Source organism: Pyxicephalus adspersus, chromosome 5 (assembly GCF_032062135.1).
Source record: "Pyxicephalus adspersus chromosome 5, UCB_Pads_2.0, whole genome shotgun sequence".
In the NCBI taxonomy this organism is placed as follows: domain Eukaryota; kingdom Metazoa; phylum Chordata; class Amphibia; order Anura; family Pyxicephalidae; genus Pyxicephalus; species Pyxicephalus adspersus.
The window spans coordinates 102,829,921-103,054,550 of record NC_092862.1 but is presented as its reverse complement, the minus strand read 5'-3'; the positions used below and the strand labels follow the sequence as shown (position 1 = coordinate 103,054,550).

The 224,630-nt window shown below is 35.9% G+C and overlaps 1 protein-coding gene across 1 annotated transcript; it reads right to left on the bottom strand.

Annotated features, from left to right (window-relative positions):
* Nucleotides 1–3,663: 3,663 nt before the first annotated feature.
* CPNE4 (copine 4) lies at nt 3,664–218,242 on the bottom strand. The gene is made up of 16 exons (XM_072412320.1): nt 217,930–218,242; nt 147,648–147,839; nt 89,954–90,133; nt 89,359–89,430; nt 77,913–77,987; nt 76,352–76,435; nt 74,060–74,149; nt 48,897–48,995; nt 44,068–44,154; nt 39,775–39,834; nt 31,273–31,406; nt 29,098–29,152; nt 27,323–27,374; nt 20,407–20,540; nt 18,034–18,270; nt 3,664–11,590 (listed from the first exon to the last, which is right to left on the bottom strand). The coding sequence occupies exons 2-16, from the start codon at nt 147,816–147,818 to the stop codon at nt 11,459–11,461; spliced, it is 1,662 nt and encodes a 553-aa protein (XP_072268421.1). The 5' UTR covers nt 147,819–147,839; nt 217,930–218,242; the 3' UTR covers nt 3,664–11,458.
* Nucleotides 218,243–224,630: the final 6,388 nt, after the last annotated feature.

Below are 224,630 nucleotides of genomic sequence, written 5' to 3'. Positions count from 1 at the left end.
AACATTTTTTTTTAGGGCTATGGGTAATGTGTGTGCCATTAGAAAGAATGATTTTTTAGGGGAACAGTGACTTTTAATGCAAGATCGCCAGTAAAAAGCTGTCGGATAAGCGCGGCTCCGTGCGCAAGCTTTTTCCGTTGCTGAATAGCGTGACCGCGTACGATTCCGGATCGCTAATACGAATGCGCGACCGATAATCCGATTCTGCTTGATGAATCAGGGGCAGTGGGTTGAGTAATTCTGGGCATTATTGAAAATATCCAGCAGCAGAAAAAAACTACTGTGGGCTGGATGGTGAGAATATTTTAGGATTAAAGGTGAATATTGCAGCAAAAGCTGTTTTAATGGGCTATGCATTTTTAACTTCCTATTTTTTCTAAAGGTCTGCTTCACTAGACTTGATCCCTGTCACAATATAAAATGCCTAAAGCGAAGCTCCACCCATCGTTTAGTAAATAATGGAGTACAGTCTATTTCATGTGTTTATACAGTTCATGTTTCTTTTAAAATTTCCCCACATTTTCTATCTCAATGGCAGTTGTCACCAAAATGGTTCCATTCACCAAAATAAAAGGGAAGGAGATATCTACCAATGGTAATATTTGCACTAAAGATAACTCCTAAAGGAAGATTTTCCTTAGTTTTGCAGATATGTTGCAGGAGGTGAGAGGAGGAGAGGGAAAAAATGTGTAAAACCTGAAGAAACCTTCTCTATCCTATTCACAACACAAAAAAACTTTGGGATGTTATTAGTGTGATATTTACATAAATTTGCCCTTAGCAACATGCATGTTTTAAGGTCCAGATCAATAATGTATCCAAACAAATATTTCCATAGGCCAAAGCAGATGCTTTATAAGGTCATTTTTACTTCTGCAATAACCCAGTACATCAGTGACATAGCTACAGATCTATAGGTTCCTCCATAGATCTGTTTCCCCATTAAAGACGGTTTTCCCTACCATCCTGATTCAGACCGTTTAAAGCAGGGGTGGGCAAACTTGTTGGCTCAGGGGTGGGCAAACTTGTTGGCTCAGGGGCCACAATCATTTTTTAAAATTTGAGAGTTGGGCTGGGCCAGTTTCAGATGAATGGAGAGTGTTTGTATGAAAATGTATAAACTACGTGTAAAAGCTGTTAACTAAAAGAAAAAAAAAACATACATTCAAATTACATTCCATTTCAATGGGAACAGTGTTGTTGGTCACCCTTTGTACCAATATTTCAAGGGCTGGATTGAAGAGCCGAACGGGCTGTATTTGGCCTGTGGGTCGTAGTTTGCCCATGCCTGGTCTAAAGCAAGGGGTGCAGTCACAATTGTGACCTGAGAGACCCCTGTTCCTCTTCAGCGTTTTCTAAATAGATGAGCAGTGGTGGACACAGCCAACAGTGGGCCCCTGTGCAGAACTGCTGTATTGCCTCTTTTTTATGTGAGCAACTCTAACTGCATTCCTCACTGCATTCATCTTCCTTCTTGTGTGTGTGTCCACTCACAGGCTGTGCTATAATCCAAAACCTGTTGAGCTTTTCTTTGGAAAAACCAAGTTGGCATAAATCGGGAGGACAGAGGAAAGCTAAGTAAGTCCATGGCTTTCCCACATTCTATGTTCCCACACTAGTGCACTGGATCTTCACTGACATGATTCAGACCATCCAATAAGAAAATGTATTTCTGGTCATATGTATACCAACACTATAATGAATATGATTTTGACAATTTTTTTAAATTCTTTTATTTGGCTGCAGGCTAAAATAGAAAGTAAATTTTTAAAAAACATTAAATGTAGACAAAAGGTTGTGCAACATAGTGTAGCTTGGAGTCGAATTGATTGATGGACATGGTTAAAGGTGGGTGTTCTAAAAGGACACGGTCTATTGTGGCACACCTATTAAAATCTCCCAGCATCAACTTACTTTCAGCTTCCAGCTGACATCCCATTTCAGATGCACAAAGTAAGTTAATTCTGGAAAACTTGTATGTAACTTTAATTGTATGCTGTGATCACAGCAGGTTGAATAGTGAGCAGATAGCTAATTAATTTCCAATATGTCTCACTGACTAGTAAAATATCTTAGTCGAGACAATCATTCATGGTTGAAAACCAGGGTCTGCTGGTTCTCTCTAATTACTATGTGGCAGCTCAGATTGTGCCCCATGTTCTTTAACATACTATGGTAGATGCCCTCTTGACTATTGTTGGCTCTTGTAGATTGCCATCCCATTTCTTTTATTCTTTGATTTGGCTGCCTTCCTATTAACATCCACGGAGTCTTGACCCTCTATTGCTTTTTTTCTAAAGGTAGGGAGCCCTTATCTCTCCTAATTTACCCTTACCCAATACTGGTAACTGCTTCCTCTTTCCTTCCCAAGAATTGATGCTCCATTGACTTTTCCCTGGTGCACATTAGGTGCTTTACATATGTTTTCTTTTTTGACCTTTAGGGTTAAGTAATTGCAAATGTTAGGATGACTCACCCATGCTCTCTATGCTAAAATGGTTTTAACTTTTTGTTTCTTCCCTGGCCAAATGTTATCCTTCTCCTTTGTTTCTTACAGGATGTAAGCAAATGAGTTGTAAAGACCCACAGGCCCCTGGCTTAATATATCTCTATTACAATACCCACCACTTCTGCTAAATCCTCCTCTAAAACGAAACACATGAAGTGTTGGTAGGGTTGAGACTTGGGCTATTGCACTGAAGATTCTGATTAGAAAGCTATTTTGACTGTGACTGTAAAGTGCTGTTAAGGTGGTATCTTGTGTCTGTATAGCTAAATTTGCCCCTAATTATTCCCCACTTTGTTTTCAGAATTTCTCTAGGGATGATACTAGGAATCATATTTAGTGGCTGTGTTCAAAGATAGTGAAACTATGGGTTAGGGTTTATACCCTGATTCAAACTATCCTATACATTGACCTGCAGTGGAACCCTTTGTAGGCCCTGTTAAACAAACTGATTGTCTTGGTTTATACACGCCCTCAGAAATTATTTAACTTTGTATTCTATGCCACTAAGCTAACCATTGCTCAGTCCTCAATGGACTGAATGGGATTATGGTTAATGAGAATTTGACTTCTATTGCTTTGAACAAACATGATGATATTTGGGTATCTGGGCTCCTTGGATTGATCAAGATGGAATCCCTAACTTTCTCGTCTAGAATTGCTGGACCTCACCTGGGGGATCTCCTCTTTCCTTTCCCTTCATCTAATCTCCTGTACCTGGTTATTTTCCTTATTTCTTTTCCTTCCCTTTCAATTTTCTCATTCATTCATTTCAATTTCTCTCAAAAAGTTCCCTCGGCATGATGAGCTGCAAATATGTTAATTAATTCCCAGGTGAACCTTTCATTCCAACGATGCCATTTAGTGATCCATCATGCTCAACTGCTGCCAAGGACTACTATACCCTCTACATAGAACAATTCAGGTTACTCAGCAGTAGGTAAGCAGCCTATCTGTGCATCAGCTGTTCATAAATAGTAACCAAAACTATCACTAATTATTTTGGGGGGCAATTACTGGGCATCTGTACAAAGCATTAGTCCTGGCCCAGACAGCAAATTCACCCCAAATATCTCCAGCAGATATGAAGTAATACATACATCTTTTAAGATCAATAACATACCACAATGTAGTAAAAAGACACCACACCAAAAAGGTAACAGGCGTTTAATTTATTCATAAAATCCAACAATGGAAAATTATTGTAAATTTTTGTCACAGTATTATATCATCCCAAAAATGTTACATTACCCTTAAATGTGCTTTAACAGCCATCCCACTGATATGAAGGTCCCAAACATATTTATTCAGAAAAAATATAGAAAAGAAAAAAAAAAATAAATTAAACAGTCAACATCTGCTTGAGACAAATACTCAAGCCAAAAATCACACTGTATTATAGAATTTGTAAATATATTCATACAACTCTTTTCTTTCATTATATAAGTTTTATTTACATGAAAAAAGCATAGGCAGTTCAATAACCTCACAAAAATATTCCATGCCAAAATTCATCAAGGTATTGTTTCATGCAAAACTGTAATTGGATCAAAGCCACAAAAAAGGATACAAATTTTTTGTTCACTGAACTTGACAACAGACTGCAATACATTCAAAGGAATCCTACATAACTTATTAAGGACCCATAAACCTTTTAGGACCAGCTTAAACCCAGAAGAAATTGTAAACTTGCTGGTCCTATATCTGGTCCAAACTAGTATCAAGGTGCAATTAAAAAGTCAATGTATACAGAAGTACTTTTATCTTTTACCTTTGTTCTGTTTGGCAAACCAATGTGTTTGGCTAAAGAACTAGTTTAATCGATAAATAACATGCTAAACCATTGAAACCGTTTTATTTTTTGCATGCAGGGCTTTTTTCAAAATACATTTTGCTGGTTTTCTAATTGGCTTACAGCTGTGTGTAAATGGATAGGGAACTGGTGGACCAAACATCTATATAAATAATAAATATTGTGTAAACTCCGCCTATTATAAGCAGTGTTTACCTTGTTAGTTGTGAGAAACAATGGTGGGTATATAGTATGCTATAAATACTATATGTAGTATTATTCACTATTTGGGGGTAACAAATAAAGAATTCAATTTAGAAATATTAACATTGAATAGGGATGAGAGTAATTAGAGCAAATGTGAAATCACATGTACACAGTGGTAAAGATATGTCACCAAGAACCGTTTGGTTGATTTTTACTCTTGGTGTGTACTCTTTCCATGTCTGTGTGAGTAGTGTTTTAGGGGCGTGGGAAAGCTCAGCAAGGAAAGCAGTGAGGAGAGGAATTTTGCAGAACATTGATGAAGCTTAAATATAATTACCTACAATGTTACACACCAGTTGATTTAATATCTGTGTAGTCAAAGCTAAATTCATTGTTTTTACCAGTGTTCTTCCTAAAGGCAGAGAAAAAGGTTGGTGAACTACAGATTTGTTTGGGGTCTAAAACAAATCTGTAGTTCACCTATGTCTTAATCCTGGATGCTGGTCATTAATGTGTCCATCTGCAAAGCATGGCTAGACCTTGTGGAGGACTACTATGCAAATATCATTAAACATAAATAAACTAGGGAGCTTATTTTAGAAAGGCTAAGTTTAGTAAACTTTAAATCAGTTGTAGTGCTTTGGATGGTAAATTTTTGTATGTGCTTCTAGTCTTTGTGCAGCAGTTATAAACATAGTTTACTAAAAGTCACCATTTCATTTTTTAAATAAAAGCAAATCTGTCCAGTTCTTTGACAAATTTTGGCACTATAGGAATACAGGAAAATGCTTACACATAAGGGGCACACATTTAGGACCAGAATAACCTGACAAAACATTTTGTGGTCCAGGAGTTCACACTTGGAAACATACCATGTAATGCCGTCATTAAGACCAAGCTTAATTAGTTCTCAGCAAAGCTTAGATAAGTCAAAGTGATTTTAGGCAACATGTAAAAAAATTAATCTCTGAAGCCTAACACTTTCCAACAATGTATGTTTCAACCAGTGCATGTTATTCATAATCAACATAGTCCTTCAAATCTGGATATTATATCCTGATAAAACTGACCTCTGGAAATCACACCTCCACTTCACCCTCTTTTACCATAAAGCTGGAATTTAAAAAAATTAAAGACACTATTACATGATACTTAAGCCCGGTTTTCTGTCTGCTTTTGTTTACTTACTTCAACAGATCCTTCTTCCAGTGTTCTCATCACTGCCTGCCTGAGGTTCTTTTCTGAATGGGCCAGAAGATGTCATCAACGGGAAATTGGCAGGGACTAGCCAGCATGGGCGCAATTACAGTCACCTAACATGGAAGCTCAGGAAAGCAATGCTGTCCAAGGATTTGGACAGCAAAGTTAGGTGAATATATCTTCCTTTACAAGGTAAGACTTTTGTTTGGGTTCAAACCTGTGAAATGGGTGGAAGGTCAGCATGGGCAAATTCTTTTTTAACTGTACTTTTTTTTTTTAATTGCACTTAGATGACATAAATGTAAAAATAAACTGAGCATCAACCAAACCTCCATGTACACATTTTCACAAATGTGTGTATTTGTCAGTACACTAAAAATTTCCAATCTGCACCTTAAATATATGCAACCACTGCTATTTTGATTTTCTTGCCACATTTTGTTTCTATTTACCAGAACATTTAGAAATCATGTGTGTTAAGTTGAAAAGTCATCATAGATTGTCCCCTAATTTTGTTCTGTAAAGCAGGTCATTACACTTACTAAAACTTGAACTTGGAGTGCAAAATGAGAAGGTTGCCTGCTAAAATCACAGAATCTACTTTTGTATTTCAAGAAAACAAATGAGATAATCACAAGAGTAGGAAATAGGATTTATGGTATTATACAAACAACTAACGCATTGAATATCCCATTGTTGCCATGGCAGTCACGGCTGCAAGGAAACATTTGGGTTTTTTGGCAGTTATGGAACATTGTAGCTGGCTGCAAATTTAAATGGAAATGACAACATTTTTGTAACGTGAAACAACAAAGTTATGTAGCAGTTATATATGTAAAATGCATGTTTTAATGAATGTGCACATTTCCTTTAAGTGTCAGGAGTATACTCAAGTATCTAATTGTTTAGTATTAAAGAGATCAGCCTGCAATTAATCTGATTCAGCTCTGATGTCAAAAATCAAGCACCACAAAGTTTCTCCACTGGCCTTCTCCCCTTTTTGCACTACCTACTAGCAAAATATGGTGTCTCCATAAAAAAAAGAAATACAGACAGGCAATTTAGGACATTTCTAGGTCAAATACAACAATGATAGTTACTTCATAGTTACTGCATTGAAATGCCACACAAACCAAAACTGATATTTCAGATAAAGCTAGATAACTGGTCTTATTTTGTAAGCCTAAAACCCTTGTGGAACCCTGCATAAGTTGATTGTAAAATGTATATAGTTCCATTAAGTCCTTTCTTAGAATACCAAGAATATGGCCAAGTATTTATATTAGATTTACCTCTATATAACTGAGAGCTCTCCCATACCATCTACAATTATTTACTTTCACCAGCAGGTCTTCTGCATAGTTCACCACATAAACTAATACTATAGGAATCATATTTAAAAATCTGGAGCAGTAGAGTAGAAAAGCCTAAAATAGTGCAATATCAATATCAAACATAAAAATCCAGCATGCTAAAGAAAATAAGGGAAGTACAAAAGACACATGGCTGCATATGGATTTACATCACATGTAATTGCTAATCCCATGGTAAAAAAGTAACATGGGGTACCATGTACATTTTAGATATTTGGGAAAGCATGGGGTACAAGCATTTTAAATAACATAATCAGACTCAGATGATAATGTATAACTCCATGTAGTGAACAGGGATCTAAAATAACTAATTTGGTTACCATTTTCTGTCTAAAAAACAGCCATTGTATTATTGCAGTACAGATGTCATAAATCTAAAAAGAAACATAAAAAGCATCTTAGGTAGTGTTGACTCCTGTAGTACATAGTTATATGATCAGAATAAAACTGCTTTGAAGCTAAATATGTATTTATGAAATTATCAAAGCAAAACTGCCATATGTGGATGTGTGCATGATCTTAGCAATATAGCTGTTGCTTTTGTACTATTTCCTAAAGATTAGCAATGTATGGTTATTACATTTTTGGCCATATACAAGGAGAAACATAGTTCATTTATAAAAGGATGGGAATGTTAATTTAGCCCTAAAAAGCTCAGTTTAATGTGGTAATTAAATTATATTTTATTATAAAAATTAATCAAAAATCAACACTAGTCAGCCAAAGGTTACCACTCTAAAACTGGTTACTTTGGATTTTACTTGTTTACAGTTCATCATGCTGATGAATAAACTCAGTACAGTTTCAGTTTTTAAGTAACAAAAATGATTGTAAACTGTACACTGAAACAAGGATCTTTCATTCCTCCTTCGTCCTAAAACCAGTCTAGTCTATTTGTACCACCGTCACCTACACATAGCAGCACTGGAGCTCAGCCTTGGGTATGGCAGAAAAAGTCATGTGGCTGCTGTAAGCCTGCTGAAAAAAGGCTGAAGACTACAAATCAGAAGCTCTGCTTCAATGCAAATCTAACTCTTTTTACATTGGGCATGTGACACTCTCCTGCTCTTAAAGCAGCCAAAAAATTTTAAGCAGCTATCAGGTAATTACAGTACAAGGTATCTGTTTTTTTTGCTTATTTCTATTTTTTTTGCTTATTTCAGCCTGCAGAGGGTCTGTAATAAGCTTTAGTTTTAGTGTACAATTTACAGTAATTTTAGGAATCATTAAGAACTATAGCAATCTTTTAAGTGGTGTGTAATATTTCTGGTTTTTAACATAATAATAAATACATATATAACATATATAAAACTGAGGAGATAACACATCTGATGGCTGCGATTACCATAGCTTAATTTTTATAAGAAATGTAACTAAATTGAGCTGTTTTGGGAACCATTCTAGCCAACCAACAATCTAATTTAAAAGATATTTGTCAACGAATTTGCCTTTCTGTCGTTTTAAATGTAATCACCTATAAATTGACGAAAAAGGTCAGGGGTCAAAAAGTTTATGACTTTGATTATATGTCAACAGATTGCAGCTGTGTCCATTGAAAGTGAGAATGACAAGATAAATTACATATAATTTAAAGGTAATGAAAGGTAACTGGATTTACTGGTGCATTTTCCTTTGAAGATTATATTGAGCATGGCAGGAAACTAAATGCATATACAATATAAACTTGTCTTTTGAAGGTCATTATAAAACAGCAGCAAACTTGAATTGATCTTTTCATTCTGTGCTTTTTCTCTTTTGTTTTGTGCTGAAATTACTTTTAATAAATACAGTATAATACAGATTAAATGTGCTACAATGTGCTTGGGTATTCAGAAAACTATTTTTCATATAATCATATTTATGATTATAATTATCTAAAACATCTATCACACATCTACTGGGGATAAGTGTAATCTTCTAGTGAAGGTTAGGGAATCTGATTGTTTGCAATAAACAACTCCAGTTTTCTCTGATATTTACAGTTTAGGTTTTCTGTTTTCTAGTTAGTAGAATAATTTGCTTAGGGCTGTCACATTATTATGAAAACTGACAATAAACATCACTATTTCTTTTTTCCTGCTCTGAATAGTTACATATTACCTTTTATTATAATTAGTACAAATACTTTCATAGGTAGTACTAATAACAGTATACCTGCTAAGAAGTGATAGAACTTTGCATTCATTCAGGTGCTACTGGATTGCACATTTGCAGAATTATATTTGGAATCTGTAGTATCTCTAAAGTTGAAAAAAAGCAAGTCCAGAAACATCCACCTAATGTAAACTAATTATGAAACAATCATACCAATTATAGAATATCAGTTAAACACTACCCAATAGCAATTAGCTGTCACTGAAGCATAGATGCTCAGACCAATATAAACGGTGTCAGTATGTATTATTTAACCTGGTAAAATGCTAAATAATCTAATTGTCCACCTAAATAATTCATGTTTTTTGAGAGAATATATAGCTTTCATTAAATGGATAAATTAATTTACTGCACTTTTTTAGTCAAACTTTGTCACTACCAAAAAAAAGCTTCTTATACTCAGCATCTAACAGCTCAACTGAGCTTGGAAACAAACCTATATGATCACTATGATTAGCTGTCAGTGATCACATGAATGTGATCCAATCATAGAGATTCCTAAATGTAGGAGTGACTGTACAGTTCCAGAAATGGGAGCCCACACTGCTGAGAACTGTAATAGATAGATTAAGTATAGACAAATATTTCCTTAGCATAAACCATTGTAAAACAAAAAAAATTTGTTCTGAGAACTGAATACAGTTAACAAAGGTAGAGAAGAAACAAGTTTGTGGTACAAAATTTCTTTACTGTAACATACAGTGTGATGACCCAAGAAACAGCTAAAGATGAATCAGCCGCTAATCAGTAATAATTATTAACTATAGTTCAGTTTAAACTAAATATTATTTATATTACAATTAAAGACAATAACTTAAAGCATAACTAATTGAAATAAACAAGAAAATTGCAGAAGGGACAGGTGATGACAGGTGATGTAAAAAAAAAGCAATCACACATGCCTGTTCCCAATCTTTTCTTCATTGTACATTGAGCTGTGCAGCTCAATGTACAGTCCTGTCATAGGTGGTTGCCATACATGAATGAACTCCCATGTGTATGTTCAGGGTTATGTCATTATGGCCTGGTAATTAGGATGGCTGAAGATCTGGAACATGGAAGAGGGCTGGGTAAAGATGGCAGCATTTGAGCTAGAAAAGGTGAGTTTAGTTTTAAAAACTGTGAAGATGAAGGTACATTACCAGATACATTGCCTGTCTCTTCTGCAATAAAGAACCTGCCTGCTCACAATTTCTTAACTTTAGTTCTGTATAAGGATCTAAAGAAGTATAGTTTCACTATATGTTGGACAATCCAAACCATTCTCATGCTGTCAATAAAGAGTTGGTTTGGCTAAAGTTTCAGTTGCAGCTGTGATGCAGTGGAATTGCAGCTCTAGTCTAAAATTTACTTTTACAAATGTGAGACCTTATGAAATTCTCCCCTCCTTCACCATGGCTAATTAAGTCATTTCATTTTATTGTCAATTGGATTTGTAACAAACTATAATTAAGGGTTAGAGATCAAAAAGGTAAACAAAGAGTATATTTAACTGGACATCCATATTTAGCACAGTGCAGCATATCTATTACAATATGAGGTAATATATTTTTGTGGAATATATATATATATAATGTTAACCTATTTTTTTAATAATACAAAGTACCACCAATTTCTGTGTTTTTATTTTACTTATTAACACAGATAAGAAATACCTAGTGTACTAATACAAATATTAACTGGTATTAATGTGGAAGTCTGGACTTGCTGTTAGAAACTTTAATTGAAAAACCATCCTTTTCTTTCATTTGAAGTTAGATACAAAATGTAAAGTAGGTCATTAGTAGAGGTAATTTACTACATACAAAAAAAAAAATCAGTATATTTTCTGACATGCCACATACCTAGTGCATGCACCTGTCATCGAAAGAGAAAAAAATAATAATTTTATATTTTGTTTACCAGCAGATAAAACTACATTGACCTTTACCTCTCAATACATATTTTAAAAGGTTTTAAAGTGTAAATGTGATAAGAAATTTAGCAAAATTTGAACAAATATGTATAAAAAACATAAACAGATAACCGTTTTCTTCAAGATGACATGCTGTAAATTTTTGTTCCCATAAAAAGTCTTTAACAATACAACTTATATGCTTATTCAAGCTTCCAGCTATACATGCAAGAAGAAAATATGTTAGGTTAAAAATCACTAAAACGTGCTATATAGAATTATTATAATTATTATTGTTGCTTTGAGACTTTTTTAAAAGTATGTAAAGAAGTTCAAGGTCCTAGTGTCCTGGAAGACTCATATTCCGACACACATTTTGGTTTGATCCCTTTGCCATTGTAATAGTCCACAACCTGATTTGGAACTTCAGCCAGAACACTTTTTGCAAGGGCAGCTGGCGAGGCCTATGAGAAAAAAAAATGAATGAATAAATATATATACACATAAACACAACTTTGGTTATATGATCTTCCTATTCATTGATTGTTCTGTTTAGTCAGTTATGTGTAAAATGTTTCACATACATATCAACAATATCTTATTAACCAGCCAGCAGGTTAAGCGTTTCTTTTAGTCTCTTTTTGACATGTTTTTCTTGTTCCCTTCCAGTGGTACTAGATTAATTCCAAAATGGGTTCAGACTTGGATCTGAGCTATTTTGACCTCAGATTAGAACTCAATATTTAAATACTTTGAGTTCAGATTTGACAATGACAGCTGTCATAGTCTAGTGCCTGGATTTGTTTGAGCCCTATTATATCTGCCATAGTCCAGCAGTTGGGTCGGCTGAACCTACTATACCTGTCGGTGACAGGTGTCTTTCTCCTGTGGCTAGTTTCGCTGAGTGATACCATACCTGACAGGTATAGAACAGCTCATTAAAAATACAAATTCTGAATCAGAATTTCCAAATCAGATTCAATCAGATTTCTTGGTCATTTTCTTAAATCAGAATTTTATTGTTCGGGCACCTGTAGTCTCTTACCTTTCTTTGTTCTACAAAAAGTTTACATAGTTCAAGCTGCAATAAGCACACATAAGTGAATTAAGTAAGATGAGATTTATTGAAAGGCTTTGTCCAAGGTTTCAGTCACACTGAGTAGGCCTGAAGGCAGGGACCATCTGCTGTACTTTTTTTTATCTAAAATATCGTTGTGATTGTGGTTTTAAAACATTGGAAAAGTGGAACAATATACATGGCTTATTTTAACATAAGGAAAAAGAAAAACAGTCAACAAAAGATTACAATGCAGGAGGTATGTCAATAATCAAATACAATTAACAGGGATGGTCAATAGCGTGGGTAATTACAATATAACTGGGAGAACAACAGTGACCAGAGATCAGCAAGTAGGTAGGTCTAGAAAAAATCTTTAAATGAAAAGGGTGATCTGTGGGGTATTTTTTATGCCAAATAAATCACATGATTTTCCTCTGGAGAGAAGGAAAAAGTGAAGAGATAAGGACAATTTATGCTCAAAAAGAAGCAAAAACTGGTATTGTTAGATGAGGGTGTCTCATCCAAGACCTAAGTGAGACTAAAAGGTGGCAGTTCATTCTGCTAGTCTCATTAAATACCAAGAGGTGTGCTGAAAACATTGATGTAATTTTTGATTGGTATTCGCTCTTTCTTTTAATGGTCATTTCAAAAAAATTAATGTATATATAAAAAATCAAGTGACATGTTAAATATACATTTAGAGATAAAAAATACTAAATACATAAAACTGATCCCAAAGACCCCAATAGAGTTACTCTTTGACATGGATATACAGTATAGGTCTTCCTTATTTATTCTATTATACACACACTTATTGTTTTTGTTATATATACAAAACAAGACAAGAGCTATCAGTAATGTTATAAATGTATACCATGCATGTTTTGTATACATGTAAATGTTATATAATATACCATTTATATTGCTTTATGAATGTATATTACCTGATTTTTTAGTAATCAATCTTGGAAGGCAATAATTTATTTATTAATTAATGGGTCTTTTGACTTCATGTAAACTTTTTGAAATTGTGACCACCAAATCTTGCTCTTTGATACCCATTTATTATGCCTGATGAAGAACTTGTTTAGTTTTAGATTTTGTTTTAGTTGGCCATTACCTTTATTTTTCTAAGTAAAGGTATATTGGTCTGACAAAACAAAGATTAGAACTCTTTAGCAATCTCACAATAAAATAATGACAGACTATTGCTGTTTATTCTGAAATCTGTAGATCAACATTTGCCTTACAGGCCAAAGCCAGACAGTTTGTTACACACAACTTTTAAAATTCTCAAGACTATAAAATGCAGTTATCCATAGCTAATTGTGAAATTTTCTTGGACGTGTCAAGATAAATTGAAAATTAATAGGAAGGGTATAAGACCATTTTAATTAAGGCACTTATTGACTATTTAATTTCAAATATTCAGTGAAGAGATTTGAAAGCAAAATGTACATTATGTGCTATTAAATGAGAAAATATCAAATTAGGCTTTTTTTTTTTAATTTTCAATAGAAGAATGTCTAATCGAATTACTCTTGTAATACGCTGTATTTAATTATGCTTGATAATGTGGCCTTCAAAACTCAAATATATGCAAAACAAATATACACAGGAGTACATATACTGTTGAAGCAGCAATAAATTATTCCTAAGCATTGCTTCAGTGCTTGCCCATACTTCTTAACTTTTTATACAGGTGCAGCAATGTATTGGTTACCATACGGTACTAACCGTCCAGTGCCTAAGTAAGAAGAGCAAAGGAAGCTAGTAATAAAATAAATTAATTTTTTTTTACATCTGACCAGTTTTGAAATATTATAAGTAAATATTACAACATGACTGTGAGGGGGAGGGTAAAGGGACTGCTAATAGCAAATACAAAGGATATACATTTTAAAGCTCTATTTATAAAACAGAAAATCTGACATTCCCTCAAACATTCCCTGGTGGGAATCAATTACTGCTAATAAAACACATGGACCTGAAAGATTCCCACCAGGGAATGTTTGAGGAAATGACAGATTGTGTGTTTTATAAATAGAGCCCTGAGGTACTAACAAACAGCTTTTTTCTGATGTCTTTTGAATGCATTTCAAGCACTTCTGCTGTCCCTAGCTTTGCACTTGGAATTTTTTTTTCTTTTTTTTACATTTTACGATAAATATAACATAAAGGATCTTTTAAATAAATGTATGTATGTATATATATATATATATATATATATATATATATATATATATATATATATATATGTTTCTTTTGCAATACTTGCTTATTATAGGCTTTGCTTTCTGCTTTGCAGTGATTGAGCTTGAAAAGTCTACGTGACCTAACCGACCCAAATGCATCGACCTAACTTTATTTATAAAGCAAACTCACCCATAATGTCCCAGTGCACCAATTAACTGTCAAGTGAGGAACGGGGGACTCTTGCAACCATCCCCTCTTCCAGATACTATAAAATGTAGACATGTGCTCCAGCAGCCATTTTGTGTTTAGCTTTGTTACTAGTAGTCAGTTCACTGCTGCTACTGGTGGCCAAAATAGGCATATTAGTCACCAGTACTACCTTCTTCTCATCCTCCTCATGTGATGTTGAGTATGTTGTGTTCCTTTGGGAAAAGGTGCCCCGCTAAAAATTATTACAGCCTATACAGTCCCTGCACCTTTGCACCACTCATTTTTATGCTTCTATTTAGCACAGATGCAGCTCAATTACCATCTGCGCTGTTGCTGGTTATACTGCGCTCCAATTGGGAGTGCATCTTTCTAAACGGGCGGCACAAGACATGCGGATGTATGGCACCAGAAGTGACCTCAAGTTTGCCTGTCCCCTCATGACTTACGTTTTTTGGGTATTTAGACTTCTGAACTCCTCTCAGGCAGCCATTGCTTGACCTTGCTCCCTGGATGGTACCTTGTTTTGGTGATTTAGCGCTCCGGTATGGAATACACATGATGTATTGGATGTATGTGTCCAGTATCAATATATTGAAGGTGGTTATACCCCTTTTTTGTGTTTAGTAAATATTAATCCTTTGCTTTCTTTATTTCATGGCAATAGGATATTGAAACACTATTTGAGAGACATATACCTGTTAATTTTATGGAAGTATTACTTACTAACCCAACATACTATATACTCTTTTGATACTCATTAGATTACTATTTGGATATATTCTCTTTATGGTAGGTTTATTGGGCCTGATTTAAAAAAGCGCTTCAAGGCTGGGGAGGATACACTTTCATCAGTGAAGCTGGGTGATCCAGCAAACCTGGAATGGATTTCTTCAAAGTCATTTGCTATTTGCTAGCAAATGTTTTGAATCCTGGACCAGATCCATTCTATATTTGCTGGATAACCCAGCTTCACTGATAAAAGTGTATCCTTTCCAGCCTTGGAGAGCTTTATTAAATCAGGCATGTTGAATATAATTTAATATAATTATGAACTTGTGACCTAATATTAGCATCAGAGCTAAGCTGTTTGGGTGGATGACAGTGGTTCTTATATACCTGTATAGTATCAGTGGGGCTCAACTCCCTATGTTTCTATTAGCCTTGCAAGTAGCAATTAAACCTAATACCAGTATTGAGTATACTGAGATATGTGTATTGCCCAGGAAAATAAATGTCGGTTTTGGTATTACACACAGTTGTGCAGACAAAATCACATAAATCTGGGTACTTAAAATATGCAGTTTGAGCCACATAAGTGGCTTATTGAGGATTAACAGAACAACCCTTGTAAAGGCAGCAAGGACCTTTAGCTCTCTTGATGTCTTTGGTGGATCTCAGCCTCTTTATTTTTTATTAAAAAAAGGTGTGTGTGCCTAATTAAAAATCCACGGCAGGAAATCCTTTATCCAGGGATTTGTTATTTTCATCAAAATCTATCCAGCAAGTTTATCTTCTAACATTTAACATGCTCGGGTTGCTCAAATGAGAGTAAAACAGAATAGCTGATGGTCTAAAATATTCAGAGTATATAAAAGCATAAAATTAATACACTTACAACTTTTTTGTGCACAACAGCACTTTATATACTGACATTTAAAAAAGTAAAGTTCTTCCTTGTGACTAATTCTAACACATTTTGTCAAGCAAAAAGAAGGTACGCTATAACCACCAGAAATAAATGCATACACTAGAGTCTGGTATAGGAACATAAGAATGAGCACATTGTTATCTGCTGTACCTCATAAAACGCTGGGTGCCACGCACACAAGTACCTAAAAAAAAGTATTCTTTCCCTCTGTAAGCTAAATTAGAAAAAAGATAGCTTCTTTCTATTTTATTTTAAGTGTTTTCCAGGTATTGAAATGGCCACAGATAATTGCTGGAGATTTAAAAAAATTGCTATTTGCTACTTAGTATATCAACCCCACAGGTGTGGTGAGTGGTAAAGTGGTAAAGTTTGTGCTCATTCAGTGACAGCCATTTTCCCTGCTAGCAATCCCTTCATCATGCAGCCTGAATATGCCTCAGGGAGATATTATTTGCACATAAAGAGGCAGACATTGGATTATGGATAACAGAGAACATCGATTTTCCACTGCTTGTCTCTGAAACACAGGAGATTTAGAGAGGACTTCACATTGATGTTTAGGATAAAGGATTATGAAGGAAAATGTTGCAATTCTCATTAGTTAGCCATAAAATATATGTCATTTATGAAAAGCTCCTGGCACATTTACAGCGCAGTTAGAGTCAATCAATAGGAATTTACTGGATGACATGAACTCTGTCCATGGTGCTGATTTTAAAATACTGTTTACTTAGGCAAATAAATGTAATCATGTACACACAGCTGTGATTGTATGCTGAGAAAGAAAGGAAATAGGCATATCAAATAAATTCAGTGGAGGGAAAATAACTGTTCATTTGCATTCTAGTAGCAATTAAAATGGATTTTTACCAGCCTCATTAAATATAAACTAACGGCAGTATTTTGCTTGCCTATTTAATTTCAAGGTTATGATACTTTTTTTTTTATTATTACACTTTACGTTGACACTATTAGTTTCTATAACACCCCCCCCCCCCCACTTGCCATTTATGTCACACCATCTTGTAGTACACACTGAAAGATGATAAAAGAGTGTTTACTCCCTTTAAGCAAGTTTTGCATTTACATACAAGTCTATGGGAATGAAACACCCACTTGAAGTGGGTTAAATGTAGGTCAGAATGTGGTCAAATGCAAGCTAAATGCACCTGTCATTTAAATTTTACATGGCATGGCCAATGTTTTCAAGATTTTAAGAAAAAATGAGCAAATAATAACAGAATAGAACAGGTTGTTACAACACTATTACCAGTATTTTTATTGCTCAGACTAATAACTTTCTAATAAATACAATTAAAGTTAGATCTTGACTCCGTAAACTTTGGTAAAACCTCTCCCTTTGTAAATCAGTTCCATGATTCAAAACTATTGAATCGGTACTACAAAATTATAGTGGCCTATAGTAATAGCAATTAGTAATCTACAGCATCAATCTACACATATACTGTGCAGTGTCTTCTACATTTTACCAAACGTATTAGTCTACTTACCAATAGCTACATCATTTTATGTACAGAGATGCTGTAAATCTGATGCAATCAATGCATGCCGACATTTATATATGAAACTATGAATTATAACTGAGTAATATAAAATATGCCAGGGTTTACGTTTGGCATTTTATAATAAAGCAGCATATAGTTTAAATACATATTGTATATTACACATGGCCAAAACATCCATTTCTATTTCTGGAACTGACACTAGATGACAAATAGCTCCCTATATCTGTCAGATTTTGAAAACTGAATATATGAAAAGAAAATACATACGTGTTTGAAATTCCTGAATGGCACAAACTGCACAATGTCCCTAAGCACTGGCTCTCCCTTAGGTGACCGCAGTATTCCATCATCTCCATCCAGCATCTGCATGTCACTGAAATCGGCATTGCCAACTCCGACAATGATGACTGACATGGGAAGATGCGAGGCGTGTACTATAGCTTCTCTGGTGTCAGCCATGTCTGTGATTACACCATCCGTTAAGATGAGAAGGATGAAGTATTGCTACAAAAAAAAAAGAAATTACACTAGCATATAGTTATCACATACAAAATAGTTTCGTTTTCAGCACAGCATAGTAATAGTGTAAGATTACCTAGCACATGTAAAACCATACCAAAATACAGATTGTTTAGTAAAGCACATATCATAAACATTTGTCATTTTTTTTCTTTTAGAAAACATGTGCTTTTACCCTTTTTTTCTTCATTTAATCCCAGTGCAGCTGACTTATGATGATTTATATAATGTTTTATATGTTTATTATATGCCATTGTATGAAACTTTTGAAACATACATTTGTATGCAAGGTCAAATGACACATGAAAGCAAAACTAAACTTGGTGGGTGGTGAGATTCTGCCATAATCAGCAAGTATGTACAGTATGCCATGAAGATGGCAATCCTCTTCTGTCATTGGATGATGTAACCCATGCACAGGAGTTACGTTATCCTCAGTGGCTGGCTTTAAGCTACACAGCGTATGCACTGTTAAGTTTACAGCCTAAACAAAAAGCCACCAGCAGCCAGAGAATTAGTTTAACAAAAGAGACATTGCAACTCCCATAGGAAATTTTGAATGCAAAAGTTTTACCCACAAGGCCCTATGGCACCTATACAATATGAACACTGGTATGGCAGCCAAGCCACAATGAAATATAACATGAAAAACGTTCTGAATTTGCTACCGTGATATTTTCCCTGTCAAAATCTATGCTGTATAATATATGAATAATTAAGGACAGATAATGAATGCTCCTAATGGGAATTAGCCACTAGAATGATTGATAATAGCACTAGAATGAGCACAGAGACAAAGAAACTAGAAATTACAAACTCAGCTGGTAGCTCAATGTGCATTTGATAGATACATGGCAAAATACAGGTACATTTCTCGTGTTACAGTTTATAAAAGCCCAATTAAACTTTCAGTTTATTCAATTGTCAGTTGTCAGTTAGCTAAATATATTCTAGGTGCATCAAAACAAAAAATGTTCAAAGTCTAAGGAACATAATATTAATGGAGAATGGATATGACTAGCTGAGCTCCAACAAAATGTGCTGAGCAGGCTGCTTTCACCCTGTTTATAAGGATCTGGACGGTGCTGTGTAGCCAAGGTAAATAAATTAGTTTGTGGTACTGTAGTTATGGTACACAAGTTCCACATCCATGTAAATATAGTACACATATATATACTTTTTCCCATGTCTGTACTTTTAAGGCACCTTCTATCCACACAAAATCCACTTCAATAAAATCATAACTTGTTCCAGCATTCCAAAACATGAGATGCATTTTTGACATTTTTCACCAATATACAATTACACAATTATTGTACTTGTCGTCTCAATTTCAATGCGTTTCGCTAACTGTTGATTTCACCTTTCCCAATAAACATCAAACTAGTCTTCAGAGAGCCCTCGGAGATACATTTTATGTTTTTAATGTTTGAATCAATTATGATTTTATTGAATTGAAGATGATTTTGTGTAGATAATAGGTGTCTTAAAAGTCCAGAAATGTAAAAAAGTATATTTGGCACCAACCGTGTAGTGTAAGGGTTAGACATTTGCACTACATCATTTTTAACCATAAATGGTAAAACTAAAGCTGACAATATGGTACAATCTATCTGTGGTTTTGGCAGGACACACATTTTATTAAAACTAGGCAAAGTGCAATGCTGATGTGTCAAGGGCTGTTAACCTTTTAATGTAACAAATAAAAAATTACATACGATGGTCAAAATGATGATTTGTGATATATAAATATATATCTATCTATCTATAAATAAATATATATATAAAATATATTGTTCCTTTTTTATTGTAAATGCTAAAGTGTCATCTTTACCTAGCTATACTGAGCTACTAAACCCTAACAAAAAGTCTTTGTTAGGATTTACAGATGTATAACGATAAACTTTATTTTGGAAATTTTCTAAAGTAAAGACACTTACTGCAAACAGCTGCAAATTAAAGGTCATATGAGCCTGGAGGGGTGACAAATATTTACTCAGCAGGAATTCATTGTCAGAATGCATTGCGGCATACTATACTATAGATTGCACAAACCTTGAATTCTCATTCCAGTTCCTAAACTCACTATTCTGAAAAAAAGAAACCTTTCCCATGCCTTACCGTGGATTCCATAGTGTGGGTCTCTTCTGAGGCAGACTTTGCCACTTTCTGGATAATGGGAGCAATGTTGGTTGGTCCATAGAGTTGTAATTTAGGAAGGCAGTTCTGATAGGCTTCAACTACACCTTGTATACCTAAGGAAAGATGACATAGAAGCAAGGACATGTTAGTTACAAATAATATACTTTATATACTAGAACATAAACCAAGATACTTTGCAATGCTCATGATACTCAGGTCACCTCAGCACTGTGTCTTTATGTAGTGTGTAACAAACTGTTCCTGTTACACACTTTACATGAAGATACAGCAACATCCAAACGTGGCCAAAAATAATGCACAAAAGATAATTTAAAGCAAAACTATTACCATATTTTTTACTTTGTATAAAAGGGTGGATAACTCTTTTATATATAATAAAAATGTGTTTGTTTATAAAGTAAACAATGTGTTTTTAAAGGAGAGACCTCCTAAGACTGAATGGAAAGCCTGCAGCCCTCTGGGATCTCCTCTACTGCATGTGCAGTGAAATTGGCATATTATTTTTACATTTTCTGGAAGGGCGTCACCCGATCTCGTGTCTGTGTAGTGTGAGATAGGGTGACATAGGAAGAGGAACTGGGAAGAAGATGGTATGTCCAGTCCGTGCTGGGAAGAAGAAGGAAGACGGGATTGGCCAACTGGACCAGGATCACAGAGGAATTGATGGCTCTCCACCTATAAAGGTAACATTTTTTATTTTTTTTAATAATAGTTCCACATTAAGAGCAAGTTACCCACCATAATCAATTTAAAAGTATAAAATGCTTTAAGACGTAAAAACCGAAAAATGATATACAGACTGAAACCCATCTGATTTAACTTTTTAAAAACTAAATAAAACACCATGGGTGTATTTATTGACAATGATTTTATGGGCATTTCTATTGATAACTGTTTTGAAAGTTAACAGTGAAAGCTGTATTTGTGCCCTAGGTTTATACTCGAGTCAGGTTTTGTGCTATTTCATAAAAAAATAGGTACTTCTGTTTATATTTTTATCTCTTTACATTCAATAATAATAATGTATTATTATGTCATTTCAAACATTAAGTTGGAGCTAAAACTTGCTGCCTTTTTTTTTTTTTTAATTATTTTTATTAAGGTTTAACAGTGGTAAACAATAATACACATGGAATCAAGTACAACATATCATATACAATTTCCAAGATACAAAGCACAATGTAATTATCACAACCCACAAACAGGCACATTTCCATAAACAATAATACAGACAAAATAATGTATTAAGTGTCATACAGAAAATACAATGTACAAATGATGCATGATGGTGCAATGTACAAATGATGCATGATGGTGCAATTTACCAAAATATATTTTAAACATGTAACTCAAACCTTAACATCAGAAAATGTAAGTGCTTGTATAGATAATTAGTCAATATCTATAGGAGGGTCATGTTCCAGCTCCCTTCCTAAGTAGCATGTGGTGTGTCGGAAACAATTGTATAGTTTAAGCTGGCAAGCACACCAAATATTTAGCAAAAAAATTCTTGTACATATTAAGGGAGCTCTTGAAATACTAATAATAGTACTCATAGGAAAAGTACACCAAAAACATTGCACTGTAAACCATTTTTTAAAACTTTAAAATTGTTGAAACACCTCTATCTTTCCCTGAGTAGGGAAGGTACCAATCTTACAAAACCTAGAGTAGATACAAAGCCAGATACATCCCTTAATAATGTAAACATGAGAACTGAGTATCACATAGGGGCAAGTGGAACCAAGATACTACAATTTGCAAAACAGATTTATTGATAGATCTATTCCCACTGTCCTGCAAACTGAACCACACAACATATATGCATAACATTTCTAAAAAAGTAAAAAAAAACTATTTGACACCGTCAAGTAACATATGTAACTAACTCATAAACATCCTAATATCCACAACTTCTCTGCACAGATTTGAAGGAGTTTTCAATTACCACATTGTAAACTAAACCTTAGAGCAATTTTTTTTTAACAATATATTTTATAAATATGACAGAATGACAGAATAATTAGTGCAATATTTATGTAACTGTAAGGACTGGATGCTGCAGTCAGATTTCCCCTGCAAAGGCATCTCTAGAGTAAATGTGACTCAAACTTGAAAGCTGGCAAAGAGCTCCAGGCAAACAGCTACGTACACAGATGAAATACATAACACAAAAATACTTTATAAATGTTTTCATCCAAGATTCACCTAGCTTATCCAAAATTAACACAATTTCACCCTGGTAATTTATGAATCTTAGGTGAAAAAATGCATAAAGAAACTCCATAGAAGAAAAACAATTTGTAATTCTATTCATCGTCAGCCAGATCTAAGTTTTATTCAGCCAGTCATTCCACTCTCTCCTCCTTTCATCGAGTTGCTTGTCAACAATTGCCATGCAGTACAATTTTCAAGTTTAACTTGAAGTTACAATGGCATTTTATGAGTTACTTTATTACTATAATATTATTGGGAGTCTATATGGCATCACTATGTTAAAAAAAAGGTAAGTTACATGCGCATATTGTTACATGGGAGTGACTTGTTCATTTAGGAGTGCATATGTTGATATTGTATATGATTAAATATAGGTGCAGCAGTAACAAAGGTGACTTTGGATGCGCACAGCAACCCTTTTGGAAATAAGGTACTTATTTTCCATCTAATTTTTCCAATAGCGTTTTTCTTTTTTGGTCAGGCGTATGTATTGACGCAAGGATGGGTACTTTGCTGAATAAGTGGTTGTGTGTTTATGTTTTGTACAAATATAAAAAGTAAATGTTGATATAATGCTTTATAAATATATAGGGGCAGCAATAATAGTGTGACTGTGGAAGCGCACAGCAATTCTATTGAAATTAGGGTATTTATATTTAGGAGTTTTTTTTTAACTATTTCACTAATTGTTTTATTCATTTAGGTGTAATTTCTGTACAGTGTGGATATCATTAGTTGTTGAATAAGGTGATATATGTAACTTTCCATTTACATTGAAATATAATGTGGCACACTCCACTATAGCCTATATAGAATATTGGGAATAAATTCACATGCTTTTAATAGTAGTTGTTAAAAATCAAAAGAAGGATGACTTGATAAATTTAGGATGGTTGATAATATAGTCCTAATATATTTTATTTGGGTTAATGGATATGGTTTTTGAAAAATATGTTTGATATGTAATATATATGAATACCTTACGGATAAAATCATGTTTTTTTCTGTTATATATATATATATATATATATATATATATATATATATATATATATATATATATATATATAAATAAATATATAAATATATATATATATATATATATATATATATATATACACATTTCATGGCAGATACATTGCAGGTAGATTTTGTGGTCCTATGATGGTTTCATCCCGTGTATTGCTCTCTGCCACCCTCTCTGCCTCCCAGCTGTCCAACTGAAGGAACTATGGTTTCATGGTTCAATGTAAGTTAATAAATTGTTTGAATTGTAATGTGAATTTGAATTTATATGTTTATATTAGGCAATGACATCACTATATTTAATATTTGTAAATATAGTTTTTTCTCCCCTCCTGAAGAAGTGGACGCGATCCACGAAACACATCGAAGATAGCATGTCTCTGTTACTTGCATGCTAAAGACAGCATGTATGTCTGTATACATGCTAGTACTAAATGGTATAAAATGTTTTTATAAGATTATTTGGTCATATTTAATAAATAAAATGTATTAGAATCATATGGTTAAAAATATTTTTGGAAAGATATTAGTTTATTATATGGTGCCTTAAAAGTCCCAAATGTATTTTTTGAAGTATTAAAGTGATAATTTGTATCAGGATCAGCACATCATGATAAATGTAGAGAACCTCTACAAATAGGTTATAAATGTATTACTTTATTACTTTCTATACAACAAATTGTGAACAGCTTCACGTCAGTTATTTAATTAGGAGAAAAACAGTTTGTTTACTTCTTTTTCTGCACATAATTGGATAATTGACTTGAATATTCACACAATTCATTGAAAAAGACTTTCACCTTTTTTGTAAATCAGCCTAAGTGTATCTATGTAATTCAGAAAGCATCCATTTATTTTTTCTTATTTTTATGTCTGGATGTTAGGATTTGTATAATTAACTATATTACTTGCTGTTCTATTCAACAGATGGGGCCTGCTTATGTTGCATAAGTCACATGGAACCTCCTATAACACAACAACATAAATGCTGACATCAAAGCGGAACTAATCCCTTACTTTGAAACATTGTGATCAGGCAGGTCTTTTATTGCAGAAAGGAAAGACAACGTGCCTTTTGCAAAAAAAACAAAAAACTTTACCTGCCTGATTGCAATTTTTAAGATACAGTCACCATCTTTTTTTTTTTTCCTCCTCTTATAAGTTCCAATCCTAATTGGCTTGCTGGAATCACGTAACACCTGCAGTTACCTAGCAGATCCCGGTCCCGAGCCTGATCAGGCAGGTAAATGTGTTTTATTGAAGAAGAGACAATTCCTGTCCCTTTTACAATAATAAACCTGCCTAATTACTTTAAGTATGCATGTAGCTGTAAATAACCTGCAGCAAGGATAATAGGCCTGATTTATTAAAGCTTTCCTAGACTGGAAAGGATACACTTTTCTCAATGAAGCTGGGTGACACAGCAAACCTGGAATGGATCTGCTCCAGAACTGAAAACATTTGCTAACCAATAGCAAATGATTTTAGGAAATCCATTCAAGGTTTGTTGGATGACCCAGCTTCACCAATGAAAGTATATGCATTTAAAAACCAGGCCAATTGTCAGATCACAGTGGACAAAATATATATATATTTTAGGATTTAGGAGAGAAAGTTCTGTAATATATATCTTTATGCAACAAGGTTAGGCAGCCTATTCAAGAGTAAGGGACTGGTATTGTATCTCAATGCAGAGAAAATTGCTGCAAGTGCAATTCACAGTACAGGTGCACTGTAAATTTAGGTTGCATTGCACTATAGATATGCATAGGGATGCAATGATCTTTGCATTGCAATGCATAGCAAAACACATCCACAGATGTGATAGCTGTTACCATCCATTGGCCACTGTAGATCATAACACATGGTTTAGTATGAACAAGCCAGTTATCCACATATGTAAAAAACTGACACTCATAGGACACCTGTTCCCTGTATAAATCCCAATTACTTTTTTTGGCTAGAGAGCAACTGAATTCATATGGAGATGCCAGCGGGTGGTAGCTCTAGAACAGTTCCTTTTAATCAATGGGTAAATGCTTGCCCTAAGGAGTGGATAAGCAGTTGCCACCAGGGACAAGTATTATAAATGAAAGAGGGTGGCAGCCTGCTAGCAGCTTCGTGTGAATTAAGGCTATCTTTAATAAACTGAATTAGTTTCTCAGCAATTAAGGGTAACTTTTCAATTCCCTCTTCATTACTAAGGGATTATTGATACCAGAAAAAGTGGGGGGAAGACAGTGATGTGTGTCAGTACTTCAGTTTTCATTTATTTTTTATCAGTGTCTTATAAAACTTGTTTAGGCACAGTGCTTGAGATAATGGAACAATCCTAAACAACCTACACAAGGACTGTCTGTCCTACTGTCTGAAAAATTTCAAGATTGATTCTGCAATATTTTATTTTAACTTGTATTCCTTGGAGGCTGATTGTATTCAGTGAGCTCAGTGGAATCATTTTTAGTGCTGCCATGTGGCATTACAGGAAGCATAAACTAATCAATATCTAATTAAAATTGAGAGGGCAATAAACTTTCCAATTTACTACCTGTAAGAAAAAAAAATGCAATAATCATTTCCCTTATGACTACTTAACAGACAACAGTGATACAAAAGTTGTTTTCAAATTTCTTAGGAGTATTCGCCATATCTGTTTACCATATGATTGGGCTAGTAAAGCTGAACAAAAAGCTGATAAAAAAGTCACAAAGAATATACATACAGCTGGTAAATATAGCAGTGACATCTTCACTGTGAAGCCAGTGCAGACTGCCTGCAGAAAACTGCAGGGAGAGGGTGAATACAAAACAAGTCACCCTGCTCAAAGAGATTGAGCAGCACTGACTGGTCTTTATTACAGAAACATCTCACACACAGTAACCATGCTGGAGTTTCATGCTGAATTAATCCAAAGCATTACTAAAGGTGAAACCTTTTTAGATTTGAAGTGGTGAGAGGTCAAATCCAATGCTAGATTGTATTGCTATACAGTATGTGTCCCAGTAGGAGAGATCCATTGGGTCTGATATTATTAAAGCTCTCCAAGACTGGTGAAGATAGACTGTAATGGGAAAACCTGGGCCATCCAGCAAATCCGGACTGGATTGAACTAATATAAAATCATTTTTTTTTAAATACATTCCAAGTGTGTTGTGTCACCCAGATTCTCCCATGATAGTCCATCTTTACCAGACTTTAATCAATCAGGCCCATTGAGTTTAAATGTCCTAAATGACCAATGTCAGTGGGAAATATAGTGAGGGTTAACCTATCATTTAAAATTTCCACTAAACAAGAATTGAATAAAAGTATGATATAAATCTTCCAATTGGGACACCTGGAAAAGAGAGGATTTCCATCACAATTGAGAAAAATTGTGGCATTTCAAAGATAAATCCCCCAAAATACTTCCTTGCTCTATGCAAAATAACAAAAGGTTTGGCTTTGTGGTAAGAAAATATTTAAATATGAACTTACAGGGTGTTTAAATTTCTGGATTCCAGTGATTGTTTGGGTATGCGGTTTTAAATGAGTGAAACTTTTACTTATGCATGCCTTTGGTTTGTGACAGGTTGTTTTAGGCTTCAAAAACATTTCCAGATTTTCATATTAAAAAAAGTGTTAATATTACCTGCACATTCTGGGTTGTCTTCATTAAAATTTATTGCAAAGTCATGTGAAACCTTAATAGAAGAAAGAACAAAGGAAGAATACAACAGCCATTACACTGCATATACATGCTTTGTATACTATTTTGTAAACAATACCAAACATGTAATTATTTAAATACATTCAGTTTCTACAAAGAAAAGTAACAGTATGATAAAAGCAATAAAATCATTATGATATACCCAGTAATATAAAATCAACAATGGAAGCTTATTACCAGCATGTCTCTCCTAACCAATTACCGACGTTCTATATTTATGAGTATCTGAATAAACAAGTAAACCTGGGAAAATGATAAAATGGATGTCCACATATATAAAGTAAAAGGGTATTTGTTGAAATCCACTAAAAAGCTGGTGTCAAGCTTCTAAACACAACAGGGCAAGTGAATCAATCATTGTGCCCTAGTTCACATCTTTGTGTCAGCAACACTATGGCTTCAAAGATGTGCCTTGTACTGTGTGTTGCCATGCTGTGGGGTAGGCTGATTATTCATTTAAAGGAGCTGCTTAATGCCCAGAAACGCACGTGAATGTGGTTTTTTTTAGTTTCCACACTACAACACATGGTATATGAATGGGCTGTCTAATGCACAGCAGTGCACAACCAGTAATTACAATTCAGAATGAATGGCACCAGAGCCTATTAGCATATATAAAATGTGTTACTGTACCCAACATTCACAATTACTGTATAGCAAAAGCATCCAATATTCCTTTAAACGTGACACTTTCATTCATTCACAGATAAAACTTTGAAAATTACATTGTTACAAGGGGACAATGGCCAGCACTGCAACTACATATGATCAATATGTATACAATATGATCTTTTAGAGGCAGTACGATGCAAGGTGTAAGGAATATAATTTTGCTGAGCTTTGAATTTAGGTTGTTTTTGTGTTTTTTGCTATATTTTGCAGATAATTGAGTTGTGTCGAAACTAGTTATATCCTCCTTATCAGTAGGTCAATATTTGCTCCATCCTTACCTTGAAGCTTCTTACCTTGAAATATCTTGCTCAGCGAAGTTGTTAATTAAGTTTCTTGTTACTGACTAACTACTAAGTGTCTTCCACCTTGTTGTCTGACTATATAAACTGTGATGTGATAATAAAGTTTTGAGACGTGATATAACTATATGCTTAAGTTGCGTGTTGTGTTATTCACTGCTCCCAATGCGTTGAAAACAGAGGTCATGATAGAGAGGGAAATATTGGTCTCGGATCAATAGGAAATCGCCTTAACACAAGGTAACTTCGGTAATAGACAATCATCATGATTGACAAAGATTTAAATACTTTTTGTGACAATTGTCTGTTCAGGGTTATGCAATAATTCAAAAAGTCGGTGGGCAGCTTTAAAAATTGCACTCACAAAAATAATATTTTTTGCTGTAAAAACAACCTTACAAAAATCGTCTGATCATCCCCAGAGAGATGTGTTAAGCTACAGATACAGTTCCTGTCCCACTAGTAGGGAAACCTGTAACATTATCCACTTAAAAACCACCAGTTTTTAGCAATTTACTTGGTATTCTGAGTCATCTGATTGTATATGCTAATTTATGCCATCAAAATTTTTAATGTAATGTATAATTCATATACAATCTATACCTGCAGTTATCATATATTGTAGGTATTGTAGATATTGTAGGCTACTGATTAGTTTTCAAAATGTTTTTGTGAACATAATATATAATGAATACAGTTTATGTATGAAAATCTTAATGTTTTTACCTTGTAATCTGGAGGTATTCTGGCACCAAAACCAAAGGCAGGAAACATTTTGTCACTATACAACAGGGAAAACATAAAATTAATAATTAGGTCTGTTGGAAGAATGTCCTCCTTACAATGGAGTTCTGAATGGCACCCTTAAAGAAAGCTATATTGATCCCTGCTAACTCTGCAGTAGGCCTGGATCAAGAACTATGCAGGCACCACACAATGGGAGATCAATCATCTACAGCTCAAGGAACTTCTGGAGGAACCCTAATGTTTCATAGAACCCAGATTGAGAATGGCTGGTGTAGATGATAGTTTTAATGAATATTCTGCACACACAAATTCCTGTTCAGAGCAAAGCCCTTCATATAATGTCACATCTGATTTTCAGAACTAAGCAGCTAAACAGGTGTAATGTCTTTTTGGTGTTTCATACCTCAACTAATCGAAATAATTTTCCCTACGGTCATAACGCTGTCAACTGGCTTTGTAATGTTGTGCTGTGAAGCCATTATAATATCTACTATTGCTGTTTCAGCTAATTTAATGGATGCTTCCCACAGCTTTTGCTCTGTATATGAATGTCCTGTGGGGATCCAGTTTCTTTTACTTCGGTCACTGAAAGACTCTTGGAACTCAGGATGAAGGATTTTTATTTGTGACAGTGTTTGAACAAAATATGACTGAAACTGAGAATTTCTGGGATGACCTTGCTGCTTCCAGGAGCCAGAGGAAACATTTCTGCTTAATCAATACATGTGCTAGCACCTTAATATAATCCTCTGGCAGATGGCCAAGGTTTATAGGAGAGACTTGTGAATTGTGATATAAAATGAAAGATGTTCTCTGTTTATAATTATAATCTATAGTCCATAACACTGACCATTTATCTTCCTTCCTGGAAATAGGTTACATACATGAAGCACACCAATAGCTCATACAGCCCATATCTAACACAAAAAACAGACAGTGAAAAACATTCATTTTTATTCACAGGAGAATTATCCAGGTTTGGGACTACCAAGGGCTGCACATTAATGCTGCATTTTTGAGGTTCAGATGTTATCCGAAATTTATTGCAAAAGTAGAAGGATCCAATTTTAAAGGACTCTTATGCCCTGCCAAACCTTTCAACTGTGGTTAGCAGGATTACAATGGGCCATTAATGGGGGTTTGGTATGTTCAGCCCCTTCACTATAAAAGGGTGGGCACTGAATTATGTTGCTGTATGATATAATTGGTGAGGAATTGTTTCTCTGCTTTGCAGCCCCCTTTTCAAGGTTCCCCCTTCTCCCATGTTGAATGAATCATGGCTTGGTATGGTAAAAAAGGGAGGGAAATGCATGATTGGTGCCTTTCCATTCCTGGCTACACAGTCTGCATTCCTGGATAAGGGTCTGGTTGGTGTAAATAGAACCCTACAACCTGTTTTTTTTAAATAAAAGCCTACTGTCACCCTAAATTGGGGAACAACCACCACAGAGGTCCCTTTAATATTTCAATCAGAGCCTTATCCATGCCACAACAGACAAAAAAAAATGAAACATACTTTTTTTTTTGCTAGCCTAACACATCATGCATGAATCCTTCGTTGTCTGCAGGGACAGAGTATACCTTATCTAAACCTATCATGAACTAGCACAGTTGGATTGGGGTACAAAAGATTTTTCAGGTAAAATCTTTTTTAGAAACCTTTACCTATATATATTGAAAGGTATAAATTGAAAAAGGAATGTGAAAAACATTGGTGGGATATAGGCTTATTTAAAAGTTGTATGGGGTCTTATTCATACTGTGTTATATATTTTAACATTAAAATATATATATATATATATATATATATATATATATATATATATATATATTAAAAATAAAATAAAAATAAAACTATCTTACAAGAGAGTTCTTCACCCCTGCATAGAGATGTCAATATTAGCACGTTCTACGTCAATAGAAAGCAATTGTACTGGACATAAAGGCTGTGTTACATTCTCTGTACATAGCTCACTTAAGTCTAGGGGGAATAACTGTGCAAGCATCAATGTGGATAAACATCTTGTTGCTGCAAGACTCTTAAAAATAATTACATGGCAATCGACAAGCTAGTCATCAGGACACAGTAAACAATTACAGTAAGACATAAAATAGCATCCCCTGAGAAGCGAGATGCCACCAACAGTATGTTACCTGTCATAGTCTTGGCAAATTTCCCCAACAGCCACAAGTGCTTTAAGATACTCATTGGGCTGGTAAGGATGGATGTAGTGCAGAGAGCAGCTGTTACGTGGGTCTCCATTAGATGCTGTGAAGTCAATTGCTACCTAGAATTGAGAGGAAAGGTATTATTATCCTTTAATTGTAGAGTATGCACATGTTCTACAGTTCTGAACAATATCAGTACCTGTCACATTATATTTTTGTTTTTGTAAACATACAAACATATTCTGGGTCCAGAAACTAAGTTAACCACTTGAGGATTTAAGACATATAGTGTATGCCGTCAAAAACCAAATACCTTGGCAGTCTACTGCTACTCCTACTGGCAGATTCTGGCTGTCAAAACAGCGTGGACGTTCTCTGAGCCGAGAAGGGGCTTTAGCCTATGCTGTGTAAAATGAAGCTTTTAAACAATGTTTGGAACAGCTTTGTTAGGTTTCATTGCTGTCTGGGTACATTCTGCTGGTTTGCACCCAATAGTGGCAATACAGATACTTTTTTTATGAAGAAGAACTGAAAAATTGCTTGGGATCCAGCTGGGGATTTCAACAGGAAGACTTGTGATACAAAAAAATGACACAAAAAACAAAACAAAATAAACCTGACAGAATAACTAATTATCCCCACAATATCCAAATTTAAACAGGAAAATGTTTTAGCTGTTTTGGCTTGCACATATTTTCATTGGTTTTCCATCTTACAGTAAAAAAATACCCATTTCACACTTAATGAAAACGTCAAACCTTACTGATAATGTTTTGTTCCGTGATGAGGTTATCTAGTGTGTTTGCTGAGACATCCTAACATTGGGGAATTGCACTAGATAACTAGATTTCAATGTCTATATTGGTACCTAAGTGGGGCAAACTTTTTTATCACATTGTACAGAAATGACAAAGTAAAAAATTGTAACATCGTTAAAGCAGACCTATCATCACATGTTTTACTTTATATAAAAGGATACATAACCCTCTTATATAGGGTAGGAAGTGTCTGTTGAATTGGATCGCAGAAGGATTGACAGCTTTCAATCTGTAAAGGTGTTATTTTTGTTTTTTAGTAATAGATCTGCTTTAGGAGACTAATTACCATTGTAGCCACATTAAGCAACAAAGAAAATGGCATTATTAATTTAATGTATGACAGGTGGAAGCATAACTATATTCTATAAGTTAGAATATGTTAACCAACATTAATTAGCACAGGAAAGGAAAATTCAGAATAGCTATTTTGTAATAATGGCATCATTCTTTTTTTCATTTGTGCAAATAGTAGGTAGCCTTTATGTCTTTAAAAAAAAACATTTTATTACAGTTCTTAGTTACTAATTGCTGTATTATTTCTCTACACTGTATATGATAGAATTAGATTAGACCATGTTTTGAGATCTGTATTTTAAAGACTAGACACCAGCAACCAATAAATCACCTTCCTCCTATTTCAAGTATATTGCAAAGGGGTTATACAATCAGTTCCAGGTGAGGGAGAAATAATTCTGTGCTTTTGTTTCCTCATATCTACAATATTGCAATGTCCAGTGCCGTGAATTTTCTTGGAAATAATTTATACCAATTGCAGATGACAGAGGATGCAGTGTCGGGCTGCTATGCAATCCATCATGCTATTACTATTTCATATTGTATGGTGTACGCATGTGAAAAATAGCTTTTTTTATCTGCGCTAAAGACCCTAAAACTTATTTGAAAAATCTTTTGAAATCTTACATCCAATAGATAGAATAATAGAATACAGAGGAGAAGTAGGAGCATTTTTTAGCTCTTCAAAAGCAAAGTGTCTCTGAAAAGTTGTAGAAAGTAATATGTGCCCTGCCACTAAGCTAAGAACATATTTGAGAAAAAATAGCTGCATGCTGCAGAAATCATTTAGCCAAACAAGGTTTTTAAGGAAGGGGATAGATAATAAAAGGGACTGTTCACAAGTGTTAGGGCTAACAATCTTATGTCTCTACCTTAGTCATGTCATTAACAAAGTCTAAGGGCAATATTTAAAGCCTATCCGCATGTTTTTTGGGATGTCCCAAGCAAACCTACTCAAACACAGGGGAACTTACAAATTCCTTGCCGATAGTGTCCTGGCCCAAATTCAAACCTGTGACCTAGGACTACAAAGGCCAATGACATAGCCATAGTGCTGTTCAACTAATGGTTCCCTAACAATTAACAGTAGCATTTTTTCCACAACCCAACCTCTAATGTATGAAAACTGCATCATGAGCATAATGTAACTATCATGCATAAATTATAGAGGATGGAGGGGATGAGGACAGCCAGAAAACCACTACTAGGTGTACTGTCTGGTGGGAAGCAAGTGGCAAGGTGGTTAGTTGACTAAATGTAACATCATATCTACCATACCCATTGCATATGCATTGGTTGAGGAACACAAACTATCTGGTATAGCTCCCTGAAAATAGCTATAGACTGCACCAAAGAAGTTAAAATAATGTCTAGGAAACTGTGTCCAAGCATTGTATACAGTTTTTGAAAACTATCACTGTAAACTAAGCCTTATATCCAGCTTTGCCTGCAAATTGAGGAACACAATCAAAAAGATGATATTATGTGAAATGGAAAACTAAAGAGAAAGTAAATTTATTTCAAGCCTAAAGCAGAAATAACATTTCACTTTTAAGAATCCATGATTAGGCAGGTCATTATTGCAGAAAGGAAAAGGCAATGTCCCCTTCTGAAAGAACCCCTCCTGCCTGCTTGATCACTCCAGGTTTTTGGCAAAAATCTGCAAGGAACAAGGACAGGTGAGCAATGTAGGTTAAGTTTTTACATTTTGCAACAGTTTCCATGTATGGGTCAGAATGTATCCATGAGAGAAAAAAATGGGGAGACCTGTGCAAAAGGTGCAGTCCTACTGTCATATGAAGCTTCTTTTAATTGTTCAGTAATATGCAATGGGGTTTCATGAATATTTATTTTCTCATATTTTGTCAGATGTATCATTTTGTATTATTTTGTTTCTTTTTTATTTTTAATAATTCTTTCATCTGAATTACATTGGTGCTTTTGATTATAATAATAACAAACTCTTATCTTTAAGTTTAGTAATATGTATGTGTGTGTGGCAATTGTGCCAAAGTGATTATGAAAATGTATCTTCCAACTTATCGCGTTATTATATTTCTGGTATTCTTTTATAGATAAACTGAAATTGAAATGTATCCTCATTTTAGTTTGTGATACAATTCTACCTACAAAACTGAATAGAAATGGATAATATCATTTTACCTTTTTGTCATGATGATGGGATCCCCATTAAAACACCCAAAACACGTTTTTTTTTTTTAAAGACTGTAAATAAAAAGACACCAACTTTCCCCTTCCATATCTCTCATTAGACAGGAGCAGATCTTTGGCCCTTTGTTTTTGAGTTATCCTGTTGTTAACACATATTTCTTGTAACGTCAAGATGCCCAACATCTGTCATTTGCAGGTGTCTAAAATGGCCTGCTTTTTCCCATGGTATAAAACTGCTATGTTAAATGTTTGTGTTGAATTTGCTCATAATACTATTATCCAGCACTCCACACACTTTGCATATTTTGCAGTGATTACCTCTTACTTCTTCATATTAAAAACAGGAAGGAAAGGAAACTCCTCCAATAAAACATAAGGGCTTAACCATTCTCTGCTCCATCCAAACTCATAACAAACATGGAAAATAATGTCTCCTGATAAAAAGCTTCCCAAGGAAAAAGGGGCTCAGGTTGTAAGGAAAGACAAAGAAAGAGTGTGAGCGGTTCAAAGAAACAAATTTAGCACCTCTAATAAAGGCCCTGTAATGGGTGTAATGGGTACAGGCGTTATAAAATATCTCATAATCCCTGTGATTTGCACAAGAAAACCTGGGCTAAACGCACTAATGGGGCACTCTGGATCAAAGTATGCCAATGGACAGCCGCCTTACCCTCTTTAATTGTAGAGTTATGGGAGTCACTGGGTTTATTTCCTAAAGAAGTATCACTAAAGAACAATTCACTTAGCAAAGTAAATGATTACCCTATAAGAACACTATTACCATTTATTCTCCGTTGCAAGCTAAATATGACAAGAATGTCAAGATAGTATGAATGTGACTTGAATCCTGCTAATTTAAAATTGCAGAACTGACTCCTAATTACAGTAAAAGCCCCTTTGAGATTAGTTTCAGAATTCAGTTTGTTATGCATGTATTTACCAACCTATGGTTTGTAATATTACCTGGCTGACTGAAATAGTGAATAAGATCACCGCAATTGTAAAGAAGATCCTGTAACATAGCAAATATGTTGAGTCTCTAGGACAATCAAGGTTGTCAAACTATATATTGCATTGCACAAGAGTTAAAAAAAAAAGGAATGCCTTCACTTTTGCATCTTATAAACAGATGGCAGTACCAATATGTGACAAGCACTAACATGTTGTGTATATTCTTCTTTTATATTAAGTCTGTTGGCGACAGGTTATTACAAAGAATAGCTGTTTAGGTATTGTTTTAGAAAACCAACCCTGTCCTAGATCTTCATCAATGGGGATTAAGGCAATGTACTATGACTAATGGTTCCCAATGGTAAAGATGTCAGCACAATTAAAATTCACTGACTTAGGCAAGCTGTTCATGATGATAACAATGTTGATGTGAACACTGGTAGCTGTTAGGGTAAAGGATGCAAAACGGCTAGGAAGAAACATCTCTACTGTGTGAGGCTAAACAGATCTATGACAGCTTCACAGGAGATGTGTCAATGGACTAATTATACACAATCAGTGGATTGCTCAGCATGGGGTTTTCAAAGAGTGTGTGGGTCACATTATTGTTATTCTTGGATTGTAGAAGGTTTGCATGCACTCATGTAAAAGGATGAATCTCACTACCCTACCACATCTACCATGCAGCTCACACACGAAGACCTTTGCGGATATCCGCGGTATCATTAAAAAAAAGGTGAATGCTTCTGAGGACATGTTTGCGTGGAGTGTGACTTCTGCAATGACAGCTGTACCACACTTTCTTATTGTTAGCAAAAATGTATAGTAATTTGGTGAGCACAAGGTATTTTGTTTTAGATTTGGACAAAGGAGTTGAGGTTTAGAACTACAGTGAAGTAAATTGTCTGGCAAAATAAGTAAAACAACAAAACTTTTTTCAAATTTAAATATATTTTCTTCTAAGAATTATTTTTAGCTCATGTATATTAAAATATTCCTATCCATTTATAAGTAACAGATATGGAGGCATTACTTTTGTTTCAGCCCTTCTATTGTACAATATTGCCTGTCTCCTCTTACAAAAAGCATTGAATCCCTCTTCGTATAAAGAAAAGTTAAATCTACACTTCAGATTCACCCTATGCTCCATATTTCAATACCCATATCAGACAAATTGTGTGTCTCATTTGCATACATTTGTCATAATTTTTTCAGGTTTTACATATGCTGAAAATATGCCTTTAATCAAGGCATCTCATCTTTTGCAAGCAACAAGAAAAAAAAGTAGCAGGTTTCTGTGTTCCTCTATAGCACACTGCACACAGCTGGAGACCCTTCACTAGGATGAAAACATCCATTAATGGTTAAGATCTGGAATGTCTCTAGAATCACTACTATTGATCAAATTTTTTTATACGTTAAAGCTGTAGGAAGACTCTGGAAACACAATGGGCACATTAGTGGTGTGTTTAATAGTTAGTTATTATAACCACAAACTGTATGAGTACAATAGAGCAACTGGAGAACAAAGCATGACAGTGAGGAAGTTCTCATTAATGCTTTAAATTATTGGGAATGTCTTTACAGGCACTTCAGAAACCTTTGTTTATCACCCCAGTTATTTTTCTCATCAAACGCCCTGTTCCGAACAGCTGTTTCTTCTTCATTTACCATAAAACTGCACTGTTCCTTGACATAAAAATATAAAATAAATTGTCAATGCAAGCAACGTGCCACAAAGTAGTCGTCAACACTCTCATAGCGCAATTTTGTCTGCCAGAATATCTACTGTTCAGAGATCGCCATTCATTAGTGTAACTGGCTTGCAATTTACAGTCATTTACAGTATTATCCGTACAACTATTTTAAATTACAGTAATTTAGGCTAAAAGGCACAGCAGACCATTTTGTAAAGACTATTTAATGCAGACATAGTATTAAATATAGTTTAATGTTAAGAACAAGCATGTTAAGTAATGCATTAATTATCTCTTAAGGAGCTCATACTATTCTTATTGACAATGTCTTTATCTTCCAAAACGTCGTCTTTGCTCATCATCCAGGAAAAGCATGTACATCTGGGATTAGGATGCCTTCCACGCTAAGGTTAATATTTGAATACTATTGTCTTCAAGTTATGCTGCAGAACCCTCTGCTGCTGCCTTTCAATCTGTCACTAGCTAGTGAAAAAAAAATCAATCACAGTCTAACAGAACCTCTCATTCTGCAACTTGCCTGAAAAATTAACAGTGTGAATGAGTTATTTCTGGAGGAGGACTGAGGAGCACATTCACACATTTCTCTTCCTGTGTGCTGTGTTAACTTACACCCATTAACATGCATTGCGTTAAGGCAGCCCATTCATTTTGAATGGGCTGCCAACACAAAGGAATGGTCAACAAATGTAACATTTTTATGATGTGGCACATGGTAGGTGTATGGGCCCTTCTTTCTGCCTGTGGCAGACACTTTCTTCCAGGATGCTTCTTCAGGTGGGCAAACTTTGAAAGACTATGTCTAGGCTAGTTACTTAGTATATAGAGACTTAGGGCATGATTTATTAAAGCTCTCCAAGACTGGAGAAAATAGACTTTCATCGGTGAACCTAGGTGATCCAGCACACTTGGAATGGATCTGGTCAAGGATTGAAAACATTTGCTAACAAATAGAAAATTGTTTTTAAGAAATCCATTTCAGGTTTGCTGGGTAACCCAGGTTCACTGATAAAATTGTATCTTCTCCAGTCTAGGAGAGCTTTAATAAATCAGGCAGATGACACATGGGTCAAGATTGAAACTTGTAGAACACATATACTCAGTAGACAAAACTTTAACATTTTCATGGGAAGAGCCAAATGACAAAATACAATTTTTGGACTGCTTGTTACATATGAAGAAGGACCCACACCAATGAGTATCTGCTCTGAGGGTTAACATAACATTAGGCTGAGATTGTGATCTTGTGACTACCCATACCAGGCTTTTGTAAACACTTTCACAAAGTTAAGCAGGAATTCAGGACCATCAAACAAATAGACAAATAGAAAATATGAAATAAATACTGTACTCTCTTATGTAGTTGGTGTGTCAGAAAAACAGCAGAAGTTTTAACAATCATCACGTCACTGTTTCTTTAGAGCCCAGCAATACTCGGAGACAGAAACTTGTACATCCAAAAGACCCAACACCCAAACACGAGCAAAACAATCTCCCTACAAATGAATGCCCAACAAAGTAGGCAGACTCTACAGGACAGGATTCAACATTTTTCTCATATCTTAAGGAAAATGGAAATCTTTTCAAGGACATTGAAGTGCATATTTTGGACATAAAGGACACGTGGTTTGCATGAGGTGTGAAAGAAGCCATCTACATCAAATAAAAACCATCTGTCCTCAATCTATAATGCTGTATTACCATCTTTATGCTGGTGGTTTCACAATAATTACTACCTTTAGCCATGTAGTTCGAAGGTTTAACATCTTTGCAACTTAACTAATAAAAGGAATGGAAGAGCTCAACTATGAGGTGAGATTAGCTGAACTGAATCTATTCTCCCTTGATAAGAGATGTTTAAGGGGGTATATGATCACCCTGTATAAATATATAAATTGTCCATATAGAGAACTCTCTTCCCCATTATTCATTTTGAGATCATTACAAAGAACAAGAGAGCACTCTTTGCGTCTGGAGGAAAAAAGTTTAAGCTCTGGATCAGGAAGGGATTCTTCACTGTAAGATCTGTGAAAATGTGGAATCGGCTTCCTCAGGAAGAAGTTTCAGAAGTTTCAACTACTATAGATTGCTTTAAGAAAAAACTGGATGCTTTTATAGAAGCACAGAATATAACTGGGTATTAAGGATTTAATCTTTAATTTAATCCTTAATGTCCATAGGGTTTTATATCTGAGATATGTTTACTTCCCTAGGGGTTGTACATGATGGACTAGTACAGGGTGCAACATATTTCACACCTGGTTTTGGAAAATTATGATCTGCCATGTCACATTTCATGGTGATTGGATTAGGGTGTTTGTGCTGTGTAGATATAAATACAGGGGTATATTCTTTGGGGATTGTCTTCAACGTTAAAAGAGAAAGTTCTGTTGAATGTGACTAACTACTACTATAACTTACATCTACTATGTACTGCTATATGTCAAAATGACTTCATAATATTTCTTAGGGGCAAAGTTTTTATGTCCTAGTTATTCATTTATAAAAAAACACTAGAAATTAGGAATGCAACTTACTGTAAACTGGATTTGACATCCGCCCATGATATAGTCTAAGAATGAATGCATTTTGTGAATCTGGAAAAAAATAATGAAATAAATGCTTATCAAATATAAATATCACATTTTCATTTACACAATTAATTATGTAAAACAAAATAAAGAAGAAAGTGACAGTAGAATGACATAAGAACAGACAACAACAGAGATATTATCAGTTCCTATCTATGATTGCTATTCAGCAGGTAAACTAAAATGAGATATTTTCTACAGAACATGCTAAAAGGAACTCATTTCTATCAGCAATGTGTTAGATTAGTTTCCTGTATTTAAACATGTAAAGATACTGAAGTACTGCATTAGCAAGAAACACTTTTCATCACATTATTTCAAGGTCCATATAGTTCTATTTTATTGAAAGGCATGTAAGCATAGATGATGAGAGTGAAATATAGATGTTAGATGAAATATAGATGGTTCTCTGACAGGACAAAAATTGACACTGAAATTAAGAGACTGTTATAAATTATATGCCTAATTTGGTGCAGCTATTTAATGAATAAGGTTAGAAATTATTTAACCAGATAGATAGACATTAATTAAAGAATATAATATGTAAAATAAAAAGATCTTGCTTTTAGGCAACTCTGCCAAGTTTAAAAAAAAAATCCTAAATCCTAAAGAAGTTCCCTGCAATAAAAGAAGTATTATACATACCTCTCTAGCTGGAACAAACCTCTTGTTCAGTTTTAGGAGAGCAAGATGTCAGTGTCCCTGCTACATGTTGAGGATTTTTCCTTCAACTTCTACATCAATGTTGTAGTCCTATAGTGGTGGGGATTTGGAGGACAAAACTACAGCATATGGTGGAAGACAGGACATCTAACACTCATGGCCTGCAGGGGAGGGGAGTATAAACTCACTTCTATTACACAGAACTAGCTTTAGGTTTCTTCAGAACATTTTTTTTTTAATTACATTATTTTAGGATCCAATAAGTTGCTCATTTTTATTAGTCTACTATTACTACTTCCTAGGTAAACTAGTATGTTAAGAAACATAAAGTGGAATTACATTATTATTACTTTAGATCGTACTAGATAGATAGTACTTTTAATTTCCTTTTTTTCCTGTAAATCAAGATTGATGCTACACACTAGGCCTGGATGATCCAACAAACCTGGAATTGATTTCTTAAAACCATTTCCTATCACATGGCAAATGTTTTCAGCCCTTGACCAAATTCACTCCTGGTTTGCTGTCTCCCCCAGGTTCTTCCATGAAAGTCTATCTTAGAGAGCTTTAAATAATCAGGTCTACTGTATTCAGCATTTTAATATTATATATATACAAAATAAAGCAGTACAATATCATTTGATTTACCCAAATTTACTGAAAACTGTGTTTTTTTTAGACTGCTTTGTCCTTTTTCCCAGAGAAATAAAGAATATATAAAACTTTGGAGGCATTTTCTGCAGGTCAGGGATTAAACATGCTCTGTAGCTTATAGATATTTGGTAGTAAACACTTGTTTTTGCTATAGCAGTTAATCTTAACATACTGATTAGAATGTGACCTCTTTCAAATACAAGTCTTTTTGTCCTTTTTATTCTCCTCAGTTAAGTCTTTTTTTGGTAGATATGTACATCTCTAAAAATGTGGTATACAATTTAAAAAGTGCTATTTTGCACTAAATCTGGACCAGCCTGTATATTATAATATTTGTTATTTAAAAAGCTACAAACAAGATGAAGTGTAAATAAGTCTATCCACATAGTGAGTAAAACTTTTTTTTTTTTTCAAAAAAATGTTCAAAGAGCATTGTTCAAAGGTTCAAAGGTTCAAAGAGCATGATTAAAAAAATGTCAGTATAAAAGTTTTATTCTATCATGCATAAACTGATGAACAACTGTTACAACATAATACTTTATATACAGATTAAAAAAAAATAGAAATAGGTTTGTAATTGAGTGTTCGCTGGTACAATGATTAGAATAGTGTTCTAGAGGCCCAGACACATTTAGCAATATCTGCTTCCTCAGGGCACATAGGAGGATCATCCTAGGGCCAAAGAATCCAAGGGCTAATAATATTAAATAGTAGTAAATTGTGTCATTGGGTCTGACGTAATAAAGCTTTCCAAGGCTGGGATACATTTTCATCAGTGAAACTGGGTGATCCAGCAAATCTGGAATGGATTTCTAAAGTCCTTTGCTATTTGTTAGCAAATATTTTCAGATCTGGACCAGATCTTCTCCAGGTGTACTGGATTACCCAGGTTCACTGATGAAAGTGTATATTAAGTGTGAGCTTTATTAAATCAGGCTCAGTGTGTGAAGGAATTATAGGGTAAATAAAGTATTTACAGCTTTAAAAGGCTAATGTAAAGAAAAAAGTTATTAAAGAGCACATGCCAGTTTAATCAATGTTTTTTTTTTCCATATTACTATTTCCATATGTATGTGGTCCATACAATGGGGTTGGTTGCTTTGCCTACATAGTTTGGGTTAAGCAGTATCTCCAAACCTTGTGAGGTATGTCCTAATTCTGCATTAGCTTTTAAATATCAAAGTAGCAATAGATAAATTTGAAAGTACACTGTAAACCCTTTAAATACATTGTTTTTAACACATGCTAGTTGGTACAGTTTCCTTTAAGTATATATTATAAAATGTTATATACAATAGATGGAATTACTACCAACAGCATCTCATATCTTCTTTTCACTTTCTTAATTTAGAACGGACTCCTATTAAAATCAACCTTTAGCTTTTCTAAACTTAACAAAGATCTGCTTATGCTTCAAGTAGTAAGAAACAGTTCAGTGAATCTACAGCCATAGATTGTACAGCATAGTTTACTGTAATATGTAATACACTGTACAGCTATAAAGGTAGTGAACTGTTTTATTATATTTAACCCTAAGAGGCTGCCACATTAAGTCCTACCACATCACTGGGAATTGAAGAAAATTCTTTCTAGGTCAGGCCAGAGAAGGGTTACATATTTATTTATAGGCTATGTGAAAGATTAATGAGAACATTAATTGTGGCCTATAAATCCACTACTGTCATATCTCTTGGTTTAAAAAATGGCATAGAAAAAAAGATTAGAAATAAGAGTTCAAAATGATCAGAGGTTATTTTTTTTTATATAGGAGGCCCAGCTTTATATAGGAGGTACCACAGTGAAAGAGTATTATTGTCAAGAAAGTAACATGGCTTATATAAATGACACTGGCTTGCCCCTGTGCAGAACTGGCTTGGAGCCTCTCAGCCGAAATAACTTGGGGCCTCTGTTGGCTGGGGAGGGTCCAGGACCCACATGCATAAGCACTGTTTGCCCTGTGTCTGTCCCTGATCCAGGCACATTTCATAGCGATCAACAAGCATACTGTAACACACTCAGATATCATCTGTATACCCAATGGCCAGTCATTTAGATTCTATGGTGTCAGGAAGATCAGATACATGGGATAAAATTGGTCACCTGACGGATCATCAACTGTATTTACGAACCCCCTTTTACTTATGTATTAAATAACAGCATGCCAACACTAATAGGTAAGTCATCAACCTAATGAGAGATGTGACAGTCTTGATGCATAGAGCTAATGGAGAACCACCAATGTAAGCCCAAAGCTAGATATCCACTTTTCCCAATCAAAAGGCCGGCCTTCTTTAAACACAACTTCTTTAAACACAACTTCCCTAATCACAACTCTACAGAAATTCAGAATTGAAGACTCCCTTTACATATGTGAATTCAGAATTTTAGAATGTCATGGAGACAGATGCAGTGTGAATGCTACAAATCTCAACAACTCTAAAATTAACCCTGGAAGCAGCATGAAACGCATATATGTCAACTAAAACTTTGATGACTTTTTCAAAGTTCCCAATATTTAAATTTTTTTCTGACATTCCTACCTGTTTATGCATATGTGCTAAGCTAAGCAGCCTACCTACAACACATTCTGCTGTCATTCAGGATGTACTTGTAGAACTGACTCTGTCAGTCAGAGTATAGAGAAACTAAAAACTCATAGTCCTACTTGTTAGGGTTGGTGTTTGAGTTGTTGAATACCGGTGTTCACAAAACAAATGAATGTTTTGAAGAAATAGAAATGCTGTTTAGATTCTCCAATTACCCTCTCAAATGCAGAATAGGAGAGTGAAAAAAGGAATTGGCTACTAAAAGCAAGAAGAATAGCACTTTCAGTCATGAGGAGCAATGTAAATATTACCAATGCACTTATAAGACAAGGAACACTGCAATGTTGTTATTATTCTTTGTTAGCTCCCGTCTTACCTTACAATGACTGAGGATTACAATGCCAGAATTTTTGTAGTTTTTCTTTTTCATTCTGTACTTTGGATTTATGCATTCCCATTGTACCTATAATGAAAACAGGCAATAATAAATTGATTATAAATGTAAATCAAAATACTGTTTGTAGGAATTTATCAGAACCAAAGCATTGCATAAATTAAAACACAAGATATTATTCAATGAATTGAATCCTTAGATTTCTCCTCTTTGTTTTCACAGGTGCCCCGAGACTGGGTTTATTGCTCACATTTAGTGACTGTGTTCTGTGGTGTCATGTTTTTGGGATGATGTTTTTAATTGAATCCCCCCACATCTCATGAATGTAAGTAAAGTGGATGTATGAATCCCTAAATACTCTTTAAGCCTAATAAATATATCTTGCTGGCAGTTTGTTTGAATATAGCTCAGTCTTGGAGATCACCTACAATATCCCTGAATGCTTTTACTCCTAAATTGGACTTGATAATACCTAATGATAAGCTAACTTGTATTCTTAACAATACGAGGGGGTGCTGAGAAGTTCCTGGCTTTGCCCCCTTCCAAATGAAATAGAAAAATGACTGTGGGGGCATATGACAGCCTAATATCCTAGTATGTAACTGTGCAAATATCAGGTCTTTGCGATTCCTAAAACTGTTTTTTCTTATAGTGAGAAGCTGTGATGGCAGAGGCACAAGCAAGTTTCATGTCGTTGGAGTTATGGGCCGTCATGAAGTTTTTGTTTCTCCAGGGAAAGTCAGCAAAGAACATTCACACTGAGATGTTACAAACACTAGGGGAGAAGTGTCCTTCCTACAGCACTGTCAAAACCTGGATATCTTGTTTCAAGACTGGGCATTTCACTGTTGAAGATGAGCCCCGCAGTGGGCGCCCCCCAACCCCAACTGTCCCGGCAACCTGCAATGCTGTCCATGAGCTGATTATTCAGGACCGGCGAATATCTGCAAAAAAGATATCCCAGATACTTGACATCACATGGAACCGTGTTGGGTTTGTTATCACCACTATCCTAGACATTCGCAAGCTTTCAGCAAAGTGGGTGCCGAAATGTTTGAACAGTGATCAGAAGAAGGAACGAGTTGAAGCATTTAAAGCCGTTTTGGTCTATTTTGAAGCTGCACAAGACTTTTTGGCTAGGTTAGTGACCGAGGATGAAACCTGGCTCCACATCTATGATCCTGAAACCAAGGAACAGTCAAAGGAATGGCGCCACAGCACGTCCCCACAGCCAGAAGTTCCAAACCTAGAAATCAGCCAAAAAAGTAATGGCATCCGTTTTCTGAGACAAAGACAGTATTCTGTTGATGGACTACCTACTTTTAGGGCTCTAGTATCACTGGACAGTATTATGCTAACCTCCTGGACCAGCTGAAGGAGGCGTGGAAAGTTGACCAAAAGGATCCTTTTTTGCAGGACAAAGCACCTGCGCACATGTCCAACGTTGTGGCTGCCAAATTGAACACCCTGGGTTTCCAATTGGTCCACCATTCTCCCTACTCACCTGACCTGGCACCTTCAGACTATTACCTGTTCCCGAATTTGAGGAAACACCTGAATGGGCAACATTTTGAGGACATTTCCGAGGTCAAAGATGCTGCTGAGAGCTGGTTTGTGGCCCAACCAAAGGACTTTTATTTAAACGGTCTGGAAAAGCTGCAACTACGCTGTACCAAGTGCATCAGTCTCAGGGGGGAATATGTTGAATAAATGTGTTATTTCATAACTCTGGCTCTCTTCTTTTTGGGCAAAGCCAGGAACTTCTCAGCACCCCCTTTTACTATGTCAAAGTTTAATGATACTTGGGGTTTTTGAATTGGATATTTAGCTCCTCCTATAAATTTTTAATCTCTTTGTTTTTCACCTTGTAAATATGAAACAGTCAAATTCATCAGGACTACTAATTTGACAGTATTGCTCCTGATCTGGCATATTTGTAATAACTGGACCATTAAGATGGTTCTTCTCAACTCTTCCAACTCAAAACTGCCTATCGATGCTTAAGTGTTTATACCATGTTATTTCCCTTTGGTACTTATTTGACTTTTATTTATTTTTTGTATTCCCCTCATGCCTATTTAATTTTCCCCTTTTACTAAAGCAGACTTTCACCAAACATCTACAACATTAAAACCATTAAAACATTAGCCCCTGTCATAAGGTGGGATATATTAGGTAGTAGGTGACCAGTCCGGAAAATATTGCGTAGGAAACAAGAAAAATGGGCAAAAAAAAATCTGTGCAAGTTTGACAAAAGACAAATTGTGATAGTTTGATGACTGGATTAGAGCATTCAAACAGCAGGTCTTATGGACTATTGCTGATATGGCAATGGCTTCTAACAAACCTGGACCAAGGCAGGACAACTGGTGAACCAGCAAAAGAATAATTGGTCCCCAACGCTCAATGATGCAAGTGGGAGTAAGGGGAAGGTTAGCAGTCTGGTCTGATCCTACAAAGGCTGCAGTAGCACAAATTGCTGAAATACCCAACATTGTATCAGAATACAAAATGGGACTGATTTATTAAAGCTCTCTAAGACAGGAAACATTTTCGTCAGTGAAGCTGGGTGATACGGCAAACCTGGAATAGATTTTCTAGTTGCTAGCAAATGTTTTGAATCCTGAACCAGATTTATTCCAGGTTTGCTCGACCACCCAGCTTCACTGATGAAAGTGTATCCTCTCCAGCCTTGGAGAGCTTTAAAATCAGACCCAGTGCTTTTTAAATCAGACCCAGTGCATCAAAGCTCACTAGACATGGGGCTGTATAGCTACAGACCAGTTAGTATGTCTATGCCATTCCTTGTCCACTGCTGAAAGTGCTGATAAAGGGCACATGAGCGCTCAAACCATCCTCCAAATACAGTCATACTGGTTACAGGATTATACCTGCATTATATTTGTGCATGTGTGGGTTGAGCGTAGGTAAACAAGATTCCCATGAATCATTGCACTGTGATTTCTGCCTTTGATGGGTCAATGAAAAAGATCTTAAGTTAACATGCTGCAATAATATGTTGATTACTGTTACATATTTGAGAACAGGTAATTGCTGGATCATTTGCTCCACTGGGGAAATAATTGCATTGGGGTTGATTTACAATTCTGTTTAGGCTGTAAATGTAGCAAACTGGATTACCACCTGCAAAGAATAAATTACCTAGTATATTGAATTAGGTTTTGCTGACATCAGCTATCCTATTTTTTATACATAAACCCATTGCTTTTATAGTTAAAAAAAAATTAAATATGCAAATCTTAAGATTTATGTTATGCTATTCACAGTCTCAGAAGTCTTTAATAAATTACATATTTATTATTAATAATAATAATAATAATAATAATAAAAATAATATTATTAATAATAATGATAATAATAATAATAATAAATAACATATTTTAGGCCAATATCATATGATTAACATCATATAATAATGAATAATGACTTTCTTCATAATAAAAAGGTTAGTGATTCAGATTAGTGATTCAGTATGTGCTTTACTGTCTGGGATTCCCTTGCTACACCTGGCATGCTGAAAGTCAATTAGTTTTCAAAAAGGACATTTTGTCCTACATTACTTCTTCACAAATCACAGCTGCCAATTTCCCCTTTTGCCCCAAAGCTCAATTATCGGTCTTGTGTAATGGATTTTCTGACTGAGGTAGCAGACAGACATGACAAACATGTATCAGGGAAATTCTAAGCCAGCTGTTCCTTTAACCTCAAGAGAGACTCTCTCTACCTTCAGTACACCATGTACGTACTGCTTACGCTAAACCACATTGCCAGATTGTCATTGTTATCTGTAACATCACACATTGATTTTGATTTACTTAGGGAGCACAAAATCTTCACTTAGATTACTGAATAAAGTGAAGTTGTGCTCAGATGATTACTCTACTGTGGGGATCACTGTGGGAAATGGGGGGCTACACACACAGAAAAAGACACCTAATGGGTAATCTGTCATCCCTTTGCTGGTTATTGTTTTTTGGAGTCATTGCCGAGGTTAGGAGACATGTTCTTTGACTGGACCAGAAGACAAAGCTAGTGGCCAGCAACCCAGCAGTAGAGGAGGAGGAAAGAGGGCAGTACTCATTCTATGTACAATGCATGGATAACAGTAGACCTCTGATCATCCCTCTACCAAAGGACCTGTGTCAGGCTGTCCTATCTAAACTTGTCATTTGTCTCATGATAGAGCTTGTTAGGACCTTAGCGGAAGGATTCAAAGCTTTGCCTGGTGCCCACTGATTTCTAGTTATGCTACTGGTTGTGCTGACTTGCAATTCAATGAAAAATATATTTTTAAGTTTTAGGTGTCAGATGTTTTTATATTTCCTTGCACTATCCCAAACCAAAAAAGGCTATACAGCTGTTTATCCCTTAACTCCTAGGCCCAGGCAGTTGAAGAACCTATCCTCTTTGCCTTATTAAAAAAAAAGGCATTAAACTGTCTCTGGTACATTTGTCACTTATATCTCCTGAACCTGAAATATTCATTGGTTTGAGTTAATCTGTAATATGAAGTGGTCAAGTGAAAATAATGATAACTGGGGTTTATAAATATTTAGTTAAAAATGAATATTTGTGTAGCTGCATTTAATATATTGATATGTAAGGCAAATCTAATACACATGATTGATTAAATGACAACTAAAAGCTCCTGTATGATGGTAAACAAACATTAACAGAAATTATTTCAAACATTTCTTTGACAAACTAACAGGTTTCAATATCCATCTAACATCCAATACATTATACCCACCCTCTTATAATAACAACATGGTAACATATGGTTATCTTACCTGCCTTCCTTCCATTGCACCTCTCATCTCCTTGAACGTTGTAGTGAACTCTCCAATAAAGTCATGTTTTCCATTAGAGTCCCAGTCCCAGACTATACACTGAAAATAAAAAATATTGACATAAGGTCCCATAGTAGTATACATGCATGATCCAATACTTGTTCAACTGCATAAGTTCAAGTAGTTAGCAAGAGTCTATTAGTCTGGGGAAATATATTTCTTCTCTAGGAGAACTCTACACATTGTTTGGAATGACTGACAATATAAATGCCATGAGGATTCACGTCTGTTATTGTGGAGAGGTATAAAAAGGTAAAGGTATCTAAAAGGTACATAGAAAAGATCAGACAAACAATGTACAGTAAATATAGTTATAGTAAATAAATGGTGGCACAGGTTGCAGCAGCTGTTAAGTTTTTGAGGAGTAGAGTGTTATCTAATCATGTGTATATATAATTATGTAACATACAGTTTGAAACAGTTGGTTTGTTGTCAAACACAATATGTTGCATATGTGTTAAAATGCATGGATTCTCATCATCAAGTATGTGGGTAGAATCACAAGACACTTTGTGTTTCAGGAATGGTATTTGTTTACTCCTAATGGGTCATGCTGACTATTTAGCTCCCAATCTACTGAGTGGAAAGTACAACCTGTAATCTATTTTTTGCAATTGAGACATCTGTGTTTAATAAGTAGACATGTTGTCCCTAACTTTGCCTAGTTATAGTTTTACAACCAGTGTTACTATAGATACAAAACAAGTATTTCAATCTGTCCTGTGTTGCCACACATTTTTGCCACCCTATATACAAATGAGATTAATTCCGAAAAACCTAGGTAACAAGAACTACAAAAGCTCACTCAGGTAATTACAATGCAAAAGAATGAGCTCCAACAATATACCTGTATACTGTGTCCCTATAGAAAAAAAAAAAGTATCTGTCATTACATTTTGTATTAGCACAAGCAGCAACAAATGAAACAATGTACATGTACATGCTTGCCAAAGCATGCATATTTGAATATGTGCTAACATTCCTGCAGCAAAGATTGTAAAATAAATACAATTACACCAAACAATCCCTTAGTTTGTATCATATTTTTACCATCACAGACATCTGGTAAATTATGTGATAGACATCCCATAATATTTCAGATTTACAATCAAATTACACCATAAGAACAAATGCATATCACAGTGCCAGTCTACACCAGGCACTTTATGAAATGTTTAACATACCGATTCCTGCTGCATTTGCATTTAAAACAATGGAGGCTTTTACTGGCACTCATAGGCATTTTTAGCAGGACTTCTGGAATCTGGAAGCCTTCTTTAATAAGGGGTTCCACAGATGTCTGTTAATCCACCCTTGGGAATGAACAGGGGCACATATTACCCTTTACATATTCCCTGAAAGGGAATAATATACTTATTAAATAATGAGACCAGATTTTAACATGAAAAATGTTTTATTTTTATTATATGTACGTGATTGGTGTAACTGTACTTACTTACTTTTATTACAGACTATCCCACCATGAAAGGAAGATTCCCACAGCTGCACTCTGACAAGAACACAGCCGTGGGACCCCCATACACTAGAGGGCAAATGACGACAAGTCTGCCAATTAACCTCTAGTGCTGATTGGCTGAAAAAAGGTAAACCCTGATGACACTTGAGCCATATGACAAGTACAAGTTTCTGATTAGAAGAGATATTACCGCATCCTGAAACAGTTGGCCTACATTATGTTCTTTTGAGGCCCATCACTCCCTCTTTGGACAATTGCAAGATCCAATATGGCAGACTGCCATTCATGTGCAGGAATTCATAAAATTTGATGTTACCACTCCATTAACTGTTTCAGGGAAAGACTCTAAACTGCTTACTGATACGTTCATAAGCTATATGTCTCCACCCATTTGGGACTATCCACTATACGTCATCTTGGCCATATACTAGTTAGAAATTTCCTTTTTAAGTCAGAACACTTTCTTGATACCAAAGTTGCTCTCTGCTGTCATTGCTACAATAAGTCTTTCACTGATTGGAAACGTCTCCTCCTTGATTGATCTCACCCTGGAGACCCTTACAACTTATGGTATTTGTAGAGTTGTGATTTTGGTTGTATGTTGAAGATTTTAAAAAAAGTTTACCATTTCTCAAAAACTAACTCTGTTTTAGTGTTCTTTTTCAGGGAAGCTTCCACCCACACCATCATTAACAGGTATTGTAATTTGTCCAAAATATGTGTAATGTGGGAGAGGATGGTGAGATTCAGTATTTGAATATTGCCATGCAACTAACCTAAATAGCACTTGATTAGGATGAGATACATATACTTGTGCTCGGAAGACAGCAAAAACGTTTGCCAAGTGAAAGGAAATTTGTTGACAATTTATCTCGTGTGTTTCCAAGAAAGTCCTTGACAATGGCTTTGAATGATAACCAAGCATTCTTTTTGACTTCTGACATTGTCCTGATGAAATGTTCATCTTTGATGAGCTGCCGAATCTGTGTACCATCAAACACACTGGCCTTTATTTTTTCAAATGACAGGCTAGGAAATGCCAAAATGAGGTACTTGAACCAGTCTCCTTCAGTTGGCAAAGCTTTAACGAACTGCTTCATCAGACCCAGTTTCATGTTCAGTGGCAGGAATATAATATTCTTTCTATCAACAGGTGGCTCATGTAGAATGTTTGGATCACCTGGTTTTAGGGCAGATCTTGGAGGCCAATTCCTTTCCACCCAATGCCTCTCACGAGCTCTGCTGTCCCACATGCACAGATAACAGGGATACTTGGTGTATCCACGTTGCTGACCAAGAAGGAAGCATACCATTTTAAGGTCAACACAGATGACATAATTGTGTTGGTGATATTGCAACAACTCAATGACTCTCTTTATGTCTTCATATTTTTTACAAAGAGAAACTGAATGACCAATTGGGACTGACCCAAATATATTGCCATTGTGAAGGAGGACACATTTTAGGCTCCACTTTGAGCTATTGATGAATAGTCGCTATTCAATTGAGTTATAAAATATAATTCCCAATTCCTCCATTAAACCAGGTATGTTATGGCAATACCCAAAGCCACTGTCAGTTCTAAAGTACTGCAGAAATGCAATTTCCCTGGTTCGAAAGTATGATACCTTCATTCCTTTTTCAAGTAGGTTTTTCTCATGCAGTCCTGATGCTAGGAGTTCTGAAGTCTTTTTCAATAGTCCCAAACCACGTGCCAAACCACTCAACTCATGCTGATCCAATTCCTTACGAACAGAGTCCTCTTCAATTTTAAACTCTTCATCATTGTTGTCACCTAGTTCATCACCATAATCATGTTCTTCAAGAGAGGGTAGTGTAATCAAAACCGGCACTGGGATTTCATCTGAATGAGCCACTGGGTGTATAGCTGATGGTAGACTAGGATAATCTATGTTACATTTATTTTTCCTGGTATATCCTGAAGTTTTCATTATACAAAAGGACCAGCCACTGAAATGATCTCCTGGCTCTCGACAGACCATAGGTATACCAAATGGCATCTTATCATATGTTCCCCTTACGAGGGGCTGAAGACCTATTTTGATCACCAAGTTCATTTTTTAAATATGCCAAATAGGCTTGCTTTACAAATGTGCTGATGTTCGCCCCTTGACTGGGAATGGTAAAACTGCCACAGATATAACAAAAAAAATCAGGGTTGTTTAGGAATTTATGACGAGAAACAGCAGAGCCAGACATGATCTGAAAGAAAGGAAATATGTGTGTAAGTAGAAAAATAAATTTTCCTTATTCACTACATAGAGATGCGCACAACCTCTGACCGCACTGTCTTGCGTGTAAATGAATAGCCTATACAAATCCACGCTATAGTAATCACATTAATATAAGCAGTAGAAAAAAACCTGACGTGATAGAAGAAAACTAACCACTTTCAGAATCAGCATACAAGTCAACAAAATATTTGTTCAAAATTGTTTTCCAGCGTTATTGAATATTCCAAGGTATCACCAACTGCGTCCTTCTCTTCCTCATTCTGATCTGCAGCCATCTTGACTGTCTGGGGCGGGATGATGTAACTCCCATGCACTTATATTATTCAGTCCTGACAATCACAGGGGGAATCAGGTTGTATGGGGTATTTAGGAAAGTAAGAATGCTTATTGAGAAGGACATTGTCTGTCAACTTCTGCAATAAAGCTCTAAATGGTTGCGGATTTTTAAATGTAAACCTATTTTTGCTATAATATTAAAGATGTAAATTCCTCATTGAAAGTAAATAGACGAGTATTTCAGACCTACTGTTTTAGCTTGAGTACTCTGCATCCTACCTTCTATGTACTATAGAAAAATTACAATAAAAAAAACAAATTCTGCTAAATGAAAATTCTTTTTGAAAGTGGGGGTTTATGCCCTCATGTATGATCTAGTAACTTTTTAATAGTCTTCCTGGTATTTAAAAGATCATGGGGACACAAGAGTTGCCATCCTTTCCTCCTGTTGTCTAGCAATTTCATTTTGTGATTGTATCTGGACATTTTTCACTGCACTCACCACAGGAAACATAGATTTAGGTACACAATTTGATTATACCCAACATCAAGTTTATCAGGAGTGCATTTCAAACTTGTTTTGCAAACTGTTCGTATTTGCTATTTATTGGTTTCATCATTAAAAGGCATAGAAAATCATTTGTTGTCAACCGTCCTTGGACATTCAGGTTAATATTTCCTAGAAAATTTAACCTTAAACATATTAATTTTTTAAGCTTTGTTCTGTGTAATCTACAGCTTTTTTGAATTTGAAACAATTTATTTTTTATTTTAAACCTAATATATATTTATTCTAACTATTTAAACTTATCTGGGATGTCTTAAGTCATTTCCTACACTATCTAGCAAACTAAACGTTTAATCCATTGTTTACTATCCTATTGCTAGTGGATAACTACTGAAAATGTAATTAACTGACTTATATCAGCTGCTCCCCTGAACATGTTAATAATAATTTTTTTTTTACATAAAATTATATATATTTTTACCCTTGCATCCCAAACCAGCACTAGTACAGTGGTTTTAATTTTATCCACAATCAGTAATAAATTCAGTATGTCCTGAAAAAAGCTAAAAATGTATAGTATCAATAAACTTTCACCATGCAATCCACAGACCTCTATTCAGTCCAGGAGGTAGAAGAGGTATGCACCCAATAACAGCTGGCATGTCCAGAAGGAAGGACACTAGCAATAAAAATTGGCTGCATAAATAAAGGTACAGCTGCTGTCTATTTTATTTAAAAATATGTTAAAGAAGTAAATAGTAAACTGAAAAAGACAAAAAAAAATCCAAAATAGCTACAAGTATGTTGGTCCATGTTGCCTAAAACTTGCAATATTTCACACATAATAAAATGATTGGTTGTTGTGATTCATAAAACAGGGTTGTACAACACAAGAGGACAGGCCAAAATTTGAAAACTGGATTACTTAACTCTTTTAAGGTCTTCATAACATGGAATCTTACTCACTAATGATGACCCTCAATCAAATGGCAACAATCCCATGTTAGGTAATGTTTTGATTGCAATAATTTACAGCAACAAAATGTACTGTCACTGTTACTGAACTACACCTAGGTAAATATCTAGGTTCAGGGATTATACAATTTATGCTGATTTACTATTAAAACATAAACATAGGACAATATGCAAAAACAAAGAAGACCCCACCTAAGATCAGAAGAAACTAAAAATGGCTAAAACTGGCATGAGATTTGAAAACTGAACTTAACAGCTCAGTTTAGCTGGATCCAACCCACTCATGATTAATTGCCTTTCTGCATTTTCGTTGGGGGACAGCAGTAGCCACCTATGTAATTTATCATAAACTTTCAAGTGATAAGGCTGTACAGGGATATATCATTTATACGCAGTCACAATGAATGAGGAAAAGCAGCCATCACTCCTGTATTCTACAAAAATCAATCAATTTCAAGCAGACATCTCCAGAGTAAGACAGGATAAAAAAATTGTTATGAGTACAATAGGGACCCATTTCAGTTCATCCCAGAAAGCTGAACTGATCTATTATGTGCTGGTTAACAAGGTATGAAGGGCATAAATCCTACCTGCACATTATTTCCTGTGTTTTTAACACAGATCTTGAAAAGGTTAAGTCAGAATTATATGCTCATCCTCATGTACTAAGTACAAATCATTCCCTCTTGCATGAATAATTTTTTATATGAACATGAAAAGGGCTATTTTTAATCAGAACCATCTGGATAGTCTTACACACCTGTACACATAAAATCACAGATTCTCCAGAGATCATTTTCTTTTCTCTTATTAGGAAAAACAGAGAACAGCTTTACGGAGGCAGTTTACATTTGGTACAAGGGTTGCAAGCTAACATAATGTCATAGGCAATAAATTATTGGTAGACCATCAGTCAGAGCTACTAAGCATCATTGGTCATTCTAAAAAGTGAAAAAGAAGGGAATTGTTTACCTTTTTGGTATGTTTTCTGGCAATGATTGATATTATTATACAATTCTGTCTTTGTTAAGTAGATTTATAAATCTTTTTTAGGGTTAGGCATGTGCAATGAAAATCAAATGAAAGGTCCATTTTTTCAGAATAAATGAAACTCAACCTTGAGAGCTTGTAGGTGTTTTGGGCATTGAAAGGAACATAAATTCATAAGAATCAGAATGCTAAGCTTTGAAACGATTTCCTTATTTGAGAGTCATCCAGGCTTAGACAGTGAAGTCTTTTGAAAGGTTTGCTTAAAGATTATGCAGCTTGTGTAGAGAAAACCTTTTTCCAGTTTGAAATAAAATCAGTGCCACGTATAATATAAAAGAACATATCTTAAGCATCCCTTGCCTTTTTGTTACCTTTAAAATGATTATTTGATAGAAACAAGCAGCCGCATCTAAAGGGTGTTGTGAAAGTTTATTTCATAAGTACATTTATATATGAGCAGGAAAAGAAAGTGTGTATCAAAATCTACTTCTGAGGCCTCTAAAAAAACAAAGTATATGCTGATTAACCCAATTGATAAGCAAATCATTTACATTCAGAAATCAAACAGAATTTGTAAAGAAAATTATTTGTATTATAAAAAATAGGAAAGTAGGCAAGATATACATCCTACTATTAAAAGACAAGAACAAGCTAGACTGCTGTACATTTTTACATTTTTCAAATTTTTAGACTTTGAGCCTTTAGTTCTACATAAAAATCAACTTCTAGAAAATTTAGATATACCAGAGATTGACCAGAATTCAATAAATCTGATAACCACAAAAGTTAACCACTTGAGACATTCATAGAGGACATGCAAAGCTGAGATTAACAGTTTCTCTTGCTAATTGCCTTGAATTAGAATTCTAAATAGAGCTGAGATGACTGAACACAGGGCAGAATTTTAATTGCTATTGATCAAAGTCACAGTAACTTTAATGAGTCAAACAAAAGAGGGGTTATTCAGTGCTTGTATTTCATTTAAAAGGTCTACTAACTGTATCTTGTAGAAAGACATATGTTTCCAGACCTCATTATCACTAGACGAAAATATTCTTCATTTTGCAAATCTATAGTAGTATGTATTTTAATCTTTGGGCACTTAGCTTTTAATAAAAACAAAATGATAGAAATCCTCATAATAAAATCTATCCACAGATAAAACGTCTTTCCCTGTAATACCCTGTGACAGAGGGATAGAAAGTGAATGGGAATTACTCAAGCGATGATGCAGTCTGAAAAAAATGATAGATATTTTAAGTCCTTTTGGATATTAAAGTCACATTTGTGTTACCAAAACTGGCGTACCATCCCTCTGTAAAAATAAAAAGATATGATATCTTGAAGGTAGTGAAGGAAGTTTTGGATAATTTCACTTTCTTTCCTCCCCATGCACATTAATATAGAAGGAAACAGAAAATGGTTAGGTAGCAACTTGAACAAAATACTTAATTGTAAAACAATATGGAAGTATAGAATATGGATTTATTGTCCACTCTTCTTCCCTGGCTGGGTAGCAGTCTGCTACATAGATATTTCTAAATTACATCTTCCATAAAATCAAATGCTGTACAGTAGTGTTGGTTGAATATCTACCTATTCGATTCGACAGCTATTTGATCGAATAGAGGGATATTGTTCGGGTGATCGAATGCTGAATTCGAACACCAAATAATATCAATAGTGGAAAAATTCAGGTTATTTTTCGGGATTGTGAAGAAGTGCAAGAGCAATCAGGGGAGCAGAGCTGACAGCTCCGCTCCCCTGATTGCTCTTGCAGCCCTTTAGTAGTTGTATGTGTTCTTGGATAGAGTTTCTTTATCCAAGAACACAGGAGTCCTGTCTTACTGAATATAGAAACCCCATCCAGGAATAGGGATAGTGCTCCCTGATTGGCTGAGGAAAGCTTTCCTCAGCCAATCAGAGAGCACTAGAGGTTTTGAATAGGGAAATGGTTAAATGTCCCCATTTAACCTCTAGTGCCACAGATCGCACACTGTTCTGAATGAATGTGGCCGCATTCATTTAGAAGATTGGCTGAGGAAAGGAAAATCCTGATGACGCCTGAGCTGTCATCAGGGTTTACCTTTCCTCAGCCAATCACAGAGCACTAGAGGTGATGAATGGGGAGACTTGTCCTCATTTAACCTCTAGTGCCGGGGGATCCCACACTGACAGGAGGATTCCTACGGCTGTGCAACCGTGGCAATCATCCTGTCATTGTGGAAATATCTGTAAAAAAATAAAAGTTAGTTACACAAATCACACACATTCAGTGAATTAGTTTAACATAATTTTTTTTTTTAACACATTTTTTTTACACACGAATTTGCTCAGTCAAATCTTGTGTTTTTCACGTTGAGTCTACCTGAATTCGAACAGCCATATTCGGGTCGAATACAAGGACAACCCAAATTCGAACACCAACACTACTGTACAGTCCTCCATTTCTACATATGTGCATCCAATTCTTTGTGGAGAATTTTGTTTATTTTACATAAGATTAACTGATAGAAGGGGAAAAATACTGCCTCTAATATCTGTTTCTGGGCAAACATCAAATGTAGGACTGAACACTTTGCCTGTTACCAAAATATTGCCCATATTTTGACATCTGAATAAATTAATAAAATCTTTAAAGCAAATATATACAAAAACACTTTGCGATTCTGAACAATTAATAAACTTTATTGCCAATGAAAAGAAGCTTTTTTGGGGCATCAGCAAATTGAAGCATGGTTACATCTTACATCATGGTCTTGGGAGATTCATACAACGTGCTTAGAGAACTTAGGCTGCCCAAGTGTAATGCAGATGTCAAAGTAAAGTGCTATATTTCTAAAAGATCAAAGGCTCTATTTATAAAGCAGGGATTCTTACATTCCTTCAAACATTTCTTAGTGGGAATCAGTTACTGCTATTGAATATGGAACTGAAAAATTCCCACAAAGGAATGTTAAAGCGAATGTGTGATTCCCTGTTTTATAAATAGAACCTGTCCCATGACAATGGTACAACAGATGGGGTTTGTGCTGAACTTTCTGAATACTGTAGGTAGCCGATTATAACTGGGTGACCAAAAGATGTATCAAAAGCTTTTGTAACTATGAGATTTGTTTTTGAGGTTAAAAAAGTATTTGTACGTTTTTAAAAAAAAAAACAACAATGAATATGACAATTTGAAATGCATGACCAGTGCTTGCTGTAGTTCTAGCTTGTAGATTGCTAATTCAGTACGCTACTGCCCTTTGCTAATGCTATACCAATAGGACAATAAGCAAAGACATAGAAGACCCCACTTATGATCAGAAGAAACTAAAAATGGCTAAAACTGGCACGAGATTTGAAAACTGAGATTTAACAGCTCAGTTTAGCTGGATCCAGCCCACTCATAATTAATTGCCTTTCTGCATTTTTGTTGGAGACAGCAGTAGCCACCTATGTAATAGGTGCTAATGGCCTTTGCTAAAGGCTGCTCTTGCACCTCTCACTAATTAATACCAAATAATAGAAAATGTAATAGCAGGCATCTTTATTCTGGTGATCTGCTGTAGTCATGGTGGATAGAAGTGCCACTACAGTTTTAGGGAGGTGTTTGCCATGTAGAAGAGGTATTTAATCAGCAAACATGCTGCTAACTGAATGTATTTAATATGTGTCCAACAAGCAATTAAAAGGTCATTATTGTGTAATGATATGCTCTGGTAAGCAAGCATTTTTCTAATTAATATCTGTTGTTTTCTGGCTATGAAACACATACTGTATCATGACTGATGGTTTATAATTAAACATAAATAACAAGATCAATAACATTTTTTTAGGTGGGGGGTAGTTCTACCTGGCAATACTAAACTTGTAAATTACACACAAAGCAGCAACAAAATTATTATCCTCAAGAACCTCAAGAACTTAATATACTAGTGTCTGATTATCTGCTATTATTTTAGAATGAGAAATATATAAATGTCTATAAATGCACCAAATGCAGGTAAATCCTAATAACAAGTAAACGGTAACTAAACCAAAAAAACAAAAATTTAATATTTTGCAGCTTCATCTCTGGATATAGTGGCTGCATTAGTTTTTTTTTCTATAGGCTATATACATAACTAAAACAGAAACATCTTGTTGATCTTGCCAAAAATACAATTTGTTACTTGAGCTGAACAGAAAGCAAAGTCAAGCTTATATTTGTTGTGTAAACTACAAATCCAATCAGCCCCCTTATGTAAAGATGAAAAAAGGCAAAACATGTTTTCTGTACAGTCTGGGATACTAAAGCCACTTCCATACTTATGGTGCAAAACTGTATTAGCCTTTCATGGGCACGTGGAAAACTGCCGTTGTGTGCCTGAGAGTGGCAAACTGAACCATAGGTAAACCCATTTGTTTGGAGAGGTTCTTTTGGCCATGCATATGTTGCCTGTACAACTTTTTCTATATCCAGTATGATCTTGAATTGAGAACAAACATAGACATACCGTGTTTCCCCGATGATAAGGCAGGGCCATCAAATAAGACAGCCCCCCCTTTTCATCCCCCTGAAAATAAGCCCTAGAGCATATTTTGGCCTTCAAAAAAAAATAAGACAGTGTCTTATCATCGGGGAAACAGGGTACCTGCTGTCACTTCCTAGCTTACTAATATATATCTTAAGAGATTGGTAAACAGCTAGGGATTCACATGGATAATGATATGTAAACACCAAATATTAATTTATTCTTGTCAGCATACAAAGCATATATATATATATTTATATTGGGTATTTGCTTTTACATGTTTTTTTATTTTATTATTTTTTATTTTTTTTAATGACAGACTATACAAATAGATGTAACACCAAAATGCTTTACCTGCCCTTCATTTTATTTGAATTGGAGGAACCAGTGACAGCTAAAAAACCTACAATCTCAGAAGAAAAAGCGTAGGATTGCACCAAAAGTGTGTGGTTTATAAACTCCCTGCTCGTATAACACATGCAAAACAAATATATCATAAGAGATGGATGTACAGATGTATATTCAGCTACACCGTCAGCAGGCTGTTGTTGAGGGGTTGCTACCTTGGAACTTCAAATTCTTGCACATCTGTGTGCCTAATACATTCTTAGGGTAGTCTGTTTGAAGACCAGCCAAAACTGTAATTATTTTTTTTTCTGGATAATGTACAGTAAATAGCCCAAACAACCTAAAGCTCACTCTGGGCAAGTGTAACAAATAATATCTCCAGTCTTCAAGTATAATTGACAACCCAGACATAATGGGCCTGCTTTAATAAAGCTCTCCAAGACTGGAGAAAATAGACCATCGTGGGTGAACGTGGATGATCCAGCTAACCTGGAATGGCTATAGTCCAGGATTGAATAATTTGCCAACTAATAGCAAATCATTTTTAAGAAATCCATTCCAAGTTTAATTGGTCTCCCAGGTTCTCCTATGATAGTCTATCTTCTCCAGTCTTGGAGAAATTTATTAAATCAGGGCCAAAGTAATATGGGTATGTCACCACGGCTCCCTGCACTTGCATACAATAAAATAGAAAGCAGTGCTGCCTCACTGAGGAAACTGAAGAAATCCTGAACCAGTGTTTTTATAAAGTACGTCCAATACCTTTACTTAAGCCTAGCAAATGTGCAGAATTGGTAAACCACTGAAGATGGATTTCAAATGTATTATACAAACTATGGGTAAAATATTCAAATCCACATTACTAAACTAGGTCACAAAATTGTTGTATATGGATGATCCAATATTTAAAAGCATTGGGTACCATAGTTTCCTCTGATTATACAAAACAAAATATTCTGGTCAGTTAAATGCAGTGAATGCATTTGGGAATATTTAAGGGGCCCATATAAGAAGTGGACCAAAATGAGGGTGTAGGGGTTTCAGTATTTTTTAGGGACGGTTTATGAATCTCTGAAAACTTTCTGCCATATAAATATGTGTACTATTTTTCAAATAATTACCTCCATAACTGGACAGAACTGCTCACTAATGTTGTTGTTAAGCTTTTTGCTGTTAAGATTTTTGGAAGGATTTCCTGTTGTTCATGATATTAGATTGGGTTTTTATAAAACGACATTTCAGAAACGGATTTATTGCTTCTTATTAACAGCGCCAAAATAGCAAATCCCAATTATAATAAATATTTCAGGCATTTTCTAGAAAGAGCATTGGTTACACTTATAATTATGATAAACTGTTAGGAATATTTTGCTAGGCTTGTAATGGTTGGGGGGATACATTTCCTTTAAAGTGGAAAGAGAATTTATTATACAGCTTGGCATATTCTTTCCAGACAAACCAAGAAAGATTTATATGCGATCGTAACCCCATCTGATTGATCTGGACAGTTATGCAAGATGTTTCTGGATAATATTAACAAATAAAAAAAGACAACCTTTACCTAATTTTTTATATATTATCAGAAAAAAATTCTTCTTCTTAAAAAAGAACTATTGGCAAGTCCTATATTAATAAATCTTTGAATATATAACCTGTATACACGATTACACTGAAGATTGAATTTCAAATTTTACATTTGCAAAAACTGAACCTAAAGAAAAGTTTTCATGCCCTCTTGTGTATAGGAGCTATATGCCCTTATATATTCCTCTGTATACAACTACTACAGAGTTATAAAATGGTAATTGTGTTCTATTAATACAGTTACTCAATTAACTGTTATATTAGCAAATAATTTAAATTACATACTAAGGGTAAGGTGTGCGTTCAAGCCTGCTTCGAGTTCAGGTCAAATCCTACTTGTTCACTGGGCCCGACTCACTCTGATAGATTGGACCAGGACAAACCTATATTCTACAGTGGTCAAAATAGTGCAAGAAAACTTGTGTGATGTCAGGTATTAAACACTATCAATAATATGATTGAGGTTTACAAGCACAATTACATCATCCGTGTCATATAGAAGCTCAATATGTCTGATGTATATTTATATTTCAGGTCAACTTAACTGATGTTGATTTACTTTCGGGGAAACAAATCTTATTTTGAAAAATCATAATTATATACTACGCTTTTATTTCAATAAATATTTTTCTATGGCGTGTGCACTAAAAATATTTAAATGATACTCTCTTTAAAGCAGGCCTCCAGTTTTTATGAAAACCCATCCAAGAAACTTCTACACTCTGTGGATTGCAAATAGGGGCTTATAATTGCTGTATGAAGAACTATGCCTGAATAAAGGTCTGGTTTAAATTCTAAGATATAACCTACACTTTTGTTTTTACAACAGTTACAACAGTATGGGGTTTTCTTTTATTGTAAAACCAGAACTGTCACCACTCCACAGGGCAAAGTGGTGGACCCACTGTGTCACCAACCCAGGAGGTGAAGACGTGCATGGGGCGCAGGGTCTAAGCAGTACCCTGGTCTTCTCCAGAGCCTCTAGGTGTGGTTGTTGTGCGGCAAGCTACTGCCAGGTTGCGGCCCCCGTGCCCGCCAAGGCAAGTGACTGCTAACTAACAGAAACCAAAAACGTAGTGCCAGAGCCAAATCCAAAAGAGTAGTTGTAAAGGTCAGGGCAAGCAGCAAACAAGAGTTTTCAGGAAACAAGCCAAAGGTTAGGACAGGCAGCAAACAGGAGTTTTCAGGAAACAAGCCAAAGGTCAGGACAGGCAGCAAACAAGAGTTGTCAGAAACCAGGAACCACAAGGACCGCCTTTGTCCAGGCAGCTTCCTGTTGCCAGGTCACTTCCTTAAAAAGTTATGTGATGAGTGTAAGTCATGTGAGCTGCAGACACCAAACCCACCAGCAGAGGGAGTGCTGGTGATGGGAGAGCCTCAGGTATTGTTTATATGGCTTGCAGCTGATGGTGTGCCTCTGAGGAAGACCCTAGTCTTCTGAGGTAAGGAAGTGGCTAATCGAGTATCACATGACCTGGACCAGGAAGTGTTCAGAGAGTTGGATCCAGAAGCAGAGATGGTGCAGGCAGCAGGGGACTACAAGGTGGTTGAGCCAGAAGGAGGCACAGATGCACTAGAGATGCGGGGATCTGTTACAAGAACCCTTTCCAGATATGCTGTATGGGTGGCTTTGAAAAGGGGGGGCAGGACTCCTTTCCACATCTTCTTCCCCAATATGGATGAGGGCTTTCTTGGGGTGTCTCCTTTAGTACTGGTATGCTACGATAGTCCTTTCAATAAATAAAAACACAGCACATCTTTATTTATATCCTTAGAAGTAATTTAAGGTCACTCACATCATCCAGCAATGTAATCCAGTGTCAATCATGATGAGCAACATTAACCCACAGTGCTAAATGACAGATCTCCAACGTTGTGCTAATGGTGTAGGTAATCTCTGCTGTTTCCTCAGAGTCCAGAAAATCTGTCATTCAGCTGTTAGCACAACGCCAGAGATCTGCCATGTAGTGTGATGGATTGCATCATGCTAACATTGCCATTCATCATTTGTTGTTTTTCAAGATTGCTGCGAGATTACATTGTTGTATAATGTTACTGACCTTGGATTACTCAGGATATGTAAATAAAGGTTATTTTTAAAGAATCAATAAAGATGTTAAGAGTACTGCCACTATTTAAAATTACCTATTTTGGGTATGGGTAAGAGTTACTATTGTAAGATGTCTGGTTTCTGGAGGCCCATCAATGAATGTAGCTTCCAATGTCCACCAAAGGTCTCTCAACAAACCCCCACATCTATTTTTACATTTACTAGATTACAGGTACTATACAACTTTTACATTTACTAGATTACAGGTACTATAATAAAGCTGTATCCTGCTGTATAAGGCACACAAAAAATCTGGCAAACTGCATTTTTTTCTTGCATTGGTATAGAGATGGGCAAATGTACCTGTTTACCGATATCTTTTATCTGACAGAGTTTTCCTTTTAGACCTAAAAACAGGATAAATCAATATGCAAGATTTGACTTTTTTAGACTCCAATTGGGTTGTAAATGAGAATTTCAAAGAATGTTCACTACACCTAGCAAGTCTTGAACCTAGGCACACCCTTGCATCACTATTACTTTTCTCTTTAGAGCCAGTTCAAACAAAGTAATAATTTTTGATATGGATGGAGCTCGGTAGAGCTTTTTTTTAGCATATTTAGAATCATTTAAAATGTTTTGAATACCCCAATGTGAGTTCTTTTAAATTCCTACCCACCTGGGGGATATTTAGTGTTCTAAGCATCTCTATATGTTCCACAAAGTACTGGTATATTCCTCATAATGTAAAACAAATAACAATAAAATAGGCAAGGTAGGCACACACTGATCACAGCAGGTGTGCATACGCTGGAACCAGTAAAATGAAAGAAAAGTTGCATAAAAGTAAAAAATAGAGTTACTGGATTAAAAGTAGTTTAAAAAATAAAAACACAAAGATGTACTTACAGACTTAAAAAAAAAAAACCTTTATTTTATGTCCCAAGAAGTAAATCCATTATCCCTCACATTAGTCGGCGATGTAAATCCATGATCAATTATGACAACCCAATGGGAGATGATGGTAACTTGTTGATAGGGATCCCTTGTAGTATTTTTGCAGAACTCATGGAAATTTGTTCGAAAATACCTGTGGACTTACTTCCAAGGATATAAATTAACTGGTAAGCATGTCCTGGTGTTTTATTTTCAAAAAATATTTTTTTTCCAAGATGTGCAAGTGTGGGTTTCCACTGAGGAGGCTTATTAAAGGTTCAACCAACACAAACCATACCTCTAATGAAGGACCCACGGTGCAGGTGATAGGCTTACATATTATTCCCAAAATACAATGATTTTGTCTGTTTTGGTCTTTTGGAGAGCAAGTGAACAAATGCATTTTAAATGCATTTAGGTGGCATTAGGAGATTCTTTGCGAGCTGTATGATTTTTTTGTTATACTTTAATATTTTATCAGCAAATAAAGTGATTTTAGGTGGCAATTCATAAATAAGTTTTTCGATTCTGTAGATAATCCTACCATTCATAGAATATGACGCCTACCATTTCTAATTTCTTATTCTGCAAATGCTCCTTGTCTGGCCTTCCTGTTGACCTAATTCTTTAATGTACTTTGAATCACTGGCCCAAAACAAGTATGTAGATCAAGAATTCCAACTTCATCTCATACTTTTTAAATTGCATGCCACTGTCAGGTTAGTGACTCGTAAAGTATAAGTCAGGGACAGCCAGTCAAAAGATTTTTTTTTTAATAATGTCAGCAAAAGCAGACCCTAAATATCTCTTGATTAGGGTTGCTTTTAAACTGTCACTCTTTTTTGTATAAAAACTGTATGAATTAAACCATATTTAGTGGCATATCAGTATCCTCCTATATCACAGGATTGTATGTTTCAGAAGGAATGTGTAATGAGGTCTTTAAGCACCAACTCATCTACACTACACTGCATTTTTTCTAAATTAGATTAATTACTTTGACCTAAGACTGCATGCCATTTTTCATCTAATTAAAACGCGGTATCCTGACTACATTATGCAGTTTGGAAAATTGCTTGGTATGCTACACAGTTCTAGGCAAAAATTAAGTCTGCTTCCTTGGGTTAATTATCATTACTAACAGAACTGGAGAAAAAAATCAAGACATTCCTGCTTCAGTATTGACAAAATAGTGGAGAAGTTTGTTAAAAAGACAATTTCTTCCATTATAGTTTGGGTGTTTTGTTACAATATACTAAAGCAAACAGTTTTTTACAATCCTATACAAATACAATTTGCATATACATATGAATGGGAGCGCAAAGCCTCCCGGGATACCTACCTCAGGCATCCCGGGAGGCTTTTGGTCGCCTTGGTTTGCCTATCTCACATATGGATGCGCAGTGAGATTGGCAATTTTTTTTTCATCTTACGTCACCCGTTCTCACGCCAGGGTTGGGTGACGTAGGAAGAAGAACAGGAAGAAGAAGGGAAGATGGTAGTGCCCAGAGTGCTGGCTCCGGGATAAATGCCAGGAAGACGCGGGACCCGATGCAGGGCACCCCCGGAGCAATCAGACTGTCTGGCGGGATTGAAGGTAAGTGTATTTTTTTTTTTTTTTGCGAATGGGTTTAGTTCCTCTTTAAGTATTATGGCCTAAACCAATGTTTCTCAACCAGGGTGCTGTGTAACAGTAGGGTCCCTTCAGAGGATGCTTGGGGTTCCTTGAACAATAAGCAATTTAAAGTCAAATTAAGTGACACTAATGATCCTTTTGGTTATCAGTAAGGGTAGTATTCGTCCCACTGGCCAGCAATGTAAGAAGTATTTTTCTTATAGACCACCACACTGACATACTATGAGGTGTGGATTTAGTAATTTCTGGCAGGGGTTCCCCAAGACTTGAAAGTTATTTAAAGGTTTCCCTTATGCTAAAGGGATGAGAAAAGCTGGACCAAACTATAGCTTTAACTTGTATTACTGTAACCAACACTGACACCAGTGAAGTTGCAATAGGTGATACTATTTTGTCGTAGGGAGTAAAAATCACCAATGCTCAACTTGAAGGATTCAACTTTAATCTAAAGTATTTAATATTTTGTGGGGAATAAATCAATTTTGATAAGCCAACAATAGTTAATAATGAGCCTTTAACTAAGAGGAATTAATTGACCTACACTCCTGCTGGTTGACAGAAAAGATCAGATTTCCATTAAAAAAAACACATAAGCAGAGTTTACCTTTAGTGAAAACCACACATATTCATTTTTAGGTATACACATATGTCATTGTACATTTCATAGTCACATGTACCTTTTATTTTTAATTATAAATGATTTCAGTCATTATTAATAATAATAAAGTCGCATGTATCTTTTATTTTAAATTCTAAATGATTGTAGTCATTATTATTACTAACAGAAATAAGTACTATTTAAGGAGCACATTTGTGAATATCAATCATTATGTTTTTTATAAACTAGCTTATAATTTAGGTTGATGTCCTTTTATACTCATTTTAGAGAAAGTGTCAGTTTAGTAGACATCAGCACCAATGAATAATACTATCAAGATGATTTCTTGCAAGGGATAAGTGCTTTAATGATATTATAATTAATGCACACGGCTGCATTCGTCTTCATCTGCCTTTCTGAAAAGTAATGGAAGTAGGAACCTTTCCAGATGTTGTTTAGAACCTTCATTCAGTTAATTAAACAGTCGTCATTCTAGCAACACTAGAATATGAAATGATGAATTGTCAAATAGTGAAAGGTAAATGTCGCGAATGGATAATTATGGACCAGCTACAAAATTATCTACAGCACACAGGCATTTCACAGCAATCATTTAGAAAAGCCATTTCAAAACCCCAGTCCTATTTCAAAGCAGTTTATGTATTTATATCAGAGAGTATTATTGCTATTTACGCTTTTAAATAGGAATCATCCTTCAGGACTTTCTGACTTTTGTGGTGAAAACAGAGGCCTTCAACTCCATTCTTTAAGGGCTAGGATTTTCATGGATTCCTATTATTTCTCTAAGAGATCGCAATGAATCAAGTATTGAATTATTTAAAAAGAAAGAATTATTTTTACAAAAATCCAGCTTGTATGTGCCCTGGGGGACCGGAGCTGAGCACCCTCATTTTAAAAGAAAAAAAACCCAGTTTCAGCCAGATTTTTCGATAGGTTTTGGGTAGAGATTGAAACTTTCATGTTTTTATTGCAATATTGAAAACTAGAAGTTTATATTTTGTCTAGCGAGATATAAACTTGCTTTCAAAAAACAAGTATGAATTTAGATAATGTTTTGAAGAAGATTGCAAATTATTTCTGTATATGTCCTGTGGTAGTTCATTAACAGTTATCATAAACTTCCCAAAAAAGCCAAGGTTCAATCTGTGCTCTTTATTAGGTCCTATAAAATGTTATACTGAAAACATTAAAATGAAATTGTAAAATGAGATTCTAACTTTGCCTTAATATATGCAATGCAAGAAAAATTTCTAGAAATGGCTTAAAGTATGAAAAGTCATATAAACAGAAAACTGTTCACTTTGAATAATGTTCTTGCTGCATGTCCACATGTTTGCTTGATGACTATTTTGGTACTATAACAGAAGAAAATTATTTTCTAACTGCATGAAAAGAAGCTGGAGAAAGAGGATAAAACAGGAGGCAGATGGAAATGGCTAGAAAGATCTGCTATCTATCAAGTTTTTAAAGATGTACCTTTACCATGTCACTATTGTAACTATAAAAACTTTTATATTAGAGGCAATGGGGTCCCCAGAAAGTATTTATTGTTGTATATACCATATGAAACATTCTGGCACTGTGCTGGAGGTAAGGATCATATATTAAAGGAATAGCACTCAAAGGAGTGTGCTAAAACTATTTCCTGGAGAGGTACTGTGAGGCTAAAATAAAAGGTGAATCTGCAATGATCTAGCTGCTTGCAATGTATACCTAGATTGCTGAAGATTGCTCTAATTTTGTTGTGTTCTGCTAGGACTGTATTTTTTTCAGAATTCTTTCAACAAGAAATGTGATTGATCTGCAGACAGCGTTACAATATGGATCCTTAGAGAAGTTTTGTAAAATACATTGTATGTAGAACATGTTTTTTGTGCACACATTGAAACACTGAAAATGCTGACTTTAAAGCTAATTGCAAAGCCTTGGACATGATATTGTCACCAAAACTGCTTGGGGAACCAGCAAGCAAACCAAGCAATCAATCTTGCCAAAATGTAACATTAACATTCAAAGTATAGGGGTAATATATTGTTTTTTTAAATGTTCACTATATCTAGCTGCTGACTTTATATGTTAATTGCAAAGCCACTTAACATAGTATTGTCATCGAAATTGCAGGAGATGGGGGAACTATAGAAGCTTTACTCAAGTGAAAAAATATAGTATGAGGACAAAACACACCTGTATAGCAACCAAAGGCTGTATTTACCATGTCACTCATTAGCATCACAATGCTTGCATTTACAAAAGGTTGTTGTCATAAGTCAATCAGAAACATTTCTGTAAATGTGACACAATTCTACTTCACAAAAACCTATTGTAAATGCAATGGGATGTGAAAGTTGTAGTATAAAAGGAAAACAATGTAAAAATTAGAACATTTATAGTATCACTGTAGGGAGTTACAGAAATGTAAGATAAAGATATTACAACTATATGGGAAATATATGAATAGGAAATTGGGAGCTGCCCTCCTAGTCTCGAATGGTCGTTTGGAAGCTGGCATGTCAAAGAAGAAGGGGCACAAAAAGTGTATAGCCCCTTTCTTTTGGCAAAACCAAACCCATATCTACCCACAATGGAGACAAGGACTATTGTTAGGAGGAAGTGCGCCATCCCCACACATAACCCCAATGTTGTGGGAGTCTGTGAATGGGGAACTTGTTGGAATTTAGAACCCCCCCTTTATTAAGGTGTAAACCAGATAACCAGATATCCATTTACTTTGGAAAATTAATGCAGGGGTACATATTATCGCTTCCACATTCCCATAAAGTCGTAAATCGGGCCTAGAAATAACTACACAACACAGTAGAAACATCTCTGTATTTTTATACCTAATATTTGCTGGTGCAGGGTTGAGCCATACCCAAAGATGAGATCCAATGAAGGTCCATCCCACATCACCAGCTTTCTGCCACATAGTAACACTCCTACATGGAATACTATGGTTTACATGTGACTCTAACTGCTTTTAACACTTCACTCACTGACTGTCTGACTGAATCACTCATTAAAGTCCTAGGAGCAAAAATTGTTGTTATCTGGATGCCCCTTTAAAAAAAATGGCAATACATTTTTTCTACATTTTTTTTCTTTTGGAACATGGACCCATGGGACCCCCAGACATTCACAGGAATTGTGGTGACAATATTTCAAAATGCTTCAAATACAATGTCCAGGTGCTTTGCAAGCGACATAAAATTTGACAGCTGGCAATAGCTAGCATTTATAAAAACAGCCATGCGTGCCTATATTTTAACATTCATATTTGAAAATATGACATGCTTTTTTTTCTTTTAACTTTTTTTTTTTTCAGTGTCTGCACAGATCCTATAGATATTCCCAGCAAATTTGTTGACAACATTATGTTCAGGGGCTTTGCAATTTATTTGTAAAAGACAAAAAAGTCAAAACGCAAGGCTGTAATTGACATTGAAAAGTCTAGTTTTGAGTTGAAATACAGGTGTCTGAAATATCTTTGCTCATCTCATGATCAATGCTGAGTGTTACTTTACCAATCTAGATAGATAGAGAGAGCACTTGAAACAGGTATTGTCTCCAGGTGACACAGACAATTACACAGAGACTGTAATGGATGCCTTCAGAAATCAAATAATTTAATATTTGCAGAGCATTACAAAAACTGTACGCAAAAGATATTTAAATATGAAAACTCAAAAACAGGCAGCAATTTAAGCGGAATTTACTGCAGATCCATGTTAGTGAAACTAAATTACAGATTAGGATAACAGTCACGGAGTTGCTAAGAAAAGACTATGGCAAAAATCAAACCTCTACCATGACTTTTAACTCCAGTTTTGTAACCAAAATTAAAATAACAAATACAAGTGAAAAAGGAGCAGTGTCCAATTTCAGTCCTTGAAAGCCGGGATCCACACACAATTTTAGTATTTATCTAACAATGGTATACAATGTGTTTACAAGAGTAGGGTATGGTTTATAAAAAGTAAGAAATTCTCACCTGTATGTGAGCTTAAAGGACTGACGTTGGACACACCTGTTCTAGTGGCATGCAACTTTTTCTCAATTCAATACTAAAATATCACCAGGTGCTGCCCCTTATATTCAGATCTATCTGAAAAGGACATCGTAAACTAACAGCCTTTTCTTTAGAACAGAGAAAGATAGGAATCTGCAACAAAGTCTCTTAATGAATCCAATCTGTTGGCGATGTAATGCTCCTGAGGAAACTCTGAAGCATATCTTTTGGTAATAGTCAGCCAAGACTTTTAGAATCGGGTAAACCATCTAATCCAAGCAGTTACACATTAGCAGACAACATTGGACCCTCCTAAACCACTTTTTGGGTCTACCAATTACTGATGTATCCAAAAACCCACTTATAAACTGATCTCCCATATTCTAGTCGCAGCTCACACTCTTTGATTCAGCTAAATGTGGGTCAACCCTCCCTCCATGGATGGCCTTTACAAACGTATCCAAGAAGTCTGATTAATGGAATATCTCACAGCTTTGCTAAATGATACCCCTAGAAATATTCGAACAAACATGGAAATGCAATGTTTATTTCTCAAATATTCGGGTTTAAAGACTCCATATGATAGTTGACGAGCCGGATTATATATACTCATCTCTCCCTCAATTTCTCCTATACCTATTTGTTGTTCCCTACTGTGAGTACTAGATTTTAAGGTTTCCATTTGCTGACTAGTAATGTTGATCATGTTTAATACCTCACAAATACCCACGTTTTCATGTTATGGTTTTTGTATGTTTGTTTCTTACTTGCATTACCTCCTTGTTTTTCTTTATTGTCCTCGAGAGTGTATATTTACAAAAATATTCTTTTTTAACAAAAAATACAATTTAACACAAAAAAGTTACTTACAATATGCACTGATTACCCACAGGATATATTTTCTCTTTAGGTTGTGGTTTAGGAATTCAGGGATACCAGGAGGTGGCACACATCTACCCACACATCATTTTGCTTACAAGAACATGCTCTTGGGCATGATAAGTCATACTAGAAAAAAAAACCCTACTTGCCAGTGCAAATGACTGGGTCCTAATGGTTAATGTCGCTGTACAGTCGACTAATACCTTATGCTCTTTTATTTTGGGCCTGTAAACCTAGAACTGAACTGCTAAGACCAGCCAGTTGGGTAGGGCAACACAAAACAGTTGATTAAGGTGAGCATAAATTATACATTTAGCCCTGGCTGAGCTTTATTGGTCATCTACTTGCCATTGTCCTAATTTTTTTAAGTGTGAACAAGTGTTGCACAAGTATAGCCTGCCCAATGGTCCCAAAATTTTTAAACAGCACTGTTGTTACTTGTCTTTTATATCACATAATCAATTTTTTAGTTGTAGCCATGTTTACAGTCATTATTTATATCCCTGGTGCTCCCATTCTTTATCTTGGTACATATTTAGGGAAGGAATCATTGAGCCCCTTTTCTAAACTCTAGAATAGGTATTGAATAGTGATATTTTCTATCAGTGTTTTTTGCAGTTGAAAACATAATTTCATAAACTGATTTAAGGAGATGGCCAAATAAAATAAAAGAAGGACTGAAAAAGTACATTTTAGCCTGTAAGCTTCAATGAGTATAAAGTTGGCCTATTAGATAATCGGCAATAAAGACTTATTCTGAATTCTCTTAAAATAACTGCTTGTATGATATATACTAGTGCAAACATGACAGCAGAACAACAGCAAATGAAATCTAGCCATTCAAAAACCTTCCTGAATGCTTTTAATGGCTTGAAAAGATTACATTGAAAATATATATGTCAACGCACTCTAATCAGCACAGCTGCATTTCCTTCTTATAATTTCCTTTCTTCACATTCTGCAACGCCCCATCAGACTCTGAAGTGCTGCTCAACATTACAAATATCACGTCTCTATATTTGGATTTTTGACATTTTAAAAGTACACTCATACTGTAAAAAGTATGAATCCACACTTAATTTTTCCTAATGTAGGTAATACTTAAATAGGTGCGTAAAAACTTCATAAAAAGTAGTCAGATATTCTGTACTATGATATACACATTACCGAAATAAAGGGTGGAAGCAAAATGGGATATTGCCCCAACTTTCTAGGAGAGCAGGGCAGTATGTAAGCACCAATGCATTGGTTTCAGACTGATCTGACATCTGCTGATTGCATTGTATAATTATCCACCAACCACTCTCAACACACACACACTTTCTGTGCCTCTGCCTGTACTCTTGTTCAACCATCCGGCACTTTTCACCCATATAACTCATTTTGTATCAATAATCTCTTCTCTGTACTGCTACACTTATTAATCTGGTTTATTTATCTGTTCTATCTTTAACTGTGAATGTGTTGCACTTGAAACACTGACTCTTGCAATCTGTAAGCCATGGATTGTATTCCACCACCCTGGTCTTTTGCCAGAGACACTGGCTAGATTGTGAACGGCTGTATTGCCATGACTTACTTGCTTCAGGCAGCAATTGTCTCTAAAATCCCTTTCCCTCCCTCTTCTAGATTTGTGTTCCCCTTCTCATCTTACTTCTCTCCTCCTTCTTATGTCTGTCTGTCTCCCTAGTTCCTTGCCACATTCATGGCACGGCGTCTACGCTCCGAAATGTCCTACCTTTTCCTACTCAGGACTGCTCAATTATGGAGCCAAAGAATAAACCCACATCATTGTTACTTACATCTTGGTTTGGAGAAACACGTGTCTCTGTTATGTGAGCCCAATCAGGGCTGTTACATGACTAGGCAATAAACCTTTGGCCACTATGGACACTGTCAACCTGTAGCTTACAGCATTTTCCACCTGAGCAGAACAAAGTACTTGGGTTTCTGAAAAAAGCAGAAATGTGCTGCAGGGCGGAAGGGGAATTTAAAGTTATACACAGATTCACGTTACAGAAAAAAATAATACATATGCAGACCAGAATGTATTTTGTCATACCTTTAGCTTCCGATCATGATCACCGCTGCACAGGGAGTTTACTGAAACTTTAAAGGTTTTCCAGACTGGATTCAAATTATTCATGACAACCTGAAATAAAATAATGAGAGATATGGTAGATTTTGTTTCAAGATAGTTTTAATGGTTATGAGCAATAAAAAAATGTATTGATTATATATTGATCAATACAACAAAAACTACTGATGGACCATGTGGTAAATGTAAATAACGTGTACATATTTACAATACATTGTTTTTTTCTATTTATCAAAACATTGAATTATGAATATATTCTAAATAGTAGAACAGCAAGGGGTTATTACCTCCATGTGTAGCAAACCTTTTCACACAGCCAAGGGTATTTATTACTTTTAATTGGGAGTGATCAAACAACATTACGTTATTATTAACGAAACCACAGTAATTATTTTAGGTATATTTTAGGCCCTGGATGGAGACCTGGTGCAACATAAGCAGGACCAAACTTACCATAATTCAAAATACTTGGGACAGGCAAAAAAGTGTTGCATTTTTATTTTTTTAATATTGTATGAAACACTCATCTCAAAAAAGAGTATTGATACACTTAATATTAAATATATTAATATATATAATATAAGACAGAGGAAACAAGTAAATGCTTTGTGTAAAGAGGTAATTTTAATAATGTATGTGTCTGCAGATCTTTCATAAATTATCTATTCCTGTCTATCAGAAGAAATATAGTTGGTACTTATGTTTAATGTTTTAGGTGAAAAAAATAGTATCAATAGAGTTTTAGTACAGTGAACAAATATAAGAACCTCTTTACAGTTTTCGTTGTATGCATCATCATTGGAAAGATCCCCTGTTTTTTTCTCTACAGATGACAGTTATTTGACAGAACAGAAAGTGAATACAAATCAAATTCAAAATTTTTTAACCCGTCCAAACTCAATTCAGAACCAAAAACATTGGCTTGGACCTGAACCAAGAAGCATTTTTTAACAAATATGATAAATGCAGAAAATATAAATTAGCACTGAAAAAATAATTAGCAAGTTCTCACAGTAACAGATATTCCAGGTAGACTATAAATTGTAATAGAGCTATGAGCTGCAACTTCACAGCATTTACATACTGATAACAGTTCTGAGAATTCTGTACAATCTGTATGGTTGAAAATGAAGTTTCTTTTCAACAATATTTATTTCATAGTCAGAAGACTGCTGTGTGTCTAATTGATGTATAAATTATTTGCTTTGATGTGAAAAAAGAAAGGAGTACAAAACAGAAATGGGAGAGAGCTATGGGAGGGGGGTCAAGTTTTCTTTTCTATTTACGCAATACAAATGCCTATGGAGGATCTCAATTCCTGCAAATGTACTTTGGCAAAATTCTCTGGAATGTTGTCCCATAGAGTCCTTGGAATCACCAAAGTATAAATCCCACCTTTACCTAGTTTAAAGTATATCTTAAGTACTATACCTGCAAGAAGCTAAACATCTAATCTTCTTTTACTTTCTTTTACTCCTTCCCTGCCCTTCCACTCTGTGCTACATTATGGCAGAATTTAAAATAAAATGCAGTATTCTCCCCAGAAATCTTTTTAATCAGTGTGGAAAGAAGCTGTAGGTGGGTAGTGGCCCTTGTATTGTGTCCCACCTTTTCAGTAACCACCCAAAAACAGCCGGGTGGGTACTGAGAAGTGCTGGGTGGTGCACCCGGCTAAAAGAGGCTGGGGAGAACACTGAAATGAATATATACCTCTTGATAGTTTTCTTAAAACGTATACCATAAACGCATCTCATAAATCATTACTTTTTTACCCACATATGGACCCTTTCCTGCTCTAATCTTGACACAGGTAAATAACAATAACATTTATAGAATAATGTGTGTGTGAGAAATTCTGATTTATGTCTTTAATGAGCTGAAAAATATGCATATATTTATAAAATAAACCAATACCACTAAGTAATAAAAGCACCACATGAGTAAATCTTTTGTGAAATAAACTACTGATGTGGGGGTGTCAATATTAAAGCACCAACTGGGTATCAGCTTTGTTTCAGGAATCAAATCGCTCATAAAACTTTGTGCATTTGGGAAGTTACAAACAAATGCCAAGTTATGTAAATGTTGTAAGAGAACAAATTAGTTTATAATTCCTTATGTTTCTGACATTCAAAATGATAAAAAAAAACAGAACAGAAAGAAAATATTTGTTAAAAATGGTTATAAAATATTGACAAGTACAGATTCATGGAATATGTATGCTTCCCAGATGTACAATATATTGTGGGCTTTTACCTCAGTCCTGTGAACCAGCTGCTGTGTACCGTCATCGTTCATTCTGAATGCTTCCAAGAATGGGTCAGATTTGCTGAAAAAGTCCTGAAATGCAATGGTATTTAATTTATAAGACTGGCAGATTCCATTTAGTCTCTTTGCTTCTTTTGTGTCAGGATTGATAAAAGTGGTAGATGTAGTCTTTGTCAGGTTTATTATACAGCCATCCTTCTTAAAATATATAGTTTTATTCACTTTCATTCTGCTTGGAGGGTTTGATTTCTAGATTTAAAATTGTGATACCTTAACAATGTCTGGGTTGCCATGAACATTCATTTTAGGCATACAAAAGATACATTTACCTTTTTATCATTTAATCATATAATGATCTGCTAACATTACTGAATAAAGGGAAGAGCATAGTTATAAACTCTTGATTTGAATGGTAATTTACCATCCTCGTGACATGACATAGACATTACAAATTTTGAGACATTCAGATAATATGAATAATATTCAGAAAATACTGAAAGCATAAATTATGGCAGTGGACACTTTTGTCTATTACCACCATTACTTTGCACCGGTTTAGACCTAAGCTATGTTTTATAGTACAATGTCTATACTACTGACATTAGATATGACAATGTACGATTTTTGCAGTTAATTTTCTTCTCTAATGATGATTGCAATCTATTATCTGTGGCAGTGATGGTCAACACACTTTTGATAGAGTGCCTCAAATACAGCCCTGAGATCACCAATGGGCCATACATAACATTTATGAATGTATAGCTACAAAAAGCTGTTAGGAAATGTGGGCAGATGTAGTGTGAAGCAGGATTTTCTTATAAAAAGGCAAATATTTCAAAGGTTCTGTTACCATTTATGAATATAACAGACCAGACATAATTAAAACTTTGCAAACGGAAAACAAATGTCTGCTTATAGGGGTCTCATTTTACTGATGGCTCAGCTAGAGAAATAAAATATGGTCACTGACAGATCAGGTTCTTACTAACAATCTTGAACTAATTGGAATGGTTTCTGATTATGTGATCACAAAGTCAGCTATGGTTTACTTATAACACGCAAGCTGGAAGCTTTACTGACAAATTTATTCTTTAACTTGAAGATGGCAAAACAGATGGCACATCATCATAAGGGCCAAAGTGTGCATTGGTTTATTATTAAAATTCTATAATAAATAAAGGTTTTTCTTTCATTTGTACTGTGCATAAAAAAAAAATCTTAGTCGCAGAGTTTTAGCTAAGTCACCTAGTACGGGCATCATGGCATCAATTACCTCCAGTTTTAACAGGGTTAAAGCAAACCTATTGCTTTTTCCTGCATGAACAAAGCAGGTTTGTTTTTAGTGTTTATATATATTTATATATTGTGTATATAGTATACTAAATATATATATATATATTGACATATATATTCTGATATATAATTGAAATAAAACCAATGCCCGACTATGAATATTGTCTCACATCAAGTTAGTCAGCAGAGCTTGAAGAAATTTTCCTGGCACTTAATTACAGATTGTATAACATATTAAAATCAGAAAACATTTTACCTTGTCATCTAATTTCCGGGCACTGAAGGAAAGTTCAACATAGTCATCATTTCCAGATAATTCTTCAGCAATCACCTGTAACAAACATGAACAAGTTTAATTTAGTTTATTACTGTAAGCTTTGTAGCTGAAAAGTGAGTATCAGTTAATGGCTTTTTCAAATGATTACCTCTTTGGTACAGACAAGAGTTATCCAGGTTAGGTGTGAGGTCACATAAGCAAAGACCTGCATTATTACCCAGCGCACAGTAAAAACATTATTATAAGAAAATATGCAAATCATAAAACTGCATTGCAGTGCAATTAAAAATGCATGCACCACAGTGTGAATAGGATTCTAAAACACCTGATGTGTGTTTAAATTGGAAGGCTGGCAAGCTCCCAAGATAAAAAAAAAAAAAAGTTAAAGCTGATATTTTAAAGATTCTTTTGAGACTTTTGAAGATTAATTTCTCTACAACACTAATGTTACAAAGGTAATCATCACTATTTTGAGTATCTTGACAGACATCATAGATTAATTTATTTTATCTGTATATCAAAATCTGTCACTCTGGATTCATCATTCACAGTCTTTAAATATGTTTCCCTTGACATTTTTAGTCTCTGTCTGTTAATCACAGTCTGTCTTTTAGTGTCTCTTAGTCTTGCATTGTCAGTCTGCGTCTGTTAATGCCATTATTGTATAATGTACTCCTTTGTTAGATTAAAGTGAATAATATGATTCATAAGGTCTGCCGCAAACCCTATCATTGACCTGCAGATGTGTTTATTGATATGGTCACTAAACTTTTCAGTCAATCCCTAATACCCCTATAAATCACAACAAGTGTCAATTCATTACATGCTTTGCAATCCATGATAAATAGTTTTTATTTTATGAGGCTTGTGAATCACATAAAAATAAATTGATAATTGTTGAAACTGTCGTGCAAGAGTCTTAACTGTACTTTAAAGGGTGCTTAACAAGTTCCTCCAGAGAAGGAAAAGTAACTGCATGGCTAAAAGCAACTTGTTGCTTTCTCAAACTGTTCACATTTCAGCACAGCCTCAGTCGTGTGCACAAAATATTTCCCAACTGCACCCATCCAACTGGGACTATCCTTCATGTCATGAATTATCTTAGTACAACAGCCATTCTTTGCTCACTGACCAGTATATATGTTCTGAACAATGCTTGCTTGTCATCTATCAATACCAAATAATTTGTGAATGTAAAGGAGAAGCTGTCATGTGCTGAAAGCTGGATGGACAGATGGCTTTTGTGCTGTGAGCGTCAAGTACTATGCATCAAGCTAGGTATTCTTCAAGTTCTCTGGAATAAACTCAATTGACATTAAGCACAACTGTTAAAGAAATGGACAGTCAAGGCTCTATTTTTTGTAAAGGTTGTCTGTGGTGGCTGTTATTACCAATGTAAAACAATATCAATATTTTATGTTGAAAGAACTATAGTAATATGGTGCCACATTCATTTATATAAATTATATCTATTTATTTGGAACATTTTACTGGGCTTTTCAGTCACCAATTAAAACCCAATTTCTTTACATCTCATGTCTCTTCTTTTTTTATTTTTATAAGCAACCAACAAAATGGACACATACAAAAATTGTGCCAACAGAATTCAGAAAACCATTACATAGTCAGCCGAATTCTTAAAATCATTCCAGTAAAACCATGTTTGCATTGGTCTGCTTGATGGCTGATCCCTCTATTTCATCAACTCCTCCATAAATTGTATGTCATTCACTCTGGTTCAACAGGGGTGGAATACACGTTCAGTAGGTGACACAATAAAGAACGCTTATACCGCTTCCTTGACAGTGCAGACACATGAAGCAGAGCAAGCTCTGGCTTGTCTACTATGGAGACATCTGTCAGTTTTTGAATTATATCAGCAACACCTGTCCAAAAAGGTGCAGAGCAGGGCAGCTCCAGAAAATGTGTACTAATGTACCAGTGTTATTACCGCATCTCCAACACACTGAGCTCGTATTGGGGTACATTTTGGCCAATACATCTAGGGTCCTGTACCACCTAGTGAGCAGTGTAAAGTTTGTCTCTAGATAGGGAATACTGATGGAAGCCTTGTGCACATATTATAAAATAGGTTCTGCCTGTTCTCTCATGAACTTGATATTGAGATCCCTCTGCCATTTGGAAAGAAACGGGTGTGGAAGTTTCATTTGCAGTCAATTGCATATGATAGCACACCTCTCAAAGGGTCTCCACATACTGTAGGTTATCCAAAGGGGTGAGGGGTCGGTGAAAAGCATGCACAGGTGGCAAGGAGGAATTTGTTGAAGTTGTAACTTCTTACAGGCATCTAAACAAGGAAGAGAATTGTCCCCTTGGATCTGCTCTATTGTATTCCAATTGGGAAAATGCACTGCCTGAAAAATTCCCTTTTTAATCCACTGCTTAAAGACCAACCTCACTCAGCCTTTAAAATGTGCATGTCTGCACCAATCTACCAGCCAACCCAGATGGACAGCCCTGTGATAAAGCACCAGGTCAGGGAGAGCCATCCCACCCTTGTCTTTCGGGAGCCGAAGGAGAAATTTGTTAAGTCTGGGAGTATCGGTGTTCCATACAAATCATAGGAACTTAGACTCAAACCTATGTAACAGATGAGGGGGGATATGTATCGGCAGGGTCTGCACCAAATAGAGGAGGCGGGGCATAATGTTCATCTTTAGAATATAGCAGCATCCGAACCATGAAAAGGCTTGTTGCCGGTCTCTTCTAATAACGTTATGGAGCGGCAGACAAATTAGCTCTATCAACCTATTGATAGAAGCTGGGATATTAGTACCTAAATACCCTGTGCCCACTTAAACAAAAAAGAGACAAAGCTTTTCTGAGTCCTGGAGGCAAACTGACATCTAACACCTCTGATTTTTGCAGATTCACCTTATAGTCAGAAAATTGGGCATATATACGTAACTATTTGAGAAGATTGGGGATAGTTATTTGCAGTGAAGTTATATAAAAAAGATCATCCGTATAGGGGGCTACTTTATGCTCTGTTTTGTGTACCATGACACATTGGCCCTGATTCATCAATAAAATCCGCGCTCGCTGGAAGCGCGAAAGTACGCGCGACCAGAGCTTTTTCAGTTGCTGAATAGCGCGACGGCGTACAATTTCGGATCGCGAATACGAATGCGCGAGCGATCATCCGATTCTGCTTGATGAATTAGGGCCATTAACTCTAATAGAGGCAGTGGGGTTCCGATACAATGTCTGAACCTGGCTCGGGATGCCTATATGAGTGAGGACTTGCTGCATATATGCCCAGTTCAGGCAATCAAATGCCTTCTCTGCGTCGGCCAAAAAAATCAAGGAAGGAATTTTTTTGCTTTGACATGGTGAATCAAGTTAACGGTGAGAATAGTAATATCTCTTGCCTCTCTGTGGGGGAGAAACCCACTTTGATCCGAGTGAATAAGCCCTTGAATTATGGGCGTTAGTCTGTGTGCCAATATGCTGGAAAAACCTTGACATCACAGTTCAGTAGCGATATTGGCCGATAGTTCGCACAGGACATAGAGTCCTTTTAAGGCTTTAGTACGACTGTAATGTGAGCTCTGGCAGAGTCCTCCGGGAGGGGGCAGTCTGATAAAAGGGCGTTGAAGGTGGTCAAAAACGGTTGTGTGAGCTGGGGGAGAAATCATTTGTAATATGCCAAGGTAAACCCGTCCAGCCAGGCCCCTTTTCTGTAGGTGCACTGGTGAGAGCTGACTGTAACTCAGCTGAACTAATAGGGGCGTCTAGAATAGATAAAATTTCTTCAGGCACTTTAGAAATGCCCGAGGAACTTAGGTACTCCTGCATAAATGTAGTCATAGGCTGAGGAGGACCCATCTTGGCTCTTCCTCGAATTGTACAAATTCGAATAAAAGTCCTTGAAAGAGTCCGCTATATCTTTTGAACAAAGGTCTGACACCTGCACTCGAGTTTATACATGGTATAAAGGTGTGAACCCTCTTAGCCCTTACTGCACGTGCCAAAGCCTTTCCACATTTATTATTATATTCATAGAAGAAGGCTCTGCACTTTTCAAGCTGGGATTTCATCTTGGAACAGCAAATTGTATTGATTTTCTCATGTAAAACCATTAATTGAGCTTCTGTATCTGGGGAGTGTCTGCGCTTATGAAATATTTATAGGGCATGTAGGTCTTGAGGCGTTTGCGCTACCTGGGTCTCTTTTAAGTCTGGGACCCTGCTGTATAAGCAGCATATGGACATAGCATTTAGGTGCTTCCCATACAGATAGAGGATTGGAAACAGTGGCTTCATTACAGGCAAAAAAAAAGGTTTGTATCTCATTTTCTAGTTTAGGCCTGAAACCCTCAGAAGTCAAAAGCGACTTGTTGAGGCGCCAGAAGCCACTCTTCGGAGAAGGGGTGTCAGAAGAAACAGTAAGTGAAATCAAGGCATGGTCTGAGAAGGCCATGGTACCAATCACAGAGGTATTAGTGGGATGTGAATGATGGATGTCAGCACTGAGGCTGGAGATAAGTTTTCCACATGTTCCTCATAAAACAACATGGGTGAGAGAAGATCATTGTCCACAAGTAACAGAGATGAGCTCCAGAGCATAACATTGGAGTGTATGGGGGCTATCCAATTTTCCTCCAGTTCTCTACGAGCACTGTGCAGTGTAAGTGGTGCCCATGTCGGTACATACTGCAGGTGAGCCACTATGTAATATTTGTGCAAATCTGGGGCTCCTAGTCCTCCAAGTTCACTCAGGGTACATAAAATGTGTTTAGCCTGTGACGTTTATATACCCAGATAAAATTTAGAAAATCCATCTGTATTATGGCTTCCGCTGGTAATCTGACTGGAAGAGCCTCAAATAGGTAAAGCAGTTTGGGGAGAAGCATCATTTTCACTGATGCTAACTGCCTTAGTAGCAATAAGGAGTGGTTCTTCCATCTGCCCAGGAGGCTCTGGAGTTCCTGAAACATTGGTGGGAAGTTGTGTGAGTATTGTTGGTTGTATGTGATTTGAACCCCTAGGTAGCAAATAGAGTGTTCTCTCCACATAAAAGGGTACATGTCCTACAATAAAGAGACCTGCGAGGGGGATATATGTACAGGTAATGCTTCCGTTTTCATTGAGTTTACTTTATATCTTGAAACCTCTCTGTAAAATTGTGGAAGGTAGTGGTTGGCTGCACAGAGTTAGGAGGACATGATACTTTATAGGATTTCCCCCATTTTTGGTACACCCTGAATATTGGGGTTGGCCCTAATATTAGCTGCTAGGGCACTGGGCAAAATGTAGGGGCAATAGGCGGCAACCCTGTCACATTCCATTTTTTATGGGGAACATTGTGGATGAGGCATGTGGCAATTTGAGGCTGCCCTGAAGAAAGGCCCTGAAAAACCCAGATTATGGAGAGTGGAGAACATGATTGGCCAGCTAAGGCAGTCAAAGGCCTTTTTGCATCCAAGCTGATAACCAATCATGGAGTTTAAAGTTTATTGAGGATATCAACTTTAATTGTCACTTTTATTGTCCCTTGCGTGTGGAAATAGAATAAAACCCAACTGGACCCCATGTATGAGTGAAGGAAGAAATTTAGACAATCCATTCGCTAGAAGCTTTGTGAAATTTTTTTGGTCAGAATTCAATAGTGCTATGGGTCTGTAGTTTGACAATCCTTTGGGTCCAGCTTTGGTACCACTGTGATGTGAGAGCTTAACATTGAGGGAGGGATCAGCTTACCCTTCATGAAATCATTAAACAGATCTAGAAGATGCAGCAGAAGATCAGGTAAAAAAAGGTTTATTAACAGAGGTATGGTAAACCGTCTGGACTGGGAACCTTATTAGAGGGCAGCTGATTAATGATTTTTGAAATTACTTCCTCTGTAATAGGGCTTTTAACTGCTCAAGGTGTTCCTTTTTGAGCTGGGGCAGATCGATGCCTACTAAATATGAGTCCATATTTGTCTGTAAGGGTGCTCCAAGGGAGCTTTGAGTATGATGAACCATTTGGTAAAGTTGGGTATAGTACGTTTCCAACCGGGAGACTATATGAGAAAGATCATACCTCACTATTCCCCTCTCATCCTTAATGGCTAGAGGTGACGAATTGGTTTGTGTGTCCTACAGTGCGTGTCCGCCTTATCCCCCTTTTGGTAATATATTTGACAGGTACGATGCATCATCCAGCTGCTTTGCCTCAGCTCCAGAGCCCGTAGTTTAGAGGGGAGGGAAGTCATCTTTCGCAGGAGGCCCATCGACGGCTTGGGAGCCAGTTTTTTCTCCGCAGTGCGTAAGGCTTGCACAGTGAGGGTACGTTGTAGGTTAGAGTCTTGTTTAAGATAGGAACTCAGTACTTTACATGCCCTCTGAGTATCGTCCTATGGGCCTCCCAAAGTATGGAAACGTGTGCTACTGATCACTTGTTGTTGTTTAAATAATTTGTTGTATACCAGAAGTTATAGCTGATTTGGTACCCTCATGTTTGAGAAGAAAGTCATTCATACTCCAATGACAAACTCTGACAGTTGTACGAGAAAAGAGAATGTCTAATGTGATCGGTGTAACGCTTGGGGAGACAGGACCATGGGGGGCGCTGAGTCAAAGACAGAACCAGGGCCAGGGCGCAGAGTCAAAGCAGTAACTAGGTCTTCCAAAGAGCCTCTAGTGGTGAGGATATTGCGCTGCTGGTTACTGCCAGGTTGCGGTCCTTGGGCACACCAGGGTGGGCAGGATGATACACGGTACCAAATCACTAAGCGGAAGAATTGTCAAGGAAGGCAAGGGTTGAGACAGTCAGCAAGCAAGAGAGGTCAGGTCACAAGCCAGGGGTAAAATACCAGGAATCCTGGAAATAGACACCGGTGACACAAGGGGTAAATGCAAACACAGGAGACACTGGAAGCAACAGGAGGCACAGTTGACACAGGGAAGACCACAGACAGAGTGGAACACTTGAATGGCCCAAGGAAATTGGCTGCAAAACAACAGACTGGACAACAAGGGAGCTGGACAGGGGAAGAACTGAATTAGCTAACAGGTGTACAGAAAATGCTCAGCAGAGCTAGGGGGCTTGCCACTAGTGGAGACACATTGCACGAATGCTGAGTGCTGTGTCTGAGCTAGCTAAATAGCCAAGGATGATTAAGAGGCTATTTCCTGGTTAGCTCAAGGTATGGGCGAAACTGATAAAACTTGGAAGAGCAGGCACTCCCGGGGTCAGAATCCCCACATGCGCAGGAGAGAGGCACCAGCGCTTTAGTAAAGAAGAGGTAAGTGTGAGAATCGGGGCATGATCTGGCCAGGTGATGGGGAGGATTTCAGAGGACACACTATTTCATAGCAAGGGAAGGTTAAAAAGAGGTTAGTCAATGCATGTGTGAGTGTGGTGTGGGGAAGATTAAAAGGAACATTGTTTCCCTGTAGGGTGGTGTATTCTCCAGTTATCATAGGAGCTGGTGGTGTCTAATTAGCTGCCTGAAGGTCCTGGAGTGTTGCATCACTTGCGCAGAAGGGGAGGATGTGAAAGTGGTTAGACTGTCCTGTGTCGGGGATGTCACATTAAAGTGCCCTCCCACTATCAGAAAATCTACTATCTGACCTACATTTGCGGTGTACAACCTGCACAGATTGAGAGGGACTCCTTTTTACTGCACTTAAATCTATTTTTCACAGTTAAAGTGGAACTTTGGGGCAACAGCTAAATAAATAGTTCAAATACATACCAGTAAAACAGTAATATAATACCTTACTAATATACCTACAAACAAGTAGGTAAGTACAGCCAACCAATTTTGTGATAAACACACCTCTATCAGTCAGGATATTCACTTTATTTCCTTTTTTGGTTAGAGCCTTTCTGATTGGGGGTAACTATACTGATTTAATATTTTATTTAAGACTGAAGACAAAGAGTTGAAATAGAAAGCTTAACTCATACATAAAAGACACAAATAATTTAGCTTAAGCATTAATCAACAAATCATTAAATGTTTTTTTAACTGCAGTAAGTGTTTCAAATATCTGACATTGTATTAGCCTTTTGTAGTCTCCTGTATTGGATAGAGTAAAACCTGCATGCTTGTTCTGAATGTAAATATGTTGACAAGGAACATGCTAGAAAACAAAGTGAGCTAGAAAGCTGACAGAGCAGAGAATCCCCTGTCCAGAGAATAATCTTGTCACTGTGTATTGAGAATAGTCAGATGTTTACTGGTGGCGAGAGGATATCCAATTGCTGATGTGCTACTGGTAGTAATGCTTTCTAGCATATCATATATTACATTTAAATTTCATTTAATTTTCATAATATAATGCAGATCACTTTTTATAAACAATCATTTAAATAAAGAAAATGTGCATAATAAAGATGCACACCTGAAAGGGACTAATAAGCCAAAGCTTGCTCAAATTACTCTAATAGACCAAATGTCCTCTAGTAATAATATGCATTTCTTTACCATGATATCATGATCGAAGATCCCAGTTACAAGGATTTGAATAATTCATATCTCCCATACTTTAGATCTGGGATTTGAAAAGCTCATATCTCCCATATCTCCCCAACATAGTAACTACAGTGACCCCCTGTTGAGTTTTAGCTAGAAAGGGCTTTTTAATGTAATTTAAAATAGTATTTTCTAGAGAAAAGAAATTAGGTTTATTCTTTATATATCATCAATTACCTATTTCAAGATATCAAGTCTAAATAGTTTATTGAACAACTGCCTGAGTCAATTGACTGATGATAGAGTTCCCATTCAAGACCTAAGAACCTTTCTGTAGAGGAGTGGTAATAAAAATGGTAAGGTTTCGTCCAATTTTCGATCACATTGGTGGTGGTAATTGGGTGTTGGTTTTGCCCAAGGAAGTACATTGAATATTGGGTTATCATATTGTAGACTGTTATGTGTTTATTTTCATATTCATATATGTATTTTATGTAATTATTATGGTTAGGTTTATGTTTATTATGTTTTCTTAGAAGGATTATATGGCATAAAATACATTTTCAAAAGACTGGTTGTTTGAGAAAAATTACAAATAATGTAAACCTGCCCTAAAATCATATAAAAGAATGTCTAAAGGTTAAAATGCCTGTGGAAATTAGAAGCATGCAACAAACTGCTCGTCACATCTTTGATCCCAAACAGTATATATCTAATAAATAAAATTCAAAAACTGACCATTAATGCATTCTTTTTTTCTCCAAGCTCAGTCAAATGAATACTAAGGTAATCTTTCTGAAGTTTGATATCCTTTTCATATTAGAAATTTTGTATGCACTGTCTGTATGTTTATTGTAACCTTTTTGTAAGTTTTGTATGCATGCTCTGCACACCTTTCTGAAATAATAAATATTTAATTATTATATATTTTTCTGATTGCGCTAATACAGACACATATTCAGACAGGGTTTGTATGTTTCCAAAAATCTCTACATTTCCTGGTTATCTGCTGAATAGCAGGGCCTTTTGACTAAAAAATCTGGGAAGAGATCAGCATTGCTGCCTATCCAGCACAAGCTTCCAGCTTGGAGCCAGAGTATTAAATAGACAGCCAGAGGAGGATAAATGCCTCCACGGATTTCCAAGAAGAGCTGCTGTTTAGATAAGGCTAAGCTTTTTTATGTATTTTGCATGTATAAGATAGAGAAACAGTTGAAATAGTGAAGTGCCTAAAACTGGCTAGATTGTATAATAATTGTCTCATACATAGGGAGGTATGAGTCTATGAATACCAAACGCATACTAAGCACCGACCTTGGGTTTCTCAACATCTGGTGACTTTGGTGCCCAGATTTTATCCACTCTGCTACACACTTTATTTTAGCACAGTATACACAGAAAAAAAACAACATTTGTATCTTTAATACTGAAGGCCCCGTATAAAAGCATATTTAGTTTTTTTTACCTCTGGAAACATGGAGGAGGAAAAGGGGTAATAGGTTCACCTGGTGACCACTAACATTAAACTCCTCCACTTACTACTGCCCATGTTCCCCTACCTCCCCACTGTCATTTTTAGCACTAATGTTAAGCTGTTCTACCAGCCCTTCCCTGGTTACAATCAAGTACGTGTGTAGAAGTGGCCACTTCGCTAACAGCTCAGCAATTAAGGCACGTATTTTAAGAGCCACTGGTTAGCTGATTTCAATGGTACCCTGTGCAACCACACAGGTCCCTCAATATATCAATTTAAATTAAGTATATATATCAGAGCTGGATGGCATAGCTTTACTCTTGGTTGGATACACTCATATTGCACTCAATGCATTAAGCAATAAATTATTCATGAGCTGTTGACAAAATGGTGTTAAACTGTAAAGTTTGAGAGACTCTAGCTAGCCCCTAATTTATAAGCGACCTCAGCCTGTGTGTGTGATTCCAGTTTCTTGATAGGGGTACTCTTGTTCTTCCAATTATTAATTAGCATGTCAGTAAAATCCTCAAAAATCTCCCATATTCATAACCTTTGTAAACAGTCAAACAGCTAAACAAATTAAAACACACTAGACTTGTTACTCTTTCACAAATTACTACATTCATCGTTCCTAAAAACACCAAAGCTGACGCTCTATTCTGCAGTTTGTGAACCAGATCATCTGGTCATTGTTCTTTCTATGAAGAATTGCTTTATGACTCAAACTACTATCAGAATCAAAAAAGGTCTCCTGTCCAGGGATCTGCATTCTAATCCTTTTCCCCCCAATGAGAGGATTATTTTTCATGTGAAACAATTATACTGAATTTTCTAGAAATTTGAAATTTGTGTACCTATGTTTATTTGAATCAGTCCACACAGTAGGCACCAAACACTGGTGCATTCTGTACAAGACTATCATTGTCCATGTAGCCCTGCTTACTAATTTTCCTCTTCTACCTATGTTCTTCTGCTTCAAGATAACATTGTGATACAACTTGTTATTGGCTTTTCTGCACAGCTTGACTTGTTGCTTCCCTTCATTTTTAAACCAGGTTGTTTCCACCTTGTCATTAAGCAACTTGATCATCCAATTCACTTGCTACCATTGTTAACCTTAGCCTGACACCTGAACTTGTTCTGCCTACTGCGGATGTACTTTTTTAAACATATCCCTGGATTACCTGGCATACTCTTCTAGCTTGTTGTGTCAAATCTTTTTGGCATCCTCGAGTGGCCTCTCAATTTCAGCTGTCTGACTTTATTAAAGTCACAAAAAAAACATTAGCAGTTCATTTGGTGCTGTACATTTTTTGAGATGCTGCTTTCACAAGTGGGTAGCAAGTACACTGTTCAACTTTATGATGTATATGAAAACATAAAAATATAAATGAAACCCGGAAAGTTATTTGTAGGCACCAGCGAAGGCCAATGAAAGCAAGAGGATCAGACGTACTATAGAATAGATGTTATAAATAGGTTCAGTCAATGAAAAGGTGTGAAATTCTCCAGAAGTCATACCGTTATAGATGATTTCCCTGCTGTGTTTCCATGCTTCAGCAACGATTTTGACAGCTTCCTTTGTGATACAATCTGCACAGACACAGAGCAAAATAAGAACAGATTACTCATGTAAAAGAAGCATGTACTCATCATTTCAAAATAAATCATTTTGTCTTCAATAGATTTGTCATAACAGGAAAAATATCATTTTCGTCAATGCTCAGTACTCCAACACAAAGGTTATCTGTAACGTTATGGAGGTAAGGATTGGAATGACGCATTTTAAACAATTACAAAAATGGAAGGGATGTAGAGTCAACAAATTCTTCAGCTCTTTACAAAATACATAGTCCATTTATGACATGGCCTGCATCCAAATGGGCTTGCTATTTCTGTCCTTACCACAAGCCTACAGACAGTCACAAGGCAGAGCTTAGGTGGAAGCTTACAAATAATAGGCAAATACTAAAAATTTATTTACTTAAAACGTAACTTTAAATGGAAAAAATCAAAGAAAATCATTCAATTCTTCTTTCATCCAAAGAACAAATACAGTTAAGTTGATAGTTTTTTTAGGGTACTTAAATTAATCCAAATAAAGTTTGTTTCTTACTTGCCCCAGAGTGCACTCCATACCACCCAAGAAGTCGGCATCTTTCAGGCCATTGTGATTACTGCTTATGTCATGAACTTCAAAGCGTAGGCGTTGAACTTCTTCAAAATAAAAGTCGACTGTGAAAACTTTTGAAAAAATAGGATTGATGCATGTTCTAATTATCTCAGTTCTGTCTACCTGAAATGAGAATAAGAAAAAAAAATCAGAATGCAGACCAACATTTAATAATACTGGTATCAATACAAAGAAGAATTTGAGTTCTGTCAGTAATCTAATAAGGCTTATTATACATATTATGACCAATAGGTTTGTCATGGTTTAGTGCAGATAGAGACTTCTGTCTTTTTTTCTGACTTTGTAAATGCTTTCATAAGCCAACCTATAAATAGTTTCAAATGTTTTCCTAAAAAAAAAAAGTGCAGCCTTAGCGGACAAAGCAGTGTTGTTCATACATTACACATTTTGACTTTTTGGCAAAAGTCAGCAACAGAGCTCTTAACTCTTTCCCCCCAAAAAATCACAATGGCTACAGATGTGATGTGACTTCTAATACAGGAACAGCAGAGGTATCCTTGATGTGTAGGCTGAAACATACTGGCTCCACAATCTCCTAGCTGTGCCAGGATAGCAGTGTCCAGACATGGAACGTCTAGGAGTTTTTGGGAAAGGCTGGTTCAGTGTTTAGTTGTTTTAAAGCTAAATAGTTCATATTTAGCAGTCATATCACCCATATTTTAAAGATAAAGAAGAGGGTCACTTTCAAGCTCAAAGCATGTAGGCCAATGACAAACCCGGGGCAGACTGTATATGCAAAAAATTGACCGATTAAACCAAAAAAAACTTTTTTTACAATCCTGTTTCCTTTGTATTGAAATAAAAACCAATCCAAGAAAAGTTTTAATAAATTGTTATATGTTTCAGTTATTCAGTTCAGTAGGAACTGAAAGGACAGCAATATGGTAATAAGTCTAGTAAACTTAATAAATCGGCAATAGCTTTTCTTTTGGTCTGCCTAACTTATCTTTGTCCCAAAAACCAACCAGAATGGATACTCATATCATCACGTACAGGGTCTATTAATAAAGCTGTAAATCTGACATTGACTGATACATAGTGGAGAGTCTTCCAGATGTGTTTTGATAGCAGAAAATTTTTCCCCACCAGAAATTGTTTTAGTGAATGATTTAGACCTCCATCAAGGTTCCTGTGAGTAAAAGAAACTACCCTGTTGTGCTATACAAGTCCCAGCATGTTTGCATCTAGGGAAACTGTCTTTCAATCTTTTCCCCTTTCCATTTTACATACCCACTAGCCTATTGATAGGCATTCACATCATTTGGATGACCCTTTACAAAGATTAACAAAACCATATTTGCATGCTGGGTATGGACAGCTTCACAAGTGTGTAAATTCAGGTGAAGTTTACCATACTTAGATTGATTTTGATGACTTTGGTAATATTCTTTGAAAACCACAAACAGTTCCAAGTGCTTAATGCACAATCAAAGGTTTTGTTCTCGGGAAGGCATTAGACAGCAAAAATCACAGAACTTAATGCTTGAAACATTGAATTTTTTGCATGCATTCAGTTCTTCAGGTGTTGAAGTTCTGCTGTCCCCTTTTTAGAAAAGAAAGCCTAATTTTCTCAATATTCAAGTTTACACTAATACCCTAACTGGTGTATTGATCTAACAGATGTAGAGCCAGTTTGAACAGTTCTAATCCTTCCCAGCTGTACAAAGACATGTGGGTTGTTTCCTGATGGACAGACTTCCTTCTTTTCCTGACAGCAAGAAAGGTAGAATTTCATAGAAAAGGGGATAGAGAAAGATATTCAGCCACTGGAGTTACTTGCAGTTATTCATGAATAAAGATTTCAATTTTGGATGGCATTTTTGAGCGTAACTTCTAATGTCCAGAATGGTGTTACCCATTGAAGGAACACAGATGTGAACTTTTTCCTTTTCATAATAAGTGGATACTGTGTAAGACTTCATTAAACCCCAACCATAACATTACTTTGGGTTACATGCATGTTACTGGTGTATGTAGGGTTTTCATGACCAAACTCAGCAAGGTAATGAGCAACTTACAGAAACAAAAGACATTGTAAAGGCTTCAGTATTTTCAGCTACCGCACAGAATGTGCCCTAACCAAACATTATTCCCCAGGAAGCATGTGTACACTTCTGTAATAAAAGCAGTTCAATCACCGCAAGTATGAAACAAATGTGCCACCATCACTAGGAACGTACTATTTTAATCTGATACCCATGGTCACCATTATTTAACACACAGGGATTTGTTCAAAGAAAATTGCATAGCATGTCCAACACAGATTACCAGACTCAATATGTTATAACATTTTATCAGCACGGTAATCAGCACAATCTTAAAGTACATATGTGAACTTTGAGATAATGCTTTTTCACTTACACTTTGGGCGATTATAAGATATAGGCCAATGCTGTACAGCTTATTCAGGCAAGAGATCTGTTCTGTATGATAGAACACTGCATCTCCTACCTTTTATAGAATAGCTACTGACCTCAATCAATAACAGAGCATACAGTCTTACTGGGACAGGAAAAGAATGTAATGACTGATATTAGAGATAGAAGACACGGGCATAAAATGAATTACTGTTCCAGCCTTTTACTCAGGGACAAACCTTTTCAAGAAAACATTATTGGATGATGATGTAAACTGGGGAAATAAAAAAAAGTAATATAATTAGAGACCTTCTTAACAAAGAAATTTGTTTAAAGGAAATCTACCAAGAGAGAACAATGGCCGCTATCATTGCTGACCCCTGCTTTTGAAAATGCTAGTTTCATGGAAGCCTTTTAAATCCTATGTATACCGGCCAGAAGGATTTCATACAGGTAGAGATTTGTTTGGATTTGTTTTTAACATTCTTAATAAAACGAAGGGAAATAACATTAACAACAAATTGGACAACATATTTAGTAGCAAAAAATATTCCAGGGAACCAAAAACAATGTGCAAGATTTTTAATATCTACTGAACCAATAAATTCAATACAGATAACTTGAAAATAAGGGATACATGGACACACAGGATGGGTATAATCTATTCAGACTGCAGTCCTTCATGCCTACCATTCATAAGCAACATATTTGAAATATTTTCCCCTTCTTTCAAATACTATTATTTGAGAACATTTTTATTTTAAGACGGCAAAATAATAATGCTGTATTGCGAGGCATAAAACACATAGAAAGAAATATTCCAGAGGAGCAGAATAATGTGCCATACTCCCATTATCGCTTAGACCCTAAGCTTGATCATAAATAGAAGAATGTGTATTCAGAGAGCACATTAACCAAAACTGACTGCAGTCTTCTCAAATATTCCAATCCTGAATAACACATTTTAATGTTTTCTCTTTTCAATACCAATTTTATTAATTTAATGTAAGTTGTATTGTTCAGTATTAACTATGGAGTAAATAGGGAGAAGTGAAGTGAGAGAAAGAAGAAATCGGAAAGGCTAGTGTATTGCAATGTTCCCTGCATCATAATAATAGACACAAGTGAACGTCTACTTGGGGAAACTGATTTGCACTATGTGAGCCTCCACTACTGCAACACCATATTGTCACAGCCTATACCCAGCAATTCTAACTCAAGAGGGAACAAAACTATAATTGCTGAAGTTGACCACATGTGTTCCCAACAGATGAGTTTGGCAAGAAAGCAGCAGAAAATATTCAGGAATGCATGCTCAAATTGCCATGACCAGGCCACATCATCATGAATTTTTGTTTAAGAGACTCAAAATGTCCAAACAGGTTTTAAATACTTTGTTTTATTTGCAGTCTAAAAATATTTTATAAATAGATTACCCATAGACAGGAAGAATCTGTCCCAGTACATTTGTTATGTATAATGACCATCTGTAACTTCTACGTTTGCTTGAATAGTATGACTCTGGACTAGTCAATCAATAAACTAGATAGAATACCCTTAATTGCCCTAACACTTCAAGATTTGACTGTTAACATGCACCAATATGATCTAAGTGAACCAAAAAGTTTCCAATTATCTCACCAAGAATTTACTGAATATTTTCCTCTAAAGCATCTCCCTAGTTGGGCCACAGATAACAGAATCCTAATAAGGGGTCTATCTTTTCCATATTCAATTTACAACTAAGAAAAAACATGTCAGCTTGAAAAGCACTTTTCTGTGCAATCACACATCTATATTACATTAAAACCAGCTTAATAAGTTTGTCAGATAAAGCCAGCACATGTATACAAACATGATGAAATTCAGTAGGCTGTGCTTGGATCTACCAATCTCTTTTAAAGAGTCCCTAGAGTGTTCTAAGCTCTGGACAGCTGCAGGGTACTGTATGTGCAGCACAGGTGAGCACTGTGAAATGTACCTGACATCTGATATTTGTTTTTTATATTCTAATAATTTTGTTACTTGAATATTTTCATGACCTAAATAGGACAGCTGGTGCTCATTAAATAGCATTTAGTACCACTCAGAATGATATTAATGTCATATTATAAAAATATTGCTATAATTTGATTAAACACTAAATATACAAATCACATATAATATCCCTTTCCCATAATGAACATGTAGTTCATGACATATCATCTATGACATACATTAAGAAAATTCATTTCACTTATGTAACTTGTGTTAATATTGGTAGAGCTTCCATCCAAGAAGTCTGTTGGATAGGGTGGGAGGGGTTGCTGATACTGAGAGAATACAGTAAGATTCTGCATTTTAAATTATTGCAATATTGGTATAGTATCAGAAAAAAGTACATGCATCACCAAAGAAATATTGGATCAGTTTAGTTTTGAGGCTGAGTGTGTAATTCCTTGGAACATCTTATTCATATTCTAGATATAGATGTTAAGAAATTGTATCTATAATAAGAAAGGTCATTCTCCTACATTATTCTGTGATTCTTGTTGGGTGAATTTCACTCTTTCCTGTTTGAGTTGAAAAGTGGGCTTTTCATGAATAATAAAGTCTAAAAAGAAAAATGACGAGCTTGGTTTGCTAAATTATAAAAGACTGTTTGAGTAGTAAAATGAACGTTTACTGCGTTTAGAAAATTAGGTCAGGCAATGTTCACTGAAATCAGCCAATCAGTTTCCAATCAGTGTTTTATTTGTTTATTATTTGCAAAGTTGTTATTTCTTTAATAAATTACACTAAAATGTGTTGTCATGTTTAAAAGTGTAGAGATTGTTCATTTGTAAACAGTATATGTTCACATCCCAATGATGAAGATCAAGCTTAGTATACTTTGATTACCCAATTAGATGCTTGGAAATGCAAGAAAAAAAACATGACAACAACAATGGGGTTGATCTAAGAAGTGTATGACACTTTATTGCAGCTGTCGCCAAAATGCTCGGCTCCTGACCGCGCATGCGCAGGGAGCCAGGTGTCAATCAAAGGGGGTAACCTCCCCCATAGTGACGTAAAAACAAGATTACCTCGTCCAAGGTTTGATCTTGCAATTGGAGAGTGGGAGGGTTATGTCCCGGGACACAGCCGCCTGGGGACTGTACGGGGGACGTGGTCCACGGCTCTTGCGGGGACGTCTCCCCCATTGAGGTTCTTCTCCTGACTCTGCTTAGGGGTGCACCGGCCAGAGCCATGGACCACTAACTTTTTTTCGGCTTGCGACCGCTGCTTTAATGGATACTTTACTTAGCTTGGTGATGTTGGTGCAAGAAAACGTGAAAAAGAAACTAATTTGTTTTTGCACATGATTGGATGGATGGAGTCAGCACAGTTTCACTTAATGCACTTATCTAAATGAATTATCTAACTGTTGCACGTAATAATTCACTTTGCTAAATGCTAAACTTTTAGTAAATGAAAGTAAATAACACAAGCTTACCTGCCTGTTCAAAATCCTGGGCCACCTTGGCTGGCAGGGCCAGAATGGCATAACTCCAGCGCAAGTGCAGCTCAGTTTACATTCTTGGCATACACCATTCTGGCCCTGCTTATCAACATTGCCCAAGATGCTAAACCTAGATAAGGACCAGGTGCAGGTTTCTGGTGATGGAGTTAGGGGAATTTACCTCCACTTTAAACAACTTCCAATTTTCTTTTTTAGAATAAATTATGTAATACTTTTTTGTCATCCATTTTTACATATCAGTCCTGTTAATATCCTCCAGTTCATGCTACTTCATGTACTTTTTCCAGGGCTGCCTGTTTGTGAGGGTTCAGGGCAGGTTTCTGATGGTGACAACTGCAGAATATGCCTGTGAAACAAGTGTTAGTTCATACAGACCCTCAAAGGGTCACAAGTACTTTATAGAAAAAAAATAGAAGCAGATGGGGGTGGTTGCTAATTAATTTTAAGAAGTTTAGCTGTATATGTCTGTCATGTACAGGTACAGTAGAGCTGAGCCGACACAACCAATGAACAACAGCTTTTATCATCCAGTGGCTAGATTGGCTAAACTGTACTATACCTGTCACTGGCTTAGTTTCCAAATCATATTTCTTACCTATCTTAATCCAAGTCAAATCCTAAAGCAAGACTGTACTCGTTTGTGGGTCATGGGCTTCTGCCTTAATTAGGAATAATACCCAGCACAGCATACTTGCCAATTACAGCACAGACTTACTTGCAGGCTCTCTGCAGCGAGGGCAATCTAGGATTCTGTCACCGTTGCATCCTATGAAGCCGCCAACTTTGCTGCTGACTCCACAGTGGCTTCTGGGTTCATGGTGACTTTCTTTGATGATGAGTGTGCAGGGGCTACATTGTCCCCTGTGGTTGGCTCTGTATGTGGTGGTGGAATGTAGAGCTAAAATCTGGTGATTTTTTGTTTTTGTTTAGTTTAGGTCTGCTTTAGAAAAATAATTGTATATACATTTTAACATCAATGATTATGTTTGTGGTATGATACGTAAACAGATATGTTTTAAATAGACATAAAATGGGAGGTGTGCAGATATTAAGTTAAAGTACTATGTTTTTTTTCCATAGACTTTTTAAGCAGTATATTTGATTTTCTAAAAAAATAAAAATCTAAAATCTAGATAATGGATTACAATATAATAAATTGATCAGATAATTGTGCTTGCCCATTTCTAGTGTACATAATCAAAAAATCCTTAGAATGCAAAGAAAATACACTTTACAGAAACAATAACTCAATGATACACATAATTTAGTAGTACTATTGCCTGGTATTAGGCTGACTCTGTAACACATTTGCAATTGATTGCAGAAAAGAATTCTACATTATTAGTCATGCCGGCCATTGACGCATATAGAAATACATCACTACAAGCCCACGAAAGGAAATGAGCACACCCTTTGCACTTTGCTGTCATTTCTTCAAAAAAAAACTTGAAGCAATTATTATTATGTATTTATAAGTTTAAATATTATATATATTTTTTAATTATCACCTTGAAAAGCATTTTGTAGTAAAAGCTAGATAAATTGATGCTCACTACGTTCCATTTAGCATAACCCTCTAAGCCAGCCATTCTCAACCAGGGTTCTGTGGTACTCCAGGGTTCCTCTGGGGCTTGCTGTGGGTTTCCTCAACTGTAGCTGACTGGCATCCCATTGTTGCTGCTTCAAATATCTTTTTAGTTATCTATAAAAATGGTGTTCTAGCTATCACTTTAAGAAGGGTATTGTTTCCACTGCCACCCATTTAGGATGCTTTTTCTCCCCCCAAAATTGATCTTAGTAGGGGTTCCCCAAGACCTGAAAATTATTTCAAGAGTTGCTCAGGGGGAAAGGTTAAGAAAGACTGCTCTAATGATTATACAAACATAAACACAATTTTAGTTAGCTAGTTATGATTATGATCTTTTAGTAGATAAAACTCTGCCTTCAACTGCATTTCATCTGTGTCTCAAGTTGTTTGCCTGGAGTTCAGCTTTAACATAATGCTCTAGCTGGATTGTGTTTTATCAACTTTACATACAATGTGGCAGTGAGTCACCATAGACAAGGAAAAGCTTCCTAAAACTGAAAAACACATTAAGAGGCTACTGTATAATAACACTAAAGAGATAAAAACCACATGACGCTCATGTATACCATTACAAAAAAACATAATTCTCCATATTCATTGGACTTTCCTGGAATATACTCTACTCACATTGAAATGATGAATTGCTATAGATATCATTTTATACTAAATCAACACTTGCAAAAATTCATTTACTAATGCATTTCATTAAAATATGAAAAGTACTAAGCTGTGCCCATCTCTGCATTAACAAGGAGGAAAGACTTTTAATCAGAGCTCTGGCTTTGTGATGCTGCTGCTCTGATCTGCGTGCAAAACAATTTACACTTTACTTGGTTATAGCTAAGCAATCCTGTTCATTTTCCTCATTTGCAGTAGTGTTTTAAAACAAATATTGGCTAACTGGCTACAATACTAGAAAACCTATATAGAAGCTTATATTCTTTCTGACAAAATATGAAATGACAAATTAAAACAAATAGCTTCTAATTTTTGAGTATATTTAATAATTATGGCAAAGCCTGCCTACCCTAAAAAAGGTCTATTTTTAGTTTGTTATTGAGGTAGTTCATATATTGGGTTTTCCTATGTATTTCAAAGTGCCTCCTTTATTTAGTTGCTCCCTGCCATTGTTATGCAGCTATTTATTATGTGGTGTGGATATTCGCAATGAGAATAAATGATGAGAACAGGGAGCAGAACTCAAAGAAAAGCAAAGGACAACAGCAAAGGGATCTGGAGGACACTTTGGCCTGATGTGGAGGACAGGCAGGCAAACAGTGGCATAAGGACAGGGGTTGCAAAGATATCATTTGAGATTGTGCCCCTTTATCCATTTAATACCGAATTGTGATGTAAAGGGCTGAGGGACTCTGATATAAAGGTGTAATATAAAGAAAGTGTAAACATGAGAACTCTGATGCAAAAAGGTGTTCCAAATGTAAAGGGGGCTCCTGATGTGATGGAGCTTGTCCTGGTAGGATCTTTGTCAACAATAAGTACTAGGGCTCATAGATCCCTATAACTAAGGGGGGTCTGGGACAAGGTCTAAATTCTGCATTATGGCCAAGTGGTCTCCAGCTACAGAGGATAAACAGGGGAGATCCAACACCTGGAAAAAGTAAAACTAACTATACTAAACCTCTTTCAGCATTCTGGTTGCCAGTAAAATGTACTATCCATTTTAAAAATCTATACATTAAGCAGCCTGGCAAAACATTATTAAAGTGGCATCTGTGCAATAGTGATATAGGAATGTTCTTCTAAGTTTAAAGTTCTGAGAATAGTTTAAAAATAGGTGATGGTATTCTAAGGATTAAATATCCTGAATATTATGTGGTTTGCAAATGGCGAAGCACACAATGAAGATTTACATTAAAGCTGCATTGCACGTTGTTTAAAGTGTCTGCATAGAATTGATAGCAGCAATGGAGGTATGTTCAAAAAGAAACCGGTTCAGTTTAGTGCCATGATTTCTATTCTGCACTGCACCTATCTAATCACTGGAAAAACAGGCCACAAAAAAACCATGGAAAACGAAGGCCTCTAAATGCTGCCCAGTTGCACTATGCAATTCCAAATAATTCCAAGGAGATGCATCAACATTTTTTAGGGTACTAAAAAGGGATGTGTTTCAACTTTTCTAACGCAATGAAAAAATTAACTAACAGGTTTAAGGTGCTACCAAAGTGCTCTGTAGGAAAACATATCATTGTAGGCCCTGCACTTACATATTCTCCAAAACCTGAGCACATTGTTTATGCTAACTCATCACTATTTAGTAAAATATTATTCACACCACTGATCTGCCCACACCGCAGGCTTCTTTAAGTATAGTGAAGAAGAAAATGAAGTTCTGAGAAAGGAAGCTTACTCAGCATAGAACTCTTGGCAAGAAGCTGCAGTTTTTAACAGGAAGTCCCAAACCCTGCTAATGTGTATTGCTGCAGGTCTAACATTGGCCTAAAGGTTTCAAATACTAACTTTTTACAAAAAGTAAAGTTTCTTATATCGTATTAGTGGGCCACCGAATGATATTATCACACAATTTCTAAAGCGGGACCAGGACTAGACTCTCATGGATTACACACTCTAAAACAATACAGAATAAAATTATAAATGGATTTAAAATGATCAAAAATATTTCTATGTGTGAGTCACCAGACACCTTGGACAGATGGCATACTAAAATAGAACAACGACATTTTATCCCATAGAGATACAAACTCTATATTAATTATGTGAGAAATAGCACATTGCACAGTGTGAATAATATTAATGTCACACAAGCCGAGGAGCTTATATAACGTTAGGTGAAAGCATGGGTGTATACACTAGTGTTTTCATTATTTATGTAGGAATATTACTGTAACATAATCGTTTTACTTAATTTCAGTCTACAGTTCTACACAGAGACAGAATACTCTGGTTAAGAAATTATATTGTGTTTAGACTGAGCTGAATCTCATTTAGAGTCCCCAAGCCTTAGAAAATTGTACAGTTATAATAGCTTTGATAGCAGATGAAGCTAGAAATAGCAGGTAGCCACATAAATATTCTAATATTGGACACAAAAACCTTGCACATGCATATAATTGAGAACTTAAAGGAAAGATGCATCATAGATGTTACACAGCTAACTAGTTTAAGTAGTGATAATAATAAGTTGTGTTCAAAGCCAATAACCAATCATATTCCAGCTATTATGTAAACTAGGACTCTATTCTTGTACTTCTTGTCTCTTCTACTCTGTCTTGTGGCCATTGTTTTTGCAATCAGAACTCAGTAGTTTAGAGCTTAATACCAAGCAAACAACTATATACATACACAGCTAAATGAATATTTATGCTGGATTGTTTAAATATGGGAGGAGGTGGCCAATGTTTGGGGATGGGAGTGTCAAAGGTTGAAGCACTAAACCAGTTTAAATCCAACTAACAACATGTCTAGAATGCTTAGATTAAAAGAATGCATGGATTTTCTGTATTATTGGTACTATGTCCTACAACAAGCATGGAACCTGGCTGTCCAGAAAAGAAAGGGACAGGAAGCTTGCACCCCCCCCCCCCCCCCCTCCACACCAGGCCCTCAGGAGCTAGGAAACTAAATACAGAATAGATTTAATGACATCAACAGATAAAGTGAGGCTGTTAGTTGTTGTAATTTTATTGCAGGCTTCTTTTTTTTTTGAGCGAAGATTTCATCCTGCACACGTACATGGCCCCTTTGCCAATATTTATGCTCACCAGCACCCACATTTGGTTGCTGTTCATGTACAGAGTATATTGATTGCTACAATTACCTTTTTAGCTGAGCTAGCAGTAGAATAATCATGTATTTTATATACACTTTAGGGTTTATACAAGCAGGAAAAAGTATGGTATAAATATTACATCAAATATATATCTAACTGACACCATTAATGTAGATTTATGGGTCATGAAATGTAGCTTTATCTTTTAAAGATAGTTGTATTTGCTGTGATTTAGTTTTTACTTCCTGGTAGACCAGAGATGTCAGCTCAGTGTTAGCCTAAAAGACTCTCAGAGACAAATGTGTCCCTTACCTAAACTTAGTGATGCAAACTGACAAGCTCCGCAGGAAAAGAATTCAATAGTCAGTTAATAAATCCTTTACTATGCTTACTATCCTTCCATGTCATCCAAAGATGATCTATAATATAGACAAAAACAAGCAATTAAAGGTCAATGGCTAAGATATAATTCAATAAAAAACAGGCTGCTGATATACTAGAACTTCAAATGTTTCTTACAATAAAAAAGTAGAACCTCAAAAGTTTATTATTAGTGGCAAATTAGTATTAGTACTACTATTAGCAAATTAGTAGTATTGGCAAATTAGTAGGCAATGTCTGTATACAACTAGGCAGTGGTCTTATGGACTAGTGGACTAATCATGTAATTTTCAGGAAACCAGCACATTTTTGGAATCTGTGCCTCCTTTTTCAGGGCTTTAATAATTGAATAGTTTGACCATAAAAAATACAGAGATTTCTACGTTCTATCAGTAAATGAATATCTATAGCATTTAAATATATATAAAATGAAATAGCTACAATTGTAGCTTTCCTTTTTAATTACATTAGCTTGTATCCTTTTAAAATGTCATTTATAAGTATATGACACATTTTGCACAATATATTGATTTTTATAAATATAAAATATATTTTTACTTCTATATAATTTTTTGGGTAATAGTGCATACATTATAGTATGCAAATGTAGTAATATTTTCAATATATAGCTTATGTTTATAGAAATGAGCTTATCTTTTTAACATTTACAAGTAGAGGTTTTTTTGTATGAATATATATTATGATCTGTATTACCTAGTTATAATTTGGTTGTATAGATATTTATAGGCTGATATATTTCCACTGCTCCTGTACCCCAATGGTCCAACTAACAACCAAATATGTTTATTAGAAGTCTCGAAAAGTGGTGACACAGACCCCCAAAAAACACTGTTTTACTGTGAATGTTTAATAAACATTTTCAGATGTTTAAGGCCGTGGTTGTAACGTGGTGCTGCAGCATTACTGCAACACATAAAAAGTACGCATTGGTGCACTGCCACCACATTTATTCCAAACTGCACCCTATTGTACCTTGCAAACAAATAAGCAATGCTGTGCACCAAAATGAATTGTAAAGCATGTCATGCTTTTTGTGAGCTGCAAATATGCCATATGCACTTTTCTTTTTTTGATGCATTTTGGTGCTTTAGACAGCCCATTAACCTCCCTAGTAGTAACCCCGAGTGTGACTTGGGGTAGAAAAAATTTGCTACAAGTGGTAACCCTGAGTCACACTCAGGGATGGAACACCTAGGGAAGATTAGTAAATAGAGCGCTTACCTGATCCGCAGGCGTCCCGCGCCGTCCAGCGCTGCAATCTCCGTCTTCTTTCTTCTTCCTGCTTCTGCATTCGATGAGTCACCGGGGGAGTTCCCGGTGATGTCGGTGCGTGTGTACGTGGCAGCCGGGCGGGGCAGGAAATTCAAAATCCATTTGTATTGCATTCAATACAAAATAACTGTATTGAATGCAATACATTGGATTTTTATGTGTAAAAGCAGTACATTGTTTTCAAGAACATTTATTTTACAGTATATATAAAAGTATGAATATAATGTGTATTTTTTTTTTAAATTAAAATTTTTTTTTTAATATATAGATTTTTTAATTTATTCAATTTATTGTTTTTAAATGATTTTGTGTTTCAAACTTTATTATACTCCTACTATTATATTATACTGTAAAATAAATTTTCATGAAAAACAATGTACCGCTTTTAGACATATAAAACTTGAAAGAAATGAACCGCTAGGGAGGTTAAAATGAATGTGCAGTCTTAGCGCAATGTGCGTTAATGTGCAACATAACATACATTGCTGTATGGTATCTTGTATGGTACTTCTTCACAATTATAGTGATTGCAAAGTGGAGGCTTAGATTGTAGCAGATGTCCACTAGTAACTGTCTTTAAATGAATAAATAAGCAAAATGATAGATGGTACTAATAATAAGTAATAATAATAAATAAGCGTTGTTAATACTAAATAAAGTAAAATAGCAGACCAGAATGGATTTAATTGTGGATAAATGAAATCTGCCATACACATTTTGTTCAGTCCTAAGTAGCTCTATTTGGCAGCGGTAAAATGTTAGAAGCTTGTTAAAAGCAGGCTTTTGTGGTGACTAGGCTTTTCAGTGTTGTGATAATGTACACCCCAGGGTTTTACAATCTTTAGCCGAGCAGTGGACCAGGAAGGAAAGCAATTTTCAAAAGAAGAGAGATAGAAAATAGCATTGTAAAATCTGTGAGTCAGGTGCCCCCAGCAAGTAAGGATAAGCACTATTATAATGACACTCTGGGAGGAAGAAACCAATTTCAATTGCTTTTATAACTTACTCTTGTAAATCGGTTGTTGGGCTGTATGCAAGGCTCACTAGGTATGTGTTCTTTACAGTCGTTCACCAAAATGCTTGACCAGTTTTTTAATTTTTAATTATATCAACAAATAATATAATATAGTGTAAAGGGCAACTCCAGACAAATAGCTTAGTTCATTTTTGCAGAAGTCTGCTTTATAGGAACTTTTTCAGTTTCAACTAAAAAAATGTTAAGTATCGCACACAATATTACAATGCATTCACATCTGTTGGTTCTATAGATGAAAAACACAAGAAGGGTAGACAACAGACAACACTTTTAAGACCTTAAAGCCCTGTAGATTCCGGATTAGCAGCTTTCTAGTCCTATAAATAAATTCCACTACACATACATGGGGATATAATATATGCTTTATATACAGATTATCATGTACTGTGGATGTGCAATGTATCCTGTTTATAGGTGAAACTGGCCTGCAGCATATTTTTTTTGAATCGAAAAACATGGATCAAACGATGGAATATAAGCTAAATAAAATATATGTATACATTTATTTCCAAGGACTTAAAATTTGAGAGAAAAGAAGGGTCAGACTTGTCACTTGCCTCCTGGACACAGCAGAGATGGGTACTGTATCTATCTGAAGGTCTGTAGGACCTGTAGGAACATCTTTTGTTGCACATTATCTGCATGTAATATCAAATACCAAACTGCACATGCATCTCAACTACTCCTGAAGAAGCAGCATTACCACCAGTTGACAAACTAAAACACAGTCCCATTATTTGGCCTGTAGCAGTGTAAAGCTTTAAAATTTTCTCTGTATAGAAAGGGTCCCAAGAAATAGCAAGTACTTCTAGGAATACATGTTTCCTGATATTTTGTTCTGGACCACAACAAGTTGATGTCCTTTGTGTATTGGTCTGGGCTTTTAAACTATTTAAACTATTTTGTAAATAAAGTGATGCTGTTTTAAAATATTCTGTTGATACCTTTTTTTGAGTGCCTAAAAAATTCTATAGTGTTTGCTCTTTTTTCTCCTAGTATGACATTGAGGGATTGACACCATGTATATAGCATATCAAATCCATTGGTTATGTGTTCCACTTAATACCCTACAGCCAAAAACCCTGGTTGAGAGACACTGCACTACACAATAGTTATGGGTAAATCTATTTTTATTTGCATTTCAAAAGGTAAATTCCACAAGGACTGTTTTAAGAAAGAACGAGTAATTGTACATTCAATAAAAACCATAGTAAGAAAACAGACAATTGTTAGATCAGTGTTTGACAATATTATTTTTTCTGCTTTAGTATCTTTAGTTTAAATTACAAACATTCTAAAACATTTCTTCATAGGTTTAAATATCTTAACCTTATTTTTAATACACATCATCCTGTACTGCCCTTTCCTATTTTTCTCCAAAAATGGTGAATAACAAGATTTTATTTTTGACCTTTTTATAGAAGTAGGAACATTTGTATATTTCATATTTCTTGGTCTAGTTAATGCACAAGATATACATTTCCACCAAGATATTACAGAATTATAATTTTGTGAGTATAAATATGGCTTTTTGGCAATTGCAGTGCTCTTTTCAGGCAGTGTGTCATATCTTAATCAGACTTTACGCTAGGGCCAGATATATATTGGAATTTGTAAACTCTATAATTCTGCAACCAGATAAAAATAGATTACCTTTGGGAGACCTATCTTTTTTTCCCAGCAAACATTACCTAACAAAACTCAGGGTTGAATATGGTTAGCATGAGCATACACATTTTGTTGACTATAGGTCATGTTGTTGACCATAGGTCCAACAATGTAATCAAGACTGTAACATAGTTTGTACAACTAACTTTACAATATGCAAATTTAAAGCGGAATCCTTATTTGAAAAAATTGTGATCAATTTTCATTGTAAACTTTACCCCAACTTTGTTACCCTTCTTTTTTTTTTTTTTGAAAATGTAATGAAAAATCTATTGAAATAAAAATTTTTTATTGCAGAAGGTACGGAGTTGTCAGTTTTGCAAAAAAGATTACCTTGCCTGTCTGATTGCAAATTTTTGTAAATACATTCACCTATACCTGTTTTGCCACAGGAGCTGCCATCTTTTTTTCTGTTCCAGGTTCTGAACTTTGGTCATCTTGATTAGCCAGGCCAGGATTCTGCAATACCCTTTATGTGCATGGGAGTTTATTCAGTCCCAGCAGCTTCACAGCCAAGCATTTTGTAAAAACAAATACCAATCAGGCAGGTCAATACATTTTTCGTATTGCAGAAGGGACAGGCAATTTAATAAACCTGGCCGACAGCAAATTTATTTTTTGCAGAACTAAAAGTTCCACTTTAAGAAACCATTGGTATCAAATCAGATATCAGATATACTCTGCCATTTCATGCTTGTAATATATATTTGATAGTTTTTGGAACAATGTGTTATCTTGGAATAAAATATCATGTCCCCATAGCAGCTGATTATTGAGTGATTTTCCTCCCAGTGCCAACATGCCTGTTATATTCAAAAAATAAAAAATTAGCACATTGAAATTGGGTAATATGGCATTGTTGAACAGACAGACTTTGAATTTAATCAATGTAAAAAACAAAGGCTTAGAGCAGCACAGATTGCAACTAACATACAGCCATCCTCAAAAAAGAAAAAATCAATTAGAATGAATAAAAATAGATTTTGCCCTTTGTGGATACCTAATTGGCAGGAATTGTGGAAATCTAACCTCACTAAATACAGCATACAAGTGTAGAGGAAGCTTGTGTGGTTTTAGAAGAATTACTACATGTCAGCATAATAAAACTAGACTATTCATCAAGCTCCAGTTACCGAAGCATTGAAGCACTACTCTGCAGCTTCAGAGGTATCAACCAGATACTAATTTCAATGGAAAGGAAATGACATTTGTAAGAAGACTGCGTTAAGACAGGGCTATTATATAGAAATGGCTTTTATTTTCCGAATAATTAACCTATAATGCAAGTTACAATTACTTAAAGTTCAGGCTCAATACAACTTTCATCTCTAAGGATGTCATATGATTAAAGGGCTGGTCTTGGCAAAAAGTAATATTTTATTTATTGGTGGAATCTGGTGGGATGAGTCAGTCTCTTATATGTCTTAGATAATCATATATGCCTTAGATAATCCAAATGTAAGATCTCCCTAAAATAATTCCTGACTCTGCTACTGGCTATTTGGAAATGTTGTCATAAAACTTTAAATACTCTCCCTGTTGTATTCTTCATAATCAAACAATCAATAAATAACATGAAGAGTGAAGACCCTTTATAATGTTATGGTGGTCACAATAAAGAACACTACAAATGTATATATAAATAAAATGTCAAGTACTAGTTTTGTTAGGTAAGAGGAAGTAGAGTAATTCACATACTCCTTAATAGATGGAAATACAGGTATTCCTCTGTGCTCCTTGCAACTGGATGAAAGGTAGGAGGGTGAGAATCTGTAGCAGTAAATGTGGACCTATACTGAGAGATCATGTAAGCTGCCATTTCTAAATTTAGCTTTTCTAGTGGGTGTTCTGATTCTCTTTCTTTAATAGCACCTCAATTACTGGCCCAAAATGAGTATGCAGCTCAGGTATTCAGCTAATTGTAAACCAGCAATGGTATCTGCATGCTTTTTCAAGTGTGAAACCAAAAGATCAGCTTTACATATTTAAAATTAGTTTGCCAATAACATGTTTTTTATAATCTCTATGGGTCCACTTTAAATCAACCATTGGGGAAGAAAGGACTGCTTACCTAAAGCTGCATGAAATCCTTAACTTCTCTTATATGGCCACTTTTGATCTAACAAATTAACCAATGAAAACATTATTTTTTTATGCTTTAAAAGGTAAAAAAATAGCTGCAAAACTTTTGTAAACCATGTAAAAATATTGTGAGCTTATAAACACCTTCCTATGCTCTCCACCCGTGACAAATGGCATCAACTACATTGATTGTTCTCAGAGTACTACATAATCTTTCCTCTCTATGCTATGGAGAATAGGATGAGTCATGGTTATTTAACTCTTCTCTATGGCTTATTTCTGTTGTCCTGATACAATAGTATTAGTAAGCATTACCATTTTTTCAAGTGGTTACTGGTAGAATTGTCAACCACCACATCTAAGGAGTGGCAAAGAGGCTCAATCCAGTGGATAGGAAAAAAGTAGAATTTCAAAAAACGAAGGCCAAGATTAATTTAGGAAAAGGCACATGGAAGTCAGTGGTGTTTGTTTCAGCCACACTGATCACCACTTTTGACGCAATGGCCATTTTTGTATATGGACCAATGCCCATTAGATACGGGAGTTTCTGATTGCAGCTTTTTGTAAATATGGTATGGTGATCAAAGAACTGATTATCACTGTACAAAAGCTGACTATCTTTTAAAATACCTGGGGTTACTTAAAACTTGCATACTTTTTATATATGCCCCATAATCAATTATTTTAGGTTTAATTCTTTTTAAATGCAAAGCAATAGCTTGCAAAAAAATAACACAAATATATGTTTAACAGCTCATTAATAAAATTATTATATGAAGGAGTAATCATATCAATGCGTTTCTCGTTAATCTATTTTTTATATTGTATAATTTTTAGTCCAGTCAGCATTATTCATTAATGTCTAAAGGCAAAGACCTAGTTAAATATTAACCTGAATGTCTTAACATCAAAAGGACTTTCTAAAATGATACACTGACAATCTTATATCTTAAAAAAATAAACTCTCTTATATCCATAAAATGTGGCTGCTAGTCTAAGATGATCAAAATACACTTGAGACAGCAGTATGCAGTGGTCTGCTTTAGGCTGGACAAGGACATGCATCAAAAAGTCAGTAATTTTTGTGCAGCAATTTATATTCTGACCAAGCATCAGCTTTAAAAGGTTTTAGTGTTTGATCTAGTAAGTTATGAGAAGTGTACCCACTGATTATTCCACTTCCTATTATTATGAGATTTCCTCAGTCAGTATAAAAATGAATGGCCCTTCAAAATACATTTTGTTGCCTTGAAAAGTGAAATGAAGACATACAATAAAAATAATTTTCCAGCTGTCTTTACACCCAACTGAAATACATACTAACAACAGTTCAGAAAAAAATATATACAAATAAAAAGAGAGAATCATTGAGATGGGTAAAGCATCAACTACCTCCTTAAAACACTTTAAAAACTCAGTCAGGTTTAACTAATCTCCAAACTATGTAATTGGTTTCTGTCTGTGATCAATTGTAACCATTTAAAAAAAAAAGTTTTTATTAAGTTTTTCACAATTTTCATAAACAAAACATACAGAAAAAGTTGTAGCATAAAACAAACATCAATCAATCCATACAAAGTTGCTTAGTGTGGTGCTAACACACACCAAATGTAAGATTCGGGAGGAAAAAAGAAAAACAATGGGGGGGTGGACATCAGTTATCAAATAAACAAACTCGCATGAAGTATTTGTATATCACCCTAGACTTTAGACAGGACTGTAGATCAGGGTCGACTAAATTCCAATATTCTTTCTGGTAAGCCCAACAGATGGACCATGGTTATCATCCATAAATGGGAGCAACTCCCTTCTGGCTTAGGTAACACCTTACCCTTCCACTAAATCCCACTATAAACCGGTCAGGACTGTGACCTGATGCGGATTTGTATGCCACATTCCTTATATACCAAGAGGTATGTTGGAAATAAGACAGAATATCCTCCGTCTCTGGATTCGAAATAGTTTGTAAATGAAACTAAACCACTTACTCAAAAACTTTGATTTTTGTTTATCTTCTCCATTTGGCTTCTAGTAAGTTTCTATAGAACATTGTTAATAAACACGATCTAACCATTCCCAGTGTAGGTGGGTCGGATCCATTGAGTCATAATGGCCCATCCAGCTGCCAGCAAGCACAGGTTTACCGATGCTTCCCGGCCTTTTCTGATACTTATGCTCTGTACTGCAGACGAGTCACCAAATATACAAAGCGTCAGACACAATGGGAAACCCTACCACCGGTGTCAAGAACATTAACAGTATTTCCCACAAATTGGATATACTCGTGCAAGCCCAATAGTAATGATGAAGAGAAACCATATTCAGTCCACATTTCAAACATCTCGTCTGGCCCCTACCGGTTAGATTCACTTCAGTAGGTCTAGGTCTTTATACTTTATAAGCCCTGTGCAAGATTTTGAATTGCATTTTCCTCACAGTGAGATATCCATTTACTATTTTATCCAAAATATTAGTAGTATTATGAAATTCCCCCTGCCACTCCTTGAAATTAGAACTAGTGGTTTGTTATAAAAGTTCTGGAGAGATTTATACACATTGGATATCGATATTGGGGACAGTTTCAGTAATCTATCAAATTTGTTTACCGATAGGGCGTTTGGTATTGGGCTTCACAATATTGTTTCATCTGAATATAATAAAATAGGTGACCAGCCTTTGGCAGAAAATTTTATTTAGATGTTAGGAAACTCAGTGAGGGTGGCCTTCCGCTATTGTGTTGGAGGAAGTAACTTACCCTAGATAACCCTTTTTTTCTCCATATTCTTCAGGCATTGCAATCTGTTTCCTGGGGGAATAGTGGATTTCCCCATAGCAGCAGATAAGCTGAAAACCCACAGGGAAGGCCATTTTTTTTCCTCAGGTGTCTCCAGGTAGCAATAGTGTCTCTGAAGACAATATTATTTTTTATGTTCAAGGGTAGCTTAAAAAATGGGCAATGCAAAATGGCACTGAAATCCCACGGGTGGGCCATAGCTGTTTCCAGCTGGTTGTTGGAGTAGTGTGACGTGCCCAGTATCCAATCCGCTACATGGCGAAATAAACTCGCTAAATTATAAGGCAGAATTTTGGGAAGTTATTCTCACCTTCAACAACTGGTAGAAACAGTCTGCGGATAGAAGATATTCTAGGCCGGGTATCTCTCTATATAATCCCAGTAAAATCTGTCTGTAGGAATTTTATGTCCTTATGTGGGAGCAATAAAGGTATCGTCTGTAGGGGATAGAGTAGCTTAGCAAAGGATGACATTTTTATCAAGTGGCATCTGCCAAAGGAAGAGTGGGAGATTTTTCCACATTAGTAGCTCCTGTTTGATTTTACTATACAGCGGTGGACAATTTAGTTTGTACACAGAAGAAACCTCCTTCTCTATTTTATTGAATAAAAAGGTAATGTACTCAGGGGCTACCTGAAATGACTAAATTGACAAATCACTATGTTTCCCTTTTTATTGCTCAAACCTTTCTAGCCATGTGTGAAATTCAGTTTTGGCCTTTAGCCACTGGGATCTTGATGCTTTAGTGAAGCTAGTGTTTAGTTGAGATTGAGCATCTCTTAATTTTGCCAAAGCCAGAAAAAATGTATGCTTTGTTCGTTTTCGTTGATTCGACACATAGCCTATAATTCTGCCTCTGAGAATAGAATAGGCTTGTCTCTGTGTGCAGAATTATTAGATGCGTAGTCAAACCATGCCGACTTGAACTCCGCCTTGAAAGCAGGATCGGAGCCCAAATGAGATGGGAACCGCCAAATCCATGCAATCCTTTAGGAATGGTGTCAAGTAGCCTAATTGTTACGGGGGCGTGGTCAGATATGACCATTGGCAAGATTTCAGGGGAATCCATTCTCTGTAGAAGTGGGTATGTTCAAAATAGGTAGTCGATTCTGGACTGTGAAAGGTGTACTTGGGATACAAAGGTAAACTGCCTAACGGTTATCTCAGACACCATACATCCTGCAAGCCTGTGCATTCCGCAAAAGTACTTAGGGCACTCTCTTGAGCCCTTCCCCTTGTCATCCCACTTAAAGGGAAGCTAGCCTGTTGGCGGGGTCCCATCCTGTCCTCAGAACCACACATCACGGAGTTGAAATCTCCACCCACAAATACATTCATGGAAGAATCTTTGGTTACCCATTCCGTAGCTTGCGCAAAAAAGGTGCTCCCTGGAGAGTTCGGGGCGTACACATTTGACAATAGAATATCTGGTGTTACCCAGTAGCAAATGTATTTTCACGAATTTCCCTTCTTCGTCACTGTGTACCCCTCACACTTCAGCCTGCAGATTTCTGTTTAACAGGATCAGGACTCCTGATTTTCTATCCACAGCAGGTGAACCCAGTACCTCCCCCATCCATAACGTTTGCTTTCCAAGAAAATCTTCTCTTCCTAGATGTGTCTCTTGGAGCAGTGCAATGTCTGCCTCCATACATTTCAGGTGCCTTAAAACTGCCAAACGTTTATTGGGGGATCTTAGTTCTTTAATATTCCACGATACTATACACTTAAAAGAATACGTTCACCTGCACAAGCCTCAGAAGGCCTTTGGAAATCGCCACAGTAAAGCTTGAACTAATAATACACAGCCACCAAAAGGGGCTTAGTAATTCACCCTCATCAATATGAGAGTAATCCACTTATTAGATGGGTGATATCTCATGCCAGGAAAAAGATATCTACAATGGAACCGAAAGAAATGTAAACAAAAAAAAAAAAAGATATGGGGGTAGGGTAGACCAGGAAAGAGGGGGGATAACCAATAGTTCCCCTGTAGTGGTCTTCCTTTTTTTCTCAGGGGGAAACATAAAAGATGAAATTCTAAATAAACAGGCCCACAACCAGAGGGTCTTGTTGCACGGTTCAAGTAAGGAAAAAAAACATCTGCTTGATCCCAAGCTGCACGCACTGCCGGACTGCCCAAAATTGGTGACCAAAAGATTAACTTCCAGCTGTAAACTGTAGGTAAGAGACGACAACCAATTATCTGCTTCTCTGGTGCGTTTTATCCCTCTTGTACCCAACCACCTGCCAGAGCGCGGTTCCTTTTTGGTGACTGGTGCTTAGCCTTCTGAGGCTCTCTCTCTGTTTTTTGAGGGTGAGGGTTCTGGGGATGAGGCCCTGTCCTCCCTTTCTGGGGTGTTTTCCTGCATTGTGGGGGTCAGCTGAGCTTGCACAAATTCCTCAGCGTCTTGGGCAGAGGTGAAGGAGTGATGTTCCCCTTCCTGGTTGTATAAATGTAGTGTGGCTGGGTAGGCCTGGGTAAAACTAATCCTACGTTGATATAATTGAGAGCACAAGTGCTGGAATTGCCTTCTCTTGCAGGATACCTCTGCCGAGTAGTCCGCAAAAATATACAGAGGGGCACCTTCTAGCGAGATGTTCCTTTTGGCATGATAAGCTTGGAGGATTGCGGTTTTATCTATATAACCAAAATATTTAACAATTACTGGTTGAGGAGCATTGCCTTCCTTGTGCGGCTGACCTAAGCGGTGTGCCCTTTCTACTTTGCACATCCTTTGTGGGCCTAGGAGATCTGGAAGCATACTTGCGCACAGTTCCAGGAGTTTGCCTGGTTTTACAGCTTCCGGTATTATAATGATTCGCAGGTTGTTTCTGCGAGACCTGTTTTCCATGTCATCTATTTTATCCAGTAAGGTGCCGACTTTGTTTTCCCCGAGTCATTATTCTGGTTTAGGTCTGAATTACATCATCTTCTGTGGAGGAGATTCTTTCCTCCACAGTGTCTATTCTGCGTGCATGCTCCCTGAGTTCTTGCCAGGGGTACGTTCTTGTCAGGGATTGAATTCCCTTCCCTATGCCCTGATCTATGGCCTCCTGTAATGTGGGCTTTATTAGGATTGCCACAGCATCAGCTATGAGACTATGATCAGGAGCCAATTTAGCAGATTCAAGTACTCGCTTGGGTGGAGCTGATGTGGCATCCTGCTGAGGGACATGGAGATCGTCAGCCATCTTGGACTTGAGCGTGCATTTTTTTTTCACACTGTTTACTCGGGGTAGAAGAGTCCTCTCTTGAGGCTTTATCTAAGAATTTCTCCATCTGGAGTCGTCCGCGGTAAGTAGGGAAGTGTTACATCGGGTTGGCAGTGCTGTATGGCTGGTTAGGATCGCAAATTTTTCCTTGGGTGAGCGGGAGCCTCTGGATGCTGTTACAGTCTCATGAGGCGCTGGAACCGGAAGTGTAACCATTTTAATTAATTCAACATAAAAACCGACTTATTCCAGGGAATTCTACTGCTTGGTTGTGGAACAGAAAGCTAACAATCATGTGACAAGGCATTGTCAAAAGATCTCAGGGATAAAACTATGTATAGGAACATTTTAGATTGATAGTGTTAAAGGTTTTATGAATGCCTATGACACAGTAAAGTCTATATTTAGGAAATGGAAACAGTTTGGTACTAATAAAGCCCTCCTCAGATCTGGATGTCCCTCCAAAATGGATGGAAAATGAGAAGGAAATTGGTCAAATAGACTACAAAAAGGCCTCTGGGAACTGAGGCAGTTACAAGAAAACATGGTCATTGTGTGCATGCCAACTGGAAAAGTCATACTGTCAGACCAAAAATTAAACTTTTTGGCCTCAGCCCCAAACAGTACATCTGGCTAAACGCCAACACACCTCACCATCCATCCAAGGGATACCATGCCTAAAGTTGAGCTCTTCTGCAACATCTTGTAACTCTTTAACTGCAGTTGTTTCTTTTTACATATCAAAGCACAGCTTGCTCAAAAAGTTAATGGCCCTGATTTATTAAAGTTCTCGAAGGCTGGAGAGAATACACTTTCATCAGTGAAGCTGGATGATACAGAAAATCTGGAGTGGATTTCCTAAAAGTCATTAGGTATTTGTTAGCAAATGTTTTCAATTCTGGACCAGATCTATTCCATATTTGCTGGATCACCCAGCTTCACTGGTGAAAGTGTATCCTCTACAGCCTTGGAGAACTTTAAAAAATCAGGGCCAATGTCTAGGCTCCATAAAGTTTTTTTTTTTTATTTGTTTTTTTGCTTTGCTTGTGATTAACCCACAGTGATGGTGTTATACAGTAACTGACACCATGCTGCCTAATATTATGTTGAGACAAACATCTGTCCTATTTGCATTTAATAAAATAATGGACCTGTTCTGACTTACATACAAATTCAAGTTAAGAACAAACCTACAGTCCCAAACTGTTTAGCTATGTTATGTAATCCTTATTGAACTGCTGTTTTATAACCTGGAGCATAGAAGTGGTAGCATCCCGTTGTAGAGGTGTTTCTCTGCAGCAAGGAATGGATCAGGATAGATAGAAAAAAGGATGGGGCAAATTACCATAACATTCTTGAGGAATTCCTGCTGCCCTCTGTCTGCCTGAAAGTAACATGACAATGACTCAAAGCACACATTAATGTTGACCACGCAATGGTTAAACGAGAAAAAGGTGAATGTCCTTGTGTTTGAACCCATACTTAAAGCCCATTAAAAGCCTGTAATTTACCTTTAGTCAGTAAAGGGTTTACTTTTTTTCAGTTTCTTGTACAACTTAATATATATATTAACTAATATACCCAATCCAATATTAAGATGGAGCATGATATTGTTTTTTTCAAACTATCTATAAGTGAAAAAATAGCACTACACTAACCCTCCCCTGAAAAAAAGCCTTAAGATTTGACCCCTGAACTGTCTCATAAAAACTCCAACACAATTCATAAACTGCTGTCTAAACTAATTATCAATACTTACCTTCCTCATGTCTCAGTGAACAAATGAAAACATTAATTTAGTCCCCCTTCCCAAGCCAAGCCACTGTCTGGGTTATCCAATGGAGTCATGATAGCACAGCTTCCAAACAGCATTACACCCCCTTAAACTATGCACAGAATTATAAATTCTATTCCATACAGAATTTCTTAAAGTCAGTATTTTTATGGGCTTATGCTTGGTAGTGTTATAATATAGGTTTACCCCTAGTGGGATGGGGGAGGGACTATAGGTATATCCCTGGCACATGCCAGATGCCAGGATATTTGAAGTAAGTTCAGTGAAACACTGAGGATGGTTACTGTAGATTTACAAACAGGATCCTATTTTACCTTCTATTTGCTAATGTATATACAAATGTACTATATTAGAATATATATTAGCCCCATACATTAAAGTGCAATTATCAACAGTAGAAGTAATTCATAAGTAATATTCACTACTTTAAAATATAATAATATTGGAACATTAGTATATATTTTAACTTTTGTCTTGTGTGCCAAAATGCAGATAGCTTTGGGATGCAGTGTTTTGGTTTGTTACTTGGGGTTTTAATATAAACCAATAAAATGACATAATGTCTAAATTAACAGTCCTGCTATTTTGTCTGTACTGATGTGAGTATGCAGTTAATTTAATCTGAAATTGTGTGAACTGAAATTACTTTTCACTGAAATCTGGAACCAAACTCATTTCACCATTTGTGTGTTTATTTATTCCCATATTAAATATTTTTTGTCTGTATAAACATTTGCCTCTGGAAGACAGAAGGCGCAACTTAAATATTTGTTGTGGTTGTTTGGCAGAAAATCTTCGGTGACATTGTTAATCTTCCATAGTAGCTGCATTGGCTATGCTTTTCTGTTTTCCATATTCACTGAATAATTAAAGTAGTCATTCAAATTTCACATTCAAATTCAGCTGCCCTAATAGTTTATTACAGTACAATGCAATATGCAGAAGATATATTAAATAAAGCAAGATAGCTTCTGCCTGTTTATTTCAGTATACAGAACTTTTTCTTGCCGTCAGTTATCCTGTAAATTGTAACTCCATTTTTTTTCCCCAGGCAAACTATATACATTTAACACAATTTATTGCAGATTCCCCTTTTATAATGTAGGAAAACCTTAATAAAATATTTTTTTAACTAGTGTTAAGTGTAAGAGTCCTTGAACTGTAAAATGGGAGAAAAAGTGACCAAAAAGAATGGAAAATTTACCTAGGGAAAACATGACTACAAAGTAAGTAAGATACTTACCCTAATTGTATGCCAGTAATGTATATATATACAGTGGTACCTTGGCTAACAAACATAATTTGTTCCAGAATCACATTTGTTGTTCTGGAAGCTGGAGCAAGCTTTGCTTTGATATACAAAAATAAACAACTGCAGAGTTTGTCTTGGTCATTAAAGAGTTACAAGATGTTGCAGAAGTGCTCTGTTGTTAAAATCACCCACAACCTCAGCTGTATTTAGCAAAAGATTTCTTCTGAAATTCATGAAAAACCGCCCTTCCCCCATCAAGCCTCTGTCCTGCACACAAGCAGCAGGGAAGCTCTGTTTGTATGTAAAGAATAAATGCTATAAATCACACCTACCTCTCAAATTCAAAGCAACACGAAGCGTGCACCGTACTGACACTAGTATGAGAAGACTGGCACTCTGGAAGCCCCTCTCTATATAGGTCAAAGCAACGTCTCTCTCTCACTTTCTGATACAGTATACACGAAGTACTGTACATTTGTCATGCAGTAAGTTATCAGGCATCTTACTTCCTGCTTTTTTTACCCTAGTTAGCCATGTCCATATTCGTTAGTCCGGTAAATAGTGAAATAAAAATATGTTAGCTGAAAAAATAATTAGCAGGGTCACTTGTTAGCCAAGGTACCACTGTGTATATATATATATATATATATATATATATATATATATATACATATATGCTTTTGAAAGCCTTTTACAAAAATCAGGTACCACAGAGGAGGGGTTATTTTTCATATTCAAAAGAAAAAGATTTTCAGAAAATCTAAAATGTGACAGGTCTGAGCAAATAATGGAATTACTTTCTAATGATCACAGGAACTCGACAAGCTTGAATGTTTTATTGAAATGAGTGATATGGTTTGAAAATAATATTAAAGTGTATTGCAGTCTGATCATGGAGAACTTGAGCTAACATCTGCTATTGCTGATATGATTTGCTTTATGCTTCATTTATATTTAAATCATTTTGAGTCAACCAGATTTTAAAGCAAATAAAATATGACTGCTTTTAACATCAAGTCATTCATCCTTCATTTCTAAATTAATATGCTGATTTTTTTTTCAAGTTCATCCACTGTAAAATCATTCTTTTTTAAAATATATTGTAAAAGTATCAGCTGCTTTATATCCATCTTTGCTGTCGCTTTGATTTGCTAGATTATAGTAATTAAACCATGTTTCCCTTGCATGATCCTTTCTTTTTTCTATCATGTTGTATTGATATTTCCATACAGTAATTGATTTTTTTCATCACTTTGACACTGGACAAACCCCAAAAATATAATCTTCTCTATGGCAGAGCCTCATCATTATTGTTTCCAATTAACATTATATATATATAATATATATATATATATATATATATATATATATATATATATATATATAAATATACATTATTATATATATATATAAAAAACACACACATACTGCTCCTAGATGTTCAAGTTAAACTGCTGTTTACAGTACCTTTAACCCTCCTTGGTAGTCATTCTTACAAGCACAGATTGCTACTGCACATGGCAGGTAATCAATTATTTCCCTTGGATGGACACCCCACCTTAGTTGTCTCCAGTTACTTCCCTCTGATTTATTTTTCTATATTTTTTTTTCTAGTGGTGAGCAGTCTTTTATGTTAGTGATTACAGAACAAGTCTATTTAAATGTGAGTAACTGCTACGACCTAGCACTTTTACTTGAATAACTGACAACATTCATAGACACAATGACCATAAAGTAATGGAGGAATTAAAACAAAATTCAGAAGGAACATGCACTTCCCACTCATCACTTTTAAATAAAGGAAGGACTGAAAAAATCTCAAACGTTTCTTTGAGAATTATGCTGGGATTCCTTCAGGGTAAAAGTTTGGGGACCATACTTCTTTTGAAATCAACCGTTTATTGCGGTAGCAGAAGAACAGGATTCTTAAATATTCCCATGCTGCAACTCTGACACTGTTATTTCTAATGAGTTCACATATTCAATAGGAAACATTATAGCAAGAGTCATTATGAAGGTTTTGGCACTTAAGGAACTAAACTGGGCACAGCATATTCAGATAAGCTTCTTTGTAAATGCACTGTTCTCCATTGTCTTCTATTCTGAATATTTTTTCAACCCTTAGTTTTATAGCTTGCTTCTCAATCAAATTTCAATTTCCTGCATAAGTAATCCTAAAATGATTGTGAATCTCTGGCCAAAATGTTTATTTAGCTTTATATAGACCAATACACGGATAGAACCCATGTCAGTGCTCTACTTTAATTATGCTGAGAAGGCAGCAGAAATATTCCTTATTAAAATGTGATGGCTTCTCCTCCATCTTAAATTTGTGTAATATTAAAATGTATGTACTAGTGTTTCAAGAATCAGTTTAAAAAAACTCACATTATTAATGAAGAATATAAACAAGGTAATATTTGTTAACCCTCTTTGCTATGCAGTTGGATTTGTCTCAGATAATCTATACTGTCCCACATGAATCAGTTGGATACTCCTATCGGTATAATTGATTTTTGTGAAACATAAACTGTCTGGAAAAATTCTATTTTCTGTATACTATAGAGATGCCAGAAACTGTATAATAACTGGTATATAGTTTTTCATGCTTATACTACATGTCAGTATTTAGATTTAGGAATGAATAAAGCTACATCTTTCTAACAACAACATTTCTAATCCTGCATACTCAACTTCAAAGCTTTGTTGTAAACACATATAACTGATTGCTCATCAAGCTTCATGATATGACAGTTTGGTTCACTCTTGTTACTCTTTAAAGCTATTTCTTGCCATATTTCTTTCTACCTCCGATAAATAACATTCTAAGGTTTCTGCAAAAAATCACACCTAACATTATTTCTTTTCAGCTGCTTATAGCTTTGATGTTCCATTATAATGGCAATGGTGTTCCTGTAACACCTTGTGCAAACAATACAGAGAGATACAGCTGGCAAGCTAGGAAACATTATAGCATCTATTCATATGTCAGTGTAATAGAATTCCTTTATTTAACGTATGTGTGCCATGAATTTATAGAAAAAAAAACTTTCATTATAATTTTTTACTGTTTCTGCAATGTAACATGCATGCAGTTTTTATAGAGAATAAATCCTGTTTATATGACATTTTTTCTCACCATGTAAACCTTCACCAGAATAGTGCCCTTCGGGAAAAATTATCATATAAATTGCCATACCCTGCGGACAGCTTTGATTTCACAAGCAGGACCACATATTTCTGTTTGCAGCATTTATCTATCTACTGGTCTATCCATTTGTCTGTCAATCTCTGTTGTATGTTAATGTATTTAAATAAACATATTTTGATCTCAAAGTCTTTATTTAAAATTTAAATATGTATAACTTTGAATAGTTTATCAGTTAGGATAACTGTAGCTTTTTTAGTATATGATTGGACTAATGCCATTATCTGTCATTTATGGTATTATAGCATTAAACATCCATTCCATTCTATTGCCTTTAAAATAGAAAAAGACTATAGGGTTGTCTAAAAAGTGTAAAATGTTTCAACAGCCATATATTTTAAGGTTTTAAACGAGTACCTATATTGTTGCACACCGAAGGTTACAGGGGAAAATACAATACGGCTTTGGTGTTCACAATAATACAAAACAGTATTGTAGGAGAGGATTGGTCTCTGATTCTGTACTGTCTAACCTCACATTTTCGAAATATTGTACACTGCCAACCATTTGGATTTAGCAAGCATGGCAACAACCTGAGCAAGATGATTACCACCTAGCAGATACACTTGGTTCATGTTTAAATGACTTACCTTTAGTTATGACACATAATTATCTTTTTGGAGATTATAATTACCTACTCAGGCTCACCCTCCTGTCCTACCTATACCCCCTTCTCCAGTGCTCTCCCACTGTTCCTACCCTTGTTGCAGCAACTACTAAATTACTAGGTGTCAGCTGAAAAGTGGCATCCCCCTCTTCTGTTACATCTAGGCCAGGGGTCAGCAACCTTTTGAGTCGAAAGAGCCAAAAATTATGATTTACAAAATTTTAAAGTTTTTAAAGAGCCGCAAAATTTTTTCTTGCCAACAATAAATAGTACTCGCATAAATAAAGTTTTTTGATAAAAAAACTAATCTATTTATTCATAAGAAAAAATATCTATTTATTCATATAAAAGTAGTGTTTTTCACAACAAATTAGATAATATATATATGGCATTATTAGATAATTACCTATTATTTAAGTAAAAAATCAAAACAAGTAAACATTTACTTACAATACTAACTTGTACTTCAATAACAAACAATTGAGCAAACAAATTCAATGGGAGCGAAGGCTTTGCATGGTTTTAGAAAGTTTGGATAACATTAGATGACATTTCATTTTCCTCAGAATTCTGTAATGGTGAAACAGGTACAAACATTTTGATTTTCCATGCATTGTTGCTAAACTGCCCACTTTTGTATTTTATTGTAGAAATATAGATACCTTTAGGCACCGATTCTATCTCTCAGCCTGGCTTTTTATGAAGCTGCGGCTCTTTAATTCAGTCTGTCGGAAGCTATTCTATCCCTCAGCCTGGCTTTTCACCACACCCCTCCCCCGTGACACGGGACCTCACTGTCTTCAGTTCGTCGGAAGCTCTCGAGTGTCACGGGGGAGGGGTGTGGTGAAAAGCCAGGCTGAGAGATAGAATAGCTTCCGACAGACTGAATTAAAGAGCCGCAGCTTCACATCTAAAGAGCCGCATGTGGCTCGCGAGCCGCAGGTTGCCGACCCCTGATCTAGGCTACAGTGTTCAGGCCTAGAGAAGTGCATCATGGCAAGGATGCACATACTACCCCATACCTCAAAGAACCATGTATGGCAGGCATAGTGGGGAAGAACTAGAGTGGTAAACATAAGGTGGTTTGGTCTGCTATATATACAGAGCCTGTTAATATAAAGTGTAAGCGTAAATTTAAATATTTATTGGACAAATTTTTTATCAGGAACTTTGTTTTTTGAAGCCGTTCTCCTAGTAAATCAGCTCACCTTGTTCCCCCCTCTAGGAGCACCTGCTTGCAGGTTTTTTATTAGAGATTTGAAGACACAATGTTTTTTTGTCCATAGCCTGGCTACAGTTACATTTTAAAACTCGACAAGAAGAGAAAAACAGAAATAGTCAAAAATCATGTAATTCCTATAAAAGAAAGTTACACCAATAACAATATACAGATTTTAATGATTCCAAATCCCCAATGGTGAATACTTATCTGTGTACTAAAACTCATGATGATGTGCAAAGCGCTGTTTTAAGCAACCAGATAGATTTTGATTTGCTCATATTCTTGAAAAATGTACACAGATGCTAACTTTGCATAATATTTTTTTCATTTGTGAAATAACACTAAGATCAATTTTACATGTCACAGAAGTTTATATTACTAATAATATCCTTGGGTTTCATCCATTAAACCCATATTTTATATGTCTAAAACTTCACAATAAAAATAATATTCTTTTTGGAACACTGGGAGGAGGAACATAATCATCTATAACCATTTGTGACAAGACAGCAACTTTCTGCCTCCAGTAGTATCCCCGCTCGGGACTAAGAAAGCTGTGTGTTCCCTAAACTCAATATGTGGTTGTTAAGATGTAATTGCTTGACACATCCATTTGTAATGTGTACATTTATATTTAGTTGAACTAAACACTGACAAACAAAGGAAATCACAGATAACACTCTGCAATTATTTATCATCTCAGCTACAAAGCAGAACACAATTATTCTCTGAAATTAAGGAATTCAAAAATGTTTGTAAGCAAATTTATTTCACAGCTTTCTTTTAAAAAGCTTGCCTGAAAACTGCAGGATAGTTCTACTCTACCCTTTTTGAACTCTTACTGGCACTATCGATGATACTAGATTCAGATAATATATTTACACACACACTTTTTTTAGGAAGGAAGGTGCCTGTACACTGCATTTCTTTTTCTCATGGTGTCCACCGACATAATTATACACACTGGAGCAGAGGTCCAAACCTTTCGGACTTTACGGATCACTAAATTCATAATTTTAATTTTAATAATATGAATTTTGTTGGAAAAGATAAATACATTTGTAAAATAATGATCTTCCTAATGGTGCCTGATGAGGACTGTGGAGGCTCTGATTCATTGATCAGCTCATGGTTAAGTGAAGTATTACTATTGTTACTATTATCATTAGTTGCATTATCTTTATTATTACTGAAGAAATGCAAAATATTTGTTTGCTTTTCCTCACTCATAATGGGTTTATTTCATTTGCATCCAATACCAAACAAGAAATTATATTTATCAAAGTCAAATTATTTTATGCCATTAAATGAAACACTTATAGAAAATACACTGTTAAGGTCATACTTACCTAAAAGAGCAGAGAAATAAAAAATAAAATAAAACAATCGGAAGAGAATCGATATTTGCGGAGCAGGGTGACTGTTTTAATGGTCGATACAATACTGAAGTGTGCAGCTTGGCAACAGTTGCCTCATACAACTTAAGACTACACTGACATCACGCTGCGCCTCCCTTGTTTTTCTGTCTCTAGTACAGTTCGTGAATTTAGTGCAGTATAAAGGTGAAAATTGTCATTCAGAATATAAGAACTTATTGGTACATTATTTTTTGTTTTTTTTTTAATAAAAAAACATAAAAATTGCAAATAAAGTTTTTTTCTGTGGTCCACGGGCCACTGGTTGGTGACCCCTGCATTAGAGCACCCTGAGATGAAATACACATTAGCAATGTTGCCAGCCTATGCTGAAGCTGTATCTTCGTTGTATTTTTGCATGGCTACCGCCATTAATTTCTATTCACATGTGCTGTAGAAGGCAAGAAACTAGAAGAATTGCATATGGAAAAAGTTTAAGCTGCAGCCCCAATTACAGCCTAGCAAAGTTAGTCATTTATTACAGTACTACCTGATTATTTATTGCAATCTTATATTATAAAGGAAAAGGAATCAAATAAAGTATAGTGTTAAGCAAAAGGCACACTGTCACTGAGCAATGCATACACATACATTCATACATGCAAATATACCTCTGACATATACCACAGCGTCCTACAAAGATCAGCGGCGCACTCACATGAATCACATGAGTCATTTGTCTAGCAAGTTTGGTTGAAATGTGTCGATGGGTTTTCCGAGTGATGGTGGAACATAGCAAGTTTGGTTGAAATGTCTCCATGCGTTTCCCAATGATGACATACACACATACATACATACATCCAAATAAAGCTCTGACATATAGCACAGTGCTGTACAAAGATGACTGGTGCACTCACATGAGTCTTAGTCATAAGTATCATAAGCAAGTTTGGTTGAAATGTCTCGATGCGTTTTCGAGTGATGATGAAACATACTCATACATCCAGATTTTGAAATATATTCTAGAATGAGACCTTCTGGCTGCCAGGAAAAGATGTACGTTTGTGTATATATATATATATATATATATATACTTTTTTTTCTACCAGTCTTAGATTAGTTCATACATAAAAATGTTAGCAAGCCACTGTCCACTGCTTCTATTTCCAGCTCTGGTCCCTTGCAGTGTTCTGCCTATGGTAACACCTCTCCTGATAACTGTGTATAATTGACAATCAATAACTGTCTCAACTTGACTTTCAGGTGTCACATTAGGAAGTCACTGGTGGGCCCCGTTAAAATACTGCCATGGGGTCCTATGATTTGTAGTTACACCCTTAAACTGGGGATGAAGTTGTTGGTAGTAGTAAGCCATTTCAACAGTGGCAAAGAGCTGGAAGTGCTTGGTGCAACAGTGTTTATAAAGTTCTATTGTAATTTAGGAAATACACAAGGGTGATGATGAGAAGACACAAGTGGGGTAGAGTGATTCTAAAGGCACAGCATACATTTACAAAACATGGAAATATCTAAAGTTAGGCCCGCTTCCAATGCAGCCACCTATACAGGTATATATATAGGCAGCACTACTGGTGATGCCGCTTTTGTTTCTCGCCCACAAGCTAAACAAGTTTATGTGTGTGGGAGTTCAGCGAGCAGTGTTCATTTATTTGGAACACCAACCTTCTTCGTATCGCTTTGTGACATAACAATCACCATGTGTAACATAAGTGACACTGCCGTGTCTGTTTTCTTGTTATAGTCAACACTTCCATTTTTACCAAAGCCTTCCCTACTAATATTACAATAAATAAGAGCTACCTGTATTTCTTCATTTTTTTAATTATTATTTTGGTATTTTAGTTGCAGCTTGCCATATATTATAAAAAATGTAAAAGCATATTATAATAATGAAGAAAGGGAATGTTTGATGTTAGACTTCAATTACTGTTTTTAATTGGGCTAAATTTCTGTAGGGACCCATAAATAAACACCCACATAGCAGAGGAATAGAAAAGTCATCTGCGTGAGTTATTATTCATTTATATTATTTAAAAAGGGCAGGGAATATGTACATCAAGATTGATGCCTCAAAATTAAATATTAGCATTCTGGAATTGCACAGAAAAATTTCTTATTCTGAGAAAGGAGCAGAAATTCATGAAAGATATAAACATATTAATTTTTAATGTATAACACCAGTTTTCTGTTAGAAGATTATGTTTAAAAAATTAGCTTGCCGGAATTATATATCTATAGTACCTTTCACACACACAAAGTGCATGCAAAATGTCCTGCCAGAGTTATGGCTGTTATTGGACTAAATGGGTGTAAACAGACATAAATTAAAGAACAATTACAATGAACAGTAAACAGTGAATCCAGTTGATGTAATAAAGCTATTGAAAAAAATATCTGCACTTTTGCTAAATTCTCAAATTCCTTTTTATTCCAATTTACCAAAACCATTTTCCTTAAGCTAACTGAGGATAAAATGGAGGTGCATTATCTGTAGTATACATTGTGTAAATTCCTATTCTTGTATCATCAATTACAACCGTTCAAACCCAGTCTTGTTTTTGCCAATAGCAAGAAAACATCTAAAAATGTTCATAGGAGAGATAATAAGATGCTTGCAATTGTTGTGTTAGAGAATTTCTCCTTTGCATCACAAGTGCAGGGTCTAGATCACTTGATTACTTACAAAGTGGACTACAAAAATATTGTTATTTTTTTTAACGTATTGGTTAGAATAAAGAAATACTTAGGTTGCCTATTTATATAGCTCCATTCAAGTATTAAATTCCACCTCTAATGATGTCCATTTGTAGGAAGTACATTGAGTGGAGCTTCTTAAGGCAAGTGCTGTTTTATTTCTCTTTTATTTATATTCTTGTTTTTATTTAAAAAAAAACGTCTATGTCATTTTATGCTTTCCTCGGAGGATTATAATTTGGAATAATCTCTTGGCCTGTTCATCGGTCCTTTAATGAAAATGTATGCACATAGTTTGCTGACCGGATAACCAGTCTACCATGCTACTTGGAGACATATGGGAAATGCTAGGCGGAAGTATGGGCGTTTTCGAATCTCTCTGCGCTACAGGTGAATTGGAGGTGAAGGTTCCCTTTGCCGACAAAGGTGTGTTAGACTGATGATTTTTTTCACGGTCATCTACTAATAGTGAGTGAGCATTTTTAAATGTTGGGGGCAGGTATACTCCCTGGAAGCATGTGACTCAAATGGTATTTCATCAATATTTGTGATTTCAAAGACTTTTTATATGTATTCTTATGCACCACATTTTTATTATGTTTATATAGGTCTGTACCTACCTAGCTAAATAACGTTCTGTTAGCTCATGATAGCCTGTTATATTTACATATTTCAAGTCTGGGCTATAGCAGTGTCTGGATAAAAAATGGAAATGCTGAGCAGTTAGCTTGTGAGTCTTGTATTTGTCAAAGAAAGATTCAACATCAAATAAAGCTATCAGAGGTTCTAGTATTCCCCTACTTAAATAATAAAAATACATTTTACTTCTTCTTGAGATTCACCTCTTTTTTTGGGTTTTGGATAGGGCCAATGGGTAACAATAAAAACCCATGTCAGTTTTAGTTAATAGTTGCCATCAAAACAAGATTGTTCCTTGCATATTGAATGTTTGAAGTCAGCAGGGCCTGATCCTATTTACTAAGCTAAATGTTAGCATGTTCATATACATTATTGTGCACTAATGACTAGCTGCCTGACATTTGCTCCAATGACAGACTTAGGTACTAATTCCAGGCAAAGATTAACGCAATGATTTTGTGTGTGTGTGTTTTTTTTTCCTGGAGTGTAGTTTTTCCTAGCATGACGAGGCTTAGGTTAGGAGATTTGACTTTATTTTACCATTCCAAGTTACCATAAACCTTTAAAATAAAAACAAAGAAGAAAAAAACCTTTGTTATCACTTCTATTAAAGCATTTTTTTTTTGCAATCCATGTTTGAATAACAAAACATGCTATTCTTATAATATGTATACAATTGTAAAATAATGTTATTTTTTTTACCTGTAATACCCTGTTATGTTTTAAGTATCAAATGAATATCAAACATTTACCTGAATGTAATTTTAGACAGCTGTTCATGTTTAATTCTTCCCAGGCTTCCTTATTAGTTTTATTTTTTATATATTGTCAAGATAACATAGATATACAAACACATAAAAAGAGCAAAGCATTAAAGAGTTGGAACCATCGGGATATAATTAAATCTTATTTTTAACAATCTGATATACTTGAAAGCATGGCCATCCAAGGAAGATAATTTGTCTTGTGCAATGAAGAGGAATTGGCCTTAAATGCCCCTAAGTCTGTTTCTTTTATCAAAGCAAACACTGCAGAATCTGGATCTACTCAGAACCTGAAGACAACTCAACACATTGTGGAAGTGGGTTCATGGTAACACAGCTTGCGGGAAATTGTACACATGATATTTTTGAGCAATACACAATTGGTCATGAATATGCATAATTAAGTGTTCAGTGTAAGTGAGAAGTAGTAATTTATTCAGCGTTGGATATTTCAATGTATTCGTTTAGCTCCATAGCAACCAAATTCACAAATAGATTCTTGAACTTTCCATCCTATATTTAAATAGGTGCTTTGTAAGCACAAGGAAATGATGATAAAACATATTTTTTTTTAAATTTAAATTAGGAGCTGGCAAGAATACAATAGGCTGAATTCACAAAGCTAACACCACAAGATAAGAATCGTTATTTTCATGGAGATGAAGGAGGTTTTTTTTAACTCCAGTGAGATGAAAATTACAGTCAGCTGAAAGATTCCAGGCTTTTGAAATTGAATTGAATATCTTAAAAAGTACTATAAAAGGTTGTTAGGATGATTTAGGACATTTTAAAAGAGCCTTACAAAAACTTTAAATGCATGTACGGTAATAACATTGACGAGGCTACACATACCTGTTTTAGTCCCTGAGTTAAGCCCCCTTGCATTCCATTGCCATACTATACACTGCCTCAACTTTTTTCCTCTCTCTCAAGTTAAGGTAGTTAAAGAGCACCTTTCTTGGGTAACAGGACCCATTCCCTGGATGCCAAAGTCTCTAGTACCTACAAAAATTACAAAAATCTCCTCAATTCCCGTTTTTTCTGACATCCAACGGGTGGTCACCACAATAGGGACACATTCATCTAAATATTCATGCACCTAATAGAATAAAAAGATCATTGTCATATGTGTACCCTTCAGGGAAGTTATCACTCTGAAATCTGATTCTGTCTGACACATATCAAATGATTAAGCTCATTCCTGGGTAAAACATGTCAAAGGAGGAAAGACTAATATATTCCTTCTGGGCATAAACTGTCTACAACAATAAAGTATTTTCCAACCCATGGAGTATTTTCCCACCATGGAGGCCCATGGTGTGTGGCCCGGTCTGTGGACACATCAAGGAAAAACTGCACTGATCTTTTTAATGTATACACAGACAAAATTAAACATTTAATAGAAATTGTAACCCTTTTCTAGCAGGAGTTGGGTTTAAAGAGAAAATAGAATTCTGCATGCCTGTATTTGTCTTCTGTCAGATTCTATTGAAGTTAGTTGTTGGGAATGAGGAGATTCCGAAAGATCTTAGGAGTTCACATGAGATCTTGATCACCCTATTAGCTGTCTCTGTGCTGCTTTGGGTTTCTGTAAACTAGAAAAGCCAGGCATTCCCAGCATAGAAATGACAGCTGCAGGGAGAGATCCACTGCAGACAGCCAATTTTGCTCTAAGAAATAGGAGTTGATATTCATTACAAATAATCCTATTTTTGATTGTAAATCAACCAGGGCCATTCGATAAACACTGCTTGAAGTCATTTTCGCTATTATTTCTAATATTTTGCTGGACCACCTTTATCTTTGAATATAACATTCACCTACACAATGTCACAACATTTATTTTCTTACAGAGCTACATTAATATAAGATCTTATATTGATAATGGAAGAGTTGGACCACTGCATAAAGTCTCCAGCACATCCTGAAGAATCCTAATGGGGTTAAGGTCTGCATTCAATGTGTAAAAATAGTGTCTCATGCTCCCTGAACTTCTCTTTCACAATTTTAGCCTGGTGTCTTTGCCATTTTGGGAAGAAAAAGTCTATTTCAGTATATTCAGATAGTCAGTTGACATTATTTTGGGGCATATACCATTGCTGAACCTAGATATGACCAAAAGAATCAGTTTTTCGGCCAGGCAGTGTATATAGTAGAACATATCATGTGTGGCTGTATCATATCTTTTCATTACCATTGTTTATTTGGAAATTCAGGAAAAAAAAAAAGCACATAGGTACAATCACAAACCTTTCCAAATATAAAGTGTATATAGAAAATAATAGCTTAAATGGAATGCAACACATGCACCTTTATCAAAATTAAAGTGGACCTAAATGGCATCATATGTAAAGAGGAAGTTATTATTTCTGGCACATTTTCCCCTCAGATCATCCTGTTGCTATGGATATTCATATCATTTGCAAAAGGTGACTCAGAACTGCCAAGGTCCTTGTAATATGAAGTGTCACGTCAGGCAGCGGGAATGAAGTAGTTGGCATGTATTAGGTTCTCTAAGGAGCTCTGGAGCAAAACATTCATCCATGCCACTTTCTTTTGACATAAATACCACAATGGAGCATGTCTGCAGACACACATTTTCCTCTGTGTCACCCTAAGCACCTAAGAGATGCATCAAACTTTTTGAAGCTTTGTTAGTTTAAAATTTAAAAGTGCACTTCCAAGGATCATTCAAAATAAGTACTAAGTGTGAGGTTCTTACTGTACCGTCTGCTCACTGTCAGTGCTGTAATAAGGCTGACTATTACAGAGTGAAGAAAGTGCAGAAAAAATCAGGGCACTTGTTGGAAACTTTGTAGAAATGTAGTCTTTATAAATGTCTGTAGCTAATAATTTGTTCTGAAAAAAATGACACCACACCTTTAAAACATAGTAGTGTCATCCCTAGAAGTTAAAGAAATGATATTTGCTAGAAGCCAAGAAAATGATTAGTACCAGAACAAAATTCCTGAAAAGCTATTGCCAATATTAAAAAAAAATGTGTAATCAACAGAATAAGCTATATTAGGCTAATAAGTATAGTGTGATGTGTAATGCGTTCATAGTAATCCAGGTGTGTTATTATTGCTGTACATACAGAGGATTACAGTGTGCAGCCTCAAAAACAAATCACATTCAAAAGAGAATTTAAAAAAAAATACCTTCTACACTATATACAGTATACCTTTTCTCCTTTCACTTTGACCATTAAAGATGCCAATGTTGTCAAAGGAGCATGTACTTTTTTGTTCTAAAAGTGTAATGAAAAACACTGGGGTAGATTTACTAAAGTATTTTAGACTATTTAGGCCAGTGATCACCAACCTTTTCGGACCAACGGACCATTAAATTTACCGGCATTCGTGGGGAGCCGGGTGTCACTCAAAGTGGAAGAAACTTCCCCTATAGTGACGTCATGATGCCAGATCCTGCCCACTCTCTCACCGCAGGTCTGAGCCTGTAATAGGAGAGTGGCCGGTTGTGTCCACAAACACAATCTGCCCACTGCCCTGAGCCTGCGTACGGGGGACATGTTCCGCAGCTCTGACCGGTGTGCCCTTGAGCGGGGTCAGGAGAAGGTCCACCAAAATTTTCTCTGAACCATCGGTTGGCGACCTTTAATTTAGGCTATTCATTTAGCACAGTGAATTGCAAAAGATAATTCACTTACTTTAACGTGAATAGTGAATACTGTGAAAATTTAGCAAAGAATACCAACTAGATGCAAGGAAAAAAAAGAAAATTCATGATTTTTGTTTACACATGAGTTGATGGCTGAAGTCAGCAGAGCTTCATCTCACTTAGCTAATTTAACAGCTTAAACTCCAAGCATTCTCCAGGATGTGTAAGATGTTCAAAAAAAAGAGACAATTCATACAACAGAAAATCCTAATGATGTTGCAGGGAATTCCATATGTCATGGCCTGCACTTTCACATGAAGCTTAAGTCAACTAAATGAAAACAAAGGTTATGATTCAGGGAAATTTTGTACCCAAAATATTGCTACATTGCATTTTTTTAAAATTATACATTTCAAAATGCCTCGTGTAACAATTGTCTGATTTGTATCAATTTGATTAATCTGGAATTATTGGGGCCTGATTTAATAAAGCTCTCCAAGGCTGAAGAGTATACACTTTCATCAGTGAAGCTGGGTCCTCCAGCAACCCTGAAATGTATCTGGTCCAGGATTTAAAACATTTGCTAGCAAATGACTTTAATGAAATCCATTCCAGGTTTGCTAGATCACCCAGCTTCACTGATGAAAACCACCAGCCTCAGAAAAAAACAGGCCCATTGTCTATAATGAACAGAGCAAGCAATAATATCTATCATGTTCTAATATTGTGCCCTAAAGGCCTCAAACCGTATTCAAAATAAATTGCAGCAGTTTATCACAACAGACCATGTTTAGGCCATGTCAGTCCAGTGTATGGTGGATATTTCAGAAAGGTATATGAAACATTCACTCTAAATCATGATAAAGATTTATCACCCCTAAGAGATTTTTTTAAAAAGGTAAAATGTTTAAAATAAATTACATTGATAAATACATTGACATTTCCAAATAAATGATAATTTAGGATATATATATCCTATATATATATATTTATAAATATATTTAGGATATTGCTGCTTTGAGAAGAAAATGCAATCATTATTGCTTTCTAAATCAATGATGGGAAAAATCAGCAATTCCCAACAGAAAAGGAAATAGATGCAAATGTATCTGGAATGTGTAAATACATATATGGATGATGAGTAACCAGGGAAACCTCAAAAAATAATGAAGAAAGGCAGTGAATTTGCAGCAGCAAAGTTACAAGCATGCAGAAATGCGTAAAATAAAATGAGATAGTAGAGATTTATAATCTTGAGAACATAGATGGCTATTAAATTAATAAGGGACATGAAGAAACTCAGCTACAGGAAATTATTAAATAAACTGAATTTATGCCTATTCGAGAAGAAGCAAGTAAGGGACTGTATAAGTGGTTCATATACAGTAAGATCAGTGGAATCTGTCCAATCTGTAACAAAATTACAGTTTGCCATTACATAAATCAAATCAGTCTCTCGTGCTTCTTATTGCCAATATTGCTATCCTACCTGTCTTAAAGTAATGTAATCTGTGTAGAAAAAAAATTCCCCTCCCCCCATTTCACAACACAATCCTGGGTAACTACTTAAGGTGCGTACACACTTCCAATTTTTATCGTTCCAATCGAACGACGAACGATCGATTGGGCAAAAAAATCGTTCGTAAAAAAGTAACCAACGACGCCGACGAACGAGGAAAGTTGTTGGAAACGAACGACCAGACCGGCGGATCGGATTGGGCGACGATCGTTGAACATCGTTCGTGTGTACGGTCGTTCGTTGATCGTCCATGAACTGAGCATGCGTTATGAAGGAACGCTCGTTCACTTTCCTGTCGTGCACATAGTTCCTCTATCGCTCAAACGATCGTATCTATTGTGTGTACAATATCTACGAACGATCGTGTCGTTATCTCTATGTGCAGGATCGGTGCTATACGATCGTTCGTAGATATCGTGCAGGATCGTTTGTCGTTCGTTTTCCAACGATAATAATTGGAAGTGTGTACGTAGCTTTAGTCATTTCTTGCTCAGAAGAGCTGTACATGTCAGAAAAGAAATCTGTGAAATGTATCTTGTTTGTTTACTTAGCAATTAGAAGCTTATCTCCTGCTCTATATATGTCAAAGAAACATTCTCCTCCCTGCAGGGAGCTGATTTCTTTGTTTGGGTTTAGGTTATTAGACATGTTTCTTTTATGAACTGAACTATGTAACATTTGCCAACATCTTAAGTAAACCCAAAGACAAGGGCACCACAAATGAAGCATTTGAGACTCAAATACATTTTTTATGTCCAGCCTTTTCATTTCAGACACATTAGACAAAACAGCTAATGCCGTTCAACTTCTAACTCTGAAAAATGTCCTAATAACTGGTCAAAGGCAAAGAGTTTTTGAAGTGTCATAAAAAGTAAGTCATTATAAATGATCTGATCTGCAGAGGCTAAAGGTTGGCTGTTTCCAAATTTTTAAGCATTGAATTGAAAATCAAATTTACCAAGGGCATATGGAAGCTGAGAAAAAAAAGACACTGGAACATACTCTGATGGGAAAGAATGGATGCTCAAATTGAAAAAAATGCTCAGATATCATCTGCTTGTATTATTGTGATTCAAACTCAAGAGAACCTATGATACCATATGCAATAGTCTAATTTCCAAGTCTAATTCCCTTCTTTTATGCTTGACAATGCATAATATATTCAGGCTGTGAACTACTGTAGGGTAACTTTGTAAAAGAGAAAGCAGCTGAAATCCACTATAATTTAAAACTATAAATTATATTTCTAAAGTTGGAATTCTGTACGAATTTTTGTTTTTAATGAATATGTAATAAGGGCTAGGATGTTGCACCAGTCATCAAACACAATAAAATCTGATCTAACAACAAAAACATAGGGTTGAAATAAAAAAATAAGTCTAGGCTGTTTTTTAAGCAAAGTGAAATATCCCTCTGCAGGGAATATTTCACTTGGCTTAGGCTACGTACACATGTGCAATAATTGTCGTTGGAAAGGATCGTGAAAGATCCTTTCCAACAACAAATGACTGCATGATGCATGAACGAGTGCTGTACATATAGGGGAGGGAGGAGAATGACGGAGCGGCACCCCACTGCGCTCTCTCCCCTTCACTTTTATTACTATTGTTCATCGTCTGTCATCTGTGTATCCACCAGGATGGTCGTTCAGATGAAGGATGACGAGCGCTGTACACGTGCCCAATTCTCGTCCGATATCAGCCTTGAGCAGATCATCGAATGAGAACCATTGCACTTGTGTACGTAGCCTTAGTAAATAAGGTTAAACTTTACTTTGCAAAGAAAATCAATCATATCACATGACTGGATGGACAAAGCTTCATCTCATTCACTAAGCTAAGTAAATTGTTCCTTGCAAAGTAATATGTTGCTTTGCTGAGTGAACAATCAAAACTCCAAGTAAATAATTTATAGGAAACTATCAAACTTGGTCAAGAAAACACAGAACTAACAAGAGTAGATGAGGCAGTAGGTGGGATAAGGGGATGGGAAGAAATATTTCAAATATGACATAAGTAAAATGAAATAGAATTAAAAAAAGGGGGGACTTCTGGGTTGAAAACAGGTGTGCCCCAGGTTGTATCTATTTCAATGTGGAATTCAGAGCAGCAGATGAATGATTGCCTGGGGGCCCATTTAGGAATCAAGTAGGCGTTTAAAGACATTGGTCCCATGGTGCATTATCCACCTGTCCAGTAATGTTAAAAGGTTGTCATATGGTCATTGTCTCTTGCACCAAGGTTTTTCATATGCATGATTAAATTTAAAAAGCAGCGGCCCATGCAGTGACCCATGCAGTTCAAGTGGATAATCCAACATCCAGAGATTGTGTAGGAGCTGCAATAAATGTCTGAGATGACATTTATTGCAATGGTTTTCATGAAGCGTGGAACATTAAAGCTATAGCAGTGTCTCACAGGTGTGGGATTCATAGACCGGTATGTTGTAAAGATTTTATGCCAAAACGTTTGTATGTTTATGCAGTTCCACCAGTTGTGCAAGTGAATTCCCTTGAAGTCTAGACAAACCCCTACATTGGAGAAATTTTGGGGCTAATTGGTAAATGCTTAATAAACAGATTCATGCATTAGGTATGTCGCTTGTGTCCTGACGACCCGAATGCCAAACACAGAAAACACAACAAAAAAACTACCATGTAAAATTTATCACATCCTTGTACGGGTGTGTTCACCCGAGCAATGAAATCTGCTTTGCTGGGATGCCTGCCATAAATGTATTACAGCCCACAAACAAAAACAGATTGGAGAGCAAGGGAAATATTTATCCCAAAATTTATTTTAACACGATAGGCCAGACTAATGTGTTTGCAAGGATGTGAAAAAATTTTGAAAAACCTTAAATTGAACCATTGGCCTATGGAATTGTCAAGTTTTACAGCATAACTAACAACCAAAAAATATTACAGTCTCATTACAGGCTATGTACAGTCTTTAAAAAGCCTGCCTGTCAGTGAATTACCTTTAAAACAAACCGTCTCCGACCTCATCTACTCAATCGCCATTTAAAACTCATTCTGCATCAAACTAAAATTAAATTTGTCTTTTTGAAAACTTAATTATTTAGCACACATAACCTAACTTTACTGATAATATACCATAATACATAATATTGGAATTGTATATATTATTATAAAATAATAATTCTAAATATTGATTTGATAGTAATAATAATAATAATAATATTAAAGTTACATATTTAGGTTGAAAAAAGACATAAGTCCATAAAAGAATCAAGAAGTTCAACCACTAGGGAAATAAAAATGCCTGAATATTTTAGATAGAAACATATATGAATAGTTGATTCAGAGGCAAAACCCTTATAATAGCAAGGTTCAATTTACTCCAACAGGGAAAAAATGCCTCCCGATTAATTCAGGCAATCAAATGTTGCCTAGATCTACTGTCTCAAGTGTCAGTCTTTTTAATATTTTAAACAAAAAGCCTGGCAAGTTATGTGCTGTGAGGTGAGAGAAGGGTGAGCTAAACAGGCTTAGAGAACTACTATGAAATGTGAGGATGAATTACTCCAAAGTGCCTACAGCTATAGAGGTCAGTGAGGTTTTGGTTTACATTCTTACCGGTTGTAAGTTCTTGGTTAACAGCCTAGAAAAAGGTTCACTTTAAAGTTTGAAAGGTACTGATACTTAACAAGTTAAGATCTAAACAATCTGGGTAAAACTATTATGGAGGTATACTGAATTAAAACGATGATTACACAACTTCTGTTGATTGATTTGTTAACTGCATTTGTTTGTGTTAGATGAAAACTGTACAGTATGTTGCAAAACTTCTTAGAAATGCAGCACCATGCTTCATATGTAAATGAATAGGCTCCACTGGGTACTTCAGACTTTCAAAGTCAGCCACAAGGCTTTGCTTTTGTTAATTATTATTTAATATTGTAAAATCCCAAGGCTGCCAGTGGAGCTTTCTACAATTTGGCAAAAGTGCTCTTTGCAATATGCTACTTTCACAGTCAGCAAAAAGAAATTATTGCAGCTATCTTAGGAGGAATCCTTGGGGGACAAAAAAGAAAAAAAATGTGAGATTAAGCTTTGCTCTTTCTTGTTAATCACTTGCGGGATGAATGTATTTAATGGAACAAGGATAATACATTTAAAAAGCTACAAACAATAGATCTGACCGGGATTCATATTTCTTGCTGTGAAGGCACTTTTTTTTATTACTAGAAGTTACCTGAGCAGTCTCCAATCACTGTTAGTGTTACTTGCATTTAGAATTTATAAAAGTCCTTTTTTGGGAACATAATGGGGACAGAGAAGAGTCGGTTATGATTAAAACTATATAATTCAGATATGATATTATGTAGTCCTAATTTTTTTTATTAGCAATAATGATATTTTCTTCAGTAGTCAGACTTCGATCTGAATGATCCTGCCTGACTACTGGCTGGCTCCTTGCATTGCAACGTTGGTACTTAAAGAACCAGCATCTGCACATTTGACAGCTGGCAGCAGCTGGTATCACTCACTGTCACCCCCATTCCCCAAGGAGAGGATGCTATTTGTCTTCCTAGAGGCAACAGCTCACTGGCAGGGGGAAGAGGTAATAATACTGCAACGTCATGACAAGCCAAACACATTCTTGGTTAAGCGGGGAGATAGCTATCTCTATTTAGACAATACAATAGTATTTTAGACAATAAACATATATAAAATGCAATAGTGAACTGTTCATGAATCACAAACCATGCAGCCTTTTCTTTCTGTGTTCAATATCGTTGGGGGCATTACAGGAAATACACCATGGCCTGGGTAGAAATGCCAGTAGAATGTATTTCATTCGTCCGGGGCTTCCAATTGCTTCTAACATTATGTAAAAAGAATTTTCATCTAAAGTTTAACATTCATCTTTCCAAACTTCACTCTTACCCACAGCAACAACTACAAGAAATAGATTTTGGGATTTTTAGATATACATATATAAATGTCAGATGGGGTCATCTCTATTTATAGCAATATGTGAAGAACCAGAATATACTTTAGAAGGGAAGTGGAGTTACTATAAATGCACAGGGGTCATCTATACTCATACTCCTAAAAATGTGAATTACCTGAATATACTTTTGAAGGAAAGAAAAGTGGCTATGAAAATACTTGCATAGAAAAAGTTCAGCTGCTGCTGTCCTGTATTTTACTAAACATATGACCACCAGACCTGTCAGACCTTGTTAGCAATGTGCTTGTCAGCAAAAGTGAAAACATTTCTACAAAGTGCTGTCTTTTTCTCTCCTCTGTAATACCTCCCTAGTGTGTTTATTTTTTTTTTTCTTTGGTTGCATTAGCTTGGGTGTTTGGTTCCATGTTGCCCATTAAACCTGCAGTAAATTGTATGTATGCAAATGTTTTTTTTATAAAATACCTTTTCAATGTATTAACCATTTAATTTACTAACTTATACTGCTACAAAATTTCAATCAGAAGGTCCAGTGTGTTTTATTTAATAGAATATACACACACTTATACACAAATAACTTCAAGTGTGTCAATATTCACCACTGTGAATGTTTTGGGCACTTGGAGAAGCCCTTTTTATGATGACTGGATGGGTTTCTCTTTTATGTGTTGTAGCTCAGGATGGATAACAAAGTAGTGTTGGTTCGCTTGGTTGTTCACACCTAGTGGGTGCAATGGTACGAAGGTGTTGGTGCATGGGGACCATGTTGTGGACCTAGGGATAGTCCTAGGCAACTCAAAAAATTCTGGACTAGTGCTGTTAGAGAGCTATCTATGTTTTTATTGGTGAAGAGGGAATGGCATAAGATTTGTACTGGTGCTTCCTTGACAATACACAATACACAATCTAAATCAAATGATAAGATTTGGAGTCTACATACCCTGAAATATGCTAGCAGTAAACCAGCATTTTAACTATTCATTAAAAAATCACACATTTACAGGTGGCAACCCGTTGATCCCTTGGCAATCCTGGCCCAATTGGTCCCTTGCCATCCCATCTTCCTTCTTAGTGGACTGGACACTGAGCGCCATCATCTTCTTCCCTCTTCCTCCTTCTTTTGGTGGAGTCATCTGATCTCACACTGCAAAGGCGGTGATCGGGTGACATGCTTTACTATAAATGTAGCCACCCTTTTTTATCATGTAAAAACTTTGATAATATGTCTACTTTAACTAAAAAAAAGGCTTCAAATTACCAAGTTGTATAACTATTTGTAGTAGGTGCTAATTATACACTAGATGAGTTTTAGGATGCAGACTTGGACAAAATGCATCATTTTAGCATCCAACTGTTTATCAATCACTATCAATTTATCAATCACTATGCAAACCATTTTAGTATTATAAAAAAAACAATAAAGACATGTCCCTGATTCATACATCTCTCTATTAGGGCGATACAAAGTTCAGAAGCAACTTCTGGACCACCAAAATTAAAGGCCCGGTATGCTCTGTAAAAAAAGAGCCTGCTTTATAAAAGCTCTTCGAAACTTAAGATGATTATCCTTGGTGAACCAGGATAATTCAACAAACCTGCATTCAATTTCATAAAATATTTTCCTATTATTTGGCAAATGTTTTCCATGCTTGAATAAATCTATTTTAGATTTGCTGGATCTCACATGTTCTCCCAAGATAGTCTATTTTCTCTAATCTTGAATCGTTTTAATAAATTAGGGCCATGGTGTCACATGAAACATGAAATATTATATGTTTATTTAAACACTGAAGATTTCACAAAAAGGTGACACATATTAAAATTTTAGTTGTATGTAAAGAACGTGATCCAAAGGATGCAATCACACATTTCCTCTTGGTGAGGAAAGAGACACACACTATTGAGAAATCTTACAGTAGTACCTATGATATATAGGAGAAGAAAACAGGTCACTTAATTCACCAATGCTAATCTAAACTAATTAAAATGTCCTTTAGATTGGAAGCATACATGTGAATATGTGTTCCTTCAAGCAGACAAAACAGTGTCAAAAACCATAAAAATCTGCAGTGCACTAACTTGATCATATCTTCGTGTATTAGTTTTTGCATTTGCCACATCAGGAATACATTTCAGATGACTGATCACACATATTCTTTTTTTTTTTCAAAATCCATGTAATTATATGACTTCAAAGTAAAGAGATTAGTATTCTTAAACTACCAGAGATCCCTGTAACCTTTATCAATTCAGGAAACTGCTGTTTTCCAAAGGCTGTAATTTACAGTGAATATATTACCTTTCCTATTTTAAGGTCAATGCTGTTTCTCATATTTTAATAAATCAAGGTGATGACATGGCAAAGTAAATCACAGTGATTCATAGAAATAGTAGTAGCAAAACATGAATTTAATATCACTCAATATTACATTGATAATCAAGACTCATGCAGAAAAGACACTGCCTTGCTGCTACTACATCTGGAATGTCAGAGCAATTTGTTGTTTGATGTAAAGTAGTGTTGTGTACCAGAGGGTACTCTAAGACCTACATTGACTTTATTTATTAGAACAATTTATTAGAGCAATGGACATAGTTCACAAACACTTAAAAAACAATCAAAAATCATCTTTCATTGTTATCTACAATGAGGATTGTGAGTTCTTACACCTCCCTTCTCTTTAATAACTATGTGCTAATGTGCTAGTGGTTTATTCACAATGTAATACCTTGCAAGCCACTGGAACAGGAACTGAGGGTTTGCTGGTAGTGCTTTTGTTTCAATGCAGATCTCAAATGCTATACCACCTTGAGACCTGTTTTAATTTCATTTTGTAGCAATAATGTGCAACATCCCTTCCCATTTCCTAGGGCCCCATAATAAATTGTTTTGCATATATACATTGTTTCTGGGGTTTATTGGCCAGTTATGTAACGTGCATGGCCTTTTTGTATCTTTTTTCTTATTCAGCGATGAGCAGTCCTAAAATAATGCACAGGAGAATTTTCACCTAGTGACATCAGAAATGCATCACAAAATGTAAAATTTATGGTGGATCAGGACAATTAGACTCTGTTATCTTTAACTATTTTGAAGTGCCGATGCCAGAGATTTAGCTGCCATCAGCTTTGGTAATTTGCTTCTTCAAAGTAGTCACCTTTTGCTTTAATGACAGCTTTGCATACTCTTGGCGTTCTCTGCATCAGCCTTATGAGGCAGTCACCTGGAATGGTTTCCCAAGAGTCTTGATGGAGTTCCCAGAGATGCTGAGCACTTGTTGGCTGCTTTGCCATCACTCTGGGATCAAACTCATCCAACACTTTGTTATTTGGGTTTAGGTTGGCTGATTGTGGAGGCCATGTCATCTGAAAAAAAACGATTTCTAATGGTCTAATGTACAATCCTTGTGTTTCTTGGTCCCTTCAGTTCACTTCCTCCACTAGTTCTTCCACGGATGTGGCTTCGTTTCTCTTCTGCAGCAATCTGAACATAAAGGCCGCAATTTCCACTAAACAGCTGATGGGATGTATCTGCTACTTCAGCTCTGAAAAGCATTCATGTGGGCTCTAATCTGAAGTTCTCTCAATTTCCAGTTTCTGGTCTGTTTAACACTGTTTTGTTTAAAAATAATTCCATGTCTATCATTTCATACTTTTAATGTCTTCAACAATAATCCACAATGTAGAAGATAATAATATTAAAATAAATAATATAAACAGTAAATATAAACAGTACCAGTCAAAAATGTGAACACATCGAATGAGTTATTTGTTTTTCCTTATTATATATATTTAATATATAGTATATTGATACATATAGATATATAATGTTCCATGGAGAATACATTTCTTTTTGCCCTTCAAAGTGAAAAAAAAAATGTTATACATTTGTGCGTTTTCATTAGACTGTTCATATAAATATGATTGAGTGTTTAGGATGATATTATATGCATAAACAATTATCACCAGGGGATATTCCTGTCTTAAGCTCCTGCTGATACCTCATGAATAAAATGTTAAATTAAACAATAAAAATAGCTATGTATGCTGCAGATCTGAATTTCTCTAATGCAAAGACTTTCCCAATTTTGGGTATCATCTGTCCCACTGCCAATGCCCAGTTTCTACATGTAACCTCTCCTCAATTCCAAACTTCATTACTTCACATTAGCAACATTGCTGGCTTCTACACTTCAATCCTCCCACTAGTTGCCGTGACACAAAGGGAGTCATTACAACTGTGTTCTCCTGAGAAATCTGGATTAACTGCAATTGCTATCATGACAGTTGGTTTATTGATTAATGAGAAAATGAAGACTAATGAAGGTCAGATAGAGGTTTGATGTTCAAAGAAAGAAAGAAAAGAGCTCATTGTAAAGACAATTTATTCTAAAAATATATAATGTTCTTGGGCCAATTTTAAGTATTTTTATGTAAGCCTAACTCAAGCCAAAATGTCCTATTTGTTTTTATGGTGAAGCAGAGAAGGGTTAGAATCTTTTTTAGAAGCTTTTTTAACTTTTTTCTGATATTGATGTTACTGTAATGGATATTTACATAAACCATTGAAAATCTTTCAAAATGGGACAAAAATGTAGAGTTTTTCCCAATCAATCCAAAATGTATATAAACATTAAATACATACAAACTATTAAATGTTAGCTAAAGAAATATTGCTTATTGTATGTGATTAAACTACCTAATGAGCCCCCTGATTAGGCAAGAGTCATTGCCTCAGTAAGGCGGATAGGCTGCATAATATGTATTACACAACACATGCATACATATAAATACAATATATATATACTGTATATTTACACTACATTTATGTCTAAATATAGGGCTAAAAAAATTAAGTGTGAGAGGTGCAATTTTACAAGTCATTTCACAGAAAAATGTCTTCACAGATTTGCGTAGGCATCATGAACCACAACAGTAGAACAGAATCTATTTGTTGTAAAAATGTATGAACAAAACGTCGACACATTTTATTCAACAATACGTTATAGTAAAAATTAAAATAGCATAAAAGTGAGTGCTGTGCACTTTTACGCTATTTTAATTTTTACCATATCTAATGTTAACTAACGCTAACTAAGTTATTAAGGCTATAGCACTCAATATACTCTTTTACGTTGGATTTGCATCCATGCAAAGCATGCATGCTAACACATGCGATGCATAGTAGTACTCTATTGTGTGTTGTAATTTAATGCAATGCAGTGTGTTTGGTGTTATTCAAAACTGCTACCGCAACACATGCTTAACGCAGCATGGAAATTGAAATCTAAAGGAAGAACAAATCAATTACAATATATTATTCTAGTACTGCTGATCTCCTGAAGATGCTAACTACCTAGATGCTATTACCAGCCTCTCATGAAGGCTGAATTGCATTTCTTGGTGGGATTTCCTAACAGTGACAACAGTGAACTATGCTTGTGTAATATATTCTGAAATGGCCACATGTAGACTCCATTTGGATTTGATCAACCCATCCTTACATTTTGCATAACACGTTAGTGGTTATTTTGAGAAACAATGTCATATCAACATGTAACTTGTGTCTGTACATTAGTTTTCTCCTTAAATCTAAAATCTCTTACAGATACTTCATAATGTAACGTTCTACACAGTAATAACATTTAGTTTGGTTGGTCAGTGTATACACTAAGCATTACAGATAGCAGAGTGACTTCTCTTCATTGACATACTTCTCGTTACTTTTTGGCATTTTTATAGGGACAGAAATATTATATTATATTGATCACTCACAATATATAACTAAATATTTCCCATGTAATAAAGATAAAGTAATATATCTTTCTACAGGGAGACTAATTTATATATATATTATTATTATTATTATTATATTATTATAACAACTTCTTGCATCTAAATTATCCCAACACAATTGAATTTAAGATGCAATTTATTTCAAGAAAACAAGTAATATACAGTCCCTATGCTTTACAACATTTTGTCTGTGACCACTGTTAAAGTGGAACTAAACCTGTGATACTCACCTGTTCCCTCGCAGGGCGCCACCATCTTATTATTTACATCTCTTTCTAAAGACGATTATTGGCCCCCTTGATTGGCTGGGATAATGTAACCCCTGTACAGGTGTGTGGGAGTTCATTCATTCCCGGCATGTGCAGGGGAAGCCGGTATTGTCATGTATCTCAGTAGCCAAAGACAGATAACCAGATTGATCAGGCAAGTAGGAGGGATTATTGCAGAGGGGTCATTCCCTGCCCCTTTCTGCAATAATGTCCTGCCTGATTGTGGATTTTTCAAAGTTTACTTTAGTTCCACTTTAAATCGCAGCAAAAAATAGATAGTTGCCTGATAGTAGCTTTTTGAATTAAAGACAAAATTCTTCTTCAAGTGATATTTCTATCCCTATACATGCAGGGACAACAGTGTCAAAATAGCCACAAAAGGAAGCTGATAGAGGTGTAGACTGGATTTATGCACCCATTTTTTTGAGGTCTCAGGATTAAAATTGATGATGTTGGAATATGCATTTTTAATGTAGCTAACTGGCTTTTTTATTAAAAGACTTTTACAAGTGGTATTTTTTATTATAAATGCTCTTTTTGCTGTTTACAGCTTGGTTGAAATCTTTCATACCATGCATACCATTCTTTGTTTTTGGTGGCCAGATGGTATCTTTTTATATGAAGTTATGCATGGCATCAGAGCTTGTTTTTAATCCATTAACCATTACTATATATAAACCAATACTACATAAAAAAGCAACAAATACCTGTATTTACATTAAAAGGAAATATAATGTATGCAAAGCAGTCATGGGTAGTAGATTTAACATCTAGCACAGCCTTGGAAACACAGAGCTTGTTGTTGCTTTCATCCAGTTACAAAATGATTTTCCTTCCTTCTTTAGCTAGAGACAATGCTGACTGGTGATTGAAATAACATCATTGATATTTTCTAAGTGATGCAGACATCCACCGCCAAATTGATCGCCAGCAAAACAGATGAATAATTTTCTAGAACAGCAATAGCTTGACCTTTTTAAGCTGGAACCCTAAAGTAAGCTCTATTGATCTGTGGCCCTCGATACAACATATTACAAATCTGACAATTTGAATCCCCTGTGGTCACAGGATCCATAGATATCACGCCCCCGCTCTAGAAAACATACTTGCAAGCTGCAATTTTACAGTAAAGTGCCAAAAGCTAACTCAATATGAAAATGTCCTGGAGAAATGCAATGGAAAAAAAGCAGAATTAAACTAAATCAAGTCAAAAGTTATAATTACTTTAAAAGAACAGAGAACAAAAAAAAGTTATGAGATGAAAATTCATTCAGCTTGAAGCAAATTAATATTTTCTGGAAATGGAAAGATCAGTTAGCATATCAATATTAATTAAGGTCTTACTTGAGAGAATAAAAAAAAAAAACAGATTCACTGTTGGAATTTATGATGCACTGTCAACATTTATCAATATTTGAAAAGAAAACCTGATCAATAGATGTTACAAAAGAGACATGGAAAAAGTAAACAAACACATAAAAAAGGTGCATCTGTAGAAATATATATATATATATATATATATATATATCTATATATACAATATACAATGTATAGATACTATATATATATATATATATATATATATATATATATATATATTATATATATATATATATATATATATATATATATATATATTGTTATATATATAAGTGGTCAGATGGCATTAGAGGGGAAAGTTAGCACTGCTGCTGGACATCACAAGAAAGGTGCAATGACAGAAATGTGCTACATTACTTTAATAGTAACACGAATGTCAAATGTTAAGCCTGTACATGAAGGAATCTAAAATGTGCAGATCCCATAAAATCTGTGCTTGTGTATTGTCAGCATGTCTAGTCATGGGGAATCAATTTCTGACCCCAACAATAGTTGCTTAGTTTACTATGCTGACATTTCTATCACTAAACCAATTATAATATTACAAAGTTTACTGGTATTATTAGGTGGCATTGGTGTGACAAACTTATACTGTTATGTCTTAAAATAAGCTGTACCAACAGGGTTGGTAGCTGAGAAATCTGGTCATTATATTTATATGTGTGCCATTCCTCTGCACAGCATCTCATATCAAATATAGTAACACAGACCTCATGGCAAATAGTTTCTAGAGTATGCACTGATCAAACTATTGCATCTATATGTCTTTATGAAAAAGCTACTGCAGAGATTCAAAATATTAGAAAAATGTCATATTAGCCATATAAATGTCATAATGTCATATAAAATATTAGGAAAAAAATCTGATAAATTACCAGCTATCAGCTCATTTTGGTGCATTTTAATGAGCTTAAAAAAAACTGAAAAAATATTTTATGAACACATTTTCTAGTAACATTACAAAGATTTATGATGTTAGCTGACATTGTACAAACTCATACAACTAATATGCTCTGAAGGGAATTGTAGCAAATTGTCAGATGTCGTCCAAAAGCAAAGCACAATGCAAAGCACTATGATGACAAACTGAGCATGTATAGGAAAATCCTGAACTTTTCTCAGTTAGGCAAGGCAGTTAATGCACTGATAATATATGTAATAATATATATAATATAATGATATGCACTGATAATGTTAGATATGTAGAAACTCATTGCATTCAGCACTAAGATGAGGAAGGATAAGTGATTAACTTTGATTTATTATGTGTTATTACATTTTATACATTGCTTCTAATTATCTGACCTAAATATATATAATAAATAATCCTGTCCTGAAGACTTGCTTTTACATAACATTACATTACATGACTTGTTTTTTTCATAAACCAGTGCATTTATTTTATTTACATTTAGTGATTGTATGTTGGATTATGAAACTGTGTCCAAACCTAGCACAAAAATATTGGACATAAACTATTATACTTCCAAAAGAATTTCGAGATTTAAGGACACCAAAATATACTTAACTACTCCAATCATTAAATATACCAAACTTTTAAAGTTTTTTTTTTTAATATACAAATAATAATACAATATACAAAAAATATCAATCAAATAACACTTTGTCGTTTTGAGCTCTCACAAAAAAACTGTAGTTGACTTTATACATGGAACATAATTTATTGCTCCCTAGGTTTCTGGTTAGTCTCATTCAATCTTTCTTCAGGACGATCAAATATATACTCAAAAAGCAAAATCTAAACAAATATAAAACTGTTACATGAAAGATACAGGTTCCTGTCTGGAGTCTCTCAACATCACCTCCCAAGGGATACTGCTAAGGGACCATATGTTGGAATGGTCATGCGTGGCATCCCATTTGTAGCTGATTATTATTATTATTATTACATGGTATTTATATAGCGCCATCATATTACACAGCACTGTACAAATTCCATAGTCATGTTACTAGCTGTTCCTTAAAGAGGCTCACATGTCCCTACTTCAGTTTTGCGATATGTCTTTAATATAGTCTAAGGTCAATGTTGGGGGGTAGCCAATTAATCTAACTGCATGCTTTTAGGATGAGGGAGGAAACCAGTACCTGGAAGAAACCCACGCAAACATAAGTGAACCTGCAAACTCAATGCAGATAGTGTTCTGGCCAAGATTCAAACCTGGGACCTAGAGCTGCAAAGGCCAAAGAACTTATCTCTGAGCCCCTGTGCCACAAATCTAGTACAGATTACAAAAACTATGTGTTTGATAACACCCTTTCTTTGGTTAGTCTTAACTTTGGTTTAGGTTACTGGTTACTGGCTTAAAATAGAAAATAATACTGCTCACATGGTGCAGAAGTTATCAGGGCTGCCATCAGGCTTCTGTACTCCTTTAAGAGCGTGACTTTTGCCAGAACTTTTAGACATGTGAGGGAGACCCAAGATGTTTACCCCAAAATTGCTGATGGCAGCCCTGGAGGTTATACCTGCAGCTAGTCTTGAAGGTCCTAGAAGAAATCATATGGTCCTTTTAAGCTCTTTTCTTGCGGCACTGGGGTCTCAGATTTAAACCCTGGAGAGGGCACAATATCAATAAAGTTTCTGTTTATCCCCATGTTAGTGTGCGTTTTTACCCACAACTCAAATGCACCTAGTGACATGACTATAGAATAAAGCTGCTTCACATATTGGCTACCACTGAAAATTATGTCCTTGCACTTTCTATAGTTCCTGTCTGCCACTGCATTGTGGTTCTATCAATTTCACTAGTACCTGCAAGCTGTGCTTGTGAATCACGTTATCTCGTTTAACTGAGTACATTTTAACAAAAAGAAGATTCATTTGTGAGAATCTGCTGTTTGGCCTTACCTCAAACCACTGTCCATGGGACTGCATCTTCAAGATAACACAGGGATCCGGCTTAGAGAGCGCATCTCTGTCTGATATTCCTTTGCAAGAAACTCGTAGTTCCACCTTGGTAAGACATGGGCTGTTGAAAATTCCAAGGGTATTGGCTGCTGACTCATAAATATTGCTCATCTTCACAGTAATAAATTACACCTATATGAAAAAAAATATATATAATCCTTAGTTCTATTTCATACATTCTTTTTCACATCTAAATCACATTCAACTGGCAAAAAAAGCATATTGATTTTACAGATTTTCAACCACCCTTATAACACAATATTAATGAGATGTTGTACATTAAATCAATCCTATTGTATTCAATCTGACAAAAAATGGGCATGTTAGCATGTATAGAATCCCTTCCCATCAGAGCGCAATAGGGAAATCAGCATTCTAACAGGATGTCAATCAAAAAACAATCAAAGATGCATTGGAGATCTATAATCTTTGATGCAATGTACAGAGTTTTACTTATTGATGTTGAGAGGAACAAGATGAATCAGGATTTATAAAACAAAACAGAATATAATATCACAACAGTTAGATTATGAGACCCTGCTTTCAAGCAACTGAACATTTTTTTAATGATAAAAAAATTATTAGAGGATAACGATTTGGAAAACAAATTTGAAAAATTTGAAAATTAATATCCATATGACCACATATACCTATTTCCTAGTATAGTGCAAAAACTTGAATAAAAAGTCAATGTTGTTCCATAAGGGTCCTTCCTTAATGATTGCAAGGCCCTCATGTTACTTCCCCTCTGGATCATTAGAAATAACCCTGTAGATATATCAAGATGAAAGTGCAAATGACTGCTTAAGTTTCTGTTTCATGTGAGTTGGTAAAATGTCAACAAAAACACCCTGTACGACTTTCATTTTCTAAAGAAGCTTCCCTTCATTTCAAAAACAAATTTTAGTTTCTCCTTCAAAAGTCTCATGACAGAAGGTTCTGGAGAGATTCACATATGGATTGGCCCTTTTCACCACCAATGAGATGATAAAATGAGTCTCCTACTGCCCCAGGTGATATGGGCTTCCTGTAAGTCCAGTGCTATAAATATATCTCATTATGGAATCAAAGGTAAGTAAGTAATTAACTAAGCCATAGAAAAATTGGCAACCTTTTTTTTGAACACTTAGGACAGTTCTAAAACATATAATACAAGTGTGCTTGCTCACAACTGCATATGAGATGTAGATGTTGGCAGCACAGCGGCTCAGAGGTTAGCTTTTGCAACGTTAGGTCCAGGGTTCGAATCTCGGCCAGGACATGCTTTTAGGTTATTGGGCTTCCCCCTAATTTACCTTACACTGGAATAAAGACATATGACTATGGTAGGGACATTAGATTGTAAGCTCCTTTGAGGGACAGCTGATGACATGACTATGGACTTTGTAAAGTGCCGAGTAAAATGTTGGTGCTATTTAATTACTGTGTAATAATATTATTAAGTACAATCAGGAAGGCATAGTATTGTAACACTTATGCTCCATTGAAGTACCCAAAAGTCATTTAACAGTAAATAGAAGAAATGATTGTAGACCAGGTCTGGTCCAACAATCTTAATATGTCTGAAGGAGTCTGATCTGGGAAATGTTTTGTCTGTTTTACAAGACCCGTTGAGCAGTGAGATGAGATCGCCCTCCTAGGCAGATTGGGTTGATCAACATTGGGTTTGCCCATTTTGGAGGGGAGAGATTTTTTGAGTATCCATAGTACATAAGACCACAGGAAAAGTGGTCATGCTGTAGAAAGGGGTAAAGTGCACAGGCTGCCTCAATTGTAAGTAGCCGCCTATAGGAGCATAACATTTTTTAAATTATTTTGATTGATTAAAAAAAATAACAAAGCAGTGCCCATAAAAATACCCTAAATACTTACCATCCCACTGTCCATGCTGCCAGTTTTCATTTTATTGCTGGATTACTACTGCCTAAAGACATATCTTTATCCAATGTTTCTGGAACTTTTGAATGCCTAGTTTCACCGTGGTTAGTCCCACTGTCCCTAAATATCATGTAGCAGAATTATAAATCTGCCACACCAAAAAGTTTGTTGAATGCAGAAGATTCTTTGGCAATAACAGTAACAGAGGAGAGGAAAATTTCACTGTTTTCTATTACGGGCTCAGCTTTATTTATTTAGGCTGGAGATGTTTAGGTTTAGATGTTTAGGCAAAGATGTAATTGATTTTTATTTAGTTCACAGCTGTTCTAAACTGGTTTTATATTTGTTTTCTTTTTAAACAAATATTCTTCTTCTGTACACCAATAAACCATGCACTGGGAACATTTATTTATTAAGAGAATCTATATTGGCTTGTAATACATTTTTTTTTACTTTGATACTCCTCTGGCTCTTAGTTATTCACTTTTTGTAGATAACTTACATCTTGTTTGCAATTCCTTATACAAAATAACAGCACATTTCCTGGTGTGTAAAAGTGTATAAGCACTCTTACCGAACAGTCCTATACAGTCATTGGCAAATCAGTTGGCACCTTTACAACTGATTGAAAAAGTATTTTATCGTCCTAAAAAATGTGATTAAAAAAAGGAAAGTTCCCCATGTATACCTGCATTTCTTTATTATGTCATTGTTTTACTAACATATACTGTTTGTGTGGGAAAAGTTAGCAAAGCTACCTATGCACTATTCAGTTAAGGGTCACAAAAGTTTTAATTTGTTGTATTACTTGAAATATTTTGCTGAATCAAAACTCTAATGCATGGTCTGATTTTTTATAAATTCAGAATAAGTAATGATGGTTGCCAATGACTTCTGTCATTCTCTAGTAATTTCAGATACAACTGTAGGTTCTTTTTTTTTTGTTGAGTCATACCAACAAATTTCATGTTGTATTTGTTTATCTGCAAGGTGATATCTGATTGCTGCTATATTTTGAGTAAGGTTTATTTTTGCCATTCCTGTCCTGCTTACCATTACCAAAGAAAATAAAATGATTTACTTCTAAAGGAACATCAAAATACAATTACACATGCTAGCTACAGCTTGTGAGATTTTTGTGCAATCAATGTGGTCTGTTCTGTGGGTGATAGTAGTATTGGGAATCCAGCTTGGGAATATAGTCCTATAACACTACCTAGGATACATTTTTATCTTCCTTTGTATCCAGCAGCAGAAATCACTCCTTTTTTCTTATGCTTGAATAATTTGAAGAGTAAACAATAGTTCTGCTTCCATCAAATGCTATACATTATCACTGAACAGTTCAGCTTCAGCTTTGCTAAAATTTCAAAGGAAGCGAAATGCAACATAACAGAAAACGTATTCATACTTTGTTCAGAAAGAAATCAAACAAGTAGGGGACAAGGTTAACTAGAGAGTGATAATGAAAACTTCAAGGCTCTGGAAGTGTTTTTTATCACATGTAGAGATTTTCTGTCATTCTGGAAAATATATGCAGCCATTCATTCTTTTTTTAAAATGGCAAAGGAGAATGAGACATTGTTACTTTGCATAAGATATAGCTAGACGTTGGCTGAGCTGGGCTGAAGGATGGGCACATTGTCCTTCCTAGTGCCTGTCTTTGCTAGTAACCAACCTGTCTCTATGTACAGTAAAGCTTTGGAGTAATAATACGTTATAATTATGGAGAAAAGTGGCATAAACCTTGTGCTAATGAATTTTTAAAAACAGGAAAGATTGAATAAAGCATTTGTGTTTAAAGTTTTTAAGGAGTGTTTTTCTTTTGTAGGTTGTGTCTCCTAAATGTGTGCATGGGTGCAAAATGTCAACCCATTATGATTTATTTTAGATCCATCCCCCAGTGATGGGGTGGTATGATCCAAAACAAATGAGGAGGAGTATGGACTGAAGAAGATTCTGTCCAAATTTACACCACTGGTGTCTCTGCTAGAGATAAAAAATACTCTATTGGAATGGTGGCCATTGTCACTGAGACAGAAAGTGGGTGAAAATCCTAATTTGTAGAGTTGTCATAAGACCAAAAGGTGAGAAGAAAAAATTTGGTGGAGACAAATTTTCTGTTGATAACTCCCTGTTAGGGTTAATGCCCTGAATTGGGTTTAACTGCTTTTACTGCTTTAAACTATGGATTAAGGAAAAACTAAATAACCTTGTATTCAAACCAGGTATTTTTTTTTAGGTTTTTTAAGTAAACATGTAATTGATCTAATGTGTATCTATAGTCCAAACTTTTTTTTCTATTAGATAAACAAAGTAAGGAAAGAAAGGGTTTTTTGGCTAAAAATAATTTCCCTTTTTTTCAAACGTGTGTTATACTGTCCAAAGCTCGTTTCTTGTGTCAGGAGATATGAATTGCTGAACTAAACAGCAAACAACTAGCTCATGTTGGTAGAATGTCTTGTAACCCGACGCGTTTCGCCCTTTTTCGGCTTTTTCAGGGGCATGCAGAAGACGTGGTAATTTTAGAAATAAAGCTAGAGAGGTAATTATCGGCGAAGATCCGAAAATAAGGCTTTCTGGATGTTCTGGAGCATTACAGGCTCTGAAATTAGAAACATCCCTGGTATAGGATTGGAATAGGAAGGGAGTTGAGGTGAGGATAATGCTGGGACAGAGAATCTGTAGATAGATGAGTAATATTTGTTTTTCAGAAGTTGTGCGTAGCATAAGCAGGATCCTTAGTAGAGGACTGGAGTAGGAAGGGATGTTTAGTTTTTTGCAGACAGCAGGTTCAAAGAGTTACAGACAGGAATGGGAGAGGTTCACACGGTCTGTTTTTCCTGTTGATTACTGTCAATAAAATGGAAGGTGAGAGAAAATGTTAAAGTTTCACAGTTTTACAGTCAGAAATATAGAAGAAATTTTAAAGAAGGGCATGTGAGAACTACTTGAATGAAGAATAATTTAGGGATAAAAGCATTTTTCAATGCCTTGTAGGGTTCTGAAAGTTAGCATTTGATGAGGGATTTCCTAATTGTTGATTTTAGTTGGCTATTTGACACATAAATACAGTATATCCTCTTGGAGATAACCACATGGCTAATGTAGTGGTTTCAATGGTTTTTATGGGTTTTATTCCAGAGTAGGAATACTAGAGAAGATGGAGTAAAACGTGATTTATTTGCTTTTAACTAACAAGTCGGCAATGTTTTTTTAAAGCAAAAACATTTTACCTCAAGCCACCCACTGTATATAGTTGATTGAATGTTGGACTTTGTGGAAATATAAATAGCAGGGTCAGTGTTATAGAATAGACTTGAGTAAAATCTTCCAAATCTATATTAGTTTACAGTTTTAAAAAAGCTCTGGTTTGAAATACAAGCAATGCAAACAATGTGACTGACGTGTGTATTCTGAAGAAGCAGTAAAGACGCTTCAAAAGAGTTCTCACTTAAAAGTTATATACATTATTGAGAAATAATCTACAAAATCCTAAATATTTTCTGATTACTTACTATTGCCAAAACGGATATTCAAACCGACTTTGTGATCTCCTAGAATGAACAACTTTACATTTAAAGCATAAATCCAGATGCATTTCATTCAGATGCATTGTCCCACATGCTTTTGGGAGACTTGATGTATTTTTTTGCAAATTTTAGTCAGGCCTGGATTTTTTTCTTTGTAGAAGGGTATTCCGTCTTGCAACCTCACCCAAAGTTCAGACACTTGGAGGATACAGGAGATTGCTGTAACTGATGTAGTACACAACCAGTGCCTGCCAGAAATTCCTGCTGATTCTTCAGTGTTGCTATAGGTCTCTTGGCAGTCTCCCTGTCCAGTTTTAGTCTTTTCATCAAACTTGTATCCAGCTCTTTGCACTGTTGTCCTATATTTTCCCCATGGTACATCCAGTTATGTGGTATTTTGTACTCTTCCCCGGAATAATAACTTTCAACAGTGAGAACCCTTTCATGTTCTGTAAGCTCTGTGCGAACCATGGCTTTTGCTATAGCAGGCCAACTGTCAATGCCCGTATGTCAGGAAAATCCCACTAGGACAGCTGTATGGTATTTGGGGTTAATCAGAGTCTTTTTTAAATGATGATAAGTGTGGACACATTTTTTTATCCACGGTATTAAGCTGAGTTGCATTAATGCATCTATTGCAATTTAGAATGAATGTGCCAAAACAGGTAACATGCATATTTAATGCACTTTGCGGTCACAAGGCCCCCTAAAGATCCTTCAACCTAAATGTACCTTTTAGTCACAATGGTGCTTTTATATTTGGTCCATATATCTATTACAGTCTAGTTTTTCTGAATGAAGAGATGTCCATTACCAAAGAAAGTAATATTTAGCATGGCTCCACCTATTACTCAGTCCTTTTTTTACTTGTCATGAAAGTGTTGTGAACACCTTCTATTTTAATACCGTAAAGCTGCAATTGAAGTTAAATTACTGAAACTTTGCACCGGTTATAAAGGGACAAAATAGCACCTAGTATTGCCATGGCAATTGAAGAAATAATTTTAATCTTCTGCTTGCTTGTAGGATTTAAAAAGAATTTCCCAGACAGTCGAGGACTTTGTTATATTCAGCTGAGCACAAGCCTGACTTATATTTAAGCTATCCTGTGAATTGCCTGTATCCAGCTTTCTTAAAGATAAGAGATGTAAACAAGTAATTTCACACTCTGTTACAGAGCAGGATTCATATTAAATCTTGATAACTGTGTATTTTCACTTGGTCAATGTTCCTTTCCCTCCTAGTTTTCTTCTCAGAGTTCAGCTGTGATTGCTATCTTCTTGGCATGTTATTATACATTGTGTTCAACTTTCAGCAAAAATATATTTTTTCCCAAGAATATTGTATGTTATTAAAAATGTGAACTGTTGGTCTTACAGCAAATACCCTGACATGAAATACTGAAAACTTCTAAAGTAAAGAAGAATCTAGGCTAAACTATAGAAGAGGAACTAAATGCAAATTAGGAAACTTTGGCATCACTATTTACAAGTATATAACAATGACATTTACATTTGTTGCAACAGCAGGTCCCCTGCCATAAAAATGTTGTACCCAATGCCTTTAAAAACCCTATACCATGCCCATATCTTCCAATAGATTCCATGCTGACCAGTGGAGATCTTTACTGGCAGTAAAGCCTCTGCATGTGACCCCTTTATGTGTACTTTATGTTCCAAATTACTTGTCAGATGTCAGTTAAAAGATTTACATGTTTGACACAAGACAGGACACTTCCATCACAAATCAAAAAAAAGATTTAATACTTCATTAAAGGCAACTCTATTGCTATAAGCAAAAAAGTAACTGCCAGAAATAAAGTGCATACATCTAAAAAAGCTTGAATATGCAAGCAGTAACCTCAATGCCATCCCAATAGGCATACATATAAACACTGCAGCTTGGTCTATTAAGATAGTGCCATCTTTCTGTTCAAATTTATTCAATTCAATTGCACTGGTACACATCATTACAAGATTTTATTTTTTAAGGTTTTATAACCCTCAATACTTTTTCTATAGTTATCTATAGATGTTAAATTAATCAAAATAACAGGACTAGAAAGTAGACCCAAGGAGAGAGTTAATTAGGAGGAGGAAGGGATTGGTGGATTTGAAAGGGGTGAGGCAGAGGGGTTAAAAAGAGGTAATGGAAGGAGCAGAGGATCCTTGGCAGGACAGCAGTGGAGTGACGAAGACCCTGCCCACCTGCCCTATGGAGGTTGAGGGGGATACTTGGTAGGGAAAATGAGGTAGAGGACTTTGTGGATAGTAGGGGCTGGCAGTTGGGAGGTTCTTAAGGGTAGTTCTACAGGGTGTCATTCTTGGTGTTGTGTGGTACTGTTTTAGGTGTGGTGTCTCCAGTGGATTGGTGCCTCCAAGGTAAGAGGATCTGCAAATGGTTAGGTTGGTGAGGGGCTGCTGAGGCGGTGGAGTGTGAGAACGATGAGGCAATGGTGGCAACCCTAAAAAAGGTTGAAGTATGGTGATGAAGGATGCCTATGAGGACCTGCAACCTAGGATGTTGGCAATATAGAATAATGATGTTAATGCGTTATGTGATGTTTGCGTTATTTTACTGATTACAGTTACTTATTGGTAAATTAAATAAAGTGCTTCAGCCATTTCATCTGCAAAATAATTAATTAAAATAATTAATAACTTAATCTGCGATATTTTGTTTTGAAGGGGAGGTGAGAAGGGAGTGGAAAAGGGGGTGAGGCGTGGCAGCTGGGTTGGTGGGAAGAGACCTCTGAGATCCCCCAAGTCAATTTTCCAGAAGAACTGGTAACCTTATCCAATTCCATGTATGAAATGACAAAGGAAATAGTTAACAGTGCCCTGGCTAGCTCCTGAGATGCACTTGGCATGGTCTGTTTTGGTAATTAGATGGCTCCATGTCTTCTCGTGAATATTTACATCTGCCTAGACTCTGTCATTTCAAACCCAAATATAAAATAAAAAATATCCAATGAACTATATAGCTAAGAAACACAGCCAGCAAACACCCATGTGTAATTTTATATTATTGGCTTACATACGATTGAGTTTAGATTACACATTCATTAGAGACAAAGTGGACAAAAGAAAATCTGACACATTTCTTGAACCAATATTAATTTACTAACATCTACTTTTGTCAGAAAAACAAAGAAAATGCTTTAAACTGCACATAAAAAGGGATCTTTTAAGCCTGAACAGTGAAATCCATGAGATATAAAAAATGCCAGTTTACAACTCCTCTGACTCTAATAAACACGGGAAGGCAATATTCAAAATGACAGCTGTGTAGAAATATTAATGTTGCCTATTAGCAGCTGAGCAATAAAATGCCTAAGAAAAACAGCAAACTAAGAACCTTGTATGTATAGAAACCAAAAAAAGCTGTATTTGAGAAATATCCCCGAACAAGCAATGTATTTAGACAGAAGGCTAGGAGGTCATGGAACAAAGTGGCACCAGTATAATTGGAAATATACAGAAGCTGACAATCCTAAAGGCCTCATTATCATACAACCAGCTGGTTCAATTACAAGGGCATGTGAGAGAACTGTACTCAGGAAAAATTAAGAGATCTGACACATGACAGACGGATGCTCAGGGCTATATGTGAATCACTGAAATTCAAGAGCTGGAGTCACTCACTATGTATATATTGAACAGATTAAGGTTATTGACAAAGCCAAATATACCCATAGAGTACACATTTCACTAAATGCCCTTACAGAATGTGTTCCTGAGTTTGGCCTGTAAATAATAACTGATGTACTGTATCTGTGGAAATGAATTGCATTCTCAGTAGTAAAGTTAAATATAGTTGACAACAAGGAAAATAACGTATGTAGGTTTCTCATTATTGGTGTACAGTTGGAGGGTATGATGGTTTCAGTAGAACCATTCTACCTAAACATCCCAATCATCCCTAATTTGAAGAGACAGTCCGTCTGTCCCAAATACCTCTGTATCTCTTTTTTTTCTTTGATGTAGATGTGTAGTGTTTAGAAAGTATGGACAAATTGGAACCCCTTTTTCCATCTGTCCATGGCTCATTTAGAGAGATTTACCCTCCTGATGTTTTACTAGACACAAAGGGCCTTATTTATTAGGCTCTCCAGGATTGGACAACATACACTTTCATGTGGAAAACATGGGTGATTGAGCAAACCTTAAAAATTATTTACTTTTAGTTGACAAGTGCTTTAAATTCTTAACCAGATTCTATCCAGGTTTGATAGATCACCCAGGTCCACCAATGCTATCTTTAATTTTTCTTATACTTTCAAAATCAGGTCCAAAGTGAGGGGAACCCCCAACAGCAAATTCCTTGTATTATTGAAACCCTGTCAAATTTGTGTTTTTGTTGAAAACTTTACCTCACTTGCTCTCCTGTGAATCGATTGTCAAAAGGACAGGAAGTTAGAATAAATCCCACTAGCAGAACCCAGAATAGCAGTAAAAACTTTCCCCACTCTAAACTTTAATTACCAAAATAAATTGTACTACACTAAAATTTTTACCTAATCATTAAATAAGTGAATTTGTTATTTTAAAAACAATATAAAAAGTGAAATGTGGGTTAAACCAATTATTTTTTGCCTAATAATTCTCCATGGGTCATGTAAACAGGGGCATGGTAGGGGTATTTTTTTCTTATATACTACTGATATTGAGGACCTCAAATGTGGTCCCTGGCATCACAGAAGGCCCACACAAATATTCGGTGAATGTAACATAGTGAATGTAATACTACAGAAATTGTAAGCATACAACAGAAGAGGGTCAGACACATCACATGAGACTGCAAGAGATCACTGCTGTTACAGCCATCTTATAAAGCCATGCTTTAACATATGTGCTCCCCAGAACCCTCCTTACAAAATGCCACAGCAGGATCCATCATACAAGATAGAAACAAATATTTATTGCTTTACATCACCAGTGAAAGCATAATATTTTATTCAGTCTAGTTATTAAATGTCACAGCAGAAGCAGTAGAAGCATATCTTCAGGCCATACTATCAAGATAATACACAGAAGCAATATATTAGAGAACAGGTACACTTGCTGCAGGTCTGAGTGGTGGGCTGGACAACTGACAATTATTAAAGCAGACCTAAACTAAAATGTTTTCTTTACATAAAAGGTAACCCTTTTATATAAAGTAAAAATATTGTTTTCTTTAACTAAAACACCTTATTTTTGTTCTTTTAAAAAAAAGGGTGAACACCTCCCCTTTCTGATAGCCGCAATGATCAAGACTGAATGGGAGTGCAGAGCCTCCCAGGATACCTACATCAAGCATCTTGGCTGCTCCTTCATGGGGTATGCGCAGAAGGAGCATCTTCCTTCATTGAAGGAAAATGTGCAGTGGTATCGACACTTTTTTTCCCTTTTACAGCAGGCAAGTCACCTGATCTTGTGCCTGCACAGGGATCAGGTCAGTTATCAGTTAGGAATAATGAGGGATTTGGCAGAAAAGGTGTGGGGTTGTATTTAGTGGCTTCTGGTTTGAGCAGCCCATCCCATACTGGCACCAATAATACATGGGAATGGATCTGCAAGTGGGTGGGTTGTTGGAAGTAAGGGGGAGGGGGGTAGAGGTTTGTTTCAGTCCATTGTAGCCACTGAGTACTGCTATATCTATGGTAGACTGAGAAGACAGTAGCAGCCAGGGGGAGGTGTCACAGTTAGCAATCTTTTTTAGGCTAATGCTTCCCTGTGGTGATGGCTCTTCTACAGGGTCACATTTACTAAATTTAACACTAAAATAATATGACATTACTTAGGAAAGATTTACTGACACGTTTCCTGATGCATGACACTTCACATTACATACCAAATGTTAAAATATATATTATAATATTATTTGAACATTTTTTTATTATTTTATATTTATTTATTTTTTATTATTATTATATTTATTATTTATTTTTACTTACATTAAAACATATTACATCAAATTACTTACATTAAAAAAATATATATTTATTTTATAGAAAATTATATAGTTGAAACCTTGCTTGGTCTAATCCTGGAAAAAATGTATTTTCATCTTAAATTATTCATTCTTTTTCTAAAATGTTATGATTGATTTAGTGTCACTAAAGTGTAAACAGAATGGATTTTGCTTGTTTTAATGTAAATCTTATTTTTGAAATTCTACTGAGCTTCTAAAATCCAGTGAAAAATACTGCATGAGACTGCTTCAGTTTATAATGGTTTAATACATCAGAGGAATGTTTTAAGCCTGGCCTGTATTACAATATACAGTAATATTTATATGAAACAATGATGTGAAACATAAAAAATATGCTAAATACCAGGTTACCTTGTATGATATACACATTTGGTTCTTTTTTCTTTCCTATTTAGTAAAACATGTTTAATGGTAATTTTATGTTTTATGTAATGTTTATGTTAATGTTATATTTCTAAACTTTTCATGAAAAAAAGCAAATTATAAAATGTACCTTTTGATTATAGCTATAGCTAAGTGCAGAGTAAAGCTGCGTACACACTTCCAATTTTTATCGTTTGTAAACGAACGACGAACAATCCTGCACGATATCTGCGAATGATCGTATAGCACCGATCCTGTACATACAGATAACGTCACGATCGTTCAAAGATATTGTACACACATACGGTATATATACACACAGTATATATGAATATATATATATATATATATATATATATATGAATATATATATATGAATATATATAAATATATATATATATATATAAATATATATATACACATACACTCACATACACAATACAGCCTGTATCAATCAAATGTTCGTTCATCGCGCATGCTCAGAACATGCACGATCACTGAACGACCGTACACACGATAGATGGTCAACGATCGTCGTCCAATCCGATCCGCCGGTCTGGTCGTTCATTTCCAACGACTATCCTCGTTCGTCAGCGTCGTTGGTTACTTTTTTTACAAACGATTTTTGGCCAATCGGTCGTTCGTCGTTCATTTCCAACGATAAAAATTGGACGTGTGTACGCAGCTTAATAAGTTAATATTTTAATAAAAAGAAAGTCTAACAATAGCACACACATATATATATATATGAATACATATATATATATATATATAGCAGTACTCCAGTAACATGAACAATATTGGCACATTAAGCATAACAATGGCATTGTTAGTTAGTGGTGGTTTGTTAGAACAAAATCTTTTCAACGAACCTTCCTATATCATTTTACACAGCAGTAACAAAATAGGTTAACCGTTTTGATAAATAGTTTTAAATTTGTGTCCTTTTGTCTTTTTTTTCTCCTTTATTTGCACCTGCTGCATTAAAGTTTACCTAGATAGCACACAAGCTCATTTTTTAAAAGGCACAAAAAAAGCACTTAGGCTGCTTTTTCTTTTTTTTTTTTTTGACCCTCCTTTTAAATAGTAAGATCATAGGCGCATATACATAGTTCTTTTCAATTGTAATACCAGCCTGCATGTGGGATGCTCTCTATGTCTGCTGTCACCAGGTTTTGGGTAGTGTCTGGAAAATAAATACTCCCTTTCAGCACCTTGGATAGCTCTATCTTGCACACTTGCAAGCTTTACTATAGCTGATAGAATATACCGTACTTTAAACATCTGCTGGACTCATAAATGCCAGAAGCAAGCTAATCTACTTTTTAAACTTTAGCCAGCAGATTTAATAGCATGGCAGTTAAAGCTTAATGTTTAATGTTTCTACATCCTAATTAGTATGGGTACTTATACTTTTATAGTCTATTTACTTGACTTATTTTGTTATTTAATGTTTAATAATACTTTAAAGCTGAACTCCAAGCAGACATAAAAAACACAGATTATTACAGTTCTCATTAAATGTAATGTTTTATGCAAGCTGCATAAGTGGATATGATTTTTTCTACTTTTAAACATGACTAAGGACTAACCCACAGGATGAAAAAAAAATCTTGGAAAATGCCACCGTCACCAAATTATTTGTCTGGGATTGGTAATTAGTATTCAGAAGGTTTAGTTCTTTAGTTCTCATAGTACAGCTGCATTTACTTAAAATAAAGCACCAGCTGTAACCATCTTTCTTTAAAGGTTGCTTTTTGGAAACTGTTCCATTGTTCTTGGTAATCCAGCCTATCTTTCATACATACTTTAGAATTTAAGAAAAGTCACAGTGATATAAGAACAGAAGGCTGATTTTTATAGACGAGAGATCATCCTGTCCTTGCACTTTTATACAAAAACATTATAATTACTTATTTACTGGGCAAATCTGTCTACGAGCAGTGGGTTGTCAAATGGAAAGAATTCTTTACTGACTTAAGATACTCAGTATGCTAGGGATAAAAATCTAAATGTTCTTCATTTAAACTGGCAGCTGTACCTATTTTAGATTTGCCATTGCTCATTGTTCTGATCCTAAAACTGTTTTTCTCAGTTGCAGAGATAGTTAGCAAAGGGCTCTTGTACAAGGGTTCTTGTCATTGTGGTGTAGTGGTGAACCGCAGGCAGCCGTCCAAAAGGAGGACTTTTGGACGGCTGCCTGCGGTTCATCACTATACCACAACGACGCACCATTACTTGTATATACCTTGTATCTTTCAAACATCAGCAAACCTGAACTCAATATTGAGGAACACAACAACTGTTCATATTGAGCAACAAATCTCTTATTACTCCAATATCAATCACCAAGAATTAAAACCTTGGTTTCCAACAAGAACAACCATTTTGTATGGATTTATGCCATTTCACCAGATCAGACTAACTACTACCACTCATCATTTGTATTGAAGGAATCTCTGCTCTACTAATAACCTTCCTGCCAGCCACCATACATCTAAACTGATAGTGGTTTTTATAATCAGGGTACCTCCAAGTAATAATCTTACATCAGATGTTCCCTAGGTGGTAAAAAGTCTCGGCAATATCATTAAGTCTCCCAAAACCCCTGAGGAAGCCCTGCAGGACGAAACGCGTCAGGTGGAAAAACGCATATATTACTGCAAACATAACCTGATGTAATGCAATATTACTACTTCATGATTATTAGACTAGTGTACCCATGTTAGCCTAGGGTTAATGTAGGAGACCTTTGTTAGGTGGTCAGTATGTTTTAAACTAATACAATTTTGTGTTTCTATACAATAATCCTGCCCTTCAAAAGTTTGGCTTTCTTTCTCTTTCTTTCACATTTGCCATTTAAACTTCAGGCTGAGTAACTAGGAGTCAGCTCCATTTCTGTTTTTCATCTTGGGTCATCCTTGGTGGAACACATCTCTCTACATTTTATATAAATGTTGCACAAACCTTGGTTGGAAACATTTTAAAAGGACCCCTGTATTTCAAGAAATGCAAAAAGGCTGATTGTTTTGCAAATGAGAAATGAATAGTAGTATTCTGTCATTCATAGGCAGAGGATTTCTTGCAACCAAAGCATAGAAACAGAAAATATTCTCCTTTTTAGCACCTGCAATGTTTCCAACTACAATAGTAAAGTTAAAAAAACATTTTTACAAAATCAAAATTTATTTTTTGTCAATTAAAACTGAACTCTACTAAAATTGCTAAGTACACAGATAAAATGCTCGCCGTTTTACCTAATAAAAGATTTGAATGTCTATCCACCCAGTTTTGAGATTTGCTCAGCTCTGTCTGGCAGCTTTTCTATGCTGCAGTTAAAGCGGAGCGAAACTAAAATTTTTACTTTGCAAAAAAGGGTAGACAACCCTTTTATAAAAAGTAAAAATATAATTTTATTATTGTGAATATTCTTTAAATTCACATGCATGTGTAATGAGATCAGCACTTTTTTGTTTCCCCTTTACAGCAGACTATATCACCTCATCTCGTGCCTGCGCAATAACCAGAAGAAGAAGGCTGAAGATGGCAGCACTTGGTGCTTCCCCCGTGCAGATATGAAGGGGAATTCCAGGAAGGCGTGGGACCCAATCGAGGTCTTCTCCAGTGTGATCGAGAGATCTGCAGACTTAAGCTACGTACACACGTCAGATTTTTATCGCCCCATAATCGGCACCGGCCAATTATCGGGCGAAAATCTGCCGTGTGTACAGTCGGTGTCGTCCATCGTCCGGACGACCGACCTGCCGGAACCACGGACGATGGACGACATGCCGCTCCGTCGCTCTCCCCCTCCCCTCTCCATACAGCATGAACGGTGCTGTATGTACAGCACCGTTCATGCATCGTGCACTCCCATGTCGTTGGAAAGGATCGTGAAAGATCCTTTCCAACGACAAAAATTGCAAGTGTGTACGCAGCTTTAGAGGTAAGTGTATTTTTTTTAATTTACAGTTTAGTTCCATTTTAAGTAACGCTTATAGGTTTTGCTTCCCTTCCTATTTGTAAATAAACTGAAAGAAGAGGCAGCAGGCTGTTATCCTTACCTCTCTGTTCTGCTCTTTCAGCATGTTCATTCTACCTCTTCAAATCTGATCTCTGCTATATAGAGAGCTACAACATTTCAAATCCTCATCTAATTCAAGTGTTCATTAAAACATTAACTTTTAATTTTTTTTACTTATAAGTACTGTTAAGCACAAAATCACACAAAACATTGTGCACTATTTAAAGCAGACCTAGCCAACCTAACCAAAAGTTTTACTTTACATAAAAGGGTGGATAACCCTTTCATTTAAGGTAAAACATATCTTCTTTTTCTTGGGTTTAAAACCATATCACTGCAAAGATAAAGACTGAATGGGAGCGCAGAGCCTCCTGAGATACCTACGTCAGGCACCAGGAGTTTTCTTGCTGCTCCTTCTGCACATGCCTGATCCCTTCTCACTTTAAAAAGTTTTCATTTTTCTTACTATTTTGTCCCTTACTACTGAGCAAGAAGTGAAGGGGAATGATTTTTGCCCTAACCTGCTTTGTCCAAAGCTGTATCTGTCTAGGAAAATGGCTTCAAATTCACAATAAACTAGACATCCAGCACAAAATAAGAAGATAAAATAAAGCCTGTTTAACAAATAAATAGGAAAATCACAGTTTGCTTCAAAATCCATCGTCAATCCAGAGATTTCCAAAAAATGTTTCTGATATTGGGGGATACTTATAAAACAGTGAATCATTCACTGAAACCTTCCCTGGTGTTTAATCAATTTGTTGTTATTGAAACACATTGACCTGAAATATTCTCCACCAGCATGATCAGGATTTTTCAACCTACTTTTGCTGAGCCTCAGTTATACCAAACCTGTGCCAGCCAAGGACTATAAAATAAATGGAGAAGTAGAAGAGTAATAGGCTCATCTTTCTGACACTCTTTCTGATTTCTTTCTATCTGTATGCTTCTTGTGAGTATTGGCTCCCAATGTTGTTACTTTCTCTCACATTCCATCTCTGCTATACAAGGAATACAAATGGCAGATACCAGGTCACATATATGTATTTCCAATGCTTATCTTCAAACAACACATTTGCTATCTAAACCAGAAAACACACATTTAAGGCAATGGAAAGCACACAATGGGGGAACTTGAAAGCTGAAAGGGCATCGTCATCTTCCTGGAGCCATTATGTGCTAGGATAATATAACTTCCATGTTCATTTATTCCTGGAATGCAAGGTGTCTGAAGATTGTTTCCAGGAAGAAAAAAAGAAAGATGGAGGCGTCCTGCAGAACTGAACAATATGATATAGATGAACAATATGGATAGGTGACCATTGCCGGTTTGGGTTCATCAGGCCGTTATCAGGCAGGTAAAAAGTTATTGTAGAAGGGACAATACCTGTATCTTTCATTATTATCATTATTTATCTTTACATTAACCACTTGTCTGATCAAAGTGGGACTCCGCTTTCCACTTTAACACTACAGGGGCAAACAAATTTGACATCCCATAATTGTTGCATACAGTCCTGTCCACTTTCCACACCCACGATCCTCCCCAAAATTCCGAGGGAAACTTGGTTGTATTTCCCCCCCCCATGTCAATGCCGGAGTCACCCTCCTGTCCACTGTCCATCCAGCTCTCACCTTTGAAAATTCCCACACAACCTGCTTTTATTCAAAGGGCAAATATGGCTACAACAACATCAAAAACAGGGAATGTCCCTCTTCTAAGCGGTGAGGTAACCTAACGATGGAAAGTTCCCACGCTATCGATTTGCAGAAGTACAGAGATCATTTTTATAAATTTACATTCTAGCCACCTAACTGAATCCAGCATTTTAATTTGTATCCATAGTGTAATTACCTCATCCATCCTGACAGCATAAGTCTGTCTTATTCAATGTATTTTTAGATTATGGCACAGTGCTATGCTAGGTAGTTAAAAATGTGTGTTTAAGCTGAAGAAAAGAAGAAGTGACAGAGATGACAAAAACGCAATGGTATCAGCTAGATCCCCCTAAAGCTACAGCTTTGGAACAACATTCTGTTTTAATGAAGTCTGGCAGATTAATCAACACCTTTTAGTTGAGCTACATGACTTTGAGTGTTGCAGAAAAAGCACAAAATGAAAAATGTGTAATGTGTAAATTTGAAAGTTCAAGGCTCACCAAATCAAAGAAATACATTTTGCCATTAAACTTCATGAATTATTTATATCACATCTTATACAAATTTACCGAAATGGATGCTATATTTTATTGTTTTAATGCTCTAGGCACACATTAAATATACCATTCTTTTATGTTGATTTTACATGCTTTGTGCAGACTCAAGGTTTTACAACAAGACAGCAAGACAAATTACTATACTAAACAATTACAGTAGTTAAAAGATTTTGTTATTTTGGTATTAATTTTTTTTGCCCATTTTCCATGACAATATTTAATGTGGGGTCACTTGGTACCCCACAGCCTACTCCTAGAAAGTCTTCCAGCAAGGCCACATACTTGGAGGACACACTGGGGAACTACAGTAAGACTTTGTTCAGACTGGCAGTGAGGTTGCAGTGTGGTTACTGCTTCCTCAGGGCAGAGGTTGGAACTCGAGCCCGACCTAGGTCGCCTAATGAACGACTTGCAACTCAACTTGGGGTTTTCCCCAGCAACTTTCAACTCGACTTGCTTTCCCTGCTGACAGCTAAAGGGGATGGGGAGGAAGGCATTGAGGCTTCTGTAACACTGCCTCCCCCCCATTCACCCTTTAGCTGTCAGAGGAGAAAAGCAAGAAAGGTGGGGGGGAAGGCAATGAGTCTTCTGTAACACCGCCTTCCTTGCATTCTAAGTTTTCTCCTGTGACAGCTGAAGGGGGCGGGGAGGAAGGCAGTGTTACAGAAGCCTCACTGCCTTCCTCCCTTCCCCCTTCAGATCAGCTGTCAGAGGAGAAAGACGAACTTAGTAAACTTAGAATGCAAGGAATGTGGGGAGGAAGGCGGTGTTACAGAAACTTCACTGTCTTCCTCCCCACTTTATTGCATTCTAAGTCCACAGCTTTCTCCTCTGACAGCTGAAGGGACGGGGAGGAGGGTGGTTTTACAGAATCCTCACTGCCTTCCTCCCTGCCCCCTTCAGCTGTCGGAGGAAGAGCCATGGACTTAAGCTACGTACACACGTCAGATTTTTATCCCCCGATAATCGGTATCGGCCAATTATCGGGCGAAAATCTGCCGTGTGTACAGTCGGTGTCGTCCATCGTCCGGACGACCGACCTGCCGGATACACGGACGATGGACGACCCCAGATCGTAATGAAAGGGAAGGGGAGAGCGCGCAGCAGGGTGCCGCTCCGTCGCTCTCCCCCTCCCCTCTCCATAGAGCATGAATGGTGCTGTATGTACAGCACCGTTCATGCATCGTGCACTCCCTTGTCGTTGGAAAGGATCGTGAAAGATCCTTTCCAAAGACAAAAATTGGAAGTGTGTACGCAGCTTTAGAATGCGATCCTGTGCTCAAGAACAGGATCAGAGCTCTGTTTCTATATGGGGACAAATAGGGATAAATGAAGTCTCCAGTGAACTGCTGACTCAGAGGAGGAGATACATAATCACATATTTAGTCAGGTTGAAAAAAGACACAAGACCATCAAGTTCAACCAAGAAGGAAATACACATACATACTAGAAAACCTGACTTATTCCATGAAGAAACATATATGCATAGTAGATCTAGAAGAAGAGGAAGGCAATCAGATATACCTCAGGTCAGCAGTATATTCCTTTTAACCTTTACCCAGTCGTATTCTTCTATAACTACATACAGCTTTTTCTACATGTAGCATTTCTACAAGTAACGTCTACCCATAGCACCCCAACAGGTAATGAATAGGGGTGGCAGTGAGCAGTCCAGTATCATTCACTACTGCCCGTCGTCAAATCTGCAAATGCTGCATTTTTAGAAACCAGCCCTCCAGAGTGAGCAGCCAAGTGGCTGGCAATTTGTCAGCAGCCAGCAACTGCATGCGATCATATCAAGATGAGTGCATCAAGGTACATATTCAAATCTTTTTCCACTAATCATTCAAACTGCTCAGGCAAACAATGTCATACACGTTCTAATTGGTAAAAATACTGTATAAAGGTAATGTAGAAAACCAATACTACAGTTTGCCTTTTTGTCTCTGTTCGTCGTTTTGTATTTTTTAAAGGTAAGCATAGCATGTGTGCTGCAAAGCTACTGAAATGACATACATTGTTTAGGTAAAGGAATCTAGATGTTTCTCTAGAAAATCAGCAGATTTACGAATTTTGCGTTTTTAGGCTTTCTTTGTTATAATGCATACTTAACAAAGAAGACGTTAGAAATAATGCTTTACCCTTTTCATAAACATTACAGGAAAACTCCAGGAAAAAAAGTAAACTCTTTCAGTGGGTCTCCCTCAACAACTGAAAAAGTAAATGCTCATTATAGTTAACTTTTCCTACTTTCCCACAGACCTCCTCCAGTCACATGTTATCATATACAAGGTAGGACTGGGGACTCTGCCTGGTATGTTAGGAGGGTTTGACCCAAATCTTGAAGCATCAGAGAGTGGGAAAGAGAACCAGGGGAGCAAAAAAAGTATTTCTAGTTCTCATCTACCCTCAGATCAACAATGCGATCCTAAGTATCAGACTACAGGTGGCAATAAACACACAAACTCTTCTGGTCATGAGTCCAACCTTCCTGACAAAACGATATAAATATAAACAAGAAATGATGAACTACTTTCTAAAATACACAGAGTACACAGAGTACTCAGTAAAAACACGTGTCAAAACTCATGAATACTTGGCAATGGTGTCTGGGAACCTCAAGACTAGATCCAGGCTAGTCTAAAGCCTTCTTGTACACAAAAGACTCTTCATGGACATGCCGAAATTAAGATCACCTGCATCATGTATGTAAAAACAAAAACAGAAAAATATTTTGGATAAAGTAGTAAACTTTATATTGGTGTCTGTTATTAAATGCCATTTTCACTAGGACAGAAAATGGGTGTAATTGAAAATTTTAAGTTGTCATCAGAACAGTAAGTGGGAAAAAATCCTCCAGTGGAGACATCTGTTCTGTGGACAACAGTCTGCGGTAAAATATATGTTTATTTGGAAAGATTGGAGAGATTTCGATTTCCTTTTTTAACAGAAAATAAAGAAACATCTCTCTAACAGGATACAGGCAGCAAAAAAAAAAAAAAAAAAAACCTTTGGCTAACTCTTTTGTGCTCTATAAACAACTAAAACAAATTGCCTGGACATGCACTTTCATTTTTTTTTAATTTCTTAGTAATATCAGGATGTTCTTTGTACAAAACACTCTCCAAGGACACATGATAAAAATCCATTCTTGCTCTTAAAAACAAACTTTGGTTAATTTTCTGTGCTTAAACCTGTAATTCAGTTACAAATAATAAAACTTGTCTGAAATGAATCTTTTCTCAAAGGAACCAGTGAAAAATTGATAATGGGTTAATGCATATGGGAAAAACAAATGTATGTTTATTGGCTATATGGGAGTTCTGTCAATTAGTAACGTGCGTAAAATAATTGCCCACAAATGAGTGCATCTGTAATTGATATTTAAATTGATAATTAAAAATAGGTACAGGTTTCTTAATGGGATTCAGCAAATTTAGTTGGATAGTTAACGAAGGCCATGGAAGATCAACTTCCTAAGCTTTCTAAAATTAACTTACAGGAAGAGGTTCAGTAATAGGTCAGAACATAATTAAAATGAAAGTTTAATCAGAAAGTTAATGGGGGAGAATTAGTAGCCTCTGCTTTTACACTAGGCAAGGGATATAGAGATCCTGAATACTACTAATGAGTTTCTTTTAATCTTAGCCTGCAGGAAAATCAGATACAAGAAGCTATAAAAAATTACTACGATATATTCACCATGCTGTTGAATGATTATATATTTTAGGATAAAAAAATCTAAAAAGATAAACACACAAAGGGTGGTTAAAATTAAAATGAGAAATTAAGGGGGAGGCAGTCCCCCTGTCCAACACCTCTTTAAGCACTAACACACCAGGATTTTACTTTACTATGGTAGAGGAAATTTGGTTCATCATATATCAGTTGAAGGGCCCCCAAAGGTGATTCCATTAAACGTATTATTTGACTTTTTGACAAGGCTAGGTGGGGTTAGAGCCTGGAGGCGGGGGAGGAGATGAAGCCCTCTAGAGCAGAAGGTGGTCCATTGAGGTGATCCTCTGTTGTTTAGCAGAGGAGCCTTGAATTATTGTACCCAGTATACCATCTCTGCAGGCCACCTAGTCCCCTATAACTAGCCTAACCTCCCTCCAGCCATGGACAATATCTCTGAAAAGCCTGCCCCTGCTTTGTCTCTGTGAAGTATGGTCTTGAGGGCATTTGTCAACAATTGAGCTCAACTACAGGACTTGCCTACACATTCCAATCTGAAGGCTGTGATTTCCAGACTAGAGACCTTTAATACGACAGAATTATATGATGTCCAGAGAAAGCCGTGGACTTGGAATGCAAGCAGTAAAGGTGCTTTTAAACCTGCCATAACTCATTACTTCCTTTCACTTTTCTATATTTTTATTTTATTAGGCCCTTTTTCCTCCTCTCTTTTACTCCCTACTTTCCTACCATTTTACCTCTTGATAAAAACAAAAAAATGGCCCTGAAAAAAAGGAGATACTATTCTAAAATGTGTGTCAGTTTGCTTTATATATATTTTCTACACAGAAAATATATATAAAGCTATAGCTTTGTCAAAGGAACCAAGGTGCATATGGTGGAAGGAGGCATAGATAGACGTGGCCCCCTGCCTCTCCCTCTTGTCCTTGCACCTTTTTTTTTGCTCACTGGAGCCCTAGCATTATTATATTTAACATATACATTTACCATTATGTTGGCTCTAGTTAATGTTTAGGTTGTTATTTACTGTTAGGTGCAGACGCCGGTTTGCTCTTATTTGGATTGTATCACTTCTGACTTTGTACATGTTCTCTTTTATCTGCAATTTGTCATCTCCTTACTATTTGGAACATTCTCTAATATTATACTTTATAATAACTTATTACTATTGTAAAAATAATTTTTAATACATTCAATGTCCTGGTCACATATCTGGAGAAGTAATTTTTCACCACTCTTATTGTACTAACTAGAAGTGAAACTGTAGATATAAAGTTTATATCTGTAATAGTCACATTTATATAGAAACATGAATAAAATATATACTCGTTGTCAAAAAAGCCCCAGTTTCACTAGACGGTCTTGGTAAAGTTATGAATTTGTGATCTTCAAGATCACTAAAGTATGTTAAGTTATTCTCTAGTAAGAATCCAAACCCAACATTGAAAACATGCTCTTCAGTGTATCCAAAGACTTTTTTTGTGGATAGAGTAAGCAGTTTAACTTTCTATAAGACATTTATAGTTGTCTGTTGTTATATTGTCAAATAAGCTGTCAAAAAAAAAAGTTGTCACTTGAACAAATAATGAAAAAAAAGGGTAAACCAATTAATAGGGGAACTTGTTCTGATGACAACTAATCAAGGGTTTCCCTTACTTTAGGGAGATCTTTTGTGACTTCCTGTGGTGTTAATAGATTAAAAGTCACAGACAATGGTACACAGAGAGCAGGATAAAACAGATTTTATCATTTATTATTATTATTAGAAGCTGGGACAGAATATGCATGCTTTTGTGGACATTTAAAAAGGTGAGTTGCAATGATAAAAAAAAAACAAAAAAAACTTGGAGTTAATATTAGAAACAGTCAATGTTTTACAGTAATGTATTCCATTTCCCAGAAAACTAGGACACACGATCAGATCACACTTCAGATTTACACCTATTCAAAACCAACATCCTGACACATAGCACAGTCTTGGAAGATACACAACAGATGGTGCTCTGTATTACTATTAAAATGTTATAGAAAATATGCTACTAATCAAAACTTGGATTGAAGTTTGGAGAACTGGAAAACTAGATATAAAATACTTAGTCAGCATTAGAAAACTGATTCACATGTGCCCTATACAGACAATGTACTGGACCTAGAGTAACAGTATCAGGGAATTTACAGAGAAGTAACAATTCCTGAACCAAACCTAACTCCCCAAATTACTGATACTAATCTCTCTCAATTTCACTACAGCCTGCACAAAACACTTCCAGGTAGGGGGGAATGTCTGACCTCTTTCCATATTACAGTGCTAGGGAATTGGAGGGGGGGGGGGGGGGGGCAGCTTTACACAGGCACTGCCATTTGGCAATCAGTAAGGAAGGTAAGAGTGATTGGTTTAAAAAAGGAAATGCTCACTTAGCATAGTATATTATTTTGTTGCAAGGGACATTTCATTTAATTTAGCAAATAAGGTGACTGCATCATATGCATGGAAATATCATATATATTTTTCATTCACTTGCACAATTTGGATATCTTTGCAAAGTATACTTCCACCACAGTTACTAAGCTAAGTAATGTTTTTTTTGCAAGGAGATTATTTAAAAGCTATTCAATCAGCCTATATTACTTTAGTAAATCAACTCTATTGTCTTCTAAAGGAAACCTAACCTTAGCTTCACATTGACTAACAAGATACTGATATAGAAAAAAATTGTAGGACTGAAGTTTGGAATGTTTTTTAGAAGTTTACACCTCAAAAGTAAATGGATTTCCAATTTCCATGTATTAATTTAAATTACCTTTATATTAAAATGAAACTTGTAAGATCCCGATGAAACATCCTTTGCATTAGCCTTTTTAATTTTCTTTGTTTTTTTTTTAAATTCAGGATACTTGCTATACATAATAAAAAATTGAATGCTTTATTAATTATTAAACACTATTTATTATTAAATTTAATTATTATTAAATTTCCCGAATGTCTGATAAGTGCCATCAGTATATGCTTTTGCAGTTATTATATTATACTATTTGAATGAATGCCAATTGAGGTGGTCAGGTTCAAATCCATGACCCATTTAAGCCTGGCATGGCCAATTACCCATCTGTCTAGGTAAAGCAATTATCCAGAACAGCCTACAGTGCTATGCTGGTGCATATCTTGTTATTGGCAATATTACCATTTTTACCAATATCCCTTGTCCTAGGAAGTGTTTGCCAGCTGTGCAGCCAGTGCTGTACAGTGGTAATTTCAGGTATGGTTCCCCTGCCGCAAGGTCATTACTGTTTAGTCTTTAGTACCCAAAAGCAGTTCACATAGTCATATTGATTTCAGAACATTTCATCCTAGCAATATTCTAATGACGAAAGAAGTAGCCCTATGATCTACAGATATTTTAATACCCTATTTAATGTTCACTATGCATGGGTGTATTTACCAGGAGGCACTTTTATTTAAATGCAATGAATAGATCGACTGAAGGAGATGAGTATATAAGGGGAGTTGGAGCTCTGTAATCAGTAAACTATCTTTCTTCCTCTATCTAAAGGCTTGTTGTCTTTAAAATTGAAATATATTTTTGCATATAATATAACTCCATGCAGCTTCTGGCGCTATGTTTTCTCATTTTCACCACATTTAAAATACTTCTTCTTTCACACAGATATATTTGTACCATATATCTGTGGTAAACATACTAGAGCAGCAGGGATAAGAAGTACCCTAGCAGAATTCCTCTCCAGCCTTGGAAATGACACAGGAGGAGGAGAGGACCCTGTCCAGAAAAGCTTAAATTCTAAGAGATTGATTATAGGGAGTATCCAAACCCATATCTGTGGTATGCACAAGAACAGGAAGCAACAGGTAATAGTTATAATTGTAATGCAGAATATCAATTTAATCCAGTACAAATCTCAAGGAAACAAAACCAAACATAACAAATTACGTAATTTAAAAGTCAATATACTGCACAGAAGCCTAGTGTATTCAATTAATCAAACTTCGACAGAAGCCTACTGTGTGTTTCCTGGAATATAAATTGCACTTAATTGGAATGCCTCCTATTTGTGGAAACTAAAACAAGTTCCTCTGACTCACATGGACATAAACTTTTGTTTGAGTATATATTCTCCAAGCTACCTGTTCTTTTGTGTCTATTATTGTTGTCCCGTATAATGTTCTGGTATGTTCTTTAAGCTGACTGATGCCTAAATTAATGGCATCTACAGACTATAAATATTAATTATAAAATACGTTATAGTTAATCTACATGTAATCTCCAAACTTTATATATGTGCTGGCCAAAATTTATTTTCATTCTTTTTGGTTCTACAGCATTCATTATTTTAATACATGGTAACCCTGCCATAAAAGTTCTTGGATAGACATTTCATGATACAGGGGGATGAAGCTTTGTCCGTCCATTGTTCATAATTACCCAAGAACTTCTAGTGCTACTTTTTCTATTGGCCAAATTTATAATTTACTTTTTTGTGTTTGTAATGATCACAACTGATCTCTACTGTGGCCTATCCTTAATATCAAAGTGAAGAAATCTATCTGGCTATCTGTAAGGAGGTGATCATGGTAACCATCACTTTAAAAATGCAGCAGTGGTAGTACTGCCTTAAAAAAACTGTAATGATCATCAGTTTATCAAAAACTGAATATCATTCATTAAGTGAGGATCATATCAGCTTTTATGAATGGGGTAACATCAATATTGCCATTATTTTTGCTGAAATATTGGCACATTTCTGGAGATCATAGTGAGTCTGATGCTCATCTTCACCTCTGTCCCCATTAGCCAACCTGCACCCACCTATGATATTCTTCTGTTGATGAAGTGAGTACAGAACAATACATTTAGCTGGAAAAAAAATGAATGTCACCCAGTTACGATTTACGTGTATTAAAAAGCAGAACTAAACCCCAAAAAAACAAAAAGTTATTAGGAGGTAGAAGTTTTTGGCAGAGGAAACATGCAAAATCTCTTGGGCCAAAAAGAAAATCCCTGGCTTCTGATGGCTTTTTGTTTTTTGCCTACACTGCACATTTCATCTAAAGGCAGTCAGCAAGGTAACTCCTGTGCACCTGGAAGTCCACTGTGGCGTTTGCAGTAAAGAGGCTTTGGGGGATGCAGCAGGTTTAGGGACTTGTCATTGCTGCAGGACACCTGCAAATAGGTAAGTGTGACAATTGTTCACCCACCCATATCCTGATTTGTCTTAAACCAGCTTTGTGTGAGCAGTTACAACAGCGTTTGTGTTATCTGTTGGCAACTGGCAAACTGTATTGGTATTCATCTTCTTCAGGTAGAACAGGTACATTTGGTTACTAAATATGACTTACTCCCCTTATAGAAACATAATTTAAAACTAATAAGTATATTATTATTTTTTTTGCCAAAGGAAAGTATTATTAACTTGACTAGACCAGTGATGTCTGTAGTTTACAGTGGAAGCGTCGATTCTCAAATGTTATAAGCTAAAGGAAAGCACTGTGGCAAATCAGCTCTACCATAGAACCAAAGATCTTCAACTCGCAACATCTGATAGATTCAAGGTCTGAATTATTTTTACAATATCTATCCAGAAGCTGGCTGTCTAGAAGACAAGTATGTTTTTGCACCTGCACAGATGGTCAGACCTACAGCTTCTTTTTAAAGGGAAAACAAAAACACAAATAAAAATAATTATAAGGCATCATTACAAGAATAAAGAAAGTGAACTAGATAGTATACTTGTCAGATCTTAGTGCCTGGTTATTACAGTCACATAGAAACATTATTATTTTCCTGAATGGACTAGATTATTATAGTTCTTGGAGGGAAAAATCATAGCTTGTAGAAGAATGCAAATGAAATGTACTTTGCTACAGGAAAAGCATACAGTGGTTCCATTATTACAGAGCATGAATAGGGGGTCTTCATCACACGAGACCTATAATTTATAAATGTATCACAGCAGGCTTTGAGGATGTGAACAGAAGTATCTTTGCTTCCATAACGGATCGTTTTACAAACATCACAAGAAAACATGCACAAAGGTAGCTCAAAACCTTAATTTATTTCTCAGGGCTAGAGGCTCACATTAAGAATGTGTCTTTTCACAACCAAAAGTAAAAACAACACTTTTCTAATCATTCACTGGTTTATACACATACCTAAAAACCTATATACCAACCTTATTGAATTGAGTCTTTTCTACCTGAGGTTTGCCTAGATCAATATTTCTCAACCATGGTTCTGTTGAACCTTAGGGTTCCTACAGAGGTTGATAGGGGTTTCTTGAGCAAGGAGCAATATGTGCATCTCAGGTCAGTTTAGGTGACCCCAAGGATCTTTTTGGCTATCTGTAGGGGTGACATTCTTCTTACTAGCCAGTAATGTAGGAGACATTTTTCCACTGACCATTACTCTACTAAACTGTGAGCTATAGTAATTATAGAAAGGGTTCCTTCAGGATGAAGGTTTATTTGTTTGGAAAAATAACATTGGACACCATATACGGTAGTCTCTAACTAGACAGAAAAACAACTGTTTTATAATAAAGAGTAACAGTTCATTCTTTGCAAGGTAAGTATTATGACATCTTGATTGAGCATTGTAAACATGAATTGTAATAGCAAACAATTATCTATCCCGACGCGCTTTGCCAATGTGGCTTCATCAGGAGATTGAAAGAGATGTACTAATATATACAAAAAAGAGGAAGAAAAACATTCTTACTAAGCATTTTTGTTACAGTGTTAATTACCTCTCAACACAGCTTGACAAGCTTACACTATAATAGATTACGTATCAGTACTTTAAAAAATAAAAATATTACAACACTGGGGTTATTTATTTATGGTACTGAAATGTGTTACATAATTTTTTGGATCTAGAAGATCTAGATTTTTGATGCCTTTTTCCTCTTGTGTTTCTTTTCCTAACATGCCATTTACTTAGGGTTCTGGCAATAAGTAGTTTGTAACATCTTATGACACAACCCCTCAGTTACTCTACTATATATATATATTGGAGGTTAGGGTTTAGTAATTTAAGATGTCTATAACTCATGCATCTTGTAGCCAGAAAAAAGCCCAGAGCATGTAGGTTGGTGAAGTGAAATACAATGACATCTACAACTAGACAATCAGTGATTAAAATGTCATGTTTTTATTGTTGTAAATCAAAGGATTATACACAGCAAGTTTAAAAATTAAAAAGAAATGGCCAGAAGCTAACTATGATCCTTATAGCTGATAGAGGGTTAAAGATTTATATTCTTGCTTTCTAATTTGAATTCTGTTTTAGGAATTGCCAGGATTTTATCTAATTAGAAAGCCCCGTATAATTAATCACTTTGCTTGATGTAATACAGGATGGGAGAGCCACATGGGGAGAATCCAGGCTGCTTAGTAAGCAGGAGGTTCCTGCTAGGTGCTTCAAAGCACTTCCCTCTAACTTATTCACTTGTTACTTTAAAGAGATTCTAAACCTAGAAAACATAACAACCAAGGTATATTTCTGCATTTTAAAGTGAGATAATAAATTGTAGAATAAACTATATATAACATGATGTGAAATTGCATAGCACATGGTCAAATATTGTATAGAGTAAAATTATATAGGGATTAGTGATCTTCTCCCCTGGTAGTTTGTTTGCCAACCCCTGAATTTAAAATATTCAAATAAATATTCAAACTCACACCTAAAATTTGTGGATGAGCCCAAAAGAGAAGAAGTGTTTTTTTAAAGAAAAGGAAAATATAGGTATATAGTGCAGTTTATTTATGTGTCAGACAATACTTAATAAAATAAAAAATCCAAAAATTATTTGTAGTGCTGGTCTCAGTTGCCTATTCAGTGAAACACAGCAGTAAAAAGCTTAAATCATAATTGTTGATTTATTATTAAGAACTATGTATTGGTAACCGAGCAAAGTGATTGTTTATTTTGGAAAGACATGTTCCTATCAAAAAGCCAATCATGTACTAGTACCAAATATTTTTTTTTTATCTCAACACAGGGTAGTCTGGTGGTTTCAACTTTTTATTTACCCATAATTCATAAAATGAATGTACCCTATTGAACAAGGAAAGGGCTGGCATCACACAAACTAAAAAAAAGATAAAAATAATATATAAAAAAGATGTGTTGCTCAACAAATGTATCTATAAATGTATTGAATAACTGATTAAGAAATTCCCTCTGATGAATCAAGCCAGGTAGACCAGCAATGGCCCTGATTTATTAAAGCTCAACAAGACTCAAGAATATAAGATTATCATGGGAGAAACTGGGTGATCCTGGAAAAGACGAGGTTAATGCTAGAATGCTCACAAATACTCTTTACCTGTACAAAAGGCAAGTAACACGTGGGGCATACTATGCCAGCATACATTTTGAAGAATATCAGTTCCACTTACAGAAGGATGCACATTAGTTGGTAGTCATTTGTGTGGTTTCATAACTGAAATCAGTCATGAAAAATAATCAGTGATTCTACAGAAACCAAAAAGTATCAGTTTGAAACAATGGGTCAGAGTTTTTACAGATCTCCAAAACTGGAGAATATAGACTATCATGGGAGAACCTGAACACATTTCTTAAGAATGATTTGCTAATGGCTGGCAAATGTTCTAGGTTCTTCCCTAATAATTTATTTTTCCCAGTCATGGAAAATTTTAATAAATCAGACCCAATATGTTTCAAAAGGGACCCACCAACTTGCACCTAAAGTAAATGAAGATGGATCCAAACATAAGTAAAATATTGAAATTGGTGGCAAAAAATTTTGACCTCGTCACCACAATATCTGTAAGAGGTATTGAACCACATAAAGCAGTTAGTAAAGTATACAAAAGAGTTATAGTTACAAGGATTGCGTACAACTACAGGATTGTGTGTGTAAAACTGGTATAGTTACTTTTTGACAGTCATTCAGTCAGTTGGCATATCAATAACTGCTTAGACTTCGTATTATTAAATGTTAGCTAAAAATATGATTCTGTCATGAACCAAGTCAACCCATAATTAAAAATAGTAATTTATAGGTCGGACTTTAAAATGACACTTAATTTAGGATGAAAGTCTAATTTAGGACTTAGGTGGACTATTTTTGGAAGAGAAGGTATACAGATATTCACTCCATATGGTTTTATCTACTATATCTCACACTTGTATATTGGAGGAGATGTCTCTGTAAGAACATACCACTGTTTTATAAATGAACCCCTTTAAAGTTATAATTTTTGAATAGGACTATGACCATGTAAATGGTTCTTAATAAAATCTGTCTTCCAATAAATTTACCAGAGAGGGTATGTTGTTTTCTGTACCTTTATGTTACATTTTACGAACACACATGTAACACTTAATAGCCATGTACAAGAAAGAGAGCATTAAAAATGTGTGCTAAATGCTATTTACAAAACTAAATTTGACTGCCCTACCTTATAAAACCAAATTTGTAAAAAAAAAAAAATTGGAGCAGCTGGGCCTTAGATACCATGCAGCAAAATGTAAATATACTAATTATTTTTACTTATGTGATATTGATATTTTGCAATAAAAAGTAATTGTGTTCCAGGACAGAAAAATAAACTTTATAATCTGCTTGGCATCCCGTTTTCTTGCTGACTACATTTTGCAATGCACTAATATCAAACAGGATGTCAAGCAGGAGCCTGGAGCAAAGTAAACTAATTGTGAATCACTAATAAGTATTTGTACTTTTTCAAGCCTAAAGCATTGCTGGTGTATACAGATCTGCCACTACTTCATACAGGGCTAAAATCAATGAATTTCTTCATCTGTTTCTAATGCAATAATGATGGAAATAAAATTACCTGCCTCTCAATGGATTTCTAATAATTGTACAATGTCAAAAAAATAAATAAAAACATATTAGGAAATATATTAGAAACAGCAGTCTTAAGAATATAAAAGAAATGTTTTCCCAGTAACAGTTTACTGGTTAGTTTTATTGTTTTTATAAAACATAAATCTTTCTATTTGTCTTTTACAATCTTGCAATGCTTCATTTTTAGTAGTTCCTGGCTTTGAACCTTTAAAATGGTTTAATAAAGGGTACACTGCAAAATAATAATGATAAGCATACAAGGATGTACTATGTACACATTTTTAATTAATTAAAAAAAAAATAATAGACTAATTAAGCTTTTAACTGAACTTCTCAGACATTTTTACCCGGAAAAAGATACCTCCTTTTGTCATTGTTAATGAGAGAAGATTCTTTTGTCTACTTTTCTGAATTTGATATTAGCTTGTTAGGTCTTTTTCAGCCTTGAGACTATGTAAACACTTCCAAAGCTAAGCCATGCTGGCTTGCTACCCCTCTGGCCAATTAGAGCAACCTTACTGGCCATTTATTAGGTAGATGATGAACAGCCAAAAACCCTTACCGATAAAATGAGAGTTTTCTGCCTAACAAAGATAAAAGGAAGACCATCAAAAAGGTTGAAGGTTAGGAGCAGAACTGAAACAAAAAACATAAAAGAAAAAAGACCTTCAATATATAAAGCCTTTTTTTACAATTTAGTACTCTAATAAGGTTTAGTAGAAGACTTGGTAGTGGATCCAAGGTAACAAAGACTCGTGTTTTTGAATTTGGGTTGTAAACACTTACCTTAATTTTGAGTCAGAATGAGACTACCACACTTAAAGGTGTGATACAAACGTAAATTTATCCAGATTATATTTCCCAGAAAGAGAAAAGTATACTTTCCTTTCCGCTGGCTTATTTACTACAATTACTAAATTTAAAGATTTCACTTAACATTTAAAGTCATGTTAACTATATATATTTTATTTTTCCCAGATTAAAGATTTTAGCTCAATTTACTAGGAAGATCATTAACCTCTTTAGTAAATCAGCCTCATAGTGTGTGCCATAAGCAATCAATACTAACTTCTCTTTTACCAGTATTCATTCATTTATCTGATTTCAAAAGTGAAGGTACATTATAATGATGTTGCAAATATTTACTTGCCTTGGTATATAATTACTAATTATTAGCCTTAAATATAATTAAAACAAAATAACGAAAGGTTTAAAAATATATCTAACTTTTAAGATAAGGTAACTTAAAATTGGTCTTTTTTATGTTAAGAGAAAGTATGCAATTTATTACCTCCAACAAAGATCACAGTATTACCATCTCAACATATAAAATTCTCTTTAGCAGAACAGAGCCATTTTTGGACATCATCCTAATTTATTTATGGAAGAATTATTGTTCGGCAATGTGTATGGGCTATACATTCTCTGCTGTATAGCATACCTAACAAAAAAAGAAACAGGGTCATACTGCATCTAGAGTTTTTCTGTGATGTATTATGTGTAAGATACAAGTAGGTTAAGACATTATTCTGGTGCAAAGTGATTGCAGAATCTCCTCAATGTTAAACAATACATTGATTTTTAAAGCAGAACTTTCACTGAAAGTTTATATAGGCTGCCACACACTTGAAACAAGCATGTAGATAAGTGCTGCACATGTTGTGTGATAAAAAGCTAAACACCAGAGCTGTATATTCATTCTGGGTCAATGATTTCGAAGGTATTAAATGTAGAATCAGAACACCAACCATACCAGCTGTTTTTTAGAACTAGGTCAGCAATGGCAGTGAAAAGTCTACCATTTCTTCATTTCTCTAAATAGTAATTGTATGTCTTCCATTTTTCTGAGCCAATGGAATAAATAGAAGTTATAGAAAAGCCCGATTTTATCATCTTCAATACCTTTTTGTTAGGAGGCACGTTTCCATCCAGCAATCCTAGGCTGTGCACCATACCATAATGGGCTAGTGTGACCTGTGTATTACCTACAGTGCCACTATATGCAGTAATTAGTCATCTGCCCTATGCAGCAATTGCTTGGCAGCATCTCCAGTTTTTCTCCACATGTGTGCATCCAAACTGAAGTGTCCCTATCCCAGCATCCCTGGGCAAATCCTTAGGGTGTGCACTGCTAGATGGGTTTAGAGGGTAAATTTGTTTCAGCCAATGAACCGATTAGTTTCTGGTTTGTGGTGTGAATTTCTGTTTAAGAACTTGTTGCCAAATCTGCTTCCTGACCTGGTGATTGTTAGCTGCCTGAGTGGATGTTTGTTTGTGACACCAAATTTGAATTGTTTGAACTTCTTGGGGTTTCGATTGGCTGTGTGTTTACCCCTGTATGAACACTGCTTCCGTTTCCCTGATTTGATCTCTTCTAGACTGTCCTGCATTGTGTTTTTTTCTGTGGACCACCTAGTTAGTGACTTTGGTCTGTCTTACCTCTTGTTGCATCCCTTTTCTGTGCACACATGCTAGGGGCAGCTGATGGCTGGAATGGTGCAGTGCAACTACCTCCCAAAGCTGGGTGGGGGCTTGCTATAGCTGAAGATTGCAGAATAAGATTGAGGAATATTATCTCCAAGCACTGACAGGGCCTCCCAGTTCTATTATCAAATGTATTTGAAACAAGTCTATTAAAAATCCAATGATCTCTGAACCTAACAAACATGAAACAGGTTAAAAAATAAGGTTTCTCTTTAATGAAAATGGTTGTGGATATACATCAATCCTAATTAGCCTTGAAGTGAGACAAAAGTCAGGAAACTAGTATAGGAAAATCAGTAACTGCCTGGTGATTATGAATCCTGTGTGAAGTTTCTACACAGCGTGAATCCTTTTTTTTTTACCAGAAACAACAGCAAAACTGTCATATGTGATTGTTCCTGGACTGTTCCAAACCAACTCTGCCTAAATAAGATGTATTTCTTTTATTGGAGCACATAAAACTGACCACACATGCAAAAAAATTGAATGACTTTCGTGTCACAGTAAATCAACTACACAACTCAAAAGTAATCACAGGAAACTATGCAATCTACCACCCACAAGTTCAGCTGGCCACCAAATTTGGTCAATTGTGAAACCAAACCTGGGCTTGTATTGATCATTTGTATCGTCCAAGTATGAAAATGTAATTGTGATTTAACTGTGATTAAAAGGGTTTCAAAGTTATATTAAACTACTGCAATCCTGTCATTATTGACCAGCTTTTCTTGCATATTTAATTAGGGTTAAAAAAACATAAATGCTGCAAGTTAGGTCCTATTTTCGACACGTTTCGCTAATTTCCCGAGAATTATGGGACATCAAAGAGTAAATTGATAAATCTTATTCATTTAAACACAAATTTAAAGCATTACCTCTAAATATGCTTCAATATGGATGAATCTGGGATGAGCCACATAAGGTGATGAGAAAATCATCAAAAAAAACTTGAACCCCTCTTCATTATTACAGTGGAGAAAAGGGACACAAAATAAACCCAGAACTCAGTTCTATTGCATGTCCTCTGCCTTTCTTAGATGACCTTAAACTGGGCTCATGACATGCACGGTCCCTTTCTGATCTTTCCTGATGGTGACTTTGTTGGGGTTTTAACACAAATGTCCTCTGTAAAACCTCTTCCAATCTAATATGCATTGTACTGTTTGATTGGTATTATGACGGCACTAAGCAAAATTAGGAAGAACAGGTTAGTTGTCATCAAACTATTCCATACTCTAATGCATACTAAGGTGGGAGAGCTTAAGGCAAATGTTATATGTGAGAAATGATCACATTGTTGTAGAATTAGATATGATACTGCAAATCTTATTATGCTTCTAATGAACACAAATCAGTAATGGATAACCAGTGGTTTTAGAGCATTTTATTGAAAGAAAATAAATTCACAGCTGAAATACATATACAATACATGAACCTTTTATTCTCTTGAAAAGGAATTGAAATTATATTCAACCACTTCAGGCATTGCTGCCAGGTTGGTAACCTCATTACTACAGTTGAGCAATACAGACTGGTCGCCAACCTGCCACCAAACTGTCTTTAAAATGAAAGAGAAGCAGCGCACTGAGGTCATCATTATGCACTTTCTTTCAATAGGCATATTAAAACTATTCATTATTAGCTTTGTGAAAAGCACAGTGTTTTACCTGTCTGAGAGCTGACACTTTTCCTCTAAATGAAGGTGCATGGAACATTTACAAAAAACTCCAACACAATAATAAGGTATTTATGCTAGTTCTTTAAAAAATATTTTTATGGATAAACATATTTTCATTAAATATATTAATAACTGGATTAAAGCCAATGAAATAGGATCAGACAAAACCCAGACCCACCCAAAAAAAAAATTAGCACCCCCTCTAAACCAGTCTTTCCCAAATTTTTTCCCATTGAAAATCTCTGAAATAATTTCCAATTCTTAAAGAACCCCAGATAAAACTAATTTCACAAGAATCACTATGAAGGTTACCTCCTACATTGGTGGTCAGAATGCCACCCTTACAAATAGCTAAAAATATCACAGGCATAATACCTCTAACTTTCCCATAGGGACTGGCCACCGATCCGTGTCAATCAGCTCAAAAAAACCCTAGCAAACCTTGTTGACATTGACTTCTCTAAGCTGGTATTTGCAGCATTTCCACTACCCTGGAAAACCCTGGTACACCTTTTTTCTTGGAAGTATATTTTGATAAATTCTGATTAATGATGAACCACCTCTAACATACCCAGCACAACAAATAATATAGCTAATCTTTAATCTTCCTCTTATACACACTTTAGCACTTCTGAATAAATCTGACCACAACACTCAACTCAGCTTCAACCTCCTACAACCACAATGTAACTTTCCTAAACTGTTCTCTGTATAAGTACAGTCTTTATTTGAATATACCATTTTAAGCATTCTGATACTTAATAATTGCATGATACCAAAACTGTGGTCCAATAGCTACAACTGAATTGCAAATAAATTAGTATGCCCATTCAGGAATCTGTGGCAAAAACTACCACTGGAGTTGCTGGTATATGCTGATATGTTGGCATGAAAAACTTGTGAGAAAGGCCTGACAGCTTTAGATTAACCTTATAACGAATCAGTCCAAACATGAATAGGTATGATGAAGATGCTGGAGCAGATGATGCTGGGGACTATGGTACACAGCCTGTTCAGGGTATTGGATCCTTTTAGCTCCACTCGCATCTCCTTTACCATAACTACAGAATCCATATGATAAATATATATCAAAATATTAAGCAGAGTATATATATATATATATTACACACAAATAAAAATATATTTTTTTAAATGTTATTTGTGTGACTTTAGCAAGCTGTGGCCAAATTTTCAAGTAGGTATGTTTTGTAACAACTAATTCGATGATAAACAGAGCTGTTCTACTAATGGAAGGGCCCCATGAAAAGGCATCATAAACCTTCAGCCCACTCACCCCTAGCTTTATTTGTGGAATCAGAAATATTATTTCTCTACAAGGCATTTAATCTAATAGTCAATGGGCCTAGTAATTTATCTAATGATTCTTTGGAAAGCCACATATAAATAAGCAGGTCAAATAATTGGTATAAGAACATCTCTTGACAAATACTATTATAACTTCTGAAAGCATTTGATAAAAGACATTATGACTATCTTGAGTACGAGTAATACTTCTGTGCATAACTAATACATTGATAAGTGTCTTGTTAATATAGCAGTCAACGCATTTTTTCCGCTCATGTGTTGTTGAGGAAAACACAATAAATCTCTTCTGATACATTGTGTAAGAACATAAGCAACTCCAGGACTGAAGCTGAGATCCCTTGCATCACATTGAGATCCTGCAATGCTGGAAACTGCCTGTAATTGCCAGCATCACAAGATCCCTATGCAAGACAAAGAAGCACATGAAGAATCTAGGTCAAAGAAAAGCATCATTTACATGCAAATCATTTGCTCACTCAATATATTGTTCAGGACAGACTGTGTGAAGACTTTAATTTTGAAATGTTGACTATAGTAATTTCACACTTGTATCATCAAATGCATCAAGTGGAAGTCAAGGCATTTCTTTCAGCTGTAGCTAGATTTACCTTGGACTCTATCTTAGAGCCCATCTGGAGGGCAGTTCTTATAGACTACCATCATTTATGAAATGTCTGCTATGTGGGGCACAGTTGACTTTGGCCTTTGCAGTGCTAAGTCATTGGTTTGAATCACAGCCAGGATGCTGTTTGCAAGGAGTTTGTATGTTCTATCCATGTTTGTGTGGGTTTCCTCCAGGCACACTGGTTCCACATCCTAAAACATGCAGTAAGTTTAATTGTGTTCTGTTCCGTTCCAGACATTTAATTTGTTCCGTTCCAGACATTTAATTTGAGTAACAGTTAGTGATATGACAATGGACTTCATAAATGGCTTCATAATATATCGAGCAAAATTCTTAGTGTCCAGTGACTACAAGTTGTTACCAACTGAACCCCTTCGTAGACTAGAGTCCAGCAGGAGTAAGTAACCTGGTTTAAATGACAATTTGATGGGGGGGGGTTGAATGTATAATTAAAAGTGTTTCCTAATTGAGCAATCCCTTTATTGATCTGCCTTGAATTCCACTTTATATAAAAATTCTAGCAAGTACACAGTCCTGAGAAAAAGAACGTGCTGCCTTTTTGATTCTAGGGTTTTATGTATAAGAAAATACCAGTTATATGCACCTTACTAAATTTTAAAATTATGTAAATATAACTTTAGATGAACAACAACACACAACATATTACAAGTGAAAATGAAGAAGCAGTTTGTGAAAAAACAAGTACACCCTTACCATTTCCATTGGTGGTAAGAGGGTTAGTGGAGACCGGAAGCTACTATTGAAATACACTTGTTTAATTGATCAGCAAGTGTGACTACCTCTATAGAAGCATTTTGACAGTTTGCTGGTCTGGAGCACTTAGGTTTAATTTAATAGATATCAGCAATGATCTTGGAAAAGCAATTGTTGCTGCCCATCAATCTGGAAATTGTTATAAGGTCTTTTCAAAACTTTTTTCGGGCCACAATTCTACAGTGGGAAAGATTGTTCACAAGCCAAAAATATTCAAAAGACAGGGTCACAGTGACACAAGGTGGACCCTCTATGTCACCAGCCTGATTGGCTGGGATGTGCAAAGGAGACAGAGTCTAAGCAACAGCCTGGTCTGCTCCAGAGCCTCTAGAGGTGGGGATGTTGTACTGCAGGCTGTTACCATGTTGCAGCCCCCGTGCACATTCAAAACTGGTGACTGCTGACAAAGCGCAGTACAGAACGTGAGACAGAAGCATTGTCAGACAAGTTAGAGGTCAGGGAAGGTGGCAAACATGAGTAGTTGGGCAGAGCCAATGGTCAGGCAGCGATCAGGAGTAGTCAAGTGAAGCCGGAGTCGGTATACCAGAGCACCAGAAACTGGAGTAGCAAACAGGAACAACTTAAATTTGGAAACAGAGCAAAGAAGAACTCCTTGTTCAGGCAACTTTCTGTTGCCAGTAACTTCTTTATATAGGAAAGTTATGTGATGACTGGAGACCATATGACCTGAAGGCATCCAAGCCACCACCAGAAGGAATGCTAGAGAAGGGGCAGTTCAGATTGTGTTCACATCTCTGGCAGCAGGTGGAGTGCATCTACAGAAGACTCTAGTCCTCTGAGGTAAAAGGGGCAGCTGACATAGACATATTGTGATCTGAACCAGGAAGCAACCTGTGAATGAGAGTTGTTGTCTGCAGCAAGGTAGACCAAGGTGAATGAGGCAGAAAAGGGCCTGTGGGGATCTGTGACAGACAGACAATCTTCCCAGGAGTGGACATTCCGGGAAATTCACCCCAAGGCCAGACCATAAAATGCTCACAGAACTTGCAAAATACCCAAGAGCTTCATCACAGACTGCAGGCCTCAGTATGTTAAATGCTAAAGTTCACGAAAGAACAATTGGAAAAATACTTAACAAGTATGGCTTGATCAGAAGGGTTGCCTGGAGAAAACCCTTTAATTTATAAAACAACATGGCAGCATTGCTTAAGTTTGCAAAATTGCATCTGAACAAACCACAAAACATCTGTCTGTCCAACTCCTTTGGACAGACAAGGCCAAAGTCAAGATGTTTGCCTATAATATACAGAACCATGTTTGATGAAAACAAACACATCAATGCAGCACAAACACCTCATACCAACTGTCAAGCAAAATTGTGGAAGAGTGATGATTTATACTTTTTTTGTAACCACAGGACCTGGGCACCTTGCAGTAATTGAGTCTACTATGACAAAAGTATTGACAAAAGTCAAATGTAAAACCAGACAGCTAAAACATGACACGTATCACAACCGCACAATGATCCCAAGCGCACCAGAAAATCTATCAAATAAAAGCTGAAAAAGAAAGTCCAGACCTCTGTGGCAGAACCTTAATGGAGCCATGCATAAAAGAGTGCCCACAAACCTCAATGACTTGAAGCAATGATACAAAGAAGAATAGTCCAACATTCCACAAAACAAATTGAGAAACTGATAAAGTCCTACAGAAAATGATCACGTCAATTGATTTCTGGTAAAGGTGGTTCTACGAGGTATTGAATCATGGTGGGTACTTCTTTAGTTTTTCACACATGACTTCTCTATTTTGCCTTCATTTTTGTTAAATAAATAATATCACTGTAGAATCCGTTGTGTGTTGTTTTACACCTTAAATGATTTTAGAACCTGCTAAGGAAAAGATTATTTTGTATTATCTCCTGATATGTAAAACCTTAGAACTGAAAAGGTGTACTTCTTTTTCCATATATATACATTTACTGATGACAATGCAAAGACATTTTATTCTTCCATTTAATATAAAATGATATGGTTATTCATTTTTAAAATATGCAGAAGACAGACCCTTCTGCATGCCACCTGCAAATATGCTATTAACCCTAGACAGCCCTTCCCAGCTGCCAATGAATGGCAATATTTATAATGTTTCAGTTCTGATCCCAAATGTGAAAACTAAAGCCTAAACATGTAACTTTAAAAATCTTTATATTATTAATCTTCAGGTTGTAGCAGACACCTACAGGTGGCTGTATGCATTTTTATTTTTATTAGGCTTTCCCTAGAAACTGCAAAACCTTGAATGCGTATTTATGTAGATATTGGCTTCAGTTATAAAATAGTGGGCCACTCTTTCTGCCTAGTTCATATTGCTGTTAAATACATTTTCACTGACCATGGCAAACTTTTAAAACAGACATGTGGACTAAAGTTAGTATAGCTAGGGCCCCTGGAGTGTTCTGAAAGAAAATTTGAGATACACAGACACACCTGTAAGTATTTACTTATCTGAATGACAGTTTATTAGCATTAATATCATCTATAACACTTTTTAGGTTTATTTAACACATCTAGGCTTTTATATAAAACGTGCGTAACTATGACTTGTTAGAAGTGGTAGTAACAATTCAGAAGAACAAAAAAGTTTAGCCTTAGCCCTAGTTTAGCCTTATTTGTATTCATGTGAGCAGGATAATAAAAATACCCCTCCTCCTTTGTCTTTTATAGTTCCCACCATAATTCCTTAGTGTTTGGTAAAATTCTTGCACAAACCTAAAATGGACATCCTAAAATAAATTTGCTATTTGTTGTCAAATGTTTTCAATCTTTAATCCAGATCCATTCCAGGTTTGTTGGATCACCCAGATTTATTAATGAAATTGTAGTCTCTCCAGTCTTGGAGAGCGTTAAAAAATCAGGCCCATTACATCTACTCATCTACCACTCCAACTAGACTGACCAGTAGATTGGGGATATGTTTTTCCATATTGTGCTTCAGTAATGGAGGTCAGTGCTTTGGCTATGTTATCTGGTGAGGATGGTTCAAAAAAGTATATATCCTTTAAAAGAATAAATATTTGCAATGTTTGGATCAGAAATGTAATCAAATGTTTGCCTGGATTCAGACTTAAGTAGTTGATTTGTATCAGTAATCAAATTGGGGAATTATAGATGCTGCAATTAACTATAACATAAAAAAGTCTTGATAGAAAAGGAAATCTTTAGAAACTAGCATATTTAACTAATGTAAATTATTCAAGAAGAACAGTAAACATATTCTTAATGTTTTAAATCTTTTTAATAAATTAGCCCCAATTGTTGGATGTACTGCTAGGCACACGTAAAGGAAAGCTATGTAAGAGAAAAACATAGGCTACCATTGATGACCTCCTAGAATTAACAGGAACCTGTATTTTACCTGATGCAGACTAAAGTTTAAAGTTGATCTATTAACAGCTTTTTGCTGCTTATACATTATGTTCACACTAAAATGATATATCTGGTACTTCCAGGTATGAGTGACTATATGACTTTTTTCTTGTAGAACTGGGTGCGTCAGAGACCAATTCCCAGCTCTATGCATTGCAATGGGGCTAATAATGCATATTTTGACCCCAAAACAACAACTTTCTTACTTTTGTCCTTCTTTGTTTATCTGTTAATCATAAATAACCCATTTAATGTACCTTCATGTCTACCTTTTTTTCTCCAATGCATCTATGGGATAAGCCATGACTCTTACACAGAGTGGCATCTAAAAAATCCTGCCTTTGTTCATCTCCATTACATGGCAGATTGTTTGGACTAGAGGTTTAAAAAATAAAGATAATGTTTCTTGTGCTTTCTTCAAAGTTTACAGCGAGTTCCAAGTTCCCCAACTTTTCTGCCTAGATCAACAGTTGTTTCTGTGCTTGCTGAAAATTTTCATGGTTCCACAAAAATGTATCATAAGATTATACATATATATTATATTTATTAATAAATTTAATATACAGTAATAGTAGTTATTGGTATAGTGATTATAAACTCAGAATGGAAAAGGCAGGTGGAGCAACATGAGTACTGACATTTGAGGCTGTCTTGATCTATGACAAAACTAGAGAAAGCAAGATCACATTTGGATACATACAATTCCCTGATCATTTCTGCATATCACTGAGCAGAAACTAAAACTGAACATCCCATGTTTCCGCTAATAGGGTTAATAGTCTCAGCTATTTATGTTGTTCTAAAGTCTTTGCTCAACAGTTTATCTGCTTTGAAAGCTGAAAAACTGTCTCTCTCCCTCAGCAGCAGAGGCATATGCCCACGGTGCAAACATAAATGAAAGCATAAATGTAATTAATAAACCTAGAGGTAGTGGCATAAATTATTAAAAACATTAACAGTTTGAAAAAATACGCCTGCATCCCTCTTCCCACTCCTTGTGACCCAATGTGTTAATTGCATTATAATTTAGGAAGAGAAAGAGAGGGTAATATGCCGGATGTAATATTTCAACATTGGTTTTGTGCAGTTTACAGTTTCTTAACACAATCAAGAGAGTTTAAATTAGGTTTCATATTTCATTCAACTCAGTAAAATAAGAAAATCTAATTAGGGATGACAGAAACATTTTGCCTGGTTTAGTTATTTATCTGACTGCAGGTGGTAGTTGGTTTTAAATTCATTTGAGAAGTATAACATTTGTCAGTACAATAAGCAAATAGAATTTGTGTCAGCAAACATGTAATACAACTGTTACCAAAATATATGCAGTCCTTAAGTACTAACATTTTTTCCCCTCAAACTAGCTATGTTTGGACTAATTTCAGACTTGTGGTAAACCGCTGTGCTCAATCGTATTCCCAAATGCTCCTATTTAACTAAATAGGAGTAGTTGAGAACTATTTTGTGCACTGATTAATTAGCATGTAGTTGTGTTTGCATTGTGGTTGCAGTGCAGTTCCTACGAGTGACATGTTTCTTTTGCCTATGCGGTTGCTTTTCCTACTATTGAAGAAGAACTACAAAGCCACTACAAACACAAGGGCTATGCATGCAATCACGTTGACCAAGCATCAGTTTGCAATGTGCTTAGGAGCAGCTCACCATGCAGTTGTAGAACACAAGTTTGAAAGAGGCCTACATTTGAACAAACTCTGGTATTTTTAAAGTTTAAAGATACTAATAGGGATGTTTAGAAATGTATCTAGAAACAATTAGGTGAAAATCCCCCCACACTTATTGGAAGACACTTTGCCCACCATGAATATAAACGTGATAAAGATCATTTTTTTGCCGTTGATTTTATCATAACTGTGGGGGGTCATCAAAGAGTGTTACAATATAAATGTACATGTGCAAATTTAAATCAATTTTAATAATTCATTTTCCCACCCGTAGCTTTGTATTACCATGTCTTCCTTCCTTTTTTCTTCACCTTTCCTCATTCTCCTATCTTTTCATCTTTCATACATATATATATATATATATATAAGCAATATCAGTATGGAAGTGATGTTGCCTTGGATTGCAAGATGTCCCATACCTGTAGCCCTATATGTCCCCTGCTACATCACTGACATTCTTGAGACTTTCCAGCTAATGTGTAGACTTCCCCAGTTGATGAAGATGTATACGTCCCTTCCCATGTGTTTACATTAATTAACATTTGCTGGAGGCTTCCCGGCCATCTGACAGCCTCGGGGGTTCATAATTATGACGGGGCTCATAATCAGAGTAGGTGACAGTTTACAACCTGTCTGGAGCAATCCCTCCTGTTTGGTATTTTGATTACCTTTTAGAATTCTACTACTAGCCAAAACATTTCTTTCAGCCTTACCAAAAAGTGATTATACTACTGTTTTACTAGTCCTACATGTGGATGTGGCTGCATTAGTTTTAGTCTTTTTTTGGGACATTTATAGATAGTATCTATTGGTATTGCCAGAAATGCAGTGTCCATTATGTAAAGTTAACCAGAACCATAAAACAGTCTTTTCTTCTAAATATTTCTCTATCTAAATAATAGAGATTAACACAGTCAGACTATGGTAGCAATGGTACAATGGTAGCCACCCTATAAGAATTGTATAGGTATAAGTAGTGTTATTAGCAATAATGTCAGATAAAAAGGTAAAAATCAAAACTAATTCTGGCTATATACTCATTAATGTTCCTGTTCAATCAAATATTCCATTCAATCCTTTCATGAAATCGTCCATACAACAATGCTGAATTCAATTGACTACAAGTGATGTATATTGTGCGTTAAAAATCAAAAGAATGTTAATTGAGCAGGTAACAAACTTCCCTTAGAATAAACAAGTATCTGATGGATTTCTACAACTTGATTTATGGAGCTTTCCATAGGGTGGCTACCATTGTACTATTGCCACCATAGTGGACATGTCTGGCTGTGTTAATCTCCATTACGTGGATAGGGAAATTGTTAGTTGTGGAGCATGCACTTGTATGCTTATCTTGAATAGGTTTTTCCCATACGGTGTGTGTGGTAGTATGATCATTTGATTTTGATGAATCATCATTAGTTATGATGACCGAGCAAATTTAAATAAATGGTGGAGCTAAAGTAAGTTCATGTATAGCTTGGATGAGCAGTCACCTCATCTCCAATTGACGAATCTGCAATATAATAAATTGATTTTGGGTTTACATACACTTTAAGTAAAACTCATTGTCAGATGGCTGCTGTATCTGTGACCATCAGCTGATGGAGTCAGAATTCTGGGCTCTAAATCTCTTAGTAAAAGCCAGTTTACAATCAGGGATATTATTGACCTCAGTTGAGATATTGTTCCTATGACTGATACTTATACAGACATTTATAATTACATTCTAGTGCAAAACTCTTGTTTCCAACCCCCTCCCCCACCTGCTTACACTAGAAAATGCATGCAAAATTAGAAACTTAATTAGAAACCTATACCCTACACCATATTGTGGAAATCTCACTTCATCAGGAGGTAGATTTGACTTGACATGAAGGCTGAACTTCACATTAGAAGAAATGTGTTTGTAAATTTAATTGAACATTCCAATTTGTATGTTATATATAAATTTGTTTATAATAGAAAAAATATCTTAGTTTTTCCTAAATACTTATTTAATGTTAAATGATGTGCAAACTTGACAAAAAATTCTTGTTTACAGTTCTTCTTGAGGCAAATGAAATATGTTTTTAAAATTATCAATGTTTGAACTACCATGCTAGCCTAGGCAAGCAGAGCGCTGCATTGCAACTTTACAATTGTCGAATCAATTACCTTGCAGGGGTTAACCAAGTGCAGCTAAAACACACAGTTTGATCAATGGCCAGACATTGCTTGGAGGAAAGATGAATATACACAGGAAGGGAGTTCCTTCATTTATTTGTTTAATGCAGATAGAAGATTCACTTGTGTCATTTATTACGAAAAAAACTCACATAAACCACTAGATGACATATGTGAAATAATCTACATGGCAAATAATTTGTAGCTCTGCTTTGCTAGTTTTTTTTTTTTTCACAGTCCTCAACACTGCTCATTCAGGTATGTGAAATCTTGTTTCTCAGTACAGCATTAGAGCTTTCTTTGCCATCTCTCCTCATCACTGGACCAGTGGACAATGACCATGCTATCAATTTATCGACCAGAAACTGCAGGTGACAAGAAGCTGTAACACTACACCAGGAAACATAGGCTATTTTAGGAGCTGGGAATAGCGCGTAGAAGTATACAGGGCATTCTACATATGTTTTGTGTACTTCAGTGAAGTTTATTTAGATGTAGATAGCATGTTTAAAGTCTTTACTTAAAAATCCAATTTTGCACAGATATTTTGTTCATTCGGGAGCCCTAAAATGTACTGCTAAACAGCATGCCATGTTTCTGATTAATTTAGATATCTGATATTATTAAGTCAGGGGTGCCAAAAACGTCGATCACGATCTACTGGTCGATCACAAAGGCAATGCAAGTCGATCGCTGAGCCCCTTCCAGCAGCCCTGCGTTATGTCTATAAGGATGCTGGGGATGTCTTTCAGTGCTTGAGAAGGTTTGTGTTAAAGTGGGGAGTGGGGAGGGAGGCAGAGAAGGCGGGAGGGCAGTCTGAGATGAGCAGTGCTGGGCGGTCAGTTCAGACTCGGTGTCAGGGTTCAAATACCGAGATACCTTTGTACAGATTAGCATTTCTTTTTCTTGAGCAGCACGTCATTCTCCTATGACAGGTGAACTGTAGCTTTCCTGTCACTATAGTCTTGTAGTGCAATGTCTGTGCAAAGTTCTGCCATTCAACGTCTCATTAGCTCCAGTCACATCTGTGTCATACTCGGTATATATAGTATGACGACACAGAGGTGACTGGAGCTAATATATATATATATATATATATATATATATATATATATATATATAAATATATGTTTAGCATTTTTATTGTTGGTAGTCATTTTAAAAATAGCTCGCAAGCCAACTTGGCGTGGGCACCCCTGATCTAAATGCTGACAAACCACTAAATGCAATAAAGTGGAACGAAAAAAGTTCCCTTGCAGTGTGGGAGGTTGAGAAAAAAGTTCACTTGCAGTGTGGGGGTTAAGAAAAAAGTTCCCTTGAAGTGAGGCTAGCCTCACACTGCATGAATTAAATGCTGATTTATGTCTATGTGAAGTATATATAGTACTTTTTACTTACCTTATCCCACAACCTTGTGCAAGCTCCACCTTTGTGTAGTCTGATTCTCATAGCCTGTTCCATAAGTTCATCTGAACTACGGGCACAGGCACTGAAGTCATCCCACACAATGCCAGACCAATAGTTTGCATCAAAAGTGGAGAAAGCCAAGTGCCCACCCATAGGCTGAACCATGGAGAGAGATAAGGAGTACTGTGGCTGCCAGTGGAGTGGGTAGGTAAAAGTACTACTTACATCATCCTTAGAAATAAAGGAACATTTCCTCCTGGTAATGAAGCACTAATCCCATGGCAAGGGAACACTTTCCTGAACCTGGAGGGAAGCTTGAATTAACATATTCAACTTTTTTTCCAGTAGCTGCAGTGGGTTGTGTGTTTTATTAAACTAAATCTAGAGTAGTCAAGAAGTTTCTTTGTTCTTCTTACACCAACTTTGCAAGAAATATAAATCTGGAGTTTTTTAAGCACATATTGATATTAAAAAAAATCAGATTATGAATGTAAAAAAAATAATTTTATATAGGCATAGTTTAAATTATATAAATTTGTTCTAATACATAACTGCAAACATTTGAAGAACCATATCAGAGAGTTGGACAGGCATCACTCTGAGCTATTCAGGGCTTAACTACTTTATATTCATTAACGCTGAACATGCCTACATGGAGGGATCAAGCTGGAACGACCCCATCAGTGTCCTGCTGCTGCTTTATTCTAAAATCACAATCTGCGTTTATTCCTTGACCATGTTGTATTGCGTAAAGCAGACCTAAACCTAAAATTTTTACTTTACATAAAAAACATAGACATAGGGAAAGAGATGATGATCTTACACATGCGCAGTGAAATCAACTCTCTTTTTTTTTTTTTAAAAAGTGGCTAGGACATCTGATCTCGCACCTGTGCAGAGCAAGATCGGGTAACGTAGCAAGAAAACAGAAGATGGCAGTGCCTGGCATTTCCTTGCCAGGATAAAGAAGAATTCCAGGACAGTGCGGGACCCAATCAAGGAAAGGTCCAACGCCATCAAATGATCTTCGGGATTAATTGTGTGTTTACCTGTATCCGTATTAGAGAAAAACTTTATTTCTCAGGGTAGTAAATCCCTGCAGATAAGTCAACATCTTTCTCAAGTTAAAATTGCCACTCAACACAAAAAATGACATTGACAGCTGCACTACTCATTTTTGTTTCCCAAATGTGATCATGGATAACAATACATATTTTACAGCATTCATACAGTATTTTTTTCCAGTACTTGTTCTTTTAAATCTACCAAAAAACAATACTTTTTTCTCTGAAATTTTGTTTAGAGTGAACTTTGCATCAGATACATTTGGTGTGTGAATAGGTCTTGACTGTATATACAATTGTTTCCAGGTCTTTGTCTCAACCGCTCACTTCTGTCTTGCTACAAAGTTACAATGCTGTAGACTATTCAATATGAGAGTTGAGACTAAGAAAATGCATTCTCCTTACTGCAGAAGGCCAATGGCATTATTTTAGGCTAGGCAAAATCACTGGACTGGAGCTGAAAGATAGTTTTTATAACAAATGATAAGGCTAGCTTTTGACTGGAAATGGGATAGACATTCTTCTGTGGCTCCTGGTCGCTAGCACTTTGCTATCTGTTAGGCCGTCAGCATTCGATGGTAGTAAACTGAAGTCGATGGTAGTGATCTTCTCACTACTGCCCCCATTTATTGTCTATGGAAGATCACTTCTAAGAACCTACCTGTAGCATCTCACCCAAAGAAGCAGTTCAATGGTGTAAGGCAGTGATTGATTCATAACCCCACCACAAGTCTGAACATAGCCTTTCATAGACATTCTTATTCATATTTTTGAAATGTTCAAAATGCCTTAAAGCAGGTTTGTAAAGTTACTTAAAGGTCCACTTGAGATATAATGCATTTTCACACAAGTGTTTTGCTTTATGATTGTACAGTAATTCACTTGACACATCAGAGCATCTGCTGGGTAATTGTTGTGGAAAAAAGTGCAGTCAAGCAAGACAATCACCAGTAGCTTGATGCTGATATGAACATTAAACAGCGAGAAAGCCCAAACTGGGCTCATATGCTGCTCTTGTAACAAGCTTGTAAAACTCTCAGTCAAAAGATAATTGTGAATTGTGTCAAACACACCAGGATTTCTTTGTGTGCTGTACGTGCTGCCATTATCTTTGCTTGTGTTACGGTAAACATAGAATTCCGAATTCTTTCAATCACAGTAAAATGTTTGGACAGAAACAAAATGTTTGTCAGCAGGAAAATCTTGTTGTTTGGTTCAGCTGCTGGAATGTGTGATTATTCTGTTAAAACAGCATGTCTGTTTGCAGAAAGTTTTCCAACTAAAATATAGGGCTCTCGTCCAATCAGCTGCTCACTGTGTATAAAACGCAGAATCACAATAGAATAATCGTTTACCCTGTTTGATGTATATTAACATGACTTATATATATATATATCTGAATTGGTAATAATTTGTGTGTCTCTGTGGACAAGGCTCTTGTGTCAAATCATTTAAAAAAGCAATGCTTGTACTATGATATGACCACTCCCTGTTTCTGTTCTTGGATGGTCTACTATCCAAATCCTGACATGAGTCTTTATATTGGTTCCTTGGTCAAAGTTAACATTTTTGTTGCAGCTCACAACAGCCTTGACATACAATTCTTATGTGATAAAATTATTGCTCCAAGCCTCCTTCTTGAAAATGTGTTAACATGTTCCCAAAGACCAAAGTGGACACCGCCATCTGTTCTCACCAGCCTCATGAAATGTTACTGCTCCTGTGCTAAAAAAAACAGTATGTACGCCAAAAAGTTTAAGTTTAATAACTCCAACATTTTTTATAGAATAGAGAACGGTTAATACATGTCAGTTTGCATTCACTTTTGCTGCTTCCTTTTGGGGAAATGTCCCCTTTTTGTTTGAGATCAGTAAATAATAAATAATATTGAATTTTCCCATGCAGCTCTTGGTGGCTGGCACCTTGCCAACCACTCGTATTGTTGCAGTGGTTTTTTAAGAGCCAGATTTTGAGCCTTTACAGATAAGGTTCGGTTCCACTCATTGCTGCGTCCATTAATTCTCCATCAGTGTCAATGGGTGGGACACCACATGTATATGAAGTCCATAGATGGGTGTGAAGAATGGTAAGTGTACCATAACCTCACCAGGAGTGTGAACAAAGCTGACAACTCAAAACATTTGGGAATTTTACCATTGTATACCCAATGAAATGAACCTTAATATTAGGACAAATAGAGTCGGTGTATCTCCCCAACAGGGACACAGGCAGCAATAATAAAAAAAAAACTTACACGGTTTAAATAAAATTCTTCCAAGTCAAACAAATAAAATAAGTTTGCGTTGGATAGACCTAATTAGAAACATGTTAGAAGTATAGTGTTAATAAAAATTGAAGCAGAACACACCTATAGTTTATTAAAATAGGCACTGCAAAAAGAGTAAAGGATGCTATGTGTGACTGAAATAGTTAAATAAATGAACTAGTTTTTTTTCCATAATAGTGTTATATTGACTCAGTACTTCTATATAATACAGATCAATTCATTCGTACTGGACCTGCCAGGATAAACTAAACAAGCACAATAATTAAAACTAATCCCACTGTAAATGACACAGTTCATCAATGTCAAATTAAATGTGACCAAATGAGACTGTAGCATGAATACAGAGCCCTGGCAATAAAACTGCCAGACCAAGATTGATAAATATCAAATAAATTTGACAAATCACTACGTATTGCTTTTATAAAGCTATTTATGTACCGGAAATATCTAACTATATTTTGGAGTTATTTAATTGTAAATCACTTTCATTCCAAGCAGTTGGAAGGTTTTAAAAGGAATCATATAGCGTTGCAATGAAGGCTGGTGTTACAGCGCCCTCTAGTGTGTGCTGCTTCATCCTTTATAATACAAGACAGCACTGTCAAAGATAAAAACTACATTCAGGTTCTGGTGTAACACAGTGTCATCTACTAATGTAATTGCTCATGTACTGCTCGATATATGCTAGAATATATCTTAACTATCATAGTATTTAAATATTTTAGTTTAGAAGCTACTAAAGACAAATTTGGCAAATAAAAGTGTAGGACCAACACTGAAGAGTCAAAATATTACTGTGAACACAATATCTAGTAAAAACACAAAAGAGGCCATTTCATGTAGCAACTTCTTTTCCAAACGATATTACAGATTGCACTAGGAATTTTTTTTTGTTTGTATGGGGACAGCCTTTGTGTCCATGTCTTCCAAGTGATATAAAGGATATAAAAGGAGTTAAAGATCCCTTAAGCTACGTACACACTTCCAATTTTTATCGTTGGTAAACGAACGACGAACGATCCTGCACGATATCTGCGAACGATCGTATGGCACCGATCCTGTACCTACAGATAACGATACGATCGTTCAAAGATATTGTACACACGATAGATGCGATCGTTTGAACGATACAGGAAGTGACGTGCACCACAGGAAGTGAGCGAACGTTCGTTCACCGCGCATGCTCAGACCATGGACGATCACTGAACGACCGTACACACGATAGATGGTCAACGATTGTCGTCCAATCCGATCCGCCGGTCCGGTCCTTCATTTCCAACGACTATCCTCGTTCGTCGGCGTCGTTGGTTACTTTTTTTACGAACGATTTTTGGCCAATTGGTCGTTCGTCGTTCGTTTCCAACGATAAAAATTGGAAGTGTGTACGCAGCTTTAGTATTACTACATATGGTAATACTATTTATTAAAATGACATCTTTATTGGAGGACATCCATATTATATTAATGCATGTCAATCCTAGCATTGTACTGGCACTTCAACAGTGTCTTAAATATACAAATTAACCCCTCCAAGACCTCTCCTGAAACACAACACCCACATCCCTGAAGAACCCAAATAATTTATGTGTTAGGTTAATTACAGCTGTTAACTTTGGATCATCACACAATTTACATTGTGAGGGTAAATAAATACACATTTCCATCAAGCTCACACTAAAAAAATTGCATCCTCTTAAACTTTAACCCCTAGATGATTCACAGCAGGACAAAAAATGATGTATACTGCAAAGTCGAATTTGTTCTAAAAGGCAAAAAATGATTTATAATATCTACAAGCCTTTGAATACATTCCTGGATGAACAATTGACTATTCATGTATTTTTTTATAAATGTAGGTATACCCTTACATTTTGTTCTTTTTGGGGAGTACACAACTTTTAAAAAAAAACAAACAAAAAAAACAATCCTCTGAACCCGTAAAACCTTTAGAAGAAGGTGGAAGAAAATGTTAAACTCCAGAATAAAACCGCCACCTAGCCATTTCCTAATTGTGCATTTGTTTTAAATGAAAATTTGTCTCATCTTGATAAACAACTGTGTTATCTCCAGTGGTAAATCTGACTCTAACCTTTTCAAACCTGTTACAGTATGCTTCCTCAAATTAAAATGGGGTAAAAAAACAAAACATTTCAAATTTGTTGCATAAACCTGTTTACTGTTATGCAGCCTGATTGTGTTTCAATCCAAGGCTGTTTTGTTTAGTATATGCCTTCCATAGTTTCTTTTTAAGCAATTAGCCTATATTTAGTGAAGTTACTGCATTTAGATTGTGCCAAACAATTGGAAACTGGCCAATCAATAAACAGTCTAGAATGACTACAACAATGGTTTAGAAATAATTTATCTTAGCTCTTTGAGGACTCGTGGGTGTAAGCCATCTGGCGCAGTAGATGTAATTTATTTTTTACTTAATCTAATCATTTTTAGATTATATCAACATTTTGACACCTACATTGTTTGTGGGATTGTGGATATGGATAATGATTAGTCATTTAGTATGAATTCTAATTGGGTTGGTATCATTTTCTATTAATTCATCCTAATATGTTTGTTCTTTTTTATGTGTTGCAATGCAAGTGCAGCTCACTCGTTCTCCCCCCTCTCCATACAGCAGAAAAGCGCTGTATGTACAGTGCTTGTTCATGCATCTTTCAATCTTTTGTTGTTGGAAATATTCATGAAAGATGCTTTCCAACAACAAAAGTCTTATGTGTGTACACAGCCTAACCCCCCACCTCTTTTTTTCATTTCATTTCATTTTATTTCAAAGAAAGAAAGAAGAAATCTGATGTGTATGAGCCATTTTACATGATCACATGACCCAGTTGAAGTTTTTCCTATTACATACAATTCAATTAAAGGAAGAAGGGTGGTATCTAGGGATGAGTGAGCAAGATTTTTAAATTTAATCTAGAGGTGAATCGGGCCTTCTCGCTTACTGAACATGTAAGCGAGAACAGCCTGTGTAAATTCAGGCGTCGAGATCGAATTTTTTGGGACCTGCAACAGCTCCACTGCCCTGATAGCTCTTGAAGCCCTGTGAGATGTGTTCTTGGATAGAGATAGAGGAGTACCCTGGCTGTGCTCATCATGAATGAATGCAGCCGTGGGAATCATCCTGTGATGATTCCCATGGCTGCATTCATTGATGAGCACAGCCATGGTACTCACACTGACAGGAGGAGTACCGCAGATGCATTCATAAATGCAGCCGTGGGAATCCTCCTGTGTGCGATCCCCGGGCACTAGAGGTTAAATGAGGACTTGCCTGTAATGATTTCCTCGATCTTCCAATGGGTCCGCAAAATTGTTTTGCCGAAACTTCGCTGACCCATCGGAAGTTCGAGAAAATTTTCGCAAGAATGTCAGAGGCATTCTCGCTCATCCCTAGTGGTAAAGGCTGATAACATATTGTCATATAACACTTTAGAATGCAAAACACATAAAAAGGAAGTACTGTATTATAATTCAACCTCTGTTATGTGTTGCCCTCATTAAAGCCCACAGATCATTTTACCCTGTTTTGAAGGCAGAATTATTGCCTGATAAACCAAAAATACTGCCTGTAGATCATTCACATTAAACATAGGTCATATTGGCTGGTCGGTGGTACTGCTAAAGGTGATACAAAATAGCCTAGACCTTTACTTTAAATAAAAAAAAAAAATGAATATGTCCAAAGCCATCCAATTTTGATCATTTGAGTTATTTATGAATTATAACCATGGACCTTATGCTCAAGCATATCTTCTAGAATTTGATATTTCATAGAAACTACAAAGTGAAAAGTGAAAACAAAAACTTTAGAGAGATGGAGATGGTGATATTGATCTAGTTTCATAACACTTGAAAGGCGAATGGTTTATTAGTATTGTTGTAGGTGCAAGTAAATATGTTTCAGATAATAATCAGGCTATTGTAGTAACATTTACTAGGTTAGAATTTTTAGACAAACTTTAGAGGGCAGTGCTATAAATTACCTTACATGTTCCAGCTTTCAATCCCATATGTTAATAGCCTTCCCTATGGTAGTGCTAATTCAGGAAGAAATGAACCACTACTGGAGGACTAATATTTTAGTGGAAAATATTTACAAGAAGAACGCCTTCAATAACAAAAAAACAATATCTCTTCTAGCAGAAGTCCACAGTCAGGTAAGAACTGAGCTGAGGGACTGGGTTGGAGTGCTCATTAAGCCCCTGGTCCAATTCCTATAAGAGATGTTGGACTGGTGGCCTTAAATGTTGTTACCTTACTAATCAGACATCTACTGGAGATGTATTCTAATGCAGTGTCACAAGGTGTGCACTATATAGCTATCTTTGCCCCAATAAGACCTTTTTCTAGCAAACATCTTATAGCTTCCACTAACCTGAGATGTCATGTGACCAAATACTAACAGCCACAAAGTTCATGCTGGAAAATGTGGAAAATTTTGAAAATTAAACCAGGTCCATTAGTAACTCCCACCTTTTGCCATATTAATCAATCAAATCGTTCATGGTACATCTGTATCGCACACTTTCTTTAGTCCACAAATATTTGCCCCAACAATGAAAGGGTTGAAAGGCTTTATTTACCCAACCTAATTCCCCTGACCAATGGCCACCAGTTTCTCCTGACCCATCTTTCTCACACACATCATGATACTGCCACAAATACTGCCACTACTTTAACTGCCACAAAGGCCAAATCTCTGCAGCAAAAGGCTGTCACAATTGTATGAATTCAGATAAGGTAAATCAAAAAGTATTCATTAAAACCAGTGAACCAGAGGGAAGGAAGTGTTTTAAATTGCTCCAAATAAAATGCACGCAGTTTTAACGTGCATGCAGTTCAAGCAGGAAATATATATAAATACAAATTATTTATATATATATATATATATATATATACACACAAGTCATATTTATATATGATATATAATATATTGTAAAATCTTATTGATGAAACAGCACGTAGACCAGGAGAAGCTCAGGATAATTGTGTTTAGTCATGTTCAAAAAATTACAGCATGCACACAGCACCTGAAATGTGATTTACTGCATGTATAGACAAGGTTTTAGGTTGGTATCCCCTGTGGACAACCCATTGTTTTCTAAACAGGTCAGAAGTTGTTCATTGCACAGAGGGCAGTGTGAAACCGCCTGAGATTGGCAGCTTCCATTAGTCACATTTGCACACACTGTAAGCAGAGAACCGTAGGTTGACTGGCAGCATCTGAGTGAACCAGTAGGTATGCTTCCCTATTCTAAACTGTGTCTTACAATAACAGTACTATATTTATAATGGTGGGTAAACTTGTTCACCCCATGAATACAACATTTTAGTAATGAGCAAATCCACACTTTCTCAGCCATATAATTAAGACTCAAACATTTGATTCTTAGGAACAGATTTTTTTAAGAATATAGGGGAAATATATGACTGCAGTTTTAATATAACCCAATAAGGGTTTCTGTTTAATAAACAGAATGCTCTATCTTAAGTGCATTTTGCCCCATGGTAGTTTTCTCATTACAATGTTTAATTCAGGATTATAAAAATAACATAGCAACACAATTGGTATATGTTTCATGCATGCGTAAGGTGATTGTAGCCACTGATTGCATTTACAGCATCAGCAGAGTTAGGTACTGTCCATGGTACTTTTTTGTTTGCACTATCATTAAAGTAAAAGCTTTTGTGGCTCTACCCACTTCTTCATGATTCAAACATAACTGATTTTAGTTAGTCAGCAGTACAATTTGATGGTTGTTTGCCGGCCCTTATAGCTTTGCCTTGGCTTGCCACAGTTTGTAAAGTTGAAATGCAGCCTAGATAAATTGCTGAGGCTATGGCAAAGTGATTGTAAGAGACAGTTTTCTCATTCCATGTCTGAACAAAAAGATCTGATAACTAAAAAAGCACTGGGAAAGCTGTTACGTCCTCTGTTAACAGTGTATTTCTAGATTACCCATACAAATGTACATATCTTTGCAAGAAGCAGTACCCACGAGGATCTAACCAGATTGTACTGGCAAACAGGAAAACAGTCTGTAAATTTTGTGCAGGACCCCTTTAGTAGAAAGGCCTCTTTAACATGTAAAGGGGCATGTCTGGGATGTGCTGGAATGTTCCAGAATCTGTTCTCCTTAGAATGATGGTGGGTTACCTGCTGTCACAGGGGAGGAACCTGGCTTTAGAAAGATATGAACCAATTACTGTCCTGGTGCATTTACCTATGGTGACATTTTGGCATTTTTTTAGCATTTTAAACAGGAAAAAGGTGTGGAGAGCTGAAATTAGGGTGGATCATATATCATGGGAATCTAGAAGCTCAGAGGAATGGGACAGGTCAGTCCTAATGCCCAGGGTCTAGCTAGGCAGAGGTCTGGACAATGGATCACTGCAACAATGAACCTGGTTTCCAGCGACTTGAGGAGCCAACTGAGGAGGCGCCCAGATAAACAGTACTTTTAGACAGAATCCTGTATGTTCTAGGTTTGGAAAGTGTCACTTAATTGGGGAGATCCATTCCATGGGAGAGATGCTTCTCTGTCTGCCTGTGAGAATGATGGGTTTAGCAGAAATACTGGACACTTTTATTTACCTTCCAATGTATTTGAACTGCTTGTTCTTAACCCTCTCTCTTAAATGTTGGGTTACAATATTGCTCCTAGACTAAAGATGTGTGAACCAGATTATAAGGAGGAACCCGAGGAAATTTAGCCTCTTCTGTGGGTGTGTTACATTTATTACGCAGGAGAACGTGTTAACGACAGGACATGTATGACGGTGAGTCTGTGTCATCCATGGTATTCCTGACATTCCAGATTTAGCCAATGTTGCCGATGCAAAGGTCCACCCTTCATGTGGAAGAAAGCCATTCAACAACTGTTTATTATTATTATTAATAATAATAATAATAACAGTATTTTGTCAAACATCACATTGGTGTTTGCCTCTATTGAAGGTAACAGCATAAACAAAATGTTCACTTGTCCACAACTGTACAAACTGTTACATAAAAATATAAACTAAAGATAATCTCTAGTTAACCTAAAGTGAAAACTTTCCCATGCAGCAGAAAAGCATCCCTGCTTGCTAAGACCAGTTTCTGTTGCGTGACCTAAAAACCAGGAATGCTAAGGGAATTCCCCCTGGAACATCCACATGACCTAAGCGTCCAAGAAAATAATATCCAATACGAGGATGCCACAAATAATTTACATTTCTCTGGAGGAAGGTATCCTTTTTCCTAACTCAGCACATTTTATACCATAATCATTAATTCTAGAGTTCGTATCCTCATTATTGACTGTATAAGGTTTCCATGGTCACTGTGTCCTGAGTAAGAGTTAAATGGATCTTTTTTATTGTCTGGGAAATAGAAACACCACTTATTGTATTAGCAGCAGTGTAATGACACTGAAAAGGGCATTATTTGCTGAAATGAGAGATTTCGCTCTGTCCTACTGTCAGCCTCTTTAGAATTACTGCAGTCAATAGGCCATGTAAGGTACATTAATAAACACCGGAAGCCTCTGAAGTTACATCTTTTAGCTCTAGAGACGCTGCTTTATTAGTGGAGAGTAACTCAGTAGTGAATATTACATCTGGGTAGTTGGTCACTGCAATTTAAAATAAGGCTGCACACAAGCACTAAAATAAAATTGGTTTAATGTATCCCTTTTTTTATAATATGGTTTAGAAAAAAAAATTCATGTAACATAGCATATTTATGTTAGCTTAAATATTCTCTATGCCCCCATATGTCAATGTCAGGAAGAAAAGTCTCAGACAATATTTACAGCTACTTAGTTAGGTTTCCCCATTCATCTTCTTATTAAATTATATATTAAAACGTAAGAATCTAGTTGGTTGTTAAAGGAAAAAAAAAGAGCTTCTCAGGGACATTAGATTGTGAGCTCTTTAGAGGGACAGTTAGTGACATGACTATGGACTTTGTACAGCGCTGCGTAATATGATGGCGCTATATAAATACTGTATAATAATAATAAGACAAAATGATATAACAAACGCTATCTGCCCCTTCCCCTACCCAGACATGTGCAAGCAAAGAACAAATTAATTAACTGCATCTGGATTTCTAATATTTCACTTTTTGACTTGGAAGCTCATTTATAGCTATCAGCTCTCCATTTTTTTCTGTAGGGTTAAACTACACTGCAGTCCAAACTTACAAAATGTGGGTTACAGTGCCCAATGGAGTAATGTCTGGGATAGGAATTCACTCCTTGAGGTACACAGGTCTTGGAATCAAGGAAGAGAGCTTGAAAAGAAAACCAAGGATGTCACCACAGCTCATTGAAACAAAACAGAAGACAAATCTCTTCAAAAACAGAATTCTTACTTTATTACAAAAGCACACAACACATTGAAAAGCCACATGTTGACAAGTGAAGGTCTACTTAATCCAACAGACATGGCTCTGAAACTGAGGGTGGTAAATCATGTGTTGCGCTCTCATATAGCAACCCCCCCCCCCCCCACACACACACACACACATTTAATTTTTTGTGCTCCCCATCTTTAGACTCTCAATGCCAATGGAGAATGTTTTACAGATGTCCTAATTTATTGTGCATTCTCAAAAGAAGTTGGTGCAGCCATACTGATCTTTTCAATTGAACCCCTTAGTATCAATTCTGTGCTTAAAACTGTGTTTGAGTTTGTACCCAAATTGGACTTTAGGACTTTTGTCCTAAATACATTAAAAGTAATATCTCCCTGACATATTTCCCAACTCAGTTTAGGACAACATGGGTGTTTGAGGTTTTTGAATCTGATCTAATGTTAAAGTGACTTGCCTTATATATAATAAAAACTGATTGCCTTCCCTGGCTTTCTAAACCATTTCAAATTCAGACATTGGTTTTTGCATTGCCCTAAGAAATGAGATTTTATTGTAAGTGATCATTAGATGGTTGGTCAAAGAATATATATGAAGTTGTAAAATGTATTTTAGTATTTATTTGCTGCCATAAGCACCAGCCTACAAGTAAATGTAAACATAGAGCAACAAATAGTTAATCATTTCTAAGAAATGGAATCCATTCTTGCCTTGGCTCAGCAGAGATAATGGCAGGGCAGAAAGCTATCTTATCTAAGGTTCACCAATTACTAATCAAAGCACTTTTGCGTCCTTAACATGAGCACTCGCTACTGTACTGATGGAACTATAAAGATTGTATGGGCTATAGTTTGAGATTAACTCTTCATTTGGTTTCTTGGCTATTAGCAATCACAGCTGGAAGTCTTTATTGATTTCTGTTCTACCTCCTATACACTTTGAAAATAAAACTGAAACCTGAAGCAGAATGATAAAAACAAGCCATATGGTAAGAAAAGAATTTACATAGGTGAAATGTATTCTAAAGTAAGGTATAAACTTTTTACAGTAAATGCAAAAAATTATCAAAGCTAAATCTCTCTTCTAGACTTCAGTTGTGCCTCTGGCAGACTCTGTCTACTTGCTGCTTCAGGCACTACTTAAAAGAACAAATTCATCTTGCTTGACTGCAGAATAAATAAACCTTAGCTTCTCGCTGATATCAGTGACTACAAGACAGGCTTTTCTATAATCTAACATCTAAACACTGCAATGTCCAGTAATAGGAGATATTAATAAACACATGCCCGATCAGCTTAAACCTCAATAAGCAGATTCCTATAATGGTGTACCAGGATTACTGCATCTAAACATGATAAACAGCATATATCGAATTAATTAAGCTAAAAACATTTCTGTTTTACAAACGAACCCTTTTATTATCTTCATGGAAAAACTAAACTGAATTACTTAATACCAGTTTTCATGTCAGCACTATATACTGTAAATAAACAGCCACGGGAAGTAAATGAAAACATGCATTTTTCTCTAAGAGAAAGGTAAGTGTTCTTTTCAATAGTAGACTCAGGAAACGTAGTAATAAATAAAAGCAGGTAATAATTGCTGGGCCAAGGAACAAAACCTTTATTATATACGGAGAAATTAAACTGCAATAATAAAAAAAAAGCTAGCTTGATGAAAGAAATTATATTTGTATATATGTGATTTTAAAATGACGTTGGTTCATTGCAGGAATATGCAAACTACCAATAATATTTCTTGGTAATTTTGCTAAAGGCTAACACCTTTATTTACCTTTGGTACTATTTTAGTGCACAGTTTATGACTTTATTTAGTTTTATGAGAAAAAGGAAACAATTAAAACAAAAAAGGAAAGGAGTTATTCGAAGGACAAGGTAGGACAAAATGTGCCATGGGAAGCCCCACACCTATTAAGGAACACACCATAACCTGCACAGATTCTATAACCTGGACGTTTCACGGCATGATAACAACATGATGTCACAACAAGTACCCATTGAAGGCATTAGTGCAAGTCTACATGGTCAACCAACCAACTGTAGCGATAGTAGCTCCAGCTTTGTGCAATTTTGGATTCAGGCTTAAAGTGGAACTAAAGTCCCAATTAGAGAAATCTAAGATCAGGCCGGTGGTTACAGAAAGTGATAGGCAATGTCCCTTCTGCAACATCTGTTTTTTCTGCCTGATTGCCACCCAGCTGTCAAATTTTGCTGAGCTACGAATGCACAGCTCAGAATTGTTAGGCAGGGAAGCCTGGAAATCCCAGCTTCCCTTGTGTGTGCTGGGAATAAATAAACTCCTAAAGGAGTCATCTTAGCATGCCCAATCAAGATGGCCAAATATTGTGTCCAGGAAAAAGAAAGAAGGAGGATGACAGTGCCCTGAGATGGAACAGAGATAAGTGAGCATTATGTATTTAGTTCTGCTTTAATGCCAAACTTAGCTCTGCAGCTAAATTCAAGTAATAGTTATTCTGCTTCCTAGTTCTAGTTAATATGAGGTGAAATACTGTAAGCTTGTAAAATAGTGGGAAATGTATAGCACAGTGCAATAATATAGGGATGAAAGTGAAGGTGCATATTGCAAGCTGTGATTTACAGATTCTATGGGTGTAAAGACTTACATATATAATCTATGTCCATACTTAACTAGTCAAGGTGCAGAAAACCTTTTCATATATTATGAGGTCTGACCTGCCATGACTTTGGTAGAGACTTAGATCCCTGTTCTTTATAGTAAGGTATGCTGGACAGGAATGAAAGATTAGATTTTTAATTTTTATTTTTTACAAGTGTAAATTGTTCAGTTAGAAATTGATGAAACAGTTGGGTATCTGAAGGAAAGAGCCAAGGCATAGACTAATAAATAAAGGGGCAAGAGTTGTGTTCTGTCGAGATAAGTGGATTGAATTTGATTGAATTGTTGATTGATTGGAATTTAATCTGCTAATATTTTGCCTTCAAAGGTTCATCCTTTTCCCTTCATCAAAATGCTAATTACTAAAAACACTAAATACATTATTTCCATTTTTATTACATACCTGATTTTAGAGACATTTCTAAGTCTTTGCAATGCAGGCCACCCATGCCTGTTGGGAGGGCTAGCTGGGTGTTGCATATAACCTCCTGAAGACAGGAAGCTGTGGGAAGCCTACATATGATGTTCCACCTTTAAAACAACTGAAATCCAATGAATGAAGGGTTGTGCTAGCGACTGTTTATGACAATCAGTGAAAAATAAGGCAAATTCCTTTTGACTTTCTGCAGCTTCTTCAATGCAAAATCAGAATAAGCTATTTCAGTACAGAAGGGGAGCCCGTAGAACTGTGCGATACTGAAATTAAGGTTGGAGTTTAGCTTTAATCAAATCAGGTTTTGTGAATATGGCTAATGTGTTTTACCAGTGAACCCCATTTGTTCATTTAACAGATAAAATCCTCTAAAGTGCCCTTAATCAGGTAATTTCTAACACTGGGAATCCCTATACAGCTGGTCCCCAGGGGGAAGCCTGCACTCCAAGGTAATCATGCAGTCATCTGGAACAGTACAGTTCGGATCCTGCTTTTAAGGTAGAAGGGGGTTATGGGGGGTTATAAATCATTATCCCCTGTAATAGGAGCAGCCTAATATAGACTTCCTAAAGAGGTACTCTACTATGAGTGCTCTGCATGTAATGAAATAGTAAGTGGTCCTTTGGACACCCTTTATACAGTTAATTACCCACCTTTTGAAGCAACTAATGGGGCACCTCTCTAAATCCCTGTCAGATTGGATCTTCTATTACAGGTACTCCCCATGTTAAGGACATCCGCCATACGGACGACTCCTGAACAAGCCTTCCCTGCTTTCTAGGAGGCTTGATGGGGGGCACTGCGGCGGTTTACATGACTTGCAAAAGAAATCTTTTAGTTGTAACTCTTTAATGACCAAGACAAACTCTGCAGTTGTTTCTTTTTGCAAATCAAAGCACGGCTTGCTCCAGAAATTAATGAATGTCTAGGCTCCATAAAGTATTTTTTTTTTCTTGCTTTGTTTGTGATTATGTCACAGTGATGATTTTATACACTAACTGACACCACGCTGCCTAATAATATGTTGAAACAAACATCAGCCCTAATTGCATTTATTAAAATAATGTACCTGTTCTGACTTACATACCAATTCAACTTAAGAACACACCTACAGTCTTGTATGTAACCAATGGGACTACCTGTACATGCTAATATCTAGCAGTTTGTTTTAGGACTAGAGATTTTGCTGATGAAGTCAGCAGACTGAATGATTTACTTTTGAAATCACAGCAGAAAATCTGGCAAATTATGATAACTCTATTATATCCCACTACAACTTTAACATAATCTGTGCTTTGACTCTCCCTCCCAAGCAGAATACAATCACCTTTCCTTTGTACCCACTGACACTTTATTTGGCTGCCAGCAGTGAATAGAAACACCTGGTATGCAACTCATTCACCTTCCTCCTATTTGACAGCACTGGTGTTTGGTTCAGCGCTGTCATATAGACAGAGAGATAGAGTTACCATATGAAGCATACACAGAGCTTCATGTCTCAACTCCCAGCAGACCATCAGAATTACAGGGAAGAAATGATATGTACTGTATAAGTGCTGAGGATGGGGCTTAGCTAAATTAGGCTATTTCTAACATAATGTTTACATACAGTTCTTTCTTCTTCTTCTAATCTAAAATGCATCTCTCTAGCTGTAGATTTAGGTGGAACTAAAGTTCCACTTTACCAACTTGCGATAAGGCAGGGGTTTATTGAAGAAAGAGACAGGCGATGTCCCTTTAGCAATAAGCATTCGTACTTGCCTGAACGCCATCTCTTTTGTCAAAATTCAATGAGCTGCATATGCACAGCTCAGCGTTGGTGGGCAGGATACCCCCACCTGTGCAGGCGTTACCTCATCCTGGCCCAACCAATCAAGATAGCCAAAGATCAGAACAAGAAAGAGAAGAAGGATAGAGATGGAGGCACCTGCGATGGAAGTGAGTATACATTGGGTTTAGTTCTGCTTTAAACTTCCAACTGAATCAAAGCTACAAATCCAATGAAAACCATTAAACACCTGAACTCAGGATCTCTCACCAACTCCTCATCGCCACATATACAAGATGGTCATAAAGCATGTTAAACTCTTTAACTTGTTTCATGGCCTCAAATATCTTCATTCTGTTCTCACTGAAATAGACTGTGTAGAGACTAACCGAGAGAATATACCTAAAGAAGAATCATTATGAAACACTACCATGGAGGAAGAACCTGCATATTTAATGAGAAAATATGTTTGTACCCAGGTTCATAAATATTTAGTTATGCATAGAAAAATATTAAAAAAAACATTACCAACCATATGCATGATTATTTATTTTAAGTGTGTATTTATGTGTGAAGTCTAGGGTTGTATCTAAAGTTGGCCATATTGAGATGCACAGGCTGTTAGGTATGGCCTTAGATAATAGAAAGCTGACAAGTTTTATGGTATATCTCTAAACCCTCACCGGTCTTATCATCTCCAAATGGATATATATTGCATACAGTCTTCCACAACTGGCTCTGGATTTTATGTAGCTCCTGGTATTTTTTTAAGCAGAGTATTGTAAATTAAAAAAGACTTATTGTTACTTTTCACTTAAAGATTTTGATTACAAGATAGCCATGAATGGTCAAGCAGTGTAGCCTAAATTAAGAACATAAACTTATTATGGGTAAGCATCATAGGGTCTTTAAGGAGTTTGCTGTTTTCAGCCAGCCCCTACAGTAGCACGTGAGGATGGGCAATTCAATGCAATGTTTTGCGCACGTATAACAACATTTACAGTAATTAATTTATTTCACATGTCACATTTCAGATGTCACTAAAAGAAATGGAATATCTCATTTTTGTTGAACTTTTTAAGGTTCCAGATAGGGAGGAGATTTGACTATGGATTTTTATCCCCCAGCTTCTTATGAAACAGGTAACAAATTGAATTGAGGTAGAAGGATGTGAACATGTGCAAAGTAAGAGAAATATATGATGTTTTACCTAGAGACCTATTTTTTACTGTAGGGGACACTGTACTTCTAGCAAACAATTATTTTCATCATTCAGTGATGGACATTAGGTGTGTAATATATAATAGACTCACATCTCTTCATATATAAAACACATCACACACAGCTAAGATAATAAATCTAAAAGCCTTTCTAAATGTTTTAATGAAATATGTTCAGTTAAAAAAAATAGTATCACTATTTAGTGTATTTAAAAAAAACTATTTATGAGAACAACTTATGAAAATCTTATTGATTAGCTGTATCAAATTGGTGAAACTACACCACACTACTACACCATATTTAATGCTGCCAATGTAAGAGCCTAATAACAGTGTTCTCCCCAGCCCCTTTTGGCCGGGTACACCACCCAGCACTTTTCAGCAACCACCCGGCTGTTTTTGGGTGGTTACTGATAAATTGAATCACAATACCAGTGCTGCCACCCACCTACATTTTTTTTTCCACCCAGCTTAAAAAAATTTCTGGGTTGAGCACTGCGAATATTATATAATATTATATGGCATTAAGATAACAAAATATTACACAGGCAAATCATTAAAATCCCCTCTGAAGATTGTTCATGTTTTAAAATGTAAATGCAGATTTGATTATTACCCAGCAATGTTTCTAATTATTGTTAGTATTTAAAAACATTGGTTCAGGTTTCCTCTGTATTGTTTGTCCTGATTTCTCAGTTTTAAGGAGGAGTCAGTACAAATGAGTACTTTAAAAACTGACCGGTAGTGTGATGTAGCTCTTTCTTAGTACCTAGTCAATACAGTCAATACAATATGTATCAATAGAAAAAAAGAAACTACTTTCTGTTTTTAATAAAGTGCACAATTTTCTTTCTGTATTGTATTGATAATTAGTGTCACATAAGCTCATTAAAAATGTGTTTTCCACCAGGCAGAGCTCCTTTAAGTCAAGCTGTGCAACTCTGAACATAAAGCTCAGAAAATGTGCAATGCTGCTACAAATTGTCTAGCTTATTAACATGTTAGCAGTATTTTCTGCTGTTTTGTTCTAAGACTCAGTAAGGGAATGCAAAAGAGAAATTAAGTTCACTGTATGTCCTTAACAAACATCTCCAGATACATCAGCCGGGAATAATGCCAAACGTAATAAGTACAGTAATCAACACTCATGTGTTAAAGGGGACCCTTCCACCTAAATGTATGGTCTACATACTGTGGCCATGCCTTTTGCCCTCCACAAATCACCAACTATATACATTTAAAAAACATACCTTTAGAGGATAGAGTTAGAATTATTTCTTTTTTTTACCCCAGTCTATTTGCATGGCTGGTCATAATGTCACAATTCATCCAGGTCCAAAGATATACAAAGCAGGTAAATCTCAAGAGAAGACACTTCAGACTATTCAGTCCTTACGTAAGACCATTCTTCCAGGTAAAGTCCTTAGGTATACAAAGCAGGTTAAAGCTCCGGAAAAGACACTTCAACCCATTGCAAAAGTGTCTTCTTGTGAGATTCACTAGCTCTGCAATCCACTGAACTATACTTGAAAAAACAGCAACATATTCTTTACCTAGCCACTACAAGAGGAGTAAGGTAAGTATTATTCTTTAACTTTATCCTTTATGGGTACCATTTTTACCTACATGTAGTAAATGGTTTGGGAAGGCCAGTATAAGGGGACCTTCCACTGGAAATTCCACCTTATGGTAGGCATCCATAACCTGACTTGAACAACTTTCAGATTCACATTTGGCCACAGGTTTTGACAACCACTATGTTGTACGGTTGAGATGCGGTTCTTCCTCCACCAAGCAGGCAGAAGTGACCTGTTACTTTGAGGAACCACACTGCAATCCACTAAAACTGCAGAACCACGTGTACAAAATTAGGTTGAATGGGATCAGAGATAGGTGTGCAGTTAAGCATCTGAAATAGTCCTTCTTCTTCCGAAATTCCAGCCATATAAACGTATATCTACATGCATGCAAACTCTGGATGTTTTTAAGCAAGAGAAACCTTTGCACTAGGGTGCTATCCAAACAGCCATGCAATGACTCTTCCAATCTGTATTTGTGCTCCTGCTATAAACATACAATATTTTATCCTACTTGATACCTGAAAGAATGATGATTTGACACCAAAGAAGTTGGCACTCCATGTAGTGTCCAATCACTGGCCAATTTGTTCAAAAATGTTCCATTCAATGTGGCAATGTGTCTGTATATGGATGGCTTACGCTTAGCTAACCCAGGCATGATAGTAAAAAAATTTTTTATTGCTTTTTTTATCTTGTTGAATACAGCAAATGTTTTCTGAGCCTATGCGTTTTAGTAAATTTAAACAAAATAGAAAAAAGATCATATTTTATTTTTTTTTTTTTGCGAGCTTAAGTTAAAAAAAAAAATACTGAGTATGAATATATTTCCAGGGCTACATCTCGGCAAAGAACGCAATGCAAATTTCCAGTCGCTGAGCACTAATTGCTAGTGACAAATGCACAGGCAGAGAGAGCAAGAAAGGGTTTGCTTCCTAAGCAGTGCGTGATACCGGTAAGAGCTGAGACAAGCAGTAATCTCTGATTTACCTGTATCACACTCTGTTCTCACACATCCAAAACTGTGATTCACTCCAACCATGTGCATTTTCTATTTGTAGGCTCTGATCGCACTATACTTTTATCTAAAAAAGAAGGTGGGAGGTGTAAGATATGACACTATACTGCGAAGAGGTCTGACTTAGAAAACATATACAACTATGATTTCTACTATAACATACATAACATATTTAAGTAGTATGCCAAGTTTATTATTTCAGGATTGTGTAGATAACAAATCAGTGTCGAGAGAGATTCAGCTGACACATAAATCTTACAGGCTGCAGAACTGACTCAAACGATGTGAAGTTTTGTAATAGATAGAACGTTTATTAAAATGCTTTTAAAGCCACTTTTTTGAGTATTTGTGCATTTTTATACACTGGCTTGTAATGTAATAGTACAACTCTTTTGTGCCATTTAAACAATTGTAGTGGCTACTACTACTACGACAGTTTCAGGAAGGTGCAATTAGTTAGATGTACAATCTTCTACTTCTTCTTCTTGTGCATTTTTATATTGAGCCCCCATAAAGCTGCATTTGCTTTATGTATAAAGGACATTTTTCTTTTTTCATTTGTCTGTACATAATTGGGTGCTTAAAAGTGGGTATTTACTTGGGTATGTGGAAAATGTACATTAGGAAATCAGTTAATATAAATTATTAATAAATACATATTCTGTAACTGGAGGTATAGAAAATATTTCACATTTTTGTGATTAGAACATACACAACAAAAACAGATTGCAATACAACCTCTACATAAACGAATGACAAATCCTAATTTTTTCCAAATTAAAATACTAATTTACTTTTTACATTTACTTACTTCTGTCTATAAGAAGATAAATAAAGCCCATTTATGAAAGTTTGCAAGCAGCCAATCAGGTTAAGGAGAAGTTTTCAATCTATCATTAAACTGATTAGTGTTTGAATGGTTTATGAAAAGGCTGAAGCTTTGGTAAATCTGTCACTGGTTGTGTAAAAGTAGCCACAAAGCTTGCAATTTATTTGTAGTGGATGGAACAGTATATGTAGATCTGATCTACAATGGTTTTGGTAAAGAGATTGGATTGTAATGAGCATGTCAGATTAGTAATAGTACTCCTGGCCACATATACTAACATAGGATTGTATAGTAAATTTAGAATGAACAATACAGGCTTCTTTTTTAAATGGCCATATAAAATATATGAAAGAGACATTGTATAATGTGCAATATGGGATACCAGAAATATATATGGAAGGTTCATTTCCTTGCACAATATTCTATTACAAGCACTGGTACTATACATTTACAATCTTATCTCAGGGATAATCTTACAGTGTAACGGATACCAGTCATTATAAATATAAGCAGAATTTGAATTCTGCGTATGATAACAACATATAAAAAGAAAGAATATGATGTTATGTACTGTATGTAGTGCTAGTTTCTTTGCTATGATATTAGATATATACACACAAAATGCTCTGTTTATAAAGCAGGGAATCTGACATTCTCTATGGAGGATCTTCCAGGTCCATGTGTTTCAATGGCAGTGATTATTCCTCCAATAGGAAATGTTTAAGGGAGCCTCAGATCCCCTGCTTTTTAAACAGAGCCCAAAGTGTATTATACAAGAATTAGTAAAATGGGTGTAATTGAAAAGCAAAGGTTTGGTCATTCTTGTATTCTTTATAAGTGTTCAGGAAACTTACTTTAACATGGCAGTTATTCCAAGGGGAAGCCCCAGTTACATCAACATAGTGTGCGACTGGCAGTAAACTCCAACTTATTGCTGGCACAGATGCTGCATGCCTGTACTATGTGCCACTGATATGAAGCACTCAAGGCTTCTATGCACATTATATATTAATCTGTTTCAGCTGTTTACTGTTGATGGTGGCTTTATTGCGAATTAGGTTAATTCCAGTTTACATGCATAATTTTTTAAATTTTAAACGCTTCTATGCAAACCTTGTAAAATCATTTTTCTATACCTATCAGCTGACCTTTATAATTAACGATATACTGATATAATGAAATGATAATGGGATTATATATTTGGGCTATACATACTTAAAAAATGTTATCAATAGTAATTGAAGTGACAGGATAGGGATTCCTATAATAAAATCTGTAATAGACCGTAGGTGGATCAGAACCTTTCATATTGAAATTGCTATACAGATGCAAAAGGTCACTTTTTTCCTATGAGTATCCACTAATTCTGCACGTTGTATTAGCTTTAGAAAATATTTAAAGACTAACACACAGCTGTTAATCATTTCTGACAGGTACCTTCTCTGATATATACAGAATGTCAGCTGTCATTCACCATCACCAGTTTTAATTAATAAAACAGAATGCCTAGATCAGCTGTAGAAGTGTAATAGAATGACAAATGAATTGTTCATACACATACTGGTGAATGTAGACAAGTACTTCTATAAAATGTGTTACTTAGAAAAAAGTGCACTAATATAATGTAAATGTAAATATAAATATATATATACATATATATATATATATAGGACTGAAAGTGCAGTAAAATGAGATTTGGTGCTGATGGTGATCATATTACACAGCATTGCCTAGATTGCAATCACTTGTCCTTTCACACCAAGGGTCAGGCAGAGCTACACAATAATACAATACACAAAAAATATATAAGTATTTTTAAATATTTATGTGTAATAAAGTTAAAGAGAAATCAGAACATTTGTATCAATTACTTGTAAATATTTACAATAATAATATCCCATCTGGATGTGTGATCCACTTACCTTAATGTAGGAATTCACTGCAGATGTGACTAGTCCAGATGCTTTATAAAAGTTCCTTTCCTTTAGATCTCTTCCAGTCCCAGTTACATAAGGAAGATGATTTTGTAAGCAGATGAGTTTGATGATCTCTCTGAAAATCCCAGCTCCATTCTCAGTGCCCGAGGAAGTTGAAGGTTGCCTGGGGGTAGGATGCTGTTCCAAGATCTTATGACTTGGATGGTGTACTAGGCAGAGGAAGAAGGAGATGTGGAGTGCTGGAAGTGGGATGGAAGGAGTGAGAGGTGACTAAGAGACACACACACAATGAGAATCATTCCACCTTCTCTGGCTCATCACAGCCTCATGTTATAGAACATCCAGCTACTGTCCACAACGCTGAGCCCAGGCGCCCTCTACTGGCTGCTTTTCATCATCACGACTCATGGAGTTCCCATGGGTTCTTATGGAAAGTTCACATCCACGTACACTAAATCTGACTTTTAGCTTCTAAAGCTTCAGATGCGTCATAAAAAAATGAAATAAAATATAATCAGTTTTTTTCAGCTGAAAATGAACCTTTGATTTTTTTAAATTATATTTTTATTAAGGTAGAATGTATTGTAAAATGTTAAAAATATTTATGATTTAAACTGTATAGGGTTTTTTTTTATAAATCAGGGAATCTGACATTAAAACTTACTCAAACATTCCCTGGTGGAGAATTTCAGGGAATGTCCGATTCACTGCTTTATAAAAGAGCGTCTAGTGCAGTGTTTCTTAATCAGGATTCATCCAGGGGTTGACAATTTGTGGCTCTCAGGTCAGTTTGGGTGACATCAATGATCTTTTTGGCTAGCTGCAATTCTTCCCACTTGCCAGCATGTAGAAGGCATTCTTTCTAATAACCATCATGCTAAATATTGGGAGCAATAGATGTACTAATCATAGCATGGGTTCCCAGAAGACGGAAGTTATTTTAAAGGTTCCCCCACGTTAGAAAAGTTGAGAAAGTCTGTCTCATTGTGAGTTCCCAGCTAAAACAACCATTCATTTTAATTCCAGCCAAGAAGCCTTTTACTCTTCATCACTTAAAAAAAAAAAAAAAACATTACATAATCAGTAAAATATGGAGCCATTTTAACTGATATAATCTGTAGAGTCTGTATACATTTTTTAATAATCCAGTAAAGTTATGTTTTTTTTTTTTGCAAAAATGGTTACATCCTCTTAGATTGTAAGCTCTTTGGGGCAGGGTCCTCTCCTCCTCCTGTGTCGCTGTCATTGGCAACCCCTTAATGTACAGTGCTGTGTAATATATTGGCACTATATAAATACCGTTTAATAATAAAATATGTTTTGAATACAATCCTTTCTTTATACATGAAGTGACCTTTATGATCTGATAACCAAAACTGCTATTTATAAATCTGACATTCACTTAAACATTCCCTGGTGGAGAATCTTCCAGGTCTATGTGTTTCAATGGCAGTAATTTATTCTCCATCAGGCAGTATTACAGTGAAAGTCAGATTTATAAATGGATCTATAAAAGATAACAGAGCTTTGTTTATTGAAGGTACTGAGGGTTATTAAGGTCATTGTTCATTCTATAATGTCATTGAAAAATACATGCTGGGCTTGCTTTTATTATTATTTGTGGTGTAAAGCATAGTGCTGCACAGATTTAAAGAGAACCCAAAGTCACAAATAAAAGAAACAAATAAGTTGTGTGCTATAGCTGACCTCCTTTCTGACTGTCACTCTTTATATGTTGTACTTCCCATGCCCCTGACCTGGTGTTTCTATGGAAATCTGTTTGCTGACTTAGCACAGCAGCTTCAGCATCAGAACATAATTTTGACTGATGATAGGGGGGGCAAGGAGGGAGGGGTATTTACTTTCAGAAATCTCACAATTATCATTTAAAGTGGAACTTTCATTAAAAAAAAATAACACATTTACTTTCAAAAAGCTCCCGATCCCTCCACAATCTGATTCCACCTAATCCAGAACCGTCCCAGATTTGTTCTTCTTTCTGGTGCGGTGGAACCAGTGGGTGCACCCATCTTTCCTGGTCTTCTTCGCATGCGTGAGATCGGCACTTTTTAGGGAGAGCCCCTTCTGGCATTCTCAAAGCTTTCTGAGATATATGAGATACACATCCAAGGAGGCTGTGGGCTTCCCATTAGGACTTTACTAAAGACAAAAGGGGTCCTCCACAAAAACATTTTTTCCCCCCAAAAAAATTTGTCAGCCTAAAAGTGCTTCAGTGACTAGATTAGGGACACTTAGGCCCATCATGGGGCAAATAGCTAAGCACATTTTTAATCCTATACTTGATACAAAACAACATATACTCCCCTGAATCTTTTGTCCAGGTACCGTATCAGCAGTATTTCTGGGGGTACAGGACTGATAAGCCAAGGCTGTATAATGTGTCCATACCTGCCAGTCCCCTACAGTTCCCTTGTTTAATGGCTGAAGGCTTCTCTTCCAAATTCTGACAGGACCCTGCCACTGGACAGCCAAGTGATAGGACCTGGAAATGGAGAATTAGTATATTAGTAAGGACATTTAGTCATGCCAGGGATAAGAGAGCGGGGGAAGTCTAGAAATCATTTATAATCTAATTACATATTTCTACCCATCAGTAAAGAAACTTTAAAACAAACCATCTTTGACTTCTATCTCTGCACTTAGTGTAAAGGTTTTTTTTCTCACAGATCTCAGTTGATAGGTTTTTCATTCTCAGATAAAATCTAAAAGCCTTGGATACATAAATGAGGGTTTGTTGAAAGGTGATTTTACTGCTCATATGCAAATACTTTGGTGTAAATAATCTGTGCAGAAGTTCATTTTCAAGCTACATAGTTCCAGATACAACTACTGTATATATACAGATTAAAGCAGAGCTCTACCCGCACTACACTATGTATCCATTTTCTATTGCAGGGTGCCACCATCTTCGTTTGTTTCTTCTTCTTCAAAACGATCTTCATCTACTTTGATAGGCTGTAACAAGATGACGTTCATTCATTCCCGGCACACACGAGGGAAACCAGGATTGCTGGGTTTTCGTGACAACCACTGCTGTGCAGTTCAACTTCTCTAGCAGTTCCCCAGAGTGATCAGACAGGTAGAACCGATTATTGCAGAAGGGACATCACCTGTCCTTTTCTGCAATACCAACCTGCCTGATCATGAATTAAGTTCCTCCTTAAGTCTGTGAGACTGATTTAATAAAGCTTTCCAAAGTCATTTGCTATTTGTTAGCAAATGTTTTCAATCCTGGAAGAAATCCATTCCTGATTTGCTGGATCACCCAGCTTCACTGATGAAAGTGTATTTTCTCCAGCCTTGGGGAGCTTTATTAAACCAGGCCCAATGCTGGAAGCACAGTTCTGTTTTATGGAGAGTGGAATGAAGAGGACAAGCGAGCTGCACCCGGCTGTATACTCCTTTATAGAAATTACCAGCAGTCATTGGATGTCAGATGATTGTCACTGGAAGCACAGTTCTGTTCTATAGAGAGTGAAGAGGACAGGTGAGCGGCACCCCACAGTGTTCTTCTGCATAGAAGTCATTCCTGATGTGTGTTTTTCAATCAACCAGGGTGGGTTTGTGGACAATGTTAAGGGACCACTGTCATGTCAGATTTTCGCCTACGACAAGCACAACGGTTCTTCTCAGATGACTACTCTCTGACGTGTGTATGTAGCTGAAGGCTGATTTGTCTTTTAAAGTGAATGTAAAGTATTTGCAAAGATTTTTGGACATACCGGGCCTGAAATGTATCCACTCCAGCCTCGGAGAGTTTTTAAATCAGGTCCACTGTACCTATAAAAGAGAAAAGGTTAAAGCCTAATGCCACAAATAATAATTTGCCCCACCTGCTTGATCTAATACATGTTTGTCACGGGGTAACACATGGGAGCAATGGGACACAACATTGGACAGTTAGAATATTACTACTGGTCTTGCAATGTAAGTTAACAAGAGTGTCTGTCCATATTCAAACTTCGGAGCAAGACTATGGGTTAACATTTTTATTTTTCTGTGTTATACCATCCGGTAGATAAAATGAACAATATATGCTTTATTAACTGGGGTGGAGAAATGTAAATATTTTAGGAACTTCCTGGAGTTCAGCCCTAATGATAATTTCCACCGTTTCCTTCTTGCAACTCTTGTTCTTGCATCTTCTTGTACCCCTTCCCCCTTTCCATACCTTAAATCTACCTCACCTCCCCATTATTATTTTAAATCCAACTGCCTCCTGGCTGGTCACATGATGTCCATGTTCTTCTTCAACTCTGGTTTTGGGCAGCCTTAAATATGGCTGGGAACTGCACCGATGTATCTGTTCTGTACCAGCCTCTTATCGGTCCAATTATGAAACCCTGAGCATAACAAAGTATATCCAAAGCCATATTAGTTAAGCTATTGTTATTTTTATATTATTCATTAAATATAATATGGGCTCACAGAAAACATTTTTTTCTCCCTAGCTAGTTTCACGTTATAATAGTATAATAATACTATTATTTTATTATTTTATATTATTTTACTATTATTATATTATTTTACTATTATGTTATAATATATTATAATAGTAAATTACAATTCCCATAATTCTTTAGCAGGAGATGGCTACACTCATTGGACCTGATTAATTAAAGCCCCAAGATTGGAGAAGAGAGACTTTTATGGGAGAACCCAGGAGATCCAGAAAACCTGAAATTCATCTGGACAAAGATTAAAAGAATTCTTGTCAGGTTTGCTGGATTACTCAGGTTCTCCCATTATAGTCTATTGTTTGCAGTCCTAGAGAGCTTTAATAAATCAGGACCATTACGTATGTATATGTTTTACCTATGTGTTGAATGCATTACTTGACTAACTAGGTATCCAAATATATGCTAATTTAAATTTATATTAGTAAGGCAAACATCACTAAAACATTTATTTAATTGGCATTTATCTCAGTAAGAGATGTTATATAGTAAAAAAAATAGGCATTAATGAACTGATGTATTTATAGAGAAATATATCGCCATGCCGTACATAGTGTCTTTCAAAGATGCAGGATACTGTCACGTAACCATCCATGAACTGATATACTCTTGGATAAGGTGTATATGAAAATGTCATTTTCTATTATTTCTGAGCTGTAATTTACATTTATATATAAAATCCTTTACTGAAGCACATATGGGAAGCTCTCTTCTTGAATGAATCAGAAATGTGGCTGCTTTCCCAGCTGCTCCACATATACCAAGTCCCCGAATAATGTCTTGCTAGGGACACTGGGTTCAAACTGGCTGTTACAAAATCCTATTTGTGCTAGTCAGTTTACATTTTCTCACAGCAGTGGGGAAACACCAATGTGGGAGGACGTGACAAGATTTCGTGACAGGAGACAGTCTATTGACAAATCTGCCCCTTGAAGGTAGAAGGCTTTATAAAATTCACTCCTATATGCTCTGCATTTGGTAACGTATGCATGTAGCCACTTTGTGCATAATAGAAACATAGGTTTATTTGCCTATTCAGCCTAATTATTTACGTAAAGACGCTTCCTCATGAGTCCAGTTTTTATGGTTTTGTGATTCATTCATTTGACCTTAATAATCCTGAATATTTTTTAATCTATCTAAACAAATATAGCTTGATTTTTATATATATTTTTTTTATGAATACATAGGATTTCTTTTAGGTACACTTAAATTATATTGTAGTTGAAAAGGAGGAACAATAATAAATTCAATCTGTATTAAACCTAATAAAAATATATTTTATTATATATATATATATATATATATATATATATACACATTGGGTACATGGGTACACTGGTGTAAGTACTTGTAACACAAATATATAATCAACCAATCACATTGCAGCAACTCAGTGCATTTAGTCATATAGACATTTTTAAAACAACATTCTGAAGTTCAAACTGGATATCAGAATAGGGGAGAAAGGTGATAGTGGCAAGGTTGTGCAGGTTAGCTAGTCTGAGTATTTCAAAAACTTTTGATCTGCTGGCATTGCCACACACAACCTTTTGTAAAAATGGGTCCAAAAAAGAAAAATAATTCATTGAGCATCAGATCTTAGGCAAAAATGCAATGTTGATTCCAGGGGTCAAAGGAGAATGGTTAGGCTATGTACGTGCAATAACTGTTGTTGGAAAGGACGGTCAATCGGATGATGGATGACACGCACTGTACACACGCCAGGTTGTTGTCCTATATAGGCCCTGAGCCGATTATCAGATGAGAGTCATTGCACGTGTGTGCCCAGCCTTAGTCTTAATAAGGTTATGGACAGGCAACACTAACTCAAGTAATTACTCGTTACATATGGGTGTATAAAGAAGAGCATCTTTGAGCGCACAAAATGTCAAACCTTAAAGCAGATGGTCTACACCAGCAGGAGACCACACAGGCTGACAGTCTTCTCAGCTAAGAACATGCATTTGAGGATACAATTCACTGGAGCTTACCAAAATTGGACAAGAGAAGATGGAAAAAATGTTGCCTAGTCTCGATTTATTACAAACAAAAAGTTATCCGCATACTAAATACGCAGCTTAACCTCCCGACCGTTAAGCCCGACCTTCGTACGGGCGAAAAAAAGATGCTATTTTCGTTAAGCCCGAGATTTTCTGTTCATTAAAATCCCCACTTACCTGGTCCCGCTGTGCTGATCCAGCGTCG

What these genes read in the sequence shown, in the direction of transcription:
- CPNE4 (XM_072412320.1), bottom strand. Translation starts at nt 147,818, where the DNA reads ATGAGCAATATTTATGAGTCAGCAGCCAATACCCTTGGAATTTTCAAC. An exon ending in CCCATGGACAGTGGTTTGAG is followed by an intron (nt 90,134 to 147,647) that starts GTAAGGCCAAAC and finishes TTCTCATTTCAG; the next exon opens with GTAGACAGAACTGAGATAAT. An exon ending in GTGCAATGGAAGGAAGGCAG is followed by an intron (nt 44,155 to 48,896) that starts GTAAGATAACCA and finishes TTTTCATTATAG; the next exon opens with GTACAATGGGAATGCATAAA.